This window comes from Astatotilapia calliptera, chromosome 18 (genome assembly GCF_900246225.1).
Source record: "Astatotilapia calliptera chromosome 18, fAstCal1.2, whole genome shotgun sequence".
Lineage (NCBI taxonomy): Eukaryota > Metazoa > Chordata > Actinopteri > Cichliformes > Cichlidae > Astatotilapia > Astatotilapia calliptera.
The window spans coordinates 22012974-22301331 of record NC_039319.1 but is presented as its reverse complement, the minus strand read 5'-3'; the positions used below and the strand labels follow the sequence as shown (position 1 = coordinate 22301331).

The 288358-nt window shown below is 41.3% G+C and overlaps 9 protein-coding genes across 19 annotated transcripts in view; 4 read left to right on the top strand and 5 right to left on the bottom strand.

Moving 5' to 3' along the window:
- Positions 1–64833: 64833 nt before the first annotated feature.
- LOC113011381 (ephrin type-A receptor 3-like) lies at positions 64834–144126 on the bottom strand. Of its 3 annotated transcripts, none has more exons than XM_026150908.1 (19): positions 143941–144126; positions 130070–130134; positions 124561–124761; positions 123305–123412; positions 122838–123189; positions 104943–105098; positions 102276–102611; positions 101368–101480; positions 100002–100164; positions 96952–97060; positions 83919–83986; positions 83077–83202; positions 82751–82936; positions 75016–75077; positions 72217–72426; positions 70659–70808; positions 70274–70467; positions 69265–69405; positions 64834–69084 (listed from the first exon to the last, which is right to left on the bottom strand). In XM_026150908.1, exons 1-19 carry the CDS (start codon positions 144053–144055, stop codon positions 68985–68987), a joined length of 2955 nt encoding a protein of 984 aa, XP_026006693.1. In that variant the 5' UTR covers positions 144056–144126; the 3' UTR covers positions 64834–68984. The 3 variants fall into 3 exon arrangements, with proteins under 3 accessions (XP_026006693.1, XP_026006694.1, XP_026006695.1); XM_026150909.1 differs by having other exon boundaries at positions 69265–69402; XM_026150910.1 differs by lacking the exon at positions 69265–69405.
- A 19857-nt stretch (positions 144127–163983) lies between these two features.
- Positions 163984–167207, top strand: LOC113010803 (cell wall protein DAN4-like). The gene is made up of 5 exons (XM_026150015.1): positions 163984–164349; positions 164449–164557; positions 165493–165591; positions 165778–166348; positions 167199–167207. The coding sequence occupies exons 1-5, from the start codon at positions 164283–164285 to the stop codon at positions 167205–167207; spliced, it is 855 nt and encodes a 284-aa protein (XP_026005800.1). The 5' UTR covers positions 163984–164282.
- A 425-nt stretch (positions 167208–167632) lies between these two features.
- LOC113011197 (C-C motif chemokine 2-like) lies at positions 167633–169577 on the top strand. The gene is made up of 3 exons (XM_026150631.1): positions 167633–167846; positions 167948–168062; positions 169217–169577. The coding sequence occupies exons 1-3, from the start codon at positions 167780–167782 to the stop codon at positions 169491–169493; spliced, it is 459 nt and encodes a 152-aa protein (XP_026006416.1). The 5' UTR covers positions 167633–167779; the 3' UTR covers positions 169494–169577.
- A 5082-nt stretch (positions 169578–174659) lies between these two features.
- Positions 174660–175464, bottom strand: LOC113011215 (C-C motif chemokine 18-like). The gene is made up of 3 exons (XM_026150656.1): positions 175362–175464; positions 175142–175250; positions 174660–175018 (listed from the first exon to the last, which is right to left on the bottom strand). Exons 1-3 carry the CDS (start codon positions 175426–175428, stop codon positions 174898–174900), a joined length of 297 nt encoding a protein of 98 aa, XP_026006441.1. The 5' UTR covers positions 175429–175464; the 3' UTR covers positions 174660–174897.
- Positions 175465–194286: 18822 nt separating this feature from the next.
- LOC113011122 (C-C motif chemokine 20-like) lies at positions 194287–195750 on the bottom strand. Its single transcript, XM_026150511.1, has 4 exons — positions 195652–195750; positions 195420–195531; positions 194827–194904; positions 194287–194700 (listed from the first exon to the last, which is right to left on the bottom strand). The coding sequence occupies exons 1-4, from the start codon at positions 195731–195733 to the stop codon at positions 194586–194588; spliced, it is 387 nt and encodes a 128-aa protein (XP_026006296.1). The 5' UTR covers positions 195734–195750; the 3' UTR covers positions 194287–194585.
- Positions 195751–202857: 7107 nt separating this feature from the next.
- Positions 202858–229467, top strand: LOC113010478 (ephrin type-A receptor 4-A-like). Its single transcript, XM_026149552.1, has 19 exons — positions 202858–203501; positions 204164–204231; positions 206414–206611; positions 206927–207037; positions 207449–207803; positions 216549–216704; positions 217295–217831; positions 220212–220336; positions 220481–220640; positions 220730–220841; positions 221626–221684; positions 221885–221998; positions 222098–222283; positions 222356–222417; positions 222610–222819; positions 223129–223305; positions 225598–225785; positions 225986–226171; positions 228490–229467. Exons 1-19 carry the CDS (start codon positions 203345–203347, stop codon positions 228605–228607), a joined length of 3279 nt encoding a protein of 1092 aa, XP_026005337.1. The 5' UTR covers positions 202858–203344; the 3' UTR covers positions 228608–229467.
- Positions 229468–238965: 9498 nt separating this feature from the next.
- LOC113010406 (phosphatidylinositol 4-phosphate 5-kinase type-1 gamma-like) lies at positions 238966–254152 on the bottom strand. Of its 9 annotated transcripts, none has more exons than XM_026149413.1 (18): positions 253456–254152; positions 249711–249739; positions 249479–249568; positions 249205–249335; positions 249000–249117; positions 247177–247329; positions 246443–246742; positions 245999–246207; positions 245839–245922; positions 245416–245464; positions 245167–245251; positions 244906–245076; positions 243906–244062; positions 243738–243806; positions 243091–243646; positions 242390–242464; positions 240543–240629; positions 238966–240437 (listed from the first exon to the last, which is right to left on the bottom strand). In XM_026149413.1, the coding sequence occupies exons 1-18, from the start codon at positions 253547–253549 to the stop codon at positions 240435–240437; spliced, it is 2460 nt and encodes an 819-aa protein (XP_026005198.1). In that variant the 5' UTR covers positions 253550–254152; the 3' UTR covers positions 238966–240434. The 9 variants fall into 9 exon arrangements, with proteins under 9 accessions (XP_026005198.1, XP_026005200.1, XP_026005204.1 ...); XM_026149415.1 differs by having other exon boundaries at positions 240543–240626; positions 253456–254151; XM_026149419.1 differs by lacking the exon at positions 253456–254152 and adding an exon at positions 250334–253446.
- A 678-nt stretch (positions 254153–254830) lies between these two features.
- On the bottom strand, positions 254831–258604 carry LOC113010408 (phospholipid hydroperoxide glutathione peroxidase-like). The gene is made up of 7 exons (XM_026149424.1): positions 258468–258604; positions 257617–257711; positions 257379–257523; positions 256949–257100; positions 256007–256031; positions 255773–255832; positions 254831–255402 (listed from the first exon to the last, which is right to left on the bottom strand). Exons 1-7 carry the CDS (start codon positions 258531–258533, stop codon positions 255370–255372), a joined length of 576 nt encoding a protein of 191 aa, XP_026005209.1. The 5' UTR covers positions 258534–258604; the 3' UTR covers positions 254831–255369.
- Positions 258605–286626: 28022 nt separating this feature from the next.
- The window catches only part of LOC113010685 (C2 calcium-dependent domain-containing protein 4C-like), a 2919-nt gene continuing 1187 nt past the window's right edge, over positions 286627–288358 (top strand). Inside the window, exons 1-2 of the mRNA XM_026149868.1 lie at positions 286627–286970; positions 287489–288236. Of these exons, the coding sequence (XP_026005653.1) occupies positions 287520–288236 (717 nt within the window). The 5' untranslated portion in view covers positions 286627–286970; positions 287489–287519. The remainder of the gene's footprint in view (positions 286971–287488; positions 288237–288358) is intronic.

Sequence of the window (288358 nt, the reverse complement as noted above, 5' to 3'; positions counted from 1 at the left end):
TGCCATATTTAAGTATTTCAGAATCAGAATCAGAATCAGAAAGGGGTTTATTGCCAAATGTTGAGCAGGTTTACAACATTAGGAAATTGCTGCGGTACTTCAGTGCAAACATAGTGTCATAAATAGCACTTAAATAGTGTCATAAATAGCACTTAAATAGACATGAAAAAATAAAAGTAGGGATAAGAATTAAAAGTGCTACGTAGAAAGATATGTGCATGAGCTATACATGAGATATATACATGAGAATAAGAATTAAGAGTGCTACGTAGAAAGATATATACATGAGTGCAGGTGGTGATCAGTGCCAAACATGAAATGATGCAGTGACACAGCGTAGGGTCATGTGTTAGTGGTGGGAACAGTCATATGGTTATTGTTCATGTGTCCAACAGCAGAGGGGAAGAAACTGTTCTTGTGGCGAGAGGTTCTGGTGCGAATGGACCGGAGCCTCCTGCCTGAGGGGAGCAGGTCAAACAGACTGTGTCCAGGGTGAGAAGGGTCAGCTGAGATCCGAGCTGCACGCCGCAATGTCCTGGAGGTGTACAGGTCCTGCAGAGATGGGAGTCTGCAGCCAATCACCTTCTCAGCAGAGCGCACAACACGCTGCAGTCTCTGTTTGTCCCTGATAGTGGCTCCAGCGTACCACACGGTGATGGAGGAGGTGAGGATGGACTCGATGATTGCAGTGTAGAACTGCATCATCGTCCGTGTTGGCAGGTTGAATTTCTTCAGCTGCCTCAGGAAGTACATCCTCTGCTGGGCTTTCTTGATGACGGAGGTGATGGTGGGCTCCCACTTCAGGTCCTGGGTGATGGTGGTACCCAGGAAGCGGAATGAGTCCACAGAGGTGATGGGGGTGTCAGTCAGGATGATGGGGGGGAGTGGGGCTGTGTGCTTCCTGAAGTCCACAATAATCTCCACTGTCTTCTGGGCATTCAGCACCAGGTTGTTGTGGCTGCACCAGGACAAAAGATGTTCAACCTCCCTCCTGTAGGCAGACTCATCCCCGTCAGCGATGAGCCCAATAACGGTGGTGTCATCTGCAAACTTGATTAGCTTGACAGACTGGTGGGTGGAGGTGCAGCAGTTGGTGTAGTAGTCATGTAGTAGTCATTTGTCATGATCTTTAAGTTTTTATTATAATCTTGATCATTTTATATTATAATGTAATATGCTGTGCTCCATAAATTAATCCTGCTTTGTTAGTCTGTTGTTGTTGTAAAGTGTTGGTAGATGTCGTAAAGGGGGTGTGTATTTGGCCCGCATGCGGAGGGGTGTGGGTAAAAGGTTAGGTAAGCAAGCAGGACGTGGAGCAACAGTTTTCTGACCGTCGCCGTTTTAATGTCATTTTTTGTTGTAACACAAAGGGAATATAAACGGAGCTCCCACCAGAGGCATTTGTTTTGTACCTTTCGATTTGTAAGGAAAATAAATGTTTTGCCCCTTTTTTCCTTCGCCTTGTTTTTTGCTACCGGAAGGCATCCAAGAGACTTAACAAGAGCACGAGTCAGAAACTTTACGTTCTGCAGAAGCGGCAAAGAAGGACCGAAGGTTGCCGCTATAATAGTCAGAAAACTGCTCCGAAAGTGAGAGGATTACGCACGTGTCACCGGCGCACAGAGTTAATCGGCCCGCGGCGCGGCAAGGGAAAACTGGAAAACGGGACGTGAAAGAGGATGCGCTTCAGTCTTCCCGTGTTTCTGGATCCTTTCGGCAGTAAGAAAACCCCGCATCTGAAAAGTAAGAGGCTGTGCCTGCTTTACGGTTTGTGAAAATTCCTGTATGGTTAAATGGTACATGGCCTGTGTAAAGGATTAATTGCATTGAAAGGTTTATGGCAGCGCAATTAATATGGAGCAGCAGGAAAAAAGAGTTTCCAAGCCAACCTTTAAAGCACAAGAGGAAAAGCTTCAGCATCTTAAAGTGACAAGGAAAACCAAGTTGGGTTATCTTACTAGAAAGATAAAAGAGATTGAGGAGCTTATGGAAGATGACGGCAATTTTGAGGAAGTGTCTGTTAAATTAGCCACTGACTTCTCAAAAATATATATTGAGTTTTGTGAAAACAACGATGCAGTTAAAAATCACTTGACTGAGTCGGAACTTCTTCATGATCAGACACAGTGGTATGAGCCAAAGGCTAGCTATTTGAGAAGTTTTGTGGAGGAAGTCGAGAGATGGTTAAAAGGAGTGGAAATGCAAGCAGTTGAAGCAAGAATGGTTGATGCTGAAGTTGAGCCTGCAGACAGTGCTTCAGCAATATCGTCCAGACGCAGTAAAGCACATCGAAGCAGTCGAACCTCTTCTGTTGTGTCTTCGACCACATATTCTGCCAGGCTAAAGATTGAGGCAGAGAGGGCTGCTCTGGTAGCGCGTGCTGAGGCATTAAAGCAAAAGATGGAGATTGACAGACAAGAAGCTGTTCTTAAGGCAAAAAGGGAGGAATGGGAGTTGCAAACAGCTATTGCTGCAGCTAACGCAAAGCTTGAGGTGCTGACTGTGAAGGAGCCAGCCCATAACACTTCTGCTGACTTGGTCAACAAAATGGCTACCTGCCAAAGATCTCCGGGCCAAAGTATTGGGGCCAGTTTTGGTTTGGTTCAGCCAGAACATGAAGATGTCGGTCGAAGATGTGAGTCAGAGGTAATGCAGGGCTCAGAAAGGAGTAGCAGGCTTCCTCGTCCATTGAATAAGAAGGATAATAGCCAGTCTATTACTAGTCAAGGCAGGATGACTGATGTTAAAGACTTGTTGAATGTCATGAAGCGACAAAACGAGATTACAGAGCTCCTAGTAAAACAACAGAAAGCATCCACTCTCCCTCCTTTGGATGTTCCAGTATTCAGTGGGGATCCACTGGAGTTTGGGTTTTTTATGAAAGCGTTCGAGCATGGGATTGAGAAAAGGACAGACAGCAATAGAGATAGGTTGCGCTTCCTGGAGCAGTTCACCCAAGGGAGACCCAAGGTTCTTGTTCGTAGCTGTTCGCACAAGTATCCTGACAGGGGCTACGCTGAAGCTAAGAGGCTTCTGCGCAAGCATTTCGGGGATGAATATACTATTGCCTCAGCCTACATTGAAAGAGCTCTAAAATGGCCTGTAATTAAGCCAGAGGATGGTGATGCACTGATGGAGTTTGCTATGTTCCTCACTAGTTGCTGTAACACAGTAGACAGCATGGAGTACATTGAGGAGATGGATAGCCCTACTAATATGAGAACAGTTATCTCCAAGCTTCCTTTTAAATTAAGGGAAAGGTGGAGGGGTTTTGCCTGTGACATTCAAGAACGTACAGCAATGAGAGCTAGATTCGCTGATCTGGTCAGTTTTGTAGAGAAGCAGGCAAAGATCGCTTCTCACCCATTGTTTGGTAACATTCAGGACACCACTTTGTCTAGAGACAAGGGCAAAGCAAAAGTGTGCAAAGAGAATGCTCTGAAATTCAAGGAGAGGGAAAGCATCTTTGCTACTAATACGGCACCTGTGTCAAACAGTCCAGAGCAGACAAAGAGGGAAAGGGAAAATGTAGGCTCTACAGGTGGAAGACAGTGTCTTTTCTGTCATAAGGGAGGACATAACCTCAGTACCTGCAGACTCCTCAAGCAAAAGCCTCACAGAGAAAGGCTTGATTTCCTCAAATCAAAGAGCTTGTGTTTTGGTTGCCTGTCACAGGGGCATCTGAGCAAAGGCTGTCAGCAAAGACACACGTGTGAGACTTGTTCTCAGAAACATCCCACGATTCTGCATAAGGAGCAGTACTCTTCTCCTGATAGTGACAGTAAAAGTATCAGAGAACCAGCAGCAAGTTTTTCTCCAGCAGCAGGCAGTGAAACATGCGGTTGTACTGGGGCTGGCGAAGCAGTCTGTGCACTTTCAATTGTGCCTGTGAAGGTCAGATGTTCAAGGAGCAACACAACAGTTGAATCATACGCGTTCTTAGACCCAGGAAGCACTGGAACCTTTTGTACAGATGAGCTGATGAGGGATTTACAGGTCACAGGAAAAAGGTCCAACATTCTGCTCCGCACCATGGGAAAGGAAGCGACAATCAGTACTCATGTCGTTAAGGGTCTCGAGGTCAGTGGTTTGGATGAGGATAACTTTTTGAAGATTCCCCAGGTTTTCACACAGGCAGAGATTCCAGTAACAAAGGAGAACATTCCACAACAAAGCGATGTGGACAGATGGCCTTATTTGAAGGAGGTTCAGCTCAAGCAGATTGATGGAAATATTGGTATGTTAATAGGCACGAATGTACCAAAGGCGCTTGAGCCCTGGAAGGTTATCAACAGTGAGGGCAACGGCCCATATGCTGTAAAAACTGCACTAGGCTGGACGATTAATGGACCTCTGCTAAGAGAAGAGGGTATTGCTCAAGGAGCTGTTGAGTGGCCACCGGTGATGGTGAACAGGATATCGGTGACAAAGCTAGAGGAGCTCTCACAGCAGCAAATGAGGTATGATTTCCCTGAGCATGAGTTATCTGAGAAAATGGAAATGTCGGCCAGAGACAGACAATTTATGGAGTCTGTGTCACTGTCAGTGAAGCAGGTTCATGGTCACTACAACATTGGCCTTCCTTTAAAGAACAAGGGGGCTGCATTTCCAAACAACCGTGTTGTGGCGGTACAAAGAGCAGAAGGCCTGAAACGGAGGCTGTTAAGAGACAGTGAGTTTCATCAAGAGTACACAAAGTTTATGACAGAGACACTGGAAAGGGGCTATGCCGAAGAAGTTCCTGTGGCAGAAACTTGTAAAAGTGGTAGCAGAATATGGTATCTCCCACATCATGGGGTCTACCACCCAACCAAGCACAAGTTGAGAGTGGTATTTGACTGTGCATCCACGTATCAAGGCATGTCACTGAACTCACAGCTGTTGCAGGGGCCAGACTTAACCAATTCCCTCATAGGTGTTTTGATGAGGTTCAGGCAGGAACCAGTTGCCTTCATGTCTGATATTGAAGGCATGTTTCATCAAGTCAGGGTTCCCGCTGAAGATGCTGATCTGTTGAGATTCTTGTGGTGGCCACAGGGAGATCTTGATAAAGGCCTCAAGGAATACAGAATGGTAGTTCACTTGTTCGGCACAACTTCTTCACCAAGCTGTGCATGCTACGCGCTGCAAAGGTGTGCTGAGGACAATCAGGCGAGGTTCAATCATATTGCAGCGAACACTGTTCTGAGGAACTTTTATGTGGATGATTGCCTGAAGTCTGTCAGCACTGAAGAGCAGGCAATCTCACTGATTCGGGACCTCAGGACTTTGTGCACTGCAGGAGGTTTCAAGCTCACTAAGTGGATTTCCAACAGCAGAGCGGTGCTTGCATCTATACCTGAGGATGACAGGGCTAAAGAAGTCAAGGAGCTCGATCTTGAAATGGACTGCCTCCCTATTGAAAGAGCTTTAGGGGTTCAGTGGTGCGTGGAGTCTGACACGCTGAGATTCAGAGTTCTGGTTGAGAGCAAACCACTCACAAGGAGAGGACTGCTTTCAATGGTAAGCACTATATATGACCCACTTGGAATTTTATCCCCTCTGATCTTGCCAGTGAAGCACATCCTGCAAGAGCTAAGCAGAACAAAGCATGCATGGGATGATTTCATGCCAGAAGCTCTGTCTATGCAGTGGCAACAATGGGTCGGCAGTTTGCACCACTTAGCTAGGTTTGAAGTAGACAGATGTGTGAGACCAGTCAACCTTGGCAAGATCTCTTCAGCTCGACTTCATCACTTTGCCGACGCAAGCACATCCTGCAAGAGCTAAGCAGAACAAAGCATGCATGGGATGATTTCATGCCAGAAGCTCTGTCTATGCAGTGGCAACAATGGGTCGGCAGTTTGCACCACTTAGCTAGGTTTGAAGTAGACAGATGTGTGAGACCAGTCAACCTTGGCAAGATCTCTTCAGTTCGACTTCATCACTTTGCCGACGCAAGTGAAAGGGGGTATGGCATAGCCACATACCTGGTTTCAAAAAACAATCTGAACCAGCCCCATAGTGCTTTCATTATTGGTAAAGCCAGGGTTACACCATTGAAGCCAGTGACCATACCACGGCTCGAGCTTACTGCTGCAGTGGTGGCAGCAAAGATGGACAGGATGGTAAGAGCCGAACTGGAGTTGGAGTTGGAGGAGTCTGTCTTTTGGACGGACAGCACGTCGGTGATTAAGTACCTCAAGAATGAAACAGCGAGGTTTCGTACGTTTGTTGCCAATCGAGTTGCTGCCATCAAGGATAGATCAGCTGTCTCTCAGTGGAGATATGTGAACACCTCGGCCAATCCTGCAGACTTTGCTTCCAGAGGGCTCAGTGTTGGTGCCTTTCTCAAGGCAAAGACATGGATCACGGGTCCAGATTTCATTTTGAAACCAGAAATGGAGTGGCCAGAAATGCCAGACAGTGTATGCCAGCCAATCTGTAACGACCCAGAAGTCAAAGAAGCATCGGTATATGCTCTTGTGGTTGAAGAAGCTGCAGACGCCACCTCTCAGCTCATTCATCATTACTCAAGCTGGCGTCGGGTTAAAAGAGCCGTTGCATGGGTCTTGAGATTAAAAGGTGTGCTGAAGCTTCTTGCTCAAAAGAGGAAGGATTTAAAAGCGAATCTCTATGATGGAAGGTTGGAGCAGGAGAAGCAAATGACACATTTCAAGGCTAACCTTCCCATCTTGCCACTTTCTGTGAGTGACATGGCTGAGGCAGAAGTGGAGATCGTGCGCTTCAGTCAAGGGCAGCGGTTTGGCGAAGAGATTGCCAAGCTGCAACAAGGAAAGACAGTGTCAAAGGATAGCCCTCTTTGTCAGTTGTCGCCAGTTGTACAGGATGGCATTCTGAGAGTGGGTGGCAGATTGAGCAGATCTAGCATGCAAGAGGAGTTAGAACACCCTGCAAACTTGGCTAAGGATCAGCATATAGCCACTCTCATTCTCAGATCTACTCACGAGGATCTTGGGCATTGTGGCAGGAATCATGTCCTATCAAAGGTACGGCAGAAGTACAGGATACTAAGATCTCATGCTGCTGTCCGGAAGATTTTGTCCCGGTGCGTCGCCTGCAGACGGCATCATGGGAAAGCGGCAAGTCAGATCATGGCAGATCTTCCTACTGAAAGGCTCACGCCCGATGAGCCACCGTTCACAAGTGTCGGTGTGGACTACTTTGGTCCCTTCGAAATCAAAAGGGGTAGGACCATGATCACAAGGTATGGCGTGGTTTTTACCTGCTTGACAGTGAGGGCTGTGCATATTGAGCTGGCAAATTCGTTGGACACGGACTCTTGTATTCATGCCTTGCGGAGGTTCATTGCTAGGAGGGGACAGGTTCAGTTGATGCGTTCTGATAATGGAACAAACTTTGTAAGTGCAGAGAGGGAGCTGCGGGAAGCAGTGCGTGCTTTGGATAATGCAAAGATTCAAGAAGCCTTGTTGGTTAAAGGCATCACATGGATATTCAACCCCCCAGCTGCCTCACATTTTGGAGGAGTTTGGGAGCGGCAGATACGGTCCATACGCAAAGTGCTCAGCTCCGTTGTGGAGCAGCAGATCCTTGATGAGGAGGGTCTGCACACACTGCTGTGTGAGGTAGAGGCGATTATCAATAGCCGTCCTATCTCAAGAGTCTCTACCGATCCGAACGACCTGGAGGCCTTGACGCCAAACCATTTGCTTTTGATGAAAGCCAAAACTCCGCTACCTCCTGGAGTATTCAGCAGGAGCGACTTGTACTCGAGGCGTAGATGGCGTCAAGTCCAGTACTTGGCAGATTTGTTTTGGACACGGTGGATCAAGGAGTATCTGCCAGACTTGCAAAGGCGACAAAAGTCGGCCCAGCCACAAAGAAATATCAGTCAAGGTGATATTGTCCTCATCGTGGATGATTCCGCTCCAAGAAATTCATGGCTAATGGGTCGAGTGATTCAGACGTTTGAGGATGCCAAAGGTCGGGTTCGTCAAGCCAAGGTGAAGACCAGCAAAAACATTCTCCTACGACCTGTGGCGAAGCTTTGTGTGCTGCTAGAGTGTGATATGTAGCGCCCCTTCTACATATTACTGAAGAGACAGCGGTAAAGGCTGGTCTCCTACGGTGAATCATGTGCTTGAACCTCTGACTCCATTCCCTAATCTCCCCAACATACACACATACACGCATCCGCGAAGACATGTTCCAGCTTAAGAAGAGTTCCTGCTGTAACAAGACAAACGAAGTTTCTGTTGGAATAAGGACATTAATGTGCCATATGAGCAGTTCAAGTACTTTGTATATTTGCCTGTTCGTTATCTGGAAGGTTTGATTTGTTGTTCTGAACAATATATTAGTGTATGTATAAGAGTAATTGTTTTGTGGCTCACAAGCACAATTAGGGGCCAGGATGTTGGAGCCAAGTCCAGGCCAATATTTTACTCAGTTACATCATGCCATATTTAAGTATTTGTCATGATCTTTAAGTTTTTATTATAATCTTGATCATTTTATGTTATAATGTAATATGCTGTGCTCCATAAATTAATCCTGCTTTGTTAGTCTGTTGTTGTTGTAAAGTGTTGGTAGATGTCGAAAAGGGGGTGTGTATTTGGCCCGCATGCGGAGGGGTGTGGGTAAAAGGTTAGGTAAGCAAGCAGGACGTGGAGCAACAGTTTTCTGACCGTCGCCGTTTTAATGTCATTTTTTGTTGTAACACAAAGGGAATATAAACGGAGCTCCCACCAGAGGCATTTGTTTTGTACCTTTCGATTTGTAAGGAAAATAAATGTTTTGCCCCTTTTTTCCTTCGCCTCGTTTTTTGCTACCGGAAGGCATCCAAGAGACTTAACAAAAGCACGAGTCAGAAACTTTACGTTCTGCAGAAGCGGCAAAGAAGGACCGAAGGTTGCCGCTATAATAGGCGCCACCGGGCCCTCTGACCACCACCAGTAGGCAACGGGTGAAGGGTCTTGCCCAAGGACACAACGACCGAGACTGTCCGAGCCGGGACTCGAACCGGCAACCTTCCGATTACAAGGCGAACTCCCAACTCTTGAGCCACAATCGTCCCAGAAGGCCACCAGATGGCCACCAGATGGCGATGGCTGTAGTTGTGGACTCATTGAACTCTACAGGAAAACGGCTTTCTGACTTGACCTATCCAAACACTTTCCTGCTGAGTTTATGGTCTCAGACAATCGTTTTTCATTTTATATTGAATAAGAAATCAAGTCTTTTTTTGTAGGTCTTGCATATATGATGTTGTGGTATGAAATGTCACAGCCATTGGCCAGTGAGAATAAAGTTTCATACCACAGTTTTCTTTTTTTCCAAACCAAGATGGAAAAGGAAATTCTCATCTCAAGGCTGTAAGAGGCTTTAGGTACTTCGGATGATGTCAGCTGTAACTACGTCCATTTATTATACCGTCTGTGGTTGTTTTTCTTTGTTGCTGTGTTTTTAGTTGTGTTTCAGGAGCTCAGAGTTGGCTCACTTTCAGAAACTTTTCTTCACTCTCAAACCGATGACTTCACTTACTTTTGGGTAATGAACAGTTTCTGTTTTCAAAAATTAGACTCATATATCACAAAAACATGAAGCAGCAAGCGGATCCCCCTATCTTAGTAAATACACATGCACACACACACACACACAGGCAGGCACACACGCGCACAGATTCAGACACAGGGATTAGGTTTTTTTGGTCAGAAGCCACTGATTACAATATGTTTATTGCTCTACAAGCCAACTGCAGAGCTCTTATCAAACACACACACAAACACACACGCACACACACAAACAGAGTTTTTTTGCACTGCTTGTGAACTGCAGAGTTCTTATTAAAAATTGATCTTCAAGCTGTTGTGTGTCGCTGCTTCGCTGAGGAATTCATTACCGCCTTGCAATGCACCGCTGTAGCTCGCGCGCACGCGTGCACATACAGACACACGTGGAAGGCGCGCACAGTGCAGACGCTCAGCGTGCCCACGAGCAATCTCGACCTGCCGAGTAAAGCAACACTCTTTCATTTAGAATATTTGCGATGCAAACAAACAAATGCTCCATTGGGAGAGGGGGTGAGACAGGCTGAAGGAAAATGATGAAGACAGACAGACCAAAACAGACACAGGATGAGGAGAGGAAGAAGCAAACAGGCATCGAGATGGTGTGAGGTTGATGAAGAGGAAGACGCGATGACAGGGACACAGCCAGCGAGGAATGGGAAAGAGCAAAACACTTTCCTCATCAGATTGTTCTTTGATGGCAGCTGTTTTAAAGGGAAGTTTGACTGTGTGTGATGGTATACACGCCTCTCTCTGCATTTCACCCCCTCCTCCCGATTCTTCTGTGGCTTCTCCTTCTCTTACCGCTCTTTCATCTTCTCAAACCCACTACTTTGACAAATCATTCCTCCATCTTTTTTCATCATTTTCTTCTCTCCATCCTTCTCCCCATCTCAGTCCGCTCTCTGTCTCTGCTATAACAACTTCTACTCTCTTCACCTCGCTCATCTGTTGCTTAAACCTTCTCTCCTTTCCCCCCCTCTTCAGAACTGTAAATGTGAACAAACAAGGCGTGAGCAGTAGAAATTGAATTCTGGTTGGATGATTTGCTCGATTTTTACCCACTGTTCTTGTGTATTAACTAAAATGATCCTGATTGAAATTCAGCACCATGCCCTGCAACCTGCCAAGTGTCCCTGAAAACCTTGTTCAGAGTGGAGTGCAGATGAAGACACACATACATACACACGCGCACAGACACACACATCGAGATAAGGGAAACAGAGACAACGATGAGAGGGACCAATCGGTTTTTCTGCCTGTCTATTCTCCTGCCTGTGTGTCTGTCTATCTCCTTTGGTCATAATGACCTCTCCACATGATCAGTGCACCTCAAAGAATAGCTATTCACCTTCTCCTGGCACTGTCATTTTCTTTCTGGCTGCCACTTCTAAGTCACTCCCTTTTTTCTGTAAATCTCACTCTGCTGTAACGATTTCATCTAGTTTCTGTTTTCTGTCTTATTTTATGTCTGAGTTACTGGTTGGCCATATTACATCTCAGAATCTCTGTAATTTTCTTCTATCTCTTTAATTTCACACGCTGCTCTACCAGTCTGTAGCCATCTTGTAATATATACACACACACAAAAGAGTGAAAAGAATCCTTTACATGTAAAGTTAGGTCTATGTGTTTTTGGATGATGACACAGTTTTGTAATTTTGTTTCTGTACACCACCAGAGTTGATTTTAAATCAAGCACTCAAGATGTGATTAAAGCTTTAGTTCATGGGATATTCAAAGTATTTTAATATGTGTTTAGGAATGACAGACATTTATATACACACTTCCCCATTTTCAATGTTTAAAAAATAATTGGGCAGCAATTTTATGACCCGGTGTGACCTGGCCTGTTTTATTTTGTGGCAAATTAAGGGAAACAAAAGATCTGGAAATGACTCCAAGTGTTAAACTTGCTTTTCGTATCTTTTCACGGGCAGGCAGTATGAGGCCCAAAGACTGAAAAACTCAAATAAACATATCAGCAAGATAGCAAAATCTTTTGGAGTGGACATATCTACAATGTGGTACATTCTTAAGAAGAATAAATGCACTGGCCAGATCAACAACACCAAAAGGCCTGAAAGTGGAAATAAAATTCTTTCCTTGGTTAAGATTAATCCCTTCACTACGGAGCCCCGCAGGGGACATGGGAGAAAAAAAAATTAAGACGGACTTTTGCGAGATCTCGCAAAACTATCTCGGGATCTCGCAAAAGTTTTGCGACCTCCCTCCTGCTTGGTGGTTGCTGCTTTAGGCTTTGTTTGTAAGCAGGCATGAGGAAGATGGCAGCATGGTCCGATTTTCCAAATGCCGGCAGGGGCTGAGCCTTGTAACAGTTCTTGAACGGGGTGTAGCAGTGGTCTAATGTCCTAGTGCCCCGGGTGGGGCAGTTGATGTGCTGGTGAAGGTTGTGAAATGTCCGTTTGAGATTCACTCTGTTAAAATCTCCCATAACAATGAGTGCGGCATCTTGGTGAAGTGTTTGTTGATGTGTGAGAGCCTCATGTAGCTCACATAAGGCAGTGTCCGAGTCCGCGTGAGGCGGAATGTAAACAGTGCAGGCAATGACCGCAGTGAATTCCCGAGGGAGATAGAAAGGGCGACATTTAACGATCAAAAGCTCCAGATTGGGCGAGCAAGAGCGTGTGAGTGGGGAGATGTTTGTGCTGTCGCACCATCTGTTGTTCACCATCAAACACACTCCACCACCTCTTTTCTTCCCCGACTCCATTGTCCTGTCCATGCGGTAAACCGAAAAGAACCCCGTCGGCTGCACGGCGTGGTCTGGTATCGCTGGGTTCAGCCAAGTCTCGGTGAAGCAGAGGAGGTTGCAGTCCCGAATGTCTCTCTGGAACTTGATTCTGGCTCTGAGGTCATCAAGCTTGTTCTCGATGGATTGAACATTGGCTAGCAGGATACTGGGCATGGGTGCGCGGTGTGCGCGAGCCCTTAGCCTGTTCTTGATGCCGGCTCTTTTTCCTCGAGGCCGTCGCTTAGTGTCGCGTCCTTTGTTCTCTCTCAGGATCTCCTTTGGCCAGGTTGGGTCCGGAGTTAAACATGGTGAAATGTGCGTGTATTGTAGACCAATAGAAACCAAAGTGTCTCTACTGTAGCGGATTTGTGTGTTTTGCATGATGCCCATGCAAGATTATGGCAGACATAGCAAAAAGTGACGAAAAACTGCAAAAAGTGGAGAAGTTGGGGCAGAGCATCCAGCACGGCAGCCGACCTCACCGGCGCCATTTTGATATCACCTTTATCAGTGGAAACCCTCAAGAACAAGAAGGCCAGATTGTACGTACTTTGTCAGAAAACATCTAACAGAGCCTGAAGAGTTTTGAAAATATCAAACTAAACCAAGATGAACTTGTACCAGAATGACAGGCAGAGAAAAGTATGAGAAATGAAACAGCTCATGAAACGAAGTGCAACACGTCATCTGTCAGCCACTATGGAAGCAGTGTTGCGATATAGGTATGTATAGCTGCCAGTGGAACTGGGTCACTAGTGTTTATTGATGTGATTCCTGAATGAAGTAGCAGGATGAAGTGCACAGGGTTATACTCACTGCTCAGATTCAGACAAACTAATGGTGCAAATGGTTAATGAGTCAAAGCAACCCAACAGTTTCTGAAGGCAAAGTAATGGGATGAATCACCTGGTGTCAGCTCAATAGATCAAGCTTTTCTGTTACTGAAGACAAAGATCCACAAACATACCAGAAGCTGAACATGTTTGCAGTAAAGCCCTCATGGCTTCTACATTTCAGGAGGTCATTGACTGTAAAAGTTAATTCCATTATTTAAAAACAACCCTTATATTTAAAATAATGATCGTTTGTCCAATTGTTAATAAAATTAACTGTGGGTGATGTAGAGAAACAAAAAAACAAAAACAATAAAACTATTGTCTCCAGAAAGTAAATTTAAGAAAATTAGAGTTTTTATTTGGCACGTGCTTTCTGGCTCTTTAAGAGAATCAATGTATTATTTCCTTAAATACTGGAAAGCAAACAAAACTGCACAAGAAGACAAAAACAAGTGATGCCACCAAAGTTCTCATAGTGTCATTGTATTGTGATTTATGATGAAAAACGTCTGTTCCTCCAACATGAGACAATTTACAGAGCTACTCAAATTTGAATTTTCTCTTTTATATGAATGATTAAATTGTTTGAATCCACCAACAGTTTATGAACCCCATTAAGGAGTACTTGACTTTCTCTTATCTAAGAAAACGAAGTCATGTACTGAGCGTGTATCTGACCAAAGATAACAAAATCTGACACCAACAACGTGGAGTTGTTTCTTTAATAAGTGTGTTGTTGATTTTGAGTATGCAAGCACACCGACCCACACGTTTTATTTTTTTCATAGTATTAAGTCATTTATAGAAATTCTAGGCTAAAGCAACAAGTGCAAAGCTGGGCTCCCCCTGAACTGCCCTGATTGTAAAAAAAAAGATTGCAATTGTACCTTGCACAGCAGCGACCGAGCCTCAGCTCTCAGATCTCCTTTTGCTCCTTTGCTTTGTGAATTTATTTAGTACAAGATAAGCAAAAATAATCTCAATCACAAGCATATTCATAGTCTTGTTGGATTTTCACAGCATGCTTTTGATTTTGAGCTGATTAGGAGATTATGAAATGGATGTTGAAGCTCTTTGGTATGTTTTATTACTACACATTGATCTTTAGTGCTGGCTGCATGCTGCATTAGAGCCGCTGCTTATCTACAAGCCCAAGGGCGTGGGAAAATCTACCAAGTCAACCTCCAGCTGATTTACAGTTATGGAAGTCAAACAGCATCAGAGCTTCTCTGAGTGCAGTTCAGTGATGTTTAACACTGCAGTACCAGCATGAAGTGTACACATGTGAATTACGAAGATGGATGGTTAATAGCACGTTGGCCACAGCATAAAAAAACACCTGGATGATACGAGGTAGTTCTACTCATGCTTGATTTTACAAGATATGGGCACCATGTGGACACAGGACCATGGGTCCTTTGGTGTCTGACAACAGGAAACTGGCAGACAGTGGATTATTTGGATTATTTGGGGCAGTGAATTATTTGGCTTGCTGGGTCAGGCCATCGTGGTTTGGATGCTCAGTCATATTTGAGTATTGGGAATTTCGAGGTTGAGTCTTAGGCTCTTTGTCATTTTTCTTGGGTTGATCCAATAGTTTTCACAGGATGGCAGAGTGAATTGTCCTGCTGGGGTGTCTGCTTCTATAACGTATAAAAGAATGCCTGTCTTCCCAACAAACATTGCATTGTAATCCGATTATCCATTTGATTCACTTCAACCTGCAGCGTAATACATCTGCGTGAGGTTTACAAAGTTTCACCTGCTATGACCACATCCTCATTTAGGTTTGACAGCATTTCTAGTAGATAATGGCAGATGGCTTGAGCATTAATTAAGGCTCCGGTTTGCGGAAGCCCTCACAGGGGACTGGATTTGGCTCCCCATGGACTAATGAGAGGTGAATGAATTGAAAAAGGGAGGGAGGGTGGGGCTCGAAAATAAGAGCAAACAGTTTTTAATGCAGGGGTGCCATATATAGGCAGGGAACCAGAAGGTGGTGTGTATGAGGTGTGGTCCTGCTCCTGAAATTCAGGTAAATTATCTCAAAAGATAGGAAGCCTCGCCCAATAAAACCCAGTAAAACCGAAACACAGTCCTAAGTTTTCAAGAAAGAATCACCAGCCACAAAAACTTGAAATTCTTATCTTCTTCTCCTATCTATCGCCAGGATTTTTGCTTAGCCACCTTGCCCAAAATAACTTTGGTATGCAAGCTTTACGGGGATGAATATCCTCAAATTTTGGAGCAGTCAGCTCATAAATATTCCACACTCTCACCGATTTTAATTTCACAGAGAGCAAGTGCCATTTAGAGTTTTTGTGCACAGATGAAGGAACACATTTCGAATGTTTTGGAGACTTGCGTTCTTCAGTAAACAAAGCCTTTCCAAGTCTTTTTCTGTCTGTCAAAGAGAGATGGAAATCACCCAAAGGAGAGGCCCTGGCATGCTAAGATAATAGGATATCTGCTTGTCTCTGTGTTGGTTTTGGTCTTTGCAAGAGCCAAACCTGCCGCACTAAACACTTTTGAATTCTTCCTTCATGAAATATGGATTTGTGTACAGGCGGGCACAAATGCTAATCACTGGGCAAGTGTGTAAGTGTGTGTGTGTATATCTCTTTGTGCACATGCGTAAATGCTAGGGACTTTGTGTTAAGTATGTGTACGCGTACGTGTATGCACATGTATGTGTGTATTTCACCCAGGCCGAATTAGATTTGGGTTTCGAGGCGAGAAAAGGAAGAGACGCATGGAGGAATTTAGCTATGAGGCTCATAAATAGTTTAGCCACCCAGAGCAGATTCATCAAGTAGCGTGAGGGATAAATCATATTCCTCCCCTCCTTCCTTTACCCCTCCTTCCCCTTCCTTGGCTCCTGTCTCACCCTGAAGAGAGGCATGGAATAAAAGATGCTACATGGTAATCCTGAGACTTCAGAGCACCTAATACCTACTTGTGTTGCTCAGATCCTTGATAGGCATCTAACTGCATGCTCCAAACTGCTTAAGTTTTAGACATGTGCTTGCAAATGCACATAAATGAACAAAACTGCGCATCCACTTATGTACACATTTTTTACCAACATGTTCAGTGCACTTTCTCTTGCCTGTGTCAGGGAATCTAGCATCAGACAGTATTGACACTAATGAAAAATCATCATCTACACGTAGGTTGATATACTCTACCCATATGGAAAAGATATATATAAATCTTATAAAGTTTGTATCTGTCTTGTGTGAAACTTGTATGAAAAGCATATAAGTGTGAAAACAGATATAAGATCCCTTGAAAAATTATATAATGAAACTTGTATGTTTTGGATACTTACTAAAACAATGTATGAAAGTAATGCGAAAGTGGCCACTTTCATGAGTAAATCATAAGTTTTTACTATTTCTTTTCCGTATGGGTAGTTTCTCCTTTCTCTCTCTAAAACACACACACACACACACACACACACACACACACACACACACACACACACACACACACACACACACACACACACACACACCACACACACACACACACACACACATTCTTTTTTTTTTTTTTTTTTTTGTGCCTGTCCCGTTTGGCTCTTTTTGCCATCAGAATTGTTGTCTAAAGGCAAAGAAAGATGCCCAACGGATTTACTTTACCAAATTGACCATCCCAGCCTTGCCGTAATGGTCCATTTGATTCACCTTTTATTGTTTATTTTATTTTCACTTGCTGAATACGGGACAGACTTGACTGGGGGAAAGAAGGGGAGAAAGAAAGAGGGAAAGAGAAACAGCTGGAAACAGCTGAGAAGAGGGACGGGGGAGAAGGGCAAAAGACAAAAACCAACAGAACGGGCAGAAAAAAAAAATGCATATATCAATCACCTGGATCACCTGTTGAGAAAGAAAAAAGAAAACAAGCAGAAGAGAACAAGAGTAATAGAATAAACAACATCACAATGATATATGGGAATATGACAGTAAATACTAAATATTAAACATTATTGTGCAGCACATAAGATCAACAGAACACAGTGTGCTTTGAGGTAGGAGCCAGAAAGGGTGTAGTTTGTGGGTGTGATCACCCGTGTGTACACCTGTGAACATGGACGCGCTTGTTTTTTTTAAAAGGTTCCTTCATGTAATGATCTGCTAGAGGGTGTGGGGGGGCCACAGCCCCGTCCTCCAGGGCATGAAGCAGGTATGGAGGAGATCAAAACTCCAGGCATCCAGAGGCCCCCAGAACACAAGAGACCAAGGAAGACCAACAGAGGGGCAGCCGCGCCACTGTCCCAGAAAGAGCTGAGGAGAGTCCCTGTCATGAACCGAAGTTCCTCGCACAAGCTGGACCCAGGAGCAGAACACACACACAGAGGTACGAGAGAACAAAAAATAAACTTTATTATAACTGAGGGTGTCCCGGGAGGGTAGAAGGGAAAAAAACACACGGAACCAGAGAAACCGAGGGACCGGGAGGCGAGTCGCGCTGGAACGCCGAGAGCGGGACTGTGGGAGGCTGAAACAGAAAAAGGAAAAAGGATTATTGGGGTGCAGAGAAAACGGCAGCATACGAGGGGAGGTAGAGTACGCGTCTTACGATGATAGCGGGGCCGAGGGAACCGGAGGGAGGGGTGAGGGTCCGTGGGGAGAAGCTCCAGAAAGGTCGAGGCAGCTGGGGCTGATCGTGATCCAAATTTCCGGACAGGCAGGTGGACAGGCTGGTGGCTCAAACACGCCGAGCTGTGATCTGAGTACACAGGGCAGAGTTAGTGTTAGTTCACACGGATAGGTTTGCATAAGGGCTTTCCCGCAGGTGTACGTTACCGCTGAAGGACGATTACGGACTGGCGTGGAGCAGCAGGCTAGGCAGGATTAAATAGTCCACCTGGTGATCGCCTGGGATGGGATGCAGGTGTGGAGTTAGCAGCCACGCCCACGGGAGTGGGCATCCCATCAGCACCTCGGACGCCGGGCCACGGACCATGACAGTCCCAGATGAGGGCTCACTCAGCAGCCGTGGAGCAGAAGCCAGGGCGAGTTGCAGTGACGCGCCCGTGAGCTCCGCCGGCAGCCAGCCGTGCCTGAGTGACCGAGCCCCAGGCCGAGAGGCCAGGGGCACCCCACCTCCGAAGTGGCCCGAGCGAGCCCCAGGCTCCAGGCCCCGATAAGCGGCCGCCAAGGAGTGAGTCGGTGTGTACCTGGACGCCCATCCCCGGACACAAAGAACCACCAACGCACCGATGTCTGAGGGAGTCTGCCACTGGCAGGGGAAGTGGTGGTAGAGGGAGATAGGCCTCCAAACCTTGGAGGGCCTGAGATGTCCCCAGAGAGGTGGCGCCTGACACCCAACCTGACATATAGACACAGACATACAGGCACACACATATACAAACATCCATTCCCACCCTCATGCTCTCATATGCACTTACTCCACACTCAACCAACGTGAAGACAGACATAAAGAGACGCTGTACACACGATCACACTCCCCAAGCGTACTCTAAGAACTGGGTCTAGGTACCCTTGCCCCTGGAGGGGGGAACTGCACCCAGACCCAGGTGGTGTTACCCTTTTCCCTGCGGTGGGGGGAGGCAGACCGCCCCGACTCTGCAGCAGCAGGGAGGCCCCACACTCCAGACCGCAGTCGGACGGCCAACTCCTCCTCCTAGCCCCCCCCCCCCCCCCCCCCCCCACGCTCCAGCAGGCCGCAGAGAATGGGGGTGAGAGAGGACTCCAAACCTCCCTCCACCCGCTCATTGTAGTGTTGATGCATGTGTGTTCTAAGGTGCATTTAAAACCCAGAAGGGCATGGAGCTACCTGCCAGAGAGCAGCAGGTAAGCGCATGGTCCCTCCTGCTAGCCCTCAATGTCTACGTGTATTTAAAATTCAGAGGTGTCAGGAAATCTAGCATCAGACAGTATTGACACTAATGAAAAATCATCATCTACACGTAGGTTGATATACTCTACCCATATGGAAAAGATATATATAAAACTTATAAAGTTTGTATCTGTCTTGTGTGAAACTTGTATGAAAAGCATATAAGTGTGAAAACAGATATAAGATCCCTTGAAAAATTATATAATGAAACTTGTATGTTTTGGATACTTACTAAAACAATGTATGAAAGTAATGCGAAAGTGGCCACTTTCATGACTAATCACATATAAGTTTTTACTATTTCTTTTCCGTATGGGTAGTTTCTCCTTTCTCTCTCTAAAACACACACACACACACACACACACACACACACACACACACACACACACACACACACACACACACACACACACACACACACACACACACACACACACATTCATGCTGACATACCGACTTCACGCAGCAGACCTTTTCCTGTGAAGCATGTCACGTAAAACCCGAGCAGTTCAATCGATAGTGATATGTTGCTCTGGATTGTCCAGTGACGTGACAAATATCCCTGTATGCTGCTGCGAGCAACAATTTCCCCCAAATTGAAAGGCCCTGAGGCCCTCTAGGCACTGGTGTTATTTGGCTGCTGTTTTCCCCTCATGGCCATCCAAGGAGGATGAACCTCTCTATATATCATCTCTGTCTCTTTGGATAGAGCCCAAGCTCCATCACCATAGCAATGGGTGTTTAGCCTACATCCCAAGAGACATAGTCATTCCGCAGATTGCCTGAAAGAATGAGATTGTGTGTGTGGCGATGGGTTTTGAGGCTTTGAAAGTGTGTGTGCATACGACTTGTGTTCCTGCTGGTGTTGCCTCCATTTGTCGGTATGAATTATAGATCAGGGTAGCCGTGGGATTTACGATAAAGGCCGAAGAGTCTCCCAGTCACACACCTGAGCCCTGTCGTCTAATTTGAAGCAAGTGGCAACAACTTTGAGGCAACCTGTTTCATAGCAAAGTGCTGAGATGACCACATGACTTTCAAACAATGTATCCTTTTCCAGTGACTCCAGGTAGCTTGTTCTTCACCTCTGCTCTTAATGTCAAATGCATGCAAATGTATATCCATGCGTGACTCATATCCCCTGCCCCCAGTGCTCTCTAACCTGTACTATCTCCTCTCATTTCTTTAGCTCCCTGTCTGTTTCCATTCCTCTGTGCTCCAGACACACTGCTTTCTCCAAACTGCAAGCTGTTTGCTCCTTCATTACTTCATTACTTCACTCTCTCATTCCTCTTCTTCCCAGTGTCTCTCACAGGAGGACTACAGTGGGTTTTCATTACTCAGCAAGCCAATCTTAATCAGAGTGTCCTTTGTGTGCTCTCATTAGCTCAAACGCACATAGTCCCAAACAGATGAATCCAGGTGAACTGCAAGAAGAAGAAAAGAAGAAGAGTGTGTGTGTGTGTGTGTGTGTGTGTGTGTGTGTGTGCGTGTCTGCAGTCAGATCCCACATTTAACAGTATTTGGCCTGCTGGCTCCATGGAACAAACTACAAGATTTCTGATTGCACCAATGTATGAATAGCACAAATAATAGTCCCATGTATTCACTGCTAGTAAGTGGGTGTCATGTGCCCTGCTCCTTTTTCTACACAATGAAGTATTTACAATAGTGCACATCAGAATATGTGGGAAATGTCTGACAGTTGCCTGAGAAATTGTCCAACAGGGTGGCTCATACTAGAATAAGCAGTGAGACATCGCACATATTATAATATATAATGTGGAATATGTTGTCTTTTCCCCGAAACCCATTAAGTTGTAGTTGCTATCTTGCTTATCTGCAGTGGGCCTGTGGGAGAGCAAAGCTGCCACACAGAATACCAAGTATGAGTACATGCATATTTACACTTCTCGTTGTTTTCTGTTTGCAAAGAAGCATCATTGTGGAGGCTTATAGTTGAATCAGGGAGATGATTTCAAAGGCTGTATCTTTATACACGCATTGTTTTGAGGCTGAGTTAGCTGTAGCACAGTGTCTTTGTGTTTGTGCTGTGTTTGTGTTTGTGTGCGTGTGTATGTGTTTATTTGATTACTTTTGTCTACTTAGCAATTAATTTGGGAGAATATAAAGTACTTTTTTTCTTGCATGTGCCTCAGAGACCTCGCTGTGTTTGATTGTCTTGAAAATGAACTCCAATGCACACACAAATACACACACACACATATGAATTTTATCTCCCCTTGTTTGGAACCTCCAGAGAAGAGACAGTCTGTAGCTGGCTACCACCTTACCACTGAGACAGAATCTTGTTTAGCATTTAGATTGGCCTGATCAACCACCAGTTAGCCACTGTGTGTGTGTGCGCGTCTATGTGTGTAGGCATCTATGAATGTGTGCACCAGTACATATGAAAATGCATAGGCTGCTCTGTTTTGTGTGCATGTGTGTGTATGTGTCAACACGTGTCTGCACACCTTTGTGCGACAACTTTTGCTTATATATTGCACAGCGGGTGATTGGTTTTTGTGTGTATGTGCACATGTGTGCATGTGTGTGATGAGCCATGCCTCACAGCACTTGGTGAGCACTCCAGGCCAAGGTTGCCAATGAGACTTAGTGAGGCAGTGAGCCGGGGTCACACAAAGTTACACATTAATCTTTTAGAGGAAAACTTGGCACCACCATCACCAGAGTGCACCACAGCTTTACCGCACAAGAAATCCCCAGCACTATCTACCTTAATCCTGCTCATACCTGCAGGTGAAAAGCTAAAATAAAATATAATAATCATAACCATAACACTGTGCAAATTAAAAGAAAACAATTTTATGTGTTTTTTAAAAACTTTTTTTTCAGGGAGTACATATATGTTTGCTATGATCATCCCTTGTGTGTCTGATGTACAAGGGGAATATGGCGGTGCTTTTCTCCAATCCATAATTGATGGGGGATTTCAATAACACTCAATCACTCAGCTGTATTTAAGGGAGGAGGTTTGTAAAGGTTAATGGGATTCTGACTACAGGCATGCACATGCACACACATGCAGGGTTAAATTGAGTGTGTGTGTTCTCGGCTTGTGTACATTAAAGTTAAAACCCCATAATTTAAGATTAAAAACATCATATGTATGTGTCCAAGCACATTGCACCAACCTGCAGTTGGCCACACACTATTTGTCATAATACCACTGGGTGTTTATGTGAGTATCTGTCCGTGCACGTGAGTGGCACTGCCTCTCACCTCTCTTCTACCCCGAGTTCAACCAGAGTTCACAGTCTCCCCTACGCCACTTAATGCGTGTGCTGAGGAAGAGAAAGGGAGACACGGAGATACTGTGTCTGCGTCTGTCTTCCGTTCATGCCTCGAGTCTCCCCAAAAGCCACTTACGTGCTCACAAAGTTATAACTGTGTGGAAAGAGACAATTAGCGTGTGTACGTGTGTTCACTGTTGTGTTTATGTCCTACCCAGGAGTGCGTGTCGGCGTTTGTGACAGATGTCCGGTCTCTGAAGACCTGAGGTTCTGCGATATTGTTGCCCCTGAGCGTCTGTTTTATAGCTCACTATGACATTATGGTTTCAGCTCTATTTCCCTCTATTACACAGCTGACGGATGTGCGGTGTTTGACAAATTACATTAGCTTCTTTTAATACTCCTCCAGAAGAGTTCCACGTGCTTACTACAAAGCAACCGTCCAACTTCTGTCCTGTCGTTCGTGTAATGCTTTGCCACTGGGTGATTGTGAGCCAGCCAGGAAAGATGAGTATGATGCATTTACTCTGTGTGCACACATGTGTGTATCGGGCTTAAATAATTCAGCCCAGAGGTGGTGTGCTGGTAATGGTGTGCCCAAAGTGAGACCGTCTTTCTCTTCCTTTCAGGAAAACACACATCACCACAGTCACAGCGATGTGCACCTGTTGTGGTCTGTGGGGAAGAAGGCAGTTGTGTGTTGATGTTCATGTGACGGTAGCAGTGTGCAAACAGGACGGAGAGCTAAAGCAGATTTGACAGGCTGTCCACAGCACTAACACCACAAATGGCTGCTTGGATGGAAATATCTTCATCATCCCAAACAAATAGGCTGTCCCTCATTCCTGCAAAAACTCCTGCAGTGAATCTTGCAGGTAGACACCTTTTTTTTCTTTCTCCCAAACCATCACTTTTGTTTCCATGATCTCTGTTCCTCTAGAGTGAGAGAAACCCCACATTCTGCACATGAATGTGTGGAAAAATAAGTGTATGTGTGGGGGAGATCATAAGTGAGGCAGACACGTGGCCTTTGTTTGAAAAATGAAACCGCTCTCAGCTGTATAATATTACAGCAATAGAACGGCAATCAGACGTTAATTGAATCTGGGCTATGACTTTTCTGTGTTCTTACTCAGCTGAGCGTCTCTCCAATTTTCCCTTTCTGTCTGTCTCCCTCCCACTCTCCTCCGTTTCAGTGACTCTTATTTTCTCATTTTTCCTGTATCACCAGCTAGCTCACTTTCTAACTATCCCAAACATGTATCTCCTGCATCCTGGCCCTATCTCATTTGAACTAATATTGCAACATTAAGCGTGGTCCCCTCTGCTGTTTCACTTATACCAGTCACATTTCATTAAAAGGCCCTTTGGTGAAATGTCACCATCTCAACTACCCTTTGACGTGGGCCACTGATTTCAGAATCTGGACCGATGGGTGTCTTTGTGCATGTAAGTGTCCTCCCATGCATGTCATGGAATCTGCACACTTTCATACTGTCTGTTGCTCTGCGTCTGCATGCCTGTGTGTTCATTTATTCATTCTCACACTAAAGCTAACACTACTTATTACACGACAATATGCGTATGTGTGTGCGTGCGCGTGTGCTTCTCCTCCTTCACGAAAGCGGAGACTATCTATTCAGCCTGACCTTTTCCTTAATTGCTTAGTTTGGGTTCTGTCGCAGCTCATTTCAGGAATAGCGGTCTCCCTAAAATGACTTCTGACTCCCAATTGTCTCCGGCAAAACTTCACTTTACCTGTCGCAGGAGACATCCCAAAGACCCAGGTTTGAGCAGAGATGCAAAGGCACACATGTACACCGGGAAAACCGGGAAAGTAAGGCAATTTGTTTTTACTGTCACTCAAGGTCATTTGAAAGTATCGATCATGGAGAATGGGGTTTTATGTCATATCTGCATCCTTCTTTATGTTTCATTATGTTTCGGTAGCTAGTACACCTTCAGTATCTATGCTTTGTCATTTGTACGTTGTCTATTTTCTTATTATCCCTCTTTCATATGCTCCTTTAAGGGGTCACCATAACAGATCCCCAGTATCTTCCTCAGTCACACCAACCCTCTGCATGACCTCCCTCACTACATCCATGAATCTTCTCTGTGGTCTTCCTGTTCTCACCCTCTTCATCATCTTGCCACCTCTGAACCTGCCTTCCTCTTCTGTTCCTTTGTCTTTGGCCAACAGTAGTAGTTTGCTACTAGTAGTAGCTTTGAAACAGATCGCTGATAATAAGCTGGATGGTCCATGTTTTCCAAATATGAGGTGATTTGATTGTTAATGATCTCGTACCACAAAATCACAGATAGTCTTCGTCTTCTTTCTCTTTTTCAGAGCTATTTTCTGGATTTAATGCATTTGAGTTACTCCTGTTTTACAACCTTTGCGGCAAAGGGTAGCTTTACAGTGCAGGTAGTCAATGCTGAATTTGCATTGGCATTGGCGATGGAATTTATAGATTCATGCATACTAAACAAAGGCAAATGAGATGTGCTTTTAAGAGTTTAATCAATGCCGGGAGAGCAACGTTAAAAATCTAATTCTAATCAGTTAGTTTAATTTAGCATCAATGCATAAAATGTGGTGCAATTAAAGGGCAGCGTAGACTAAACAGGCAAAGTTTATCTGGAGGTGATTAACTGAATGCAGTTTTTCATTATTCAAATCTTTGAGATATTTGGGTTAGTGTTCTGCTGAATCTTGCCATTTTTGCACGAGGTCTAGGAGACTTTTTTTCCCTTTGAAAAACGACTTGGAGGAGCAAGTAGTAATTTCTTTAACTGCTCAGACACTACAAGAATGAATGTGTACTCTAATAAGGACACATTTTCAGGCTAGTAGAAGAGATATTTTGAAAATGGCAGACTGATATGGGCCAAGTGCTATGGTCAGTTTAGTGAGAAGAAAAGAAGAAAAATTTGAGATTGTCTTGTTTCTCTGTGTTATTCCGTTTGCTTCAAATTGAAGAGGCAACTGTTTCCTCGATCCCATCATCTAATAAAGGGAATCTAAAACCACTGCTTCTCCTTCTTAGCGCACACGGTAGACTAATCAGCTTGCACTTTATTAACCTTGTTAGGTGCACCTGTAGCGTACTAACTCCAGCTCTTGGCACAGTTGCCAGCATTCAAACCAAAGCACTCCACAAAGCTGGGAAATAATGGCGCAGGTTGATTATAGGGTTCATCTGAAAGACATTAATCAGATGAAGTATGATCTAAATCTGTAGTTTATTTGTATAAATTGTTTAATGTTTACATTTGTGCTTAATTAACTGGTTGATTTTATTAGATATTTAAAGCTGGCCTTTAAGATTGTACTTGTAGTCTGAGCAGAATGTGTTCTCAAAGAACTACAAAGCACTATCTCGGACATATTGTCTGGGCTCTAGTTGACTTCTCTAAATGAGCATTTCGGCGCTGCCAGCCTACCTAGGCTTTCCTCACTATCTCGTCTCTTCCTTTTTCTCTGTCTAGCTGACAGTCTAATTGTCATGTGGGCAGCCTCTGCTGCATGGATTTAGTGTCGCGCTTGCCTTAATTTAATTGAAAAGCTGCGGAAAGGAAGGAGGAGGGAAAGGAGGGTGGGGATGAAAAACAGATAAATAAAAAGTGGAACCAATCTTTGCCGGGTGCGCTGGGCGGTAAAATGGCTGTGTGTGGTGAATAATGCATGGGGGAGATGGATAGGTCTGTGTGGTTAGAGCCCAGGACTGCTGGCGCTTCATTACTGAGGTGTTTGTATGCTGATGCTGTGATGCTGGTTTCTTCGCTCTGTGACAGAAAAGTGGCTGCAGAGGTGGCACCTCCCTAAGCTATTGCATATTTTGTCATTTATCCCCTCTTTAGGCTTTTTTTCCTCACTCTTCTGTAAATTTTAACACTTCATTTCCCACAATATTCTTCACTCTTGCCTTATATGCCTTAATTATTACCTCATATGCTCAGATGGTCACACGCACACACAGACACACATGTACACAAAAACAGAGCTAGTTTATGGGAAAAACAACCTCTGGGAAGAAAGAAAAGTTCTGCTTTTGACCTTTGACACATGCTGCTCCTGTTCTGTTTGTCCTACAGCTCTTCTATAACAGTCTCTATACATTATTATTTCTGCTGTAGAGGTTCAATAACAACTGGTTGGTATGTTTGTTTTAGCTTTAACCACAAAGGGTGTGGGACATCCCGCTTTTTAACCAAAAACATGTTTACATACCTAAACGTAACCTTATTAACTTAAAAAAGCTTTGCCAGGCAGGTTTTGAAATCTTGTCTCGTGGTTGGGTTTGGTTGTAGTTTTTTTCTTCTTCACAGGAAAATTGCATTGAAGTTTGATGAGAGTGCATTAGCGAATATATGCTGAAGATTTTAGGTTCTCTAAGACCAAAGATGCTTGAAAAGGAGTAAAATGAAACAGTGATGTAGCAAAAAATATTGCTACATCAGTGTAGTATATAATAATATTGTATTATATACTAATATATACTAGTGTAGTATGTAATAAGAGTGTGTTGTCTACTTTAAAGAGAAAGAAGAGAGCTGAATTGTTCTTGATAATTAGATCCACTGGAGCATTGGATTGTGGTTTTTTTCCTTTACATGATGCAATGATATTAAAGCACAAACAAAAATCAATCATCAAAAACATATTTTAACGCTCTCCGATATTAATATGAATACCACCCAGTGATTTAATTTATAGCAAACTACTGTACAAAGAAAGCAGGTGCTGTGTTCTGTTTGTACTCACTTTGTTTTCAGTACTGTGACTGTTACATTTGAGCAGGGAATGCTGCATGTTAGTCAGACAAAGTAAACACCTCACAATGCAGAAGGTACTCTGGAGATTTTTGTTGTTTTGAAAATCCAGGAGAGGGGCGAGGTTGCGTTGCTGTTGTTGTCTGTCTCCCACCTTTTCTGCCTTTTTTCACATGAAAGAAAAGCAAAGATGTAAATGCAAATATAGGGGAGGATGTCACTTTACCTCAAGCTCTGATTGCAGAGATTTTGATTTTAATTATCTTGAGGCCGACAGCGCGCTATCAATAGCTGGAGCAAACGTGGAAAAACAAGTCGAAATTTTCCCCAGTGGTTACTCCCGGGAGTAGAAAAACAGTGCAATATGATTACCCCGTACGCAATATCAACCCTTATGCACTCATGTTACTTTGACTTACAAAAAAAGAAGAAGAAAAAGAAGAAAACGAACAACTCAATTCTGTCTTGTAGCTGTGGTGGTGCTATGTCGAAGCAGCAGGTATCTGTAAGGACAGGCTTATGGTGTTCCAGCATCCTGTAATGTATTCCTTTTCATTATATTCAACCTCCCAGCCTGCTCTCATCAGTGGATCAGGAGTGTGCCGTCTTGGAGGCATACTGAGATATAATTACTTTCTAACTCGTGAAGAGCAGAGAAAGAGAGTGGCAAAGAGGCAGGGGGAGGATGGAGGAATGAACAATGAAGTTTAATTATGCTTTATGGCAACAATTATGGAAAGAAAACAGTAAGTCAATAGGCAGAAACACTGTCTCATTTTCTCTGCTGAGGTGGACTGGGTTTTCCACGGGACCCGAGGCAAACCAAAATAAGAAACAGTCAAGAGGAAACAGAGAAAAGAGGGAGAACTATGCGGGATCGTATTTATTAAAGAAACAGGAGAACTGGTGCAAACTCCATCTGCAATCCCCCCACTGCTCCTCCGTACTTCCTCATGCAAACCAAGAGCACTGCTTTTGTTAATTGCACCCTTTGCAGGAAATTAGGAGACCATAGTGGACTCCACTTGTAGTCTCTCCACCTTGACACCTCGTAGGTGTGCAGTTTTGCCCTGCTCTGAGAATTCAAGGAGCTCCACATGCTGCATAAATCCTGCCACTTATTTCCAGAGCGCTGGGATCACTGGGTCACATTTGCAGTGTTGCCTACATACAAAGTCGCCCACACAAGTACACAAGCACACTGTGCGCTCACACACACAGACAAACACTCGCTCAGTCAAAGGTAGATTAATTAAAGGGAACAGTCTAATTAGTGCCATTAAGGAAGGAATAATAGAGAGGCTTGTACATGGGGATAAGAACAGAGGCAGGCTGTCAGTGTGTTTACACACACACACACACACGCACGCACACACACACACACACACACACACACACACACACACACACACACACACACACACACACACACACACACACACACACACACACGCAGACATTCTAGGACACAAATCCCCATCTCTCCTACATGACTTTTCAATTTTATTGATGCCCTTAAGAATAAATAGTGCATCAATTTGTTTGCTGGTGTTTACCTGTGTTGAATCAATAATGCACTATGTAACACATTTGAGAGGGCACAAGTCTTTTTCTTTTTCGCTCCATTGTTCACCATCGTGCCTCTTTTGTGTCGGACCAGAGCAGACAAAAGTGGACACAGCTGAATTTTTCAATTGCCCAAAAATGCCTCGTGGACTGTTGAACTCAAGCGCCAAGGAGCCAATCAGTAAGATGGTTTCCAAATGCAAATATACAGTTCAGACTGCACAAAAGTACACACGAATACATGCGCACACACACACACACACACACACACACACACACACACACACACACACACACACACACACACACACACCTGGGGTTACAAGAGGCAAAATTTATACAAAAAGTAAGATGCCTTGTAGCAGAAAAACCTCTGAACGCCCTCCTCTTTCTTTTTCCTCCCCCTTCATACTCTCATAGAGGCAGACATGAAAAAACAGAGCGTCTCTCTCTCTCTCTCACACACACACACACACACACACTGCTGATTTTATGCTAAAGGCTGCATAAATATGAATCAGGGGTGACAATGGCGTGCAGAGTGGAGCCCTGTGCATCCTATTTTCATCATTTACCTCAGGCTAAATGGATTTGGAACACCGTTGGATGGCTCACCTCTCACATCGGTTTGCCTGCTTAAATGTGAAAAATGGTACAGTTCCAAACTCAACCTTACTTCCTTTCATTTTCCCCCCATTCTCTCACTCGCCTCCGCTCCAGCACTTACTACCACCGATTCAAGGACTCTTTGGGAAGAAAAAAAGATGACCAAAAAAAATTGCAGAGGTATTATCACTAAAGTAATATGCATTCGCGCCGACGGAGGTGGTTGATGTGCACACATTTCACTTGCAAATGGAGTAGAAACGGCATTAACTGTTACAAAGTGACAAAAGTGGCTAAAAAAGTTTTTTTTTTCCTAGTTTCATGGTTACTCGTAAAAGAAAAGTTGTTTGCAGTAACACCGTATTAAAATGTTTTTTTACCTAAATTAATGAAATAATTTTTTGAGGAATGTTTTGGTTTTTGCTAATTTATTTGGAGTCTAACATGTTTGTCTCCGAGCTTCACCGCAGTGCAGTGAAGGTGACTTTAAGTTAATGTTTAGAAAAAACCTTTAACGTCTTCCTTAGTCATCTTCCCCTCACCTGCGTCTGTGGGAGTGTTTTTGTCGTTCTCACCTCCTCGTTTTCACTAACCTCTTCTATGCGCTTGTCCTTTGTTGCAACTCTTTACCCTTTCTCCCAGGTCCTCTATTTCTCTCCATGACTCCTTCTCCTTCACTCCCTGCTGATGGTAACATGTTTATCCATTATTGATATTCTGACTGGGCTCACTTCCCGCCCCCCTGTTGCCCCACTTTCCTCCAGCCTGCCCTACTTCACCAGAGTCCTCATGAGACACACACACACAAATGTGCAAGTTTGTGTGTGAGACAAAAGTTGTGATAACCTTGAGTGTTTGTTGAGGGGTGTGTGCTTGCGCGCGCCTGTGTGTGCGTTCAAGCCAGTCAGACAGAAACAGGGAGACTAAGTGAGAGTCCACAGGCAGCAAGAGCAGAGTTCCTATATTTAGGTCCATATAAGAGACTGTTCCCGGCATCCAACTGTGCATACACAAGTCTCAGTAATACATTATTCTCTCAGGTATTTCATCTGTGACCCTGCAGCTCTGTGGTGCCGTCTCCGTGTGCCTTGTGTGCACATACATGCAGTTTCACATACATTAAAAACAGCATTTTCCCCCTAAAAAAGCCTTTCACAATTTTTAAAGTTCTTTCTCCTGTTTGTTTGCTTTTTTTAAATTTATCTGTGAAATTTATGTTACGTGATGAACAAAAAATGGCTTTCAGTAGACTTTGTGAAGCTTTTGAAACATCAACACATCTTTGGGGGTTTACTGCAATTAACAGTTGGCTACCTTTTCCTTTTATACTCATGGGTCTATGTGCAAGGGCTGTGTGTGCGTGTGGATCACGGGAAAATGAGAAAAACATATGAACATACATATACACACATACTGACTGACGTGTGTGCGTTCATACTCACCCACTCCGAGGCCTTTGATAAGCCAGACTGTGGAGTGTATTAACTTTATGATTCTTTGAAGAGAAAACATAAAAATGTTTGTTTTGCTTGGAGCAAAAGGTTTGTTTGTAGCTGTCACTGGATTTGGCTCATTTGGGCCCTCCCAGTTGTGGGCTGTTTTTGAAGCTCTTATCAAATAAAGATTTCACAGCTTCTGCTTTTCTCTAGCAGCAGATTGGCGTTAAGCTCTATTGAATCATCTTCCACTTTTATGTACATAAGCTTTGTGGTGATGTGTTCATTCGTCTAAGTCTGGTCTCCTTGAATGTCCTCTGTAAGACTACATTTGCACTTGAGTATTTGCTGAATAGATTAGTAATATTAGTGCATGCCACACACACACACACACACACACACACACACACACACACACACACACACACACACACACACACACACACACACACACACACACACACACACACACACGCCTCAAAAAGATCTTGTAAGTATATGCAGAAAAAAGGAAGGGGGCAAATACCTAATGTGTGTGTATAAATTTTTCCCTCATGCTGACTTTTAATTGTTCAGTGCTTCTGAGAGTGTGTGTTCAGTCCAAAGCAATTGATCTGCAGAGTAATGATTGGTGAATAGTCCGAGGTCTTCAGAATCACGGTCTGAAACTTTTTATAATTACCTCTGGGAGCACTGGCAATGATGACGGGAGTAGGAGACAGAGTGAGAGCAAATATGTGCAAAGCACACACATGTGAGGCTCATCTCATGGCAGTAAGAGGTTTCAGAGATTCTTGAGAGCAGATGGGTTTGTTGCCCATTTGTTTGTCTGACTGAAAGAATACACTGATCCCCACTGTGAAAGAAAAACTCAAAACTCAACAGGCCATCGCATGGTAAATCAATTACTACCTTTGAAATGTTTTAATATTCTTTCCAGTTGGGTATGGGTAAAAATATAAATATAAATAAAATTTAAATTTCTTTGAAAAAAATAAAGAAAGCATGACTTCTAAATATTCTGCAGAAGCCCTGCAACACACTGTTCAGTGTTTCTAATGACAGCTGGGATAGGCTCCAGCCCCCCACAGCCTTGAACTGGATCAGCGGTAGAAGATTGAGAAGAACAGGAAGTGCACGGTCTGTATGTCTAGAATAAAGGTAGCGAGTGTTTTTATTTTGTTTGTGCCAAGATTGGAGTTCAGGCCACTTTCTCAGAAGTTGTTAAGCTATTAAGAGGAAAGCAGCTCAGTGTGTGTAAGTTTGTGTGTGTGTGCTGCGATCCAATCAACATCTGACATCCTTGTGCAGGGTAAAGGCCAGAAACAAACACACTCACACACACGCTTCTGAGTTATCAATGCTAACAAGTACAGGGGTGCAGTGAGCTCCCAGCAGAGTTGCAGGCTTTGGAAAATTGTTTAAGGCCTCTGTCATTGTTTTCTTCTTCTTTGTGCATGTCTGCTTTAACGCGTCTTTTCCTGTCAACCGCACAACGTTCAAATTTGAACTGATCCAAATCCAATAGATAAAGGTGAGAACTGATTCAGTGTGTCTTGCGAAGTGACGATGCTCATTTCAGGGGTATTCATGCAAATGGACTTGCATACACAAGCACACAAACACATTCGCCTGCAAACACGGGGGAGATGAACATCATCAGTACCTCCAGCGGTAAAAGCAAATAGCTTTTGTGTCGTTGTTAAGGTATCATCATTTCTCTTTCTCTTTTATTCCTTATCCGTAAAGAGATTACATCGGAAAAAAGCCGGCAGATGAAACCGTGGAGCAAAAGAGCAGAGGGAAAGGGGATAGAAAGAGCGACTGTGCCGAAATGAAAATAGGAGATTACCGATCGACGGGTAACACAGGATGAATATTTGATTCAGCCTTTTTGTGATGTTTTCCCATCTGGAAACACATAATGTTGTTATATTGGTGTGTTAAGAACAAGCAGCGTGGGGAGGTTCAATGCAGACGCAGAGGATTATTGTTAGATAGAACATTTAAAAATCAGCAATTTTGAATGTTGCTGGGGCACCGGAGAGGCTCTGTTGGTGGTGTCATGGTGAAATTGTGTTTCATCTAACAGAGATTTCAGTGTTTGTTCCCTTTTGAATCAAATAAAGCCTTTGGGGCGTTTGAGGCACTTAGTGCTGAACCTTCTAAACTACCACATTGTTGCTGTAGCTTCACACACACATATATAACTAGTGTCAGTGTGAGCCATACTTTAGAAGATAAACCAATGTAAACTATGGTACTGATTTAGAAGGGATTTATTACACTACGTGTGCATTACTGGGTTGAAATTACTGCAGGATAAGGATCATGTCCTTGTACTGGAGATCATCTGTAAGCAGTGGTGCATATCAGAGGGCTGATGACATATTAAACATTGATGCAACTTTGAAAATAACATATTAGGAGTTTATTGGCTTTGAGAGGTAAACGCTGGCAGGTGTGCTTGTGTGTGTGTGTATATACAGACGTGCAGAGACACACTCACAAGACATCCCTGTCCTTGTAATTGCTCCTCTCATTGCCCCAAGGCACCGTGAGCTGGCATATAAGCTATATAATAAAGAGTATTATCCTGGCTGGTAATGTATTCCTGCCTCCTCTAGCCTGATGACAGCTGGAATTGAGCAATGCGTGCTGCAGAAGGTGATCCACACTAAATTCCTTTAGGCAGCTTAGAGGTCTGTGTCATAGTCCTGACCTTCTCCTGACAACTAGCGTAATGAGTTTTGGAATAGCAGCATCTTTCATGAATGAACAAGGTTGCTATTTAGGTTATTACTTTGAAGTCTCTACACCTAAGGCTTTGATTTCAACCGTCCAGGAAACCTCTGCCTCTCTATATCCTCTAGAGCCAAGTTCGGCTGAGACAATTGAAAAAAGCAGAAACTTCACTTCCCCTTTAACTGTACTTTCTAATCACAGAAGTTAAGCGAGATCAAGGACTTTGAAAAAAAAAAGTGCACAAACAAAAGCTGCAGCATGCCAGTCGAGTAAAGTGATGTGTCCCATTTTGCTCTGATCCGTGGCATGAAAATCAGCTCCAATCCATCTGTCAAGTTGTAAAGGGAGCTGCAAATAGAGTTTTCCTGCCACTCATTTTGTATCCACCTGTACTTGTACAGCTGTGCTTTGACACAACACGGTGCTTTTCCAGTGGAGCAAAAATGCCTGCAGTTTTGGTGATTCTTTGATCTGAGTGAAGCAAACTGTCAGCTGTGCCAGGTTGAAGTGTTTGGTAGTGTTACAACGGAGAGACAGGTGAAGTCAGTCAGAGACAGTGGAAATAAAGCCACAAATAATCCATCCTTTTACTTGGCTGTAATATGTTGCTACTCTACAGTATATAGCAGGACAGCTTTCACGGAGCTGTGACAGATGGAAATGTGACTGGTCACTGACTGTATATAAAATATGAATGCTGTGACCTTGATGCCACCCATTGGTTATTGGATTAGACTTAGAAGCCTCAAGTTTGGCCAAGATGGCAACACATATTTTGCAGCCAGAAATGACCATAAGGGGGGAACGTGCAGCATTATGAGCTAACTGGCTTAACAAGGTGCATAGATACTGTATAGATAGCATAAAACATAAATGTGCCTTCTGGGGCAGAAAAAAGTTTGTTAAACCTGCATCTAATCTGGAGACCACCAAATGGCGATAGCTGTGGTGGCAAAAGGACTTTAAAAGGTCCTGTTATAATCTATGGGAAAGCACAGACTGGAAAGCGTGTTGTTTTTTAAGTGCTCTATAAATAAAGTTGGATTGGAATTGAATTTATTGAATATTTAAAATGCTTCAGACTGCAGCAAACACTGTCAAGAGGTTCAATTCAATGGTTTGAATTAGTTAATTTTTTACAATTGTTGTATTCGGTTGCAATGTTTTGTTCACATACAACAATTACAGTAGTAATTACACTGATGTCTTAATCGCTTAAAGCTCATCTAAACTATTATCACATGCACAGCCTTTGTTAAATCTGACCCATCAGGTTAATAATTTCATAAAATGTTTGCTAGTTTGAGTCACATTTCAGTAATTTCATTATTTGCATTTGCTGTCAACAACAACTAAAGACAGCTTAGCCTCGGTTTTTGTTAGAGGTTTTTTCATCGTGTACTTTGAATTTTAATGTCTTTTAAGCTGAGGGAAGTTTAGATGGCTGTCATCAGGAATTAATCCAGCATTCATTTCTGCTTCTTCAAAGGGACACCCAGCTGAAAGTCACATTACTGCTACATGCACCTGCTGTATGCAACTGCCTTTAAAAATGCTGTTGATAATTCCTTGTTTTGCATATATAAATATCAGCGTGGTGGTCTTCATAGTTTGGGATTTGTGTCAGCTGTTTTAATGATGGATCTAAATTCAGGTAAATGTGGTTTAGAAATATATGTATATATATATAGTAGGGGTGCAACGATATTCGTATCGATATTGAACCGTTCGATACAGTGCTTACGCATATGTATCGAACAATACAACATTTGTAATTTATTTTATCAATTTTCCTTCTGACGATGCTGTCTGTGTTGAGCGCTCAGTGAATCTGTGTTCGACTACTCCGCCTAGGCTGCACTGTCGAGCGCAGATCCACTGAGCGCTCAACACAGACAGCATAGTCAGAAGGAAGAGCGCAGGGCAAGCTAGCGAGACAGAAGTTAAGCTCTCCTTGCAACAGGCAAATTGAACGTCATTCAGATCTGGCGTTTGGAATTATTTTGGTTTTCATGTGACGTATGACCCTGAAGGTAAGCGAGTCATGGACTAAAGTAAAACAGTATGTTGAATGTGCCATGCAATGCTCAATTACATTGGTGTGAACTAGTGTGTTAGCGCAGTTAGCTCGTTAACGTGTTGGCCGTCTAGCCCCATGCACGGAGTGATCGGCGGTAGCTCGTTAACGGAGATTTGCCGTGTTGTGGCGTTAAGGTCATTTCAACGAGATTAACCTGAAAGCACTAGTGGGAACACAACGAATATGACTGCACATTTACGCCGACATCATCCTAGTGCAAAGACAAAAACAACAAGCATGCTACTAACTTTAGCCGAGTCATTTAGACAGCTGTTAGCACATGATTCTCCTTATGCTGCTGAGAATATAGCCCAGAAGAAGCGGATAGTATAGCTTTTATTTTGGAAAGAGACATTTCTCTGTAATAAACTCTCTTTTCCAAAGATGAGTGATTCCTCAATCAGATACAGGGCTTGCAATATCGCTAGCCCGACGTCCCGGAGCTAGCGATTTTTTCAGTCGGGCTACCAAAATCTATCTCTTCCCTGCCCGTCGGGCTATTGTAGGAAAAATATATGTCAATGCTTTTGCATTCTTTCAGAAATGTAGCTGGGTAATTATGTCATTGGCATCGGTGAGCCACTGTCAATATGTGACATATTGAAATCGCGTTTGAATTTGCGCTTGTTTTTTTGCTTTCACTTTGCAATCGTGCGAACTGTGTATAGAGACCGACAGCACTGATCTGTGAGTGATGATAATTTGTGCACCAATTCCTCTGACATTGTCTTATTAATCGTTAGCTTACTATGCAAACATGACAAGTGAAATCTCCCGCAGCTTAAACATGTGAGAGGTTGATCGCGCAGAGAATCGCTGAGCTTATGTGAGTGAGCGTGTAAAAGCATTTCAGTTCTGCTGAGCCAAATAAGACAGGTCAGGGTGAAGAAGTGACAGCCAAAGAAAAGCTTACCACAAAACGGAGAAGTTATGACAAATCAGACTATAAGGCAAAAAGAAAGTGCAGCTTTATGGTTTCATGGACAAAAGAATTTCTGTGGCTGCAATATGATGAGCTAAATAACCAGGGCTGCACATAAGTGGTCCGCAGGTGCACATTTGCTGTCAAAATAAAAAACACGCACAAGGGTTAGGGTTAAATTTAAAAACTGTACTTTTGAGTTAAAATATATATTTATAATTTTAATAAATGACAAATTAAAAATGCATGAACATTTTTTTGTATCGAAAAAATATCGAACCATGACACCAAAGTATCGAACCGAACCGAACCGTGAATTTTGTGTATCGTTGCACCCCTAATATATAGGTATAGATATAGATATAGATATATATAGATATATAGATATATTTTTGAAGTTTACATTTCATTACACAACAGGAAGTGCAATTAAATCACTTATTAAAGGAATTATTCTAGTAATGTTATCCTGTTATATGAGGCGATATGAAGTCTAAGAGTATGTTACACTTATTAATCTACTTTGACATTTAGCAAAGCATCAACAAAAAACATGAACTACTGATAAGTATCAGTGGAATCCTAAAACAGCTTATACTGTAGATGGTAAAGTCTGATAACTTGCCATTGTTTAATGCAAAATAGATGATCTCATGTAATTTACTTCTTAAATAGAACAGAAGAGAATGTTAATCACAATACAGACAGCTTCAGTGGTTAAACAAGTTTTTTTTTTCTGCAACGGGTACATCGTAATAGATGAGGTGTGTAAAAAATGATAGTGTAAAAGCGAGCGTGGCTCCTGCTGTATTCTTCAGTGGTCTGAAGGTGTATGATTCATGCACCATCGTGCTTTTTGTGTCTGTGTGGGCTAATGTTTGTGTGAGCAAACTGATACCGGTGTAAAAATGCCCCAGCGGTATACTTTCGATGTGTATAAAAGAAAAGTGCTGGGGGTTTGCGAGGAGAGAGGGGGAAATGTGAGAGAGAAAGTGTGCGCGTGTGTGAAAGAGAACAGGGGTTATTTAATGATCAGAGCAGTGTAATTACCTCCCAGTGTGTTTCAGCCTTTTAGATGGATGATTATTCAAGGGGAGAAATCTCATTTGCATCTTGTACAGTAATATGTAAAAGTGTTCATTCTACACTAAATTAAATTGCCACATTGATTTTTTTCCCCTCCCCTTACTTAAAGCACTTTTTTGTCCTTTTTCAGCAGAATTATGGTTTTTAATGTAAATTTATCTGTGAGCCAAAAAAAACAAAACAAGAGAAGACTTACTACATCCATCAGTTTGTATCTCATCGTGTCTCGGGGGTTCAACTCGCAGATCATTAACAAGGTTTTATACTCTGTACTTTATGATAAGGAGCTGGGAAAAGAGACACCATGCAGGGAACCTGTGTCACGGCCTCGCTAAAACTAGGCAGGGAGTACCAGTGAGAATGAACAGTTTCTTGCCATAATTATCCAAACATCTGCAGTACTTAAAACTGCATGTCCTCCCCTTTTCACTCTCTGTAGTGTTAGATTTCACACCAGCCACCCACACATACATACACGTAGACTTACACACACCTACACCTGCTCTTACACACACACACACACACACACACACACACACACACACACACACACACACACACACACACACACACACACACACACCTCCCCTTGGCAAGTGCACGGTTGGCTATCAGTCTCTTCAAAGTATGAAATCAAGGACCCTACTTTCATTCACAGCACCTCCAATTACAGTGGGAATGAAATAGCACAGAGTGAGTGTAATGACAGCAATCTAAGCCGTGTGTGGGGAGTGGAGCAGCACATCTTACTGAGCTCATGTCACATTTGTTGCTGTGCCACCTGGGGACAAACGGAGAGCCAGAGGAAAAAGAAGGATTCAGGGGGTAATATAACATTAGGCTTTATTGGATTGTCAGGATAAGAATGCGTAAATAAAGGTGGAGAACAGAGAGAGGTGTGGTGAGATTAAGAAAAAAATAGAACCCCAGGATGATTGACAGCGAGCCATCTGTTGATCTTCATGCTTATTTGTGTTGCTCTGAGCCTTTCCCCTCCCAGCTAGTCCCCTGCGTGGCTGACTGGGGGTCAGCTGTGACTGATACTCTGCGCTCCTGTTTTCGGCTGACAGATGGGCGCAGGGACCGACTCTGGTGCAGCCTGAAAAAGGATTCTCCATGCCTCTGTGTGCTGCCACAGCCATTTTACGCAGCTGTCAGTCACAGACAGCATGGTTGACTTTATCAGTTGTACTGCGCTTAACGGTGGAGGTCTGCTCAGAACTGCTGCTGGGTAGGAGTCAAATGGAAAAGACAGTGAGGCTGGGAGGCGACGGAGAAGATGTAGGCACAAAGCAAATGGGTAGAAGTGGGGGGGAAAAGAAAAAGGGTGAAGGCAGGTATGAAATGGAAAATGAAGGAGAGCTATGGCATGTTAGATATGAGTGCAGAGTAATTAAAATGACATCAGACGGCGGGGCCACTAACACTGTCTCCTTCTGTAGACGCACACTTAATGAAGATGGCTTCCAAGGCCTTTGGCTCCGCACCAAGAGCAGAGGGGCTAAAGATGAAGTACAACAAGAGAATCAATTCACTCCTCCCTCCTTTCTGCTTCCACTCAGGGAGAGATTTACAAGCCAAGTTATGACAGCATACAATAACGGCAGCCATATTTTACTCCTGCTGTCTGACAACAGCATCTGTGGCCAATCAAAACTACCACAAAACCAAAGTTGTTATCACTGATGGGTGTATGCGTGCATGCGTGTGTGTGAGCACGCATGCATGCATGTGTTTGGGTGTTGAAAACTGCTTGTCATTGCTAAATGTGATTGTGCCACACTGAGTTGATCTGCTCAATTTATTGCTGTCAGAGATAAGGGATCCTGAGGATAAGGAGACTTTTATGGGAAACACATTAGAAAAATAAACACCCATAAAAGAGCCGGTTTCAATCACTCAGAGATAAATTGAATGGAAACATGATCGGGAAATGCAGTATGCTCTTAAAAGTTCACCTAAGTCCTAAAGGGGGGGCAAGGGAGATGGAAAAAAGAAAGAAATATGAGCGCGCAAGAGAAAATACGGGATACTTTTGGAGCCTGGACAGCCAAACAGAATGAGGGGGGGAAAAGAATGAGAAGAGGAGATGCAGAGAAAAGGGAAAACAGCAACCAGAGAGTTACTTAAAGCTGGATGAAAGTGTGCATGGATCAATAGATATGGATGTGAATAGGGAGACTTTTAAATAAGGCTCTCGCTTGTGTCCTCAGATCCTGTTTCACAAAGAAACTCAAACTCTGCAGATCAATACCCAGCTCATCTCTCTGGTCTGAGTCCTGTAAAGCCTGTAGCCAGTGGCTCCTTTGTATGCCACTGTCTGTCTGTTTGTCTCTCACAGCACTTGAAACCCACTCAAACAGTCTCTTTATCTTTGCATTCCCTGGTTCCCTCAACATCCACACCACCTTTGCTCATTTGCTGCTTGTTTATCCATTTCCCAACAAAGTAACCATCTTTCGAATGACTGCCAAGCAACGATTTGCCATATTTCGATTCCATTTAAATACATGCCAGTTCTGCTCTTCTCTATGGCAGTTTGGTATAACAATGGCAGTGATTCCAGTCTGTACCCAATTCAAGACAGAAAAAGGCTTTATATAATTGCTGTTTTGACATCTGGTATCGGGTAGGGCTTGGAAACCTTTAGAAGCATTTTGGTAGTTTTATAGTCCTGACAGCAGTTGGATTTGCCATGAAATTTTGTACACGCATTTAATGCCACCCCCAGGATGAAATCTAATAGCTGGCTTGTCATATAACTTTTTGCATTGAGCGCCATTATCAGATCAGATTTTTCGATTCATCCTGTAACGGCCAAAAAGAGTTAGCTTGATATGTTGATACAGATATTTGTAGATATGGTGAACTTAGAAAACAAAGCAGTGCTAGCCAGCCAGTTGCCTGCTAAAAAAATAAAAATAAAAATAAAATATGCAGCAAGGATGAGACAAAAACATAATTAAAGAAGACAGATGTCATTTAATAAAAGACTTAAATTTGCAGTACAGAAGAACACACATTTTTCATTAATTCCTGACCAGCTAGTGTGAGTCATCGACAGCCCTGGGACGTCTGTTATTGAGATGCAGAGAGACTGCCAATGGTTAGTTTAAACTGAGGCTGTGCTCCACTGCTTCACAGTAGCCTCTGGTCATGTGTGCATCGATACTCCGAATATGCTACATTACAGCTCTGTTTGACCCGAGGCTTTTTGGATTTTGCTGGGTGTATGCGTGCGTAAGCACAGGTGTGTCAGCATGCACTCCTGGTACTCAAGAAACATTTTATTAGTCACATCTGAGTCAAACAAGCAAAGACACTGTTTTTATGGACCAAAAAGGGTGTTTTGTTACACATGTGTTCGTTTCTCTGTGTGCGAACATACAGATGTAAGGCCATCTCTCTGCCCGCTTTCTTCCTTGTTTTTCTCATTAGTAAATCGTCATTATGCTGTGGCGGTCAGTTCCCACTGTGCAAATGTCACCAGAGCCCTCTCCCTGTGTCACCTCTGTCTGCTTCCTGCTGTCCACTTTGACACCTCTGGGACCCTCCATGCCCTTTCTCTGACAAGGAATCCTGATGAACATGGTATACACACACACACACACACACACACACACACACACACGCACACACACACACACACACGCACACACACACACGTACTTTTGCACATGGGCATACAGACTCACTGATGAAAAAATACACAGATTTTATCTTAAGTACATACGAGTTATCTTCTAATTAATTCTAAAAGGTGTAAATTTGACTGTTCTGAATTGTGTATTATTGTAGTGTCTACCTTACAATATAAAGCGCCTTGAGATGACTGTTGTTCTGATTTGGCTCTATATAAATGAAATTGAATTGAATTTATCAAAGGGTCTGACGTAGGTGAGATTGGTCAATGCAAATAACAGCATGCTCATTACTCTTTTCTTCAATACGATATGCATGTCCTCCATTAATCACTTTGCGGAACTTTAACATACTTCTGCACTCCCCCATTTTCCACCTTTGCAAGCATATACTGTGTGGAGATTCAATAAAAATTTGTTGTGCAGTAGTTAATTGCACAAATAATCTGGTAAACAACTGCAGCACAGTAAAAAAGAATCATTTTGAGCCATAACTTGTGTAAAGTATTTTCCTAAAAGATAATTCTAGATTCCAGATTTCATTGCCCATATTTAAAGGCAACATTATACCCAGAACACATTTGTTAAAATGGTGCTCTCTGAAACAATTGAAGAACACAGACAACAGTTAATGCTGAAATAAACATTATGCCAACATTTCATGATTTAAACATTGTTTTAGCTTTGAGTTTGAGTTTGACTGGATATTCATATACAAACATTTTTTTTCAACACTATAGTATTTGCCTGCATACAATAAATTTCAGCGAGCTAAAACAGATTATTATGCTATCACTGAGCAACATGGCTAATGCCTTTCACACAGCTTTACTTCAGCTCAAAAAAAGCCACAGAAGCAAAAGCTGATAATAATGATTAAAACAATCTCAGAAAAAAACAACTTAACAAGCATGACAAACAACTCAGAAATATGGAGGGTAACACGTTCTTCTTGCTTTAGCTTCAGTTGGAACCTGTGATACTGGGGGTTGCGTCTGTGAACTTACTCTGCTAGTGTTGTAGCCCCTGTAGGAGTTCAGAGTTAAGAGGTCAGGAGTTAATATTTCCATTGTAACACCTCCAGATATGATATAGAATCGCTCGTTTTTAACACGATTTTAAATAATATTATTTTGCACCTCAGAGTTTCATGAAAAGAATGTGGCTCTACTTAGAGTAAAATTGACTCTACTTTTCCACAAAGTCTATTAACACCAAAACGTTTAACACTTTTAAATTTGCTGTGTACTATACAACACAATACAACTTTATTTATATAGCACATTTAAAAGCAAAGGTACATCAAAGTGCTTCACAATAATACATCCATCCATCCATTCGCTTCCGCTTATCCTTTTCAGGGTCGCGGGGGGCGCTGGAGCCTATCCCAGCTGTCATAGGGCGAAAGGCAGGGTACACCCTGGACAGGTCGCCAGTCTGTCGCAGGGCTAACACATAGGGACAGACAACCATTCACACTCACATTCACACCTAGTGGCAATTTGGATTATCCAATTAACCTATCCCCACAAGCTGCATGTCTTTGGATGGTGGGAGGAAGCCGGAGTACCACGGGAACCCACGCAAACTCCACACAGAAAGACCCCGGCCTGATGGTGGAATTGAACTCAGGACCTTCTTGCTGTGCGGCAACAGTGCTAACCACCGTGCCACCGTGCTGCCCTAGCACTAGCACCAACAGTAGCAGATGGGAAGCACTAATTAGACCAGAAGTGTGGGCTAAATAAAGTAGGTATCAGACCTCAATTCGGAGATAGGGTCAATTCATACATATAAAATATCAACTAGGAGGCTAAACAAAGATCCAATAATAGGATTAAAATAGACGAGATGAGAGCACTGGCTAGTCAGGAATGCCAGATTAAATAGGTACGTTTTCAACCGTGATTTGAAAGTTTGGATAGAGTCCGAGGCATGAATAGTAGCAGGAAGGCTGTTCCAGAGGTTAGGCGCACCTGAGACAAAAGCACGATTGCCTCTGGTCCTCAGCTGAGACCAAGAGTAATTGACTTGATGATCTTAGCGCTCTAGTTGATCATTGAAGTGACCTGGAAAGTGTTATGACCGCAACAAAGATCTGACTAAAGACAAACCTAAATACTGCTTCTTATTGTAGCTGGCTATTAGAATCAGAATCAGAATCAGAATGGGTTTATTGCCAGATGTTGAGGTTTACAACATTAGGAATTTGCTGCGGTGCTTCAGTGCAAACAATAAGAATTAAAGTGCTATGTAGAAAGAAAGATATGTGCATGAGATATACATGTGATATATACATGAGAATAAGAATTAAGAGTGCTACGTAGAAAGATATATACATGAGTGCAGGTGGTGATCAGTGCCAGACATGAAATGATGCAGTGACACAGTGTAGGGTCATGTGTTAGTGGCGGGGACAGTCATGTGGTTATTGTTCATGTGTCCAACAGCAGAGGGGAAGAAACTGTTCTTGTGGCGAGAGGTTCTGGTGCGAATGGACCGGAGCCTCCTGCCTGAGGGGAGCAGGTCAAACAGACTGTGTCCAGGGTGAGAAGGGTCAGCTGAGATCCGGGCTGCACGCCGCAGTGTCCTGGAGGTGTACAGGTCCTGCAGAGATGGGAGTCTGCAGCCAATCACCTTCTCAGCAGAGCGCACAACACGCTGCAGTCTCTGTTTGTCCCTGATAGTGGCTCCAGCGTACCACACGGTGATGGAGGAGGTGAGGATGGACTCGATGATTGCAGTGTAGAATTGCATCATCGTCCGTGTTGGCAGGTTGAATTTCTTCAGCTGCCTCAGGAAGTACATCCTCTGCTGGGCTTTCTTGATGACGGAGGTGATGGTGGGCTCCCACTTCAGGTCCTGGGTGATGGTGGTACCCAGGAAGCGGAATGAGTCCACAGAGGTGATGGGGGTGTCAGTCAGGATGATGGGGGGGAGTGGGGCTGTGTGCTTCCTGAAGTCCACAATAATCTCCACTGTCTTCTGGGCATTCAGCACCAGGTTGTTGTGGCTGCACCAGGACACCAGACGTTCAACCTCCCTCCTGTAGGCAGACTCATCCCCGTCAGAGATGAGCCCAATGACGGTGGTGTCATCTGCGAACTTGATTAGCTTGACAGACTGGTGGGTGGAGGTGCAGCAGTTGGTGTACAGGGAGAAGAGCAGAGGAGAGAGAACACAGCCCTGAGGGGAGCCGGTGCTGATGGTCCGGGAGTCCGAGACATTCTTCCCCAGCCTCACGTGCTGCTTCCTGGTATTGGTATTAGCACCATGGTATTGATGTGCCATGTGATTGTGATGCTTTCAGTATCCTTCCTGTAACAGTTTACAGTACAGTCTGTTGTAAAAACATTTTATTGCCATGGAAGACTCAAGAAATGTAAACACTTCAGTTAAATTCAAATAAATACTCATGTGCAAAGTGTTAAGGCCAATGTGTGAACCACCTGCCACTGGAACACAAACAGAGAGGTAAATGTGGGTAAGAGCACTGTGTAATAACAAAAACTAACCATGTCTTTTTACTATTTTTAATTTACTTTTTATATAAATAAAAGAATTGATACAAATATGTAGCTACAATAGTAATGAGAAAAGCCCAACAATCTGACTATGAGCAAGCACTTGGCAACAGTGGGAACGAAGAACTCCTTTTTAAAAAGAAGAGATCTCCAGCAGAAGCAGGTTCAGGCCATCTGCTGTGACCAGCTGAGCAGTGAGGCGAAAGAAAAGTGAAGAAAGGAGAGACAAGGACAAAACATAAACTGTAGGAGGTGAGTGAAAACAAGGGAACAACATGAGTGGAGGAGAAATGGGAAGTCCCTCAGCAGCCTGAGCCTATTTCAGCGTAACTAAATCCAATTAAGTATTTTACTGTCGACATAAATCATATTTTTATAATAACACATAAAAAATTAGTAATTCAGCATGATTAATAAGATTAATAAGACACATCAAAACTCAAATGATAAAACACGTTTTCTGTTAGTCGGTTTAGAAAGAAAAATGAATAGAATGTATGTTTTGTTGTTGGATAAGCCTTTCCTGCTTATATTATGCCTTCTTATTTGTGTAGCCCTTTGCTATGCTTACAGGCTCCAAGAGCTTTGCGAAAACGCCCACAGTCTGATAACAGTAAATGAAAACGACATTGCTGATGTTAGAGTGGCAGTGACAACAAGGGGAAAAACTCCCACAACAGCATCAGCAGGAAGTAATAGATCCTGTGCTCTGATCTTCATGTGCAGAGAGCTATTCAAAACTGTAAATAAAACTATATATATTTTTAGCTCTGATTATGTATTTTCATAAAGTGGTAACTCTACAAAGCAGTTATCTAGATAGTGTATCCATACCTCAACAGGGCTTTTCATTTTTGTGAAGTTATTGCATTATAATGCCTCGTGTGAATCAGTTTTTTAAAATTTAGATACGTTTAAATTTCTTTTTTGTAGCATTGTTGGCACTGAAGTAGTTTTTTGCTGCTCAAAATAATTGGGCTGAAGGAGGAGTGTGAGGCAGCTTTGACCCCCGCTGGTTGCTAAAGGGAGTTGTTTGACTCCGAGCTGACCAAGCCTGGCTGCTCGCCAGCATGCCCTAACAGCAGTCTGGCTCTTTCCTTCCATGTTGTTCATCTCTGTAGAGAAGCTGCTCCTCAGAGGAGAGTATATAAGACAAGAGAGCTGTGGGGGAAACCCCGCTGTGCAGCAGTAGACTGTAGTTCATCTGATGAGAGGATTTAGAGATCAGTAGTTAAAGCGTTGTAGGTACGTAGGCAGAAAGCTGGAAGAATCTGAGAGTTGTTGAAACAATAGCTTGTCTTAACAGCACTGTGGTTTTGAAAGATAAAGACATGGTGTTTGGCACATGTTTACTAAACCTTTTTCTTGTTGCGCTGATCCCCTATGCAACAGTTCAGTGCCCTTCCAAAATATGCCTGTCTGGAATTAGCTGATGTTTTCACAAAGCCATCAGAGATACAAAATAGTGGCATGGCTGAGAGTTACAGAGTCGACACAACATGCAACAATCTGAAGTAAATGTCGGTCCATTTGCTCTGGCAAAATCCTGCTAGATTTTCCTACAGGTTGTAAATTAACCGCTGGAGATTGATCACAGTGCATGCAAAGAGTCACACACTGATATATGCAGCCTACATTGTATGAAAAAGTTTTGCTCTCTTTCTGATTTCTTTCTGGTTTTTTGGATATTTTTTAAACTTCCATGATTCAGATCATCAAACAAATAAACAAAGACAACCTGAGTAAACACAGTTTCATTGTTTCATTCATTAAGAGGGGAAAAAAGCTAATTGGCCCTGTGTGGAAGAGCAATTCTTCACCTTTGTTGAATAGTGAATTAACTTTGATTAACCACATTTTTCGAAAAACTGAGTTTAATTTCACCAGCCATAGGCCTGTTGATTTAAGAAATCACTTAAATAGAATCTGTCTGACAAAGTGAAGCAGGTTCAAATATCTCAAAAAGCAACACATTATGCTACAATCTATTGTAAAGAAAATCAAGAAGGGTTACAAAGCTATTTCTAAGGCTGAGAGCCATCTGAGAGCCATTATCCACAAATGGAGAAAACATGGAACAGTGGTGAACCTTCCCAGGATTGGTCGACCTGCTAAAATTACTCCAACAGTGCATCAACGAGTCATGCACTGCTAACAAAAGAATCTAGAACAACATCTAAAGATCTCAGTTAAAGTCAGAGTTCATGATCCAACAATAAGAACGAGATTTTGAAGGTGAAAATCGCTTTTGGCTGAAGAGAACACAAAGGCTCGTCTCACATTTGCCAAACACATGAAGTAGTGTTTGGCAAAAGAGTGCTCAGGAGAAAAACCGAACTTTTTGGAAGGTTTGAGTCTCATTGCATCTGACATAAAACTAGCGCAGCATTTAATAAAAAGAACATTATGCCACCAGTGAAACATGGTGCTGGTAGTGTGACGGTCTGGGGCTGCTTTGCTGCTACAGAACCTGGATGACTTGCTGTAACCATGAATTCTGCTCTTGACTACTCTTGAGTGCTCAGGTTATGCAGCAGAACAGTGATACGAAACACACCAGCAAGTCCACCTCTTAATGGCCCACAAAAAACCCAAAATGAAGGTTTTGGAGTGGCCTAGTCAAAGTCTAATTGTCCAATGTCGCTGAATTAAAACAATTCTGCAAAGAAAAGTGGCCCAAATTGCCTTCACAATGATGTGAAAGATTTATTGCCAGTTATCACCAGAGATGGGCAGTAACGCGTTACTTGTAACGCGTTACTGTAATCTGATTACTTTTTTCGAGTAACGAGTAAAGTAAGGGATTACTATTGCAAAATCGGTAATTAGATTACCGTTACTTTCCCGTAGGAACGCTGCGTTACTGCGTTACTAAAACCGTGATTTTTTGCGAGAATGTCTCACGACAGTGACGTAAGCGAGTGCGCCGTTAGTGACAACAGCTGTGTGCAGATCAACAATGGATCACATATCGAGTGCGGGAGAGAGTATGAGCGTGCAGCGTTTAAAGTGTGGAAGTACTGACCTTACTTTGAGTTTGATTCCATAAAAAGTGACAAAAACATTAGCGTCCATCGTGCGTGGGAAGAAAACTTCTTTTTACAGCGAAAAAAACCCCTAAACTTCCGAGCAAGCACCGAGTAGCTACGACGTAATGGGAAACTCACAGAGACACTGCCGTATCCTTCCACTGACCGCTGCACACCTGCACCAGGGTAAACCTCCGCCTACTGCAGTCCTGCTTTACAGGTGAAAATAGAGCAACAGGACCGCTGAGTCTTTGACTTTATTTATGTTCTGCTGTGTTTTACTTGCATCTATTTGAAAGAGTGAGTGTAAACACAAAAAATTATTTTATTTTATGTGCTGGAATGTGCAGAAAATAGGTTTAAATGTTAAACTCATTTATTCAACTCAGAGAATGTTGCATATAATTAAATTTTTGCTTGATGCATAAAGTTAAAAGATTAAAAATGATAAAACAAGTTAAAAAAAGAGACTTTTCCATTTGATTACATTTTGTATGATGGATTATGTAGAAAAAGTAGAATTGGGCTGAAAGATCTATCGCTTTATCACCTCTTCAGGTTGTAAATCGTGTTTTTAAAAAGTAACTAAGTAACTAAGTAACTAAGTAATTAATTACTTTTGAAAATAAGTAATCAGTAAAGTAACGGGATTACTTTTTGGGGGAAGTAATCAGTAATTAGTTACTGATTACTTTTTTCAAGTAACTTGACCAACACTGGTTATCACAAACACTTGATTGCAGTTCTTGCTGTTAAGGGTGTCACAACCAGTTATTAGGTGTAGAGGATATCTTTTTTTCCCTTAATAAGTCATTTAAAAACCACTTTTTTTCAGGTTGTCTTTCTTTAATATTAAAATTTGATGATCTGAAACATGTCTGTGTGTTAACTCAGGAATAGGGTGGATACTTTTTCGCAGCACCTTAGGCTATCAGTATGGTGAGCCAAAATACGATCACAACAGTTCAAAATCTGTCAAGAAGCACAAAGTGCACAAACTAAAATCAGAAATATTACTGGACTTAAATGATTGCTAAATCAGACAATCGGGCACTCAGCATGACTTTACTTAGTCGTCCTTACACAATGTAACTGCCTCCACCAACACTGGGCTTTGTTTAATAGGAAATACTAAAAAATAAAACAGAAACACACAAACACAAAACAATCCTCAAACAGAATTTCGAATGAGTTAAAAAAGAAGGAAAATAATGAGGTCAAGGACCTTAACACTAAGGAATATATTGATCTCATTCAGATGAAGATAACTAATCAGTACCTCTTCTTTTTACAGTCTTTGTATTACTGTATGTTTTTAGCCTGTGTAGTCTGTATTGTGTGTTATCTGTGACAGCACCAACCAAATCATGCCATCAGTAGCCATTGATGAATGTGCTAGAACTTTGAGCCCTACACTTAAAACATCAAAAGAAAGACTCCAGTAATTGCAGGTGGTGTGTTCAGGGTCAATTATCCATTGAAGTGAACATAAAGGAAGAGCGAGTGTTTAACTCTGTATTAAGATTGTGTATAAGTCATTTAACCTTTAGCTTTAGGCAATTATGAATTGCCCTGTCATGTTTGACCAATGCTACTGAACGCTGTTGTTAGGACTGTATTAATTGGACTCGTCAAAAGCCATAATTTGGTCACCGTGAGCCTGCATCTGCATCCCAGGAGAGGTTATCGCCAGGGATCAGAGCTGAATGGTAATGAGGCTGCATGGGCAGGAGAGATAAACCCAGAGACACGTATGTATGAGAAAGAGAGACCGTTTTGTTGTCTTTGTGGGTGCATGCGTGTTGCAGAGTTACACTGGAGGCTGTGTGTGTGTGTGTTTGGAATTTAAATGATGACACCACCTACTGCGGAGTACACTATTGTTCACAAGCATAATACATTCCCTTCACGTTTTCCTTTTTCCTCCCCCTCTTTGAGTGTGTTTATGTATTTGTTTTAATCCCATCATGGAAAGACAAATCTGTTCACATTGTCACATTAATGATTGTTAGCGCTTACTTTGGGAGCAAAACGCTCCTCCACAAAAAATACAACTTTTTCTTTGGTCTAATCAACATAGCTATACACAGCTACGTGTAAAATATGTGAAACAGCTCGTGGTGATTAAAACACAGAGCTCCTGCTATTTTACACTGATTAATGTGTAATGCTGTTGTTCATGTGACTGGGAGCATCGGCCAGCTGTTTGCAGTGAAAAGGCACTGATAAACGAACTGTACACATGCTGTCTGGCTCCAAATGCTAAATAGTGTAGTTACAACTACCTGCTGAACATAGTGAAGGATTTAGTTGCTAAAAACCTGTAAATTTTTCTCAAGAGTTGCTGAAGACTAACTGAAAAGAAACATACGCTTAAGATGTAATTTATATCTGCCAGATGTGTAAATAGGTAACTGCTTGCTATCAATTCAAGCTTACAAAAGCTTAAAAAAGTGGATTAATTTTCTGTGCATTTTAGTACACAGGAAATTCCCATTTTTGCTCATCAGCAACCCACAATATTTAAGTGAAGACACTGAAAATAAATGTTTTACATGTTCATGGCCAGATACATAATTTGTTTTACTTATCCTTGAGCTACATCTAGAGCCTGATTGGAGTGTGATAAACTGAAATGACTGGGTGCAAATTCCAGGGAGCTTTCCATGGTGTACCAAAGAGTACACAAAGAGCAAAACTTTTTTTTGTCTTTTGTAAAGTCCACTCATTAATTGGAAATAGACAGATTTTGTACCTTTAATTACCAAAGGTCCATGAGTTCTAGAGTTGAACAAACTTAATGAATGAACAGCAAGGGCTTTATGTGGCCAAGAATCTACTGATTAATAAGACAGAGATTGTGTGCATAGGCTGAAGAACCTGCTTGAAGGACAACCGTCTCAGCAGCAGACATCAATCAGGACTTTATGGTACAGTGTCCATGGATAAGTCTCTTTTGACTTCAAGGTACCTGACAGCCTGCTCAGTTGATTAAAGAATTCAGAGATCACGAGAAAAAACATTCTCTTGTCTGGGGAAGATCAAACTTTGCTCTGGAGGGACTTCTGAGCAGCAGGAACAGCAAAACTGGTCAAAAAGAGTGGAGGTTGAATGCAGAGAAATACATGGAGAAAAAAGTCTGCAGATCTCATTAACCCAAGACTGGGTCAGCAGCGTACCTTTCTGTGTGTATTCACTGAAGCATAATGCCAACACTGGCTTCAGGACTGTCGTCAGCATCAGTAGAAAAACATGAACATGGCACTTCACAGATGATAATGCAATCTAATGAATCTGGAGAAGATAAACTCCACAAATTGAGGTGACTTGCGTATACTCAAGGTGGTATTATTTCCTCTCTGAATTCATTGCATTGCGGATTTAAGGGTAAGGTTAGAGTTAGTATTTATTTCAGGTCATGAGTGATGAGTTTTGGTATCAATGGGTGTGATTGGGATAAGTCAGAATCCAGGGAATGATTAAGAGCCAATAAAAATGTATCATGAGCCAAAACAACCTTGTGTCAATTGAAGAATTGCTGGGTTAGTCTTTGCATGTCATGCAAACAGTTTTGCCTTCTTGGAGACAAATCTGTTACTCCAGCTGCACACTTTGGATTAACATAAGTTACGTTATATCGAGAAACCAGAAAATAATGAAGATCACCTTATCACAAGGACTTTTAATTTCTTGCTAAATTACTTAATCATGGGTGAGTGGAATCATTAGATTGCAGTATGCAATATAGTATAAAGCCTTAATGTATGATGTCGGGGTAAAGCCTTAGTGCATAGAGTTTTGCTGAGTGTTGACTGTGTGAGTCTATAACATCAGCGATGCGAGGGCGGTGGGAAGGGTACATTGCTGCCACACATATTTACAATAAAAGTCAGAGGAAACATGCACACACAACGCATTGATTTGTTTGCAGCTGCTGTTTGCTGTTGTGGATCGATACAACACAATGACCAAAACCTCTCTTTCTTTTTCTTTTTTTTTTTTGCTGTCATCAAATGAAACATAGCTTATAAGCTCAAAATGTATTAAATTACCTGCTTTGTGAAATAGAACGTTGATGCTTTTTTTTACTTCAGGTTGGGCTGTTAGATGGGTTTTCAGCAGAGTCAGCTTATTCTAAATAATTTTTCTTGTTCCAAATCTGTAATCTTTCCACACAATTCATTGTATTGATGCTTTATTCCCATTCTGTCCAACAATCATGCATACAAATAACATGCATTCCCTAAATTTGATCAGGTTTCCTCTCCAGCTTCAACTGTGTGGCCTTAAAATCGGCTCTTACCATCCATCACACTTTACAGCACATCACGCATTATAACAATCTGGGAGCACCTAAGAGAGGCAGGGAAATTCTGAAACAGCTATGGTGGGAGGGAGAGGATTAAAAGGAGCAAAACAGCAAGGGAATGTGTGTGTGTGGAGGGGTGGGTGGAGGAAAAAAAATTGAGGAGTGGGGGGGAAAAAAGCATCAACCTTTTCTAATCAATATCCATTTCCCCGGGCTGTCATGTTGTTGCGAGAGTGGCTGTTGCATTACCAAACAGAGAGCGTCTGATCCTAAATAAAATATCACCTTCAATGCAAACCATCCCATTCATCTTCATTTAACAAACGCTCAGCTTTTGGCAATACCTTTTATGCACCCTCCCTGCCACAGTTAGAATGAATATGTCAAAATGACAGTTCCTGGCACCTGCATATGGGAGCATTTCTTCACAGAACAACACTTGACTGTTGGTTTCATTATTGCATTGCAGAATTCATGCAAGCAACATGCAATTTCATTTACAGTTCATGACTTATGAGCATATGAGCAGCATATTACATTACAATAGTTTTGCTTTTTTATAATGAATTACTATGCAGCAAATCCAAATAGGTTTTTTTGTGTCTGCAGGGCGTTCAATTCAGTTCAGTTCTTTTAGCGCCCAATCCCAACAACAGTTAAGTTATATTGTAAGGTAAAAACCAAGTAATATTCTGGATAAAACCCCAACCATCAAACGATCCCCTGTGAGCAAGCACTTTGCGACAGTGGAAAGGAAAAACTCCCTTTTAACAGGAAGAATCTAGCAGAAGCAGGCTCAGGGAGGGGCGGCCATCTGCTTTGATTGGTTGGGGAAAGAGAAAAGAAGAAATGGAAGAGAGAAAAAGATCGCAAAGGGAGTCAGGACAAAACACAGACTAAGGGAGAGAGAGAAGAGAGTGAGAGTATGCGGTCATTATTTGCTTTATTGGTAAATTCAGTAAAACACTGTATAACATGCACTTTGTGTCTGTGTGTGTGGGTATGTGCTATAAGTGTCCTAATGACGCAACATCAGTTTAAAAAAAAAACAGTTTGTGCGTATAGCTGCGTATGTGTCTGCTTGTGCATATCGACTCCTTTAAATACATCTCGACTGACAGCTGACCTTATCAGCAGAAAGCAGGACCTAATTTGTGTGATGATAAGTCTGAGAAAAATATCTGAAGGCACAAATTGGCTGTCCCCTCTCTCTCTTTTCCCCTCCTGGTTTTCCCTCTTTTTCTCTCCTTTCTTCCTCCGCTCTCTGTCCATCCTGAGTATGAGGACGGTATTATGTAAATCATCTGACTGTGTATCAAAAAAAAAAGAAGAAGAGCATAATGTCATTACTGACATGCTTCCGTGATTCTCATGGCTCTCTATCAATAGGGTCTCTGTAGAGGAGAAGAAAAAGAGAGACTCCTTTGGACTGGTTCGTCTCTCTGCTACTGCTCTTGAGTTTAATGCGAATGAGAAGAAAATTGAGTTTTTCGGATGCTGTGCAGCAATTCTGCTCATGTCGCTTGCAGCCTTTCTCTGATTAGTCATCGCAAATGCCAATATCACTGATCAAATTCAGCTGTTATCGTTGTACGCATTAAGATTTCGTTTCTAACAGCAATTTAGCTGATGTCTATCTGCAACTGCACAAGGTTAAAAACTAGCAGTTGCAGCATGGGAATATGCTGAATGTTGCATCTCTAATGAGATTTTGCACACCTGCAGAGCATTTAGTTTGCACAGGGTCCCTAAACCATTCCTGTGTATACCTTCCTGCTCTCCTCATTTGCTCAGTACCTTTCTTCACAAGTAGGCTTAGCACATATTTTTAACAATGTGAAGAAAAGAGCCTCTTCTGGTGGAATTAAAAAAAGAAAACAACTCCCAAAACATTGGTTTGGGTGCATGAAATCAGTTCTGGAAGTCACGTTGAGAATGCAGTGCAGCTGCTCCAAGTGGGATTACGACATGATTTTAATGTTTGTTCAGTATTCCAAGAACAAAACCGCACAGCAGAACCAAATCAGAGTTTGGCTGTAGTTGTAGCAACAGTAACAAAGGACACAATGGAGGCTTAACCGGTTAACGTTAACACAGATTTCAGTTGGGATAAACACTGTGGTCGGGCATCCTGACAGGGGAAGAGTTTAGCTGTTGTTACTCGTGTTTATGTTTACTTAACCTTTTTATCATCAGTTTTCAGTGCAGATCGAGGTGACTAGAATTTTTTTTTTTTAAATGTGTGGACACATGAGGTCTAAACTGTTTTTAAGATAAACTGCAGACATGAAAAAGAAAGCAAAAGAGCCCTTCATGTATGAAAGCACTCATTTGTCCGTCTTTGTGCTGTCCTCTGCACTCTGATCTGTGGAGCAGAGACAGGACCCTGATCCTCAGAGCTGCATCTCCACTTCAAGTGCTGAGGCAAATGACCCGCTATGGGGCAGGAGGGTAGGACAGAGGATTATATGCATGCAAGCACATGCAGGCACACTTGCGCATAAAACTATAAGAGGGCTTGCGAGGTCTTAATTCATCCTTGGGGTCTGCCCCGAGATGTCATCTCCTCCAGCAGGCAGTTGCTAAGCAGTCCATTTCAGCCTCTAACCCTACCTGGGGCCAACACCTTTGAATAGAGTACTAATGATGCCTTCTTTATGTCTACGTTTTACTCCCTCTATTTCTCACTGCCTTTATTACTATTTATCTATCATATTTACCCCTCATACTATACTGTACAGTTTTTGCTTTTTCATAGCATTTGTTTATAACACTGCCCGTCGCTGGCCGCACCTGTTCAATATTCCTGTTTGTGAGCATGTCTGTAATTATGTGCACAGCCTCCCATTTGCAGCTGAACACATCTTTGTAAACCTCAGTGTCCATTAACATTGCATTTACTGTCTCTGTATCATTAAGGACCACAGACGTGTGTCCTAGTAAAAGACTAGGACATAAACTGAAGTGATGTAGCCACGGTCAGACTCACATTATTCTCTGTTCTATTTCCATGGCTGCCTGGGAGCCTAAAAGCCTTCATAAATTACACTGTTATTTGGGTCAAACCTCTGTTAGTAAGCACGTGGCAGATTTAGAGCCTCAACTGCCTACCCTTAGCTGAAAATTTGAGCTGCATGTGTGTATAACCATGTTACTACACACACACACATGCATGCACAAAAAATCCTCTGTTGTAATGATATAAACAATGAACATTCATTCATGTCACACACAGTTCAACAGCAAGAAACAGACGGGGAGAACAGTTTAAATGTTTTTTTGTTTTTGTGAGCAGACCACAAGAGGAGTTGGAGTCAGCAGTTGCACAATGTTTTAGGAACCCATCTTGTGTGGTCAAACATCAACTATCCCAGCGTGTGAGCTCAGTCCATGTGGTTATGGATGGTGTGTGTGTGTGCGCGCATATGTTGGTGGGCCTCCAAAGTCGCTGTTAGTTTTCCATGACATTTTACAAACCCCATGCTTGTGGTTTTACACTTCAAAAACCCACCGAGAGTTATTCCTCTCTCAAACTTATAATTTGACTGTCCTGCTGTTTTTTTTCTTTATACCTCATTTTCTTCAATTCTACTCAAGCTGCTCTGTGATTGTGTGCGTACTACTATGAAATGAATGGGATGATTTAACTGAATAGGTTGTCTGAAAGCTACATTGGTTTATAACTTAAACATTGTTAGTCACTATCTATTAATAAAAACGTAACCAGAAGGCTGTTAACATCATGTTGCCATAGCTGCAGTACACAGACAGCTTTCGGGTGCAGCACTGAGTTGTAGGATGTCAGAGAGCAATACATAGTAGGGGTAAAATGTGCATTTTAAAATGACTTTTTGAATACAGGAAATTATTTTGCCACCTGTGTGTACAGGTAAATTCATTAGTATATCTTACTGATTTTAACATTAAGGTTGGAACATGTTCATGAGTGCGGGTTTTTACCAGGTATAATGTTTGTAATATTAATCGCTAGTTTGCCATGTTAATAATTAGTCCTAAACAAAAGGTTAGCATGTCTTCTTTTCTGTTGACCGCTCCTATTAAGAGTCACCACAGGATCATCAACCTCCATCTCACCCTATCCCTTGCAACTTTTTCTGTCACACCATTTCTCTACATGTCCTCCTTCACAACATCCATAAATCTTCTCTGTGGTCTTCCTCTTTTCCTCCTGCCTGGCAGCTCCATCTTCAACACCCTTTGTCCTTTATGTGCACTATCCCTCCTCCGCTCATATCCAAACCGTCTCAGCCTTGTCTCTCTAACTTTGTCTCTAAATCAACCAACCCGAGCTGTCCCTTTGATATACCGGCTTCTAATCCCGTCTATTCTGGTCGTTTCCAATAAAGGTTAGCAGGTATTTACCAAAGTATTCAAAATTTTGACCTGACTGTGGCAGAACCAGAGCAGTAGATCTGGGGCCAGCTAAAAATTAGGATTCTCACCTGAGACAGGAAAACTTAAAACCAGCAAGATGCCAGTGTGTAGATGTTATGTTGTTTTAACAGTTTCCTTCTTCATCCAACCTGTAATCATTTTATATGCAAGAATCTGAAGATTTAAATTCTACTTAGGTTTAATGCTTGCAATAGCTACTTTGCGACAAGTGACATTTTAAAAAAAGTTATAATATAAACAAATAAATGAATAAAACTTTTTTTTTTTTAAATTCCTTTATTTATGTATTTTATTTTTTTTTGCAGGGAAGTCAGTTTAGGTACTTTTTATACTCAAAATTTACATTTCCAACACCATTTTGATGAGCTCTGATTAGCAGCACCTCTCAGCCATGCTTTCCTTTTAAGACACTTCGCAAATTCCCAGAGCCATCACCAATCAATCAAAAAGTAGACATGCCCACCTGTCAGTGATGGCCGTTATGTTGATGACAAACTGTAGGGAGTAGGAAGAAGAGGAGATATGAAAGAGGAAAACAACCAAATCAAGGTAGTGATTTATATAAAGAAAAAAATTCATCCATACATCCCAAAACTTCACCAAATCCTTCATGTAATCAATCATCGCTCCTGACAGAGTAAGAATAATACCACAGCATGGAGACAATTGTGTAACAAAGGCAGCTTTCCCAACCTAATGATGTCTCTCAGCTTCAAATGTTTCCAAACTGACAGTAAAATGTTGAGAGCGTTCCATTTAAAACTTTGGAAAATTTGACAGACCACTCCACATGTCTGGAATATCATATTGTGGTAGCTACCCAACGTTCTTCAAAGGATCACAACTGTTACAAAGAAGTACTTTATGTTGGCTCTGATACTTTATTTAATTGGGATTCTGGTGTGCTATGACACAATCGAAAGCAAAACAGTAACGCTGCAACAGCTGCTTCTGCAACACCGTTACTCCATAATCATTCCAGATGGGAAAAAAAAATGATTGTAGCAGTTGATGAAGATGAAACAATAAAATAAAAGCAGCGTGTATATCCAGGCTAATGCACAGAACACAACCATATTGTTTTAATGCCTATTTTGCTGTTAAGACATTACAGAGGGCCGCAGATAACCTTGTTTAATGGGCTACAGAAATGCAAATAGTCATTTGTTGGCCCCACAGGTTCTGCAAATCCATTTAATTTAGAAAACAATACCTTTGGATGCTCCAGCAGTAAAACTGCTTCCCCTGGCCCAGCCCCAGCACAAGGAGGGGGTTGCTCCTCCCTGTAACACCAAAGCTTGATTGATGGCACTTGAAGAGCTGTGTTTGATTATACGGGATAGGAGAAACACATAAATACGTGGTGTGTACAAAAGAACTCTTATGTCTCTGCACCTCACAAACACATGTACACATGCAGGCATCAGACGTAGGAAATCATGCAATGTACTGCAATCAGCCGTCAGACACACACACACACACACACACACACACACACACACACACACACACACAGTTTACGAAATGATTTTGCAGGAAGGCAGAAGCAGGCTTGTGCATTTCTGAGTAGGAAGATGTTAGACGTATGTTTATGTTTAAATAAATAAGGCCTCTAGAAACAGCATCACCCCGCATGAGTCACTGGATCACTCCATGGTTCGTGTGTGTTTATATTTCATAGATCAGAACATGTCATCTTGCTACACTAGGATTAAATTGCGATTTTCATCATTTTTCTGTGTCGATAGAGAGCACGGTCTGAGCGAGAACAAGCTCACCTTTGGTTCGACTCCTATTTGAGTCAGCCAACAGCAGTTCAGCATGTCAGATCTGCCATGCATTAAACAGTGATTTCCACATCTGTAAAGGATTATGTGGTCAATATTATCTCAGTCCTTCCAAACCCCTCCAAGTTTTTCTTCACCTTTTTTCTTTTCCCAAACTCAAATGTTATTTATTTATATCTGCCTCTGCTCCATTTCGAAATCTGTTACTGATTTGGAGAAAGGGGTTCAATAAGGCAGAATTCGTGCTGATTTTGTGTTTCTTGTTAGCTGTTTGGCTTGAGTCAAAATAAACAGCATTAGAAAATTCTTCAGTTTTTTTGTTTTATTTGTGATAATCATGGATAGATTACAAGGCGGTCAACTCCACTGCACGGTCTCTCTTCTTAGGGGGTAGTGCCTTGTCACCATCGTTATGCCTTTTTGCCTTTTTATTCATTTAGATCTTGCTATATTACAGTATTGCAATATTTAAGTTTTACAGGTAAGTGTGATGCAGGCTTTTCTAGGAGGTTTTCTGGGTAGTAAAAGGACACAAACAGGTAAGAACACGGCTGATGAACACTGATCAAACAGGTAAGCAAAGTAAAAGTCTTGAGCTACACTACCACATGAGCAGGATAACAATCTGTGGTGGATTGGTGGAGACTGGGTTTAAATACTGCATCGACTGATGATGGAAAACAGGTGAACCTGGCAGGGGTTTCCTGAGACCACACCCACTACTACAAGAGATAGATTGTTCACACCTAAATTCACAGAGACAGGAGACAAAAAGAGGGGGAGAAGACTGAGAGTGGCCACGACAAGTCTGTCACTGCAGAGCCTTTGCCTCCGTGTAGTTTTTATCTCAGTGTTTCTCTGTTAAATGATTTTCATTGCTTTATCAGTGAAACTCTACTATTTGCTGAAGGAAAAAAGCTGAAATCACAGCCCTGGCAGCATCCATTTTCTTGTTCTACTGCATTCACAAGAACTTGTACACACACTCAGACCATGACGCAGACATACACCCGGGGTGGCGTCTCGTTCCTGTGGCTGATGAGAGCAGGCATGATGGGAGTGAGGCATGTAATGAGATTTATAGAGCCGGGCTCACTTTTCAAATTCAATCAGGAACTTTGATTACTGATGAAAATTTGAGACAGGAAATCGCTTTGATAGCAAACTAAAACCTCATGAGACAGAAGAGCACTGATGTGTGCATGTGTGTTCAGACCCGGGGAATACTGAGCCTGTCTGAACTTGGCCATATTTGATTAGAGCGAACACACGCAATGCAATCAAGAGCTGCAAAGCAGGAACTTCTGTGATTTTTGCCAATGACTGATGAAATCTTCCTCGTGGATCAGATTTTATCTACTTCTCTCATTTTGGCTGCACAAACTCAAATACTCAAAGTAACTAAATAATGTTAAATGAAATTCCGTAAAAAGTCTAATAACTATACTGAATATTTTTAGTTCCTGTGAGAGTTTTTATTGTTTGAGTTAATCTAACCACCTTTTAAAATAAAATAAAATAAAATAAAAATGTGGCCCATTTTGTGGAACAGAATAATATTTTTCCACTTATTTCTGAGCAAATTAAGGACGGTGGCAAATATTATGCTCATGTTGCAATAATGACGCATTCTGCTTTTGTGCCATTATGGTTGAATCTCAGTTGCTCAATTTGAGCTTTATTTCACTTCACATTATAGCAGAGCTGTGACACTATTACTTCAGTGGGTTGATGAGAATCGTGTTAGCACAGAATTTGACATGTGCAGAATAAAAAATTTGCTTTTTGGAAAAGAAAAGCTCGACAAGGCATTGTTAAAGAATGACTTAGTCCCGTTGGTGAAGTCACAAAAAAGTCTTATAACTGATAATATTATATATAAAATTGATCTCTTTGCCTGACCCTTGGCCGAGGTGGTGGATCTATCGATGTTTGCTCCTCTGTGTTATATTAATGGCTGCTGTTGCACATGAGGGGACACTAACCCACACCTGACATCATGACAGAGGAGCCCAATTACCATTCACAGGGGAATGTGTTTCCATGTGTTCATGTGTGTCTGTGGATCACAAAAAAAAAGACAGAGAGGGAGAGGGACAGAAACAAAGGCAAAGACTGGAGATGAGAGATAGAGTGCTTGTGCATGTATGTGATACAAATATGACAGGCTCATCAGTCACCAATGGCCTTTTAAAGTGTTCTCCATAGGGACATCTGACCTTTTCACATGATGCCAATAGCAGCTGCATGATGAATCAATCCTGTAAACCTTTGGCTCCTGGTAGCCTCTGTTATCCAGAGCAAATATGTGAGATGACATTCCGCCTGCAGAGACACCTGGAGACTAAAGCCCAAAGTTATGGATCTGCCTTCAATGGTGAGAGGAAACCCATGGTGATAGCAGTAAGACAGAAAGAGGCAATGAACCTCAAAGAGAGAGCTCCATGTGGAGAAAAGTTTTGGATGGATGAGTGGTTGTATAGATGGATGGAGGTGAGGGGAATTAAAAAGCTATGAGAAAAGGGAAAAAGCAAGGAGAGGAAGATAATGGGGTAGTCGAGGTCAGAGAACTGGCCACAACCTTTCCGTCTGTCTGCACAGGATGGATTGGAAGGGGGAGGAAAAAATGGGGATGCACAAGGGCAGCAGGAAGATTAAGAAGAGGGCAGTGGGAGGAGATAGATACTGAGGAAATGGCGAACAGGGCCTGCATTTTTTGCATGTCACGCCTTGTGTGAGTGTGTGTGTGTGTGTCCGTGTGTGTAGCGATGGTTGAAAGAGGGAGACGGAGTGAGCGAGCGATAGGGGAATATGGAGCCCAATATGATGGGCTAAATGAGGTGTAATGGTGGTAACATAGAGTGACAGCAACTGGGCCAGTGCATTAAGGGGTTAACCAAGGCCAGAAGTCACTGACCTTCCCTTTCCCCTGAGACAGAATTATCTCTCAGTAAGGAACACACACACAGCACACACACATTGATAATGAAGATGTGGTTGCTGGGCTGCTTTATATTGCCATTCAAGAATGTTATGATGGGAATTTCACCAGCGCTATCACCATTAGAGCAGAGCTAGGGACAAAAAAAACAACAAAATAAAACACCTTTGGATTTGCCAGCCATGCATGGATTTTATGGTAGGCTGATACTCACCAAAACAAAATTTTGTACTGCACCCTTTGGTACACATACAGAAAAATAACCCTTCACAATACTTTCATCTACACATCATTTGTATTTTTTCTTGTTCCACTGAAGTCTTATATGGAAAAAAATATATTAATAAAGCTGACTGAATTTCTTTTATCTGAAACCTGTAAGTAGTATGTGACAGACAAAACACAGACTAAATCCTCAGTATTTCTTCTAATATAATAATATACCTGGACGTTACTTTAAGTTAGTTTCCTCATATATGATTTTAAACTGTTATATTAAATGTGATTTAGGCAAAGATTGTTAAAAAAAAAATCTGCAGGTAATGTATATAAGTCCCCCAAGACAACATCATCAGTAATCATGTGTTAGAAACCAATAATCAAATATTCAAAATGAACAATAATGAGATAATGAGTTGTAGGTTACATCTGAATATAACATATAAAAACTTCACCTCATCACTGTGGCTTTGGCTCAGGTGGTAGAGTGAGTTGTCCACTAATCAGTACTGGAGGTTTAATCCCTGAGCCAAATCTTTTGGCCAGACAGTGAAACCACTGAACCCAAAGTGTCTCCCAGTGGCAGGCAAGCACCTTCCCTCGAAGCTACCATTGCTCTCGCTCTCGCTGCGGCTGTGTGTGTGTGTGTGTGTGTGTGTGTGTTTGAGAGAGAGTGAGAAAGAGAATGGGCAAAAACACTGTAGAGCACTCAGGCTGTTATGGTAAAAACGTGATATAAGCGCAGTGCATTTACTACTAATTGAGAATTTAATTAAAATGGATATATGGAAAACATACTTTGCCATGTTAGTTTATCCAAACAATACACTTATTATTATAAATCATACTTGTATTAGTATGATTCATAAAACATGACTTAATGTTTTATGAATCATACTATGAGAACTGATGAGATACCAGTAGAAATATTGCTTCAAGTTTGTTTTTAATTGATGTTTGTTTTGAAATTTTACTAACAAGCACTGCTTGCCTTGGTTGTTCTCACAGAATGCATTTTATATAAAAATCTCTCTCTCGTCCCCTCTGGGGTAATATATGTTTGTTCTTCAAGCTTGGGTCCTCAACCTGAGGCCTCAGCGTTTGAGGGTTCTGTGCAGTATCTTAGCTTTTCCTATGATTGCACGCTTCTGGACAGAAACCTCTGACTGGCCTGGAGCTGTTGGAGTCACTCTTATAGTTTTGACAATTTTTCTGGCTTTTGTGGTTGCCATTCCCATGTCTATCACAAATGCAGTTTTCTGCTTCTTATTGCCCAACACTATTTCTTGTTGGCTGGCCAGCAGTTGCTTGTCTGTCTGGAACTCACCAGGGGTGTTTGGGGACATCTAGTCTGTATGTGGCACCAATGTTCCTGTACACTATGCCACCTGCTTGGTTGTGCCTCTCAGTGTATGCTTTCCCAACTAGCTTCTTACATGTTGCTACTATGTGGTGGGTTTTTTCTTGTACCTGCCTCTATGGGTCTGATGTTTAAGGCCTATTCTTGTGCTGCCATGATCAGAGCCTCTGTACTATCCTTTACATTGGCTTTTTCTAGCTACTTGTAGGATTTCTTGACATCAGCCACTTCTTCCGTCTGTCAATGCTACATCCCATGCAGGGGCTTGGTCATCCATGATAGTTCCTCCTCCTGTTGCTCACCGTCAGTCTTCAGCTGTTTGAGGCTTTCTTCAAACCGCTCATATCAGGGGGCCATCTTAATGATGTGTTTGGGGATGCTCAGTGTTTCATCCTGGATTGTGGCTCTTATTTTTACCATTCAACTGGTTTCTCAGCCCCTTCTGGAAGTATTTGGCTATGGATAAGATTTGTGCATCTTTATCATGGTACCTGTTGTGGGAAGCCTAAGTACTTGACGTCGTCTTATATGTTTGCTATTGTACCTCCTGGTAATTCCACCCTTTCAGTCCAGATCACCTTCCCTATCTTGCCAAACATTTGTCCACACCTATGAGCCCAAATGACATCCCGATGACCTTGCTGTAGATCCTGGTGAGGTGAATCAGTCAATATCTTGTTCACTCCCAGCATACAGTTCGATGTCATTCATGTATAGAAGGTGGCTGATGGTCGCATCACTCCTGAATCTGTTTATGTAATAGTGGGGACAGTGCATCACCTTCATTTGTCTTCATTTGTTGATGATTTGTGCAGTTGCCTTGGAATTGGCATCCAGTCCTTAGGAGTCCAATTGGGTTTCTGATGAATGCTATTAGTGCACTATTAGCCTTGTATAATGCCAAGTACTCCAATATCCATGTCTGTCATATAGTCTAAGGAGCTTGGAGAGAAAAGTGTCTGGACTTCTTTAAGTTGATTCAAGCAATTTAAAGAAGCAACTTAAAGAAGTCCAAACACTTTTCTCTCAAGGCTCCTTAGACTACCATGACCTGGATGACTGAGACCCTTCACAGACATACTGTCTGTCATATACTTTTGTGTAGTCAATCTAGGCGGGGGTCAAGTTGTTCCAATTGATCTTAGAGCCCTGTTGTACTGCTTTATCAACCAGGATCTGGCTTGGTGTTATTTCCAATATCTGAGAGGAGCTTCTATGTTGTTGTGAGGGAGGTAATCGGCTGCCGTGATCAGGATTGTTTTGCCCTGTGTTAACCAGTCTGGCTGAGTAGCTGCTGTTAGTAGTTTCCTTATTTGTGGTGCTAGGTGACCACTGACTTCTGTTAACTACTTTAGCCAGTAGACATGAATCATGTTAGGTCCCGGTGCTGTCCAGACCTTCATTACGGAGACTCATTGTTGGATATCTGCCTTTTTAATGTCACTCCGACTCATGGAAGGTGCTGTGATTGGATCTTAGGTCCACCAGCCACTTGGCGCTGGTGTTGTTTGCCATCACTGTTGTAGATATTTTATTGTCCTTCCTTTTCATCCAGGACCTGTCTCTCATGTGCCCATCTTCTTCCTTAATAGTGGCTTCCAGCCTTCTTCTCCATGGGGAACTTTCTCTACATGCATGCTTTATATTATATCCAAGTGCCACAGTAATCCAAGGATTACTGTGGCAATATATATGAGCTCATTGGTTTCAGTGTTACTGACAGTGGGGATGGTGTGTAGAGCAGTGTTCACATCAGCAAGCATCTACTGTAATGGGACTCACTATCAGTATATATATCAGCCTCGATAGTGTAGTGATAGCAACATTACTGTCATTACTGTCAACACATACAAGGCCAAGGCTGAGAATATGGAATTAATGGAATACCAGCCGACCCAATGAGATGCGTTTTATGCGATACGTGACAACTATAAATGAACCGAAAGCCATCATCTACACCTGCCCAGAAGCACCTAGTAGCTCAGTTCAATAAGTAAAATAAAACGTTAGATGAATGCTGGGACTATATTTTTTTTGTATATATAATATTTGTAAGTTTTTTTCAATCTTCTCTGGGATTTTCTCTCTGAGGGAGCAAGACAAGCAGGAAATGTGTTGAAGAAAAAGACACTGCAGGCTTCAGGTGAGAAATTAGAAATATTAGCATATTTATTACAGCGACATGAAAGACATTAAAATGCCTACACCCTTTACAACAAGCAACGCAGAGGAAATTGGCATGGGGACAAATAAGCCTTGTATGATGGCCAAACAAAGAGAGAGAGGAGGACAAAGAGGGAGATAGAGTGCTAAAAGTCTCAGATGAGAATCACTCATTAACATTTACGATACAGACTTTGTGGAGAATGGATACAAACACTGTATTTAAGTTCAAGCAAACCAGCCCACATAGCTAACCTTGACATGGTGAAAAGTGATAAAAACCAGGGAGTTCAGAGTAGAAACCAAAATGGTTTCTTCTAAAGTGAGAGTGCTGATGAATAAGTGGGTCAAAAAGAGGACAATGTCAACAATTCACCATTATTTTGCAGGCAGTAACATAATGTTAAAAATGCAAGAGGAATTTGGCACTTATAAAGAAAAGAACTGAAAGCCAATCATATTCATAATTTGCAAATAAATAACAACACTGTGATTTTCCCCGTCCACTTTTACAGGTCTTCATGTGTGACGGTTCTAATAGTATCTACTTAAAGGTATGGAAGTTATGATGGTACAGTTTGAGGGGGCCTCTGGGATGTTATAAAACCAGGGTGTTAATGTGAGGTTACCTTAAGAACACAGATAAATACACTTTACTCTCAATATCCCCTGTATAGGGCAACAAAACAGAAAAATAGCTCAGAAAATAAGGCATCTAAAAGGCCAGCGGTCACGGGTAGTGCGCTAGAGTGAAATCATAGAGTTAGCAAGAGTAGAATGAACAGTTTCAAACTCTGAATTTGCATCTGCGGCTTATGCTGAAAAAAGCAGAACAGTTTGTCACGCCTCTATTTTACTAGTACTAAAACATTGGGGCCGAACAACACAATTAAAAAAGCAACTTTTCACTGGCAGCAGAGTGGCTCAGATTTTATAACTATCAGGCCTGTCTGGATTTCCCTTCTAGCATGGTGCATGTTACTAATTATATTTTTGAAACGTTAGACAAACGTAGGTTTCTACTTCAGAATAACAATATGCTAAATTACAACCACCAGGGGCACATTTTATCTGTTGTAGATAACTAATCAAGTAAATTTACAGGTTTAGTCAGAGGCGGTACAAAAAATGAAGATAGCTTCTGGGTCCGAAAAGGACTTTAAATCTACATTCTATTTATTGGCCACTGGGGTTGATACTGGTGGTTGCAAAAACACTTCCAGTCTTGTAGGAGTTGATAGAAAAATGTCACTCTTCTCTAACCTCAGGGGACAGTTTCCTCAGTATGAGGAACGGTGACTCATTTGAAGGCATACTGAATACAATGAATAGCATAATTCATTATTATTATTCAGAATATGATCACTGGCTAATGACATGTGATTGACAAGCCATTAGCAAATGAGAGTGTGGTTTTCCCTCATTAAATCCAGTTTAAAAATGCCAAGATGATGATGAGGTAAACACACACCTTGGGGCTTCAAAGCAGAACTTCACACACAAAAGTATGTAAGCACATTGGCTACGTCCATCTTTTATACCGTCTATCGCCTTAGCTAAGGTCTCTCTTGGCTAACTGAGTTTCCAGGTGACTTCCAAAGCCACATGTACTGATTGGACATATACATGTACTGGATTTAAAATACCCTGTAACTCCAGAAAATAAAGAAATTTAGTAAGTAAAAGATGTACTTCTTAGCCTTTGAAGTAAAGTCTTGTTACAAAGCTAATAGATAAGCTAACAGTCACAGCTCACTTACATTAGTTCCGACAAACATGCTGCAGAAACCATTTCTTACACTTTTACTCTTTTGCTCTTGACTTTAGGGAAGCAGCATTACCCTTCATACTCTTCACCCTCTAAAAATACTCTTATACCATGCAAACTACTGCAGCATGTATAGAAATGCAATGCTTGACAAGTCTGCTAAGCTCAGCTATCATTTCTAGGGTAAGGAGAGAGCAAATGTTCAATCTGTGATATCAGATCCAAGTTTAAATGGAGGATTTTTCGTGTTAGACTTTTCGTCCTTCCCTCTCCTGAACAAGCATCTTTTTAAAATTGTGTTGTATGCAGTCCAAGGTCAAAAAAGTGCATGTAACGACTCTTTAAGGTGGATATGCAAATGAAGCCAGTGTATCAATAAAGAAAGTCCATTCTACTCATCCTAACGCTATAGTAGAAACTGCAGTCACTCTCACCTGTCAATAAAAGCTGAAGCTTTGCACCATGCTACATTCCTTTGTTCAGACCAACGTATCACCTTCACCTCTGTATGACCCACCCCTGAACGAGAACTTCAGAAATCTCTTTTTCACAATAAAAGTACATCATAGTCATCATCATTGTTATCATTACAAACATTCTAACATTGGAAATCAACACTGTACATATTTTACACTATGATACAATCATATATTCTGTACTTTATGCCACTGTTGGTCCTATGGAGTACCACAAATATTAAAACTGGGTGCAGAAATACACTAAAAGCGGGTTCAGTGCCATTATTACAGTGTACACAAAGAGGGTCCCTTCATATATTACTGTATAATTATTGTGATAGTTATTGTGATAAGCTGCAGTTTCCTTCTAATACAGAAAAAAATGCTTCTTTAGGTTATGGGTATTTTTTTGTAAATAAGGGTGTTGAAAATGACAGATACCAGGGAAGTGATAGAATACAACACGCACAAATCATCTTTCTTTTTTTTAAAGTCAAATTTACCCTCTTGTGGTGGCACCGCTGAAAGTCAACACTGCTTCTATTTCATTTTGCTGAAAAAGGGTCCAATGCTTCTTTTCATCAAGCAGACTATTTGGAAAATACAAACCACTGTAATTATTCTAACTGGCCTTGTGTAACCATCCAGCCACGGGAACTGATGAAAGAAAACCATAGAGTTGGAATGGTGGGTCGTTATTTAGATGAACATTTCAAAGTTACTGTACATGGCACAACACTGGAAAAACAAGTCATACGTCCTTAACAGTGTCAAGTCTGTCACGACATCTGTCCTGACATCTGTCTGCATCAACTTTGCTCTTCACAAAACACTATAAACCTCTTAACATACCTGAAATACTGGAAGGCAAACTTCTGGGCTGAAGTGTTTGCAACAACACCATACTATAACACCTGTGATAGACTGCTGTTTGGAAAAGACGACGGAAGAGTAACATTTTCTCTGTGCTAACTGCACCGTAGCTGTTTCTGCTGTATTCTCTGCTGTTAGTTAGGTTGTACTGTAAATGCAAGAGTACTTGCAAACATGCACTGGGTATAGTTTTTATGGAAGTGTGTCTGGGAGCAGTCACTAAGGAAGCCCTGGTCTTGGTCCAATACACTATTTAAAAACGAATCATAGTTCCATCCTATGTGAGCTAGCAAATCTATATCCCTCTCTATCCCTAAAGGTCCAGTTTTTCAGTTCCCCTCTCCCCAAACCCAAACATTCATTTCATTCAAAATCTTGGCTCATTCACTGGCTTTCTGTGTACAGAGAGCAATGCAAGGGGCCACACGCGTACTAAGTAATTACGTCTGTTAAGGTTGAGCCTATAAACCTCACCAACAATACAAACTTTAGGTCCATCTCTATGGTTGTGAGACACACAGCCCATATAAACATATATCTACACATGTACATACCATCTGACCCTTTTTAAACTCTTCAAGGTGAAAACTCAAAGCCAACAAAATGACAGAAAAAACAACTGTACACCTAACAGACAGTGATATTATATTCTAATTTGTTTTTTTGTCATTTCTTTTGTTTAAAGTCTTTTCCCCTCCTGTTTTGTTGAGTTGACACGGTGTGAAATGATCAGGGATGCTTCAGGTGCAGCCTTGCAGTTGGAAATGTGTCTCTTTGATGCTCCATAATGGTGACCGTATTGCTGGGACTCTGAGAGCTAAAGCCAGAAGTGCCCACCAAGGATGGTACAAATGGGGAAACTGCGAGAAGGTGAAGGAGGCAAACGTCCATGTCGTCTCCATCTTAATGTGTCTCAAAATCCAAGAAGGCCCAAGCACAGAGCTTACATCACAACTCTGTTGCTGTGGGGAAACTCTTAACAGGGGCATCCAGTTTGACTTTGTCTCCTCGTGTTTCTCTAATGTTGAAAGTGTTATACTTGGACGTGCGTCCCCTGGGTCTGCAGGCTCTGCACACTGGACAAAATCTTCTTCTGGTGGCCAGCCAGGGACACTCCCATCTTAGCCAGTTCACTAGATGGAAAACACAAAAAAATACAGGCAAAGTATTACGAAGCTATTTTGTTACGAAGAAAATGCATCTGTTTTACATTTAAAATACCAAGTTTCATGTCCAATTCACTGTCTTCACATTCAAATGACACCAAAGTAGATTGTGTTATTACTCATGCTGAAAATCCTGTAAGTCTGCACCTGACACTGATGTAAAGGATAGAGTCCAAGCTGACATATCCAGCACTGGAAAAGTTCTCCTTGTAGTGGCCCATCTTGATAGCATCTAACCACTCATCCACTGTATTAACACTGAACTCTGGCGTGGACGGGTCCTCCCTGCTGGGATTTTTAAAAAAACACAAATACAAATTCAATGAAGCTTTGGCCGGTTTATGGCTAGAAAAACAGTTTGTTGTCACTGCCGAAGTCAATAATTTGTGCGTAAAAATAAAAACTATTCGCATCAGTCTTGGTTCTGCCGACAGAATCATTATAATTCTGCAATGACCGCAGCACGACAGCCTCAAATCCCCGCTGAAAAGAAAAACATAAACTTTAAACCCAACCATTAGCGGGTAAGTATGATTAATGCTGCCCTCACCCCAGAGCAAGCTTGTGTGGTATTACTTATAAAACCCTTGACTTGTTTGCTTGCTTTTTTTTCTTATAAATTGTTAGAAATGATCTATTTGTCATTGCACACTCAAAGGTAACACAATCTTTTTTGCTAAAAGAACTTACAATATTCACTTACATAGTGCAGTATATGCTTTTGTGTAAGCCCGTGTAAGTCTTTTCGTCTTGTTACATAGTTCTCTGAGTCTGCTGTGTTCTGCATTTGTTTTTTTCTGTTGAGTATGTCGGAGTGGAAAGGGATTGGAACGTCTGCATGCTGTTTTCATTCTGAGGGTTAGCTAAATGCCTGAAGTTACAAAATGCAAATGCACAAATAATTATATTCAGTGGATGAGTGCAATATAACTGGGGATTAGGGGCATCTACACTGAATGTGAAACAAGCACGCGAGTCTGTATCAATACATTTCCATTTCATAAATACGGATTTGTTTATAAAAGATAATAATGTTCTTTCATGTCACCTCATTTACTGCTTTGCACTTTGTACCTCTACTCTACAATTTAATCCAGGCGTGCCAAGATTTATCAGTGAAATTTGCAGTCATAATTCACATCTTTCTCTCACTGACCATGCTGAGCTGTTTGCCAGCTCTCTGAGACTGGCTGGGTTTCTGATGAGCTTGTCCAGGATTGTGACAATCTGTGCAAACTTTGGCCTGTCGCTTCGCCCCTTCTCCCAGCAATCCAGCATGAGCTGGTGCAACACCACAGGACAATCCATAGGAGCAGGAAGACGGTAGCCTTCGTCTATTGCTTTGATCACCTGCAGGGAGAGAGGTATCGAGTTCTGTGATCAGTACTATACAGGAAAAATGTAAAATGTGCAAACTTGTTGTTATAGATAGGAATTTTACTGAAGACTGAAAAAGTAGCTCTTTATCGCTGGCAGCACTGTGTAAGTGCACTAATTTGATTAACATCGAACCTGAGACCGTGTGTTTATGTGTGACTCACATCCTGGTTGGACATCTCCCAGTAGGGTCTCTCTCCATATGAAATCACCTCCCACATGACAATGCCGTAACTCCACACATCACTTGCTGAGGTAAACTTCCTGTAGGCTATTGCCTCTGGAGCTGTCCATCTGATGGGGATCTTCCCTCCCTGTAAATGGTCCCAGAGGCAGTCAGCATTTATTCACATACTGAATATCAGCCGCTCTGGGCCCACTGCATCGTGCTGCCAATAATAGAGTGAATACTTCAAGGCTGTTGTATTAGCGCTGTAATAAATCAAGATACAGCAGAGTACTGTAGAGGAGAGAAAACAAATTATAAAATGGTTGCTGCAAAGAAGCCTGGTGCAGTGCTGTTTTTAGGAACAGAGCAGGAGAGGTTATACACTAAGCAGCGCTCTGCTTTAATATGACAACAGGGGTTAATGTTTGCTCCAGTGTTTGTTCTTATACTTGTCTTTCTTCTGTTATCTTTTTTTCCCTGCACCACCGCCCCTGCCTTTGTCGTCAATCCTCAGATCAAAAGGATTCATATAGCCCACTGTATACACACAATAGGCAGCAAGAGCTCTCGCTCTCTTTCACTCTGACACACACACACACAGACACATTGTACCTCTATAGGCTCCGTTCAGCTTTTTAACATGCGGCAGCTGCCTCTGCACCACCTAGCATCCCCCATCTCTGCTCGGTCAAAGTCAAATAAAAGGCAAAGCTTCCAAGTCACTCTGCACTGTACTTTTGTTTCCTCCACCTCTGTACACACCTACCGCACCCCTTTATCTCCCCCCTCCTAACTACGCTTACTCCATCCTTCTGCCACCTTCCCCCCTTTCTCTCGCTCTCTGTTCTCTTCCTGAATCATCTTCGTTTTCGGGCTCTACAACCCCCACCTACTCCCCCCTGCACCCCTCAGTGCCTGCAGCTCTCCATCTACGTCTCCTGACATCAGTAGGAGTTTGTGTGTGATTTCAATAGAGCAGTCAGCGGCTGATACACTCCTCCCAGGGCAATGCTAATGCCATATTAAAAATAACATCCAACCCTTCCTATGAATATGAATAATGTCATCTCCTTGTGGACATTTTAGATGAGTTACTACGCAGTGGTTTAACTTACTGACATTTAAGTTTCTCCATTCTCTCCGAGCTCAGTGAGAGGATGCTCTCGTTGCCAAAGACTGCTGTGATTTGACTTGACAGCATGGGTTTATGGTATTGGCTGTGAAAGCCTTTGTAGAACAATGTTCAAAACACACTTGCCCAATGCAGTATAGTGTGAAACCGTACATTCAAGACATTGTCTTTTTTCTTACTTATTAAAGCTTGAGCTTGCATCCTTGAAGAAAAGGGCCAGTGAGGTCACTGCTGAGAATACTGGGAATGTGGAGAGGCAGAGTGCCCACTTTGCATCTAAGACTGTATTCCGGTTGCACACCGTGCAGTAAAACTAATTTGAACTTCCTGAAAGTGGAAATCTCAATAGTGACGAGTGCATGAAAGCTTTCCGTCTACAGTGTTTTGCCTTAGCTGGCTCCACTGTGAGAGTGTGTCTTACCCTTGTAGTGTAGGCGGCCTCTGGGTCGTCCTCCAGAACTCGGCTCAGACCAAAGTCGGACACCTTACACACCAGGTTGCTGTTCACCAGGATGTTTCGAGCTGCCAGGTCTCTGTGCACGTAGCTCATGTCTGACAGGTACTTCATACCTGAAGCGATACCACGGAGCATGCCGACGAGTTGGATCACCGTGAACTGGCCGTCATGTTTCTGGAAGGAAGACCAAAGAGAAAGGTTGATTGAATTGTGCCCAGTTCTAGTATTTCTGTCCTGGGACTCCACTAGAGAATCTTTACACGAGTCGCAGTTCAGCGTATCTTTATTCATCCTTGGTTTTCTTTTACTGGCCATTTATGCAACCATCAGTTTATCCACTGTTTTAGCTCTTAATGCCTTTAAAAGCCCACTTTCTTCTGATTGGTAGGCTTTGCTGAAACATTTGTTTTGGGGCAGCAGAAAACTGGTAGATCCATAATACTTGGATAATATTCCCAAAAGTAAAATTTAACACAATTTGTCAAACTTTGACAAATGGCAACTTTTTAATATCCATCCCTTCATGTTTAAATAATACACCGTATTCATAATACAAGCAATGTGTTCAGTAAATTCCATTGCTTACCTGCTCATTGTAAATCATGACAGCCCCACACAGGCTTAAATGTCAACTGAAGTGGAAAACGTCTGCCGTCAGATTATATGAGTAAAATGTTATTCTGTGGTCACCAAATGACCAGTAAGTCCCAGGATTTGAGCTTCCGCAGTGTCAGCAATACACACTTAGCAAATGTCCTGGTGTAAGGCTGTGAATCTCTTTTAGATCCAGCTAACCCCACAGTTTAACCTCCCTTTGGAGCATGGCAAGCAAAAGATGGATGTCGCCTTCCAGGGATCAATGGAGGATCACATAGAAATCCAACTTGCAGAGGATTGGACCTGACAGAGGAGACAAAAGTTTCCTCTCAAACGCTGACCGCGTGCCCATGCAGAGCTCACTGGATTTCAGATTTGAGCTGTCTTTGGCAGAGAGTGGAGGCCGTTGATCGATGATGGTCCAGCTCACCTTCCTGTGCCAATTATTTCTGCCCTGGGCCAATGGTCCCCGTTAAAAAACCATTCATGTTATCAGTCACCCTCTCTCCTTTATATCAACTCTCCTTCCTCTGTCTCTTTGTTCTCTCCATCCATCTTTGTCTCTCCTCAAGACTGTGTCTCAGAGAGGGAGAAACTCTGTAATACTTTGACTCAGTCTCGATCTCTCCATCCATCTTCCTTCATCTTTCTGCATCTGTGCCTCCCCTACACCCTCTTCCTCTATCGTTTCTTTTCTCTCTCTCTCTCACTCCCTCCCTCGGCAGCTGTGGACTAAGTTAATTAGCTGGTGGTTTTGTGAGATGCTGATTGATTGGACTGTCTAACAAACCTACAGACTTCCTCTATCAATCTGCCCACCACGTTGCATTGCCAGTAAAGAGGAGGAAGAGTGGAGAGGACAGGGAAAGAGAGATGAGACAAATGCAGGCCAGAGAGGCTGACAATGAGATGAATGAAAGAGATGAGAGAAGCAAGAAGCGGGAATATTAGGCTAATTTGGGCATGTTATTTTATAATAATATATATTTTTTGTTACCTCAAAAAACAGAACAAAAAAATTAGGAACTTAATGGACCGTAAACTATAACCAACTATAAAGATGACTCCATGTTTATACTGCTCCCTGTGGACACGTTTAGGACCCTCGCTACAGTACATGCTCTCACACAAAACGTGTGGCTGTGTGTGGCAGTCACACTGTGCCTGAGCCATTTTTTTTTTTGCTTTTACTGTGTTTTGCTTCAGTTTGCTACCAGGATTGGTGTATATTAAGCAATGGGTCTATCATCACAGCCTTAATGGCTCTGAGCACTGCAGTGAATTTACTGCCTGACAAACGACACTGAATCTAAATCTGTTCAGCTCGGTGTATGGAAACCGTGATTCAGCTAATTTACTACACAATCTTTACTACTTCTACTATATTTCTATTTTGTGCTTGTAGATATCACAATTTTAACATTTTCATAATGCTATCTTTGCCGTCTGAGTAGTTCATTAAAGTATTCAGTCGATTAAATAAAAATATTCACATAGAAATCTGTTACTTAAAGTTAAAACAGAAGCCACCGCTACAGTTTCATTGTTGTTTTTAATATATATCCTGACAGAGCAAAATGCACAAAAAGCAATATACTTTCTTTGTTTTATTGCCTACCAGTCAGCATTCGGATGCAGTTTTCCCCCCTGGAATATGGACTCTAAGTGCATTTCATTGACCGATTATCAAAAACTGTGTGAGGAAAACATTACCCATCTAAATGTTTCTGTTTGCTTTGCTTTTCCCCCCCAAATTGTTTGTGTTCGTGCTCATAACATGACTACAAACCCTTCTTAAATTCTCTATATATTGTAACCATGACGACAGTGATATTATCCTCCTTTAACTGTACCATTAAGTGAAAATGTGTCTTTTTTATTAAAAAAAATGTCAGGTGTTTCCCACCTTTTACCCGATAATAAAGAACATAATAATTTTAGATTCTGTACAACAAAAGCCTTTATAGATATTTTGTTGAAAACTACTTAAAATAATTCCACCAAAGTGTTGGTGGAATGAATTCTTCAGCTTTAAGAGATGAACAACAACTTAAAATTTCAATGTCTCTTCAGCTGGGACATCATTTTCTTTGTGGCATCTGTAAAGACTCGTGGCCCTGACCTTGGAAGAAAAGATGTATTCCTTCCAGCTGAGCCGTGACTCACCTTGAGGAAAGTGTCCAGAGATCCATTTTCCATGAACTCCGTTATGATCATCACTGGCTTACCTACAGAGGAACATTACAAGACAGCTGTTAGTAAGGCTGAGTTACAAGGAAGAAATACACAAACTATAAAGAGCCGAGGACAGAGAGGAGGCAGAGTCCACAGCTGTGACCAGCCGTTCCCTCCGTCTCCGTCTCTCTCTAGGGGATAGCATGGCATGTCGTCATCAGTCACACTGACAGCTTCTAATCAGCCCTCTCCATAAACGCCAGGAGATAATTAGAATAGACCAATCCACCAGAATATGTGTGTGTGTGTGTGAGTGAGTTTAAGGGGGCCTCCTGAGATCTCATGAATACTAATCAGCCTCAAGGGAAGGGGGTTGTGTTGTTGGATCGCTGTGCACCTGCACCTGCATGAGTGTGTATGTGTGATGAAGGCGTGGGTTGACTGACAGGCCCTGTGCACTATGGTCCCCTGCATGGCATCTGGTGCGGCTTACAAATGATTAACAAAGTACCTGCAATCACATACACACCCATGCACGCACACACGAATACCAAAAACTGCAGTTGTCCGTGCTTTAAGGGGGTTCTCCCTTGGTACCACCCCCTACAGCCGAGCTTTGCCAATCACAAACAAACATACAATGTGCAGTTACAAATGACTGTGCGTATGTGTATGTAGGTGGGTGTGTGAGTAGCTTGTAAACATGATGAATAGGTCACGTTTCCCAAATCAGGCCTCAGAGATGTTGGGAAAAAAACCTAAGGGAAAGATAAATGAGGGAAAAAGTATTTTAAAAAGAGTCTTTCTTGCTTGTATGCATCGAAGTACTTAGCTCAAGTAAGCTCAAGAAAGACAAAAACCATTGGATCAGAGAAGATGGGGAATGATGGAAGGGTGGGGTCTGAAAGCAATGAGGAGACAGGAGGAAAAAGGAGGAAAGGAAAGTATGGATGAGCGAGAGAAGAGAACGATAAAGAAGAAGAAAGGGAAAGCAGGGGAGAAGAGACGAGAGGAGAGGCGGAGGGATGGTGGGAGGATGGGTCAAAAGCATGTCGTGAAAAGGCAGGAACAACACCACCGAGGCCTACAGTAAGATTGTAGGTAAAGACAGCAATACATCACCTTAAATGAATTCAGTATCTCACCACAGCAAACACACACACACACAAACAGAGTTGGCCGGTCTCTGGTGGTGGTGTCTTCTTTGACAGTAACATTAGTCTCAGGGATAAAAGTGAAAGAGAATTGGATTTTCTTCTGCTGGGGGTGAGGACTGCTGGTCACATTTATCTCCACACGGGGCCTGTGTTGTGTGTGGCCTGTCGCTGTGCTTGTGTGTGTGCGTGGGTGTGTGTGTGAGAGAGAGAGACAGAGAAAAGGAGAACTGAACTCAGGGGTGAGACAACTCAATGATGACTGTTTGATTTCAGCTCAGATCATAGGTGGAGAACGTATGCGTGCGTCTGCGCATGTAAACGCAGCACTGGCAATAATCTGATCCTGAATGATGACTGAAAGAAGCGCTGACTCTTCATACCGTTTTGTTTACCTGCACGAGATGTGTTTGTTTCAGTTTTTGCGAATACTTAATTGCACTTTGTGGACTCCATAAACGTGAATGCATGTATGTAATTCTGCGACAAGCATCTGTGCATATGGTATTCTACAAAGCAGACAGCCATGAAATGGAAAAGAGCTGTAAAAAACTAACCCTAAAAACCAATTATGTGTTTGAGTGTGTGTGTGTTACATGGGTGTCAGCAGCATGTATGTATGCTACAAGTGAAGACTGCCCTCAGGTTTGCAGTGTTGGAAGCGGTCAAGAGTGAAGCACAATGAAACACATTCATCCTTTTGTCTCTGCCTTGTGGGCCGTGTTAGTCTGGCATGTACTCACACACACACACACACACACACACACACACACACACACACACACACACACACACACACACACACACACACACACACACACTGCTATCACTAGCCATCATCTGTACACCTGCCATACAGAATTACCCCTCCAACTCTAAAAGATAACAGAGGTTACCAATGAAACGGCCACACACACACACACACACACACACACACACACACACACGCACTCATGTTATATATTAGCTCATTTCATCTATTTTTTGTCAGGTGCTCATGCAAACACACACGTGCACACATACACACACTCAACGGTACAATGAATCCCTTTTACTTCTTGCAGCAACTTCATCACATGCCATTCACACTTCACTTCAGCTCGTCATGGAGCTCTCTCAGCCAAATCTTCGCAGGCGCTCCTCAATTTCCTCCTGAAAGCACATAATTAACTAATCACATTCATATTCATTCGAATTTATTGCCTTTCATTGGCTTCAGAATTAACGCATCCGTTTGCAGAGCCGAAAGTGCCTCCCACTGTATGCACGTACGTGTATGTGTATTTTAGTGCAGACTGCAGATTGGGTCTTGATGTTTTGTGTGCTTTAGTGTGTAATGAAATGGATCAGAAAGGAGTTTGCTCTTATTTTACATCACTTTATTAAGTGAAAGAAGAAAGTGTTGTCTCTTCTCTCTCTGGGATAAAGGTGGGATCATTTAGGCGTTGCACGCATGTGCGTGTGTGTGTAGATGCGTGTGTTTGTGTGAATCTGTGAATTGCCGTGTATATATGAAAGTGATAGAGACAACATATATACACTCTATCTGGCAAATTACATTATGAGAGGCTGTTTCTGTGCGTGTTGGTGCGAGCGTAAACGAAAGTGATAGACTCTGTGTGTGCGCCAGTGGGCCGCATTACCGCATTATTGAATGAGGCGGCCCAAGGTACAAACGAGAAAATGAAATAACTGCTGTATTGATTAATGTTAAGGGTCTGAACTAAATTATACAATGCTTTTAACACAGGACAGATCTCTGTTCTGGGAAGAGCCACGCGAGGTTGTGGGGGAGCGGAGCAACAGAAAGACAGAAACTCAATAACCTTATCTCCTCTCTTCACCTCTCCTCCTCCCTCTTTGCTTTCTCATCTCCTCTCATTTCCTCACGTTTGTCTCCTCTCCATCTCTCCTCTCCTCTATCTGCTCCCTCCTTTCCTCAAATCTCTTTGCACATCTTCCCCCATCACCCTCATTTATTCCCAAGCCCCATCCTCTTTCATTTCCTCCCTCTTGTATCCTCTCTCATCCATCCATGCCCCCTGCTTCCCCACATCCCGTTGTCACCTTTTCTCCCGCTTCCCCGTGTCGTTGTCTGTGCAGTCCAATCTACAAAGCTACATGCATATTCAGAATACTTTCAAAGAGTCTGACAGGAAATATTGAAACACCTATTGTTCAGCGCACAAAGGTACACAGTTAAAACTAATCACTAGTTTCTTCAAACAGAAGACGAGAGGAAAATGTGGTTTTGCAGGGTTTAACAGCACCTTTGTAGAGCAGCCTTTTTAATGTTTGTGCGTGTGCGTGCGTGTGTGTGTGTGTGTGTCAGATGAGAAGGACTTCGGTAATTGAGGGTTTTCCAAATGGGCCAATTGTTGCAGCGATTGTAAAACGCATAGAGGATGGATGGATAAAATGAGGGACGGTGGAGATAAAAAGGAGATAAGGAGATGGAGAGGGGCAGGGAGGAGGGGATGATGGGATGGGGGTAGATTGCTGCACTTTTCTGATGTGCAGTGAGACAGACAGAAAAAAAGAGCATTTTTTCCCCTTCCTTTTCTGCATGTGGCCCTCTAATTAGCATGACAATAGCAGCAATCAGGTGATAGACAGCAGAGCAGGTTATTAGTGTGACACATAGGAGCGGATGAAGGCTTATGAGGTTTTAAGCAGTGAACACAGACACACATACACTCACACTGATAGTCAGAATATTGTGCCAGAACTGTGCCAGATTTGTTACTACTACCACAACTTTGGTTGAATCAGCCACACTTTTACTAAAGATACTTATAGTACTTTTACTATTGGCACATCACAACCATTTAGATAATTAGTACAACAAAGGCTCCTATTGTACTTCATGTAACAACAAGATCAAGAGCCCCAATGCCGCCAACAGTTAACATTACTCCTGTCTGCACTGTTGAAACAAGTAATCCATTATCCAATTAAAGATCAAAAGAAAATTATGCTGCAGTTATTAAGATAATTTAGTGACTTCTCAAGAAAAATATTACATCATAGCAAAATAGTGTTTGAATTCCGGACTACTTGCAAAAATATGATTTTAGCCTTGAAAATGGAAATACTTATTATCAGGAGTTCTGCTGCAGTGCATTCTGTCATTTGTATAAGAAAGTATTGTGCAGTACAACACGACTCCCTTCAAGTTTGAGCTTCTCCGTAATTACACCTACCTACCTACTCCTACTCAAACCAATACTCCGCCTTCTACTTGTAAGTCTGCTACTGTTTACACCAACACCTGAGTCTAGATCAGCTGGAGTCAGCCTGTCTGATTAGACTGAGGGTGGTGTAAAAGGACCAGCTGGGGCCGCAGAAAAGGGCCTGAAGGAATTATTGACCCCTCTCAACTCTCACCCCCTCGCCCGCACATGCACACCCGGGGCTGTGACCTGTGAAATTACTGCTTTGCTCGTGAGATTTGTTTCTGAGGGGCTCTATCAGCTTCTCAATGTGCCGTGAAGACAGGTGAGAAGGCAGACACAAAGTAATACGTGTAGAAGAAGGCGAGCGCTCATTAAATACACCTGCTAAAAGCACGCCAAAGCGCACAAACGTATTTTTACATTCAAAGAACATTACGAAGTAATGAGTACTTGATTATGTTAAAGCAAATCACTTGTCAAGTCGTTGCTCAGCTCTTTAACCGTCTCCTGTGTCAACCCCGCTGATGTCCTCTGACCCAAAACGTCAAGGATTTGGCAGTAATTCTTCAATTAATTCTGTTTTTTTAAAACAGAATAGTGGCAGTTACTGGAAAAAAAGAGTGCTATAATTACACGTTTACATGTTACATGTCTCTCATGTCTGAAAGATCAAGAGAGATAGACACAGACAGAGCGAGAGAGAGACAAAGAGAGTGACAGCACAAGAAGAAATTAATAAGAAATGCAGTGAAGTCTCATTTGTAATATGCATGCTGTTGAATATTCATGGAGCCAAATACACATCCAATTAACTTTATGAATTATTAATAATTGCAATAAAAGGTCGTGTATATGCACTTGCTCTTTGTTGGCCTGAGTTGCACTGAACAGCTTGGTGTGATGGACTGAAAATCTTTGTTTGTGTCACTAAGCAGGAAGAGGAGGGAGTCAGATTAGGGGAAAAGCCGAGGCTTATTTTGGTGCCTGTATCTTTATAAATATGACGATTCTCTCTCTTATTTGCTTGTCTATAGACCGCCCTCAAATATCTGTCAGATCAGAAGAAGCTTTCAGATTGAACCTATACTGTGCTGTAATGCAGGCGAGCTAATTGTTAGGGTTGACACATTTTCAGTATTTGTAACTGGGCATCTTAACCATTATAACGTGACTGTTATGCAGTGCTGCACAGCCAAGAGAAATATTTCTGTAAATAGCTCTTAATTTGTAAATTAACAGTTAATTAAATATGTAATAATCCATAAAGTTAATTAAACATGAGTAATTCATGTTACTTTGTCGTGTAATTAAAAATCATTTATTTTAAAAACGTTATGTTGTACTATATGTTAAGTAGCAATCAAATTCTGATGACATCAGCACACATAAAATGATATTCTTTAGTCATTATTATCATTTTGTTGTAAAAAAGTGTTTTATTCCCATAGGAGGGTCAATAGGCCACAAGCAAGCAGCATCCGAGAGAGATGGACAATGTGATGAGAATAGTGAGATGGGTGTCAGTCATCATTGATCTTCATTTATATAATGATGCTTGGGCTCTTAAAATCACATTTTAACACAGTGGTAACCTAAGTGTCATTTCTCATCCCACAGGGTCATGTTTGTGAATGGGCCTATTTTGTAAGTGAAAGAAACAAGCAGGGAATAAGCTGTACAATTATTTTTAACTTTAGCGATCCAAATACTGTTTATAGATGCATTACACTGTATTTATTAACAATTTCCAAGGTGCTTTAAACATTAGTTGCAGTTTTACAATAATATCTGATTCATTATAGATGATTTACAAACTAATTATTAACTAATTTGATTACGATGAATAAGAATTAGTTCATTGTTTGTTAACATCCAGATATTAACTGAAGCTGAATCAGCTATAAATGTGCAATTGTTGAGAAATGAAAAATCTTCTTAACTTTAATGCCTCCAGCCACTAACAAGCGTGTATGATACTTATTGTAAAATAGTTTTGCAGAAATCGAAAAGTTGAAATTATGATGGGACCACTGACGCAAACAAAATATTGTAGATTACTCAGGCTACAGTCTCAAAGAGCTAGAGACAAGGAAAAATGTACATTTCCCAACTGTTTGGCAAGTAGTTTCTGGAAAATCGGCGGCTAAAGCCCAGTTACACAGGTCTAGAGATTGATCTGTCAGTCCAGTGCAGCTCCATATACCAACCAGTGCAACCAGTTACCCACAGTGACCGCCAGCAACCTACTGTAACCACTTCCAACAGTTAGAGAATATGTATTTTTCCCTAGCAACCTGTGGTTGCCAGGGGGTCGCTGATTGATCGCAATGCCTGCATGACTGGGCTGCGCAACAGATTTCATAGTGAAAGCTAGAAACCTCCAGTAACTACTTACCAACTAGTTAGGGAATATGCATTTTTCCCAAGCCTGTGGTTTCCAGGAATTTAACCTGTAAGCCTGAGCGATTGAAACCATAGTACAAAAAAACAGAAAAGATCCTTTTTTTCTAAAATTAAAAATTGTGACATAAAATCAATAAAATTAATAATTATCTGTTGGCTGTCTGCTCATAGTCACATGTATATTTGACATTTTCCTTTATGGATTTTGGTTGTGAACCTGTCATAAGGGCAGACATATCCAGACATAGCAAGAATCAGGATTTCCTTCGAATTGCTTTGATGAATCCTTGCACTTCTTTCAATCTTTGGGCTCAAAGGCATTACGTTGATAGAGATAGTCAGCTGGAGGTGTCCGTGTAGTATTTTCACATTTATCTGGGTAAACGTAGCAGTTACGTTGTCAGACATGGAGTGAGAATGACAAAGAGAGTGAGAGAAAGAGAGTGCTAGAGGGTGAGGAGATGAGACTGGGATTAAGTGAATGAGACAGACAGCGAGAATGGAATAGAGCGAACCAGGGGACCCACTGAAAGAGAGGGATGGACACTGACTGAGAGAGAAAGCAGCAGCGCGAGATAGAGGTCTGAGACAAGAGCCGAATAGATTTCGAGAAAGATGGAGTGAATGATCGAGAGAGCGTGGCTCAGTGATAACCAATCAACTGTTGTACCAGCACTGCCTTATCTAACACGAACACACGCACTCATTCTAATTTGCCTAAAAACAATCCTGTGAAGTAAACAAATGGTCATTTAAGAGGAGGATGGTTACATCACATGCACACTGCCATGCGTCACCGCTGTGTTACCATGGTAATGGAGCTTTTATCTGATCCAGGGTCAGCTTCGATTTACATCACTGACAGCTCTGCTAAGTCTCAAACAGGTGTGCGACACACAGAGATCGACACAAGAGAAGGGAGAGGGGAGCGAAGGACTCCTTAAAAACATCGTCGTAGTGTAAAGGCTTCGTCACACTGTTGCCTTCACTTACATCTCGTGACGACGCCCTCCAACCTGATGATGTTCGCGTGGTCAAACTGTCCCATAATGGAGGCCTCAGACAGGAAGTCCCGCCTCTGTTTGTCAGAGTATCCTGCTTTCAAACTCTTGATGGCAACGTAGATCTCTCTTTTCCCCTGCATACGCAGCCGGCCACTGCACACCTCGCCAAACTCTCCTACACGTGTGCACAGACACATACATTGAGTTTAACATGGTCTTTTATTGACTCCTTTTAATCCTTAAAATTAAGAAATCATTTAATCCCTTTTTCCTTTATTAAAGTAGTCTACTGCTGGGTTTGTTATGCCAACTCACCAGCTCCGATGACTCTCTCTATGCGAATATTGGAAGCATCTATCTCTTTGGCAAAGTCTCTGACAGCCTGGTTTGGGTCTTCATAGGTGTGAGGATGGATGTAAGTCCTGCTGCCTGGAAGCTTGACTGCACAAGTGGAAAAGCGAGGAAATGGGCACAGAATTTAATTTGCTTACAGCTTAAAAACATGCACTGTAAGAAAATCCGGCCATGTTGGAGATATGGTCTGGAATATTAGGAAAGTTCATGGAATCTTTATGGTAGTTTGGAAACACTTTCCTCAACACTGACTTAGTGTCTAAGCAGATATTTGTACAGCGTAAATTCGTGTTGAGACGGGAGCTTGAGCGCTTTGTCTGAGTGACATTACAAATTATTACATAATAATAAACACATATCTACTTTGCTAGCAGTGGTGTGAAAATGACTCAGAATTTTAACAGGAACCCATAAGGCGCTTCGCTCTGCCAGCAAACATTTATGCAAGAAACTGTGAAACAATGTGGTTTATTCGGTTAGGATGTGAAAAAATTAAAGATTTCTGTTCTGGCTCCAACTGTTAAAGTTCTCATTGTACATTTCATTTACAAACAAAGCCCGACTGCATTACATGCATGTGAAAAAATAAGGGGTTAATTCTGAGGACGTTGTCACATTAGTGCTTGCCTTTGTTCATTTACTGAAAAATATTCCACCATCTGTTTGTTGTTTACAGCCATAAATACACGCAGTGATATGATTCATAACATGTGGGTGGCAAGTCTGGTTTTAAGACAAATGACATGCAGATAATATTTATCTAATATAATATTATCTGGATCTGCACATGCTCGTGTCTTTACCTCGCCCATGTTGGAACTGCATCTTTTCTTCATCGGGGTCTTGCTTGGCTTTGATATATCCACAGTGCCTGAAAAAGAGATCATTTTTATTCTAATGCTGTACAATAAGCAGCTCTAAGCTCACAGTAGTGACTATTCTTCCACCACAGTAACGCCACCATCTTCTACACCAGGGGTGTCAAACTCAAATACACAGTGGGCCAAAATTCAAAACTGGAACAAGGTCGCGGGCTAACATTAATATTTACTGAAAAAAAAAATCTTCCTCCAGATTTAAGAATGAATCTCTTCTTATGGACTCAAACAGGTTTTGCTGAAAAACTGAATATGGAACAAGCAAAGCTTAATACTAAACAATATATATATATATATATATTATCTGTATAATACCAGTAGGCCAGCTCTAATAATAATTTAGTATTGGCTTCGTGGGCCAAATGTAATTAGGGCCAAATTTGGCCCGCGGGCCAGAGTTTGACACCTATGTTCTACACCAACAAAGGGCATGCACACTCACTGGCCACTTTGTTAGGTACACCTGTTCAGCTTCTTGTTAATGCAAATATGCAATAAGATAATCACATGGCAGCAACTCAGTGCATCTTTGGAACATCATGATGACCTGGGGTACTTTAAATGTAGCATCAAAATAGGGAAGAAAGGTAACAATGAACTGAGCAGGAATGGACTGACTACTCATGGTGAAAATGTCTTATAATGCCACTGGTTAGAAGAGAATGGTCTGCTTTGAGTTAACTGGAAAGCAACAGTAACTCAAATATTCACTCACTACAACCAAGCCATGCAGAAGAGCATCTCGAATGCACAACACGTGGAAGAAATATGTGGAGGTGCCACAGATGTCAGAGGACACCTAGATTTTGAGGCAGTTTTGAAGGAAAAAGCGGGTCCAATCCAGCACTAGAAGGGTGTACCTACTAAAGTGGACTGTGCAGTATGTATGTAATTTGCACATATCTGTTTGCTATTTTAAATCAATGTTATTTTCAGGGAAATCTCTCCACACACCTCTTTCCTCTGAATAAAAGAAGGCTGGAGAAAAAAATAAAAACAACCATTTTTATATTTCTCTGCTTCCAGCGTTCATTGCAGTCCTCCTCGCTGAGCTCTTATGCCCGAGGTTAGAGAATTAATGTGTTTGTATATGTATATGGCAGAGATCAATGCACTAATGCACTCCTCTGTACCTTCCCTTGGACCCTTCTGGCCATCAAGCACCGCTTTTAACTGTAGCCACACACACCCACATTTATGCCCTTTCCCCAGCCCCCTCTGGGCACCCTGCAGCAAGGGTCAGCCCAATGATCAAGACAAAATATTGACAAATTGATCAGCTCAATCTTGCACTGCAGCTGTGTGGAAGTGTTAACTTTTTCTGTCTTACAGACCTCGCGGGGGAGGATTTGTGCTTCTGTGTGTGTTTGTGTGTTCCTGACAGAACGGTGTATTTTCTCTCCACTTTGTTGGTCGTTTGCCTCAAACAGTGTTTAAGAGCTATAATCAACCATAACACTGTCTCTGAGATTTACCGCACCTTTAAATTTAGATCAAAACTTCAGGACAAAAACATAAAATGTAAAAGCAGTATCATATAATGGTTCACTAACCACAACATAAATACCACATGGTTTCTATTTTTCTCTCCTCCTCTTTCATTTCAAGGTAATTTACAATAAGTGAATTTGTGGATGTTTATTTATTTGTTTTTTCTTTGCTTTGTATTCTTTAGTTTATTACTATAATCTAAGAGGACTGCTAAAGGTCATAGGTCTCCCCTCCTTTCCTCCCTTTTATCACATTCTCCTTGAGTCTTGTACAGGTAAAGGAGGACTTAGCCAGTATGTCTGTCCATCATGAAGACAAATTGATTTGGGCTCAGGGCCAGGAGTAAGAAATCTGAAGCATAGACAGCGCGCGATTTAAGAAAGCAGTGGAGAGGAGGACGAAAGAGAAACGGAGACTGAAAGAAACAGCGGGCCAAGATTTGATAAAGCAAAGGAGAGGAGAAATGAGATAAAGACAAAAATAATAAAAGAGAGGACTACTGAGGGAAAAAGAAATATGATGTGCTCTGACTAAGAATGAAGCACACGGCAACAGAAATGCAGAAAGGTGGGGTTCCACTAGGCTCAGAAAATCTCAGTCATTTGGTGTTTAATCCTTGTGTTGATTTTACACAGCTGAATGCATGGCATAACCCAGACATCAATAGGCTGTTTTGGGAATACACACAAACACACACACACTTAACGGCAGAGACTGGTTACTGGTATTTGAGGATAAAGAGGAGGGGGGCATAATGTTCTTATGAAATGGGAGGTGGGGCCCACCTGGTTATCAGCTGAGCTCAAGCTAGCTGAGCACCAAGGGACTATCATTACCCCCTTGACTCACACTCCCACACACAAAGAGCTTTGGGGCATGCGTTTAAAACATATGGGGAATGGGTACATGGGTCACACCTCGACTCTAGCTGTGATAATCTCGTGGGGATGCGTACACACACACACGCAAACACATACGTGTGTATATGATCAGCAAAACACCAAAACCAATGGTTGAAACACCTCCGGATCACTCTTTTAGTTTGTAACCATGGGTGCATGCTGCTTATCTGTGAGTGTGTGTGTGTCTGATGGGAAATGAACACATTTCCATAGTAATTACAGAGCAACTCATTTCTCCTCTCCAGTTAGAAGTGTCATGAATCATTAGCGCTGCAGTTTTAAACACGGTGCAAAACCTGACATGGCTGTGGCTTTTGTTTTCCCCTGACAGCTGTATCTATGTGTGTGCGTCTAAAACAGATATTTAATATCTCCAATTAAATGCAGCTGACCTGTGATTGCTCGACTAAAGACGCTGGAATAAGACCTTTCCATTTCTTTACTTGCTAATTTTAGTGATTTTTCACGTTTCATTTTTAAACGAAAATTTACGAATAGTAATAGAAAAATTGCACAGCTGAAAACAAGCATTGCACTGTCGATACTTTGCCATGTTTAAACAGTTTAAACAGTTCATCTGCTCCTCCAGTCGAAGGTCATTTTTTCCCCCATACAGTCTAATCTGTTCCATCCATTGATCACAGCTAGTGATGTGGTGTGGTTAAAGTCGAGAAGATTTACAAAAATCTTAACCAAACAGTATCTGTTTTAACAACCTTCCCCCCGTCTGTTTGCTCTCAGCGTGTTGGGTTTGGCGTCCCAGTTCAAGAGCTAATAAGCAGAGCAGTGAAAGACATCGCAGAATAGCACAGCTTGGGGTGCTTTAGTGGCTTCACAACTTAAGATAATTTTGTTTCTCCTTCCAGGCATCAACACAGTGGTGCACAGTTTCAATGATTTATCCACACACTGCATCCACCCGCCTTTCTGGCTTAAATTATTCATTTCCATTTTGGAATCCATGTTGTTGTCATTCACTCGGGATTAATTAACCAAATCTTAGAATATCAGTCTCAGATACTGTGTGCTGTAGGTTAAGATACCCTTCTTTCTCTTTACAAGTGATACAGGAGTCAAGGAGATGATATAATTGTGTTATGTTATATAATTATATATACACTGACCAAAAACCGACTGAGTGCAACTGCTTAAAACACTGTTGCCCGTGACGTACCCTTGTTCAATTACTAGTTTCTTGCCGCATGGATTTACCATACGTTATGAACACTCATAGAGTCTGGTGCAGGAACAGACTTTATAATGAGGAAGTCCTCCTGGATTTCCACTAGCGGATGCTCGATCATGCTGTACTGCACTGTGACGTGAACGGTCCTGGGCTATACTTTGCTGCGTCTGATTTAAAGTACACCCACCAATCACGCAAAAACACACATTAATGGACTTCTGTATCAGTATCAAAGCCGGGCTCTCACCTTTCTCTCTGCCTCACTGTTCCACTTCAGTGAGGACAACAGGCTATCCCTGTCCTCCAAAGCCACACACTCCACATTTGCATATCAATTTGCTTTTTAATATAATACTCTGTCACTCGAGACCCATTTGTCATTCGGCGAGAAAGCTTCTACCCTCGCAGAACTCCATCCATATATTATTTTCGTCGTGGCCCCTCCCTGTTTTCTTCCCTCTTCCTTTCCCCCGCTGCACTTTATCTCTCTGAGGTGTTAAATTCTTCCCTAATTCTGCCTTTAAGTGTCTGACTGCCAACATGTCCTCTCTTTCTTCTTTTTGTTGCAATCCATTCATCCTCTCTGAACAGGCCCTGACTTGTGCTCTTTATGTAGTTGTGCTGCTTTCTTTGTCAGAGAGCAAGATTCACCACTAGGAGCTGGAAGGGGGGGGATAAAGAAAGATATAGGGAGAAGGAAAGGGAGATTGAGAACGAGAGTGCTGACAGGCAAGAATGCACAATAGGGGTCCAAGCCTGCATACCAACTAACAAGCAATCAGATGGAGGGGAAGAGTAAGGCGAGACAGGAAGGCAGCCGTAGGAATAGAAACTCCAAGGTTAACATAAGTGATGTGGACAGAGAGCGGGAGAGCAGGGGCAGCGTTTGTGCTGCAGCAATCTGAGCTGAAGCACAAGCAGAAGAGAAAGAAGAGATGCAAACAAAAGGGGGAAAAGTTAAACAGATAAAGCAGCAAGGAGAAGTAAAATCTGGAAACAATCCAGTGTAGGCTATCCCCAGTTCATATATGAACTGGGGATACAAGGAGACAAGCATAACGGGATCAGCAAACTGCTGTTCACCCCTTAAGGAAAGAGAAGAAAGAGAGAAAGAATAAAAGACTTGATAGACAGATTGAGAGCAGATGACAAAAAGAAGAGTGTCAGGCACCAGTTTGGCTGCAGGACATGTCCTGAGAAAGAAATGTTATGTGTCTTGGCTAAACCACAAGGTAATAGGAAAAAAGAAGATCAGAAGAACTGGAGAAATTAAGGAGTCGATTGGACAAATAACAGATGTGTTTACTTCATCTTATACATACATATATATACATCATATTCACTCAGTTTTTATTCATCCACGCATTCCTGCTCTAAATTAAAGGAAGCCAGATCATTTCATATTGTTATCATTGCAGATTACTGCAGTGTGTGATGGCAAGAACACACCAAAAAACCTGGCCAGGTTTCCAGTTCATTACAAGACAAGCAGAAGATATATCCACACTGAAATGTACTCAAACAGACACTTTGGGGTAGTCGGCCCACTTGACTCTGGGAGGGTAACAGAGCACACAGAGGTTAACTCACATGGACACGAGGTGAATGCTCGATATCAGACTGTGCCGTTGACACTAATGTGGGCTAAAATATCAGACCTTCCGATGCATGCATCCGTATTTACTATTAAAGTTTAAGTGATACGTCTCTCCTCAGGAGGTCAGGATTGTAAAACCTGTAAAATCATCTGGCCTCCTGCATGGATTTTGCTTTGCATGTGGGACATATGCACATTTAAATTTTTCTCATTCTAATTTATACTTTAACCAATTCAATTTTTGTATATAGTTAGCTATTTAATTACAATAAAATAAAATAAAATCTCAGCATTTATGTTGTTTTAGCCGTCCCTTGATCACTGAGAAAATATGGTTAAAAGTTGTTACACAGAGGTTTCTAACACATTACACACACTACACTAACCCCTGCAGCGCCCTGTTCCAATAAGTCATTTTGTCCTCGTCCTGGATATGTCTTTTTTCAGTTGTTGTCCTGTTTTGTTCATAAACAAAGTAAATTAAAAACTATTTTTAATCTTCATCAGTATTTCACAGTAGCCCAAATATAGATGCCACATGTGTATGAGTGCAGGAAGTGTGAAAAAGCAAGCCCCGTCTTTCTCTGATATTGTCAGTGTTATGCCAAGTCTTCATTTTTTGGTCTATTAGCCTCGGGTTCCATTGCTGCTTCCCATTTCCCCCTCAGTCTGACTCCAAACTATTGAGAGAAAGCGAGTGGGAGACAACACCATCGACAGCAACGAGCTGTGCTGATTTGTGCTTCCTCTGATAATTGAATTAAGTAGTCAGTGATTCTGATGTCATTTTATTAGACCGGGGCTGGACTAGGTTGCTAAAGCTCATCAGTGCAGTGTGGAATTAGGACAATGACCACTGTCAGATATTGATTGTGTCCTCTGGTCTGTAATATGTTGTTTCAGAGGATGCAATAGCCTGCAGCTCGTAAAAAGCTATTTTGTCAAAGAATCATTAACATCTCTCTATGCTAAACACTGAGTGTAGCATAGAGAGAAGAAAAAGAAAGCTTGGAGTTGGAAGCGCATGGAGCAGCAGAAATATGAGAGCGACGAGTTATAGCGAAAGAGTGAGAATGCAGGCAGGGTGGAGTGGGTGGAGATGAGTGTCAGGGGTGATTTGTGACAGAATAGCGGGAAGAGTGAAAGGGAAGGTTTACAAGCTGGTAGTGAGCTATGATGTATGGTTTGGAAACGGTGGCACTAACAAAAAGCCCGGAGGCGGAGTTGGAGGTGGCAGAGCCGATGATGCTAAGATTTTCATCTGAAGTGACCAGGAGGGACAGGATAAGAAAGGAGTATATCATAGGCACAGTTCAGGTTGAGCAGTTTGGAGACAAAGTTAAAGATTCAAGGCTGAGATGGTTGAAAGAAAAAGTGGAGAGTGGAGAACAGTGCCACTTGAGAAAGAACCAGACAGGGACGCAAACAGGCTGATCAAACGAAAGGAAACTTTGGCCGGACAGTATGAGGAGATCGATTTTTCACAAAAGGCAGAGAGAGTTCGAAGGGATGAGAGCGATGCAAATACAGATGGTGGAATAACCTTGAAACTGAGCAGGACAGAGGCCACTCTTTGAAAAAGTATAAAGAGAAGGTCCAAAGACATAAACAAAGCAGCAATGTGAGGCAAAGAGAAGAAGCCAAAGATGTAACCTTCGACTAGTTTTAGCTTGAACTTGAATGTTCTGGGGGGTAATGACCAGCCATCTTTTATAAGAAGTTAGAAGTCGGCTGTCGACTAAAAAATGGATACACTCGAAGGTACGGAAGAGTCCAAAGAGGATCATTCATGTAAAAACTGCATTCATTTCCTTTCCTCTCTTCTCCTCCTCATCTCCTCGCCTGTCACCTCCTCTCTTCCCTCTCGTCACCTCTCATCTCCTCTCCTCTCCTCTTTCATTTCCTGTCTCTTCACATTATTTTCCCACTGCTAATCAGAATGACTAGAAAAATGAAATCAGTAAATCATTAGTCACCCCTCCAGCATGACACAATGAAATGACACATCTATCCACACACATAAATAAAAACACCCTGCTGTGGGCATCTGCTCTCGTCATTACTCGTGATAATGGTGATTCCATTTAATATCAAGCTATTAAATAAAAAATAATTACTGGGAATGAAATCAATGGATTAAATTCACTCTCATTATTTTCGCAGCAAAACCGAAAACCTGAAAGCTTGAGCGGCGACAAACACTGAGGTGATTGTGGATAATTAATTGAGTCAAAGCAGCATGGAATCAAAAAAACAAACAAACAAACAAAGACAGACTGATTTTTAAAAGTTACTGAGCGTCGATGAACAGAACGAGCGAGTACGATTTCTTCTTCTGGCTCTTTTCACTCTCCATCTTGGCTGCGTCTGGCACCAGCTCAGCACTCTCTGACCACAGTGTAAAAAGATTTACTCAGCTCGGGCTAATTATTAGGAAGGGGAAATGATTAGCTGAAGAGTTATGACTAATAAATCTGTCTATGTTTCATTAACACCCTGTTTGGAAACATTTCATTCCGGTGTCTCTCATTAAAGAGAGTGGAGTCGAAGAAGGAAAGGAAAAAGAAGGCAGGGGAAAGAAAAGGTAGGACGTGAGGGAATCCTAGCAGTGTGGTCTGAAGCCGTGCTTTGGTAATGGGTGTAATGTAGAAGAATCTTTAACAGCACGGTGAAAGGTCAAATTGTACAGGATGCAAAAAGAGAGGGAGAAGCATGTCATCTGTATCATTAAGTGAAGTGCATTTTGTATTTGCAGCGAGATCCGTGTGAAACTAATTTCCCTAATGATGTTACTACACCGACGCAACTTGATTAGGTCATGTTCGTAATATGTGCGCTTATATAAGTGTGTGTGTAGTGGATAAAAGCTTTTAAATGCACCATAAAACCCTGGATGAAAACAGTTTTTGAGGTTTTTCAGATGTTTATAGGGCATTTGATCTGTCCCACTGCAACATCTGCTCATTTGCATAGATCCTGCCTGATACATTCTTGCACCTGCGGCAACTAGCTGCTGTTATTGCACTGTTTGCACGCTACTTTCTAGGCATTCTGCAGACAAAGCTGTATTTGGCTACACCCTACAGCTTAGCTGCATTCGCTGACAGCGCCGCCATCCAAGCAATACGTACAAATGACACCCTTGCATATGTCTACACGCGTGTCGCCAAACCTGGCCTGTTTTAGATTTTTACACAGAACCTTCTGGCTAACAAACCATTATTAATGTTATTATTGAGCAAACAGACCAACAGCACCCACAGGGGAAGCTGCATTGGCTGATTTTAACCTCAATCAAATTCACCGTTTGGAAATAGCAGGTGTGTTGCTTATGCCCTTATTTTTTTTTTCTATTTCCTGGGGTGGGGGGGTTCTAATCTTTTTCATTTTTTCGAAATACAAACTGAATATCTTTTTCTCACGGCATCTTTGAAATACAAAAACAGCCCCCACCCCCAACACGCTTATACATTTTCGAGCTGTTTTACACTCAGCGTTGTAGATCTTCAGCCTCCTTCTCTCAATGCGTCTTCACTCTGCTCTCTCCTCTCTCAGCAGCGTGTTTTCATTAGCACATGCCTCACGTTTTTTTCATCCTTCCTCTCCTCTTTTGTGTCATTAAGTTTTTAAGAATAACCCTGGGCTCCACAACAGATGCTGTGGTGGTAAAAGAGCTTACACGCACAGACACGATTGCACATCAACAGGATATGCTATTGTGTTTGCGAGGTAGAGCTGTTACCGCTCTCTGTTAGTGAGACTGAAAAGTCTTTCTCCTACTATGACAGCTTACTTTCCTTTGTGTTTCTTTCTCGCCGCCTTTCACCTTTTGTTATTCCGTACTCCGCTTTAAAAAAAAGTTTCCTTTCTCAGAAATAAGAATAATACATAACAATGAAGATGATAAGATTCGAAACACTGCAAGATGGCGATCAGCAGATTTCTATTAGATCCCAATTCAATGGAAAAATAACAAAAAACACAGCTTTGGTAAATAGTAGTACGTCTTATTTTGAAGTAAGATTCGAGTTGGTTTCTTTTTTTCATATTTCTTTTGACGTTTGCTTTAACAGATTGTGACCCTTGACTCCCTGCCGGATATCTACAGCTCTGACAACAGATGTGCTCCACGCATGGACAGACTACAGACGAACCAACTTAAAAAAAACGGGCATGACATAGATGGAACAACTTCACGCAAACTTCTCGCCAAAACTCCTACTTTAAAAACACGAAAACAGAAAGAAAGAGAAAAAAAGGCATTCAGGAACCTGGCATGTAACCAAAATCTACGGCTGTTTGGAAAAGGAGACGGTTGTGAGGCCGAAGGATCATTAGACCGCAAACAAAGCAGAAGCACAAACACACACACACACGCACACCGATGCTGAGAGGCAGAAGCTGTAACATGTTTAACAAGAAGAACGAGAGAAAGTGAGGAACAGCGGAGAGAGCGTTTTCTGCGTGAAAGGCCATCTGCTGAATCCATGGCTATGCCAGTCGCTTTCTAGCTCCCCATCGTTCGCACCTGCCAGCACGCCAAAGCACCCTCAGGAGGACAAAAGCACCTTCGCATTTTGCACGCTTTCGCACACAAACACACACCGTAACGCGTGTACTCGCCTCGCAATAATGGCACGCACACAGCAATAGCGGGTGTGATTTGTCAGCGCAGCGCTGTGTCTGAGGAGCTTTCGATGTTTTTCCATGTTTTCCCTCCTGCGGTAACAATAACATAACCGCACTTTAATAAACGAGAGCAGGACAGAATAGAATAGCTGCAAATCAAACCGTTTATGAGGCTGAGCTGTTCAGCGTGCAGCCAGGAAAGGCTACAGTAAGCCTGTATGTGCTTCTGTGGCTGTGAAAGTTATATTATAGTTGAGCGATAGGAAGCGCTGATCACATTGTTCAAAATGTTGTTAGCATTCTGGACTTAGTAAGACCCTTTTTACACATGGTTTTAAAATGTATTGCTAGCAATAAGTTTAGAATTGTACAGTTAGGAAATAGTGCCGTTTGCACCTGTGTCATCATGATCCTCCAAGGACTTCCTTACTGTATATGTCAAAGAGCCCCTGTGCATCCCTTCATTTGCTGTCTATTGCCAGCCAAGTTCCAGGCTTGTTTAGCACGAGCTATAAAAGACAACACAATGGTTTGAGAAGAAAGGTGTGATTTATTTCAGCATCTGAGACTGCCATTTGTCAGGGCGCAGGATAAGATGAAAAACAGCCGCCACATATGGACACATTAGCATTCATACCATGTTAAGAAGTTGGATCAAAATGCATTTCTGCAGTTGCTTACATTTTGTTCTTAGCGCCGCCCACTTGCGATCTGACTGCACTTCCATTCAATTTAGTGATTACTGGGGGAAATTTTTTACACAGCGAGTAAAGGTTGGGGAGCTATGGAGAAAAACGCACCACACACATCTCGTGGAAAATCAATCAAGAACAGAACAGGAAATGAAAACTGAGGAGCCAAAAGACGTTCAAAATAACGAGAAAAGCAGAAGCAGAGAGAGTGAAATTAGAGAAGGGAGAATCTGACTGATTGACAGATACGATGGAACGGGTGAAAAGAGAGAAGAATGGACAACACGAGGAGACATTTGAAAAAATAAAAATGTTCTCCCAATTCCTCAGAAACCTCAAGGACGACACTTTTATTGCACACAGAAGTGCAATCGCCCACCCATCAGCTCTCCTAGTCTTACTCCACGTCTCTCTCTACTCTTTCAAACTCGCTTGTAATCTGCCTTTTCATCTTTTACCCCTTGCACCTCTGCCTTCTTCCCCTGGCTCTCCTTCTCCTTCCATCTACTTTTCTCTCCTCCTCTTTAAAGCCCACCTCCTCTTTCTCTCTATCTCTCACACCATCTGAAAATGTAGCTCTCTTGTGGCTCAAACATACTTCAAATGTACTTCTCCCCCCCTTTGCTGCAGCCTGTCATTCTCACTGCCAATCTAATATGTTTATTCTCCACTTGTGTCTCTCCTTTACCTCGCTTCTGTCCATCTCTCTCCCCCCTGAGCTCTCTCTCTCCCGCTCTTGTCTCTCTAGTGATGCGGCTTTGATCCTCGCTTCCTTCCCCAGTTACAAATGCACTCCACCTATGCACGCATGCACACAAATACACACACGCGCACACACTCTTGACAGGTGTACAGATGTTGTTTAATAGAAAGCAGTAATCAACACTGCCTTCTCCCCGGCATCCACACCTCTGTGAGTAAATGAAAGAAAGACAGATACAGAGAGAGAGAATAACAGAGGAAGAGAGGGAGACCTTAAATTGATGGCAGTGCATCGACCCCTCTGTAAAACCTAGTTAACACCTCGCCAGCCTGTGAAACCCGATTAGACAAGTGGTAGTGTGTGTTTGTGTCATCACGTCGCGTTCAAAGCACAAAATGTTGCACAGGTTGTTTTTCTTTGCAGACGGACAATCCCATTACAGGCTCTTGATTAAAAAAATGTTGATGCGATCCTGTTCACGTGCCTTGAGTGCAGTGTGCGTCTGTGTTTCTTTGCTGATTACCTTCCTCTTACTCAATAGTGAATAGAGCACTCAGCTTGATAAGCAATCACCTGAATCAATACTAATCTTTTAAGCGAGTGCATGTGCATGTTTGCATGGATGCATAGTAGCAGAGTTCTTAAAATGTGGCTAATCTCCTGTAATTTGAACTCATACAGGATAAACATTTAATTACAGGTACAGTGAGTCACGAATGCCTGTCATCCCTACTTCTCTCTCCTCATCCATTTCTTCCTCTCTAAAGAGCCTTCTTTTAACTTACATCCTTTCATCTTCTAGCCTCTCAACCAATCTGCATTCTTTTACTTTCCTTTCTTCTTCTTCTCTCACGTCCTTCTCCTCTATGGCCTTCTGTGAGCCAGAGCATTACCAGCAGTCTAACCTTCAAAGAGAGTGATCATTGAAAGTCCATGCTCTTCACATACAGAATAACACGGCCTTTAGTTGGACTTTGGCGCCTGTGTAAATGTCAAAGTTGGAGGGCCTGCTTTGGCACACCCATGCGTAATCCCTCAGAGACAGACAGAGAGATATGAAGAGCGCTTAGCTTGCGTGTGCATGAATGCACATGTTCATAGGGCTCACTGAATTTAAGCTCAGTCAATTTCAGCCTAAATCTTTTTTGTTGGTGACCCAATAAAGTAGAACAACTGAGAAAATAGCTGTCTGGAGTTTAGCTCATTCGCTGTGTTAGAGTGGCCAAAAAACTGTATCCCATCAATTTAAAGGGTAAAATTTCTGATATTTTAGGTTCTTTTTATATCTTTCCTCAGGCAAGCCCACTGGTTCATACTGAACATGGGAACTGTTTAGTCAGAAATATTATATAATTTTATTTTTTTTAAATAACAAAAAAAGCATTTCTTACAACTAGCTGATTTTTTTCAACAATTGTTATTCCAAAGGAGTAAATATTGTGAAAAGAACTTGAAATTGTGGCCCATTTTCAGCTGCGTTTAAGTGCGCCTTTGAGCAGCACTGTGTGAAACTGACTCCAAATAAAGTCGCCACATTCAGTGCATCAAAAGAACGTGTCACCCACAGCAACAGTGTAGCTCATAACTGTGCTTTTTAATAGTTGTTGGACAACAATAAAGGTCTGTGGCCCAGCGAGACAGTAAGATGTACCAGGCTTTGGCTACAGGGATTATTTCCAATACATTTAAGAATGGTGACAAAATGACATAATATTAACAGGGAGGTAATTGCCAACCCCTTCTTACTGCTGGCCCTACCTTCCGCTGACAACGAAGCAAGTCACCAGGAAGATGAGGAGAACAATTCCCCCTGCGATCGACACAGCCAGAATGGTAGACTGATTAGGGTCCCCTATGGCCAAAACATCTACAAAAGAGAAAAAGTGAAGACTGTTATTTAAGCAAGCATAAATGAGATTGGGGAAAAAAAGTCAGCAATGTTTTCTACAGGGGAAAATTGACAGAAGAAAATACTAAGGAAGGCTGGGAGTTAAAAAGATAACAAGTGAGAGTGAGAAAGTGGCGGAGGAGGATAGAGATAGAATGAAATATGATAGCAATAGAAAAAGAGGTAAAAGACAGAGGCTGAGGGAGACTGAAAAAAGAGAGGGCCGCAAACGAGTAAAGGAAAGAAAGGGAGGTGGATGGAATAGTAAGTAAGGTCCTTGATGAAAAGCGCTCTCCCTCTCTACATTCCCTGCGAGGGTATGAGAGTAGACATGAAAGCTATTCCCATTCTTCTGTGCTGTCCAAATGGATATGTTAACATTGCACATAACAAGGCTACCACCGAGAACTTTCTGCAAAGATGCATCGATTTTTACGCCACACCAATCGAGCCATTACTCAAAACAAATACCTCATTTATCTGGTTTAGCTAAGCATGGGCAGACATGTGCGACTGAGTGTGTATGCACTGCATATATGTGTGTGCTTGTGCCTGTGTTGAAGAGGCAAATTAAAGCTCCAAGGTAAGTACAGATAAGCATTGATCTCCTGTTATATTTTGTGGTGCACACGTACTCACCTCTTCTTTAACAATCAATAGAATTGATCTAATTAGATTACTGAGATATTGGATTAGCTGCATAAGGCAGATCCTGTATTTTAGAACACTGAACTAGACTGTGAACCTTTATTTGAAGGCACAGCAACAGCTCTATATACTTTTGAGCATAGAAGAAGTGAGATCAGAATTTTCCACGGATTCATCAGCTGACATTCTATAAACCACGGAGTATTTTGGTGACAGCCAAGAAAAGATAATTTACACCTTGTTGTATTCATTAAAATTTGATACTAGGAATTGAAACCATAAACTCAATAGCACACAGATTTAAAGAGGATACAAATTAATTTAACTGTAGGTATATTTTCCTGTAGACTTGTATAAACTCTAATTTCTTTTTGCCCTCTACTGTCAACCTTAAAGAATGCATAATTTGCACAACTTACGTAATTATTCTCATTTTTTGTGTTTTATATAAACGCTCTAAATATTGAGATGTATATGTTGCATTAGTAGGAGCAATTTAAAGGCATTTGTTGCAGGACCAAGTTTATAATTACTTTAATTGATTACTGAAATCTGAGGCCATGGTTCTCAGCCGGAAAAGGGTGGAGTGCCCACTCCGGGTCGGGGATGAGTTCCTGCCCCAAGTGGAGGAGTTCAAGTATCTCGGGGTCTTGTTCGCAAGTGATGGGAGAAGGGAGCCGGAGATCGACAGACGGATTGGGGCTGCAGCTGCAGTAATGCGGACGCTGCACCGGTCCGTCGTGGTGAAGAGGGAGCTGAGTGTAAAAGCGAAGCTCTCAATTTACCGGTCGATCTACGTCCCTACCCTCACCTATGGCCACGAGCTGTGGGTAGTGACCGAAAGAACGAGATCGCGGATACAAGCGGCAGAAATGAGCTTCCTCCGAAGGGTGGCTGGCCTCTCCCTTACAGATAGGGTGAGAAGTTCGGCCATCCGGGAGGGGCTCAGAGTAGAGCAGCTGCTGCTCCACATCGAAAGGAGCCAGCTGAGGTGGTTCGGGCATCTGACAAGGATGCCCCGTGGGCGCCTCTTGGGTGAGGTGTTCCAGGCATGTCCCACCGGGAGGAGGCCCCGGGGCAGACCCAGGACACGCTGGAGAGATTATATCTCTCGGCTGGCCTGGGAACGCCTTGGTATTCCCCCGGATAAGCTGGAGGAGGTGGCTGGGGAGAGGGAGGTCTGGGCCTCTTTGCTTAGGCTGCTGCCCCCGCGACCCGGCCCCGGACAAAGCGGATGAAGATGGATGGATGGATGGATGATTACTGAATTACTTGAACTGTCATCCGTATGTATGCTATTCGTATGCCTTCCAGACAGCGTATAGTGCAGTTCCAACCATTTACACATGTATCCCCCTCTACTTTCCTCCACTTTGTCTTGGAATCATTGATCATGTTGAAGAACACATTACGCAACCTCTAAAGTAGAAAATCCTAGCACGCACAATAAGGTGATAATGAAAATGAATGACCCCAACCTTAACATCAACAACAACAATAAAAAGAATGGATGAACACGGGGAATTTGGAAACAACATGACAGAGAAGCAACACAAAGCTGTTTATGAGGCCTGAACAACCCCGCTGAACTTAACCAGGCATGGATTTGCCTTTGGTATAAATTCCTAGTATATTAAAATCTAAGTATAAGGCATGTATGTCATGTATTAAGCTTTTGCCTTTAATGATGACTGGATATATATCTCCAGTGTTCTGTGCAAATCAAGATTTTCAATCCAACGGCACATCCTTCCTTGTGAAACTGGCTTGTCTCCCTTTCACCTGATAAGTATTCCACAAAACTTTCGAGCCACTGGTTCAGATACATAGATGACAACCTATGAGACTGCCAAGGTGTCTCTGTCTGACAGCAGAACTGAAGAAGCTGTTCGGATGAAAGTAAGATATTCCATAACCATACAGTCGATTGATTTAAACAGCAGGGATGACTTCAAATCTTAGTACACTTGATATAATATGGATGTACATTTTGCTCTAGAGGTAATCTTTGTCCCGTTTTTTTTTTTTACCAGCACTTTTAGATTTCTAATATTGAGAATGCATACTGCATTTGAAGAACAGGCATGTATTAAACATGGACTGGCTGCTATTCCAATTTTCAGCTGACCACATGGAAATTTAGTAGGAGGAAAAGAGATGAAAAAGAAACAAATCAACTGGACAAAGTGGGACAAAACAGCTGGGAGGAAAACTGAAATATCCGATTCCCTATAAGTAAACAAAAAATCTATTATTCCTTGTTTTACTGTACCTTCGTGACTTGTTTCTAGCTCAATCTCTCCACCATAGCTCCCATACCCCCCATCAGTCCGAGCCCGGACCCTGAACACATAAGTGGTCCCAGGTTTGAGCCCTTCCACTGTCATCATGTTGGAGCGAGTCTTCAGAACTGTATAGTTCTGTTCTCGTTGGTTCTGGAGCAGAAAAAAAGAGTGAAACAGTGAGTGAAAAAGGAGAGAAACTTAAAATAGATGATATTAAGTGTCCAAGAAATTAAATGAGTCTGGATTTTAAAAAATGGTTGAATATACAAAAACCTCTAAAGAGGTTTATACAGAGCAAATAATAATATATAATATAATAAACAAAAATAGTCTGAAAATAATAAAAACCTCAAATTGTTGAATTTAAATGTCTCCAGGGTCCAAATACACCTCACTAAGTTTTCATTTGTTCATCGCTGGACCATTGGGTGGCATTTATACATGAGCATCTGTCAACTCTCAAATCTTTTCCTCTCCACACTCCAAAGCATTATGCGGTTACTAGTCCCGCTTCACTTCCTTCCTCAACTACCTTGTGGGTGTGCGTGCACTTATATACATGTGTGCAGGAGGATGAATAAAGAATAAGGGTGTCTGTCAGTAAGCTGATTCCCTGCAGAGAGGCTGATACTCTACCTAATGGAAGACACTTTACAACACGGATTAACACTGTTTTACTGGTAATGCCTGCCAGCCCACACACACTCATGATCAGATAGCGTGCACGCACACAGACACACAATCTTGTTCCATCGTCCACACGAGGACACTCATTAATCTAATGCAATCCCAAGCCACTTACCCTGACTTAGAACATCAAATTTCAATGCTTTTTCCTAATCCCAAACTATTTCTCAACCCTTTTTCTAAAATAAAGTTTTAACCCTAAAAAAAGCACCTATGGGGACTTGTTTGAATGCTTGTCCTTACTGTGACGCAAGTCCCCATACGTTGGTAAGTATTTAGGCTTAAGTCCCCGCCGGAATATAAAAACAAGCTCAAAACCCCCACACTCAATTTCATCATCTCATCCAGGTTTTACGAGGTTTGTTCAACAGATGTTTGGTTAATTAGCTTGGCATGAACAGTAAAGGAGACGTTAGTGATAAGGCAGTGAAAACATAGAAAGGGAGAAACTGAAAAAAGGCATTGTAGATGTTTGTAATGAACAAGTCATTAGTGATATACCCAAAGGCTGCAGTACAAACAACAAGAAGATTAGAAAATATGTAGTGTTACGGGGTACTCAAGATATTTTCAGCCGTGCATAATGACCTTTTGGGAGAAATACTTATTTAGGTAAGACAGTTTATCCCACTTGTGCATTTTAGTGTATGTGTAGGTCTTTATCACCTTCTCATAGTAGATAACCTCATATTCCACGATCACTCCGTTGGGTCTCTCTGGGCCCTGCCAGGCCAAAGTCACACTGTCCTTGCTCCGCCTTTCCTTCAACACTACGCTGACTATAGAAAATAGAAAAAACAAAGGGAGAAAGTGTGAGTAAAAGAGAAAGTAGAGCTCTGCAAGACAGGCTGGTGCAGGACCATGACACGAGAAGACCCATACTGCAATATGTCAGACATTTTATTGTGTTAATGAAACAGCTTACAAGATGTGTGACACTCATGTTATCATGTTATCTGCTCATGTGATCAGTGCAAACCCCAAACCCTACGACTTCCGATCCATTCACACATCGGAGCAGATGCTTGTGCGGTTTGAAAGTGTGTTTGCTTGTGCATGTGTGTGTGTGTGTGTGTGTGTATGTGTGTGCATAGTTGAGAGCGACAATCAAGGCATGTGGGGATTTTAATGAGGTTAACAACCTCCCACACCCCTTTCACCTTCCTCCCACCTCTCATACACAGTAGTGTGAGACCTGAAAGAGATCGTCACCTTGCTACACTTCTGTTACGCAGTCCCTGCATGTGACATATGCAAATATGATTGCACATGCAGGCAAGGGTGCAAAGATGTCATTTAGAGTCAGAGTGTTAGAGATGCTTCACATCAATGTTTATAGTTCTCACATAAGCATGATGCTATTTATAAACAGAAAATGTTCAGGCCACATAATATGTTGCTTTTTATATATATATTTTTATATTTGGATATTTTTTATAAGTATTTACTGCATATTAAATCCCCAAATGTCTTGAAACATAATAAATAATACCGTGAAAGAGCTTCCCGGCATCAACAAATACATTCATATGCAAATTGGGATCTCTTTGTTTAGGACGTGCACATGTTCTCACCTGTCTGCGATGTTGTGACATTTATCACGACTTTTCCCTTGGGTGTTGGACTTAAGGCCGACACTCCATTCTCACTCTCAATTGTGAAGCTGTAGTTGGAGTCTGGCTCCAAGTCGGTAACCAACACGGTTGTTGATGACAGACCAAAGTTCCTGGGAACAAAATGGACGTTGCTACCGCATTTTGTGCACTTCTTGCCATCACCAGAGCACTTTGTGCAATTGAGGTTGTAGATGATGTCTCCTCTGCCTCCGGTGTCTCTGGGTGGTGCCCACTCCAAGGTGACGCAGGTTTCATTCACAGTTGAGATGGGATTCTCAGGAGCAGATGGAGGACCTGAGAGAATACAAAGGCTCTGATCAGTTTCTGTATCTTTTTACTATTCATTATTTATTTATTACATTTTTTTAAAGTTCCTTTTAAACTGCTTTAACAACACTAAATCTAGTGTAAAGGTTTCTAAATGGAAACCTTGGTGAAACTGTGCACAGCATTGGTTAACCATCATTGTCACTGCCTTCAAATGTTGCTTAAAAAGGACTACAAACGCCCAAAATCTCACAGGTTACAACTGGATTTAATAATGCACATCCAAATATATAGTCATCTATAAAATAGTATTACAATACATGTGGCACCCTGCTAATTAATCCAAGCTATTCTAGCTTTTAATTGGTGAGAAGCATGGCATAAAACTGTCTTTATCAGAGCCCCTCCTTGAAATACAGACAAATATTATTTTTTGAAATATCCAGTCTTTCAGTGTGCATCGTCTTCATGCTCATTACCAAATGAATTGCGATTTCTATAAAGAACAGACATCACGCTGATTAAATTACAAATTTAATAATTGACTTCAACCACGAGGTGCATATTTTTCCAGTCTGTTAATTAGCTTTGAAATCGACAGTGATTGAAAGAGTTTGGCAGATTGTCACATCGAAGAATACTGTATCATATTGCACTTTCCAATTTCAATCTTAAAGCTTTAAAGAGAATTCATATAATATTAAATAGCCGATACTTGACTGCACAAAGATTTTTTACCATGTGAAATTAACTCACACCCTGAGAGTGCTCTGCAGATAATAAATAGTAAGAGGACAATGATCTATGGAAAGTGCCCAAAGTAATTCTCAAAAGTCAGTTGCATTTTATGATTTAAGTGGTTAAAATCACTCTGAGCTTCAGCTGAAATAATTAGTTTATCAATTTATTTATTATGTCAGTAATCATTCTCAAGGAACCAAAGAAAGTTACACGCAAATGCCCTCCAATATACCTTTAGATGCAGTGCATTCTTCTTGAAAGACAGATTAATATAATATCCAGTGTTTAACATTCAGAACACCAAACTTAGGAAAATATATTTTATATTTCATTAAACTCTTTTATAACCACGGATATATCAGTGGAAAGGTCAGTTCTGAATCTGAAGAATCCTTGAAACACAAACACATCATCAAGGTAAGCTATTCCTGTAGCATGAGAACCACTCATATAGAAACCCCCGACTGTGGATACCCACAGCACAGCAAGGTGCCAGTATTTCAACCATATGGAATTTGGCAGCACATTCCATGCTGACATCTCATCAGGGTCCTGGCTGAGCCGTGAGCCCCAGGAGGGGACCAGCAGAGCTTGAGACTTTCTTGACTGGCCCTCCCAGTGCTGAGACCCGGCAGCATGCGACGGAGCCCCTACTACGTATAATTGAGGCCGTTGGTTATAAATCTTCTAAGAGAGTGTGCTGACTTATTCTAATTCTGTCTTTTTTTTCTTTTCTCCATCCTCACTTCCCTTGGCTGCACTTAACTGTCCATCATCACCGTTGGTACTGATCGGTCTTTTATGACACTTAGATTATATGCCTCTGATACTCAACGATTTCCCCCACTGTTCTATTCTTTTCTTATGTCTTGAGTGTCACTCTCCATCTTTCCATGACTAACTCTCTCACCGTTTCTCCTTATTTTCTCATTTTCCTTCCTCAATCCTCCATAGTGCTCTTCACCATTCAAGAGAGATGGCGTGCGCGTGTCTGCCCATACATATTTGAACAAACCGTTACTCATTTCCAGCTGATAACACCTGTCACATCTCACCTGCTACAACGATTAATGAGTGTAATCTACCATAACCTGATAATGGGTTTGAGTATGCGTGTGCATGCTTGTGTGTGTGTGTGTGTGTGTGTGTGTGTGTGTGTGTGTGTGTGTGTGTGTGTGTGTGTGTGTGTGTATGCACGCGTTCCTCAATATTTCTCAAGTTCCGTCTCTCTCCTCTGCCATGACAATGTCCTTTCCCGCCTCCACTTCCCTCCGTCTATCTTAATCTATCTGTTTCTGTTTCTCCTGCACACTCAATCATCCCCCATCTTTTTGCGTCCTCTCTGTGTCTTTCCATGACTATGTAGCCCAAACTCTCTGGCTGTATGTGTGTGTGTGTGTGTGTGTCTACGCGTAAGAGAGAACTGAAACCGAAAGAGAGAGCATTTGAACCACGTATCTGTGTGCTGTTCTTGCAGCAATTGTATCCATGGCAAACTGATTAAATGAAAAGTAACTAAATAATTTCATAGCCCAACAATAATTTCACTATAGTGAACTGTAGTGAATATTGTGACTGTGATGGCTTGAACTTTCTGACAGTGTTTGAATCACTCACGTGTGCAAGCCATTGAGCGAGGGTCGTTCTCAGCACGGTAGAAACCTTTCTCACAAATGCACTCTGTGGCTTGTTCCTGTGGGGAGGAGCTGTGAGGGGGGCATTTGGTGCAGTAGGCATCTGTAGCTGAAGCTTTGTAGGTGCCAGGTCTGCATGCTGGAGCGAGGAAAGAAGATGAATATGGAATAAGAAGTTGTACCATTGCAACAAACACAATACACAGTCAGCATTTATTAACCATAAAGAAAAGTGTTGTCAAACACTTTTGTTGTGAACACTTAAACACCAATTTACTATATTGTTGTTTGTAATGTGATGATAAAAGCTAGTAGTTGCAATTGCAGCAGAAATCCCTGCCTTGCTACAATGTGATTGTCTAAATTTGGCTGATTTGGACATAATACTGTCACTTACTGTGACATTGTACAGGCCAAAGAAACTGCTGAGCTCTTAGAACAAAGCTGTGTTGCTAGAGAAACAAGAAATACACACAATCAGATGACTACTTTTGTTTTTATCTCTCGATCAAAAAAACCCAAACAATCTGAATTTATGTCTGCACGTGTCTCATCTGTCATGACGTTTTGTTGTCAAGTCCCCAAATCTTACTTTTAAGTTAATATTGCTATCATAATTTAAAAACATAAATAATACAGAAAGTATACAGAATTATACTTGAAGCCTGCACATAATAAAGAGAAGTCAGAGAAAAACTTACAAGTGTCCTACCCTTCTCCAAAAATGGTTATTTTTTGTCTAAGTTCTTATTTTGACTCTTAGTTATTATGTTTTAAACATAAGGATGGTCAAGTGTGTAACTGCAAAGTAACATGTGTGCTGGTGTTGCCACTCTTAACTAAAACTACATTCTGCTTCCTAACATAGACCAAATGAACACAAATCACATTTTTTTCCTCTCAACCAAGTAATTGCTTTGCCTAAATGTAACCAAGCAGTTTCAGTGTCAGTGCAAAAACATGTGAAAATAAAAGCAAATGGTACGATTGGAGCTTAAAAACGATCTCTTTGAGACTTCTTAATACATACTTTTTTGACCTTTTGCAGTAGAAATTGTCTTATATCTCATTTAAAGATCAATATAATTGCTCGTTCAGATAAGATGGTTACAATTCTATAACACGTACCAAAAAATACAAACAATGCAGTAAAAGATTTTTCTTTTCTTCTTTGTTTTTTGCAAAAGATAGATACTACAGATACAGGTGGGTCACAGAATGTGCCATGCAGCACTCGTGGCAAAGAACAGGAAAACAAAGTCTGATTTAATATGTTGTGACAATAGGTCTACGTGAGCGCCTTTCACATGAGGCCAAAAGACTGGTGTAACAACAGAGTTGTACGATACAATAACACAGTTCAACAGCAGATCAACTGTCATTCCTGTTATATAAGCATTAGATCTTCGGGCAACCGAGGGCTCAAAAATATATACAGCCGCAGTCACAGCAATAGTTACAATAATATAATATGACTACTGGTAGAGCTGTTACAGTAGCTGCACATTAGTCATTATGTGGAGTCATAAAACTGGGGAGGGAAAACCGTGATACCGCTCAACAGGAGCAACCTACTGTAATAGACTGGGGACGTGAATGATTTCCCTTTTGCATCCTAGGCAGGAAAATAGAATTCCTGACTTTCCCTTTGGTAATCTGAATATAGATTACGCATGTATTTATTTATACATTCATAGTCCTGGTATTCCCGTTATTGTGAGGCTTTTTCTGCCACGGTGGTAAATAGTATTACAGTGTACAAAACTCTATGTAAGGAAAATGAGGGTGTCTCAAATGCAATTTGATAGGCGCCTGGCGTGTGTATGTGCACGTTTGTGTGGATATGTATACATGCAGCTATGAACAGGTTGGATCAATGATGCGACCGATTCCACCAGGTGCTGATTGCACCAAGCGCTCCTGTGTGAGAAGGTGTTAAGTATGCAGCGTGTGTGTGTGTGCGAACGCATGTGTTCGCCTGCTGATTGCTTGTGCTGCTGGTGAAGGTCATGGATTTAATCAAGCTACGCGTCACTTGTCCCAGAAAGGCTGTATATTACCACGCTAACACACACACGCACGCATATTCAATGCCGCGGTTAACCTGCAGACAGCGGAATAGAAAAGTGGCCTAAAAGTAGTTTGATTTCTCACTGTGCAGGTAAGTTCCTCCACCTGGATGCTGTGTGCTCACATACAGACAGTATTTTTAGGTAAATCATTCATCATAGGGGAGCAAAGTCCACTGGCACAATCCCCAAAAGACCTGAGAGAACACTGAGAGAAAAAAAAGGGGATGTGGGTGTGTAGGTGTAAAAATGAGAGAAAGAAAACGAGAAAGAAATGAAAGGAAAATAAAGGGAGTAGTAATTCTCAGAGGGTTTCTGCTCTCTTTCCTCCTTCCTGTCAGCCTTTAAGGTAATGGGTGCCTATGTGCTGTGCTGGTGACTGTGTGTGTTCCTGTTGGCTGGGCCGTAGGAGCACGGTGGAAAAGCGTCTTTTCTCCTGGGGGGACGCTGCATCCGGAGAGTCCTGGCTACAGGCGCTAGCCAGCCACAGACGGACAAAGGGCCTCAGCGGTAAAGGACAGACAGGGCACCCTATGCCAGCCTTGGCACACATACAACTGCCTGATCAAAAACTTTGTTCAAGAATGGTGACTTGGCCAGTATGAGTAGAGCTTCCTCATGTGCTGCTTTCTACTCCCCTTTTCCACCTCTTTTACTTTCTTAGTAACCCTTTTCCTTCTCTCTCTCTCCTTCCTCTCTCTCTCTGCTTCTCTCGCTACTTTTCTCAAGCTACTCCCAGAGTCTGCCCCATGGGAAATATGGTACTTGAGTTGGTTCCCTTATGATTAATGATTTACCACAGATATAAAAAAAAAAGGGACAAGAAGCCTGAAGCAGTAAGACAGTGATCGCATAAACATACACACAAAGCAGACACACACAAGAGCAAAAGTTTAGACACAAAAACTATGTCGTAGAACTATGAGCTAACTCCAAATTAACATTTTCCTCAGCTGACGGTGTTGTGTGTGTGTGCGCGTGTTTTTCAGATCTGTGTATGCATTTCTGCGTATGATAAAGAGTGGCCTCAGATCCAGTGTCCTATTAATTATTCATGTGGTCACTAGAGAGAGTCGGTGTATTTATGCCAATCGATAGCTCTTAGATATGATATAGTACTGCTACTCAAGACACACCCTCAGTCACCATGCACTGATTGAGATGGGAACAGCACAACTTCTTCCTTTGGGAAAAACACTGTACACAAGAGATGATTGAGTTCTGTTCCACTCCACATCTTATTGTTTTATAGGACCACAAAAACTGATTAGTTCTATAAATCTATTACAAAATGCCAGAAGAAAATAAAATAAACATATTGCAGTTTCCCAGGGCCCTTTGAAGTCCTGTGTGTACACAAACTCCATAGAAAAGCTATTCTTAGCTGCCAGGTCTGAAAAGAGTTGCCACTGCTGAAGTGCTCTAAACCTGCAATTATGCACAGGAAGTGACTCCCTTCCAGTTGTAGAGAAGTCTATGACAAAATGACTTTACGTCTTCAGATTTAATACCTTAGTACTTTTATAGTTTTTTTTGTGGTCCCAGTACCCAGTTTCAAATCTTATGGAATATACACAGTGTTCATTTTGTATATACACAGTGATGGAACCCTTCGAGTACCCCTCAAGTGCCCAAGAATAAAATAGGTGATTAAACAGGGTGTGTTTTGTGGGATGGCAACCTTGCAATCGATAAGCCGTTATCATCTGAGCTTGTGGTGTCATCAGTTTCTCAGTCAGAGCCACTTCTTCTCTTAACTTACAGCTTCACAAACTATAGCCAAAGCTCAAAACTTCAGACTTGAAACGCAGGAGTCAATAAACAAACAGGTCCATCATCTATATGGTGTTTATAGGCACTCAGCAAAATATATATTCATCATCAAAGAATTTTCATCCTCTGAGTTTTTTAGTATCTATTAACTCATGGTTTAGGTTTATTTTCCTCACAGTCTGACAGTTCTGGTTCACTCCCAGCACCCATCAGCCTTACTTTCAGCCCAAGGAGACAGTTGTTTTCAGTTAAAAGGTAGTGCGAGGTAGTGTATAACAATGGGGTTTTATAAACCCATTGCTCAACACCAAATGACAGACAGTTAGCAGCTAAAAAAGCCAGTAAAGCATTTAGCAGATGAAATAGCGAACACCTGCCTCAGGAATCGCTGGAGGGAAAAGAAACGCAAATGTTCGGCTACAAGAGTTCATCAGGTGATCAGATTCTTGAATTATTTTTTCTTGTGTTTGCATTCAGCATATGTGACTCTTTTCATACAGATTTTCGAGGTTTAATGATTAAACCTGAGCAAACGCTCCTTGAATCTCATAAGAAAAAAGGAAAACTGCTAATGTTCACATGCCAGAAGCTGTGACAGTTTGTGACCATTTTTTTTCTTGACAAACGACTCAAATCGTCACCAAAATAGCAGTTAACGTCCTCTTTACTGACAAATTACATGCGCGTTTATTCCCAGTCACTTTCAGTAGGCATAAAACCAACGTGCTGTGTTAGAACAGTGGTTCACAGCCTTTTTATTCCTTCCCTCGAGGATGAATATATTACAATCTCATCCTACACTTCTGCACACGTAGCCTTTACAGTCAATTTAAATTATCCTGTTCAAGGATCACGTATATATGGAGCTGGTTGACTTTGTCTGTGGGCAAAGCTCTGACCTATGCCGTGATTAATGATTCCTGGCAGCTTTGATGACCCCTCGAGCCAGTTCAGGATACATTCTAACATGTTAGCTGTGTTTCTCTATGAACCGCTACGCTTCAGCAGTGATTAAATGCTTACACGAAAAACAGAAGCTGCTGACTGCAATAGTTCAGGAAATGTGTTCCATTAATGTTCAATAGGGCCTTTACAGATTTAGACGCAAGTGTACGCACAGGAACGCGAGCCCGATATCTCACCGTCAGAATCATTACACGCTAATTGCATTCAACCAGGCGCCTCTGAACGTATGCAAAATCACCTCCGCTGCATTATTCTGACACAAACACTTCCTCTGGATGACGGTGAGCGCTCTCCTCCTCTTCACTTCCCTTACAAAAGTTTAAGAGCTAATTGCTCCGTTCTTTTGCTTACTGTCGCGCTCGGTTCAAGTCAAATATTGGCTCTCGGCCGGATTTACCATAAAGGGCAGAAAAGAGGAGAAAATTGTGCGTGTGTTTGTGCATAGGTGGGGGGTACACTGTGTGTGTGAAAGGCCATGTTCAGCTGGGAGGAAAGTTGTGTAAAGCTTGCTGGCCCATGGGAGATGAGCGCCATAATTGTCACCATGGCAACAGCCTTTCAAGATGGAACCCTTCGAGTACCCCTCAAGTGCCACAGCTCCCGGAGCACAGAGCAGTCTGTGTTCGAGTGAGAGTGTGTGTCTGTGTGTAAGTGCGTGTGTATATATACACATCCCCGAGTTGAAGCCAGCTACTTAAAAATTGATACATCAAGCGTCAGTGGAGAAATCTGACGAGATTGAAAGTGGCGTCCTTTATGGCCACCGGGGTCACATCTGTAGGTGGGTTTGTTTGTGTTCATGCGTACATGCCTGTGAAACGTGTTTTCAGTCCAACTGACATTGTTGTCACACAAAACAAACCTCAGAAAGATGGTCAAAAATAGCATACGTGAAAAAAATTATGTGCAATAAAAAGAAATGAATAAAAATGGCGGCCATCGAGCCAGGTTTACACCAAACGTGTGATACACAGAACAAAATACACAGTTCCATTACACGCTTAATGGTGCTTCACTATATAAACACATCATTTTGATTAATTGATTAACTGGAGCACAGCAAAGAGTGTGTACCTTTTAACAGCGGCAGAGGAGCATAACCCATGTGACTTTATTAACTGAAAATGTGCCGGTGACGTAAGTGATTTCAAACGTTAATAAGTGGAAGTAGCGTATGAGGTGTTGTGTGCGGTGTAGAGTTCTGTTTATAGAGACCCAAGTAAAGTGTGTGTGGAGCTCTGTGTATGTGTGTGTAGTAATGAGGAGATCTGTGTGAGATAGAGATGTCAGCATCCAGAGTCCAGCCCCCTGCTGAGATCCTCTAATCCTTAATCGGAGTTCATAACAACATTTAACACCATAATATTCCCCATTACTACTAATCCTGCCCCACACATGCACACTCACACAAACACACAATTCCCGTGGAAGCATTCTGGGTTAAGAAATATCCCAAAGAAAGAAGGTATGTGCCTTATTTTAAAGTCAAGTTTGACACAAATCTATATGAAATTATTGGCAAAACTGTCACCTGCAAGCACAAGTTGCATTGCAGAGTGCATAGGCTCATTTGCAAACACACTAAAGCTGACAGCAATGCTAATGTAAATGTTTGTTCACTAGCATGCTGGGATTCAGTGCGCTAAAAAAATACATTTTAATGACTCATTCGAATATTTGTAGACTCTGATTTTTTAACATCAGAAAGATTTACTTGTTCTAGCAGGAAAGGCTACTGAAAAAAAAACAATATATTGCAAATAGGAAACAAACAGAACAGACGTTGCCAGTATCAAGGGATATTTGCTGTACATGCATTTAGCTGCATAATTACAATAAATGAAGAAATGCCATATGAGATGAAAATCTATGTGTATAGACAGTCCATCCCACCATAGAAAAGGTGTTAAAATACACTGCCAAGATGTTTATGATAGAATCCATTTATTTACAAATGTAGGACTACGAGGGATATGGCTTATAGAAAAACACCTCATAATTAATCAGAAGCATATCTGTTCTCTGTGAGTGACAGTTCTGGAAATGCTCTGCTGTTAAAGACACGGGCCTTGAGGTTTTAGTGTACAGTGAGTTTACATTACTGACACCCAGTTCAGCTGCTACTGCTCAACACATGTGAGTGAAGCTCACAGTGGGGTTATTCTTGAAAGTCTGATGTTTTCTTTGGAAGCACATGATGTATAGCAGCAGTTGCTTTTAACAGACTCTGGCAAGTTAGGATCACATGTTTGCAGAGCGGGCATGAGCCGTGACCACATGGAAGCCATAGACCTCTATGATTGATGCCTCTGGACAGACCCTTACTCTATTTATGGCGTCTTACAACTTCTCTGACACGCGTGCGCATAAAGGCACAAGACCACTGTGGATATGAAATGGTTTGTGATGTCCAGTACATGAAGCACATGAGTACACCCAGGCTGATTTCTGATCTACTCTCTGTCCCTTGGACATCAGCCAATTACTGAGAGCGGCCAAGGGGAACTACAGGATGAAGCCCTCTCTCTCTTCCTAATTCTCTCCATATCTGTCTTTTTTATGCCTTTCTTTGTTTCTGTTTTTCTCTAACTTTCTGTGTCCCCTACTGTCTGTCTACTTATGTTTTACTTCCATTCTCACCATCTCTATTTGATTCTCATTATGCATATGTGTGTGTGTGTGTGTGTGTGTGTGTGTGTGTGTGTGTGTGTGTGTGTGTGTGTGTGTCAGAGAGAGAGTGAGAGAGCAAAAGAAAGACTGCGTATGTATGTGTGTCTTTATTTCCCAGTGGGCTGTCTGTCATACTTTGACCCTGACCTTCTCCAGAGCTCTTGCACAAATATTTACTCTCTCGCTGACAGGCACACACACATACACAAACCGCTCAAAAAATAAAAAGAAAAAAGAAAAAAAAAATCAGGGAAAGAGAGCGAAACAGAGAGAGCTCAATTTCAGTACAATTAAAGCAAACCACATCTACACAGAAACGCACTTTTCTAGTGGTAACCCAAGATGATGGCACGCTAATTTTGAGCCTGGGTGATTATCTTGCTGTCTAAAAACAGATAAAATAGATCCCAGGTGCATGTGTGTTTCTGTGTGAGCGGGGTCATGGGCGAGGGACGGAAAGAAAGAGAGGGAGAAAGCATGACAGGCCAATAGAAGTCTGCTGGGAGTTTGACTCACAGTCTGAATAACTTATTCTTCTGTCTGTTTTGCCATCAAGATAAAAGGCTGTAGGAACACAGCATCTCCTTTTGAACAAAGCCCACCAGACCGACACAAAAACACACGCAAAGAACAAACTTTTACTATTAACACACAACTTTTTGCCTCAGTAGCCACGTGCAGCTTAAATATCTTCATTAAAACATTACACACACACACACACGGCAGTAAACGTGCCCACATCGGCCGGCCCCGTGACCAGAAGAGTGTGTGTAGGAGGGGCAGTGAGCCTCCTTTACTCATCCACGTTATTTTCAGTTCATCACTCTCAATAATTCATTTTCTGAGGCAGGCAAGGAAAGGAGAGCCCTGTGGCTGTTTCTCTGTGTCAGTCATAAACACACTCTGCCAGATGTACCTGTCATGTGGGACGCCATATTTTCACTGCCTTTAATCTGTGTGTGGGCAGTGGATGACTTTGTCAGCCAAACTCGCAGCAAATCGAATTGAGATAGCACAAATTTGCACTTGTATGTTTCAATCTCTTTCAAAGTTGAAGACCGCAACATGGTTAGGATTTAGAAAGAGCTAACACTAAAGCAGCAGAAAAACAATGTTTAAGCTTCCTGCCTTCCTCAAGGTCACACTGGATCAAAAAAGTTTTTATTGTTAGTTTCTAAGTGTGTGCTTATTTATGATACCTCTATTTCTCTCTGTGTGTCTGTGCTTCAATCTATATCTGAGAGATAAAGAGTTGCCTGGTTAAGAGTAAAGTGTTCCATAAATACATCCCCTTACTATATGTATGCCCCTTACTCAAGGTAAAGCAAGTCAAGGTTGTCACGGGAAAAATACCAATGCATGTTTTACATTTAAAAAAATGCTCAATTCAGTCCTGCAGAAGCTTTTTATCTGAATAAATATCGACAAAACAATTAGATCTCCGGCCAGATCAACAAATGAAGCAGCCTTGAAAGCTAATGACACCCGTAGACCTAAATGATGTCCTTTTAGCATGGGAATGCAGCTGGGTGGCAAGAAGCCATAAGGAGAGGACTGTGCCATTCATGCTGCTATTTTCAGCCTAATTTAAATGATTTAGACTCAAATTGTATGTTTGCAGTTTGTTTGTTTGGAGATGTTAGTCTCTTGTTCTTCAACAACAATTCTTTATAACCTATAATACATTCACGAGTACAACGAAACAGTGTCCTTGGGTTGTCCTTGTTGCTCTTGGAAAATAAAATAGACAAACAGACACCATTAGAAGTTTAGCATAGCAAGCAATGTGCACACGATATACTGAAGTTTTTCAAAACTTGATCAGCTAAAATATCGACAAAAACATTTAGGTGTGATTATTAGGTAAGTTCTAGAGGTTTATGGAGGATCTATCACGTAGCGTTCTCATTTAGTCACACAGAAAATTACAATATTAGAAAGAAACTCCAATGATCACATGACCCCCTATGAGCAAGTGCATGGCGACAGAGGGAAGGAAAAACTCCATTTTAACAGAAAAAAGATTGTGGAAGGACCAGACTCAGGGACGGACGCCCATTTGCTGTTGGGTGTGACCAGAAGGAGACAGGATAATAGACACACTATGGGAGGGAGTGTTTAAACACAGTAATAAACACACACCTCTAGTGCAGCCTAAACCTTTTGCAGGGATGTTCAGGTCACCGGATCCAGCCCTAACTATCACGATAAGGAATGTATTACTAAATATAGTTTTATGCCTAATCTTAAAAGTAAAGTGTCTCTTTCAGGAGGGTGGCCTGATAGCTGAAGGCTCTACTTCTTATTTGACTTTTAGAAACTCCAGTAAATGGTATAAGACAGTAATGTCTTTGTATCCAGTTTTGCCAAGACTCCATGAAAAAGTATTTTTTTCATAATGTTGACAAGCAGGCAAAAAATACCGAGTTCTCCTTTTCAGACCACTGACATTCACCTCTGTCTGCAAATTCTTTGCCTCGCATCTCTTCCCAGAAAAAGGCAAATCATTTCCAGTAAACAGTTTTTACTACCTAGACAAGGCGTCCTTCAAGCCAACAGGCATCGCTGAAAATTTCTACCTATACCACTACAGCAGCTGGTCTGGAAAGCAATATTTATAACAAAGAGAAAATTAATGATGTAACTATGCGCTTTGTTCTTGCTCTTTGTTCCGTCTAATGCTGCAGCTGAAAAGTCCTTTGGAATCTTTGTGAATGTTACCTTCTGGCTGTGAAACAATAGTACAGCTGTAATAAATAGAAAAGCAGCAGCGAATTGAACTACATCTGTACAATGAAGCTGAACAACCAGGCCTGTGCAGTGCCAGACCTATCAACCTGACAGGCTGATCGTACATCTGGAAGTAATCCATAAACTAGAAAGAGAAAGAGGGAGGGATGAGGGGAAAGGGTCAATGGCCGCCTTCCTGTTCTTGTGCTTCCTGTTCAACAAACCCACTGGCTACATGCAGGCGCCTTTGATTTTAAACTGAGAAAACTGGAGACTGATTCAAGACCATAGAAATGTGAAAATTATGAGCTTTCCCATGAGTGCGCACATGTTTATCCCTAACTGGAACTCAACGGCATATGGAAGATGCCAATTAATGGGAACTGTACCCAAAGGAAACACACTCTCCCCTCTATACCTCTCCTCTCTCTCTCACTGCTTCCGTCTGTGGGGAATAGTGCTAAATAAGGATGTGAAGAGTTGAAACATGCGTTAACAGTTTCTCAGTCCTTGGCCTGCTTTTTCTCTTTTCCTCTTAGGTTCAACCCACTGCACCAGACTCAGCTATACAATGTCCCGTCACTTCAAAGCCACCTTTGTGTCCTCTGGTTTTGTTGCTTCAAAAGGCACAAACGCCACCTTGGTGTTAAGGTGGCATTTGGCAGCTCGTCTTATGTGTGGCGAGTGATCAGCCATCGCAGACGAAGCGCTTTGCGACTGTGCATGAATAGACATTATCTGGGTCAGTGTTGTGTGGGTATGTAGATGGGGACTACGTGTGTATGGAGGATATAGCGAGAGCCTAAGCCTTTGTGATTTCATGTCATTTATTCAAACACAAAAGAGAGGAGATGAGAAAGAGGGAGAGGGGAAAAGGGATGGAGTTAAGGAGGGACATGTGAGAGAGAGGAGATAAAGGAGAATAAAGGAGTAATGAAGGAAAATGTGGCTGTCATTAACCAAATAAATGAACAGGGAAGTCAGACAGCCAGTGCAGCAGAAAGGCACGCACTCGCACAGACAGGTAGAAGGACAGAAAACTGGCCTCCACTTGGCACATGTATCCGTTTGTCCTTTAAGAACATCTGGATCGTAATAACACCCTGCTTCCTAACACTTCAGTAGCTTGCTGCCCCCGTGCCTGCAGCAGCGTGCACACGTACACTTCATATACTGTATGCACACAAAAATCTTCTGACTAGCTGTCTAAATCCTTCTGTTAGCCGCCCACTACCTTCCTATCCACACCTACATGCTCTCAAGCTCCCTGAGCTGCCAGCATGAGAACAGCAATGAAATAAGAGGTGTGTGTTTGTGTGTGTACATGTGTGTGAGACATAACATACAGTAGGGAGCTCTTGACCTTCAAAAGTCTGTATCTGATCAAAATAAAATGCTTGCTTTACCCACTGCTTCAACTGTCCACATTAGCCATTCACACATGCACACACACCCACTCTTCTGCTGTTGAGGGTAGAGGGAATAAAAAAAAGAGGTAGGTTTCCTACTGAGCTTTCAGCATACACATGCGCACACACACAAAAGCTCAGTCTCTTTCATAGGTGTGAAGATTAGCCTTTCCCTGTGTCTGCTCCCTCTTTAGACCTTTCATTATGAAGGGAGGACTGAAATCCTCTTATGAGATATAAAGTGTAAAATTCTATTGTAAATATGCTTCTGAGCATTATGCATTTTCCTGATACTTTTGCATGTCCAAAAGTCTTGGAATATCTCCATGTTTCCCCAAACATCTGATTTGTCTGATTCACTGAACGCCTGAGTCGGGGGGATTTTTATTTCTACGTTGACTGACTTTTGTACACTATGTATGAAAGGACAAATTTGTCATTGGATCAACAACAATTTGTCTTTATTACAAGCACTTCAAAAAAGCTTTCGTTTGTAGGATTCAGTCGAGCAAAGATTTCGGTTTTGCTCTCTTTGCATCCTCAGTGATACCAAACATGGTTACCTCCATTCAAAAATGCCCCAACAACAAACATCTTTGCATATAACCACCTACATAACACTCTGTATGTTTCACTATTTTATTTATGCAATGATTGTAAGAAATCCATCCATCCATCCATCCATCCATCCACTGTAACCCCCAGGACACCTGGGAAAGGCTGTCACCTCACTTCTCTAGACGTTGAAGTGGTTATTTGTTGAGTTTGAGAAGCTCGTGTAGGGGGATTTTATTAACTTTGATTAAGTTTCAGTCTTTATGCTAAGTTAAACAGTTTATACTCTTTTATTAATGAGTCTAACTATTAAAATATTCTGTGTAGCAACCCAGTGTCTCTGTAGTGATAAGCGATCAGATAATTCACACCAAATCAGATGCACATTGGTCTCGTTCCTCAGTATTTCGCGCTTTGGTTTCGATCCAATTGGAGAAGTGAAAAGAACAGCAGGAGAGCTGAGTGGAATCAGTATGAGGAATGTGGTGTTACTTTGAAAAGTTCCTCTTGTAAACTACTTCATGGCAGCATCAAAAAAGCAAACGAATAAGAAAAAGGGGAAAAAAGACTATCAGACAAGTGGACGGACAGACGTGTGATGCTGACCCATATTATTTTCAGCTCAGAAAGAAGGAGAGAAGAGGAAGGGAGGAAAACTTGTGTTGAGGTGACATGTGTCTGCCCTCCTTCAATTCGTCTCCTCCGTCTCTTCACATCTGAGGCAGTAATTGGTGCTGTCAGACCCACAGAGAAGGACAGAACACACGAGCGCACACGTAGGTGACACAGCTACATACATACACACCCACACACGCTCCTGCCCTTCAGCATGTACCCCTAGGGCTTAAAGCAGGAGAGGTTTGAGAGGAGTATTCACTACATCCCCTACTAGCTATGAAAGACAGAGACAACAGGAGAGGGCAAGGGAGTATGCAGTGAAAATAGAGGGGATAGAAGAAAACAGTGGCAGACAGAAACAGAGAGGGCGAGCAGGACTAGAATGCACAAGAGACAAAGGCACATAGAATAAAGAAAGCAGGAGAAGGAAAGAGGAGGGAGTGGAGGAGCGGGGCTTTGGCTACGCAGACAGAGGCTTCTGCATGGGGTGGAGAGAGACGGAGTTGAACTGACAAGGTAGTGCAAAAGCTACACAGAGGGAGAGAAGGAGAGAGAGGGTGATTATGCAACTTCAGTAGTGACAAAGCAGATGAGTATGATTTCTTGAGACTGAGCAAAGGAGTTAAAGGCCATTGCAGTAACACTGCTTTTAGTGCATGGCTGAAAACACAACTAATGGCATTACCAGAGTGCATCTACTGCCATAGCCAGGAACCTGAATCAAAATTTTTTAATGAAGGTGATCCAGGTCAGTACTAAAGGTTAGTCAGTTCCTTCTTGGTAGATGGTCCCTTCTGTTTTTAAACTTTATATTAAAAGCCCCATAAGTTTCTTATTAAAAAAAAAAAATAGAGGGGGTATAAGACAGCATCTTCAAGAATGAACAATCAAGAATAAACTTTAATTCATCATATTGGTTATCACAATATAGAATATTTTAGTCTATGAACCAAAAAATGTTCCAGGGACTTTTGAAAGAAACTCCTTTGAAAGGTTGATACCTCTAAAAGTATTGTTTCTTGGGTCTTTCTCAGAAATAGAAGGTGAAGGTACCGAATTAAACAGTTTACTTCCAGGAAATCTCAGAAGAAATTATTCGACCTGTAAAAGTAAAGCAAATAAATCTTTGTCCCTGATTTTAATGACTGTCTTTAATAGGACTGGATAAGAGTGAGTGCCACAGGCAAGTTAGCAAAAGCCAAAAAGCATTACCGTTAATTTGTTTTGGTCCTTTAATGAGATTTCCAGGCAATAAGAAGAACATGGAGTCATATATCATCACTGTCGCATTAATTATGATAACTCAGTAAAAATATATCAAGATGACAGAAGACTGTTTACATCTCAACCTCGTGGTTTGTTTTTGCTTATGTTATTCAAAATTAAGACCACATTTCTCATGAATACCACTGTATCCTATTCCACAGTCTGTTGATATGTGTGCTGTTTATCCTGGACAATGTATTTCCCCTTATATGTCATGAAACAACCCGCCGGATTAAATCTAGCACAGTGCCCTCGGTTAACAAGATCAAAACACACATATCCATACATTTAAACACACTTAGTTTCACACTCTCTCCAGGGAACGGGAAGCATTGGGTTGGAAAAGGGAAGACGAGAAAGATGAACCCATGATCTATAAATGTTTAACAAGTGCAGACAGAGGAGATAAGGGCTGCTAGGAGGAGAAGTGAGACAGAAAGAAAAATGGTGAGGTGGAAAAAAAAAAGAAGACAATGGCAGAGGAGGCGGGTGGGGAGCAAAATGGGTGGCTTGTCGAAAACGAGAGGTGGAGAACAGTCCCATAATAGAAGGAGACATCACAAAAAAGGTTAGAAAATCGACAAGGGGAGGGGAAAGAGACAGAAATTGTGAAAAAAAGCTGTAATTGGAGGTGCCTGGTGGTTGTCTAACACAGAGGGGCTAGTAATGATTCCATTAGCGCTTTGCACCGTGAGAAAGAAAAGACAGAAAAACAGAGAGAAAGGAAGGCAGAGGGAAAGAATGACAGAGAGAGAGAAAGAGAAGCCAAAGACAAGGAAAAGATTCACAGAGAACACAGGACGATAACGGTGAATGTCAAAGGTGCTAAATGGTAGAAAAGAAAAAAAAACAAGCACAGAAAAGGAACAAGAAGGAAGGAGAGAATTGAAGACATCCATTAAATGGCTCGCTCACTTGTGCTACAATGACAATTACAAAATGCCCTCCTGAAGCTCTCCCCCCGAACCTCACCTCTTCATCTCTTTGTGTGACAGCAAACGTGAGCGGATGATTTAAATGCATTAGCAGAGTGTGTTTTCCCTATGGAAGACCTCCAGACCTCCAGACTGTTTCAGGCCAGGAACCTTTTGTTTGGAGCTGATGCAGAGCGCTGAGAGGACCCTTTAAAAGCCTGGCTGTTGTTCTCTCAGGAACACATTAAAGTGCAACGTACTGAGTTGATGTATTTTTTTTTTGTTGTGTGTCCTCTCATGTCTTTTGTGAATCCGCTTGCTAAAATGAGGCTGATTACGGATGCAGCTGCATTAGCTGGCTAAGTGAATTCTGACAAGGTAAGGTGATAGTATGAAAATAGAAGCATGTTCATGCAAACGCAGCACAGGCACAAAGTTATTTAAAACAAAAGAAAGACGGTTTCCAGGGAGTGAATTTTTGGCATTATTATGTTTGGCTGATATGTTTGGCTGACACTGGTGGGACAGCGAATTCTCCTGCTGTATGAGGAAATTTCATTGCTATGCAAATCCTTCCCATGATCCTACAAAAAATGTTTTTCCTAATACCGAGTAGGTGGCGCAGACATCCCTGCGGGAGGGAAGATCCAATTCACCACAAAGGAATTAAAATCTATTGAAAATGTTTATTTATTTGTTTATTTTTGTTCCCAGAATAACTATTACATATGAACTGAATACAGAAACCTGGCTTTCCTTCCCATGTTGAACGCAGTGGACACCTGTTTTCCCTGCAGCTCTGGTGACCCTAACCTATTAGACATGGGCTGTATATATATTCCTGACATGTGACCTCAGACTGTCAATAAGACTCCATCATTACCTTTGCACGCAACTGCAGCACACACACATACGTGCGCACACAAAAGCTAGACTGTTTAGATTTTAGAGTTTAAGCCAGCTTGTTAAATGCTCCTTTATTACTCTATTTATTCTCTCTGGAGTGAGAAGAGTCAAGAATCTGGCCGACGAGGTCATGGAGATCACTGAGGTCAAGCACCCTGCTGTGTCAGACTGACTTTAAATAGTTTTTAGTACTGTGACAAAGACCTGCGTAGTGTAAACATCTGCCAGCTAGCTCACCTGTCAAATAACTACAGTGTGTACGTTTACAAGACAGGCATGTAGCTCAACAGTCTGCGTTTCATGATTGAGATGCAGCTCGAGTTCTGCCACAATCTGCGCACATTACCAGTCTGCAAACTGCAGAGTACAGCTTGTTCTTATTCACTTGTCTCTAAGGCCCAACTGCCAAGTTTTCTGGGCGTCTTGGCTGCTGCTTCTCCCAAACAACTGAAATTGCATTATGCGCACCGATTTCAAGTCTGCAGTGATGAATATCTACGATTCCATTTTCTTTTCGGCGAGGAAGTGAGCCCGTAGGGACAGGTGACAGCATGAGCTTAATACAGCTTGCTCACTCAAACGCATGCATGCACAGTATGTACACACAAACTCACACATGCTGCACACACCATCTGGGGAGTTTTACAACTCAATAATCTGCTTCCTAAGGCATACCTTTTCCTCCCCTCCTGCAACACAACACACATCAATAAGCAGTTTCTCACACACACTCATACTGCTCGCCTCTACTTGAGAAGGGAAAATGAGACGTTCAGCTCTGTCAGACACACACACTCACACACACACACAAAAGAGGAGATGCCTTAAAGCAACTTCTACTCTTTCCTCTACAAAAGCTGTTTTCACTGTACTGGGAGGGATGACACACACACACACGCAGTTAAAAAAAAAAACACATTCACACAGAGTGTGTCCCTAACCTAAATACATAGAGTCATTGTCATTCCATCCTCTGTGTCACTGCAAAATTCACTACAGTGTATCTGCACGCAGAGGCAGCCACATAGATATGTACACACTTTTATACACAACACCACTTCCAAAAAAGTGGGGACACTGTGAAAAATGTGAATCAAAACAATAAAATAAACTGTAAATCTTTTAAAACTACTCACAGTACAACCTTTGAAAGTGAGATACTTCAGTGTTTTGGGAAAAACATGAGCTTATTTTGAATTTGATGGCAGCAGCGTGTCTCAAAAAAGTTGGTACTGAAAGTAGCAGCAAAATGGTGCAGCGAGAGTGCAGACAGGGACTAGAAAGAGAGCATATTTCTACCAAACTGGCTTTTCTTTATCGACTCTCTTTTAAATTTAGAATTCTCATTGTTTACAAGGTTTTGAATAATCAGGCCCCATCTTATCTTAAAGACCTCATAGTACCGTATCACCCCCATCAGAGCACTTCACTCATAGACTGCAGGCTTACTTGTTATTCCTAGAGTATTTAAAAGTAGAACGGGAGGCAGAGCCTTCAGCTTTCAGGCTCCTCTTCTGTGGAACAGCTCCCAGTTTGGATTCGGGAGACAGACACATCTCTCTGCATTTAATCATTAGTTATTATTAATCTCTGTCTGTCTTCCACAGTGTGTCTTTGTCCTGTCTTCCTCCACTCACAGCCAATGGCAGAGGTGCCCCTCCATGAGGCTGGTTCAGCTGGAAGTGTCTTTCTGCTAAAAGGGAGTTTTTTTTTCATTCCCTCTGTCGCCAAAGCGCTTGCACATAGAGGTCATCTGAGTGTCGGGGTGTTCTTTGTATTATTGTATGGTCTTGTACTTTACAATATAAAGCACCCTAAGGAAACTTTGTCGTGATTTGCTGCTATATAAATAAAAATTACTTGAATTGAACTGAATTGAATTAATCACCAAAACATGTCAGCACCTCACTTTTTCCTCATTTGTCCTGTCTCTGTCTGTCTCTCCCACACAAATGCACAAACACTTGCACGCTTACATTCTGTCCCCTACAGCCCCACTCACGTTGGCACATGTCCTTGTTCTCTTCGAAGCCTGGTTTGCACACACACCTCCCGATGGGAACCAGCCATCCGCCGTCTGCACTGCAGTACATCTTGGGAGGCTCAAACTCCTCAGAGGCGTTCACACACACACCGTGCACCTCAACCAGTGCCGTTTCTCCACCCGTTATTGTGTCAGGAAACTGGGCCAAATTTAGCACAGTGAGTGGACATTTCTTGTAGAAGACCCTCACGGAGACCAGAGCAATGCAGGCGCCCAGGTCCTGGAAGGCCAAGTAGAAACCCTTTTTACTCAAGTTGTTGATGGTCCGCACTTCCGTGTTTAGCTTCATGACACGGTCGCCAACGTCCACCTGTGAACAAAAGATATATTTTACATGTGAGTTTGGTGAATGGGATAATGCAATCTTTAGCAAACTGAAAGCAATTGAAAGTGTTCTTATGCTCTCTCTGTGCGAGTATCCATACCTGTGTAAAGCTCTCATCTGCAGCAATAGTGTCAATTTTGATGTACTGACTTTCCTTGATAAACCACAGGTTTGCATTGTTGGACTCATAGTAGTACATGTTGAATGTCTGCAAAAACAAACAGCATCCATCAGAACGACGCACAGTTAACCGAGACAGATAAAAAGTATGAGCGGGTCCATCCAATGTGAAATTTTAACAAGCCATCCACTGTTCTGCAGCTCTTCAGCAGCTTGTCTCCGTATCTCAGTGCATCTGTCTGGATTGAAAGTCAGCAACGCTGTCTGCAGCTTCATGAGAGCGCAGCTCTAAACTGTCACATTAAGCCCATTATTTATTCTGGAGATGTAGTAAGACTGAAAGGCATATAAGGGACAGACGAATTGAAATGTATACAGAACAGAGCAGTGTTATAAGAGAATGGAGGGCGGGAAAAAGATTAATAAAAAGAACGAAAAAAGCCTGTAGAATAAACTTTGATTTATTCTCCAGCTATTGCTTCGTGTTATTTTTCTGTGTTTCCCTGTTTGTGTTTAGTATTCTGACTGGAAACGGATGAAAAATAAGTTATTTTGTATTTTTTAACTACATTACAGTAACTAGATTACACACACCTCCTTTTGACAGACCTGTTGATAATACACATGTTAACAACCTTCATATAAGAACAGGAAACACACAGAATGGTGAGGCGATGGTCTTAAATATGCCTTAAATGTGCTTCCATTCATACAATTCACAGCACAGCAATAAATAAACTGCATTTAATGTGTCTAATTTGTAAATGATCTACTTAGTGGTCTAATTAAGATGTATCTACTAAGTCACACATTTGAGGAGTTAAAGAAGATGCTGCAAAAGCTGCCGAGCACAGTCGATAGTCAGAGAATATTCTGCGGGAGTGCAAACAACTGCAAACAAAAAACCACTCAACTTGAAATATAACTTACCCGTGTGCTATTGATCTAAAAAAAAAAAAAAAAAACCCACTAAGGAAATGTATTCTTTTTTCTTCTTACTTCACACCAAAAATATTTCAAAGAGCAGACAGCTACACAGCAGAAGCCACGGAGCCTATCAACACTCAATGTTTTGCTCAGGACGAGTGGGCAAACGAGCGGAATAAATGCAACAGGAGGCCTTAAACACAAACACACACACCAGCTGCATCGGCATTTGTTATCTAACCGAAAAGCCCACATGCTGATCATGTGTTTATGAAGCTTGCTTGTGCATTATGCTTGTGTGATGCAAACCTCTTTGCAGGTACCAGGGACCCCGGGTAGACTGTTACAGTCTCTTAGGGTGAATTTGATCTCAATGTGGACGCGCTGCGCTTCTTCCCGGCTGATGTGGCGCGTTCTCAGCCAGTTGTTTTGGTTGGCTTCCATGACGTTACACACCTGGTAGGTCCTCATCGGGGTATTCCTCTCATCCATGACACTGATCTCCTCCCACTGAGAATAAGAAACAGGAGGTAAATAGAGATGATTTATAATGATGTTTTCATTTGCTAGTTTAGCTTTTTCAAGCATATTTGGGACATTGCATATTAAAATAATTCCATTATTTAGCTTGGGGGCAAAGAAAGAATTAGGGTAAAAGGAGAAAGATTGCATGAAGCTGCAAAGAAGAGGGAGGGAAGAAAAAAGGAAGAGAGAGTGAAAGGGGGAGTAAGTGGATGAGTGATGAGGGGATGGAGGAAGGAAAAGAGAAGTGATGAGGGCTGCTGAGAAGTATTTGTGTTAAAGGGGAAATCTCTTTAACTAAAACATAAATTTCAAATCAAAGAGCAAGGGAACGTGAAACTGAGTCAGGGTGACGCTCAGCGGCACTGGGCCCAGGCTGACAACAGCACCACTCCCTTTCATCGTTAGCGCGTGGACAAAGAGGATCTCAGTTTTAAATACTGGTTACAGGGAAACTGGGTCTAAGTTCAATGAACTGTGGTTTAGTGCAAAGCAACACTGCTCTGCAAGTTCTGTTTTCATGTATGGGTGACTATGAGTGATGATGTGTGTCAAGATCACTGAAGGACTGTCTTTGTCTATGCTGCACGTGTTCGCAAAGTGGGTATGTTTTTCCTGAAGTGAACGGGCGATTTAACGCTTAAGAGGTAGACGTGTGTGTGAGACGTGCAGAGAGAGAGAGAGAGAAAGACAGAGAAGGAGAGAAAGAAGGAGTAGGTAGGACAGAGCTACTTTGTCTCCCATCATCCACTACCATCTGTTTCCACTTCTGACTACGGCTGTAATTGAGAACACTTCTCGCATGAGCAGGAAAACATTTCTATCTACTCACACATAGACAAGCACCCACATGCGTATACCACTCTCAGACAGACACACAAAGAAAAAGAACATTTTTATTCCTTAAAGAAAAGGAAAATAAACCAATGTGGTTTCAGTGTCTCAAGATATCTGATCCATTCAAGAGGACGCTAACTCAATTTTCTTTGACACACACACACACACACACGCACACACACACACACACACACACACACACACACACACACACACACACGAACACACACACACACACACACACACACACACAGGATAGGCTCTAGTTTGTGGCTAGGACTGAAGAGACCACCATCTTTGTTCTGAGCTCCTGTCATCATCTTAAGGCTGAAGCCTTTAAGCTCCAGAGTGACGAGCACAGAGTTACTTACATGTTCTCGTTACCCACCGTACTACAGTATACACAAATACGCTAACCTGTGCAAAATCAAACAACAGTGGACCCAGACCACGACCCACCAAGGTAAACACCAATTATCTCTGACATGTCCCAAAAGTCCAGAGAAATAAAGAAGAGACGGGCAAGGAAAGAGCCGAGTAAGCAGCAAAAATGCAGAGAGAAACTTTCAGACAAGCGAAGTCCAAGCTGAGGTTGAATTCTTGAGGTTAATCTGATGTGACAGCCCAACAACCCGGCAAAAGCCTGACGCATTTCACCTCGAAGTCCTGAGCACTAAAACAGAGCCACATAAAAACACACATTCTCACACACATTTGCGCTCACTCGCCAGCTCTCCTGTGCGCTCAGATGCTTTTAATCTCCACAGCCTCTTCTACTGTGTATGAATTGGAGCTTGAACAAAACCAGCTCTCTCTTGATCCTGACCTTAACAGTACTTCAACAGACAGAGAAATTCGAAGAAGAAGAAGAAAACAAGAGAATAAGAAGAAAAAGAAGAAGCAGAGGATTATTTAAGATGCTACAGTCAGCTGACACAAATGTCCCTGACAGGCAGTTAAGAGTTGGAGATTATACACAGCATAAAGGACGTATTACAGCTCGACGATTTTACAAACGCAGCGGCTGAGACTCGCTGTGATCAGCTGCACTCGATTCAACTGAAAGAACAAAAACGTAAGACCGAGGGAGGAAAAAAAATGAAGAAACACAGTGAGAGAAAGAGAGAGAGAGAGGAATGAATGTTGGTAAATAACAGGCACGACTGGCAGCTAAATAGATCCATCTGTGCAGAGCGGAGACCAGTCGGACATCACAGGACGGTCACACATACCCACCCACACAAATACACAAAGCTGAGTCCCCGGGGAGGGGTGATTAAAGCATTTATGGGAATAGTCATTGAGGGATAAAAAGGGCTTTATAATGTCTTTGTTTATTTCTTTGTAGGCAGAGATTGGAGTGGCTGGATTGCTGCCACTTCCTGTTGAGCAACTTATTTCCCTGCTCGCAAAGTCTGCTCGTTGTCACTTCTGCCGGGTGTGAGACGCAGGTGTGCTTAGGAAGTTGAGAACAACCGGGCTTTGCTAATTTGCTAATGATACAGATACGTCACACAACTGAGAGAAAGTCTCCTAAAAATACAACTGAGGAAACGTTGGGATAGGCTCAAGGGCTTCAGCTTTCTTGTTTAAGACGCAAGTGCACAAACACAAACACACATGCACACACAACTTATAACTATTGCCAGGGCTTTGTTGGCTCAAATTGAAACCCTCCTCCCTGAACTCTTAATCACCTCGGCCAATCAGCGCAGAGCCAGCTTGATTGCTTTGAAGTGAAGCAGAGACGTCGGCTCAGCGTTTAGATTCAAGCATTCACCGGCTTAACATAACATCCCTCCTTCTGCAATCATCTGATGGGTACACCTATGAGGACATAATTGGCCGCCAAACTCTGGAACAAGCTCTGGCTTAGCGAGGGGGAGAAAAAAGAAAGAAAGACAAATGACAGGGTAGGGGATAAAAAGTTGAGAATTTATGTCAGGGGACCAGTGAGGGCTGGGGAGCCTCTGGGGAAGCCGAGAGGCAGTTGGGCCTCCCATTTTCAAACATCATTAAGACATATCTGTTTTGTGTCCCTCACTGCTTTGTGGTGACATAAATGGGTCGCTCCACTCAGTCTCAGCCACATCCGGCCCTGCACGGCTCGGATTAAGCGTGACCCGTGAGGGTCAAGTGTGATTTTGGACTAATTCAGGTAGACATTGGCCTGATATTGGTGGGAATTGCCTCTCACTGAGAATAATCCTCAGGTTTAAAGCTTAAAGGTCAACTAGATAATCCCCCTGATATAAAACACAAGGCATTCTCACCACCCTAACACATTTTCTCTCCTCTCTGAGTCTCTTATCGCTCTATTACTTCTCTTCTACACAAGTTAGTAAATCTTTACGACATTCATTTTTAGACATATGCAGAATCATCATAAACAAACAGCACTTTTGCCAGCACGATTGGCAGCCCTTGTTGGTCTCTATACTGTTTTTTTTTTATGTTGAATGCCACCAGCTGAAAATTAAATAGATAGTTTGCAGTTTTACAAATAGAGATACAGTCCATGACTTGAATTGTGCAGAAATTGCAAGCAGTAAGCTCTTGTGGCAAGAAATTTTTAGCTTTATTGGATCTTGTAAGAATAAACTTCCAGTAGAAGGCCAAACTGTGCCAGGAGCTACTGTGAAGACTTAAACAGTGCTGGCGTATTGGTTTCCCTGAGGATAGGTGGCAAGGTAAATGCATTTTTTACTCCAAGGACCATCACAATGAAATAGAAAAGTAAAGATTCAGCAACTGTAAAACTTTGGACTAAAAGGTTTAAAGTAGTAATTTTGCCCATGGCCTGCCTTAAAAGTTTTTCTCAACCAAACAAATTAAGAAAAAACAGAAAACCGATTAAAAGAAGTAACAAAAAACAAAATCATAAAGAGCTGATATGAGTTATGCTTCAAGCTCATTTGCTTAGTGCTTAAGCGGATAAGTACAAAGTGGGATGAAAAGTAATGTGAGGCAGAGGCTTCAAATAAAATTACTTTTATCAATTATAAAAGTTTGCCACAACTAAACTGTTGAATTTCGGGTGATTTATAGTGGTTACGCTTTGCAAGTCTCAAGTTTTTTAATTTTTGAGGAGTCCTTCAGTTGCACTCCCTTTTATTTGCTCTGTACCTGATTACCCTCAAACGTCAATAAAGAATCGATTTTTATTTTTGTGGCAACATCATAGCTCACTGTAGAAACTTGTATATTTTCTTAAATTACCAGATGAAAAAGAACGATCCAGGTGGGAGATAACGTCGGCTCTGTGTATCAAACGACAGCATGAGGTGGGCAATGAAAGCAAAAGATTTTACAAACTAATTTCCGTGATCTGATTAAAGAAGCAGATAAAAAGTAAAGACTCTAAACACTTTTATTTTTGCAAAGTCTCAGGTGGATAAAAGGAGGCTATATTTATAGTATTTATTTCACAGAGGTATTGTGTGGAGACCAGCGTCTCCCCATCTGACAGTCCATGAAAAAAAGATATTCAGGATGGGGTACGCTTCACTTTCCAGCCAACACATTTCTTTGAGGGTAAACTAACAACACGTGTTCACCCCAACCTGAACTACATATTCAATAAAAGTAACTTAAATTAGATTGACCTGCTTAGTTTAGCCACAGATGGAACACATTCTGCTCTTTCTGCAGGGACCGCAGAAAAAATAAAAACATTCACAAACATCTACAATATGACCGCACAATAAGAGCATTTCAATTAAGCGAACTCGATACCCTTGATTGCCTGAGAAAACAACTTTGCCTGGCTCTGCACACATCAGCTGCCTCTCCACTTCACACAACCATGAAACCGCGTGTGGCATCCTGCAATTTAACACACTGATGCTGAATAGTGGAGAGGGAAGACGAGCGAGAGAGAAGTGTGACTCAAGAGGAAATAGAATTAATTCAGTGCCATTCAACAGCCCCTGCACTACAGTGACATACAGAATCCGCTCTATTGAATGCACTTCTTCATTCTTCCTCTATATGCTCTTCCTCTTCTCACTGCTCTGATTCATGATAGCTGCACTCCAAACTCCCGTGGTCCCCCATGACCAAGAAAGTCTAGTTATGCAACACACCCACCCTGCAAGCACATGTACACAATGCAGAAACACTAGGATGCATATGCCATCTCCTCTTATGTAGGAATATTTACTCCCCCCATCGTGTCCCTTCACTCCATCCCAAAAATTGCAGCCTGTAATAAATGCAGGCTCCAGCACCACAGCAATTTCAGCGTAGCAGAAATAATTTGTAAATTCCCACTGAAAACTCCCGATTTAGCAAGGACTGCTTATGAACCCAGTGCTCTCTAAAACACACACTCCAGTCCTCCTGCTAGCTTTGAGTCCTTACCTCTTCCCCTGAAATAATGCAAGCCAACATAACATCTTATTTTGTGCCAGATCATATATATCTATGTGTGTGTGTGTTGCACACTGCAGGTACTCACCCCCTCATTAGGATAAGCCTCCCAGCCCAGGTCGGCCAAAGCTGACATTGAGTCCAGCAAAGTAACTGTGACAACACAAGGAAGATAAAAAAAAAAAAAAGAGAAAATGTTAACAGACACATACAGGACATTTTTGTGGCATTTGTTGATCCCTGCCTCCTTAAAGAACGACTGATGTTTTCCAGACATGGTGCGGCATGTTTCTCTCTTGAATGTATAACATAACATTATGTCGCATTGTAAGTTTTCCACAAAGACACTTTCAAAATGTGTTCCACAAGGGCATCTTTTGTTGTGTTGGAGTACACCAGCAATGGAATCAGAAGCACTGGTGAACCTATAATTTTAACTCCAAGATTACTGTGGTTGCGCTGCAGCTGTTCCAGTTCAAGGGGACACAAAGTCATTCAATGAAGCCGTAAGAAAGACTGTATTTACAGTTGAAATTGGCTTCAGACAATATAGTGAGTAGTCAGACGAAAATGCTGGTTACATGTTATATATATTTTTTAAGGCTCACTTCAGTTCAGTCGGTGGCTAGAAGGAGATTATTGTGCTGTTAAGTGCAGGAATAGTACAATAATAATCTGTTTGCCTTTTGATGCATTATTTTAAGTACATTTGTTGTTGATTGAAGACGTGTGCATGTCTGGTTTACTCTGAATTCAACGTGCTGTTTCCAGTGTGTGGTCTCTGCATAACAAGAGGAAGTAGAGGGGGGATGCAGGAAGGTGAGAGTGAAAAGTGAGAAGACGCTGTGGCAGGCTGACCTATGGGAGGCACAATGAAAACCTGTTTAGATTGCACAGCACGGTTCTGCACCTGTGTGTGTTTATCACTTGTTAGTAGAGCCTGAGCGATATAGGACTTTTAAGGCTCATACTGATATTTAATTATTTCAAAGTCTGATACATTTTTATCATATCTTTGTTTCTTCTAGACACATTCCTGCAGATTTCCCCGACATTTGTAATGTGCAGTTGTTTAGGAGTTCCTGTTAAGAAAATATGGCACAACATTTCATGGATTGCTCTTTTATGCGGTGCCAAACTCTTCCAGACTTGCAGAGAAGTTGCAGCATGCCCTCTTGCAGGCAAAGTATGCAACATCAATGCTCATAACATGGTTGAGGGGTGTCTCTTCTTTATGTTTTTAATTTTCATTTATCAGCTGTTATAAATGCTGATACTGGCTGATACCAATGTATCGCCAAATTGCTAATACCACAGATATATGGTCGTGGTACTTGTTAGTGCATTTATAGATGAGCGGCACTGTTCATTCTTGGCTCACTCAGGTCCTAATCAAGCCTTCAACACTGCTGACCATCAATATTTAATCAGTATCCATCTGCAGAGACTTCTGCTTTGCTCTTTCTTCTCTCTCTCTCATATTGTGTGTGCTTCACAGGTTATCCTTCCTTTGTGAAAAGGTTTGAATGTATGCTTTCAATCCACAGATCCAAGATCAGCTGTGTGAGTCGCTGATGTGACACAATTTAAACAAGAAGCATCCCTCTTAAGCAGCGCACTTTCATATTCACTCCAAATTTTATAAGGTAGGGGCAGTGACCTGGAAAAACTATTTACCGCTAATGTAAAGTTTGCTCTCTTGAATGCAAATGAGGCTAATCGCTCAATTGAAAAGGGCTGAACGTGTCTGTTTACAAGGCCTCTGTGTATCCATACTGCTAGTAGGTATAACAAAGGGACTGTAAAATTGGTCCAGCCTCCTCTTTTCCTTCCCTTCTCTTCTTCTTGTGCTCATGCTGCTCATCAGCTCTAACTGAAACCCAGCCATTCCCCTCAGCTCAGCACACTGTGTGACAGCAGGGAGGCGTGTCATGCTGTAATAATGCGTGTATATATATGTGCACTGTGCTCGTGTCATAGCACACATATCTGCGTGTGTCTGCTTGCACTTGCACAAAGCGGTATGCGAGTGAGAAAACAGCCACAAAGAAAGTAGCGCGCATGGTATAATGAAGCAGAGAGAGGCGCTGCACAGTGGAGCCGGGGTGAGAGAGAGATAGATTAAATGAGAGGGATGAGACAGAAACAGTGGTGGAGAGGTGCTGCGCAGCGAAAGGTCAGACGGAGCCTCCAGCCCATGGTGTATTTAGAGGAACTAAAGACCATTTAGACTGCTTTGCTCAGTTCATGGGCTTTGGAGTGGCACAGAGAAATGGGACATAATAGTATAATAATATATGATTTCAGAATCCAACAAAGAGGCACACATCCACGCACACACACACACACACGTTATTTTCCCCCACACTCTCATATCTCTGCGCGAAGATAAAAGCTTCCTATCAACAAGGAATTTAGCAAAATTGCCTGTTTCAAATACAAGCAATTATGAATTATGTGATATTCTCTGTGATTCACTTCTTTTAGTACCGTTTTATGTATTTCACAGAGAGTATAACTGAGTACCTTTGACAGTTATAAAGGGTCAATTCACCCAAATTACAAAAAAGACCATTCATCTCCACAACACAGTGCAGATGATTGGAAGATTAAAACTTTAAATTAACTCAGCTGAAATTCGGAATCACCGTGTCTGTCTATAAATAAGTTACTTTGTCTGGATAAAATACAGGTCACTTTGTATTAATTTTCTTTCTCAACTGCTTTCGACCAAAGGAACTGTCTGAATAAAAAACGTTGATAATATTTTGTGGAATATATACCTGAAATTTGTGGAATTTGACAGCCAAACTGTCCTGTAAAAGCTCCCTAGTCTAAAACTTGATTCTGCCACAGATAAGTTAAAGTTCATGTCATTATCCAAATTTTGAGTTTTTTTCTTAAAAGTTAGCATTATTAAGTCAAACTTTTGAGATATGTAGTTTGAAATTGTGAGATAATGACCCTTGAATAATAGTTTTAAAGGTTGAAGCAAACTTCCATAACCTGGTGACCTTGAAAAAGGCAGCAGGTTTAAGACACTTTTATTATTCTAGTGTATGGAATTAGCCTAGCCTAGCAAACAGCTAAATGCTAAAACTTACCAGTTAACATCTTAGGGGCCAGATTTATATAGCATATAAGCACAATATCCAAACAGTGCTCATAGTGTTGGTTCGTTTTACAGGCGACTTAAAACGAACAAGTTGCACTATTTTCTAAACACAGCCAGAATCTGTTTATTTCAAGCACAAAAAATGATATGCATTTTTGGTATTAGCAGTTAGCATTAAATTGCAGGTAGCAAACATCATTAAATCCAACTTCTTGAAATGTTCTGTCTTTGTAAATATCCGAAGTAACTAATCCTTTTTTATGTCCAATTTAGATTTTGTCTCAAACATGTGAATTTTTTTAAAATTTTGTTTGTTTTTTGTACTTGCTGCTTTTTTCTCATTATAGCAAAATATGTCTTATTGTTGTCTAGTCAGCTAAAGCATTACTAGGTCAATACATAGACCTACTTTAAAGCCATTTTGCAGCCCACTGGGAAAACACAACCACATAAACCTACAGATCAACACTTTTTCTTTTCTCCCAACACCTGTCAATACCTCTTATCACTTGTAATCATTGACTGGACACATCAATAATGTATTAGGTATAGTTTCCTGGCTGCTGACACAGCCAGCATGTACAGACTATACTGTATGCATGGCTGTGTATCTGTACGTGACATGTGTCAAAGACAAAGATGCAGAGAAATTATGTAAATACATTCCAGTCTTCCCCAAACAAACACAAGGCCACACCTCAGTCTATCTAAACACTTTCATCATGTCTCATTTTATCTCTTCTTCCCCTTCTCAGGGGAAATTGCCTGAATTGTGTGTGAGTGTGAAATCTAAGCCTGGTCAAGACCTGCCTTGGCCCAGAATAAAAACTCAAAGCTCATCACTCAGTCACTCAGACCAGGTTCATATTTGATCTAATGACTGGTCTCTCTCACACACACACACACAAACATACACACACAAACATGCACAGGCAATCTTCAGGCCGTGAGCATCTAAACATGACAGCTGAACATCTTCCAAGTGTGGAGAGACCATGTGAAAGCAAAGAGACATCTACTAAGAAGGTTTTTCCCAACCTTTCTGGCTAACAATACGCCTTCCGGGGGACCCAACAATTTCGCTCACGGACACCCAAACATTACTTTAATTGCCTGAGGCCTTTGTCAGAGGACACAAGTGCACAGATCCGTAGTTGTGCACATGTGACCCGATTACTGTGAGAGTTGTTTTGTTACAGAGAAACAAGCTGTCGTATTGATTTTCAACACCAGACTGTGAGGTTTACATTCTGAGAGTGAAAGATGAGGAGGAGGTGGGGGTGGAGGGTGTGAATTTGTGAATTAGAAATTCCTGTACAAAAGCAGTAAAACACTGAAACTGCAACTACTTATAGAACAATGCGGAGAATGTGCAAAACTTTTTTTTTCTGTTTCTTTGTCTCTTCATCGCCTTCTGTGTCTGTCTATTTTTCCTTCACACTCCCGCTTCCTCCCTCTGTGGTGTCTGTCTCTCTCTGTCTTCCTCTCTCTTTCTTATCCGCTGTCTTTTTAGGTCTCTCGACCGCTCGCTCACTGGATGGTATCCACCGCTTCAGCTGGGCTGCAAGAAGCTGTGATCCACCTGCCAAGAATCAAACAGCACTGCCAACAGCCAGACTGGTGCACAAAGAGACCAGGATGCTTACACACACACACACATACCTTAAGACTGTGCCAGTGCCACAAAGAGAGGGACTGCACAATAAGACCACCACACAGACTCAATCTACAGGACAATATGTGACTACATAATGAGTTTATAAGATCCTTTTCATCTCAGAACACATCATATTAAACTGAAACGAGTAGGCTTAGTGGATCCTGAAGAGTCCTGCTGACACTACATTAAATATGCTGATATCTCACTGTCTTCTCCTTCTATAAATATAAAACCCCGGCTTTTATGCTTCTGTTTTGTGTTACAATAAAAATGTTAATCACAACTTGCAAATTCAAACATACCTGATAAATTCAATTGCAAATTCAGAAAAAATCGAAAGGGAGATAAATGAGATGCTGCGAAGCTTAAGCAAGCAGCGGCTGCACTTGAATGAAGTTTTTAGAATTTTGCATAAAATCAGCCAGTTCCAATATGATCATCACAGGCTTAAAAAACAAGCAATCAAACAAACAGTATGGTCCTAGCACCAACAGTAAACTGACTAATTCCATCTTTTATATATAGTCTGCCTTAGCTATTTCCCACATGACTGAATGATAGTGTTTTCGCAGGTAGAAAACTTCCATAATCAGTAGTCGTGTAGCTATATTATAAAGGGGTAATAACTGTTACCTTAGCGCAACAAAAATTGTGGAAACAGGGAAACAGCTAGCCAAGAATGTAGGACCATTCCTTTGAGTTCAACAAAATGTCAATAGGCTTTAAGAATACAGGACAAATTTCTCAACACATAAAACAGCTAAAAAAAAAAAGAGCATGCACACAAACACACACACCTTTATCCACGCTCCACTCCACTGAGGGTGCAGTTCAACGAGTAAGAGCGTTGTCAGGGCAACAAATGAGCTGATGGAGAGCAGGATGAAGGAGTGGGAAGACTTGAGCCCTGAACTTTAGGAATACACTGGCGTCACACCAAGACTGCTACCCTTGCTGTCTTTTCATCAGCCCTCTCTCCAGTCATTCACCAACCACTAGGGGTTCTCAATCAGCCCTGTGCTTTTCTCTCTCCATCTGCTCTCTCATCCTTGCGCTCATGCCATTTTATTAAAACTGAGCGATACAGTATATCCTTTGTATCCTTATCTCCAGTGACTTCCCGGCATTTTGTTATACACAACATCCCTTTCCCCTGTTTTTATGTTTCCATTGAATGCCACACGGAGGCAACGGTGAATAGAGTCAAGTATTTAGGTTTATTTGTACTGAGCACCCTGGATGCAGAGCATGTTAAGATAAAAGTTGGAGCTGTGAGGGCAGCACTCTGTTGTGGTGGATGCCGTTCGAAATATCTCTATTATATAATCAGCAATGACAAGACATTAAGTCACTCGACGTTCACTATAAATTTTTAATGGATTACCTCATAGCTTCGATGGTCTGTTTTAACCTTATGAGCTAAAAGCAGTTTTCCTTTTATAACTCAGACACATGAACATCATTATGTCACATATGGAAAAGTTTTTACTACATTTCAGGCAATATTATGTGCCCTTTATGGATGTGGCGTTTAATTATTTCTTTTATGAAAGAATCCTAAGAAGAAGAATGTTATATTTTCTTTATAACTGTCTGCAAACCGAATGGATCTATGAATAATTCAGCTGATTTGATTTAAATTCTAATCCCGATCCTTCATTAAGTCAGTTCTGTTTCTTGCTGCTTTCCCACTATGCATCTGTTCAAATAACTTATGTTGGTTTACTACACTTCAACGGGCGCAAAATTAAGTCAGCTTTAATCAAAGCCATGTCGTCAAAAGCATTCATTCGCTCTGTCTTTATCGTGAAGCTGCAACAATTTCTCTATTAAAGTGATTCAGCAAAATCAAACACAGAGGCTTGTTGCATTCAAATCAAGCCATCTGCACAAAAACAAACCTGACAAAGGACAGAAAACCTACATCATTTGTAGGGAGAACTTTTCATAATACAGAATCACCTTTTGCCAAGTAAAAATGTATTCATTTAAATGTAATTTTATTTATATAGCTTCAATTCACAACAACAGTTGCCTCAAGGTGCTTTATATTGCAAAGTAAAGACTCTACAATATTAGACAGAAAATCCAACAATCACATGACCCTCCGATCAGCAAGCACTTGGCGACAGTAAGAAGGAAAAACTCTCTTTTAACAGGAAGAAACGTCCAGCAGAACCAGGCTCAGGAAGGGACAAACATCTGCCACGACCTGCTGGGAGTGATGGGAGGGAGAAAAGAGAAGAGAGACGGGATAAAAAGCAAACTATGGAAGGAAGAGCCAAATTTTACAAACTGTTAATTATAAATATAGTAGTAGTGTATAAATACACAAGGAATGAAAAGAAAAGAGTGAAGAAGAAACACTTAGTGCATCATGGGAAGCCCCTCGCAGCCTAAGCCTATTGCAACATAACCAAAGGAGGCTTCAGGGTCACCCGATCCAGCACTAACTATACGCTTTATGAAAAGGAAAGTTGTAAGCCTAATCTTAAAAGTAGCGAAGGTGTCTGTCTCCTGAATCTAAACTAGGAGCTGGTTCCACACGACGGGCCTGAAACCTGAAGGCTCTGCCTCCTGTTCTACTTTTGAAAAATTCTGGGAAACATAAGTGAGTCAGCAGGTTGAGATGACAGCCATGAGATACATTTTATGAGGAGGTCAGGAATAAGGTCAAACAATGATTTAGAAAACCCAATTCAATGCAATGACTTTTGTGAAGTTTTTTTAAATTTATTTTTAAAAAGGGGAGATTTGAATGGGAAAAAAAGCTCCAGCAACCTAAAAGGCATATCATGCAAAATCCCCCCAAAATATTAAAATATTCAAGTATGTGATAAACTTCGGCTTGTTCAGCTTGCACTTTTGGAATTACATTGTAGCAGAGGGCAGATTAGCCTACTCTGCTATTTCACAAACTGGAAACAGTAGCAGGACAGAAACAATGATATTCTGACAGACTATGACAGGAGCACTGCCCTAGTTTGTCGCTTGAAGAGGCTCTGGAGTGCGAGCGTGAGGGCACGGCTTCGTCTGTGCAAGCTCGTCGAATGCTTACGGGGTTGAAGTGTGACACCCAGTCAGATCCAGACACTTGTTTTCTTTAATAAGCTTCTTCCACCAGTATGCCAACAACTCATCAAGGGCAAGGAACGGCAAACACACAGACACACACACACAGTGATGTGCACACACAAACAAACGTAAACCAGAGACCCTGAAAATTCAGAAATAACCTGCACAACCACACATGCTGTATGCCTCCACATGTGTCTCACACACACTGACACTGTGGCACGGATTTAAAAATGCTTTTTTTCTTCTGTTTTGTTGTTGATAAAATACAACATCTGCAAACACTTCCATGCTTATTTCTCTCCTTTTTTTGCTTTTCTGCTTCTTGTTGATCTTTTTTTTTTGTGCCCTGTTAGTTCTTAAAGACATTCCTGTTGATCAGACAAGAGGACAAACACACACATTCACACACACAGAGACAGGCAGCTGTCACACAGTGGTTGGTCACAGGAGGGCAAATTGGCCCGGAATCTCTGGGGTGATCCTCAGCAGTCGAGACAGAGGAAATCACATGTCAGATTAAAGCGTGCTCACCCAGGTTTTCTACTGATGTTGCACCCGGCCAACTATCAGCACATGCACACACATCACTGTTTGTCTTTACCACACGCACAGTAGATGCCTAGCAGATTGCGTATCTGTTACAGCGCCTTCATGTGACAAACAGAAAAATCAGATGGAGCTAAAAAACGACTGAAGTTAAAATGCTTCAGCAAATGCTGTTTGACGTTTAAAACAGGGAAAGACACTGTAACTACATTTGATCCATTTCAAATTCAAGGGTAGCTGTCAGTATTTTCTGGAAGCATTCCAGGTGTTTTGCTCTCAGCCGCTCCTCTGCACAAAAAAGAAAAAAAAAGGAGAAAAGTCTGAAGCACTGGCCAGTAAAGATGTTGCATCAACGACTGAACCAAATGCTAAGATGTTTGCTTGCAAAGCTGGTTAACGTAGGCTTTCACAGCCGCAGCAACAACCACAAAAAAGACCGAATATGAGAGAGAGAGAAAGGAGTGAGGAGACACGGAAAAAACCTAATTCAATTTAGCCAAAAATAAATAAATAAGCAAAAACTAACATATCCGGGACGAAGGACGCCAGGGGTGTGCTGTGTGTGTGAGTGAGGAAGGACAGTTAGAGGGAAAAGAAGGAGAGCTTGAGGGTGGTGGGTAGATGGTAGTCAAGGCCCAGTGATCAGTAATTTGACCAGCAGTTAAGGGCTTGTTCATATCAGAGAGGGGGAAGGGGTCAGCAGATGTGGTGGTGGCAGAAAATGGGGGAGGGGCCACATAGCCAAACTTCACTGCAGCCATCACACATCGCAAGCCGAGGAAGGTTTCCTTTGACATTAATGAACTCGACATCCGAAGGGAATCATTCAAGCCTAAAAACTGTTCATGTTCAAGCCTCAGCTGGTTGAGACTTGCACATATTCATCCCCGTGGTGGGAACTGAGATAAAAATAATCTCCTGTCTCACAACACTTCTGAATATAAAATACAAAAACAGCCCATATCGTTTCCAAAAGTGAAAGTAAACATATGGATACACAGGAAATATGCATATGGCATTCATAATTTAGATCCTTATCTTGTCTTTTTTTTAAGAGCTGCTTGAAAGATCTATATCTTGTTTCTCATACATGAATAAACCCGAGTGCTAAAAGAAGGTATGGCTGTTTTGGGGGGAGTGATAATGTTCTGAATTGTAACATGAATGGAAACTTAATATATACTTAAAATTATTTTTCTGTCTTTAAAGGAATAGATTGAAGAACATCTGCCACAGTCACATCTGTACAACACACATAAATCCCAGTAAATAAAAATGATGGTGGACTACATGTTGGCAGTGACCTAACTAAGAGACCGAGATCATCAGCGACACTACTGTACCATGCATAGCCATTTTTAGACTTTACACACACAGACAAAATAAACAAAATAAATACAGACAGACATAATGCATTAATTTGGGGGGTTTAGGGGGTCAGACCAGAGTGGAGTTAAGCTAAGCTGGCTAGCTTCTGGCTTGGGCTTCATGCCTGGCACAGAGACATGACACTGATTTCAGTCTTCTCGTCAGACTCTCATCAAAAAAGCAACTCCACGAAACTCCACGATAATATTTTAAAAAAACTACTAGGTTAAGTGTAATACAAACCCTCTTAGCCACCGATGACTAAGTATGACTAAGTATAACACAACACAAAGGCTCTTGTGGGTGCTGTTATGGATGCTCTGCTCAGTAGGGCTCAGAGATATGGTTGAGCTCTTCAGCTGTTTTTTTTTTTAACTACATTCCCCCGTCTGTCTTTCTTCTTGTTCTCCTTATGCATTTTGCTTTGTCTCACACTTTTTAAAAAATCCCAGTCTCTCAGCCTTTCTCTCACTCACGTACACACTTAAACACACACACTTAAACACACACAGCCTCACACACAATGAGTCCATGAGGTGAAGCGCGCACAGCAGAATCATTCTCTGTCACTGAGTTGTATTTATAACCCCATCTATCAGCCAGCCCCCGGAATATGTGCCACTATTCTCTGGACCGAGACCACCAAACTGCCCCCCAGCCATGCATTAAGATAGGATAAGTGTGGGAGAGTGTGTGCACGCGTGTGTGTGTGCACGAGTGCGCACACATCCATTCGCGCTCGCGTGTGAGCCTTTGTTAAGCAGTTGTAGGAGCTCCACCTGATTACAGAAAGCGTACGGGAGCTCCCACCTTACTGTTACACTGGAGGTCAGAGAAATAGAGAAGGAAGAGGAGAAGAAAACAAAAGATAAAAACAATCAGGGACAAAGAGATGGAGGCCACGAGGGAGGCTGATAGAAAGGAGAGAAGGGCAGATATAAAAGACTGGGATTAGAGCGAGCTCGGAGTGGAGGCAGAAAAGAAAAACAGGAGGGTGCTCGCACTTGCTGCTTTCCTCTGCTGCTCTCTGATGAGAAAGGAGATCTATATCCTCTTCTGTCCAAGGTCATGGCTGTTACATGGGAGCAGAACAATCTCATGGACTCTCGCGTGCACACACACACACATACGCGTGCGCGCGGCGGCACATCGTGAGGTATGGTTCTGCCGATAACTACAAGCAGCCATTATAGATTAAAGCAATTAAACCAGATGAGACCTTTGACCCAACATTATACCACAGTCAGGATCTTGTGTGAATCATAATGTGAATGTGTGTGTGTGTGGAAACAGAGGGCATGCTTTACATATGCTTGCCTCTGCACTAACTGCTCACCTCCGTGTTAACCTTAAGAAGCAATACAGCAATCTCTCGCAGCACCCTAAGGTCAATTCAATTTTTAAAAAAAGATTCAAGTGCGTTCCCATGAGCAATTACAGATTACAGTAAACCTCGAGACTAAAAAAAACCCCTCGGTTAATTCATCTGTACGTCCACTTGCACAGGGATTTACGCTTTAATATGAAATTAAATCAACATCCAGAGTTGGAATGGAAAGAAGCACGGGGTTCCTTATTTTCTAGGAGTGAGGAGGTAAATTTAGAGGCAGAGAGGAAAGACACAAAAATAGAAAGGTGTGATAGTCTGCTCCTTTCCCCAGCACGATTCGGCACAAGAAGGATGAGAGAGAGAAAAAATATCGCAGGGAGAACTAGGTGCAAAGCAACAGAGAAAAGAAACAAGACATGTTGTACCTCTGCATAAGAGAGGATACAGACTGAGAGCAAAGAAGGGTGGGAGATGGTACGGCAACCAAGGGGGGAAACCTGTGAGCATCCACCCTGCTGTTACATCAGTATGCCCTCGGGGTCCAGACAGAGGGAATGGAGGGCTCCCTCTGCTGGTGCGCAATAACTCACAAAGTCCTTTTCCTCCGTTCACTGGTGATAACAAAGACCTTCAGACCAGTTTTCTCACTCTTTATCTCACAATTTATGAATGAACCCATTTCTGCAGAGTCTTATGGGCCCCATGGAGATGCAATTACAGCAACAATTTCAAGCGGTTCTTTCAATTTTACCAAAGCCCTCTGTTACGACAACCGAGTTTCTTGTAAATGCCAACCAATTTTGGAGCGGATCAATAGCTCTGGTGGTAAACTAAGCTTTGTGACAGCTTAACACTATTTTTCCTGCTAACGCTATCATGTCTATCAAAGGGATTGTGTTCTTAATTGAGCCCTGAGAGCTGTATCTCTCCTTTTATGACAGCCTCGCTTCTAGTACGAGACAGACTCAGAGGGAAGATTTCCTGGAATAACACGACTACCGAGAGGCGTGGGTGGAGAGTATGCACACTTATAGGCAAACACAGGGTACACACACACGCACGCACGCGCACACACATAAACACACACACTGGCACAAAGAAGCACAATCCCTTAGCTAAGCACGTGCGGTCACAGCAGGAAAACTGGCAGGCCAAAAGGTAAAAGCGAGCCACAGAGTAGCTGACAAAAGTGGCCTCGTTGGATTACTGTCCCACTGGTGAATGTATACACACACACAGACCAGACACCACACACACGGAGCAGTGGGCTTAAAGGTGCCAATTAGGCCAACAGTCTGAAACAGCAGGAACTGGCTGGAGGATGACTAACTTGTAGCACATTATTTAAAAAGTGCATTTAGAAGTAATGAAAACCCTCTGACCCGTCAGTCACCCCACATGAACATGATCCACATGTGCCTGCAAACATTCACAGCGGCTCACATGCTTCTGTGTTTATTTATTGAAATCAACAGGAGTTTCCTTTGGCTTCCAGATGGTTTCATCATTCGTGCTCTCTCCACTGAATATTTCAGCAGTGTGTTAGTGTCTCCTTCACATCCATTGTCTCCTGCAGTTAAAAAACCCTCCTGCTCCTCCACTCCATCTCTACTCTCCCTCTCGTCCGCTGCCTTTCTGTCCTTCAAAACCTTTGTTCTGCGTGAACTCCTCCGGGCTGTGACATACATTTAGCAGCAATGTATGTACACGCAGCTTATACTGTTAAGTCAGCCGGAGACAGGAGATCCCATTTAACCTCAGTGGGGCCTGTCATTGTATGAGTGTCCCAGAGCTCACTGTTTAATCTATGTAAGCCTGGAGTTGAGGTCTCTCCGTATCTGTGTATGTGTGTGATAGTGATTGAGAAAACACAGAGAAAAATAATATAAATGAAAGGCAACTCATAGTGACAGAAAAGCTTTGTTGAGCTTCAAAACAAGACTCAGTGGAGCTTTTGGGGGAACACTGAACAAAATGATTCACAGGATGACAAGTCACAGCTGTATCATCTCCAGCCAGACTGTCTGACAGCCAACAAGCAAAACAACACCACAGACTTCCAATTTAATCCAAATAACCTGCTTCATAAACTAATAATTGTTTTGTTTTTTGTTTTTCTGGCTATGACTTTAGCACATTGATCTGCTGTTTTCTCCATTTAGTGCAAGTTCAACTTCCCTTTAAACAAGTCAGCCCCCATGTTTCAACCCAGCAAGCAGTCAGGAGTAGTTAGTAAGTAAATACATTGGCTAATTTCAGGCTGAGCATCGATGTTAATACAATAACCGAGAGAGGCTCAGCAGCAGCGTGTGACAAATTTAATGTAATTGCTGCTCCTCATTTGCAGACTGAGGCAGTGGCAACAGTCCACGGCAGAGAAGAAAACATTTATCAGTCTGTAATAATAATGAAGATATCTATAATTAAGAGGAATTTTGACAGAGATGCCAATGCTGCTTTGGCATAATCATTATAAGTTAGTATTCTTTGACGCAGGGAAAAATAGTCCACTGATTAATAAAATGTCACAAAGTGACAAGTCGACCTCAGCATTCTCTGGATGATACACGACAGGTTTGCCTGCGCTTATATGTCATAAAAATTTCATGTCAGCATGCTCGGAAAAGAAAAAAACGTGACGAACACTATTTTTGTCTCTCTTACTCCCTCTCTCCGCTTTCCTTTATGCATGATTTATAAGCAGCACTTAACGGGAGTCTCCGCCGCTGCGCTCCGCTCCTTCGCCGGCGAGTGGAGAGCCGCGGGATGGGGCTCCCCATCCAACAACTCAGCGCACGACCAAGTCATCTAAACTCACTCGACTTTAAAGCTCCACGAAACACGTCGGGGGCAAAAACCCACCTTCATTCTCCGGGTAATTCCGTAAGGCTCGGCATGGCGGAAAAGCGTGGAAAAGAAGCAGAGAGGACAGGAGGGAAAGGGACGGATAGATCCACAGTACGCGTGGTGATGCCATTTTTCAGGCTGCGCTGCGCCCTCGCTGCATCCCTGTTCGCCGTGTCGAGTCGGTGAGCGCAGCCTCGCAATTGAGGCAGGGAGAGAGAGCAGAGGAGAGGACGGGAGAGCAGAGAGAGAGAGGAGGAGACGCTGGGAAGGAGGGTCCACAGTCAGCCAAGTTCTGTCAATCAGCCGCCTGGCTTTTTGGGTGATGTAAAAGGCCTGTGGAGACTCTGTATTACACTGCAAAAAATCAACATATGATAATGTGATTTGGCTTCATGTTGACTTTTATGAAAAAACATTACAAGCGGCCGAGTGACAGAGTAAAATTTCAAAGCTAACTGAGCGCAGTAGCCTTCATAATTGCTCTTGAAGAATAATTATTGGCTGAAATGTCACAGCAAAACCAAACGTCATTCATTTCTGTAAATCCAACTTCGTAGATCTTGAACATTTCAAAGATTATGTATTTATAGCAAAGATACTTTTATCTAGCTCACTGTTTAGCTCATTTATATTAATAGCAATGCATAATTTGACATTTGTCACCGGTTATGTTGGTAATGAGAACTGTAAGCACTGAAAAATAGAAGCAAATTGGCAAACCCCAAAGAGGCCTCGTTTAAGGGGTGAATTATGCCTATTAAAAATGATGCCAGATCATTCTCTTATGGAAAATGCCAGAACAATAGTCCTTGGCAGAGCAAACTATTACAAAGCCAGTCATCTCATTACTGTTTGGGTAACATTGTAGGAAATGCTGTCAACTATTTTGTTAAGAGTCGTGGCCTCACAGTGATTACTGTACAGGTATCAGCTCGGCCTCTTTCTCTCCATGTGCCTTTGCCCAGTTCCTGGTATTGTTGCTTTGGAAGCAACCAGCAGTAAACAGCATTGGCATGCACAACAGATCTCCTTATGGAGATTTATTCAGCCCATATTACATGTATGTGTGGGCTGGGTATATGTGTTGGTAAGTCTTGAGCAAGCTGTCCTTAAACATGAATAAATAATGTGTTTGTCCTGTCATATGAAACCTGAGGAAGAGCTGAGAGTCTGCAAGGTCGACCTTTCTATCTTCCACTTTTTAGCACGTCCCACTGTCAGAGCTGGTGGGACGTGCCCCTGAAGTTAAAAAAAATGTGACATTTCACCTCCTGAGAGTGTCCATTTATGTTTGTATTCATATACAGAATCTGAATCATGGTTTTAAATTATTTCCCTGAAAACCAGACATCATTTCACGAGAATATGGCACATATAAAGCTAAAGTTACTAACAGTTAAATGAGACCTGTGATTATTCTGAGCCATTCAATTCATATTATTAGCAATAGGGCCTAATTGGAACTACTAAATGCAGTATCCCAAGAAAAATGCTTATTTACTTTATTGCTAAGAGGTATAAGAATGATGGCACTCTCAATTACATCAACCTAACTTTGTTATGTGAGCTTTCAGAATATAAAACTTCCTAATAATTATGGATTCGAGTCAGACAGAGAAAGGCTAGAGTTTTTCCTTACATTTGGGCTTTGTGCTGAACTAGTGCGGTTGGTTACATTTCAGAAAGGAGAGTGGCATCGGTATTCTCATGTAACCCTTTTACGAAGAAAGCAGATTACCGCACTTCCCCCAAAACAGACTAACTATTCCTTAAATAGCATATCTGTGTACATATTCTTGGCACGTTTCCCTCTGTGAATTCCCAGTGAGAAAAACTAAAGCAATCTCAGGTGACTTGTAGGTCACCTGATGCGCTCGGATTTTTTCCCCCTTGTGGAGCCTCCAGGCAAATGTGATGTAACCATTCCCTGATTTATTGAAGGACCATGACCACAATTATATTTGCCACGGGTAACGTTCTTCTATCACGCTTCTATCCCAAATGAGGCTCCTGAAAGAGCTATAAAACTGTCAAACATACCCTGATTTATGCTGAAATTCTGCTTTACCTCCTCCCAGCCATGTGCGCCGTTTTGCATTTGTGTTTTGGCTTTTGTGTTTTTCTCTCGTTCGTGTGTATGTATGTGTGTGAATCCACCACCTCCACACATTTGTTAAGGCTCCAATTATGATGATGATTTGTTCCTTGCAATGGTTTTACTTGGATGACCTAATTTCCTTATTGAGTGTGGGAAGAAGAAGAAGAAGAAGAAAAAATCTTCCCTTCCTTCTACTCACTCCATCCCCGCGCGTTTCTTCCACTTCTCCTGCTTCTTCTGCTGCCATGATGCTGCAGCCATCCATGCGCTGACAAAACAGTGCTGTCATGACTTCCCGCAGCGATGGAGTGACACAGCCCCTCAAACTCGTGTCACCCCCTCCACCACAGACATGCACACATGCATGCACCCAAACACACACCCATTTTCCATGCTTTGTGGAAGACTCTGGTTTTGCATAATGACACGCCGAGGACACAGACACACATAGACACACGCTAACACATGCGGTGACAATCCACTGACAGAGCTGACACTAGTCTAACAAATGTTTGAAATGTTGTCATGTGTTTCTTTATGCCTTTATGCTCATGTCTCTATCTGCATCTCCATGTTCTGACACCTTTTCACCCTCCTAACTTCACATGCATTTCCACAAGGAAATACGGATTTCTTTGCAACCTGTAATTTATTTGCAGACGGATTCTTCTTTCATTCATTTTCCTTTCTCTTTTGACCTCTAGATTCTGACCCTTCACCCTGATTAGCCTGACTGGGTCAGCGATTCACTACAGTGGTCCACTAACCAGCCAACTTATTTCTGTGCCGTTTCCTTACAAACAAATAAACACATTGTTGGAGCCCTCCCTTTCTAATAAAACCGAGAGAAGTTACAGACTCGGACTAGCACAAAAGGAAGTGAAGCAGGAGTGCGTGCTGCATGCATGTGTCATTGGCGGCGATTGCTTGTTTGACAAGGGGGCAGAGGTGATGGCAGGGTCGTCTGCCTTGCCAGGAGCTCCCCCGCTCACCCTCCACACTCTCTATATACACACACACCCTTAGCCTTATTCAAAGCCACTCACTCATGTGGTAATGTCTCTATTGTGACACCCTGAACGCTTTTTGGGCAACAGCTTGGTGCTGGCATTTGGGCAGAGGCATGTGTGCGCATATGAGCATGTGCATGTGTGGCTGCGTCTGGCTCATGCACTGAGGAATCTGCCCATGCAGAGCTTGAAGCATTGAGTTTTCTGCCTCACCCTGGTGACAAACTGAGGGAGATTTGGGGGACAAGGGATGGGAAATGTTGGCAGCTTCAGGTACTGAGATTAAAGGACACCCCTCCAACCCACCCACCCACACACACACACACCTATATATCTGCACGCACACATCAATTCATCTCACTCCATTCTTACTTTCTGATACCGCCACCATCTCAGTGAAGAAGGCAAAGCGATTCGTCATGTCAGAGAGCCCTGGTGTTGCCATACAACAAAAGGTGAAAGGGAGTGTGGGAAAGGGCTGGTGCACAAAGCCCTCCCTGCCCCTGTCTGTCGCCCTGTCTCGGTTGCATACGCGAAGCTGAGAGCCCCTTCAGCATCCCCCACCCTGTAGCACATGAGGCCCCTATCTGCAAAAACACATCCAATCTCCCTAAACTAGGATATATACACTTCCATATCTCAAGCTTGCTTCTGCTGTGGTATCCCCTAGTTGAGGCATTAACACTAACACAGCCAGGAGGGATTTCTATTCTGGCCACTAAGCCTAAATATATATGTTCATAGATAGTGTGCCAAAATATCTCAATATCAGGTTTCAGCAACATCTAGAAAAAAAAAATCCTTTAACTCAGGCCAGACAGCCATTCAGCAAGAGAGATTGAGGAAGGGGAAGACAGTGGGACAGAGGGAGAGAGAAAGAGATAAAAACAGCTATTCAGGGAGAAAAATCTGCTGGTGTCCATCAGCTCTGCCCAGAAAAAGGGAGCAGGAAAGAGAAGGAGGATCTCCTTGAGACTGACGCCAGCTTTGCAGACAGAGAGGCAAACAAGCAGACAGACAAACAAATAGAAGGGCAGAGCGAGGAGGATACTGTTCACACTCTTCCAAATGTCTCGTCATCTGGGCTTTATTTGTACCTGATTTACTCGGGTTGCTCGCATTCAACTGTTTGGGATACAGACACACACACACCGACGAGCACACATAGAGTCGTGCTCAGTCACAGGCAAAGTGAATACTGTTTGACATATAGCTTAGAAAGTATATGTACTGTAAGCCTGCTGGGGAAAAGCAGTCCATGGCTTCCCAGCTTAATCGCGTCCTTCTCAAACAAAGGACTGATTAAACAATCAATGAAAACTGACCTTGCCTCCCTGTATCACATTCCCACTGGTGCTGACCTATTAGCCAGCGATGAGAAAACATGCAGATTTGCCAGCAGACGTGAGCAAAAATTGAAATAACATTTGGAATCAAAACAATGTTTCCTCCAAAACATTTTCTCACTGAATAAAAGAAAACCTGTCTTCATGTCGTCTACATTATCTTGAATACGACAAAAACCAAAAGGGAATGAGCCAGAGTGCTTATGTTACCGGCTTCAGCCAATGCCACATCATTTTAATAGTGCTAATGGAAAGGGAAATGAATGGATAAAAGGTAGAATGGAGTCAGCATGATGCATTGGAGCGTCCCCAAACAGTGACAGTGTCTTGGCAAGAGAAGAGGTAGAGATGCCCAATTCGGAGCTCCTCTTGCTCGCTTAGTGCCAGATATCAGTGCAGTGGTTGATATCACGCTGAATATGAAGAAATTTAGACTTCACGTTATATATCACTCATAAAAGCTGGCAATTGATTTCTATGCTGTGACTTTTATAGGGGCCGATCCCTCGATGAGTTACAATTTTACACACTATTGTTTAAACCAGTGAAGACATGGGCAGAGCTGCCTCTGACGGTAAGATTTTATTCCCTTGACCATAAAGATTCTGGAGTCATAAACAGCAGATGTATTTCACTCTCATGTTTTGCTACACTTTTTTTTCTTGTGGCTACCACTCGGACAGTTATGACACAGTTGTTTGTGTGCATGGAGACACTGTGTGTACTTAATATCATGTTTTTGCAACAAGCTCTTTTGATTATGTTTTTAAACATCACATGAAGTAGAATTACCTGAACCTTCTTGCCCAAGTTTCCATGGTCTTTTCGCAAAAAAACAAAACATGTAAATGAAGAGTCGTTGTTTTGTTTGTTAGCATTTCTATGCTTGTAATCATATTAAGAAGTTCTTCAGTCAGGAACTGTCCTTGGCACAGCAATGTGTGACAGGAATGTTGGAGAAATGTGTTAGTTTGTGTGTTAACAAACATTATTATTTCATTATCACAAAAACTAAATAAAGTAAAATACAAGTAAACATAGTGATTTATTTGGACCTAACAAACTGATATGGGTAAGTTAATGTAACACGATTAAAAACAACTGATTACTGACTATGTTTTCCAGCATACCCTTCTTGCCCCCTCACTTTCACTATGTCAGCTTTGACGTAAACAGGGAGGCTTTTACTTGTGATAAGATACCAAGCTGTTGTCAAGTGAACTGAAATGATTTAATTTCACCCGAGTCTGTTCCACTCCATGTTTGAGGAGGAACACAGGGCATGAAAAATTTCTGCTGTGACAAAGACCTTTTGCATCATCACTTTTCATTATGAATTATGAAATCATTTGTTTATAGGTGTTGTTGTAGGTTGTAACTGGTCTTATTATGCTTATTCCTCATTCCGTATTTTTGTTCTTGAAAGTAGCTTCACATGATTGGCGTTGATAATTATACACTGGGCTTTTTAATCAGAATATAAGGTCAAGTCAGTTAAACTTCTGCAATATTCATTTGATCCGTTGAGTAGGAGAAGTGATGTTGATCAGTTTCTGCTGAAATTACCAGCACGTGCAGTGAGACAGCCTCCAAAACAAGGATGGTTTTAGAGGCGGAGACCACTGACATTTTACACTCATCATCGTTTCTGACAGCTTTTTTCACTGGTGTTGCATTTGGCCGGGGTCGCTACTTGGAGATAAATTATTTGAATTTCAGGAGTGGGATTACACCTCCAAACACGCCCCTTCTGGGTCTTATCTATATATGACCTCCCCCAGTTCTACAAACTGCTCATTCTCGGTTTCATGCCCGTTTCTCCGTACCCTTTTTTCAATTCTTTCTTTACTTCTCATTAGTACATCTGCCAGGCCTGGGAGCTGCCGCCAGTCCCTATCGAGGCCTTCCCCAAACTGCAGCTCAATTCTTGGTCAATCCATTCATCTTTATCTACTAAAAACTGCCGCCAAACCTAGAATGAGGATGTGGGCCTACAGACCCTACAGAGGTTGCATAGGTAGTCTAACTCCAAAAATCTGAAACATGAGGGTGGCCCGAGGGCCCAACATCCTCTAGTGGTCCCTGTGCTCACTGCCCAGTACCATGAAGCCCGATTAGTATTTGCCATAGGATACCAGAATTGGCAAGTCTGCCACTAGTGCCCTGCGCTTTTCATTGATGAGAGCAGGTTCACCCAGAGGACATAATGTGAAAAGAGTCTGGAGAAGCCATAGAGAGTGTTATGCCTGTAACATTGTTCACCATAACCGGTTTAGTGGTAGGTCAGTGATAGTCTGGAGGAGGCATATCTATGGTAGGACACACAGGCAAAGGCACCCTGAATGCCATTAGGCTTAGAACAAAATCCTTGAACATTGTCAGACCCTACGCTGGTGCAGTGTGTCCTAGGATCCTCTTTGTGCACGACAATGCCCGGCCTCCTGTGGTGAGAGCATGCAGGTATTTGCTGGAGGATGAACGAACTGATACCACTAACTTAACCCCACCACACGCTCGTCTGACCTAAATCCAAAAGAACACCCCTGGACATTATGTGTCACTCCACACAGTGCTGCCATCAGTGTCCAGGAGCTCAGTGATACCTTGGTCCAGGTCTGGGAGGAGAGGCCCAAGGACCCCATCCATTGTGTCGTCAGGAGCATTCCTCAATGTTGTCAGGCATACAAACAACAACTTGGGGATCACACAAAATACTGAGTACCATTTTGAGTTGCTACCATTTTGAATTTCTGCAAAATAGACGAGGCAGCTACTTCAGTTTTTCACTCTCATTTTCAGAGTGTCTTTGAATTCAGCCCTCTGTAGGTTGATCATTTTCATTTCCATTAAATGATATGACATCCTTTGGTTCCTAACACATTACCCAGTCCATATCAGTATAGATATCAAACATGATTTCTTTTTCCAGTGAGATCTGATGTGTTTTCAAAGTGCTCCTTTTTATATATTATTACATTTATCCATTCATACAATTTAAATAGTTCAGACTGCATGACAAACTGAATGGTGCTTGAATCAAATAAATGAAGCAGGGAGAAATGTCTACAAGTGAAGAGTAAATATGCTCGGCAGCCTGGTGTCTCTCAGGTGTTAAAGCCACATTAATCATTTTGTCCATTTAATGGCAGTAAGCAGCAACAGTAGCAGGGTACATAATATTATTGTATTACAGGTAGCACAGAAACCTTCCTGCTGCGCTGACTTAATTCGATAACGTGAAGTGCAGACGTACAGAAAGTCTCTCTGTTTGACTCGTGCACGGCAAAACAAAGAGCTCCAACTGGCTGATACCCTTTCGAAAAAGAATGATATTTATTTCAAAGTAACTAAAGGTAAATACATGTTTTCTAATGAAGTATGAGGTGTTTCACATTTTCCCCATTCACAATAATGAACACAGAGCAGAGGCACATGCTGGTGTGATTTGTCACCATCTCCCTAGGCCTACACTAATGGACAGACACTCTTTGTGTGCTAAACAAATTAGCTCCATTACTAAGAAGCAGAGAAGGGTGAGACAGACACATAGGGGGGAGAGAGAGAGAGAGGTTTAAGATAAGGGACATGCAAGGAAATAAATGTAGTGAAAGGTAAGCATAAAAGGGAAGGAGTGTGGGGAAGTGATTCATGTATTCTATACGCTGAATAAGTGGGAAAGAAGTCTTATCTAACACCATTTTGTGCGAGTGTATGTGTGAGCCAGGCTAGACATCTAAGCACTCCGAGCCCTCGTGAGAGAGGGCAAATGTGCATTATCGTCCATCCATCACTCACTCATTACTCATTCACTTACTTACACTGAGAAACACGTGCGCACATACACACACACACACGCGCACACACACACACACCCACACACATCCACATACATGAATGCTGATACGCCCTAATACATGCACTTAACACCAGACTGGATGCGAGTGAGACACATTTATCTCCATACAGCTGTGTGGAAACCATTCTGAGTGCATTTGCGAATGTGTATATGTGTGAGCGAACGTGATCCGCCAGGTTTCAGGTCAAAGCAATTCTCTGTTAATCTGATTGACAAGGAGACACCCTCGCCTTCGCCGTCTTCTGTCTTTTTCACCATTTATCACCCATTTTCTCATTTTTCCACCCTTCCTCCTGAATACGTTCCTCCGTTCCTTTCACAAGTTCTCACCTCTTCCTGCCCGTTACACGTTCAATCCTTCAATCGTCACGCTGCTTTTCAGTGTCGTGCCTGTCCTCGCCTCCTCCCTCCTTTTTGCTACTCTTCATCATCCTCCCTCCATCTTGTTTCACCCTTGATGACATAAACACATCATTCTGCCTGCGCCGTGATCGCATTACCTGTGGTAACACGGCTTATAACCACAGCTCCTCTGCCATCCGGAAGTGTGCATGCGTGTGTGGAAACTCCTCAATGCAAGCTTGTGTAAAAATGTGCCCTGAATGGTCAAAGTTAATGAAAAGCGAAGCACAAAGACTTTCCTCTCATTGATGGAAGTGCTGTAGTAGGCCTTGAATCTTTTCACTGGAATTACTACAGTCACATATAAAGTTGTATTAAGTGGAAGGTCATTGTTTTTCAGTGTTAACGTTCTGCAGCATTATGGAGATATCAGCTAGACCTCACGGAAAATTAAATCTGACTGAGTACATTTGTCACACGTCATCCTCACTCTCTCTCTTTTCACTGTTTCTATTTCTAATTAAGGCATTAAAACACTCCCTCCGTATGGTATAAGAGGTGGAATACATACTGAGCAGTGCATCACACAGTAAACATATTTATAACCTGCATTTATTGGACACAGCGATGGGAATGTTGGTCGGATAATTTGGTCCTTTCAAAACATTTGCCAGAAATGTGTCTACTATTGGGTAAACTGTCAACAAAACTTGCTACATATACTAGATTTATGTAATATAAAGCAGGCTTAACAGCAAACCCAGCTGCAACAAAATGACAAGGTTAAAAACTGTGATAACGATGGCAAAGCTGTAATGATTACAGCACAACATCTTTGTAAAATATTCTTCAAGGTATCCTCGTTCACCGGTGCAGTTTTCTCAGAGTTTTTTCATTCAGTAGTTTTCACTGGCTAAATAACAGTCCTTGTAACGTGCAGAGAGTGAGCTTCATTTACATATCTGGATAAGCAGCAAAAGAACAGCTAAGAGGGAAAACATCAAAAGAAAGCAAAGAGTCTATATCGATCCTGTGAAGGAAAAAGATCCCCTGAACCACCACAGAGCGGTGAAGACTCTGAGGAAAGATTCTGAAAGTAGTTTTTTTTTTTTGTTTGTGTGCATTAATCTTTGGGTAAATCCAGGAGTGAAACTGACATGGAGGTCAGAGTATCTGAACCTCTGCACCTATAAGGTTAAAGCTATTGTATCCTAATCAGCAGAGGTTCCACAGCTCTGGCCTAACAACGTCTAACCCCTTGTATGGACGTATTTGAAGTGCGAGTCAAAGGTGATGATGCAACCAGAAGTGCAATACTCACACAAATTGGCTCTTGTTTAGAGGCTAAAAAAGAGAAATGCTTTGCTGGTGTCTCCTTAGACATTATCATAGTGATTTAATGATATGCTGCAGGCCTCATTTAAACTCTTAGCAGCTGCTTGGGATCTATACCGCCATGTCGCTCAGCAATCAATATCCCTTACACACACACACTCCCACACGTACTCATGCCCTGGGAGGAATTTCTTTTATCGGGAAACATCAGATCAAGCTGATACACTTGAATGGCTATTGGGGCCAGATTGACTCACAGTGAGGGGACTCAGGATCAATGTTTTTGCTCGGAAGCCAAACTCGTCCGGTTGTTTTGTGTGTGTGTGTGTGTGTGTGTGTGTGTGTGTGTGTGTGTGTGTGTGTGTGTGTGTGTGTGTGTGTGCTGGAGCGTGTGTAGAGGGAGTGTTAGCCTGCTCAACCAGCTGTCTGCTTATTCATGGCATATTAATATTAAGATGGCAGAGGCGAGGATCAGAGGACAGACCGGCAGCTCCAGAACAGGCCGAGCGCATCCGTGGACTCGCCTGACAAGAAAGGCCCCTAGCTGAGCTCTCCCGCTGGGTTCAAGAGACAAAGACAAGTGCCTGTGTTTCCAAACATCAGCCCCTCTCACCGCCCAGAGGTCAGGAACTTGAAATAATCTAGCTCAAGCAGGAGGGACCAGGCTTCCCTTGTGCACGCGCAGACTTACAGACACACACACACACACACACACACACACACACACACACACACACACACACACACACACACACACACACACACACATTTAGGGATTAAAGCTTTGATACGACCCTGCTTAACCCAACAGCGGAACAAATGGCGGGGTGTCACAGGGGAAGAGGGGGGCTGAGGGAAGAAAGTTCTTAAGGGTGGGGGGTCTACGTGGGCAGAAAGACAAAATATGGCGGTGAAGGGGATTATGGCAATCAAGGGGCATGTGCTCGACAGACAGATATCTAACGCATGTTCCCTAACAGACTTCAGAAGAAGCAAGAGGGTGATATGGACTGAATGGACTGTATGATCAAAGCAGACAAATAAAGAGAGGATGTAGAGACGGGGGAGACCTTGATGCAGTGAGTTATGAATGAGCTTTGGTGGTCTAAAAGCGACTTGTGCTCTTTGATCTGCCTCTAATAATATTTCTCAGACACAACCTCATCTGAGATGCCACTGCCAAAGGGAGACAAATGTCTGACGACCAGATACAAAAAAATCAATCAGTCGATTTATCAGCTGTCTGCGCGCTGCATCACTTTTTTAAGCACAACAAACCGCTCGACTTTATTTGTGATGTTTAGAATGGGAAGTCTAAATTATTCTGGGCCCGCTGACATTTTTTGGCCTCACGCTATACTGAAGAGGAGAATAATGTCAGCTATAGCCTAGGGGTTGCAGCGGCTGTATTTTTTGCCACTCTGGTCTACTGGGCTAAATTTGGATGACTCTCTCAGAGCCTGTCAAGTGCCAGCTTTCATTTACTCACTGAAGAGAAAGCACGCCATCTAGTGCACCAGTATGAAAGCTCACAAGTCGAAAAGCAGATCACGCATTAGAGCAGTACATCAGTGTGTGTCATCTATGGAGAAGAAGTGACGCTTTACTGGAGTAAGAAGAAGATGACTGTAGAGTAAGATCTGTGCTGACTCATTTAAGTTCAGTTGCAGCTGAGAAGAAAAGTTGTGCCGATGATGGCTCATAGCACGTTTTATTTACTCATAGTTGGGAAAAGTTGAAAATTAGATGGAGTACTGCAAAGACAATTATTTATCCTGTGGAGATGACAACAAGGTAGGATGTGAAGAATTTAGGGTGCAAATATATTTTAAATCTTTTGTAACTTCCAAAAGTCCCACACTATTTTAATGGTGTACCTCAAATTGAATAAAAATGTGTGTTATCTGGTCTAATGTTGGGTTTTTCTCATCTTGGGAAACAGCCAAGATGATTTAAATGCCACATTATTTTTATTTTCCACAGCTTCACACTGGGATCTCCTGGAAGATACACAAAATGAAATGAAGAATAAATGCAAATGCTGATGTTATCCTTTCTGGATGTTCATGTATTACTTTACAATTACATCAACAAAGAAATAAATATTCTTAGACTTGGAACACAGTATTCACCGAGTCCTGATTAACACCACAAAACACTGGGAAAAAAAGCGCACCTCCCCCTCTGGACTAATGGGCCCATTTTACCAAATCTATGAAGAGGAGTGGACAATTTGCTGTCTATAATAGCACAGGCCAAAAGAGACAGGTTACTCAGGCGAAGAAACCCCACTCCATCTGAAATGATCATGCTGGATCAGTTGTGGCATTGCGCGTCTCCCAACCGTGAAGAACTGCGAGCCGAGGGCTCCTATAATTAAAGCGCTTATTGATTAGACTTTGCGCTCCTGCGTCCCCTGAACCGTGAGCCAGAGGCACGGGGCGGGTCGGTCACTCTCACAGACATTCAAATCACCCCAGAGCCACAGGGGCAATGTCTATGCTAATGTCTATGATAATATAGCCCCCAGTTTAAGTCGATTATTGATGCTTTCTCTAAATGGACGGTTGATCCACAATTGAAGCTTTATGTGAACGGGTCAATAGCAAGGAGATTGATACTGGGCATGGGGTCAGTCTCATTTCAACCTCACCGGTTTCAGGAAATGAATTGCGAATTGCTTTGTTAATTGGAGCATTAATTGGAAAGTAAATGACATTTCTCAATTCCAAGTGGGATTTCTGTTCGTCCCTCGGCACTGAACAGAAATATACAATATCCATGTATAAAGGCCCCGGGGAAGAGGTCAGAGACCCTCATTTGCTGAGGATCAATCTGTCGCTAGTTTTAATTCAGACATTTCTTTCCTTTTTAATAAGTTTTGTCAAATAGTTTCTGTTTTTTGCACGTGTGTATGTGTGTGTGTTTAAGAAGAAGACAGAGGGGAGAAAAATGAAAAGAGCATAAGAACATATAGAGTACTGCGAGTCCCATGGTAAAAGTCAACAGGAGAACTGATCTTACGTATATCTGGACCAGACAATAACAATGGTTGATGGTTGATGGACCTCTGGTGGGCGCTGGTGTTGGGGCCAAAGCAGAGCATCGTGCAATCAGTCTGAGAAAGGTCGGCGTATTGATCGGTGCGTATGGCTCCACTGTTACATATCAAAAACATCTTTGCTCTTCCCAACACTGACTTAAAGTACACTGCTCTTTACAACCGTCCGTCCCCAGACAGCCATTCAGCTTGTGAAGCTGAGGCAACATCATCTTTTAGGCTCCAAACCCAGACCTATAGTTCTTTGTTACCACATTCGTGGCCTTTATAGGAGTTCCCCGGCAGTATTTTCTTATTTGTGCTTGAGATAAATGGAAAGATGTCTGTTTGATCACAATAATGCCGCAAAAATTAAAATCTTTCCCAAACTGATTAATATAAGCCCTCAGTGTTAGGTGGGGGAGATTAAAATTAAACCTTGATCTATCTGGAGTTGATTCTTCATCAAACAAAGAGAGGGGACACAGCCAAAAACACGCATCTGATGAGACACTTCTTTAATTACTGGTGTCATTTCCATTATGCCACTCAAACTGTGTCTTTGCCTGTAGGTGCTCTGAACTGTGCTCTAACCACTGATCTGTGTCATGTGGGAAAACTCTATTTTTCACCCCGGTCTGATCCCACACACACTTTAAGAAGCTGGCACAGAAAAGTACAAAGAGGGCACGACTGTACATGACTCATGACGAGGTGTGAATTAGGTCTACACAGTACGATGAGAAAGCAGCGGTTTGAGGCACGGGTTTTTGGCTTCCTTCGTCTTTTATTTGTATGGTTTCTGAAACAACCACTGCAATTAATGCAGCTTCACTTTGCTTCACGTGTGAATACGTTCTTAAGTAGGCCCTCATGTCCACGTATAGGAGCATGACAGTGTGCTTCTCATTCCCATTTGCAGTCGATATTGGATGAGGATATGAGAGTTGGTATTGATTGCAATTTCCTGCAACGCTACGTTCCACTCTCTTGCTTTATCAGGAGACTAATTCCTATCAGCTACGCTGTCGGCCAACCAACAGCCTTGGCTGCTGCCCAGGACAACAGCTAATGAATAAGAGAGGAGTGAATAATCCAGCGAGGCATTTCTCCTCTGACAAACAGGTTGCTACGGGGACGATAATGATGAGTCTGGGATATTGGCTGTGGGGAAATGTGTACGTGTATTAGTGCGCATCAGCAGCCAGGTTGCGTTTGTTTGCATGTGTGCCTGTGCGCTTCAGTATGTGTATTTGTAAGATGTTTGTGCTCCATGCATGCTTGCACCAGCCAAGTCTTCACTGATTTTAATGGCGAGATGTTTGGGATGTCAGACATTTGCGTGCCTTGGGATTTGCTGTTGTTGAGTGAAGTCATCAAGGGCATGAAGCCAGCTGACAGCAGCTGGAGAGCCAATCAGGTGTTTATTTTTGCTATAATTGTGGAGCTAAGTAATAATGTTGTCCTTCCTGAGATGCATCAGGGTCCAGGTATACAGTGAAAGTTTTACTTTTTTGTTGTCTTTTTTTCTTTTCATACCAGTTTCAATAGGAGAATCTCTTTTAAAAAACATAGCACTTGTTTTAGTGGACTACATCCACTGTCCAAACCTTTTTTTTTTACTATATTCACTTTTTTTCCTTTTAAATTTCATCCCTCTTCCTGTTTTTTGTTAGTTTGAGTTTTAAACCGAGTTGATTATACTGTAAGTCTCTGTGGCTGAAATGCTGATTTAAATCTCTAAATATCCTGCTGCACACATTTCAGGTGCCTACTCTTTTCCATACCACTTGCTTCCATCTCCCCGATTAAGCATTTATCCTTTCTTCTTAGTTATTCTAGTTTAAAATAAAACGGCCTACAATATCTTTCATCAATAGCTGCAACCCTCTTTGTGTTTTGACTTAGTGTGAAAGTGGCAGGAACATGCAAGGCACCCATAAAGTGATTCAAATGTTTTGTTTTTGTGTTCATGCTGGAAATAATTCTGATGTAACTGTAAGTTTTGACGTGGCTTCCAATATTCCAATAGCCAAAAAAAATTTCAACCTTCTGTTGGGGGGTTGCCAATGCAGGGCCATTAGCCAAAGTGTAGTTGTGTTGTTGATAACCTATTCAAATTCAGTCAGTCACTGATATTAATTCACTAACTGACTGTGAGAAAAGTGTACAGTTCTTGTAAGCGCCAGACGTCTGCTTTATATTTTTATTTACGATCGAGTTCATGTTTGTTTTATAATTCATAGATTCATTACATAAGTCATCTTTTCAGGATTAATAAATATGAAAATATATGTGTTTATGTAAAGTAATTTTAAGTCACTGTTTTGGGATTGGAACCTAAAAGGGGGTACCTCTCACTTTAAGTATGTAAGTGCAATAGTAGCATGAAACCCTATGTGAGAGGGAAGGGGAGGAGCATGGACAGAGAGGTTAGGAGTCTCACGGTTTTCTGACCGTGTGCACAGGTAGTTCTGGATAACTGCTATTTTTTGGAACTTTCATGCTTATTTAGGAAGGAGTTCATTGTTACATCTTCAGTTTGTAATAAATAAACAGTCTTCAAATCATAATGCAACTGGAAGCATTTCTTTTGGAAACCAGGAACACGCGTCAGCCATAGACTCCCCTTTTTGAACTTGGTTTATTGGAAATTACCCTACAGTTCTAATGAAATCTGCTAAATTTGTGGCTTGCATCAACTTCTAGCTTTAGTGATAAGTATCTCTGTGTCTATGTGCAGTATATGTACAAGTAGTTATGATCATGCACATGTGGTTTTACCTCTGAGCTCTATATGTCGTATTATGGGTTGGCATGCGGTGAACAGAACAGTTCCTATCTTTTCTGTTAAATTTTAGGCTGTGCAGACCATTTGCATTCACAGAATTGAAGCTTGACTTCTGAAGAACAAGCCTAAAGTAGAGTACTGAAGATGCAGTCAAGTTTGATTGTAGCCGCTCTTCTCTGTTTCACAACCTGGATGAGCTCAGTCTGTGCAAGTGAGTACTGCAAGGAAGAAATAGTTTTTCATTTACTTTATGGTCTGACTGTTTTTAATGGATAAAATTAATGCAACTTTTTCTGTGTGTGACATTTTCAGCCCCTATAAGTTGTTGTGTCACGTGGTCCAAAGCCAGAGTCTCACTTGACCGAATTGTGAGTTACGCCATTCAGAGTGAAGATACTTGTCGCATCAAAGCAGTACAGTAAGTTTATAGACAGCTTCACACTATATTGAAAAATATGTACTTGCTCTTCATTCAAAGGTGTTGGCCAGCTGTTGTGGGCGGAGTTTCCTACTCCAGTCCGAAGACATGCTTGATAGATTAACTAATTATTCTAAATTGACAGCAAGGTTAGATGTGAACTTGAATGCTTGTAAGTGTTCATATCGCTTCACATGGTATTAATGTATCCCTCTACTGCACACATTTTAATGTTACTTGATAAAAATGCCTCCCCATCATCTATTGGTGAAAATATTTTCCTGTAGATATCCAACACTAGTAACAAATTCTACAGAAAGCTATGAATTTACAGATTTTTTACATAATGTTAAAAAAAACCATTAAGTAAAAGGAAAACTCATAGCATGACCCAATAGACCCAATAGAAACTAATTAAAAAAACTCACAAGGTTTTATTGTACAGAATGAGTTACTTGCACATCTCAGAAATGGAACTGGGAATGTAAAAGCAACAGATGTAGAACTGAGGAGCATAAGATAGATGCTCCACTCAAAGGTAAGGCCACCTGCTCAACGCAGACCTCAAAAAAAGAGCAAATACAGCAATACAAAACACAAGCGCAAACTAGTGCCTACTACGATGAGATCATGTGAAATTTCAAAAAGCAGTTATTCTAACCTGCAAAAATCCAAATGACTTTCAGTGTACCTATAATCACAAATAACTGATTCACATACAAAATGCGAGGTACTGTCTAAACAGATGTGGGTCATAAGCGACTATAAAAAATTTTTACCAAATTTTCAGTGCAAGCAAAAATACAGGTTTAAACCTCTGTATTCCATTGCACCATTTTGTAATAAAGCAAATTCTTTGAAAATCGTTCACAGAAATTCCAGCAGATCATTTGTAGGGGTTTCTGGTTTATAGTGGATGATGTTGCAGAAAAGGTTTACAAATTCACTGTATACTGGAATTGTAAATTTACCATCAGATGCAATTGAGAAGGATCTGTTATTATTATTATTATTATTATTATTATTATTATTATTATTATTTATAAGCAGGAAGTAAGATTCTTCGCCTTGGGCTTGGATAGGTGCAGAGCACAGAGAAAACATGCAAATTCGATTCCTTATCGATTCCCTTATCGATTGTTATTGGTTGCACTTTGAGAGTCACAACCCTCTCTAAGCAGCATATCAAAGAAATTATCATCCAAAATAATAAGAATCAGAATCAGAATCAAAATCAGAAATCAGAATCAGAAAGGGTTTTACTGCCAAATGTTGAACAGGTTTACAACATTTGGAAATTGCTGCGGTACTTAGTGCAAAACATACTGTCAGATAAAGCTCAAATAAACATAAAAATAAAAATTAAAAGTGCTAAGTAGATAGATATATACATGAGTGCAGGTGGTGATGTATGAAAAGCATACAAGAGTGAAAACAGATATAAGATCCCTTGAAAAATTATATAAATGAAACTTGTATGTTTTGGATACTTACTAAAACAATATATGAAAGTAATGAGAAAGTGGCCACTTTCATGAGTAAATCATATAAGCCTTATATGATTCACTATATGAAGTAGGCCACATCTTATGCAAGTCTTTTATAAGTTTTTACTATTTCTTTTCCATATGGTCTGTGTCTTCAAACTTAACTGAACATCTCTGTGTTTGATTAGAAATAATGTCAAAAATGCACTACAGGTGTCATTAATGACTAACAATTGCAGGTTATGGACCGTGCTTGGAAAGATAATTTTCACCAACCTGACGCTGTGTGGACAAAAAAAGCTACTCAGAAGGTCGACAAGAAGTACTTAAAAGAGAAAAAGAGAAAAAAAAACCTTCATAAGCAAGAAGTGAAACTTTTTAGATCAAGAATCTTTTTTGCGATTGGTTCCTCTGTCTAGATAGGTGGTCTGCACCAATCTAGACACAGGACACAGAAAATGAGAGAACATGGAGACTTGCTGTGAGGCCTCTAAATCTGTTTGCACCTACCAGTATATACAAATAATGTCAAAACTGTATTTCAGTGCAATTAATGACTGACTAACAATTACAGGTTACGGACTGTGCTTGGAAAGACAATATGCGCTAATCCCAATGCTGACTGGACAAGAAAAGCAATGGAGTGGGTGGACAGGGAGAATTCGCAAAAGGGATTCGCAAGTGACATGACACCAACAACGTCCACTGCATCCCCAGCATCAGGAAACATCCCTCAGAAGGACAAGGAGACAGGGCAGAGCCTGATTATGTTTTGTCAAATACACTGCTGTGTAGTTCCATGGACTAAGAACATGTTGTGTCCCACTAACTAGCTAAGCAGCAGCAACAGTAAGTGACATTACACCAGCAGCGTTAAAAAACACACACACTTAAAGACTGGCAGATTGGGGAAAGAACACAGGGAAAAAACAAAGAGAGGAAAAAAGGGCAAAAACATGAAAAGACTTCAAATTTGCCAAAATCAGCTGTTCTTCTGTTTAATTAAACCCATCATGGTATAATTCTACGCTGTCTTCTTATTCGTGCCTCTCTTTTGTGTCTTGTAAACATTGTTTTCTGTTGTCTTCGCATGCATTGCCCTGACCTCTTCTACTATATACAGCACAGTAGTCACTCACTTATTTCCTTTTTTAATTTCACCCATCATCTATTTCTTTGTCATTTTAAATTTTAAAATGAGACAACTTCATTATTGGTCTCCATGACTGGTTGTGAAATGCTGGTGTTATGCTCTAGGACTGGCATGTGCTGCCTCCTGCACACACTATTGATGCCTACTCTTTCCTGTATGCTACTTCCTTCCTTCCTGCTCTCCAATACAGCTTTTACCCTTTCTTCTGGTTTGTTCTACTTTGGTATGAAATAAAACTGCCTGCAGTCTCTCTCACGAGCAGCTGTGAGGGACGCCAGTCATGTTTGTACTTATTCTGAAAATAAAAGAAACACGTATTTAACCCAGAAATATACCCAGAAACTTTGTTTTGTTTATTTGTGGGAATTTATTCTAATGTAACTCCAAGCTGTGACACATCTTCAGATGTTCTAACAATATGTTGACATGATTATAGTTCATAGTAGTTTACAAAGGGGACAATATCATTGTCCTCTTAAATCCTCTGCATTTCCAGTGTTGAATTACGAGTCCTGTTCTGCTCCTGACTGTGAGGATTTGGTTGATGTTTAAAGTCAGTTTCCCAGGATTCCACATGCTAAAACTGCTGATTTCACGATTTAATTGTTAATTTAAAAGAAGGAAATTAAGCTTAACGGTCCTGCGATGTTAGTCACTACACACCCATACAATTGCGAGAAAGGGCCAAAAATAAATGTAACCTCTTATATGGGTATAGCATGTGCGTAAAGGGCTAATGACGAAGGCTTAGCTGAGAACCACCCTTTCATGTATGATTCTGTGGTTGACAGCAGGATGAAAGAGGTGACTTAATTCTCTCATAGATGTTTTAGATAAGAATGAATCAAATTCAAACACTCACTGAATTCAATTCACTAATTGACTGTGTGAAATCCCCACTTTCCTAATTAACATTCAGTGTTAATTCACGCTCAAATTCAATGTTTCTTTAAGCTAGCAAACTTTTCAAACTCGTAGTGACAGTGGAGGCAATTGTGGCTTTCAGAGTGAGCACAAAGGGAAGTGATGAGTATCTCTCTGTGTGTACAAGTAACTATGCTTATGTGTGTTTGTATTTCTATACGCTGCTGTTTGTGTTGCATTGTGGGCAGGTCTGTGGTGAAAGGACTGTTTGTCATTTTTAGCTTGTAACAGATGAAGTCAATATTTCCTTTCCCCACTATGTGGCCATAGTGACTATCCCCCCATGATGAAAGGTCTGGGTGGGGTGGGGGAGTAGCAGAGGGGCTTATGTTTTATAAGAGGCGAGATCAAAAATTTAATGCTCAGAATGACTGAGAGAACTTCACAAGCTGGAAACGTCATAAACCCCACGCCTGCTGCGTGAGCAACACTGCTTTGATTCGACACTCCGTTATCTGATCAGAAAGGAGTAAGATTACTTAGCAGGCTGTAAAGGTTTGCACTGACAGAATCAAGACTCAACTTCTGAAGAGCAAACCCAAAGCGCAATACTGAAGATGAAGTCCAGCCTGGTTGTAACCACTCTTCTCTGCTTCACCACCTGGATGAGCTTGGCCTTTGCCAGTGAGTATTGCAAGGAAAGAAAAAAAAGGATTTTCATTCACTGTGTGGTCTTTCTTCAGGGTAAAAATTAATGTGACTTTGTCTGTGTGACTTTTTCAGGACCTGGAGAAAGCTGTTGTGTCTCGTGGTCCAAAACCAGAGTCCCACTTGACCGAATTGTGAATTATGCCATTCAGTCTGAAGATACTTGTCGCATCAAAGCAGTACGGTATGTGTTCATAAAACCTCACACTGTACTTTAACTTGTATTTTAGTAAAAAAGTTTTTAGTAAAAATAAAACACGTGCGACATGAAGATTCTGGGTTCAAAGCTGTTGGCCAGCTGGGGTCTTTTCTAGATGTTTCACCAGTCCAAAGACAGGCCTGAGTAACTAGTCATTCTAAATTGACATCAGGTGTAAATGTACATGTGAATGACTGTATGTGGTCCTGTGATGGACCGGCGTCCTGTCCACGGTCCACTTTGCCTCTCGCCTTAGGCTGACTTTGGGCGAGAGTACTTTTCCTAAACCTGAAATGTATGGATGGGTATAAAATAATAAAATTCAGATAACCTGAATGTTTTTAAATTGTCTTCATAAATGATATAACAAATAAATAATTTAACCCTCTAAGCAAAGAGATGGTCCAGGAAAACTTTGTTAAAAACTGAGTGAATATTGAACTGTTAGAAAAAGAATCCTTTTAGATGAGAAGCGAAACTTCTTCATTTAACTGCAGTACAGTCGCCCTCTTTTCAAGTTCTTATGACTACCATGACTTAGATGACCAAGAACGGACTCCGACAACGTAACACTAGGTGTAACTGAGAGGGAACAATTTTGCTATAAATATTAACTTTTATTTTATAGGGGAAGTGAAACGTTTTAGACAAAAAACTCTTTGTGGGAATGTCATTGGCCTAGAAAAGCGACTATTACTTGTAATATTATTGAGAGTCAGGAGAAATCAGAGCACAGAGAGAACATGCAAACTCCACACAGACCGTGCCCAGATTTGAACTCAGGGCCGCCACACAGTGAGGCAACAGAGCCAACCAGCCTCTTTCTTTAAACTTAACATGTACCAAATATGCCAGAATATATTTAGAAATAATGTCAAAACTGTATTTCAGTGCAATTAATGACTGACTAACAATTACAGGTTACGGACTGTGCTTGGAAAGACAATATGCGCTAATCCCAATGCTGACTGGACAATAAAAGCAATGGAGTGGGTGGACAAGAAGAAAGCACCAACAACATCCACAACAACAACATCCAAACCAGCATCCACACCAGAAGCATCCTCACTATCAACATCCACACCAACAACATCCGCACCAACAACATCCACATCAACATCCACAACAACAACATCCGCACCAACAACATCCACACCAGCATCCACACCAGAAGCATCCTCCCTATCAACATCCACACCAACAACATCCACAACAACAACATCCAAACCAGCATCCACACCAGAAGCATCCTCACTATCAACATCCGCACCAACAACATCCGCAAAAACAACATCCACAACAACAACATCCACACCAACAACATCCACACCAACAACATACAAACCAGCATCCACACCAGAATCATCCTCACTCTCAACATCTGCACCAACAACATCCACATCAGCAACATCCACAACAACAACATCCACACCAACAACATCCACAACAACAACATCCACACCAACAACATCCACACCAACAACATACAAACCAGCATCCACACCAGAATCATCCTCACTCTCAACATCTGCACCAACAACATCCACATCAGCAACATCCACAACAACAACATCTACAACAACAACATCCACACCAACAACATCTGCACCAAGAACATCCACAAAAACAACATCCACAACAACAACATCCACAACAACAACATCCACAACAACAACATCCACAACAACAACATCCACACCAACAACATCCACACCAACAACAGCCACAACAACAGCATCTACAAAAACAACATCCACACCAACAACATCCACAACAGCATCCGCACCAACAACATCCACACCAACAACATCTACAACAACAACATCCACACCAACAGCATCCGCACCAACAGCATTCGCACCAACAACATCCACACCAACAACATCTACAAAAACAACATCCACAACAACAACATCCACAACAACAACATCCACAACAACAACATCCACAACTAAAACATCTACAACAACAAAATCCTCACTATCAACAACATCCACACCACCAGCATCCGCACCAACAACATCCACAACAACAACATCCACAACAACAACAACATCCACAACAACATCCACAACAACAACAACATCCACAAAATCAAAAAATATCTCTCTGACGAAGTGCAGAAGAAGGAAAGGACAGAGGAAAATGCCATGAGAGGGAACAAGAAACGATGTGTTTGAGAAATCACAAAACATTTCAAACTTATCATAGTCGGCAAATGTTGCTCTTTTTTATTGTACTCTTCCTGCTTTATTTCATCAACAGTACCTGATAAAAGTAACATTAATCTCTCTATATATTACCATATATCACCATTCTTTGTTTTCATATTGTTGTCATGTACAAAAATGTATTTTAAAGTTTTCCCACTTTTAACTGCCAATAAAGCACTTTCCAGCAAATATTGTGTTTTTGTCATAATCAGTTAAAACAGGATTTAATTAGAATTATTCATACTCTGGTCGCTGTCGTTGCTCGTACCTTTAACTGCACACTAACCTCTAATGTTTGTCAAATGAGGAAACTCTGCTTTCTGAACCTACTCACTCTTTATTTACTATAATAAAGTGATTTTAATTTAATCCAATCTCTCTCATTTTAAAAACTGACTCGATTACATCATCAGTTTGCCTAGTGATGTAATCATTAGTATCAGTCTGCTAAAACTTCTCAGACTGATGCTTTTCAAATTCAATCACTCACTGATCTTAACTCACTTTCTCACCGTGAAAACTTTCCATGGTTTAAATTACCACGCCACATGCCACCTAAAATGCAGGTCACCTGTGGCTTTCAGATTGAATATAAAGGAAGTGGATTAATCTGTTTCTGTGCATGCACATAGTTACGATTATTTATGAGTTTGTATTTCTGATGCTGTTGTACTTGTTGCATTGTTAACAGTTTAAATATAAATGATGAACTCAGTGGTTTTTTACCCCATTGTGTTGGTAAAATGAGAACGAGCGCAAAGGGGCCTTTTTTTTTTATTAGAATCAACATCAAAACCTGATTGCTCAGAAAGACCACACTAGGAAATACCATGAACGCATGCACTGCGTCTGCCATGTGAGCAAGACTCATTTGATTCGATACTCTGATAAAAGCTCAGGGAGGCACAGAGATTATTTAACAGGCTGTGAAGGTTTGTGCCGACAGCTTTGAGGCTCAGCTTCTGAAGAACAAACCTAAAGCGGAATACTAAAGATGCAGCCCAGCCTGGTTTTAGCCGCTTTTCTCTGTTTCACTACCTGGATGAGCTCAGTCCGTACAAGTGAGTACTGCAAGGAAGAAATAATTTTTCATTTACTTTATAGCTTGACTGTTTTTAACGGATAAAATTAATGCGACTTTTTCTGTGTGTGACATTTTCAGCCCCTATAAGCATACGCAGTTGTTGTGTCGTGTGGTCCAAAACCAGAGTCTCACTTGACCGAATTGTGAATTACTCCATTCAGACTGAAGATACTTGTCGCATCAAAGCAGTACAGTAAGTGTTCAATAAAAAACCTCACACTGCATTTTAACTTGTATTTTATGAATATAAACACATGTAGCATGAAGGTTCTGGGTTCAAAGCTGTTGGCCAGCTGGGGTCTTTCTAGGTGTTTGCTTCCCCTTTCCAAAGAGATGCTTCATTATTATCTTCAAACTGTATTTGAAAATACATAGATAACGGGCAGTGACACAGAGGTGGGCACAAAAAGGTTCTTGGTTGTAAACTCCTGGCTGGCACTGTGTTGAGTTTTTTTATATTCCACATTGCTTTGAAAACCATACTTGTTCAATTAAAAATGACTATAAACTTACAGTAAGTGCAGATGTGAGAGGGAATGGATGCCAGTCTCTTTCTGTGTTAACTCTGGGATGATCAGCTGACATCTGACACTGTGCTTTCCATTTAGTCAGCTGGGACAGACTTTAACCTCACTGTCTTCACCGCTTAAAAAAAGGAATAGATATAATTTAATAAAGTTTATACACTCCATCCAACTATTTTAAAATAACATTAAAATGACAAATAAATGACCTATAATATAAAAACACATTTTCCTGTGGTGATATCCAGTCATTCTGAGAAGTTTGGTTCTACATGTTTGACTATTCAAATACAGTGTCTGTCTTTGATTTTCACCACTATACCAATTAAATTGGCCAGTTGGGACTTTAGTAGTCATGTCATTCCTAACGATCCAAAAACCTGTCAGCAGTTCTCACTGAAACCTCTTTGTACTGGAGGAAATTCTTTGAAAACATGTTCACAGGAAGGCCTTCGAGTTTCAGAAACCACTCTGTAAAGAGATGCTGCAGGGGAAAATATTTGATAAGCAAATTTACTGTGTACTGAGAATGGAGATGTTCAATACAAGCTAATTGCATGCCACTAGCTGCAACAGAGGTGAAAATATTTTTTTTATTAACTTTTAAAAGCAAGAAGTGAAGCATTTGAGAATCAAGACTCTCTTTTGTAAGAGTGTCCTGGGTCTAGATAGGTGCCAACCACCTATCTAGACCCAGGACCCACAACATGAGAGAACATGCAGGCTTGCTGTGAGGCCTCTAAATCTGTTTGCACCTACCAGTATATACAAATAATGTTAGAAATGTATTACAATGCCATTAATAGCCAACCAAAAATTGCAGGTTACGGACCGTGCTTGGAAAGACAATCTGTGCCAAACCAGACGCTGACTGGACAAGAAAAGCAATTGAGAAGGTGGACAGGGAGAATTCGCAAAAGGGATTCACAAGTGACATGACCCCAACAGGATCCACTCCAGCAACATCCACACCAGCAACATCCACTGCACCCCCAACATCAGAAAAGATCCCTCAAAAGAATGTCACTTTGGGAGAGGACACGCAGGATGGAGGAACAAGGAGCAGTGAAAATGTGTCTGAGAAATCCCCCCCAAATTAAAGCTTACTAAAATCAGTGCCACTCTACTTAGCTTTACCGCTCTTGCTATATTTCATCATTAAAGTTAAAAAAAGGAATACTATAGCTACATAGTATAATATAATATATAAATATATATAAATATAAATGTCAGTTTGTCATGTTTCATTGTCATAAATATGTTTGTTTTAAAAAAAGTATATATTTGAAGCTTTCCCACAATCAATTAAAGTTACTTTTAAGCAAATGTTGCGTTTGTTGTAAAATATGAAAAATGTGGGTGAGGAATGTTCCTGGGAACTCTTGTTCTTACTAAGTCTCACTGTTTTTGTACAAAAATGGAAATAACCAATGTGCAGGAAGGAAGCCAATATAGAAATGCAGCTAAACACTGATAGCAATCTGGAGATGTGCATCATTTACATCATTAGGGCATGGTAAACAGACTTGTGCCAGCTGTCAAACAAACCTTGCACCAATAACCTGTACTAAAAGTTGAGTGATAGTTTCAATGCCAGTCTAGGGGTTAAGGGAAGGTGGTATGTGTGGTTTTGATCTTTATCACTTTGCCTTTGCCAATACCCTCAAAGCAGCTCTACTAAGGAGTCTCTTCACTTTTCTTTTCACTTGTTGCTATAATTTTGCCAGATAATAACATCACCCAACAGTGCAGTGTGCTAACAATTAACAACCAACTAACCAGATGTTAAACCAGCTAGCACGTCTCTGTATCCTCCAACATGCTGCTCAACCAATCAAACGACAACATGCTTAGAGTAGTACCACTCAAAACTATGCTGCTAATCGCTGTCCTAATCACTTAAGCTAACTCAGTTGCCTCACCTTCATAACTGCCAAAGTGCAGTGTAAAACCTAAAATTATAACTGATATTTCTTTTACTGTAGTTATAGGTAAAGAGGAACATTTTTATTAACTGACCAATGCGTTTCAGCTTGTGGCCTTCATCAGGGTCATGATGGGTCAGGATGGTGAGGAATACCCTGATGACGCATTGGTCAGTTAATAAAGTTGTTCCCTCAGCAACCTTTAAGTGTTGCTGGAGTGCCTGCATTGTTAGTTTCTCATCCTCTCCATGCACCTTGGAAGTAGGTGAAGTTGTTGCTATCCTTTCACTGTAGTTCTAAAATTAATATGCAATGACGTTATATATTTCCATTATGGAGATTGCATGGTAATTTTAAAGAAAACTGGACATCACATGGTCTGGCTTAACAGCTTGTTCTGATATAAAGCTGACTTTCGCCTAAAATAGCAGAGAGGCTCACGTACCGTGTTAGTATCAGGGTGTAAAAGCTGCAGTGTTTTTCCTTTCTATTTTAATGCACAAGTCAGGTTCATGCAAACAGTCTACTTGTTATGGGTGTGCAGAAGAACAGACACATCTCTGACTGATCACCATGATAACTGGTGACATTTGCTACTCACGTACATTCAAAAATTCTAGATAAGCTAATGTTATAGATAGTAATTGCATTTGAGAATTATCAATTTCGCAATCTGTATGGGTTTTTTTCTTTATTTGTGACGCACATAAAATGCCACAAAAACACCTTGTGGTGCACAGAAACCCAAAATACAAGTACATATTATAAGATGTAAATAGGAATTATATTAGTTGTATATTATATGTTAACATGTAACTTTTTCCCCTAATGACTGTTTGTTAATGGAAGACTAGTTTTTTCCATGAGTAAGAACAAAATGAGATAGAAAATTCAGAGTAGGTGTTGTTGCTTTCAGCATGAGCATAAAGGTTTTAAAAGTTTAATTGTGCTGGGGCAATTGTTTTTTAATATAGGTCATATTCCTGCAATATTTTTGCATTTATGTTTCAGGGTCGAGTTTGGTTTTCTCTGAAACTGGGGGCCTGTGATACCACGCTAACCACCACATCCTGAGTACACTTGAGCAGGTGGGATGAGTTTACGCTTACGGGGTCTAATTTAGCAGAAGGCTAATATAGGGGCTATTTCCTCTCTTCTAAGAACATTAGGCATGTTTCAGTAGTCCGTGCAACATGAAATAGCTGACACAGACAAATATGTACAAGGTGTATTTATAGGAATACTTGAATACTTTGTCATACTTTTGCCTTAACAATAGAAAAAAAATACTGTGTGCTAGGTGACAGATGAGAGATGAATGTGGATATAAATAAATGACAGATTTCAGCATCTTTTAACTCACTGTTTTGGTCCTACAGCCTGCGGTTTTGAGTCATTCCTGCATTTGTCATCTACCTCCACAAAGCATGTAATGAGGCATTAGAAAGGATTGAATCAAATCCATTGATAAAAGGTGAAATCTTTGGGGGAATGAATCCTAAATTGATTTCACATTTACAGCAGCATTGATCTGGCCTAAGACTTTAGCACCTAATGTAGGTTAAAAAGCATTTCAGGAAGTTGTTCATAGAGTTGGGGTCAAAAGGCGACTCAGGAATCGTGTCGATGCAAAAATTAACTTTTGACCTGCATTTGTTATTAAAACTGATAAAATAAGTTGGCCGAGGTAAAAGGTAGGACTATTTTCTTCATATAATCTTACGTCTTTTTGCCTGCAATAGTATATATTGCCACATATCCTCTAGTATTCGGCCCTACATATGCATTTTGTGGTAGACCCGCACAGAGGAAAGTGTGGCTCCGTGCAACGTGAGTATAATTTGGTCGCTGAGGCATAGGAAGTTATTCATTGTCACCTTCATACGGCACATGCATGCACCCACACAAGCATTTGCAGTTTTATGAAAAAGTGTGAAAAATAATGCAATACAGTACAAAGTAAATAAAACTTCACAGAGATTCTTCTGAAACCTATTGTAAACTGAACCGTGCGCAGTACTTTTGACTCGACGGCACATGAATGTGACAACTGAAAGAAAAGCCTTAGCGCCAGTGTTTTTTTTGCAATGTTTACGCCACACTTTTGTTTAACTACGGTTTAATTTGTAGTTTAGGGTTTTTGCTTAAATGTTTAACAGCTCTGTCATGCAAATAGCAACCATGGCGGACCACTAAGGTGGGTTCAGGGCTGGGAAAAACCCATTACTCTTTAGCGCGAGTAAAATGTCTCATCGACCTCAAACGCTCTCAGCCCCTCAGACCTCCCCCAGCTCTAGCACACTGAGACAGAGCTGTACTTTCTCTTTCTACCCACACATAGTAAACGTGGTTTTTAATAGCTTTTTTTTTTTTTTTTTAATCACACATCATTGTGTTAGAACACCGGAATGGAGGAAACATGCAAAGTAAAGCCCCTAAAACTTCCACCTGGTCTGCCTGAAGCCCACCACGTCTTAGTAAGGGACATGGAACACGGTGACCACTAAAGAAGCAAAAATGATTAAGCTGTCAATGCAAATGACTCAGCCAAGATCGTGAGAAGATTCAGACTTTTGATCAACAAAAATGTGTCTGTTTTGATGTTTTGCTTGCGGTTTTAATTATGATTTATGAAAGTGGCTTTAGAGACAACATGTACTTATGTCTATTTTTATGTGTTTAAATCCCCGTCATTTTGAAAATTACATATTACACTAGTTATCTATGACTGCATATCACAGGATAGTTAAAATATTAGAAACATTAGCTCACTACTACACTAGTTGGCAGGTCATCTGGTCAGTTTGTTGGTCGATATGCCTAAATTGAAAACCATTGGCTGGACAATGCCCACTCTTGCTTTCATATTGAGAAACACACTGAAAACCTTCATTTTTATTTATTTGAATTCTTCCAAAAGAGACACTCATTTAATACATTTACTAAGTCTTTACTCTGAATCCTTCCTGTCTGCAGTCCCTAAACAGTGCAGACTTGAGGATGGACAAGGAGCATTTGGGCCTGTCCATGCTTAGTTGTGTGAATTATGTTTCAATCTGTGTACAGTCATCGTAAAATAGAAAGCACTGCAGTGATCAGTTCTAAAGTTTTCTGTATCAGAACATTTAAAAATTGTCTGGTCCTAAGCAGGCCTTAACTTTAGGTAAATACAGCCTCAGACGAACAACAACACATGACATGTTACACTGTGTCCTTATTCGTTTAACAGAAACTTGGACAACACAAAGTGCATCTCATTATTATGGCTTGCAGAGCCACCCTTGACAGCAATAACTTAAGGTGATCATTTTCTGTACTTCCAGTCTGTCACATCATCCTGGACCACTCTTCTTTACAGTTCAGTGAGGTTTGTGGGTATTCAGTTATGCACAATTATCCCACCACAGTATTTTGGTCAGGTTGAGGTCCGGACCTTCACTAGGCCACTGCAACTCTTTGATTCCTTTCTTCTTTTAGCCATTCCTTGTACATTTGGGCCTATGCTTGGGATCGTTGTACTGATACCTGACCAAATTTCGGCAGAGCTTTAGCTGTCGGACAGATGGTCTCACATTTGACTTGAGAATACTTTGGTTTACACAGGAGTTCATGGTTGACTCAGTGACTGCAAGGTGCCCAGGTGCTGTGGCTGCAAAGCAAGCCCAAACCATCCTCCCTCCTCCCCCTGTACTTGACAGATGGTATGAGGTGTTTCTGTTCATGCGCTGAGTTTGGTTTTTGCCAAACATCCCGTTGCACATCGTGGCCGAACATCTTCACTTTGGTCTTGTGTTGAAGATTGAGTCTTGTGGTTTGCAAAGACTCAACTTCACAAAGCCTCCTTCCGTTAGAATTTATTTAAAACTTCCCCAACCATGTTAACAGTAAAAATTTTATCATCTATTATTCCATCATTGACAATCTATTTAGTAAATGTATGATAAAGCCTACTAAGCCATTGGACATCACACTTACCTTTACTTAAGCAGCATTTTAAATCACGTTTAGAAACCTTCTAGCATGGTTTCTGTCTCTATTTTAGTAAAGGCCTTGAACTATAAATGTTTTAGACCTGGCAGATCTTTTAGATGTGGGATGTATTTTGGATCGCTTCTCCGTTTTAAAACTCTCTAACATCAGTGCTGAGGATGACATTCCTCATCGACTTAGCCATCTTACTAAAGGAACGTTTTGGTTTTATCATATTCTCATGAAGATGAGACATTTAGAAACATCAGATAAAGAGGTGAAGAAATGCTCAAGATATAAGCTTTTCTCGCTGGACGCACCTAGATGCAATAGTAATCTTAAAAAAAAAATACAGTCACCACAATATAGCCATTACAGTGTGACACCTTTTATTACCCAATCTCAATCCATATCATTTCCAATATATGGACATACACAATAACATTATATTTACATATTTACATGCAGAAATCCAATGAAGACATTCAATGTCATATTAACTTCACGAAAGTTAGATAAGGTAGAAAAATAAGCAAATATTCAAGGTCCGTGGCAAAATCTGTAGTTTAAATAGTAATGTCAATTTTGGGTGAACGTAGATTTTGTGTCACTATTTCTTTGCCGTAATATTTCGTTTTTGCCAGTTTTTTCCATCGAGATAGGCCATGCTGGTCTGCGTCCATGTTTTCAAACTGTCCGAGCAGATTCTCCTGCCACTAATTGTGGTGAATCTGTTGAAAATCACAAAGAGAGAAAATTAACAGTCAGCAAGGGAAGAATATACATGAACAATTTGGGCTCAACATTTGAAAAACTTAAAGATACTTTAATATTGGATCATTTTTCTGACTTACACCACTGCAGGTATAGAACACGACGGCGGCTGCTGGATGTAGTAACTCTTCAGCAGGTCTCGATGGATTTGGGTGTTCGAGGTTCTCTGACAACAACTTGAAATCCCACCTTGAAATAAAGATAAAAGATTACAGTGTTATCATCGGCATGATCCAAATCTAACATGAAATCGTGCAAAAACGAACTCGATATTCATCCATAGAAGAATCCATGCATTACCTTGGGCAGCGGCTGTAGATACCATGATAGCGACAAGCAAAAGCGAGATAATTGTAAGTCCCTTCATCGTGTGGCCGTAGCTGAAACAGATTTGACTTTTGCACTGCTCTGCAAGCCCTTTTAAAGACCACCGACACATTCAGCATTCAGTTATTCCGCTTGCAGCAAGGTGTGAAGCACCCACAGATACGCACACGGCTGGAAAGTAGTAGAACAATTTCCTCCCACAATAGCTCACCAGTGTTGCACTTTGTTTCTCCACTCTCATCAACGGTGGTCTGAGGGTGTTAAGGCATTTTCCACTGCAGTTGAATGTGGTCTGTAACGATCATTATAATTTATTTTCATAATGAAAATTATATGGAAAATACCTGTAGCTACAACATGAAGATCTTAGAACACCATCTTAACAACTATGGCAAGTGGATATGATGTGATTCCTCTTTGTTTCTTTTAATTTTTAATTAAAAGAAGTGATTTGTTGACTCCTTCACATAGTTTTATTTCCATCATTAAGTGACAAAGAAGCTGGTGAAATATATAAGTACTTTATTAAACTCAAAAGAATCTGGAAAATGATGTGGAAATAAGGTGTTTAATATAACTGCATATGTTATGGTGAATTCCTCTCACTTTCTAGCACGGAAGCTTTCTACTGTTAGGTTTTTGAGGTGAGCGTCTCTCTGTGCGCTCAGTGCCGATGTACTCATTTCTGCAACCACACTGCAGAAATACATTTCCCTGTGTCGGTGTCATGGCATTTAAGAGTATATGTGAGGTTATACTTAAATCAGCACTCGAGCAGTGATGCTGGAAATGTTACATCATCCCACTTTAACCTATATGGTTTAAGGTCATCCATTCTTCTGGAAGAGCAAAGGAGGAGTTATATTTAGCTCTGTTGTGTCATGGCTGTTGTGCAGTCATGGTTGGAGAAGATATGAATAAATGTTATGAAGTGGTAACATCACTACAGCAGGTCACAAAATCCCACACCTGGCATCAGGGAGATGTGAGAGCAGTCATTCTTTCACAAAAAGAGAAAGACTTCTTTAAATAAGGTGATACTAACATTAAACTAAAGAGTTAACATCCTCATGGATATATGGAGACTCTGTATATTTACAAGGGTTAGACCTACCAATCATACAGAGTGTTTAAGGAATATAAGGAATTGTTGCATTTTTCCAAGCTATCCATGGGAGGGCGCTGGCACTTGAAGATATCTGTGAGGAGAAGGAAAGAAAACCAGCAGAGGTCAAGATGCAAGGTACCCAAAATATTTGACTGACATTTACGACATATAAAGAGATCTAAATGTTTGCATCCAAATCTAAAATGTTGTGATCTGAATAAATAAATTGTGAATGTTTTTTTATGCTGCTGTTAGCTTACACACTGATAGCCTGTTGAATCATAGCTGTGTTTTCTAATTTAAACATAGTTTAGGTTATAAATAAGAATGAAATAGAAAGATATATAATTTAATGTGCAATTGGAAAATGAATCTTAGCTGGATTTTGTATTCTTTGCTGATAAACAAAGTTGCACAAATCTTTTTTTTTTTTTTTTTTTGCTTTTCTGGCCCATTGGTCCCTACTTAACATGCTCCAGTGACCATTTGATGCTTCAGTCTACCCTAGGTCAGAAAGATGGTGGTGCTGTTAGTGTGGCAATGTAAGCAATGTAATATGAACTCGAACTTGTACACCTCTTTGTAACCTAAAGCAGCGGTCCCCAACCTCTGTATTTATCCGCAACACCTTAAAGGCCGGTCCGTGAAAATATTGTCGGACATAAACCGGTCCGTGGCGCAAAAAAGGTTGGGGACTGCTGAACTAAAGAACATTTAACAATGTTGGCGATTACCTGTGCAATGTTAAGAGGGTGTTACTGTACAAGAAAACCTTCCAAAAATCAAATCATGTATAAAAAAGCAAAAATGTTACATTTTTATTGAAGAAAATTGAAATCAAAGCTTTCCTTCTCACATCACTCATGAAGAAACTCCATTAAATACATGTACTAATTAGCATTTTAGAGCCTTTTTAGGTCTGTGTTTGGTGAAAAGGGTTTCTGTCTGATTCTGTGTCAGTGAGGTCAGTGCAGCTGTGCTAGCACACATGAAATACCGCAGGGATTTATTAATGTAGAAAGGAAACCACTGACATACAGCCAGCTCAGGGCAACAAACAGGGTGTCAGTGACTAATTTTCTGCAGAATTTCAAAATGGCAACTAAATGGTATGTTGTTACTCTTTGGACTAAGCTTAGCAACAATATAGCCATCTTAGATGGTCTAAAGTTTAGACCATCTAAGATGGTTTGCAATATTTTTACAGATGTTATGATGTGTTGAAGATGCAACAGTATAGAGAAATAACCAAAATGAGGCAAAGCAGATTACATGAACTTTAATTTGTGAAGCTGAGACACTGATGTACACTGCTGACTAAAGACACACACAAACTCAAATCTGTGTAGAAGTGAAAGAAAATTTGAAACAGGAATGCTTTGGCATACTGAGGAACTGTTCACGCCCTACTTTCACATTAACTTCATTCATTCTGTTGTATTAAAAAGCATTACAAAGAGCCAGAAATATGCAAGGCTCTGCTTGAAACAGCTGCTTCCTAATTTATATAAACTCACTGATGTGTTAGATTATTGTCCTGCAGTATGTTGTACATTGCCAAAACACTGTATCATGGTAGAGATCTTTTTCATTGGTGTACATCTCATGATAGCATTGTGTTATTGTTACGACCCGGCTCAAAAGCCGCAACATAAAAAAGGAGACGAATACCAGAGTGTAGGTAAAAAGAGGTTTATCTTAAAATGGACTATCAGGTTGGCTAAAATTGCTGGTGCCACCAAGGCAAAGACTAGTGAGCTCCCTGGGAAGCTTGCCTCAGGTATGCTTTTATCCACACCTGACTAGGTGTGGCCAATTAGCACCAGCTGAAAACACAGACGATTAAAAGCTGCAGAGGGACATAACACCTCCTCCCTTAAAAGGGTTCCTCTAGGACCCTTAAATTTATTAAAAGCCCCTCTGAAGCCTTCAGTTCCTTGACCCACAAACCTGGAATAAAAGTTAAAGCTAACAGAAGCACAGTGTTCACGTTATAGTTGGCATCTCTAAGCATGGATGGGCATGAGGATTTGAAGTTGCCACACTGAACAGACAAAAAGTAACATGTGACCAACACAAAGGAGCACAACAGTCAAACCCAAAATGATTACCTGATCTGCTACAACACAAAACCAAAAGTAGCAACAAATAATCACAAGTGATCTGTTGTCTCCACCACACAAACAGTCACATACAGTGGCCCTATACCACAACAAGTTACTTTAATCCACAAAGTTCAGTAAATCAAGCACACTAGTGACCAACCACAAAATGGAGAGCTATGGCCACACAATGATCACATCAAGGGTGGCTCAGCACCCCACAGTGTTATTGCCATCACCTGGCCAACAACACTCACAAGTGATCCAACAAAATAGCCATATTCCCCACAACACTAAAGGTCACAGCACAAAACACTCACCTCACAAGGATCTCATTAGCATCCATCCACACTGACATATGCACACACAGGGTGTGCACACAATGCCAACTTAAAAACAGCCTACCTGCCTCAGCTACAGACCATAATCAAGAATGGTCTCAAACCTCCTACCAAGTTTGGTGCCACTGATTTACTATGTGCAACTCCCATCCTAAAATGCTAAAAAACAATAAAACTTTACCTGTCTAGTCTTCAGTGGTGTACCGGGCTCGAGGCACCTTTAAACGCAAACTCAAGGATAGGCAGCAGACCGGGGTACAGTCTCCCACCAAACCCTGAAGCGTACCCCCACCCAGGATAGCCACCAAACACAATAAACTAAAACAATAAAGCAAAACAACAAACAAGTGCTTCGATGGAAGGGCAGCACAGCCACCCAGCTGAAACACACTAACTAAAGGGAGTTTGCTCAATTACAGTGAACACCATCACTCACCCACTTAAAAGCAAAACAAACTGACATTCAGTCTCCATTAAAATGTTCAAATATCCCGGACGAGCCCCCACTTATGTTACGACCCGGCTCAAAAGCCGCAACATAAAAAAGGAGACGAATACCAGAGTGTAGGTAAAAAGAGGTTTATCTTAAAATGGACTATCAGGTTGGCTAAAATTGCTGGTGCCACCAAGGCAAAGACTAGTGAGCTCCCTGGGAAGCTTGCCTCAGGTATGCTTTTATCCACACCTGACTAGGTGTGGCCAATTAGCACCAGCTGAAAACACTGAGACGATTAAAAGCTGCAGAGGGACGTAACAGTTATGATGTATCTGTTACTGTATGTACTGTCTGATTCCCACTCCTAAATATTACCTATTGCAGTGACAGATCATAAAGCAATTATTTAACAGTTGTTCATAATGTTTAACCCCTTAATGCCTCGTGTATCATATTTGCTACTGTGACACAGGACCCACATACACACAGGTCTGGGTTATGCTTGTAACTGTGCTTTATTGAAAAGCACAGTTACAAGCTTTTCCTCCAGCGGTTTCCGGCACCAGCTTCGGATGCAGCCACTCCGTCACTCCCAGTGAGTGCTCCTTCTCACTGCCAAAGACATAAGACAGGTCTCCCTCATTAAACAGTCCTGTACACCTGTTCCCTCCCCGCCTCCGTGCTGCCCTGTGAGCTCACTGCGCCACCCCTCCTCTGCAGCAGGCCAAAGACCACACCCCCACCACAGTTACATACAGTTTTTAGATCTTTTGAGACTACTACACCATCAGTTTTCCCCCTGGAAAAACCAAAACAAAGAGCACACTACATTTTTAAGGAATAGATTGCAAAAAAATAATAAAATATAGCAAATATGATGCAAATTAAAGCTAAAATATACAAATTAAATATTGAATAACATTGAATTTTCAAAATATTTGGATTTCTGATAGTTATTTCATGAGTCAGGCTTTAAAGAGTTACAGGCAAAAACATTTTTTTTTTCATTTCTAACAATTTAGTGGTACATATGTGTTTCATAATATTTTTTTTTTATAATTTAGCCATGTGTGTTTTACTTATTATACTTTAAAGAACACATAGGTATTTGTTTAACTGCTATAGCACAAAAAGCACCATGGATACTGGCATTATGCTGGTATGAACGTGGACTCTTTTTTTGAGGGACTTTCCATCAAGATAGGCCATACTCATCTGTGTCCACAGTCTCATGGTGTCAGAGCAGATTCTCCTGCCACACACTGTGGTAAATCTGATACAAAGTACAGACAAAACAATGCGCTACAGCTTCAGCAGCTTCTGTTCTGTCTTGCAAAAAGGAGCAGATACAGGTAAGTCTGCTGTGTTGGTGCTCTCCTTTAGTCCTGTTCAGTTCTCCCTGTGTAGTGTCACATATCCTGGTATCAGCTCCATACACTTGAGACTCTGCTGGAAGACAAAGCACACCTTCTTGTGATGGCATATATGGCATATATTACATTAAAACAAACATAATATGTAAGAGATCCCTCATGAAGAACCTACATTAAAGTGCATTTTAGAATAATTTTAGTTGTGTGTTTAGTGAAAAATTGCTTTCTGTCTGATTCTGTGTCAGTGAGATTACTGCAGCTGTGCTAGCACACATTACTCTCACCTCTTACATCCTGCCACCGCAGGTATTTGTTAATGTCTATAAAAAACCCAAAACAGATGGCTGAGGGAAACAAATAAAATGTCAGTGACTCATGTTCTTCACATTGCTAGCTATATTTTGACTGCTGTTGAAATATGTGTTATAGATGCACTAGTAGAGAGAAATAACCAAAATGGGGCAACAAAGCTTACATGAACTCTGAATTCTGAAGCTGACACCTGTGTGCATTGCTGACTAAGTAGCCAGAGATGGGACGTAACCAAATACAAATAGTGTTACTTTTACTCCCAACATTTTTAAACCAATGTCTGTAATATCCTTTCTCCTCCTTGCATTTTCAAAACAGACGCGTTACTTCGTTACTTCTTCCAAAGCATTTACACGGGTGGGGGGATTTAAACCGGAAGTACAGCAGGTGTGTCCGTATGCTGTGTTTGTGGTACTTCCGACTCTAGCTAGCGCTACAGAAGAGGAGGAAGCATTAAGGAAGTGAGGGTTTTTTTTCCGTGTAGATCCACAAATAGCAGCAGGTTAGCTGATTACAGCACCTACACTAACCTACATAACAGATTGAAGCTTTCACGAGAATTCAAATTTAGATTTGAATAATATTTGCATTCTCCTGTACTAATATTGTTTTATATTATGTTATAAATGTTATGTTGTATATTATATAGCACAAGGTTCAGTTACTGTTTTGCAAAAATGATTATTAGAATTGTCCTTCAAGGAGCTCATTTTTACTTTCTTACTTTGAGTACATTTCAGAGCCTGTACTTTTTCACTTTTACTTGAGTAAAGAGTTGCTTCAGTACTTCAACTTTTACTGGAGCATTTCTAAATCCAGGTGTCTGAACTTCTACTTAAGTAAAGAAAGATTGTACTTTTGCCACCTCTGTAAATGGCACATATGAACAGGCCATCCTGAAGGAGCTGGTTTGCTTGTGTTGCTGCCGATGCCATCTCTTACTACCAGTACTGAGAAGGATACTAGCATCAAGCGCAACGTCACTCAGCAGGGATAAGGAAAGGGTAATGGTCTGTGGCCACCATTCCAGAATGTGCTTTATTATTTAGGACAAACTGAAATCCCCGAAGTTGAACTCAATGTATTTGATCTTACATGAGAATTATTATCTAAGTACTTTTTGTTTTTTGGCTAAACACACATTTGTGACATTTCCTGCCATAATATCAGTCCACTCTGTGCAAGCAGTGGGGAGTCATGCCACCCGTCTACAATGCTGCTGGTAAATTCACCGACAGATACTTGTGAAACACATGTGGGATGAGGTGCCACATGGTGCTGTTAGTTTCGGGACTGATAAAGCAGTTTTTGAATAATTGTGTGGCTGCCCCCAACTTTATGTGCCTCACAGTGTCTTTGTCACATTGTCCAGAGAGTAATTTCTGGAAGTCAGGCTTCTCTGTGCGTTTTTCAGCAGCTGTGGAAAGTGCGCCTCAAGGACTGCATTGTTGTGAAGTTGCCAGTGCATTGTGGTCCTTCCTGTTTCTTTTAAATCTCTGGAAGTGTCAGTGGTGACTCAACTCCACTCAGGGGCTGCTTCCTTATGATTAACCTAAAACAGAAGTTTTAAGCTCCAACAAAAGTTGTAGCCCATAAAGATATGGCACAGCAGATAGTAGTCTGGCTGGATTCCTGAATGATCACATGCAGTGACACCTATAATGAAATAGTGGATTTCATTGTTAGATTGGGAACCGTGGTGTTGGATACAACCTGTCTTTTTCAGTTTCTTATGGTCATGCTTCCTTCCTCATTGTGAGTTATCATTTCTGCTTTCCTTTGACAAGTATTTTTAACATTATTGAAAATGACCAGATCCAGTGAAGTATCCCATCAGCTGACATTACTGTGACTTGATGTCATTGTGCTGTGAAGCATGTTACAGAGCCAAGAACTTTTCACATATTTAGTAACTCTTAATCTCAAAAGTCTGCTACCAAACCCAGTAAATGAAGAGATGACATGCTACACATTTTGTGCTGTAGCTGTTTGAGTTCTCATAATATTTCACTTTAAATGTTAAAGGTAAATGGGGAAATATCTTTTAGCATTTTAAAGCATTTATACAGCTATGTCTGTTGAGGATAACTCAAGACTGAGACCATTGCATTTATTCATTTCATTAAAAAATACCTCAATATTCTTGTTAGTGACACCGTGTCACCATATAACCGTGACACGGTTATATGGTTAATATGTTCAGGCCACACAGTGGTGCAGTGGTTAGTACTTTGTGTCATATTAGTCAGATGGGCCTTTCTGTGTGAAGTTTGCCGTTTCTTCTTCCATCTTTGTGTGTTTCTTGTGGTTGCTCTGGTTTTGCCCACAGTCCAAAGACATGCTTGTTGGGTCAACTGGTGAGTCTAAATTGTTCTAAATGTAGCTGTCTGTCTCTCTGTTTTAGGTCTGCGATGGGCCGGTGATCTATTGAGCCTTAAACAGTGAGAACATTAGGCAGCAATCTAAAAGTCCTTGTGTAATAAAGGCTACATTACAATGACAGCTTGGTGAGATTAAAGTGAATTGGGGGTAACTGAAGGTTAGGAAGTGCAGACAGAGGACCTTCTGTGAAATGATAAAAACCTGTATTTGAAAGCAGTTGTTTCATTTATAACAATGACAGTGGTTCCCTGAGCAGATTAGACTTGGGGATATCTGAATATCAGATTCTAATGAATGTTTCTGAAATACAAAACATAACAAATACTACAATCTGAATTCTTTTTTCACAAGTAATCTCCTAATTAAAAGCCTAGTGGTTTGATCTTTGTTTCTTACACATGAACCACAGGCCAAAGCCTGTCACTGTCAACTGACTTACATAGTTAGAAAAGTTATTAAATATAGCCTGTTTACAATCAGCGCAATTTTATATTAATTCACAAGGCAAATAAGTGCTTAACTTTGGGTGAAGTCTTTGCCATGAATTTATGGTTAGAGATTTGACCAGATTTGCCTAAATAGTGGCCACAGACCTTTTACTTCCCTTTTAAGACAGGTAATCTTTAATGAACAGAAATTTCAAATTAAAATGTAACATTTAAAATATCCAACGTATTATTTAATATTAATAAAAGCTACGGCGAGCAGGTTCATTCGTTTTTCTTTTGCTTGCAATAAAAGCTTTTAACTAAAAAATTGGTATTTCAAATAAAAGTAAATAAATGCTCCAATTTGAATATGTTATTATCATTTTATAAGAAAAAATATAGTTATAGGTTTGCATTTTTTTTTTTAACTTTTCCTACTTGGTTAAATCTTGAAGGATCATTGAACAAGTTCAGACATGTAGCTTTACTTAGAAATGACGGAATGACCAAATTTGGATGGAGGAGGCTCGGAAATCTGTGGTTTGTGGTGGAACCCTTAGGAAATGCTTCCTTCCCTTTTCCTTGTACTTGTAATAGCTGTCAGCATCAGAAAAAAAAGAGGGATAAAAATGAAGATAGAGATTGTGTCAAGTGGCGTTCATGATATGACGCGTAATTGCTTAAATCAGCAGATTTAACTAAAATCTTATTAATGCCTGATTATTAGACAAAGATTAAAAACTGTCAACTTTAATTTGAAGTTAAAGATAACAGTTATCTAAATGCAAATGTCCACCAACTCAATTTATCCACACTGCGTTCTTGCTTACCTTGTTAACAGTAATACTGTGGAGTGTTGCTGAGCAGACCCATACAGATGAGCAAAACAAAGTGAGTTTATTTACTTTACTTCATGTTTTTAACTGCAGTTTAACACATTACTAAGACTGTAATACTAGGAAATCAAGCATAATAAACAAAGATTACCAAGTTTCCTTTAAGTGGACATAGTGTGCCTTAATATAGGATCAGAATAATTATCACTGGATTGCTTCAGGTGTGTGTTATAATATTTGCAATGCACATCACTTTGTTATTTACTTAGGTAATATTAAAAAAAAGTAAAATAAAAAGTCATGAACATGATTTCTTAACTCCTGTGCGAAAGTGGTGATGAAATTTATTTAAAAAAAGGAAATGAGAGTCTCAGTGTCACCCGAGTCGTCCTGTCCCCCACCCTGATGCAAATGGATACTGTAGAAAAAGAAAGACACAATTCATCCGGTCAGTATGGCCTGATTCCTCTTTTTTCAACGGGATAAAAGCCAGAGGTCTGCTGCAGGGAGTCAGACTTCATCTGCAAGATCTACAGGTCACCTGCTGCAAAGAACCTCAGAAAGATCTTACGCGATAACCATGCAGCTGTGCATCAGAAGACTCGCATGCCAGGCCTTTCTCGTCGGGGTTCTGTTAGTGGCCGCAGCCGCTGGTAAGTTTCCTGTCAGACTCCTCCGCAATATTGTTCTTATATTTATACTATAGTTTTAACTCTACTGTCTTCTGCTATGACTATCATTACTTGTAAAGAAATGTTTGAAATTCTGTTTTTGTTTCCTAAAAGCAGAGACCAAGACAAGTGACTGCTGCAAAGTGATCAGTCTCAATCCCATCACAGCTCCAATCATTGGCTACAGGATGCAGAAGAAGGACCCACCCTGTGTCAACGCTGTCATGTAAGATTTATCTCCCTGTTTTATCAAAGAAAGACATGATTAAAACATTTTCTTGGAAAAGCAAGTTTATCAAAGTAAGCCGAGTGAAAAATATGGGCTCAAGTTTGAGTTTTTGTCTTTTCTCCACCCAGATTTGAGACAACAGAAGGGGAAGTCTGCAGCCACTGGAAACAGGACTGGGTATATGAAAAGATCAAGGAGCTAGAGTGAGTATGCCTCCTTATCTCAGCTTGTTTCCTGTTTCGAGAAGTTATTGGTTTCTTTGCACATGAAGTTGCTGAGGTATACCACAAGCTTGTTTTAACCATTATCCACCGTGTGTGTTTTTTACAGGCATGCACGCAGAGCAAGGAAGACTGCTCTCAAAACTACCACTACTACTACCACTACTACAACTTCCAGCCCATAGAGAGCATCCCTCTTCACTCTAAACAGCTAGAAACATTTGTTTTAATCTTAAATAATTTAAAATGCTTTCTAATGTTATCTGTATGTCATATTTATAATTAGCGGTATTTATTTTTTCTGTTGTCTCTTTTTCTTTATGATTCTCTGCCTATGATAGTTGTTCGCTCTGTGCAGAGACACATCTTTATGATGAGACATGATGAGATATGGTGTTTGTTATAAATAAAAGGATTGATCCTGTCATCTGTCCACAGTCTTTGTTATTCTTGCCAATTATCTGGTTTTGTATTATTTATCTATAAAATGTAATCTTGTCTAAATCTAAGCTTATAATTAACATTTCTGACTTTATTGAACATATTCATTGAGAAGACATCAAATATGTGAGCATGTTACTGTTCGTATTAGTAATCAGGAACTATTTATTACATTCATAGTGCTTATAGTCCCCCCACGGCTCGTGATACACAGACAGACAGAGATGGACAACAACTATATAACTATTACCGTTTGATTAGCATAAACAGATTAACTTAAATGGATACATAGAAGCAGATCATTTCAAAATGTTTTATGCACCTTAAACATATTGTAATGACTACCAAGGTGTACGATGTACCTGACTAAGGTATGTTGTTTTAATGATTAATTCTGCCATCTAGTGGGTGCTTTGATTGATAGCCATGTTCTTTCAGTCGAACAAGTGTCTCATTGAGGGACTTACCTTGTCAGATAAACCCTTTCAGGTGTACACAATGTGCTCATGTAGTGTCATACAAGTAAAATACACACCATCTGCATCATTTATGGATCTCCTGTCACTCACTGACTGGAAAATATTCCCTAAATCAATGATTGCGTTTCCATCTGAACTAAGGATATTGCACGTTACATGATTTTCTTTGTTAAATGTACATTATGGTGATAGAGTATTGTTTGATTAGATAAACATAGACAGAGTTTCACTGCTGTGAAATAAATTCATATATTTGTGAGAAATGCAGTTGGTATATTTTAAGAGATTAATTTGGTTACGCAGCAAATCCATTGACAAAACAGATGTTCATATAAACATTTATTGACAGACTGATCAAATAAGCACCATCATTTGTTTAAATCTGTTCTTCTCAGTTTTGATACTGAGTACTAAGTCTGAGGCTGATGAAGTTAAAGGATAAAGTAAAAGATAAGGTAAAGCACAGTTTGTCAGTCAGTTTCAAGAGATAATATCTTCAGCGTTAACTTGACGGCACAAGCTTGAGATTCTTTTAGACTAAGATTTGGAAACTGAAATTTTTTAGTCTGTTTTTTGCTAATTGCTGTTAAGGAAAGCCTCTTTTATACAGAAAAAATATCCACGTTGAAGATATGCGTACGTAGCTTATTTGAGAGTTTAGAAATGTGTTAGGTAGGATGTAGAATTATTGTAGAGACGCTGACACTGCCCTGGATGCAATAAAGGCCTGAGTGTGTCATGAATTTAGGAGTAGATTTCTAGGAGGCCCTCCCCCACTTTGAACTGTGAAAGTAAGAAAAAGAGAAGTTAATGTTGAGTGGAAATTCCCCAGGGGAGACCTGGGTGCGGGCCTCAATGTTTGTAATATGTTAACTCTGTTTTCTCTGTTGTGTAGAGGAATTTGGTGTAGCTTGGGTGAGGAGATTACTTTTATGACCGGCAGGAAGTCACATACACAGAGACACACACACAGTGCTTTGACTGTTATGACGCACCCACACTTACATGCACAGTCACTCACCTGCACTCACATAGACACACGGGTATGCGCACACACAGGCACTCACATGCTCGTGCATACACACACAGACACAGAGTTTCCAGCACACCATGAGGGTTTTATGATGGGGTCACTTCTACAAAACTGTGTTTCACAGACAAAGCAGTGAAGATCTGCAGAGGGACACCGGCCTTGCATGTCTTCCCTTCTAGAAGATGCATGCTTAAATGAAGATGAATAAAGGTTTTGTGAAATGACTACTGAGTTCCGGTGCCGTCTCTGGATGCCCGAGGAATAAAAAGAACCGGCTGAAACTGATTTCATAACAACGTCCATCACCAGCTGAAGCATTTCCAGTTTTCTTCACTGATGTTTACCTCCATCTGAGCCACCCTCGGACATGACCAGTTTTAAACTAAAAAATAAGTAGTTCTCCCAAGTGATATCCCAAAAACCAAATGCTTTTTATTTAGATTGATCATGCCTGCAGAGATCTTAAGCAACATCTAATTGATATTTAAATGTGAGTTAGCATCTCATACTGGAGTATTTCCAGAGTTTCCCTCACCCACTCAGCTTTCAGATTTGCACACACCTGCTTGTTTGCAATAACATACTATGACCATTATATTCAAATATTATAGAGTGAGACTTAGAGGTTGCAGGCAAAGTTGGATGGCTTGGAAGAGAGAGTATTACATGATATATATGGTAGTCATCACTATATTTTGCATCCCTTGATACAGGTCAAACGCACTGGCTTCAGCTTGTAGCTTGCAAAGTGTGTTTTGCTCATGTGGGCATCTGATGCACACACACATGCACCCACAGGACATCATAAACATCAATCATATTGGTATTATTGACTGACCAAAAGTTAAATGTGACAAAATAAAGTTAAAGGCAGGCAGAACTGAACTTAGCATGCTCAGTATGAAATAGGAGAAGGGACATCAGGGTGACCATAGCTCTTGGAGCAATGTTGACAATACAAAATACGAATGTGGCAGAGCATTCACTGACATGACCTCTGTACATATATATGAAGAGTCACTGTACTACTGATGCTTTTTTTTGTAGCCTGTGGCTCTTAAACTGGGGACAGGAAGCCCAGTGTTGTATCACAGCAACCAATACTGCATATTTTGCACCTTGGTTACAATTTAGACATGTATGTATTCAGTTCATATTTCAGTAAAATTCAGCACACGGCTGCAACTTTATCTCTCAGTGTGTATGGCTACATTTACACCTGAATGCAATTTGTTACACATGATAATGTCTTTTAGTGTTGCAGTGCTACAAAAGAAAAAAATGACTGGCATAGCCTTATTCATGCAATATTTTGACATTGTAGCATAAAGCTGCTGTCAGGATGTTTTACATCACCAGTAACTTTGAAATTGTTTTGTGGTGAAAACTCCCCGCCCCCTTCCCCTGGTTACCGTGACCTATTTAGTGTGCCAAAAGGGGAGAACACAACTGCAGCATCTTCAAGTGGTAAATACTTTCTAGCATACAGTTTATATGAAAAACAACAAGTTGTTAATTAATAGATGCAAAATTAACACCTGACATTAACTTCTGCAATATTTAGACAAGAGTTTCTGAATGTTTTGCAATTAACAGGAGTTTAATTGCACCACATGCTCTATGTGAGTGGCCTTTTCAGTGGGAAATCAGGAGTGTGAAGGCCAGCAACACATCACTACCACTTTTGTTGAAAGGAATTCATAGCCTTGCTCAACGACACTTCAGAAGCACACATGCTTGTTCACACAGTGTGGAGACAGCTATAGAGAAGACTACTACTCGAATACATGTTGAAGGTTTTGCTTGGTTAATAAACATGCTCTTGCCAGAAACTGCTTATTCATGTCCAGCCTCACAGAGCAATTTATGTAATTTTCATGGCAAATGTTTTTCCTATTATGTGTCTTTGAGTATAAGGTAATTCATTCATTAGTAAGTATAAACACCGTAGTTAAAATGTGAGCAAATTAATGCTGTAGGTACGATAATCATCCTATATTTTTAAAAGAAAAAGATCTAGTTCAACTCTTCTTTTGTAATCTTTCTTACTTATTGAAATCATAAAAGCTTACTAAGCAAGTTCAGACAAGTAACGGAGGATGAAATGACCAAATTTGGATTAGAGGACACTCAGGAATCTGTGGTTTTTGGTGGAAAGCCTTAGGACCGCTTTCCTTCCCGTTTTCTTATAATAAACATAACTGTCAACACCAGAGAAAAGGGAAGACTAAGATTAGTGATTGGTGTCAAAATTAAATATTTCTTTGTCATTGTTAATATATATATATATATATATATATATATATATATATAATATATATGGGCGTGCTGGGATAAACCGCCCTGCGGGCGGTTTATCCTTCAAGTTCGGGTCCTCTACCAGAGGCCTGGGAGCTTGAGGGTCCTGCGCAGTATCTTAGCTGTTCCCAGGACTGCGCTCTTCTGGACAGAGATCTCCGATGTTATTCCCGGGATCTGCTGGAGCCACTCGCCTAGCTTGGGAGTCACCGCACCTAGTGCTCCGATTACCACGGGGACCACTCATGACACCAAAGCAGCTGGATAGCGTAGTGGTTAGACTACACGCCTTTGGAACAGAGGATCGCAAGTTCGATTCCTGCCTGGGGCGTCTGTATCCAGTAAGGGTCCTAAGGCTAGACCCCCTATGCTAAGCAAGCCTACCGCAGACATGAGCGAGACAGATAAATATGAAGGCATGCCGGCTCAGACGTCGCCCGGATCAACAAGGTCCGCGTCAGGTGTTGAGGCACCCTGACGAAAAGTGGGCTACTGGAACAAGAAGGCATCGGTGGGCAAGAGACGAAAACAGGGCGTTGTTGGAATGCTACTACGCAAGTAACCCCAGCGGAAGGGGCTACATGAATAGGATATATATATATATATATATCTCCAGCACATAACAGCAGGGTGCAAGATGCTAGCAGGCAAGGCATACATGGAACGCCATAACCAAGTGGCCGGCATAGTGTACAGGAACATCTGTGCCGAGTATAACCTGGAAGTCCCGAGGTCAAAATGGGAGATGCCCCCAAGGGTGGTGGAGAATGACCGAGCTAAGATCCTGTGGGACTTCCAGATACAGACGGACAAAATGGTGGTGGCTAACCAACCGGACATAGTGGTGGTAGACAAACAGAAGAAGACGGCCGTAGTGATCGATGTAGCGGTTCCGAATGACAGCAATATCAGGAAGAAGGAACACGAGAAGCTGGAGAAATACCAAGGGCTCAGAGAAGAGCTCGAGAGGATGTGGAGGGTGAAGGTAACGGTGGTCCCCGTGGTAATCGGAGCACTAGGTGCGGTGACTCCCAAGCTAGGCGAGTGGCTCCAGCAGATCCCGGGAATAACATCGGAGATCTCTGTCCAGAAGAGCGCAGTCCTGGGAACAGCTAAGATACTGCGCAGGACCCTCAAGCTCCCAGGCCTCTGGTAGAGGACCCGAGCTTGAAGGATAAACCGCCCGCAGGGGCATGCTGGGTGTTTTTATATATATATAATAAAATTCTACACACTACCTCGAAATGGAACAGATACAAATAAAACACACACACATACATATACACCTCAAGATGTTCACATATGTTTAAGATGTGAGTAAAAGGAGTAAAAAAAAAAAGATGATAGGGACAGCGAAACAGTGGTGAGGTGTACAGTAGGAATAACCGATGGTTTCAAAGCGGGGTTGGGATTACATCAGGGATCAGCTCTTAGCACCTTCCTGTTTGCAGTGGGGATGCACTGCTTTATAAGTACCAGCCCATTTACCAAGTCAGTACAAGCAACACAGTTCCCCTCCTACAGGGCAGGATGATGTCTTTGCAGTCAGTTTGTCACTTCGTTATTTACTTTATGTGCGTAATCAGAGTGTGGTTTGTGTTAAAAGCGTAGGTGGGGGGTATGTTTTTGTTTTTCCCATGTAAATCCCCTATCCCCCACAGCAAACTGAGTCCTGCATGTAAAAACAAAATAAGAGTAATAGTCACAAACACGAGTGCTGAAGTCCTCTGTCAAAGTCATAATGAAATCACATCAAACGGAAATGCAGTGTCATCCAAGTCATCCTGTCCATCACGCTGATGTAAACAGACACTATAGAAAAAACTAATACGGAATTCACCCAGTCAGTATGGCCTGCTTTCTCCATTCATGAGATAAAAGCTACAAGTCTGCTTCAAGAAGATCAGTTTTCTCCACCTACAGGATCCTCTGATCAGCTTATACAGAAGCCATACAGCTGTGCATCAGAAGCGGTCTCTGGTAAGTTTCTCATCAGACTATTATTGTTACAATTTACATTACAGTTGTAACTACAGTTCTCTGCTATGGCTGTCATTACCTGTCAGAAAATGCAAGGACTTTTCATAATATTGAACAGCTTTATTGTTTCCTAAAAACAGAGATCAAGACAAGTGACTGCAGCAAAGAGGTCAGTCTCAATCCCATCACAGAGGAAGAACCCACCCTGTGTTATGTAAGATTTATTTCCTTATTTATTTCAAAGAAAGACATGATCAAAACATTTTACATTTATAATTTTGATGCAGTTGGAAAAGCAAGTTTATGAAAGTAAGCCAGGTGAAAAATATGGGCTCAAGTTTGAGTTTTTTTCTTTTCTCCACCCGGATTTGAGACAACAGAAGGGGAAGTCTGCAGCCACTGGAAACAAGACTGGGTATATGAAAAGATCAAGGAGCTAGAGTGAGTATGCCTCCTTATCTCAGCCTGTTTCCTGTTTCGAGAAGTTATTGGTTTCTTTGGATATAATGTTGCCTAAGTATACCACAAGCTTGTTTTAACCATTATCCACTGTATGTGTGTTTTACAGGCACGCACGCAGAGGAGTAAGACTGCTCTCAACTCCAGCTCATAGAGAACATCCTTCTTTATTACGAATAGAAAGGACTACAGACATTTGTTTTAATTTGAAATACTTTTAAATGCTTTCTAATTTCATCTCTATTGTATATTTATAACCAGTGATGTTAATTTTTTCTGTTTTGCCTTTTTAATTTAAATTTCCGCTTATGGTATGTGCTTGCTCTTTTCAAACACACCGTATATCTCCATGACAAGAGTAATACAGCTGAGACTTTTATGGTGTTTTTCATAAATGAAATGACTGATCCCATCATGTATCCACAGTCTTGTTGTTATCTGATTTTCTTTGCTCGGTTACAACTCCCTTACTTGACTTCACTGAACACATCCATAAAACAGAGAAGTGATGCTTTGAGAACACACCAAACCCAACATTTGAATGCAATACTAGCTGTTACACTGCTGATGGAAGAAGTAAGCAATTTGACATCATTCTTCCCTCCTGAACCACTTATCAGCCATCTTCTTAGGATGTCAGTGACTTTCTTGAGGTTATTCCAAAGCATTTAAGCCTGGGCTCTGTCAGATCTCTCAAAGTGTTGTTCTGTAGTGGATTAACTTCAGTCTTTACAGTCATTCTCCTACTGCGAACTTCTAGTGAGCTTCTGGCAAAAGAAACCACAAAGCATGATGCTTCCTCCTTTTCATGTTGCTGTGTGTCTTCCCATGTCTCATTTTTGTCAATCTACTAAAAACAGGTGAGTGCTGTTGTGCGCCTGAAGCATGCAAGCTTTCTTCTTCTTCTTTTTAGCTTCATGGTGTATATGCAACCCTGAATTAGTATTTATGTGAGGTGGATATTTGAAGAGACATTAAACAAGTCAAATTATTCCTTTAAATCGCTCTTATTCTAATTGCCTTTTTTAGCTCATAGCAAAGTAGCTTTAAGACATGACTAATAACAACTGGTTTAATGAAATTGTGGATATAAACTCCTCTGACTTCTCTCTGTTTGTGAGGCATAGACCTTGAAAAAGAGACGAGCCTTGATTTTTTGTAAATAGAGCATTTCAAAAAATGTTCATGTCCTTGTAGCCAGACTATCAAAATCTCATGACGCAGCAGACAATGGTGTTATTCTCAGATTCATTCTGCCCTCTAGTGGGTGCTTTAAGTGACTGCAGTGCATATTCAGTCAAAGGAGTGTGTCACCTTGCATGACTGGTACACCAACCTCTTGGGGTGTTAATCTGAAATAGCACAGGAAACTGCCTCCCTAACAGCCATGTCATACATTTACATGAGCTCAGAGATCAGTATTGCTCATCAAGTTTTCACCATCCAACGCTTAAGTACAAGTGCTTAAAGTGTTCCTAACTTAACTCATTAATTGATTGGAAAATATTCTCTAAATGAATGGTTGGGTTACCTGAAATATTTTGTGAAACTGGTTAGCAAGTTCTAAAGGCACTCAAATAACTTTAAAATCCATTCAGTGAAAGTGACATGGCGGATTTTAGCTGCAATTTGACTAAAGAAATGTAGACAACAGCGTTACATTACCCTGAAATAAATTCATTTACTTGTCTGAAATGCAATATATGTATATTTTACCTCATTCATTTGTTTACGCAGCAGATTTGTTGCAGTGAATGAAACAAAACAGATGTTATTGTAAAAATTTATTGAGAGAATGAACAAATAATCAACAACATTTGTCTCAAATCTGTTCTTAATACAGTCTTAATACAGGAGTACTGAATTTAGACTTGAGGCTGAAGAAGTTAAGAGCGAAAAGTAAAGCAAAGGCATTACACATTTTTTCAGTTTTTCAAGGGACAGTGCCCTCAGCATTAACTTGATTATAAATGCTTGAGTATCTTTATAACAAATGTATAGGCACACTGGCTAATTCTGCATGGCGATTTCTTTACATCGAGCTGTCTAAGGTGACACCTGGTTTTTGCTAATAAGCAGTGAAAGCCTCTGTTGCAGTGAGGTCAGATCCACTTCCATCACGACCTGAAGTGTTTCCAGTTTTCTTCACTGAGCCACCCTTGGACATGTTCTTCAGTTTTGCGCTAAAAAAATAAGTAGTTCTTACATGTGAAATGCCAAAAACAAACCTTTTTATGCTTTTACAGATCTTCAGGTGAGCATCTAAACAGCCCCTAATTGACATTTTAAAGTGAGTAAGCATGTCATACCTGAGTTGTTCAAGGAGTTTTTTCACCCATTCAGCTTTCGGATTGGCACACATCTGCCTGTTTGCAACCGTGTAGAAACTATAACAGCGAGACACATCATTAGAGTAACACAGAGTATCATATTACTGAAGCGTATTCATTTATGCTGCATGTATATGTGTTGGTATATGATAAATAATATCATATGCCAGAGTCGCTGCTTCAATAATTTAATAACTCAATTTAAGGATTTTAGGTTTTATAATATAAATATAATATGAATCAAAAGTGGTTAAGTTTTGTTGGATTAGACTGATTCAGAACAACCTCAACTTTAATTAAATTTTGATTTATGATTTAACAACATTAAAATGTTAAAAATAAAAGTCTTATTTTTATTCCACAAAAATCTGCAGAAATAACTTTAATACGTCTCGCCACAAAAAACTACCAATGTATTTGGAATATTTTGGAATAGATCCAATCCACCCCATTAGTCCCCACCAATCCACTTGCAAATGTTTGGCAATGTTTGCTATGATTGTTCTAGTCAAGTATTATAATGAGTAATTTAGAGGTTGCAGGCAAAGTTGAATGGTTTAGAAGAGTCTTACATGATTGCCTCGATGCGACAGTTTTCCCAGTTACGTTGTTCTCTGTATCCCTTGATGCGATTGAAGGACACGGGCGTCTTACTGTAGCTGGTACAGCAGGATGCACGGGCACCTAATGCACACACAGACACAGATGCAAAGGCACCAGATCATTAACATGTCATCTTTGAGTCGCTATGTCATATTGTCATTATTAACTGACCAAAAGTTAAATGCAAAAAAATAAACTTACATTCAGCTGGAGCTGGACAAAGTATCCCCAGTATGAAGCAGAGGAGAAGGGCCGTCAGGGTGATCGTACCTCTCGGAGCCATGTTGACAGTGCAAAAAGGGTGGCAGGGGACTCACTGAATACATGGTCTCTGCACATATATATATACTTTTTCCACTACTGATGTTTTTGCATCTTGTGGCTCCTAAATTGAGGACAGGAAGCCCACTGTTGCATCATGCTGCAACTTTGCATCTTCATTACCAATTTAGGCATGTACCAAGCTATTACGCAATGCTAGGATTTGTTTATGTGGGATGATATGGGCCTGGTGCTCTGATGCAGTTAGTTCATATATCTCCTTTGGCTCTAATATGGATTTATACTTTCTGCATATGCATGTTATACTTTCTTTCTGAACAGTTGTGCAGTGAAGTTCTCCATATATGGCACAGCAGATTTGAATCGTTATATAGCTTAGCTTTACTTTGATTTCTCTTGATTTCATGGCTGCATCTTCATGTGTGAGTGCATATGGCCACATGGCTACATGCGAATGCACGTGACACTCACATGCGATATTCCCATAGCGTGTTGTAGTCCTACCAAAACATGACTGCCATAGCCTTTGTCGTACAGTAGTTTCACATTGTAGCTTGAAGCGGTTGTCTATCTTGGGTTTTTGATGTTATCAGCAATCTTGGGATTGTTTTGTGGTGAAAACTCAAAGTGTATGTGAAGGTTGTCAAACTTCCCCGCCCCCTTCCCCTGGTTCTGGTTAACATGACCTATTTAGTCTGCAGAAAGCTGACAATTTCAGATCTCGCTCAGCTGACCTAGATAGGTGCAAAAGCTTCAAGTTGTAGCACATACAATAAGTATACAATATGTTTCAAAAACAGCATAAACAGGTTGTTTACATGTACGTGTAAAAATAAACAGCTCCATTACAGTAAAATACTGATATCTACAGTATTTTATTTAGGGACAAATATGAATGTTTTGCAATCAACATGAGTTTATTTGCACCACATACTCCATGTGATTGGCCTTTATCAGTGGGAAATCAGAAGTGTGAAGGCCAGCCACGCATTTATATCCAGTGCTGTTGATAGGAACCTGTGGCCTTGCTCAAGGACACTTCAGAAGCATAAATGCTTGTTGACACAGCATCTATAGAGAGGACCGCTACTTGAGTAAGTCTTCAGAGTCTCACTGAGTCAACTGTCAGCTGTTTGATTAACTCATGTGCTCTTGCCAGAGGCTGGTTTTTCATGTCCATCATCACGGAGTAATTATGAAAACGAGTCATTTTCATGGTAACCATTTTCTTTCCCCTGAAATTTATGTGTCTTAGAGCATAAAGTAATTCAGTAATTCGAGAACAAAAAGCCTAAAATGTATTTATTTTCATTGTTGTTTATGCATGCTGATAGCTTTTATAAGGAGTCTGATGAGACAGATGAGAAGTCATCTGAAGCCTGAAGTTGTGATCCTAAATTAATTCTGACTCTTGTGAGCTTTGTGTCATTATGACTTGCACAGCTCCTGCCCTTCTTGAAACCTTTGCTGTCCTCCTACTTGGCAGGCTGACCCACACATCTAATTTAAAGCATCACACATGCACGGACCACGCTTGTTGGTGTCCTCCAGCAGTTTTTGCTTCCTTCTTTTATCCCTTTATCCATAGGGGGCACTGTGGTCATGGCCCGTTGATGGATGCCCAGCAAGATTTAATAAATAGAAATAAAGCAAATCTAGCCACTTTTTTTCTAGCCACGGCAGTACAATTGTTTTTCATACCACCAACAAGAATTGCCTTGTATTTGTAAAATTCTAATTGTTTGTTTTATTTTTTCTTTTCTCTTTTTATATAAAACATGTTGTGGGGCAAGCAACTTTTCTCAGCAAATTTTTATTTGTGTCATTGAGTAAAAGAAATGAAGAAACTCTCACGGTACCAAAAGAAAGCGTGTGGGAGTCACCTACATATCAAAATCAAAATGAGTCAGGTTCAAATCAACACAAGAATTAAGGTAACTCATTAACATCCCACCTTCTATTTTAACCTCTCTGTTTCTACACATGTAGGCGTTTGCGTGTGAAATCTGCAGCACGCACTGATAAAGGGAAAGGTGGCATGATTAACTCAGCAACGTCTGGTTTAACAGCCTAATCCCTGCTAATCCGACATAAAACACAGCCTCTTGCCGTCCTGTCTCCTTCACTTAAAGAAAAACAAACACCTTCCTGTGAGGTTGCAGCCGCACTGCGTCTTTATTACAGAGAATTTACTCATTGTTTTTAAGGACCCAGTCAGCTGTTTGCCTGAAATCACTCTAATAGTCTTTCATCTATAAATTTATATTTTATTTTATTTTTACACATTATCGAGAAAAGTAACCAGTTAATGCAGAAATGCCAGGATGATGATTATTATTTAAGCCTAAAAAGATCCAAATGAATGTTACACCTTGAAATAGTTTTCTTGCTCGAAAATATTAACTACTGTATTTCATTGTATTGAAGTAGATTTGTGTTTTGGCGCCATGCGAACTATTAGTCCACCTCTAACTAGTTGTTGCTTTTTAACAGCTCTTACTATCTGCCTCCACCTTCTAAATACTCCAATAAATACTTGATAGGCAGTGCATACAACTGTATGCCATTGCACAGGTAGTACAGAATGTTTCTCACTGAAAATGCTTGCTTTATGTGACTTGAAGCATTGTTTCTGCAGCTACAGTGAACAGAAAAAGTGACACTAGCACATAATTCAAACAACACTGTGTCACAGAGAGGATTTAGCAATTTCCTTGTGGGCGGATCACTGTAAATACCATCTTTTTCAATAAAGTAACTCCTTCCTTATATTGTTGTTTCCTGTATTGCCCTTTTCATTTTTCTGTTTGGTTCTTATATTATTGGTTTGTTTGCTAAAGTGCTGTTATTATTTTACTCTGTGAAGTAGTGGTTAGTTATGTGAACCTTAGGAAAAATGGTTGCTGCCTCTGTAGCAGCTAATTGGGATCCAAAGAAACCAGAAACAATTTAATGAGATGCAGATAAAGATCGTTTGTGATTATTTTCAGTTTGACTAACTTTTTGCTCAGCTAGTTTTTGTTATTAGTCATGCTTTATCACTTGTATATACATAAACTACTGCTTCACAGTCAAAGGGCACACATTCACACACACGCACACACATTTATCTATCTATCTATCTATCTATCTATCTATCTATCTATCTATCTATCTATCTATCTATCTATCTATCTATATATATATATATATATATATATATATATATATATATATATATATATATATATTCTTGCATCATCTTCTTTTTATAGATGTATCTTTGGTGATTGTTTGCTTTAGAGTGGGTGTGAAGTAGACTTTTTCTCCTCATAGGCCCCTCTCCTTCGTTTTGAACTTATGCTGTTGGACGGAGGACAAGAAAAGAGAGAAAGGGAGGAGAGACGAGAGGGTAAGGGGGTGGTGGTGGGGACGGGGAGTGGGGGGGGGGGGTCACCATTGAGTTGTCCACCCACACAAGGCCCCCTCTGGTCACCTGCGTGGGTTTAGGCCGAAAGAAGGGCGAGGATGCATGCACACACGTGCGTGAGCACACACATGAGCACACACGCACACACACACAAAGAACAAAACGGCAGCTTTTCTAACCCCAAATGTCAAATGTACCAAAGTACTTTGGAATAAAAGCATTTTAAATGAGCAAAAAAGAACTTCCTCGAATCAACGGAGAGGGGGCATTGTCAGGATCCTTAAAAGCACTTCACAGCAGAGATGAGTTTAGCCAGAGAGAGAATCGGCAGAGAGATTAAGAAAAAATCTCCCAAAGCTCTTGGCTGTGGCATGATCTTCAAAAAATCATCATAATTAGTATCGTTCCAGACTGTCGAACCCGTGAGGCACGAAAAAAACAATGCACTCTTCAATATTTTATTGCGGTATGGTAAATTATTTGATGTGTAATTAAGTGAGCCCGGCAGATTCTGTCCTCATCGTTTTCCTCCTACATGCCATCTGCCCCGTGTGTCCAGACTGTGGGTGACTGAAGTAGCTGCGGGGGGAGATGAGGAATTATTGTGGAAAATTATAAGAAAACTTGTGATGTAACAGTCTGAGTTACACTTTTGTTGTTCAAACCAACACTGCAACATCCACGGCCTCCAATAGAATGAGTAGTAGAAGATGAAAAGGGGGGAAAATATAGAATTAGAAGACCTCTGTGACTCTAGGAAGCGCCCAGAGGTATTTTAGTCTGGCAGAAGCTAACTCCTGGCTGGGGAGACTCCGGAGGATAGAGTGAGCCAGAAGAGGTGAAGCGAACAGAGGGGAAGCGAGTAAGTTGGTAGAAAGATGAGTATTTTTAGGGTGGTCTGTTATCTGTGGAGACGAGGGCGTGCGGTATCAGAGCCGGGTCATATCGCTGAGGGGGGAAACAGCACGGGCTCTCGGCTGGGACGATAGATAAGGAGGATGGGAACAATGAGTTCTTTCTCTGTCTCTTGTACATGCATACACTCATACAAAAACACACATGCACACTAAAAAACAAAAAACAAAACAACCACATCCACAGGAAGATACACCATAGCTTCACTCATACACAGCTTCTCGCAAATACTTAGAAACCCTCAACCGTGTTAAAAGATGGTTTCAGAATGGAACCAGAGAGCTGTTACAGGTGACCCAGGAGTGTGTATTTACTCTAAAGAGTGTACAACAAAAACCAACAATATTGCAGAATCTCGTCACTGCACTACTTATCTCGCTTTCTTGCATTTCCCCTATCTGTCTCTCCTCTATTGTAGCCCTCTTAAGATGTAAATGCCAGCAGAACAGATGGATGGAGGGAACATCTCATCACTCTGACACCATGTTTATGCAATCACATGCAAACACACCACACAAACACACGCGGCATGCACGCGCACAAACACATATACACTCCATAGAAAGATGCTGATGGAGATTTCTTCAGTCATCAAAGTGAGCACATGATGCACAGCACACATACACACACACACACTTTTGGTGTTTTGGTGTTTTTGATGAAACCTTCTGTTCGCTTCTTCCTTTGTTGATACTGAGCGCACGTGTGCGTGGACACGGACGCACATCCACACACGAATTGAGTAATTCGCCAGACTAGCAGCTGTCATGGAGAAAACCGGGTACCAGCGAAACGCCTCTGACATGCTAATGACGCTCTGTCGACCCAAGGAGTTCAACCACACACGCTCGCACCATACAGATTTAGAAAATCTGATTATTAACTGTCATGTAGCCCCGGGAATATCAGCCTGGTTTTGTGAATATTAAATGGTTTTAGCTCCCAGTGCGATGTAAGCACTCTGTGTAGGACTGCAAGCCAAATGAAACCTTAGCTCGCTCCAGGAATATCTTAGAGAGGCTTTGAGGGAAGATCCCTTTTCAACACCCAGCCACCCCCCACCCTCCACACGCACACATACACCACCACCACCCACCCACCCAATCAAATCCTCACTGGCAATGCGCTGCTCCTCATCTCTCTTCCCTGCTTCTTTTGTTCATCTCTCTCAGCCGCCCACACACCTACCGTCCCTCGGGCTTTTCTCTTAACACTCTCACGCACATGCACAAATTTACATTTGGCTACTTTGTATGTACTTTGCTTAAATTTCTTCCTCTTCTCTCTGTTCTCCTCATCGCTGTTTGACACTTGGCGATTCTGGATGTCTTTAAATGCTGGTTCTCATGCGTTCATACGCTAACAAGCGCCTGTATCTAGTGGTCAACAATACACATGTGTGGGCAGGAGCCATCTGGGGCCTCGCAAGGAACAAAAAAGCGTGTAAGGATGTGTGTTTGTGTGTGGCGTAGGGCTAAGGGCCAAACGTAAAGTAGGGGTTCGATGCCGGGGGATCTTTGTGCAAACCCCCCTCGAGAAAGCTGTGATTCTCAGGGGAGAGTGGGAAAAACATTTCGACCGTCATCAATCAAAACTTTGGTGACACAAATGACCAGAAACAACGGAGCATTCTCCATCCATGTCACCGTGTCCCCTCCGCCTCGCTGCCATGTCCCACCCACCTGTGCTGCTGCCCCATTGGCCTTCGCCATACGACGCCCAATGCGATTGGCTCGCTGGTCCCCGAGCGAAATCGTGGTCCCCTCTCGGCTAATTGGGCCTTTGTGATTGCGCATTCTATCGTGGGCCTGGCGAAGAATGAAACGTGAAAACGTTATTATGGCGGGTGGGGGAAGAGTGGCAGGTCGATGCGGGGAGATCGTTTTTGCCGCCTCAAAGTGCCAGATGCTCTTCCTGGGTCCATTATGATGCCACACAGGGCTTTGAGATGGTTTCGGCGTAGCAACTGTGCAGACACAAAAGCAAGATGGAGACCGGCTCGCACAAACACATACTTGCAAACGCAGGCACGCACACACTCACACATGAAGTCTCACATACAGAGAGTCCCCAAAAAAGTCCTAACAAACACCTGCCATTTAGTGCTCTTTGTGGCTGGTCTTCAACAGGGGTCATCACAGCTTACCTTTGTACGTGTTAAACAAGGACTGAACATGATGGAGCAAGTCTTTGCTTCACCTTTTGTTGTTAAAATGGATGACAGAGGAGAGAAAACCAGACTGGGTCGATATAAATTGAAGAATTTACTTCTTCAAGCTGCGCGGCCCCTCAGCAGTGATTCGTTTTCCAGGGTCTCTGAGAGAAGGAGCGTGTAGGAGGACAGGTCATGAGCCTGGCTCTTTGTGCGCTCCATCACGCTTACACACAAGGCCGGGCTCTTGAGCCTTTTTGTTTACGAGTGTTTTTCTTCTTTAATTAAGAACATGCTCATTTCTTTACATCCATGTGGGATTTGAAAAAATACTAAAAACTGTAGCTGACAGACGGCAGAGAAATGACTGAAGCTCCATCAACCCTCCTGTTCTCAGCCTTAAAATAACCAACAGCCCACTGTGAAATGATCCTGACCATTCTTTGGGTTTCTCCTCCTTCACCCGGCAACCATCAACAACAGGTGGCGCTGTAGTCACATTCATGGGTATTTCGCTTCTCAGGACAAAGGACAACCTCAACTCCAATCAGGCACTTCAGGCCTTTATCAGGAGAATGTGACATATTCATGTTTTGAAATGCACGTGACTATGTGATTATTTTTTAAGTGCAGCATTGTGACGTTTATGGCCTCCTGTACCCCAGCTGGCCCTCCTTTGGGTTATCACTGCTAAATGCCACTTCTGACGTGCGCCAGATAGCTTCTACTGACTACAGCATTCATTTACTCCATCATTATGTTTCCCAGATTAGGTGTTTTAAAGTGGGCTGACTAAGTTTTGTGGTCGAATCAGTGAAAAACGTCTCAATTATTATTATTTTTTTAAACAATTTTATGCAGTTTAAATTTACAGCCAGAGCGAAGTTATTCTTTTCAACTAATGTCACCCGTTTTTAAACGCAGAAGCTGCAGATCTGCATTTGCCTTCTTAGAAACGTTAACAAAGATGCTGAAGGATAACACACCGACGCTCGTATAGTCTAGAACAGTCATTTGCCTCGTGTCATTTATCATTACTGGAAGCATAGGAAGTGTAGGAGACCGCCCCAGTACCCACTGCTGCATCCAACTCGCGTTCACACTTGGTTTCATTCAAACACTTTTTTCCCACCGGGATGGAGCTGCTAGAGCGAGTGCGCGGAGCCGACGGGGAACGCACACGCTTCCACGCTGCACACATGGCTGCAAATCTGTGGCGAACGTTTTCTTCTACTATCTGGATATTAACATTAGTTTCAAGTTCGAGAACAAGGATTTATCCGCCAAATGAAGGTAAGGAAGGAGGGACTCGAATCCGTGTTGCTTGTGTGGCACAGTCGGGTCTTTTTTTCCGCTGTTGCGAGCTGGGAGAGATCCTGCGTGCGCTCAAGGCGCGTCCTAGGATAGCAAAGAACAGGGAAAAATTTGCAAACATCTAGAAGAGGAAAAAAAGTTGAATTCTTAGATATCCTTGTAATATTTGTGCAGTCCAGCTGTGAGCTTTTTCTTCCTTTAAATATGTTTCCCCTTTCTTCTTTTTTGTTCGTTTCTTTATGTTTGTGGGTTTGGTCATGGTGGAGAACACTGAGCACCTCTGTGTTTTTGTTATAAACAGTTAAACCGTTGAATTCATAGTTTGGGGTTTGGGGTTTTGTATATGAATAAAGCTCCGAGGTCTTAAATCAACAGTTTAAAATTCTGTGAAAAATATAAATGTATGTGATATTAAATGTACATATATGACTCTGTGCAGTGGAAATAAGATAAAATTTTTAAACCTAACAGTGCCAATGGACGCCTGCTTTTACTTCCATAACTGTTCACAGCTTAACCATCACTTACTTCTTGTGAGAAGTCTGTCAAATTAATTTTCTCTGCTTAAGAGCAATTAAAAAAAAATATTCCAGACTGGTTGTCCTGAGTACACCTGCATGTGTGTGTGTATGCAATTTTAGTGACCCTGCTGGATACCAGGACAGTGCCAGGAGAGCTGAAATGGGCAGCCAGTCCTGCAGAGGGAGGGGTGAGTGGGATCTGCCTGTTCTTTTTTCTTTTTTTTTCTTTATGAATACACTGTTTACAACCTGTTCTCTCTTTGGAAAACACACTCACACACCCTCTCTCGTTCCTCACACGCGCACATGCACACGTGTGGTCTGGAAACTGTAAATAATCATCCCACAGATTTTGAAATGTGCTGTTGTTCACCAAGCCTAAGTGCTAATATGAGACTGCTGCCATTGCGTTTGGCACAAGTAAAGGCATAAACCAGCTTGGTGGTGGGTGTCATTTTTTAGGAATTTTTACTACCGTACAGTTGCCAGAATGAATCCTGGTGATATCTGTTTCAGATTTGATCTTCTCTTTGTGTTTTTTTGTCATTGTCGTGATCTGCCATCCATAGTTCTTCCTCTCTTTCTCTCTCTCTCTCTCTCTCTTTCTTTGTCGTTCAGTGTCTCTCTTACCTCTTTTGTTGGTTTAAGAGTTAGTGGTGAACTTGCCTGTTATTTCTTCACTTGCCATTGCCCTTATACTCTCACATGCTGCTTGATTGACAGGGTCCTGGTCTGCACGCACTGAGCTTTTGATTACAGGCACTCCCCCAACCTTCCTCACCCCTTAGCTACACACATACATACAAAACTCCATTTCTGTATGTTTTTTTCTTTCTCCCTTGACAGCTGCGTAGGCTGACAAAAACTCTGAAGGAGACTAGACACAGAGACATCATACCCCATGTCAGCTTTTATACAGCTAACTTCCTCAACCCGCAAAGACACTACAACAGCACACAAACGCTGACACTATGTGGGCATGTGCACACCCTCACACTCACACACATTTTAACACACTGTACATAAAGAAATGCGTGGCTTACAAAAGATCAGTCTCGATTAGATATTCCAGGCCAATAGCAGTGCTGATACATTTTGAGTATTAAATCAATAAAGAATGGGCTTAAAATGTACATAAAACTGTAAAGACTAACATATTTACTGCACCGCTTACAAATCACCCAACATATACATAATATTATTATTAGCTGATAGCATATAGGCAATAACCCCACATTAGACAACGAAAGCGACTTTGATGGCATATCGATCAGTCTAAAGACACACACTGACACACAAGCATGTCCTTCAAGCACACACACACACACATTCTTCTGTCATTCCTCTCGCTCTCTTTTTCTCTCTTTGGACACGGTGCATTTAGTGTGTATACAGCTCTCACTAGCAGGGAGAGAGCAGATTATTATTCAGTGGCAATAAAAAGCCAATTTGGACTTGGGAGGCTCAGCGGTCATTTGAAGGGTCACAGTACAAGGCAAATAATCGGCTCTATTGAGATGGATGGTGCGGTGAAGGTTGAGCCTGCTTCACTCGTATGGAAATGTGCCTGCAAAAACCTTGGAGTCGCAACAAATCTGAACCACCGTCCACTGCAGAATATTGATGCAAGAATGAGCATTAGCCCGTGAGGCTTCACGCAGCAGCGGTGAATCAGAGGGTGGACACCGGCATCTGAAATTTATTTTGTATATATGATGACTAGAAGTACCCCCCAGTGGACAGGCAACCTAAGTTTTTCACAGTGTGCACTTTTTTGACAGCCACGGCTGCTTATGTGTGTGTTTAAAGCTTGTGCCTACGCTGAAGAGTTCAACTTTATGCAGTCATTTTCAGTTCACGCCAGCACAGTATGAAAATCAACTTTCAGACACTTTAACATTGCTGCCATCACAGCGGCTATTTAGATGCTTTTGTCAAAATTATATAACAGTCTGCAGCTGCCAGCATGGAAGGGTTTTGAAAACCCTTCTCTGTTGGTGCATTGTGGGAAATTAAACTGGCGTGTCATCTGAAATTTGAGTGCCAGCAGCCTTTTTAAATGACTGCTGCTTGGCAAATGACTTTTTTAATTTTAAAAAAATCAGACTATTTTGAATTAAGAGAAGTTTGGGAAAGCTGTTCTCCACATGACAGTTACATTTCATTAATATCAAGTCATTCATCAAGGCAACTTTGATGGAACATCTGCTTCAGTTCAATTCCAGTCACTTCAAAGTTGGTCTTCGTGATGTTGGCCTGAACTAAATGCATTTTTCGAATGTAGTCTAACGCCTGTAGGCAGCAACATATGTCTTACATGCACAATCATTGCTCTAACTAACGCAGTTATACAAATGTGCTTGTTTGAAGTGGGAAGAGGTGAGCATTATGGATGAGAAAAACATCCCCATCAGGACGTACCAGGTGTGCAATGTCCTGGAGCCCAATCAAAACAACTGGCTCAGGACAGACTGGATCCCTCGGTCTGGAGCTCAGCGGGTCTACGTCGAAGTCAAGTTCACCCTGAGAGACTGTAACAGCCTCCCAGGGGTCACCGGCACCTGTAAGGTACGTGAAAGCGTGCTCAGGATGTGTAGCGTGCTGGTGAATGTATGGCCTGACTGCGGTAAAAGGTTTTAACAAAACAGCAAAGAATTCTGATAAAGGGTCTGACCTTTTTTAATATGTTAACTCTCATGATAATTACTTAATGGACAGACTGCCGCTAATGGACCTTTATTTTATATTACAGCTGCTGTTTATTCAAGCACAAACCCCACTTTGACTCATTATCATATTAAGAGAAAAGATGAGTGCTGGTGCTGACGATAAATAGGTGCCTCAGTCTGTCCCTTTTTTTTAAATTCCCCTTTTGTCTTGTAGGAGACATTCAATCTGTACTACCATGAGTCAAACGAAGACAGAGAGAGCTACATCAAAGAGAGCAGCTTCATTAAGGTGGATACGGTGGCAGCAGACGAAAGCTTCACCCAGGTAACACCGAACAACTGAGTCAGGCTTTGAGTTCCCTCCGCCACTCAGTGTAATTTGCTCCTATGTGGAAAATAAACCCCCCCAAAAGCACTTAGCTGTAATGTTTTTATTTGTTTTACAAGCACTTTTATCTTAGATGTCTGTTTTGCTGTCCCGGGAATGTTGGCAAGGTGCTTTTGCTCAGTCTTTGCTAAAGTAACTTACATTCTAATCTTGCAGGCCGTAAAGCTTGTTTTGCCTTAGCAATCAATAAAAGTTATTCTGAATCGGAGCCAAGTGCTGAAGATGTGGAGATCAGCGGCGGTTCAATTGAAACGCCCACTTTAAGTTGAACAAGCAAATTGAATTAATAAGGGGTGACACGGTTTACTGCACTGTTTATTAATGCAATGCTGTTTCCTCTCAATTCAGGTGGATGTTGGAGACCGCATCATGAAACTGAACACAGAGGTGCGAGATGTAAAAGTCACGACCCGGAAGGGCTTCTATCTAGCCTTCCAGGATGTGGGCGCCTGCATTGCTTTGGTTTCTGTCAGAGTTTTCTACAAAACCTGCCCGCTAACCGTTCGTAACCTGGCAACATTTCCCGACACCATTACCGGGGCCGACACGTCCTCCTTAGTGGAGGTCCGGGGGTCCTGTGTCAACCAATCGGAAGAAAGAGAGGAACCTAAAATGTACTGCGGTGCTGATGGAGAGTGGTTGGTTCCTATTGGTGGATGTCTCTGTAACCCCGGATATGAGGAGAGGGGAGGTGCATGTAAAGGTAAGTGGTGCTGGCTACAGCAGAGCTACTTCTCTTTTGTGCACTCCTGAATTAATGTGTTGTCACTTTGAAGTTTAGCATCTCTGTGAACAACAATCACAAATGTGCTCAGCTTAACAAGCTACTCTGATAATATTGATATTTGGTTCTTTTCGTTTTTAAAGGGGCACTCGCTAGCTTGGCAAATGTGGTTTAGAGAGGACACCATAACAAATTTTATTCTGTTGCAGAAACAGTAGATAGTGGCACTTTTTTAGTGTTTTGTAAGGTATCCAACTGAAATTGCAAATTACACAAAAGAACACAAAAGAAAATTGACCTAATTCAAACTCTAATAATATTCAGATTGCAGGTTACAAGCTGAGAACAGAGAAAAGAGATAAGATGGGTCATTCTGAAGGTGATAAAATCCATTTATGAACGTCTTTAATCAAATTAATGGGTTTTCTTTTTCTGGTGTTTCCGCTGGATACTTAGCAACTGCACGGCAAAGTCAAAAAGCAATGTGTAAAAGTGTAATTTTCACTTGATTTTTAGTAAAAATTCAACAACTTTTAAAATCAGTGACCTTTAGTGGTGCAGTCCATATTGGCCTGCTCAGATCAACAGGGTGGCATGCACTGGGAGCATTTATCTGTATGGACACATGCCCAGCCATCATTTAGAGTGGGTTAAATTAAGACCGATCTTTTTGTTGCAAGTTGAAGTTCTGCTTTGTGTACTGAGCGCTAAGGTCTCCATATGAGGTGTGCTCGCATAACCACAGCCATCTGGACAAAAATGTCTTTCTGTCGCTTACAAATTTGGTCTGAACTTTACTGTAACAAATATGCAAGCTGTTCACACCTTTCACCGACTCACATGTGGCTCGGATGACGTGTAATATTTGGAAACGACTGTTGTGATAGTGAAGACTGCAAATGTCCGCGCTTATGTGACAAAGTGGGGTGAACGGGGTTGGACAGACTTAGTGGAGACACTTTTACAACATGGCTCGACTCTCTCCATTCATGTTCACTCAAACACACAACACACATACACAGATGGACAGAGACCAATAGAAGAAGAGCTGTGGGGGTGGGGGTGAACGATTCACTGATGTGCTCCCTCGGTTTTATTTATGAAGCCCATCCCAGCAGGCTAATTGTATAACAAACAGACCCATAATTCAAAGAGAAAAGAGGGGACACTGAGAAAGAGAAATATACAGAGATGGACATAAAAAAGAGCGATGCATTGCCAGTTGGCCAGTTGGTGATTAAGAGAAAAAAAAACATGACTTTTTTCTTTGCAATGAGAGATGCAGTTGCCAAAATTCTGTATGAATATGAATAGTATGTGTCTCAGATGTTCTCTGAAACCGTCACCCGGCTTAGCTCATTTGTTTCATCTGAAAGGAGGGGGAGGTTTGTGGGGTGGTCCCTGAAGCCTGAAAGATGTTCCTCCTCAACTAGATTTAGGAGAGACCCTTGACTCTGTTGAACCTCCAGCAGATGTGAAGTGCCATCTATCTATCTGCTGCTCTCTTCTTCATCTCCCTACTCTCTCTGCCTGTCAGGTTGTTGGCTGGGCGCAGCTGCCTCAGTGGAAATTCATCAAAGTCTGAATGAATACAGAATGTATCTCTCCAAAACCTCTGACCCGACTGAATTAGACGGACACCTTAACTCTTCTCCTATTTTAAGTTTAAAATTTGCAGAGAGAAACAGAACAGGAGGGCGTAGCGGGATGGAGGGAAGAGAAATAGATTTCGGAAGAGATTAAGATGATCTGTCTCTCAACATGTCACACACACTAAGAGATTTCTGGATCATGTAGACTCATGTGCCATCTCTGAGTCGGCACAACGCGTTCAGGTGAAGACAAAACCAGGCAAACTAACCTTGGCTGGCAATACGTCATTAGAAGCTGGGCTCATTTTGCACTTGAAAGACAATCGTATGTCTCAGTTTGGAGTCTTCTCTTAGCAGTGCAACTTACAGTTGTCATGCTTGTAAGTTAGAGTTGTCATCTAATGTAGTAATGTTAGACCTGTGATGCACAGACCTAGAGACCTGTCTAAGATTATCTATCAGCCACCAGTTGGAAGGAAAAATGTATATATATGTGTGTCTTGTTCAGTGGTGGTGATGTCATTAGACCACACCCCTTCTCATTACAGAGATGCATATCACCTAATATGCTTAATTGGTAGTAGGCTTTCGAGCCTATACAGTTTGGAGTAAGACAACATGCATGAAGAGGATGATGTGGACAAAATACTCATTTGCCTAATAATTCTGCACTCCCTGTAATTTGTTGTTACACTGATAAGACACAACTTTGCACAAGTTTGCATTGCACTTTTTCCAACTTTCAGTACAACTTGGAGAGGGAATTGGGTGTATTTGGAAGACAAGTCAGCATCTTCCATGCTAATTACAGCCAAGAGTGGCAATCTGCTATCAACCAAAGCGATCACAAGGAGGTTTTTGGTGCAGCACTCTTTTTGCAACCAATTTCACCTGGTAGAAACCACTCACCCACTTGTCAAGGAATAGAAAATTTGCCACAAAAACCAGAGATTACCGGGGGTTGGTGACCTGTTTCTAGGCCTGTGCAGCGTTATCTCACGTTGAACATCAACATCAGCTGTCAGCATCTTAAAAATGTGCTCTTAGCTAGCTAGCAAGGATTAGCATTAACAACATTCCTCTTAATGCTTTAAAAGATTTTGGTGATTCATCCCTCCTGCTATACAAGCTCAAGCGACCGTTGATGGGTCACACTCAGGTTTGAGAGTTATCACTAGACAATCTAGGTTCTTGTAGTGCACTAAATGTCAGTGTGAGTGCACTGAAATGGCAACTGTCAGTGTGGAAGTATGAGTTCTGTGACGCAGTAAGAGAAAAATAATTCACACACGCAAGGATTAGTTTGATTACCTCCTAAATAACTCCCACTTTCTCTTTTTGCATGAGTTTTTAAGGTGTTTATAAAGACACAGGAGAAAAATCTAGTCTGATAGTAAAACACCAAACAAGTACATTTAATTTTAAATGAAAAATCTATGCTTGTCTGCTGGAAATGTTTCATAGTTATATGTCTCCTGGTTCAATGGATTGTTACCCACATTAATATTATCTGCATGTGCACTTTTGCACTGGTAATGCATTTAAGCTTCTGCGACAGTTGCGGTTAATTTAAACTGAAACAAGTGTAGATTTAAAGGAGTAAAATGTGAGAAGTTCATTTTCAGTGTTGACGCAAAATAATGAGGATGGAGAGGATGAGCGGAGAAGCTCTGGAGAGGAAGAAGGGATTAGATCATGAATGGGGTGAGAGAGGGGTTGAAAGAAGGCCACTGACAGCAGAAGGCATCAATACAGAGCTCCCCCTCCCCTGCTGGGGGTTTGTCACTTGGTGCAAAGGGGGCGAGTGGAGAAACACAAGAGAGAGGGAACTCCCCCTCTTTCTAAACCCTTGGTTAAGACCGAGGTCATGACTGAGCCTTATGAAGACGTCAAAAACTTTGGCTGACAGCCACACACACACACACACACACACACACACACACACACACACACACACACACACACACACACACTTGCAGAAAGAGTTTAGTCGCACAGAGCGGGGTCACGACCGAGGTGGATGAAGACGTCAAAAGTTTGACAGCTGCGATCCGTCTGGGAGGATCGGAAACGAGGGAGGAGAGACAACAGAGAGAATGTGAAATGTGAACGGCTGAAGAGGTGGAATGAAAGCGGAGCCTCCTGGTTTTCTCTCTCTCTGCTGGCCTCCTTTTTCTCTGTCGTCCGAATCTCCTCAATTCTGCTCAGTGCCTGGGAGGGTTGGAATGTTTCTGTGTGCGAGCGTGTTTGCATGTGTGTTCCCTCCATCCAGAGAGATTTCATGGTTGTGCTTCTTTCCAACGCACCTGCAGTGTCTCGTCAACAGCAGAAAGCAGTTGGACAGAAAGAGGCAGAGGGAGAGACGGCAACACTGAAAGAGAGATGATAGAAAGGGCAAGCGGATGATAGAATGAGTGCGTAATCGCTGTATTCAGTCCCTCTAATTATTGCATCGCATTTCTGGACTCCGGACATGTTGGACTGCTGACTTAGAGTGTGTGTATGTGCGAGTGTGAACAAGTGCACGTGTGTGTGTGACTGTGTCTGTCTGTGTACTGTATCTCTGATTTTCTGCCTAACAAAGCCCTCCTTCCAATATACTCACAGTTTGGAGGACTGCCCAGGAATGCCTAGAGAAGAGTGTGATGGGGCAAACAGAGAGGGAGGAGTTTGTGTCTCTGTGTGTGCATGTGTGTTTGTGTATATGTGCGCGTATGGCAGGTGACGAGGCAAGCAAAGACACTGGAATAGCACGAGTGATTGTTTGAAGTGAGCCAAACTCAGGTGGGGGAAATGCTTTGCATTCCTCCATAACAATCAGAGTGCGTGTGTGTGTCTGTCTGCGTGTGTGCTATTGTCTGCCTCTCCCAGGTTGTTCTTAATGTACAGGAGGTTTGCCAGCTTCACCAGGCTGTGTTGTAGCTCCCTGGCATGGGCACAAGCTCCGCTCTCCCTCTCTGTCTTGCTCCTATTATCCCTCCTTCTCCAACTCCTCTCCCCGATCCACAGTCAGGGGGTGGGGGTGTTGCTGCTGCTATGGTGGTGGTGGTGGCAGGGGGTGATGTGTGTCTGATAGGGAGGGGGGGTTATTGTTGCAGAGTCCCTTTCACATGCTAATGTTCAACACTGTTGGCTTTAGGCAGACACACACACTCACAAATCCACACACTTCTCGCTTCAGACCACCAGTTTATGTGAATATTTAAATTTAGACAAACTTAAAGCTGCAGCCTCGTTTGACGTTTTAAATGCAAGACTCCATTGACCCTGTGAAATACAAGCTAAAATTGGCTACAGGGGAACTTTGATTTTGGAGCCAGGCGGTCCATTCTAGGAAGTCCTACACTTGAAAAGGATAAGGATCCGATCCTATCTTCAGCCTCATCTCCAGCCTTTCCCCCAGCGTTTCCTTGGGCGTTAATTAAAATGGGGCATGACCCCTGCGATTAACAGCGTCCCTCCTTCTCGCGTGACGGTCTATCAATCCGTCAATCCATCCCTCCCTCCATCCATCACACAGACAGGTGTCAGACCGGAGCAGTGAGGGGTACTTCCTCCATCTCCACCCCTCTGCTGGGAAGAACCAAGGGACGATGACAGCTAACACGGGGTCAAGGAGAATTCACGCAAACGCACACACACCCACCCTCACACACACAGTGTGCCGACGAGGCTTTTAGTTGGATTTGGAATGAGCTGCATTTGCATTTTGGGTAGCAGAAGAATGCATATGCAAATGAAGACAATGCTGATAGTAATCAAAGGGCACCTTCTCCTGCATGTCTCTCCCTTCTCCCTCTCACTTCGTCTCCCCTCTCTTCATCTCTTTATCTTTCGCTTCTTGTCAGTGTTTTTCTCGTGCTGCCTCTCCCAGTCAACCTTCCCAATCCTTTACACTCTGTCACTTTGTCTCGCTTGTCTCAAGCAGCCGAACAGCTGATTGCTTTGTAATTATCGTCCTGTCTAACAGGCAGAATGTTAATGTGCCCACAGACACACACACACACACACGCGCGTCTTTGTTTTTTTTTTTCAAATTTCCACCTTATCAGTAAGCGTGCTTCCCTATCGCTGCTGCTTTACCGGTCAAACCCAAGCTCTCGCGCGGCCTTCGGTAGCGTAGGGTTAATGTCGGGTTAATGACACCCTCATGGGCTCTCATTCCAGGTCACCAAAAACCCACCCTCCTCCAGTAACCGGTGCTAAAGGAGACACAAAAGACTACAGAGAAAAGAGAGAATAGAGACATAAGAGGGCGCTGAAGGAAGTTTATGGCTTCAAATACTTGCTTGCTTCTTTCTCTCCCCCCTTCAGCGTGTCGTCTTTGTTTGTGAGGAGGATGGAGGATTAGATGGGACAGAAACAAAAAGCAGTGTGCTACCCCCCTGGCAGATTCTTGTTGAGCCTTGTAATCAACCTCTAAGTCCTCCTCAGAGGTTCAGATAATTTTCTGTCTTACCTACACTGTTGATAAAGGAATGCGGAGAACAGCTGGAGAATGACTGTATTTTTATCTTGCACTTTATTGTCTAAACTGCCACAACACGATGAGTCACTCGCCACATGAAAGCCGTTCTTATCAGCCGTTTTATGAATTTACAGGTTTCGACCGAGTAGTTTTCAGCTGTGTGTACTTGTGCGCGGCACCCCTGGTATCGATATGGGGGTATAAAGAATGCCAGCCAACGCTTCAAAGGTTTCTTGTGGCTTGATACTGCGAGAGGAGAGCGATGTATGGAGAAGAGTTATCGGAGAAAGACAGATAAGTGGAGGTCGAGGAGGAAGTGCATGGGGAGCGAAGGAGGGAGACTGTGAAATGTGAAAGGGAGGGCAAATGAGTGTGTGAAAGAGCAAATCTGTGGAGGCTCACACAGATGGGGCAGGATGGTTGGTCTGAGTAGATTACAGAGGAGACTTCCTCCCTCTCATCTACCGACGAGAGTGTCATAAAGCATACTAACGCACTTAAACACAAACACGCACACACACACATCATTCCCAGATTCCTATCCACTCTCACTGGGATGTCTTCATCTCCCTGTGCAAATGTGAAAAGGGCTGGGGGGGAAAAAAGCGGAGAATTGGGAAAGACGGTGGGATCGAGGAAGGAGAGTGAATAGGGTGTGATGATGAAAAAAGAAGGTGTTGAAAAAATGATTGCAGTGGAAACAAATAAAGGATTTCCTTCTGACAGTAAAGAGAGAGAAGAAATTGCTCTAAGCAGCCATGCCTTGCCATCTCTTTTGCTTCACCAGTGGATGTCAAGCAGTATAATTATGCACTCATTTATTGTATTGTTGTTCTGTCAATGCATGAACTCCCTGGTATACAGAGAGAAGATGTATCTCCCTCCACTCTTCCTCTGTCTCTCTCTCAGCCCCTCTCCTTCTCTGTTTCTCCTCTTTCATATATTTAAATGTCAATTATATTTGTGTGGGCTGCCGGCGCTGAGGAGTTTTGATGTATTCAGTTCTAGTGTTTCTGGTTTCTGCGTGTGAGTGGGAGCTGATCAGTAAGTGTTCTTTTAGGTGTTCCTTTCTTTGCTCATCAAAGTTAAAGATAAAAGAAGTCAACGTGCCCCTCCCCCCTCGCGCTGGATCTGTTTCTCTCTCCAGATTTTTCCTTAGCAGTTGTTTGTCTTCGGATCAAAACGCTGTCCAAGGAAAAACCTACTCCGCTTGTCAGTTTGAATTTTGCAAAGGCTCTCTAAGCATTCAATACAGGCAAAAACAAAGAACTGTATCAAGGGTTAGGACCTTGGAAGTAAATGTTGACAGCACTAATTGCAGCCTGCCGCGGGGTGGACTTTAACTCCTATAATCTCATTATTTATTAATATGTTTGTAAAGATATCTTGCACAACGTTTCACACCAAAAATTATTGGGTGTATATTTGGAATCTAATACGCTCAGAATGTATTTCACTGCCTATAAAGAATTTATACATTTCATTTCAAATTTATTAGAAGTTATGAATTGAATTCATGAACTGATTTTTAAACTAGATGTGTTTGGCATGTAATAAATGTAGAAAACTGCATAATGCCACCTGTGTGACTGGGCGCACAGTCGGAGCCAACATCAGAGCGAACTGCATAAATCCCAGACAGGTTAACACTAAAACAACACAATTATTTTCTCCACTTAGATATACAGCCCTGTGCAAAAGTTTGAAGCACCCTTTATTTCTCTATATTTTGCTGGGTACATGGTAAATACTAAGAGATAGTGCTTTTCTACTCGTTCTGCAACCTCTGTTTTACACAACATACCTCGTTTATACAAATACATTTTTTTGCTTAAGTGCTTTCCATATAACATTTACACTCTGATGGATGCATCGGAGAGCACAATTTTAAATTCGAACCTGTTGCCACTGATTTTCAGTCCAGCCATATCAGGTTTTTTCAGCTAACAGCTCTTTGGGAGTCACCTTGTTGGTGGAAAGATTCTATGTTATGCTTCTCAAATTGTGATAATGTCTTCATAGATTCAACTAAAGAAATGGGAAAAAACAATGTGTTTTTGCATCTAGGTTGCTAGTAACAACGTGCTAATGATAGAATATGAAATTGGTGCTTTGCCAGGTTGTCTGTTATGTCTAGACACAACACTGGTTTGTCCTTTGAGTTAGGTGCCTTTTATTCTTGAATGATAGGTCAGTGTTGACTTAGCAAGCAGAAGATTATTTCCCTGAAAATGGTCAGGTAGAAAGACTGGACTGAAAATGAGTGAAGAAGTTGCCAATGTGGAAATCCTGAGACACCTTCAAAAAGCCTGGAGAATAATTCCTCAAGAACACTTTAAAAAATGAATTTAATTTCATCTGAAGTTGTCCTTTATTCTTTGTAGCACATAATGAGCTAAAAATAGTGAGGTTCAGACATGTTTCACCTCTGAAAATACTCATTCACAAAGCAAGGGTGGGAGGAAGGTGTGATGCATGAGGTCAGCGTTTTTATGTTACGAAGTAGTGGACCAGCACAGCAGTGCACCTGGAGCAATGCAAATGCAGTTTTTTGTGCTCTCCAAAAAATAATGTTCATGTTTGAGACAGTGTGGCCTGTTTTTATCATTGTTTTTTTAATGCAGATGTTTCAAATGGAATCTTTCTTTCTCTGTGTCTCTGCAGCCTGTCGTGCTGGTTTCTACAAGGCCAAGTCTACAGATCCAGGATGTGCCAAGTGTCCTCCACATAGCCACTCACTCAGAGATGGAGCAACTATCTGTGATTGCCATGCTGGATTCTTCCGTGCTGATACTGACCCTCCCTCCATGGCCTGTACCCGTAAGAGTACACACGCAGACACAAACGATACGTGTATGCATTTGCACAAACAAAAGCAATAAGCACAGCCGTCTTTACCCAAAGTCTATATCTCTAACAAACAGAGGGGCACACAAATGTGTCTGAATGCCACTCCTGTTTCACAATCCCATTCCTTATGACTAAGCCACCATCTACATTCTGTTAGGGAGTGATAACTAAAGACATCAGGAAGTGAATAAATGCTCCCCCCCTTTCTCTCTCGCTGTGTAAGTCTATGAGTAGGTTCTGTGTGACAGACTTGGTGGCCTTGGTTAGCGTAATTATGCCTATATACAGCACATGGTTTTCTTGGCCTGGGAAAAGCAAAAACACATACACACAATCTCTCAGGCACACATACAAAAAAATAAAGGCCACAGACGAAAACATCAACCCCATCAAAAACATCTCACAGCCGTATGATTTTCAGTCTAATGCCAGATGTCTGCATTTTAGGCTGTGCCAGAAGCCCCACACATTCCATTTACTTCCACATTTTGAATTCACAGTATATGGTTGATTTCATTTATGTTTATGCCCTCCCCCCACCCCTTATGCTCTTCTTTCAGAGCCACCATCAGCCCCACAGCAGCTCATTTCGGTGGTGAATGAGACCTCAGTGGTCTTGGAATGGACCCCCCCTCATCGTTTGGGAGGAAGAAGTGACACAAGCTACAGTCTGGAGTGTCTCATCTGTCAGACTGGGAGCCACAGCCACACTGGTGGTAGAGCCATTCCTAGGAATCGCAGCATCTCTCAGCCTGAGGCTCAGCATAGTGGGCTGGGAATGCAGTCAGACCAGGGGATTGTGGGACCCGAAGCTTCTCATCTAGGCAGAGGTGTCTTCCAGAGCAGGCCTGGAGATTTTCCCCGGCCTGGCTCTGCCGGCGGCTCCGTCTCCAGCTCTCAGTTCTGCGCGCCCTGCGGCTCAGATGTGCTCTTCTCTCCCGGTCAGACGGGCCTCACGACCACCAGGGTGGTGGTGAGCGAGCTCAGGGCCCACACGCACTACACCTTCATTGTCCATGCGCGCAATGGGGTTTCCCAGGCCAGTGGTGCAGGGGCAGCACAGAGCGTGTCTGTGAGCGTCACCACCAACCAAGCTGGTGAGAAAGAGAAGTGTTTGTTTGTGATAAATCTGTTTGTCAGATTGTTGACTGTAACACAAAATCTGCTTATAGATGTTGTCCGTAAGTGGGTCAGCAGAATACAAGCCGCTACTCAGTGCGTGCGAAGGCCTACGGGAAGTTCGGTCGCATGAGTAAAGCTCAAAACTGTAGATTGCACAAGCAGATATGCACATGCTCTGCATGTAGGTATACTGCATCTGTGTGTATTGAAAGTAGCATCTGCTGTAAGCACTTTAAAGCTGTAAAACAATGGCAATTTTCCCACTTGTGATAGGAAGTAAAGGTACATATTGGTTTGCAATGAATGGAAAACACAGTTTCATTTGAAAATTGAGAAGGTTCTGGATAACATGTGAGAAGCAGAAACATGACGGCCAGTGGGGCTAAACCTTTCTGTATGTGAGAACGCAAATGTACCACACAATGGGATATTTTAATTTAGCTACTTGCAAGAATTTAGCAGGTAATGATCTGGTGGATTCACAGTGAGCCAGCGGTCCTGTCTCCTGCCCCTCTGCCTCCTGCATGCTTTACTTAGGAATACTTTGTTTAGCTCCTTGGTTAAACAGTATCCTGGTAGTGAGATCACATCTAAAAGCAGACTACTACTTTTAATGTCATCCTGGCTTCATTGTCTCCACGTTGTTCAGGCTTCATGTGTGAAAACTGGTTAAGTTGTTAATGGAGAAACACACGACAAGGCCCGTGTCGTGCTCTCTTCCAGCCGGAAACTTGTTCTCTTACTATCACTGTCACAGTTGCCATAGTTATTACTCTGTCCTCCTACACCTAACAACAGCTGAATTAATTATAGGGGTGTTTTCAAGAGGATGTCAGAAAGCATTCTGGAAAATGTAAATCACAGACTTAAAAACAAATAGAGAGAGTTGGTTAAAGGGGGAAACGGATGCAATAAAAAGTAAATCGCCACACTTAAATAACTGAGCAGAATCGTGTCGACACTCAACAGCGCCGGCGTACCAAAGGGTGGGATTTTCCTCTTTTTTTTTTGCCCTAAAATGCTTAACCGCAAAACTATTTGAAAAGTCACTCACATTTTATGAAGTGTTTCATTTTAGTTGTGAAGGTGTCAGCTGGTGTGTGGCGTTCCTCGCACATGCTCTCCATTAGTTTTCAGCGTTTGCTTTTCTTTCTTTCTTTTTTTGATGCTGTTACATCTCAACTGTCATTGCTGTAAGTCTTTATGGTGGCATTTAGAAAGCAGCGCACCTGCCTGGTTCCAGGTGCCCCGGGGAAATAACTTAGCAGCGTGTGCACAGCATGAGAGTGTGCCTGGGATCTGTCAAGCCCAACCTGCACTACCATATGGCTCGATATCGTATGAGCAGCCACAAAGGAGGACAAAGAGAGAGTTAAAAGGAGGGAAATGTGGAGGGATTTAAGGGGAGAGAGTGCAGAATGGAGCTTGTCTCTGTGGAATAGGAAGGAACGAGATGTAGGTCAGTTCTCAGGTGCACTGGGTCAATGGGACTGTTGATAAACAGCCATTCTGAGCTGTGTTCAGTGACGCCAAACTATCATATGGTTCACCTTAGAATCAGCATTAGAGCATATTCAGCTTGTCATTCTGCATATGTTATACTGATGCTCCTCAAACTTTCTTTAAATAATGTAAACTATTTAAAATATTTCAAGGCCAATATGATGTAAAAGTGTCAGTGTCAGTTAATAAAAATACAAACCGTTACATTTTGCATTTACCGATTGCAAAAGTGGTGGAAATCCACCAAAGACAGACAGAATTTCACTGAACCGAGTCTTTCTTGTGGGTTGCACCTCAGATTTAGTAACAAACAGGGACTCGTGCATCACTGAGGATTTTTGTCATTTTCTGTGCCAGAGAGGCAACTGCAGCGATCAAACTCTTTTCCAGGCACAGTCGGTGTCTTTGCTTTGTTTTGATCAGAGTCATTACACAAAAAGAAGCTTAGCACAAATATATGGATCACCTCTTTTTCTGTGGTGTCTGTACTTGTGCTACGCTTGAAACTCTGTACCATTTTCACGATTTTCGTCTGTCATTAAATATCTGGATGTGGTTCTGTGCTCACAGTAGACGGGATTGTACTTGGTGCTTTTTCCTTCTGTGAGGTATTGCGGCAGCTGGATGAAAATAGGAATATGGAAAATGAAATGTAGTTCAGCGAGTTTTTGTTATTGAAATAATTGTTGCTAAAATATGTTTGGCTCATATAGCATTAAATTACCATTTAGGGAAAAAAAAGTACCTCCTGCAGTACTCTGAAGTGCCCCTAGGGGTATGAGTACCATTTGAGAAACAGTGGGTTAGACTATTGTCTTTGTATTAGTTCTCATCATGTTTCTCTCCTCTCAGCACCCTCTCCAGTGTCGTCTATCCAAGCCACTGATGTCACCAGGCACAGTTTGTCGTTGTCGTGGCAACAGCCGGATCGACCCAACGGGGTCATCCTGGAGTACGAGGTCAAGTTCTATGAAAAGGTGAGCTGCCCGCAGGTTAATTCAGCTCAGGCAGCTGTTTGGAATGTCAATATGCCGGCTCGCTGTTCGCATTGCACTGATGGTGAGGATGGATTTGCATTCAGACACTGAATAGATACCCTTCTTTTTGTCCCGGCTAATCAGGATCAGAGAGAGAGGTCGTACCGCATAATGAGGACCTTCTCTCGGAGTGTCGATGTCACGGGTCTCAACCCCCTCACTGTTTACGTGTTTCATGTGCGCGCTCGCACAGCTGCTGGATATGGAGAGTTCAGCACTCCCTTCGAATTCTCCACAAATTCAGGTATTCAAACAGCGCCGTTCAGTAGTGGGAGTTTTAAAAGAAGCAGCTATCACTTTTTGGTTGGTGACTTCTGTGTCCTTCCTCCTTAGATCCCTTCCCTCTGATTGGAGAAGGAGTCAACTCTGCCTTCCTGCTGCTGTCTGTCAGCGGGGTTGGAATTTTACTGCTGATATCTGCAGCTGTCTTCATCATTAGTCGCAGGTATATATACACACACACACAGACACACACACAGCAACACAGACATACAAACACAAAAGATCCAGTAGCCATACACACCTATAGACTTGTTAGGCCGGCTAGAAAGTTCTCATCAGTGCAAAGCTGACGTCAACACGAGTGCAGCCTTTCTGTTAACTACTGCTTCTGACCAAACTGCTTCAGCGCACACAAACAACAGCCACAGTTCCCCTGCTATTGTGGGCCTAAATAATGTGTGTGTGTTACCTGAAGCTTTTAAAAGGGATTAAAGTGGAGACAGTGATAATCCCTTTGTCCCTGACTTGTCATTACAGTCTCTTCAGCAACATAGCATGTGTGTCAGCTTCCGCTGGCGTGCACCCTCACCAGCATGCGCAGATGCCCACACACACACACTCACGCACACACCTGCTCAGACACAAAGGTGTTTTTGACAGTCTCTTTGTTTAATGGAAAACACCTTTTATCTTGCGCTACCTGAGGCGTTGTGCCTCCTCCCTCTCTCGCTTAAATGCTTTGATCTGGTCGTTCTATGCTTTCCTGCAGCCCGTTGCTCTGCCTTCCTCATTGTCACTGCTTTCTGTTGCGGCAAATCCTTGAAAATCCAGCGAAAGGCACAGCCCTGCTAGAAGAGAAAGCACACAAAGTTAAAAGCAGTGTGACACACGTGGCCTTTTGTCAGGTCAAATGACTAAAAATCACAGCACAAAAGACCCAATAAATGAAAAAGATGGCTACGAGCTCACTTATCTTCATTGTCTGTCCCTCATTTATGTCTCATCAGGAGGAGCAAGTACAGTAAAACAAAGCAGGACTCGGAGGAAGAGAAACATCTTAACCCAGGTACTGCATATGTGCACGTAAGGTCTCGTGGATGCTGTTTCTCCAACTATTCCTTCAGATCCACCTGCACATCTTATATGCATACCGCCAAAAGATATTTACATAACATATGCAGTTATACAACAATTTCTCACCCTCCTCTGCATCCCTCCTTCTCCTCCTTCATCTCGTCTCCTCTCCCGCCTCTCCTACCTTTGCAGGAGTGAAAATCTATGTGGACCCGTTCACCTATGAAGACCCCGATCAGGCCATCCACGAGTTTGCCAAAGAGATTGATGTCAGCAGTATTCACATTGAGAAGGTTATTGGCATGGGTAAGCCTGGCATCGGTGCTCGCGCACACTCACAAACCCACACACACATGCTTACTTGGCGCTGACGCTGCTGTTTTTGCTATCTCTGTGTGTGTGTAGGAGAGTTTGGGGAGGTGTGCAGCGGTCGGCTGCGTGTGCAGGGGAAGAGGGAGATCTATGTGGCCATCAAGAGTCTGAAGGCAGGATACTCTGACAAACAGAGGCGGGACTTCCTGTCTGAGGCATCCATCATGGGACAGTTTGACCACCCGAACATCATCAGGCTGGAGGGTGTCGTCACGAGATGTGAGTAGTGCTCAGCTTAGAACTCAGTGTGGAGATTTTGCTTGATATTTATAAAACTCTTTACCTCTTCAGGTAAACCATTGATGATCATCACAGAATATATGGAAAATGGATCTCTGGATGCATTTCTTCGGGTATGGGCCCTTTTATTACGCTGTCATCTCCTGTTATGAAATGAATATAAATTTTGGTTCTGAGTTGTATTTAAAAAAATGTGGTAAAAAAGATTTAAATCACAGATGAAATGCAGTCAGTCATGACTGTACTGCTAGCTGTGGGTGTCTGTGTTAACTTGCCTTCCTGTCTCTGCAATTGTACCATTTCAGAAACATGACGGCCAGTTTACAGTGATCCAGCTGGTCGGCATGCTGCGCGGCATCGCCTCAGGTATGAAGTACCTGTCAGACATGAACTACGTGCACAGAGACCTGGCAGCACGAAACATCCTGGTGAACAGCAACCTGGTGTGTAAGGTGTCCGACTTTGGCCTGAGCCGAGTTCTGGAGGACGACCCAGAGGCCGCCTACACTGCAAGGGTAAGACACACTGTTATTTTCCTCATGTTAAAACAATGCTTTGCTTTTAATGATTGCAAATTCATTATTCTTTATCACTTACATATTTCATATATATATGTGCTATCACATCTTCAGTTCACACATTTGTTGTTAAAGGCGGCCAAAAAGCTGTAGAATTCATCAAATGAATAGACGCCGCTGAAAGAGCGACGCTTAGAGCAATAAACATTAGCAGTGAGGAGGTTTTTTCGCCCCCGACTGATTAAATGAAATCATAAAAAACATAAATTATTCAATTAACCAGTGTGACTTTTACTGCTGTTTTAGGAGGCCACTGGGACTTATCTTTCTCCTGGGGGGAAAATCCCCATCAGATGGACTGCTCCAGAAGCTATAGCCTACAGGAAGTTCACCACAGCCAGCGATGTGTGGAGTTATGGTATCGTTATGTGGGAGGTGGTTTCATATGGAGAGAGACCCTACTGGGACATGAACAACCAAGATGTGAGTAATTTTAATATTATTGAATCCATGCGATGCCTTGTAGAAAAAAAGAAAAAGAATGCTGGAATTCTTGATGTGTGTGAATGATCTTTATCCTCGAAGAAAGAGTGAAAGTAAAAACAATGGCTTATGTGATGTAACACAAAGCTGTGTTTTTGGACATGTGATCAGCTCTGAAGCTAAAATGACATATACACATATACTACAGCTTCTGAGCCACAAGCATTAACATTAATTAGAATTTTCGCAAACAAGTTGTGAGCTGTGACTTTCTCTAGAAGTCAAATTAAACTTTTGCTAATGTTCACACAGGAAATGGGACTTAAATTAACCCCGTCTACACAACACACCCCACTTCTTTTGCATATTTCAGACAAAAATAAACTGTCCTCTGTGCACTTCTCTCTGAGCAGTGTCTTTGACCTCTGTGCTGTTTGTAAAATGCAAAAAAAAGTGCAAAATTTGGGTTTGAGATCCTTGGGTAAGTTGAAAGCAATCAGAGGACGTTTTATTGAAGATAAATATTGAGACATATATGAATTGGCTGCTTAGAGTCATTCCTCAGCCAAGCCAGGCAGTAATTGTGTTTTTAGGACTCTGCACCAGCGACAGATGCAGCTGGAGGCACTATGTTTTCTGCTTTTCCATCCATCATTAGTCTCTCTCTTACTTGTTAACATGATATCTCAGGAATGCCCTCAGGGGAATTTTTTTCAAGTCTGGCACAAACGTTCAAAGGTGAAGGTCACTATGGCGGGAAAGGATTTCATTACATATGTTTACTTGGATTAGACTGATTTTCTGGATAAACGTCACTGTGACCTCATAGAACAAGCTTTTTGGACATAGCTCAAGAATTCATACGCTAATTACACTGGAGAGGGTAAAGAGATGAAGTGATTAAATTATATATCATCATGCGCTGCAAATGTGCTTTCAGTGTTGTAAGCCAGTAATAGAAGGGGAAATGGATGTAAAATATTACTTGATCTGTTCGAGGAGATACCGACCGAGTCGGCTGTACTTTGTAAACTTTTATCGACATATGAAGAAAAATGGTGTTACAGAGTTCATTTGGAGTAGTTGAAACAACTAAGATGACTTGTGGACATGTCTGCAATGTGATGGATTTCATCTGCAGCACTGTTTGGATATTTAGTTGATTTTTATTTTGTCCAAGTATTAAAAGGGGAAATTTGCACAAGCAGAGGTGCACTATGCACTTTATTAGCTTATTTTTTGTAGTGCATAGATTTATATTATAAACTTACTTCACTAACAGAAACAAGTGAACTTTGTTTTCTTTCTTTATGAATATCCCGGCTATACTTTTCATACCGAGACGGGTTTTGAGTAGCATTTTAGTATCGCAAAGGTTTACAGATTGTGTTGCAGACATGTGCTGCTTGATATCTGCACTGCACACAGGAAAATGCAGAGCTGCACACATCTGCAGGAAATTAAAATCAATCGCAGTTAGTGGTGAGACGACTTTGGGAACCGTTTGGAAAACAACAAGCGAGTAATAAATCTTCAGGGAGAAGAATTTGCTTTGCTATTGGTGAAGTTTAAACGGCAGTCGCATGATTTTCATCATTTCCTTACAAAAACCACAGATTTATTTAAAAGTCTAAAAAAAAGTGTTTTCTGACAGTAAGTATACACCACAGCATTTTTTTTAGCTAAGTGACTGTACAAGTTTTAGATGGGTTGCCATAATATTTTACCCAGATATTTGTGGTTCACAGAGAATGAATCATAATAATATTTGTCATCCTTATTTTTTCTGGAGCTGCAGAAAAGCAAGAGCGGGTCAAAGTTGGTCACTAAATGTTTGAAAGCTATCATCCAAATTTAAGATGATGAACATGGTGAACATTACACATTGTCATTAGGTAGATTAGTGTAGCGCCCATTCAGTGAGAGTGTAACCCGGGTTATTTGGCTAGAATTTACATGACAGGCTGTTACCATAAAAGCTAACAGATAAGCAGCTGATGCTACTGCTTTGAAAAGAAGGACAATTAGTAAATGGACGTTTTATGCTTCTTAAAAAGCAACACATGAACTGTGCTCTGCATGAGGATAATTACCAATGCTAACCAAGTCAGCTGCTAAGTAATCAGGAAAGCTCATCTTATAGCTTCAAATGACCATTTAAACATAAACAGGTGCAGTTTCACATTTTCTTGTGTTTGGTCTGCGTTTAACAATTTTCACGTGACCAAATTTTTGGAACATCTTGGGTTTTGGGTTTTGGGTTTTCTGATAACAATGTGAAACCTTTTTTAGGTGATCAAAGCAATAGAAGAGGGCTACCGACTGCCTGCGCCCATGGACTGCCCTGTGGTGCTGCACCAGCTCATGTTGGACTGTTGGGAGAGGGATCGAGCAGAGAGACCCACGTTCAGCCAGATCCTCAACATGTTGGATAAACTCATACGCAACCCTGGGACTTTGCGCCGGACAGGAGGGGAAAGGTACTTACAGTGCACGAAAGCAAAGACAGAAATTTCCTCAAGCAAAGTAGCAATTACATGCACATCCACACATATCCACATTCATATTGTGCTCACACCCACTCCCACATCTTTATGATTTTTTTTCTTCAGTTATGACTTCACACTCCTATTTCAGTCCCTTGCCGCCACCAACCTGCTGTTTTTTTCTGCACATATAGACCCACAGGCACAATACTGGAGTCAGGGGTGGGTTCAGAGGTGTGTGTGGCGGTCATACCGGAGATGTGTGTGCCCGAGTGGTCGCTGTGTGAGTGGCTGCAGTCCATTGGGTTGGAGAGGTACAGAGACACCCTTGCAGCAGCGGGTTACACCAGCCTTGACAGTCTTCTGGCTCTCACACACCAGTAAGTGTACCTTCATGTGAAAATGGATTGAAATAGGAGCCACTCTGGCATTAAAAATGTCTTAAAAATGGAATCTGTGATTTTTTTAAGCATTGGGCATAATCGAGTTAAAACTAGCAACAGAAACCCACTCGTATTTCTGAATCAAAATTCAGTGTCATGAAAAGCTGAAACAGGGTGTAAGAAATTTATTTATTCTGTATAATCGCAGCTTTCATTCTGTCCTGTAATATTTAACACTTTAATGATCTCAATGCTTATTAACTGAAAAACGTCAGTGATGATTCATATTACAGTCTTTTTAAAGTACCTTCTGTTTGTAAGCCTTGTTTAGTTTAACCAGAAACATAATTAGGGGGGAAAGTGAGTGATAAAAGCTACTCATGACTATAACATTACATCATTTAAAAAGCTAGTGTCACCTCATAATCTTACAAATGCTTCTTTTTGTGTTAATTGGGTGTTCTCATTAGCAGCGAGTTTAGCTCGCACTCACTCTTAATGGCATTAAAACAGACCTGTTTTGCATTTGTAGACTGTATATAAAAGAAGGATGCAACCTTCTGTGATGAATGGTGATGAGACAAACCCAGCGTGAGGCACAGAGGCAGGGGAGGTAAAAAGCAAAAGAGCCTTTGTTGGCAGAGAGTCTAAAGGGTAAAAATTAAGCATAAAACTAGAACCAAGCAGAAACAGCTGAGATTATAAAAATGCGTCATAACGGAGAAGAAGACAATGACTATAAATACGCTGTGAGCTAATTACACAGCAAAACACAGGAGGGAGCAGGATAGAGGTGGAAATAATGAATCCCAGGTGAAACAAAGCAGGAATAAATAGAGAATCACAAAGATGGAAACAAAAGAAATAAAAACTAACCTTCAATGTTAACTAGGGATTAACCAAACGACAAATAACACTGATAAAAGTAGAAAGACGACGATACACAACTCGTGTAAGGCATGAGTTACTAGGAAGAGAGAAGGAAGAGGGAAACGCTGGGGGGATTATAAAGGTAATAAATTAACTCAAGAACCAGAACACAAAATCAAAACAACCCAAAACCAAAGGAAGTTAAAAACTAAAAATGTCACAAACTTCTCAAAAACATGGGACTGTGACACATCCATCCATCCATCGTCCTCTGCTTCCTCACTTCAGTTTTAGCTCTGAAATGCTGGATTCTTTCTAATAGTCAGCAGGGTTCAATCACTCCAGTTGCAGAAAAGCAAAGGTCCAAATCTTTTTTCTAGATTTATAAACCTGTAAACTGAACCACTATTACGAAGACTTTTTTTTAACAAAGAGTAATGTTTATTTTGTAAATTTTAGTCCCATTTAAATGTAAAAGGCAGAAATGTTTTGTACGTGGCTACACTCCAACTGAGAAATCATTGACTAGCTCGTTCTCACTCCCGAGGCATAATATAGGCGAGGCGTTCCTGAGTAACGCGAAAGGTGACCTACTGCGTTCTTATGCTACACGGTAATACACATTCCAGCCATGTATTCGAGCCCTAACTCTAACCTTATCCCTTATCATTAAACCAGCACTTTAATGACGTTAGCTAATGTTTTCCAAAGCGATTTAAGTTAAACGAACATATATGTGTAGATTCATTCCAAAAGGCTCTCATGTTTCCTCCTTTTTCTGACCTCGTAATATAAGGATGTGTTGGGTGGCAGGAAGCGTATTAAACTGACGATTTGTCACCTAGCATAAAATGTTACGCTTTGGGAATGAGAACGTGTTGCATTGACATGTGAGCATGCAGTGTCCTCGACTTCTAAGCCACACCCACTCCTCACTCATCATGTCTGCTTTTTTTTTTTTTTTTTCTTAAAGCAAGTAGGCGATCATTTCAATATTTCAAGCCCCGAAGATGGGAACCCACAGACCAATTCACGTTAGACATCACATTAGCTGCAGTTGCCATCTTTTATATACAGTCTTTGTTTTATTAGCATGTGGTTTCTTGATTACGTTGCTTCGTTTTGTTGCTTTACTCTTTTAGTGCTGGGAGACAATGGTGTTTGCGGTGCAAAGGCATGAAGTATATTAAACTCTTCATATTACGGCTGTAGTTTAATTGATAGACCGCTGGCCTGTTATTACCCAGTGATTTAAATGCATAGTTGAGCAGATGCAAAACCCTAAATATCTCCAAATGTTTGTGTGTGGTGAAAGTCAAAGTGTGGGTCAATTTAAAATAAGTAGGCTCGTGATCAAAAGAAAATAACAGCCAGCCTTATCCCTTAAATACTGCATATTGTGCCTTTGTGTGTCTGAACATTTATCTCTGTCTGTGCACCCACAGGGAGATGGACAGACTTGGAATAATCACACCGTCACATCAGGACATACTAATTGCTAGTGTGCAGCAAGAAATATTCTCTCAAATGCAACACATGCAGCACACTATGGTTCCAGTCTGAGCTGGCGAATGGATACAAACCTGTTTCATTTACCTCATCTGTGCACTTTAGAGGGACTTTTCACCAGTGGAAATATAAAGGAGCGTCGTACAGTAGAAACGCAAAGCGAGACGGAAGAAAGGAAGATTGAAAAGCAGCACTTTTTGTGAACTTCCATCCTGTGGAGTTTTCTATAAACCGTGATCTGGACGTGGTCGCCGATAGCGTTGAGCTACTGGCAGCTTAGACTGAAGCCTCATCCTCTTATCCAGTTTCACTTCTTCTCCTCTTTTCTCATCTGTTTTCTGAAGGCTGACATGTGCATAAGCAGAATGGCTTCCAACCTAGTTTGTCCCTTTGGCTGCTTTTGTGCTCGACTTGAACAAAATGTATTTTGTTTGCTCGTGTGTCTGTGTTTGTGCGTGTGTTTGTGCGGCGTGCGTAGCGTGAGTGCATCCTACATGAATTCTCCCTCGTCAAGATGTCAGCTATCATTGAATAACCTTAATATGCAACGTTAAAGAGGGAGCAGGAGAAGCCGGAAAGAATGTATCATTACGAGCTCTTACTAGTTTCATACAGGAGGATGATGCTAACCAATTGTATGATTTCGCTTGTGTTTTTCTTTTTTATATTCATGTTTTTATTTTAAACTGTATGAACTTTTGATTCTGTTGAAGTAAACATTTAGATTAGGATGTTGTCCATCGGTGTCCGTGTACTTGTCACTTGTTTGATGCTAAGAAATAGATACATGAAGCAGTTTGTTTATTTATGAGCTTTTTTTTAAAAAAAAATCTAGTTTGTGCATAGTAAAATAGAAACACTGAGAAATGTTGTAATGAGTGCCATATTGCATTGCAATAAATGCCAAACCATCAGTGTATGTAGGTTTTTAATTGTGTTTTAACAGAAGTTTGGAACTGTAATATATTTAAAGTTCACTGTAATGCACTCTCCGGGCTCTTTATGTTTATAATTTCTCCGTTTTGGCAGAAGAAAGTGTCCTCTGTGAAAGTCGAGACTTAGTCAGAGGTGCCTGTAACAAGGAAAACAACTCCAGAAGAACACCCAGCTGAAAGTCTGCTGGTGTTATCGCACACAGTGTTGCGTTTGAGTGGGTACGAAAGAGAAAAGAGACACAGAAGAAGAGAAAAGAAGGAGACAGAGTGGGAGAAAGGAAAAGCTGTGAGGAGAAAACAAACTTAAATTAAAAGAAGAGAAAATTAAGAGTGGGCTGTCACCAAGAGCATCTGTGTGGCCTCGTGCTTTTTTAAAAAATTTTTGGTTTCTTTCTTTCTTCTTCAGTTTTTTTCTCACTAAATTGGGCTGAGCCTGCAGTGCAAACATGTCAAATCAGCAAACATCTGTCTCCCGCTACACCGCCACACAAACATACACTGCATATATATGTGTATACTGCGACACACGCAAACACACACCAGCGAGTTGATTGGAGGAACCCTTTGATATATATATAAAAAAGGCGAAGATATGATTGGGTTTCATTCTGGCAAAAAATGTCAATGTTTTTCCGTCCTAATGAGAGTTGCCTGCGCACCAAGAAGCGAATACACACACACGACCCCCTGCCTCCCTCTCAGTACATCCAAATCACACACAGCAAGCAAAATGCTGATGGTGGTTAATGAGGCGGAAGCCTCTGAGTAAGAGACAGAAAGAGGAAGAGAGAGACAGAGGGAAAGAGTTGTGTTGGCTCGGAGCAATGAAACAGGCAGCTTTCGTCAAATAATGAGACACTGACACCACATTTAGCAGGTAGCCTTTTGGAATGATGCATCAATGCACTGAACTCTACCTGGAAAAAAAAGAAACAGAGTAGCAGCTGTCTTATTAAGAAAAACTCTTCAAAGGTTGAATAAACTCACTATCCACTGTTTCAAACTTGGCTGTATGGATGTAGCGTGTGTGACTAAGCTGGTAGAGGTGCTCTGCAGGTGACTCTGTTGGTTTTGTCGTCACTTAGAAATTTGAATCCTGCTGATTTTGGTGATTACCTGATATTTCCTATAGTGGTGCCATCAGGCAAAAGCACGGGAAAGAGCCTCTCTCATCAGTCGTTCCCGTTTCTCTCCCTTATCTCACTTTTTTTTAAGTAATGAAAACACTGTATCTCAGCTTCAGTCGTTCCAGTCCACTCTTAGGACATCATCGCTAAAACAACACAGTCCGACTTGTTCCTCGCTTCACTGTGTTGCTTTTAATTTGAAATCGTCGTGTTATTAGCCAGATGTCGTTTTTCTGTGTCAAACGCTACTTTTAAAGCGTAGCACCCTACTTTTAAGGAGCTTTCACATGGCACATCAACACATTTTAACCTTTAGCACATCTTTTCAGACACTTTCATCGCCACTATGGAAAGGTCATGATAAATTAGCATCAGTAAAGTCAAAACTTTACCGCCAGTAGGGCAGGTGTTTATTAGTCATAGGTTCAGGAGTTTGAGTCTTCTTGGTTTGTGAAATGTCAGCAGCTGTTGAATGGACAGTAATGAAATTTAATGCAAACATTTGTAATTCAAAGACGATGTTATCTTTTGTTTTTTGCTCCAGTGTCAGCATGTTGATCCTTTCCCTCTCTGGCTTTGACCAATTAACTTTTGTTGTCTTGTGTTCAGTGTCAAGCACAAACTGTTAGCATGTCAAAACACTAAGATGTGAACCATCAATACGTTAGCGTTAGCTTATTTAGCTCTAATCGCTGTAAACCCTTGAAAAGATTCACCTTTGCATATCCAGAAGTCTATGACAAAGTTTTTTTTAGCAAAGATATTTCATGCACCACTTTAAGGTTACATTTTCATTGCATTTATTACTATAAAGTCGCCTGTAGGCGTTCCGAGTTGTCGTCAAATTGATCAATCACGGGGATAAAAAGGACACAGTTTAGTGCTGAATCCACATTGACTGATGGTAGAGTGAGCAGTAGATATTTTAACCCTAAAAGACACTCTTGTTATATCGAGAAGGGCAGATCAAATTGAATCTTTCTGTCTACGTGTCTCAGTGGGAGGCGATTGTGGGTTTTTGTCCCTAGATTAGGGTGGGTACAGAGCCAGCTAATCCTACCCGCTCTTCCATGTGGGAGTGGCAGTGGGGTATCTTTGCTGTGCAGCCAGCCGTAATCTAATGGGAGCGAGATCGTGCTTTGTACACGGGCACGCTCGCTCACACTCAGCTGGAGACGCACAACACAAAGTCTAGATTTGTTTCAGGATTAAAAGCATCACCTCAGTAACTGACATAGTGCCACAAGCATTCCCACGGTAAGCCCAATGAGGTTGCCTCTGTGTGCACATGTGCATGTGAGGCCGTGAGCGTATGCGTGAATGTGGCTGTATTTCTATCTGCTGCTGTTGAGTGTTATATATGTATATATAAAAATCAGAGAAAAAAAAGAAATGAGCGGAGACAAATTTATGTACACACTCACATCCAGACACACAAACTCGCAGCATTCAGTACCACTGGAGAAGCAGCTGCCTAAATTGGCAGCCCATGTCCCTCTCATTATGCTGGCCAGTCACTCGTGTCCTGGCGCTCTCTCTCCCCTGCTGCTGCTGCTGGACAGGTAGCATCTGACACACATTAGCCTGCTATTAATAACTTCTGTTGCAGCCATTATCACACACTTAGGGAAAACGATCCCCAGGGTGCCATTTTTGCAGAGACATGCATTAAATATCCAAAACCACCCGATTTTCTCTGAAGTTCTGCAAGCAAAGCAACCGTTTTGTAAGACAAGATTCAGTTTTGCTTAGATGGAAACTCTTGTCAGTTGCAGTGCAATGATTCGATTACCCCTTTGTGTCTTTTTTAAAAAAATGTATGCCTTTTTAATGAAGATAGTAGACACTTTAGGATTAATCCAGGATGTCTGTGAGCTCAGAAGTAAATCCTAAGGAATGTGTGTGGATGTCGTCCATGGACCTCACCCAATAGAAAGGGAATACCACAGTGATTAAGATTAATCCTACAGGTTCGGACAATCAACACAAATACCATCACAGGATCTCCACCATCAATATCCTGTGGTGCTCTTTCTTGGGTTCTTTACAACCTGATTCAGTGTTGACATTGTGTCTGTTCAAATAAAGGCTTTATTGGGTCATGGAACAATATTTCTTACAAGGATCATGGTGTGTTAGGTTAGCCTATATGTTTACCCTTCTTATAAATGATGCCTCCAGGATTGGCAGGAGGTCAAGGATTCAACCCTTGGTGCAATAAGCCTTTGTGAGTGTATAGAAACATATACAGTGAACTGGGGTCTTAGATGGATTTGACTGTAATACCGTTGTTGCTTTTGGTAGTAACTTACTTTATTGGCGACCGAACCTTCAAAAAGCCTTTAATATCTTCAAAATAGCCCCTCAGAGACTAGTAGCTATGCTAAAGTCAATAAAAAAAATATATTACGTAAAAGTTACATATTGATTTGCATGTTACTGAGTGAAATAAGTATTTCATCATCAAGCTAACATGACTTTCTGGAGAAATCCTTGTTCTTACCCATAGCAGAGAGGTGTTTCTTGTAGATGATCACTGGGTTTGCATAAATCTCAGGAGTTCCTCATAAATTCTCTAAATCCTTAAGATTTCTTGGCTGCTGCTTGGCAACTTGAAGTTTCAGCTCCCTCTGCAGATTTTCTATAGGACTAAGTTCTGGGGACTGGCTAGGCCACTCCATGACCTTAGTGTGCTTCTTCCTTATCTGCTCCTTTGTTTCCTTGGCAGGATGTTTTGGACTATTGCAATGCTGGAAGACTCAGTCACAAATGATCTACAGTGTGCTTAAGGGAAGGAGGTTCTAGTCCAGGTTCGACAGTGCGGCGCACGGACAGATTCATTGTCTCCTCAACATGCTGAAATCATCCTGTACCCTTAGCAGAAAAACAGCCCAAAGCATAATGTTCCCTCCTCTGTGCTCGACTCAACAAACTTAGAAATTCAGCTGGAGACCAAATCATTGTTTCCTCACATTACTCCCACAGTGTCTCACTGAGCTTTTTTCTATCTGAGGTATCTTCCTGTTAAAAGGGAGTTTTCCCCTCCCGCTGCCGCTAACTGCTTGCTCATAGAGACTCATCTAATTCCTGAGGTCTTCTCTGTATTATTGTAGGATCTTTACCTGTCAATATAAAACACCCTGCGATTACTGTTGTTGTGATTTGGTGCCAATTGAATTGAATTGAATTGAATTGAATTGAATTCAATTGAATTCAATTGAATTGAATTCAATTGAATTGAATTGAACTGAAGGAGGAAATTGTTTGAATAATTTGAATAAATCTGAAACCTAACATAACATATAACATTTGTCTTATTTGGAATAAGTATGGAACAAATCCACGTCACTCTCCTTTATCTGCTACCCATGCACCTCTAGAGAGAAATAACCAATGAGAGCTGGCACACAGAAACATACAGGACTAGTCAAGCATCCAGTCCAGAGCTTCAGCAATATCTGATTCAAGATCAGGTAGTTGGGGGAATGCTTATCTGACTCTGTTTAAGCAGGGCAGAGGAGAAATGTAATAAGTGATAAGTGGTCAATCCAATCTTGCTCTGCATGCATCTTTGTGCCTCTATGTGTGCAGTGCATTCGTCCACATTAGTCCATTTTAATATACAGGCAAAACCTTGACAGCTCTGCTGGCTTCTAGTTCTGATAAAGCTCCACAAAGGTACCAAGCTGGATTTGTTTTATGTTCCACCGCAAACCACGTTAAATTGACGAGAACCCCACGAGCAAAAGAGACAGATTAAGAAGACATGGGCAGAGGCGATGCACGGCAGCACGCTGTCAGGGAAAGTTTTGTCCTTCATCAGCCCTCCATCCCTTTATTCATCCATCTCATTAAGGATGGCTAGATGATCAATAGGAGAGAAGCAGTAGAAGGGGATTAGGATTAGAAATCGATGGCTTTGTTTTCTTCAGCCTGCCAAAGATAAACACTGCCTTAAGACACTGTCAACGCAGTGGAGAGTCTTTCAAGGCTTTTCATGTGTGTGTGAGAGGGCACAGCATTCCCTCCGCGTGGATGCGCAGACATCTGTTAGCAGCTTCTCACGCCAAGTTAAAAAGAGATGTTTCGATCCCTGCCATGAGACTGGAAAAAGGGGGAGATGGGCTCTGATCCAACTTAGCGGGAATCTTCTATGGTAAGATTCAACCAAGGCTCTAGCTGGGATTTTAGTAGACTTTTCTTCCAGCGCACTTCATCACTCCATTGTCAGCAGTGTTGAACTGTGAGTGGGAGATACAGGTTATGCATCACAGATCAGAGACTGGCTTCACATCAAGTCACCATTTCAAGACTCTCTCAGAATAGCTGGAGATGACTGATGAAGAGGTAGTATCATAATTTGCTGGCTGCAAAGAAAAGTGATGCTCCTAAAAACCTGAGTGGGCTGCAAGGAGTGAGGCAAGGCATTCTGGGTAGGTGAGGCTCCACCTCCCACACAGAGATTCAAAAACATACCCCCTGCTTTGATCTCTCTTTCTCTGCTTTCTCTCTCTGCTCCTCTTCTTCTCTCTTCTTTTCACGTGCATGTGCAGACGCACACACACACTGCACACTCACCCTGTTTGTTCTGGCTTTCGCCCCTCTCTGCTTTGAAAGAACAAAGCCATTTGTTTATGTTTCCTGCAGATGAAAGCTCAGCTTTGTGATGGCCCATTCACCCCAGGTACAGATGCTGCCGCTCCACCGTGTTTCTTTAAATCCACGAATTATTTCGAAATATTTTTAGTTTATTATTCCTCGTCTATGGTCTATGTTTCATTCCCCAACCTCTTTGTTTCTTCTTTTTGTGATAATCACCATGATAATATTACTTTTCAAAGTCACAGGTGTCTGATGTCTATCCCAGCCTGCATGCGAGCAGAAAGCAAGGGGAGGAGCAGAAATAGATTGGAAAGGAAAGATAGTCATAGAGTTTCCAGTGCATCTAATATGCATGTGATTGGCTTTGGAGCTTACAAAACAGCCTCAAGCGGACGTTAGGAGAACATGCAAACTCCATGCTAGGAAACATCATGCAGGTCTGATGCAACTATTTCACACTAAAGAATTTTTTTTTTCGTTTTAGGGCTCATCAAGCGAGCCCATTTTTTATCTAATGAAGACACGTTTCTACAAATGGTCAAAAATATAGACCTGGGGTTTAAGATTCAAGAAAACCCCACCAATCAAGAAAGCACTTGGTGACAGTGGGAAGGACAAACTCCCTTTTAACAAGAGCAAACCTGAAGCAGAACCAGGTACAGCCATCTGCCACAACCAGTGGGGGGTGAGAGTGATGTAAGATGTAAAATAATCACTTGAAGAGAAGATAAATGTAGTGAATTTTAATGAGGACTCTTTTTCCATTGCAGGTGAATGTACAGCAGTGGTACAGTGTACGTACTGGATCAGTGCACAGTAAACGGTACCCATGCCATATTCGTTAAAACTGGATAACATGCCTGCTTGTGTTACTGTGTGGATTAGTAATGTTTTACCAGTACATGTTTGACTGTTATGGTGCTCTATGGCAAAGTGGAATAAAGTACTGTTCACTGTTCTATCAAACTTTGGCTACACAGATTTTTTTTTTATGTTATTTGTTCTCACTTATAATTTTTTTTTTTTTTTAAGTCTGCCTGCCCCTCTGTACATCTGGGCTTCACTCCGTTTGGTGGTTAAAAGTTGGTCACTTTCACCAAAGTAACCCCAAAGCAGAGGTTCTCAACATGTGAAAATAAAACTGGGAAAACAAACAGACAATAGTACGATGATGCTATCATGTTGACCTGCGTTTCGATAGATTCAGCATGTATCTTTTATTTTTTTGTTTAAATGATGCTCAGTTGGCACTAAGAGGCCCAAAGCATGCCAAGAAAATATTCCCTAAACCATTACAGCACCATCAGCAGCCTGAACCATTGATACCAGGCAGGATGGATCCATGCTTTCGTGTTGTTTACGCTGAATTCTGACCCTATCATCTGAATGAGCTTGAGACTCGTCAGGCCGAGCAATGCCTTAGCTTCCTGTTCTTACCTAACAGTAATGGTGCCCTGTATACTTTCCTGCTGCTGTAGCCCAGGTGCTTCAAGGTTTGACATGTAGTGGATACTGAGATGCTTTTCTGAATACCTTAGTTGGAACAAGTGGTTATTTAACTTGCTCTTGCTTTCCTGTCAGCTCAAAGCAATCTGGCCATTCGCCCCTGACCTCTGGCATCAGCAAGGCTTTTTGGCACGGAGAAGCGCCGCTCACTGGATATTTTCTCTTTTCAGAACATTCTCTGTAAACCCTAGAGATGGTTGTGTGGGAAAATCCCAGTAGATCAGTGGTTTCTCACTTTACTCAGACTTGGCTCATTAGATATTTGTATTAATGAGGCACTGAACAAGTGCACCTAATGAAGTGACCAGTAAATGTGTATATATACACACACACCCACAAACGCACACACAGAGGCTTTTTTTACTCGCAAGTTTAACTATTACAAAAAAATGCCCAGTCACACCGCAACCTTAATTTAAACCTTATTCTAACTTTAGCTCTAAAACCAGGTCTTAACTCTAAAACGGCTGCATTTGCTTAAAGTGTGAAAAAATTTGAGCCAGCCAAAATGTTCTACCTTTCACAAAACTTCATCGCTCTGGGCACTCAAATCGCTTCTCGCTAAGATAGCTGCAAATGTTTTCATTTTCTAAAATGTATTTTTGTCTTTGGTTTCTGTTAAGAAATGACTACAATCACACACCTAGCTGAGCAGTGCTTGAGAAAGCTGCAACCCACAGCCTGAACAAACAGTTTTTTTTTAACAGGCACAATCACACACACGTTGAGCAAGTGTATCCTTGCAGCTGTCCTCTTTTGAAAAACGTATCTCGATGATTGCCTGAGTGGACAGTTGTGAAATGTAGCTACAAAAACATGGCTTTAAACATGGAGTTAGTTGCACTTCTGGGTTTGTTAAAGAATATCCTTTTGGCTGAAATTCAGGAAGTAGGCATTAAATAGGATGGAGAGGGGGGGGGGGGAAAGGGTGCGTGTCTGTGTGTGTGTATATGCATGTGCACTGAAAGGTAGAAGGACAAAAAAGTGGAAAATCAAGAGAGGGACAATTTCATTCTTGGACAATTGGGCAGGTGGCTGCTGATCCTTGTCCATCACACATTCCATCAGTGCCCGACATGCCTGACTTGTCACCCTGACTGACATTCACAACTCTGGCCCACACAAGCACGCAGCAATACAAGTGTACCTGCACCAGCAGTCAGCAAATTCACTGCACACTTGATTAGATTTACTCTGCACTTTATTTGTATTTTACTTTTCCTCAAAGCAAATGTGTTCACATGCTTACAAATTAAAGGAAAACTTGAACTCTGAGGCCCTTTTGCTGGCATGATTTAGGTCCACGTTTCCCCTTCGAGGAGAGAGACTGCTGAATCCAGCGATAAGCTTTATCCTGCAGCGAAACATTTCTTTCAAGTGACAGCAGTCTCTTCCGAGATGACGACGCTCCCATTCATGAGGCACGAGGGGTGGCTTGACGAGTGTAAAAATGATGTGAATCATATGCTTCAGCATTCACAGTCACCAGAACAACTTTGGCAGATTTCTGGATCTCTCCACCGCTATCATCGAAACACCAAATGACTGAGTATATTTTGTAAGGGTGCTGTGTCATCTCTCCAGTTGTGTTACAGACATTTAGAGAACCATTATTAAAACACCTTTATGCTGTTTTATCCTTTAATTTGTCCCCCATCTGTGTATAGGCTACACCCAAGTGCGTGCTGTAGTTCAGTATATTTCCTCAGTACTTTTTATTGCTTATAATTAGCATCACTCTGTCTTTCCTCTGTTCTCTGTTCATTATAATAGAAACCACTATGACCAGCATCACTTTATGCAGACTATCAGCTAAAATTTCTGGTGAGCTGTTTTGGTTGAAGCCCTATCTCTTTCGAATGGCGCTGCATTTATAGCAGTAAGTCCTCTGGCGATTTATGAAAATAAATACATAAATACAATCTCCAGAAAAGCAGTCGAGATGTCATATCATTATGTTTGCATGCCTTGAAATGTCAGTGTGATGTGGAGGAGTGGGATGCGTGGCTTTAAATACAAGCCCCCCTTTTATCATCCATTAGAAACACAATAAAATGACCTATAAGCAGATGATATTCTGGTATATGTCTTTATGCAATTTAATTCTACGGTTCAACTAAAAGGGGTGAGAAACACTGTGCAACGTTTCAGGCACTGAGAATTCCTTTTCTGAGACACTCTGGTGCCATCTAGTGGACAACTGGTTTGTGACCGTGATTTAGAAAACAACAACAACAACAAATTACACAATATAATTTAATTATATTTTACACAGTGATCAGCTACAAACACCGTCACCTACAACGAGGCAGGTTAACTTCAAATAATACAGTGATGTGGTGCAGTGCTGCTTATGGACACAGTCAGGGGGACAAACTTGCTTTAGCCAGCATCACAGTGTGTGGAAGAAGGATCGTATGGCGTGCCTTTTCTTGGATGCTTCAGTTCGTACTTTGTTTAATTTGGTAAATCTTGATTAATCTGGGGTGGCTGAAGACTCGGCCGATTCAACTCTTCTGGCGTAGCCAGCAGGCGTGCAGCTGCTTCGGACTTTCATGGCCTTGAACAGCGATAGCAACTTTTTGACAAACAAAAAATATTCGTTTCCCAGTCACATGTTATACGCATGCAAACACATGCACAGACAGAGACATAAGGGCACAGATGCATGTGGTACAGCACACACAGATTATCAACAATTTACAAAAGACCTTTTTTCTCATTTTTTCCCCTCTCTTGACCTCTTTGAATATGGAAAACGAGTAAGTGCTTGGCCGATTTCTTGTTTAAACTGCTATAAAACGCAGTTTCTCACAGTCGCATATGGATTTAAGAGTTTGTGTTCGTTACATATTATCAGAAAATATGAATAAACAACTGTTACGATTATACCTTAGTTAAAATCAGTAAGGCAATGTAAACAAAGCTTTCATCGTGAGATCAGAGTTTGTCGAGTGGACTGAAAGAGAGAGAACACTGCACGCACGACACCCACAACATCAACTGTGTTTGAGTGTGTTTTCGACCAACAGCTGACGACAAGATAATAAAACACATAATTATAATAAAAAGACCTTAGCCACTGGTACACCGATAAAGTGCTAGGAATAAAGTTAAACACAGCTTTGACATGCCTCTAGTGAAAAAGACAAATGGACACACAAATAAAGCATGAAGTTGTAAAGTCAGGTAGAGTCAAAAACAAAGAAGTACCACGTACAGTATGTCCATATTGCATAGCCAGAGCTGGAGAGAGTGATATCTGGACTATGTTGCTTCGCCTGCCTCCAGCCGGCAACCTGATTCTGGATAAGAGGCAGAAAATAAGCACGTGAAGGTTTGGTATCTCTGGAAACTTTGGGATCAACTCTAAAATTTATCATGTTGTGTTTGTTGCACAGAGAGCCCCGTTTTTATAACACTGAAAGCATTCACAGTGCCAGCGTGATACCTCCACTTGATATCAGTAAGATTGTCCTGGAGCTGATGCTTTAAAATGTTGCCTATAATACTGTAAGGTTTTTGATTGTTTCTTCAGCTCAGCTAAATACTTCCAAAAAAGTTCACTCCTTTGGTTTTTATTGGCAAAGCAAGCTCTCACATGCAGCTTGGCCAATCAGCGTGAACTCTTCGTAGCGTCCTGGTGGTTTCATCATTAAAGTCTCACAGATGACCTCTGGCTGCACCCACCGATGCTGCCTCCTCTGTAAGTTACTGGAGAACGAGAAGATTAACATTAGAGAGGCTGGCAAAGCAAATGCGTCCACTCGTGTCTGTTCTGTGATTTAACTTTGACTCATGAATGAACCGTGCACCTACTGGTTCACTTTCCCCATCTGAGCCCCGTCTGGACTCTGAGCTGCAGTGCAGAGGAGAGTACGCCCAGCTCCGATCCTCCTGAGTCTGCTGTTACCAAACACAGCCGGCAGAGGGAAGCGCAAGAAGAAAGAAGAGCAGAGGACTTAACACTGATTTGGGAAACAGAGCTCTGCAGAGACAATCCCTATTCCCGGAACAGTTTAAAGCTGCAATGTGCAGTTTTGCATGTTGTGGCTTCTGAAGGTGATGCATGTATAAATATTAAAATCAGAATCTGAAATAAAAGCCTCATCATCAGATCAAGCCATAGCCACTCTGTCCAAATCATGCAGATCAGCTTTAAGGGCGACTTCTCCAACTTCTCTATCATTTCAAAAGGGAAACTAGGTCTGTGTGAACTAGATGTTACTTCCCCTCTTTGTTGCTTGTAAATTATTTCGCTGCTGCTTTTTAAAGTCACAAATAATTAATGTAATATGGAAACTTAAAACGTTAGCGCCATGGTCATTTACTGCCTCAGAAAGGATGATTACATTCAAAGAGGTTCAAAGAAGCTTGAACATCACTAAAAAGCACAAAGCAAGTACAAGTTACAGTCAATTAAATGTAGCACAAAAAGTAAGGACATTTGTGTTTGGTTGATTATTTCTTTGTTGTAACAAAGAACTGCTTCTTGCCAAGGATTTCCTGGTGGAAATCCTGTTTCTGCTGCCACACTTGTAAGGAAAATGCATTTGTGGGTCGAGGCCATGAAAAACTTGCCAAATCTTCTCTGCTAATGCCAAACAGCTTATTCTGCTGTTGACTCTTGTTTCGAGCCTCTGGTACCCCAGGTGCTGACAATCAATTGGCTGATTTGTGCCTGATTAGCAGCACCTGTGAGCATGGACCCTGTTGCAATGGTCAGTTGGCGTCTTCCCCCAGCGTGCCACATTTTACTGGTCTGGATGAGCTACTTGATTGTATGTTCCACAAAACTAAGCTGCATTATTATTTGGAGTGAACCCAAGTGCGATCTCTAAATTGAAGGATACAGCCGATATCTGCACAGTTCCCACTGTCCCAAGAAAATTAATAAAATCCTTTAAGACCCATCTCACCTTGGTCATTTATGGATCTGAAACATCTCGCTTCAGGCAGATGTTTCAGATCCACAATGACAAAAACAGACTAAGGAACAGCTTTGATCCCTCAGCCATCACCACGCTGAATGCTGCCAGATTTTAGACAATCAGATCCAATACCACTTTGATGTACAATGTTTACATTAATACAACACAATATCATGTTTACAAATTAACAACTGCAGTTAACATTGGTATTTACATCAACACCAATTTTTATTTTATTCTTCATCTAGAGACCTCACTTTCATTGTCCAATGTTTCATTGTTACCACGGCAATATAGATTCTCACCCTGTCAGCACTTAGGAACCGTAGGCATGCCTTTGCCCTATAAATGTGGGACATTTTAAGGGGAAAAACTGGCTTTCCAATGGAATAAGATTTACTGCCAAAAAGCATTGTTACAACAATCAAATCATCAACCAAACACACATTTATCCTTACCTATTGTACTACGTTCATTTAGAGGTCCAGAAACCTACACGTTCCAACTAATCTTTACTGTCAACAAGCTACATAACATGCAGTTTTATATGCAGCGCCCTTTCTTGTGACATCCGCATGAAATAAATCATAGGAAACAGACTTTATTTTACCTTCAAAGATCATTAAGTAGCTATGTGTGCAACAGGCCCAATGGAACAGTTACTACCAGTGTAGTCTAGTATGTACAAACATCACCTGGACTAATGCACAGCTAACTACTTTGATGGTGACTTACATTGTAACTTGAACTAGAGTTTAGCTTACGACGGCCAAGAACTGGAGAGTACACCCAATATCTGCCATCTGCATACTGATGGATGGACACACACACACACACACGGACACACACATGAAAATGAAGTGATCTGAGCATAAAATTATATGGAAAAATAATATGCATGAGAATATAGAAGGAGTTATAAGAGAAACATAAAGCAGAAAATGTGGAATAAATGGAAGAATGCAGCAAAGACAAACAAAATCCCACAAAGGATAGAGCTGTGGAGAGCTGTGAGTGAAGCTGAGAGGAGGAATGACTGCAGATCAGCAGCTAAGAATCATGCTGTGCAGAAAAGGCAACAATCAAAAAGCATGGACGGTGGCTCCTGGCAGCCTCATGCTTCAGTTGAAATAAAGCATTTTGAAAAGCAGGAGCATTTCCTATAGTGCGTGCAAACAGATAGAGCCCCCTCTCCCCCCCTCACCATCACAACTCTACCACGCTGTCCTGACTGGGCCACTGCAAAAGACCCAGCAGATCAAAGACAAACATCAGATAAAATCATCTTTACTCCCTGAAAATGGATTTTCTCATAAATCAGCTGTATGATCATTGTGGTTTGTTTTACCTACTTTAAACTGGTTAGTATCTAGTGTGGAATATTTTCTGCAAAACAAGAACCAGAAGAATTGGAGTGCGAAAACAGGGGAACTTACAAAGTATATGTCGGAAACCTGCACCTCTCCATCCAGTGAGTCGTGGCTGCTGGAGACAGACAGCTGATTGCGCGACGTACATGGTGACTGCTGACACACCTGGGGGCTTTGAGGGACAGAGGAGGGGGGCGTCGATGGCAGGTGGTGAGAGGAGTTGTGGGAGTAGGAGTGAGAGGATGCCGGACAGATGGGGGTGAATGCTGATGCAGGAGGAAGGGTGGAGCTGTTTGGACCTGTGGATCGTGCAGCAGAATGACAGACTGGAGAAGAAAGGCTTAAAGACTGAGCAGAAGCAGGAGATGTGAGTGGCTTGGTGGACGGACGGATTGATGAAGTAAGTGTGGAGGATGAATACCCGCTGCACTGAGAGGTGGTGGAGGAGGAGGACACAAAGGAAGGAGGAAGGCTGGGTGATGAATACTGAGAGCAGGGGTTAACAGAAGGAGGAGTGGATGACATAGATGATGCAGTGACAGGAAGCAGAGGATCAGCTGCTGGATGGCTGGATGTGGGGATTTCTGTCATCTGTGTGAGCTCCGTGCTCTTTGGGATTTTACTGCATTAACCAAGACATAGAACAATGTTAGAATACCACATATGAATAAATGGAAACCATCCTGGGATTTTTGCACTGCATATGCATCTACCTGAGCTCCACCTCCACTGTTATGGTGTCCTGGCGTTCACCGTGAACCTCAACTATCTCTTTTTGTGACCTGAAAGCAGACAGAAGCACAGAGCAAGCATGACCGTGGAAGAACAATATCATAAGAGCAGATTAGATATAACATTTTATATTCATCAGATATTCTCACCTGGAAATGTTTGGTGAAAGCATTTGCCTCCTGTAGCGAGGGTGCTCAGGTGTATCGAATGGGGTGGTGGGTAGGGAGTTGTTTGATGACAGAGTGGTAGCGATAGATGCTGTGGTGGCATCTTCAAATGAAGGAGGGGTGCAGGGCGGTTCCTTCCCTGAGGGGCATAGTTAAGTAAGAGATCATGAGCTGTGTGCGCAAGAGAGATGAAAAAATGAACAGGACATAAATTCTTTAAGAAACAGAGCACACTAACATTAAAGGTGCATCTCAGGAGGCTGTACCACAGAACAAAGATCTATCTGAGTGTACGACACTGCACTGCACTCTTCTCTGAACCTCTGATATCTGAACTCTGCCATATGCTTGCAGTGGTCCTTAAACTCAGTTACCTGTGCAAAATTCAAATTTAATTGTCTTCTTACATTCTTGCTCTTACAGGTCTTAGAAAGTTTACAAATGCTCCCTTTTTTACTGAAGTAATATCCATCTGGTATTGTTGTGCACACCTCATATTATTCCCTTCCTGTGTCATCTAGTATTGATTTGTTACTTTTACTTATACTTTGTTTCTGATGCTGCTATGCTGCTGCTGCTTCACTGCACGTTAATAATAAACAATGTTTGATTTATTTTACTTAAAGGGAAAAGGAGCACTCAGCTGCAGAAAATAGAGGACGTCAGTGTCAAGGTTAGAAATCGTGTTGCTGTATTAGCTTTTAACTTGGTGTAAAAACAACAACAACAAAGGAGACGTAAGCTTTCTTAAGGAACTTCCTAACACACAAATCACAACAGTAGTTCCGTCAAGGTGCTTTAGACTGTAAGGTAAAGGTAAAGCCCCTAATGAGCAAGCGGTTTAGCGACAATGGGAAGGAAAAACTCCCTTCTACCAGAAAGAAAGAAAACCCTTAAAGGAAACCTTTGTGCACCCTGTGGGAAATATTTCTCTGTTCTTATCAAGTCATTTTTTTCCATTAAAGCTTAGAAAAGGTCATACCATTGTCCTCCAGCATGGGGAAACTGCGAGCTCCTCTTAGGTTCTCCAAGTTGTCCAAGTTTTCTGGCCTGTCATCAGTCAGTGAAGGACGCTGCCCCGTCGAGCTGGCTCCTGCACTGGACTTGGACATTAGAACCCCTCGTCCTCTCTTGGATGGAGACGATCGCAGTGCTGTAAATTCAGCAGACGGATTACTTGGACTCGTTCCCTTTATTAGGACCAGAGGAAACACTACAAACTGCGACCTGTGCACGAACTCACAGCAACTCTTCTTGAACACAACTGTGCTACAGAACTTGTAGAACCTCTCAGCATAGAAGCTCGGTCTGTGAACCGACACAGTGTCCTGTGGGAGAATACAGGTCCCAATAAAGAAAGAGTGAAGATAAAATATATAAACATTTTCTATCCTTAATATATGCCGTAAAACAAAAAACAAGATATGGTTTAGACTGGTCTGTTGGGCTTGGATTCAAACTATTACATAACAGTTACATAAAAGATACTCACTCCATCATGGATGAGGGACTTCCAGGAATGCTCCAGTTTCTTGATCAGCCTGCCAGATGGAAAAATTCAATTATTTATTAGGTGCCGCACATATCTAGCAGTTTACTGCTAAATCAGTGGCTAATATTGCCGACATAAAGCAATCTTCCCAAATAAAAAGAAAAATAGAAATCAACCTTTATGTAGATCCTCATTCCTTCCACCTGCATATTATTATTAAATGATTTTGCAGCTATTTAAAATATGACATGCTTGATGACATAAGTAGTTCCCAGTAAAAAACTAAGGGTTTGAGTATTAACAGTGCATTTTTTCTTAATAATCTTCCCAGAACGGTGCTACTTCTGCACCCAACTAAGCCTTAGTTGTTGCGTTTTCTTCAGTGGCACACTGTCTCACAAGTAGCACACACTGATCACCTACCTGTAGGACTGCAGAATGTCAATGATTCCAATGAACAGCAGGAGGCGCTCCCCTTTAGCACCCATAGCTGGAATGCCACCCATACTAAAGAGAGCAGAAAAGTTACCGTGTGCATATTTGAGGTGAGGATGAGGAGAGGCTTTTTGAAGTGCTGTCTTACGTGTCATCCTGCTCCAGAGTGTCCCTGCATGTGGAGCCTCCCTGTATTGACTCCATGGCACTGGAATACAAGGATCTCTGCCCTGCGGGCCTCTTTTCATCCCCTCCTTTGATGGGTGAGCCCTGAGACTGACGCTCTCTCTCTGCTTGGGTCTTGTTGTGGACCCCAAGCAGCAAACTGTAGTCCATAATCTTAAAACTCTCCAGAACCTGATGTAAAACACATAAAATGCAATAAATATTTGTGAAATCTTTGAGGAAAACTATGAATATTTGAGTATGGAATTAATGTTAGAGCCTTTTAAGCTTCTTTTTTTTCTGCTTTCCTCAAATTCTTTCATGAACTACCAGGAAGATGTGTGGTTGGCTTGGCTGCTAGATGCACAGTGTTAATCTACTTTTACAAAGACCAGTTTATCCAGCTCCTTTCTATTTGCCCTCTTACCAGGCAGTCTCTTTGCAGCGTTTTGACCAGAGCGCCGTATGTGTCCTGGTCCAGTGTGAGGCCTTCAGGAATATCACTCAGAAAGTCCAGGTCTTTAAAAGTGGGTTTGGACTTCTCTCTTTCCTTCTTGGATGCTCGCCGCTTGTATGTTGAGCCCTTTAAGTCGAACTTGAGGTGCATGCGCACGGAGCGTGGTAGAATATTGTTCATCACAACCACTCTGATGTTCTTTCCTCCACACTGGACACAGTAGAGGCCAAAAAACTTTGGCAGTAAAGTCCGGGGGTTCTGGTTCAAGTTCTGGAGAGGGATTTATAGAGGGAGGGAGAGAGGCGCAGGGAAGAAAATGTGGCACATTAGTGGTTCATTTTGGTTGCAATCTGTGGCTTCCACCCCATTTCAGTACCATGCACATGCGAAACAGCGTGACTCAACACCAGGCCTCAGCTCATGCTTGTGTTTCTCCACCGTGTCCGTGCTTCACCAATTAAGGAGTACCCAGCCTAACTCCGTGCTCTCACCTATCACAACACCACCACCTGCTGACATCACCGCTAACCTGGGCCAACCGCGGAGGTTTGGATTAAGAGGATAAAGGTGACTCGAAGTTTCTGTGGCATGTGCAGTTCAAACCCAAAGCAAGATTTCATTCTCCAACTCCTAACATATTATCACACTTATGGAAATCATTCATTTTACTTTCCCAAAATGATTCTAATGGATGAGATACTTACCATGTAGTATCCAGGGAGCAATTTCTGCAGAAACTCAGCCTCTTTGTGCAGCACAGTTTTGATGATAAACTCATCATCACGGGTCACGTAGAAAATTGAGCCACTAGCTCCTGGATTTGACAGCTCAATCAGTGGCTCATTACACAGAGAATACTAGACAGAAGCACAGATAAAACACAGAGTACAATTTAACCTCAATTCAAACAGTCTGACTTTACGATCTCTGGAAACATGTTTTTAACATGCAAATGCTACAAAAGCAAACTAATTCATTAATTTCATATTATGCTTGTGTCACCTGTTTTGACAGAATAATTAGATAGTCAGAAGTTCGTACAATATTCATTATGTCTTTTTTGGGTGGCTGCATAGCTTTGCTCATGTTTGAGCCACTAGAGCTTTCCACCATCCAACCAAAGGACTAATGCATCTACCCACTCACTCGACATTACTCATCAGCACAAAAAAGAAACTATGTGTGTATAGACTGTTGAGATTACTACAAATTAATGCTGTATTAGTCACTCAAATGAACTTACTATCTTTACTGTTGCATTCATTTATCTTATGAAAGTGTACAGAAAGCAGGGATGATGTTTTACCAAAGCTCGTTAAGCTTTAGCCTAATGGAGGCATTCCAGTAGCATCAGCAAACTTCTCACTATATCTGACATCTGAGGTATTTGAGGTAATTCTCTGGTTGGAGGCTGGAGAAATGAGCTGAGAGGTAAGCGCGTACCCTTTGATTGTAGCTAATTTGCCTCACATAGGAAGGCAATTTTCTATGGCTTAGCTGACAAAATGCAATTATCTCATTACTCCACCCCTCCACCGGCAGCACAAACACATGCAGACACAAAAACAAACCGCTCTAACCGTCTGCTGCCACTACTTGGAATTTTAAAAGGAAGGCTTTAGTCAGCTAATCTCCCTCTGGCACAGGTAGAGTGTGAGCTTAAATGTGCTGCTGAGAACACGCTATGTCACCTCATGTGCACATGCACAGTGTGTGAATGGTCGTGCAACTGAGAACTGGGACCTTGATCTTGACCTTGACCTTGGGCATGATTTGAGTGGAAACTCATTAGGTTATCATTGTGTGCAAGTTTCACTGAAATCTGACCAATGCTTTAGGGAGAAGGGTAATTCTTGTAAAAATGTAAAGGTGCTCACAGCACAGCAACTATTACTTTAACCTTGAGCACAACACGGGTGAAGATCATTATGTGTAAGTTTTAATATACTCTGACTAATTCTCCAGGATGAGGACTGATATTTAAATTGTGGATGGACACATGATGGGCGCCTTGCCGTGTCACATGATCATCTGAGTTAAAAATATTGCGTCATGTCTAATAACTGGTGGAAATGATATTGACATACTGCTTTTCCCACAATGTTCCTACTATGCAAATACAATTCAAGCTAAATATTGACAAATAGGAGGTCTTGGGCAGGATTATATAGTTTGAGAGAGAACAGTTAAATTACAGCAAAATACTCGGAATCAAGTCACACATTTCAGTCAGGATGACTTTGGAGGTGGGTTACAAAGTGGCTTGCAGAGACAGTGACAATTGTAGGAAGGCTAATGCAACTTAAATAATGTGCTTTATATGAGATTTTCCACTAGGATGTGTAGAAGGATATTAGCTGATGAATTGAGACTGATGGCTAAGCTATGCTATGCTATCTTTAGTTTATGAAAATCTTCACTGCTCATCCCATGTGTAAAGGAATAACAGTTTAGTTACACTGTAATTTAGATGATACTTAAATACACTGAGTGCATTGTGAGTCATCAGAGAAAATAAGTATCTCACCAGGTAATCATCCGGTCGGATCCCAAAAAGCTCTCTGAAGTAGCGGAAGGCCACAGGGGCGTAGGTTTTAAACCTGAAGTCTGGGAAGTGGTGGGCTGGTGTGAGGTTACTGCCTTCGCTGTATGGAGTAAAGTGCGACAACAGAAAGAGGATAAGAAGCAATATCTCATGGAAATTGTATGCACATTTACTGATATGAATGTACCTGGGGAAGAAGATGCTTTCAACCACGTAGAAGTCCTGCATGAGCACATCTCTCTCGGGCTTGGAGCTGAGGTTGCCAACAGTATATCCGATACCCAACTGGATGGCACCTTTCAAAGCAGAGGAGGTTGTCTGGAGGCGGACAACAAAGAAAAGAGCAACAGACCAAGGTGTGGGTGGCAAACAGTTGAAATCGTGATGCCACGAAAACCTACAAACAGTATTAAGAGGCAAACAGGCAAAAAAAAAGAAAAAAAGAACAATAAAAGAAAAACCTTCTTGTAAGTCGTCTCTCCAGAGGCATCGACCCTCCTGTGGCCAATCTTCTTCTCATGCCCTTGGCTTGATCCGAATGGGGACGGCATCTGTCACAGATAATGTGTATTATTCCCATGAAAGTTACAATGAAATGAACTATTCAAGCAACAAATAGATGAGAGAACAGATCGAGCAGATGCAAGACACAGAGACAGGTGAGGGGTGTAGAATGTGAAGCAACAATGGCACCTCTGTTATTTGAGCCTTCCTGCTTGAATCTGTGGACAGAAAGAAGGAGAAAAATGTTTAGCTGTAAACTCTTCACACTTCACTCACTCAGTGCCCACATCTGTACATTACTCAGCATGAGTGAGTGTGCAGATGTAGCTTTAATATCAAGCTAAATAATTAGCCCCAAATTAGACTGAAAGCACACGTCAAATATCCCAAAGTGAAAGAAACAACCAGACTCATTCTGTGGATGCTCAGGATCCTAGTTCAGAGTAGCAACATAGATTATGAGCACTACATGATAGTATGCAACATCAGCTCAAACTTTCTTAATTTTGTAGGTTTTAACTCGAAAAACTTTATCTGCAGAGCTTGAAAAAGCCAGTATAGCAGCATTGTCATTAGCATTCTGTTCCACATTCCTTGGCTCAGGGTCATTTCATTTTAGTTCATTTAAAAATGGAAATGTTCAAACGCTACTTCTGCGGCATTTATTAATCTTGCCAAGTAAATTGGTGTTTAAACTCACCGCAGAAGAGTTTAGTCTCTACAAGTTAAAAATTGTTTGATAATCCAGAAAGAAAAACAAGATACTGGATGCAGTGAAACTGACATCCAACAGTCAGGCTGCTGCAGCGTACCGTCTGTGTTTTCTATTCCTGGATCAGTGAGATTTGTAGAGAGAAGGTAAAAACTCTATTGGATTGACTTCCTTCTTAATCTGAGTGCTGCCATTGGCCGAGGTGTCCAGATCACATCACCGACCAATCACATGCAAGGATTAGGAAAAAATCTTTCCAAGCGGCAGGAAGGACGCAACTAGGCTGTGTTTGTATGTATTTAATAGGATGAGAGAGCAGGAAGCAACTTCATGGTAACTTTCATGTTGTATGAGAGTCAAGGTTAACAAAACATTGCTGAGATAATGCATGAGAAAGCCATGTTAAAGTACACAGCAGACACTGTAGCAGATGTTGCTGTCAGTTAATCATAACAGAGCAGTTTGCTGATCACATAATTTGCAAGTATGATCTCAACTGTCATAAACTTAAACTAACATGCAGAATATTTGATTTAACAAAAGTATGGGTAGCACACAGTCCTCCAAGGCCATTAATACAAGTGTATTCTCCTCTTACCGACTCTTTGCTTCAAAATAGCAGCTGTTCACTATCTCAGTGGGGCGTTTGCTGAGTAGCTCTAAAGACAATGCACAGCTGAGGCTCCCAGGAGTGTCATTAGTTTTACATGTGTTTGCTCATGAGTACAATGTTCCTAGGTTACAGTTACAGGATGCTAACAGTTAATGGAGTTCATCTTTTAATGGCAATTGTTAGGACCAGAGCTAGAGAAAGATTTTTAAAACTGACACCAATATTTGACAGTTTAGAAATCCAATATATCAGCAATTATTTTCTTCTTTCCAACACATGAAACATAAATAGATCTCTCCAACATTTATTATGTGCAGTTACTTATGAGTTCTTGTTAAGATGATATGACAACACAGTGTAAAAATAATCTTGTTAGTGTATTACTTGTTTATGCTCAGCTCAGGTACCAACAGGAAAGTGCAAAGTGCCCTCTGGTGGACAAACTATGCAACATAACCACTCATAACACAGATGAGCGGTGTTTCTTCCCTCTCTTCTTTGCCTTTGTAACCATAGTTACTCCGCTAGCATTTATTTTTGGTCACATGCCATTTGTGTAACTTTTGCTGTTGATTTATAATGCACATCAGGTTTTATAATACAATTTTATGGTTTTTCATTATTAAGTTTATTAATTACTATTTATCTCAACATACCTATTGCAAAATAATTTTGGTTCCTACCTTGCAGTGTTTGTGGTGGGATTGTTTTTAAAGTGCAAGATTTTGTGTGTCAGGGAGACAACAGAGAAAAAATTGGAGTACACACTGTTCTGTTGGTATTTACTATAGAAGATATTTTTAAGAGAAACTAAAGCCTGCCATAAACCCACAGCAACAGCCAAAGAGATTGGAGGACACTACCACGACCGTGACACTTTTAAAATGTGTATTTTTCTGATATAATAAATACCAGGATCAATATATTGAAGAATAGCTCATATCGGCTGGTCCATCGCCCCACAAATATATTGGTCAGGCACTAAGTTCAAAGCCTAAAAGGTGAACTGTGTAGTGTCAGTGAAAATGTGAGGGGATCACCAAAGGTGTTCATCCTCCGGAAACAATTATTGGTCATTACAATCAATCCAATATGTGTTAGACAAACTGACTGATTACAACTTGACATCACCATAGGTAAAATCAAAAATGCTCAATCACTATTTTGCACACACACACACAAAAACCAGTATTTGAACACATGATGCGCACGATTGCACAAACAAAAATAAGTGGATGATGAAGAATTAAATGATTTCTTTGAGGGGTTAAGTGGACTGTTTTGAGTGGCAATGGGGCAAAAAGTTCTGCCTTTTGTCAGGATGTATCCACCTGTAGACTGCAGATTAGTACTGCAACAAAGCCTCTCAGGCAAAACAATGAGAAGGAGTATCCTGGGGTGGACGTGCACACAAAGAGTCTCTGTGGGATTAGGGTCAGGCTAGAATAACGTGTCACTGAGCTGCAAGCAATAAACAGGACAAACCCCACTGGGTCATCTGAGATTAGTATGTGGGTGACAGGCCACCTGTAAGATGAATTTACTTTGAATGTGTAATAAAAGAGTTTAAAGGACATGTACAGTAACTGAGAGCTCACTGAGGTATTCTTGTTATGACATATTTTGTGTCAGTGTTGAGAGAAATATGCCTTAAGGGCTGTGCGTTTGATGGCAAAGAGGATTATAGCTTTTCCTTATCAGCTGGGGGGAAGAAATGGTGGCCTGTTGCTGTGACATTAATGTGAAACTGGACATGGGGGTAGATTTTGAAGCTCTTTGCATTCAGATATATTTTGTGAACCGCTTACGCCTGAGCATGCACAGAAAGGAAATTTGCTGCAAAATTAAATAACAAAATTAAAATGCCATGGCATGCTCTGTGGTATGTGAAGCAGTGGTGTCCACAGCAATGCCTGAAAATGATATGCATTTAAGAGATTACTGTGTGATTTATGTTTTAATTCCACAAGAGATTACATGAGCCACTCTCCAGATATAGCTCGGAAGAGGACCAGACAGATGGCAAGAATTATGAGGACGGAGAGAAGCGGAGGAGAATAAAATGACACCTGACAGAGACCGAGAGAGCACACAACGTTTACCAATGGATGCTCAACAGCTCACGGTGTGTTTGTCAGCCTGTTAATGATGATGCACATACAAATGACTGCTGTCGTGTGTTTGCCATGCAAGTAAACACTTCCACGTACTCATTTGGGAAAATTAACTTTCATCTCAGCTCAGCTTTATTTGGTCTTGTGGGAATGTGTGGACACATCCCTAATGTGCACCTTGTGCTGGTGCCAGCCTGCGGTGAGTCAGTGGCATTTAAAAAAACACAGTGACTTCAATCTTGAGTTATTCAACCCACCAATCTATTGTTTAGTCCCACACTTTAGTGGGATTACCCTGGGCTACTACTCTGTGGATCTGTTTTGGTGTGATTTTCTCGTCTGTGCCTAGCTGTGTCCACGCACTGTTTGCAGGGTAGGATGCAGCCCAGCTATGCCCAACTTCCCGGGTTAGATCAGCTTTCATAGGCGGCGGCTATTAATAAAACCGCCACCAAAAATGATGGCCGTTTGACAATTTCACTAAAACATACGAACCAGGGTCCCCGAATTCAAGCTGCATAGATGGGCCAGCGGCCGCTGCCTCGCTCGGGCTGCCGTCATCCCCGGTTCCCGCAGTCCCCGCTTCCATCTCCTGGACGGTTCCTGATCACGATGCGCAGCCGCGTCCTTCCTCAGCGGGAACCAGATGTTGCTGGATGCAGAACCCCGGTCCGATGTTTATTGCTATAAATGCCCACCACATAACTCCACGGATGCAGGTTTTATCGCTGTGGAAGTGTAGCGGCGCGGACATGCTCAGTGCCAGCGGTGCCGATCATCTCTGCCGCTGTTCTGCGTCATCGTCATTATCACGCACCGGGTAGGGCGCGTGCCACTACAGCGTGAGCCCGCAGCTCTCAGCAAAGTAACAGCAGGCCGGGATACACTGGAGGGCAACGATAGGCCTGTACGTGTGAGTAAGAAGGTGCTGCTTCAAACTTAGAAAAGTAAGAAGCTTCTGTAAATATAAGGACGTTGAAACAATGGCGCAGAAAGCTGCATTTGGTCACAAGGGAAAAAACAACAACACAGGAACTATAAAGAGTTGGATGTATTGGTGCATATTAAAGGGCTGGTATGATGCAAGGATGCCAGTGGTTACACTGTTATGCAATAAAGAGGATGTATGTTGTGTTAAGACACCAGTGGCCAACAAAATATCCACAATAACACAACCTATTTATTCATTCATTATCGCTTCTAAGAAAAAAATTTTTTTTTTTTTTTTTTTAGGTATAAATGAGACAAAGTTCCCCAAAATAAACAATTCGTTTTCACAAGTATTTTAGAGACATGCAAGTTGGGGGGTGGATTGACTTTATTCTCAAAATGAATACTAGTTTTTTTTTCTTAATGTGGCCCTAACACTCTGTTATACTGTTTATCTGCTGTAGAGCACTTTTAAGGTCTGCCACTTCTTTTGGCTTCCACTTGACCAGTTTCCACAAATTTCTTACACTGAACACCATGCCGGTAAACCTGTTTTTTTAATTTTTAGGAATGACCTCACTGGTGAAAAACAAAAAACTATTTCATGTATTTCAAGCTCTGGGATTTTGCATAGATTCAACCAAAAAAATAAAAAAACAAAACTGGATCTTTGTTTAGTTTTCTGTTATGTGTAGACAACACAGGTTGATGAATCATACTTAAATAATTCATAGATCAGTGTGAAGTTGCTTAACAAACAAGCATTCCTCTAAAAATGGTCAAGGACTGGACTGAAAATGACAGAAAAAAAACAAAAACCCAAAACAAACAAACAAAAACAAGGCCTTGAGAACTATATGGAAAAATATGTGTTATAAGAATGCTGTGTGGTTCAAAGCTTTTACATACTCTATCAGAAATAAACAGACACTTCTAGCAATTTAGAATTACCATCATTTACTTCTGTTGTGCAGGTGCATAAGCAACACATCAACACAATATTCACAACTACATTTATTTTCCAATTTCATTATATAAGCCATGATTTTCAGGTTCAACATTTGGCCCTTTGTCGTTTTAAGTGCAAACAATAATATCAGTAGCTATGCAGAAATCTATTAAATTTATTGCCTTCAGTGTTTTCACATAAAACTGACAAAGACACATAAACAAACTTGTCAAAGTAACATTCAGAACAGAGGGTATTTGTATTGGACTAAAAAAAGTAATGGCTGTTTGAAGTATGCTGTGAAGTGGCTCGACTTTGGTTAACCAGTGGATGTTCTCTCTTATGGTCATACGAGGTTTAGTGTGAGTGGGCTCTGGAGATAAGTTGCACGCAAGGGATTATCAGGCCGTGCCCCACCCAGTGCTGGGTTTACAGGCAGGCCGTCACTGGTTCAGGCACACAGACACAACCCTGAAGTCCATAAGAGAGGTCAAAGGTGAAATAAACACATGGGAGATGAGACTGTATTATTACAGGTACGTGGGCAGGTCTTTCTCCACCACCTGCACAGAGAAACAAATGCAAATGTTACTACGGCAGAGTTGAAGGATAACAGCAAATACTACATATAACACACAGATAAGTGTACTGGGCAGACCAGATGGTTACAGAGCTGGGATGCTGAGTGATGAGACGCACTGTGCAAAAGTCACAAACAACCTACTGTCTCAAAATCTGAAGAGTTTCAGTCGTCCTCTGACATTAACATCAGCATAGAAACTGCACAGGGGCTCTTTGCCCATATATTAACAGAAATTACTAGAATATGCACACAGAGGTTGAAAGCGTCTTATACCCCACATCATTCAAAAGGTGCTGTATTCTAGAGAATGCACAAGTATATACTGGAGAAAAAGTGTGGTTGCGGCTTACACTGGGATCATCGGTTGGGCCATATCTCTTCACTACTTGTCCTTCTCTATTTATAAGAAACTGGTGAGAAATAAGAGAGCAATGAAAAGCATTAATTTTCAAATGCAGTTGTAGTTAAAAACAACAACCCCCCCCCCAAAAAAAACCCACAAAAAAACCCCCCAAAAAAAAAAAACAGCATTAAGTACTGAAGAGCATTGCAGTTCTGAGTTCTGACTGTATTAGCTTAGTTACCTTTGTGAAGTTCCATTTGATGTTGCTGTTGGAAAAAAAATAAAGTACAAATGAAAACCATACTGCAAACATTAAAAGTCTGTTGTTTATTTAAACTGGAATTCTGTGGGTTTACACTGATGTGCAGATTTTGCTGTTTTTTTGGCTACACCACCTTTTATCCTACTCCCAGTTAAAACATACAAAAAAAAAAAAATCAATAATTATGCAAATCCCTGTATATGACAATTAGATTCCTACCCGCAGATGTGAGTAATGAGGATATTCTGCATATAACAAACAATACTTGACATTTCGCATAGCAACACGATCCACGATCCTTATTTTGCCCCTGATACTTTATGCATTTTACTGTATGATTTCTTTGCCTGCTGTTATGTGAATTGTGTTCTTTATTGGAAGGAAAACATACAAAACTCAGTCAAAAGAAAACAAACAAAAAACAAAAAACAAAAAAAAAAAAAAAAAAAAAACAGGGTTTTGACGTCCCTTGTTGAGTTCCTCTACAACGCAGCAAAGTGTAGACAGTGCAAGAAATGAAATCATGTAAACGTCTTTCTACAAACTCAGCAGAAAACGACAAGAAGCAGGGAGGATGAAGGCAGTGGGATTAAGAGCAACTCCCATTTCAGGGTAAAATGACGTCATGCCTGCCTGCTGTTTCAACACCGCGTGGAACATTATAATAGTTACAAAATACTTTAAACTCAGTCTGTTCCATGGCTACAATTTTAAGCTACCACACTTGAAACTGTGTAGAAACACAGAATTTGTATTTATCCATGACCAGAATTTCAGTCACAGACTTCACTTATGAGATTACAGGTGACACAGGAAGGTTTTGTTGCAGGAGGACATGAATGATACGACATTAACATTGTCACTGTACACTATTAAAAGACAGACATATTGCCAAGAAAACAGAAACATAGAATAACTTACTTTCCCAGGGTTCCCTTGCCTTTGGGCTGAGCCTTCATCCACTTCCACAGAGGGTGAGCGTTGTCTCCATTCACCTCAATCTTACTGAAGAGATCAAACTCAGCATTGTAACCTTTGGCAAACTCTTTAATTTCTGCTTCTGTCCCTGGTTCCTGAATGCCACAAAAACAACAAACAACTACTAAATTAAGCTAGAAAATGTTAGCATGCACAGATATAAATATAACAAATTGGAAAATAGATCCGAAGTATGCAACAGTCTAGCACGCATGTTTGGTACAGAGTGCAAATCAATTAGTACGGTCTCCTCTCTGCCAGCCCACTTTATTCACACAGAACAGTGAAATTAACTCATGTTGCATTTATGGCCACATAAATAATTTGTTTGAGAAAGCACAAAATAAAGGCAGCTGGAGTTTATCCACCTTACCTGTCCTCCAAACTGGTTGCATGGGAATCCCAGGATGCGTAAACCTTTCTCAGCATAGGAGGCGTGCATTCCCGCTAGCTGAGTGTAGTTTACCCTGGTCTTCCCTCATTTAGAGGCTACGTTTACGATTATGCACACATACCCTCTGGCGAAATAGAGCACAAAGTGAGGTTAAAATGCTAATTTCAAGCATTAACTACTGGTGCCAAGTGGTTGATTGTGTTAATATTACTTTTACCTGTATTTCTCCAGAGACACCTCATCCCCGTCTATGTCCTTGGCAGAAAACTCATAGATGGACTTGGCACTGTGCCAGTCTCCCACCTGAGCACACTGCACAGAGGTGAAGAAAGGAAAGCGTGCATGAGTGAGGCTGTGTGGTTAAGTAACAGCGGAGGATGGGTTTATTATAGGGCCTAAGAGAAACCAAGTTAGTCAGTGTTCTCAATGATAGGTGCCCTTTGGCCCATCTGTGTCACCATTCACGTCTCCGCCCATCAGTTTCTACACATAACAAGTTTAATCTGTAAAGGCAACATTTCGTACCTTTACACAAGCCTGCCACTAATAAGCAGAGGAGGGGGTGAGGGGTGGGAAGCTGATTAAAACAAATGTCTCCAGTCAGCCTTCGTTTTAATTCCCAATAGCAGCTTTAATCGGTCTAAATGAGGAAATAAAGCGATTACACAAAAACACGGGCTCTCTCTGACGTTAGCTTACATCACCTAGCTCTCTTATCACCGGGAATGACTAGCAATTTTAGAGGTGTTTTTAATCTTCATACAGACAACCCAAGCATTGTAGCATCACAAAATACATCTATTATAAGCTCGAACAGAGTCCGCTGTGTGCAGCGACTGAGGCTGAACTGTTAAATAGCGCCCCTGGCCTGGTCCGCTATAAACGGGTTTAAGCTAGCGTTAGCAGCTGAAGCAACACAAACATCGGATCCATTTATCTGTTGCACTGCGGTCTAAGAATAGCCACACTTAATGTTTTACAGCGGATATAAGAAGACATATTCGCGTTTTTTAGACTCCTGGCAATATAAAGCAGGGGACAGGTTTTATCTGTGCTATGTCCACTTACCATACTTCTCACTACTCCTCTGCTCCCTACCACACTCAAGACTGCGGACGATCTCCACAGCCACATGATGGGCACACTGATCACATTACCTTTTCGACCCTCCGGCTCCGCCCACAAAGAGCCTAGCAAAGGGGTTGGTGTTCCATGGGATCAACTGTGATTTTGTAAGCACAGAATATTCTGCGTAAAATCATCCAAATACAGAGCCCTAACAAGCGACTGCAGCAGCTTCCTTTTCGATGCGTCTTTGAGTGCATTGCACCCCATTGCATCCCATTACAGCGTTATGGCTTGTAAAGTAGACTTTTTTTTTTTAAATTAATCAAAGTTAATTAAGTCTTACAGGGCAACATTACTCAAATGGACCTGATATTTAGAACAACATCCATAATATTCCTCACCCTTTTTCTTCCTCTTCTTTTTTTCGTCCTTTTGTAAATTAAATCAAAAGTTTCAGTTTTACATTTCTGTATTAATGTAGGGTCTTTACCTTACTATATAAAGTGTGTAGAGCAGGGGCGGAGCGTGGGGGTGGCTTACTGGGCTTAACCCTCTGATGCATAGTGGTCACTGGAGTGGACAGCTACTAAAACGTACATATCTCTTTAATGCATTGGTTTCTATGGTGGAACTGCATATTAGCCTCTAGAGTGCTCTCTGCTGCCATGCTCCATTGAGGTCAATTCAGTGTTCAGTTAGTGCAACTGCAAGTAAATTTCCTCTGAATCAAAGATGGCAGACAAACTGTCACCCCTGCCGACCACTGCTGGCATATCCTGTCAATCCTTCTATGCTAAAAGAGCCCAACAGGTAAAAAAAATATGATGATATGCAGTAACATCTAGGGAAGGATATTATCTGTTTGGAATAAGAAATTGTTATGTCTAATATGTAGAAAACTACAATTAACCATGTGTCCACTGTAGTGGACATCATGCATTACCCACTATATTTTTTTAACATAAGTCATAAATTGTCTCACTGTTTTTTGGGACTGTTTTGGTTATAAGTAAGCATATAATTGTTACATTTATAAGCTACTCATTTAAAATGTATATTTCTGTGCAGATCAGCTGTAGTTTGAGTTACTATAATAATTATTTTATCATATTTTGTAGACTTCAAATGCAGCAAAGAATAAGGCAGCGTACAGAATAGTCCAGGAAATTCCATCCAGCTCCAGTGATGATGATTTCATTGATGAGTGCAGTGATGATGAGTTCAGTGATAAGTCCAGTGATGATGAGAGTGGCTGCCAGAGCAGAACAGAGACATAGGAACTACGGACAGCCTAGGTGTGATGAACACAGAACTGTTTGGATGCAGAGACTAAGATGTCAGTTTGTGTTTTCTTCCAGCATGCTACTAAGGGCTTGGTAATACTGTCCTGCATCGTTATAGAACTGTGTAGACTCAAAAATGTTTCTCTTGTTGGAGATAGTTTGCCATATTCAGGTGTAGGATTCACAGCTAGGACTGTTGATTGGTTTTGTTATTTACGTCTAAACATTGGGGCCTTATGAGTTGAAAGTTCCAAAAAAATTGCTGAGATGTTTTTCAAAGGATACAAGCAAACAAGTGTTTGTATATTTACAATAGAACACAAGGTAATTAATTTTTATAGTAAATTCACAGTATTTCATGCTAAGTGCTCAGGCGCATGTAGTCCACTGGAGTGGACAAGTTTATAACTTTATAAAAAAACATATTTTTGGGGAAAAAAGAGTTGAACATTTTTTTTCATGTCCTGAGAAGAATAAAAGCACTTAAGAAAAAAATCTTGACCAAGGCTTTCATAATTCATGCATCAGAGGGTTAAGCCCCGGTTGTTTTGTCAGAAGCTCGGGGTCTTTTGGAGTGTAATTTTTTCATAGTTAGATGCCTGGCTGACAACTGTATAAAACAAAAAGTACACACAATATTCGAAGCACATAGTGCACACTATGGGAATTTACGACTGTGTGTGAATCCCCCCTGATATTGGTATGATCCGAGCTCAGGCACTAAGCAACTGAGCGAGGGGGCGGGGCAGCTGCTGCCTGTGAGTGCGCTGTTGGAGAAACAGAGCCAGCCATACTAAGGAGAGCTAAAGTTTGACCAGGTACCAAAGCAAATCATTCGTAGCGTACAAATAATGTAAATATGACGGTGCATCACGAAAGATTGATATCAAACTGATCACTTGACCAATATTACGTTACTTGCTCTTCAAGTGAATCAACAAATGGCGAAATGAAAAGCCAAACAAATGCTATTTTTTTTAGAGAGTCTTAGCTTACGTGTGTTTATTTCATATTTTCAGTTCTTACCCTCCCCGACTAAATCGGTTTCAGTTATGTAGCCTACTGAAATATAAGAATGGACATTAGAGGCTTCTTTCAAAGAAAAAACTCAGGTAAATGTTATTTTATATATTATGCTTTGTATGTTGTTCAGTATATTTCTATGCAAAACAAGAGGAATTTCAGTACACAGCAGGATATTCACATTTGTAACCAGATATTTACATACACTTTAGGGAGAAAACATAAAACATTTTTACTGTACAACATCAATTTAGAGTAAACTTTTGTTTTAGATAAATATTGAAATATCTTTTGAATTAGTTAAATGTCAGAATAAAGAGAGAGGGATCTGTCTATTCTTATCACTTTCATCAAATTTAGGAGTACATGTACACTAAGTTTATTGTTAATTAATAAGAAAACTCCAGACGATTCCATTCTGAGCTGAAGAAGCTTCTGATAGGTTAGTAGAGTCCATGTGAGTAAATTGGTAGCACAGCTGTGGATGCATATAAGGCAAAACACAGAGCCTGTTTCTGTGACATGGGAACATCAAGAGATGTCAACCAAAAGACCAGGAAAAGAACTATGGAGCTCCATAAGTGTGGCTCAGTTTGAATACAATTTGGTGCCATTTGCAATTAAGAAATACAGATAGTTTCTCTCTTTACTCTTAAAGTTAACAAATGTGTTTTTTATATTTATTAATCTAAAAAAAAAATTTAGTCTGATTTGATGTTACAATTAAAAAAGTGTTTGTGTTTTGATCTGAAGAGTAAATATCTGGTTTCAACTGTATATTTGATGATTGTCAGCACAAAGAGGGAGAGAGAGGGAGAGAGAGGAACAGAGAGGGAGATGGAGAATGAGGACAGAACAGAGGTGGAACAAGAGCAGGTGAGACACACATGTTAGTCAAATGGTTGTTTACCAAAAGTATCATGGTATCATAGGTACTTATGTATCTCGTACCTAGTGTTTCTTTTTAGGTTTGCTATTTTTCAAATACTACATTTATTAAGTTTTGCAGGCTTGTTTGCACAACAAGGCTAAATAATTATATAAACTTTTCTCAATCTAAATATTGTACTTTGGTACAATTAAAAAAAATAAGTGTAGTGCAGGTCTATGATGATTTTTAGTGCTACTATCATCTAGTTCTGATTCTGGTTCTGTCTTGGTTAAGTCCTCAGTAGTCCTGATTTTGAACTGTTGTAGTCCTGTTTTAATTCAGGATCAGTTCTGGGTCTGGTTGAATTGGGGTTTAGTCCTCGTGTCTTGATACAGCCCCGACTTTGTTCTGCCTTGCTGCTTAATTAAAAAACTAGTTTAAGGTGTCCTGCACATGTGATATATATTTTTCCCTATATGAAGTCATTCTTTTTTGAACAAAACTCAAAACAGAGCCAATTAATCTTTCAGTCATTTCTACCCCCCCCCCCCCCCCCCCCAAAAGAAAAAATAAAAAAAATCCCACATTCATACTACCCTTTAGGGCTAAGCCCCGGGTGTTTCAAATGTCTGCCTCCGCCTCTGGTGTAGAGTCGACTGCTGTTGTATTTTGGCGCTATATAAATAAAATAAAATTGAACATTTTCATCTTAAGATTGTCATTTTAGTATTCCCTTGAACAAATTAATTGAAATTGCATCATCCCCAGTTTTCCTCGACTGGAGTTTGTTTCTAAAAGAAATACTGGCAACTGCCAATGCTCCCCCTCAGCCTTTTTGTAGACACATCTATGGTATTAATTTGTCAGCATGGGTGAACTCTTTCTTGAGTTACCACATTCATTTTCAGAGTTTCAGAGGAATTGACCTCTGACCTTGACTTTGACATTTTGAATATAGTATCCATTTGATACTATTTCAGAAAATATGATCTCTATCTTGACCATGAGGTCACACTCACTAAGATTCAAACTCTGCACTGATGGCATCAACATTGCCTTATTCTTGAGTTCTCATGTTCACAAAGATAGATGATGATACGCCATCGTCATCAACCAAAAAAGTGAGTGTGTGATTATGTGTATATGTGGCCTATTTACTCTTACAGTAAGAGCCATTAGTGACCACCTGAAGCTCGACATTCTCAATCAGTTTCTGCGAGCGAGAGCCTTAGATTCAAGTTGTAACAAACACCCACAAAGAGAATGTGCTAAAAAACTGATTCAGAGCTCAAAACAAGGACAGACTTTGTTCCTTCCTACAGTAGCGTTAAAGGCTGAGATTTGTGCTTACTCACTCACTGGGTAACAACTTGCAGTAGGACAACTCAGGGAATACCTCATTTAAGTTTGTGTCTAAATATGCTTGTGAAATCAGAAAGAGACAGATGCCTTGGATGCACAGCCTTGTCACAGCAACAGAGACACACTGATTGTCCATTAGAAAAACTATAATAATGCAGGCTCACCTCATCCAGAGATTACATATATATTTTATTAATTGCTGTCATGTTGTCTTTTTTCACTACTGCCATATGACAAGGAGATGGGAGAAGTCAAGTTTAAGTCATGACATTGGCATTTATATATATATATATATATATATATATATGTGTGTGTGTGTGTATAAACACGGAGATGTAGAGCCTAAAAGATGGGCGAGACTGTGAGTAGTGCTGGCTTAACAGATGCCATTGAGGCCTGAGGTGCTGTCACTCCTGACTGCTTATTTTTGTAAACGAGACTGTGAGAAATGGATAAAACACTGGACTGAATGTGTTTATTCTCTATCATGAGCACACTATATAGGATAATTCATAATACAGCCTATTTTACTGTATGTAAACACATGAAAATATTAAAGAAGTATCATATTTTATATATAATGAAGTGAAGATCTCAAGGACCACTGGATACCTACACTCACTTAGCAGATATACACTAATCTAATGTGATACTTGACTTTTTAAAACCACGTGAGCCTATAATTCATGATGTCCAGAAAAGCAAAAGAAGAAAAAAAAAAAAGCACCATAGTTTCATTATTCTTCCAACAGAGGGCACTACGCCATTGTAGAAAAGTTTACTATGTTCAGTTGACAACTTTTAAGTCCTGGAAAGAATGATGAGATTTAAGTTGAGAAAGAAAAACAAGACTGTGGTTTATGAAACTCATTTTTATTTTTAGGCTGGTGGCTTATTCCTTTATACCTTTGATCTGGGACTCTGCAGTGGTCTAATGTCAGACCCCTTAAGACAAAGTTTTGCACCTTTAATTTGGATGCAATCCTTCCTCAAACTAGTTACTGGAGTTGGCTTTAAAACACAAAGGAATAACTTAAAAGTGTAAATCAAGAGGTTATTGTTTACAGAAAAGTTGGCCTGTAATTTATTTTTCAAATAAAATGTTGTGTGTCATTTTATTGGATTAATAAAAGATTTTTTTAATTTACTTGCTTATTACCACTTGTGATTTCTGTTTTTTTAATAAAATGCGACATATTAGAGTTATCTGTTACAAACATAAAGACCTGGATTTACTATATTTCCACTGTATTCATGAGATCTTATTTAATGCAAAGAAAAAGTAAAAGCTACAAGTGTGGAAATGTGAACATGGACTGATAAGCTGGATTGTGTCACATCACAGCGATATAACTGAGTCACCTGAGCAGAGGAAAATCTGTAACATTTCCAGTTAGTTACTTTTTTATGCAATATGTTTAATGAGCTGATGATATGGACTAAAAATTCACATTTTATAAGACACTGAATAATTAAGATTTGACACATAGCGTGCATGTGGGCATAATTTCTGGCACAAATGGAGCCTCGTAGCTTAGAATTTTGATTCGTCCAAATTGGTTTGATAATGAGGGCAAAGGACGGCCTTGCATAATTGCAAGGATTCCCATGCAAACCTGCCGTTAATATTCCTGCACGGCGTAACGCTCAGTGAGTTTGGCTGATGTGGATGCCTTCAGAGGAAAAAAGCTTTTAATTAGGATATGACAAAACGCAGAATCCACCACAGGTTTCCACCTGATTCATTTGAAGACCATAATTAAGCACCTCACATATAGCCAATTAAAACTTGAATCAAAGGGGTTCTTCTGTAAAAGGAATCAGTAGCATCAATGTGGTGTGTGCGTGTGTGTGTGTGTGGACGCTGTAATTAGCTGCTCTGCGTGTACTGCCGAAGTGAATGTTTATGAAATGATACAGTTTTCTGGTGTGCAGGTGGTTTGGGGTTTTGTTTCCTCCGTGTAGCACAGCTGAAACAAATTAGTGTGTAACTGTGTCACATGAACTGTGTTCATTTATAATACAGTGTCAAGCTGAGACAATATTATGCACAATGCATCGCGCCAGGCTGGACAAATATCCTGAAATATTGTTAATATGTATCAACACCTGTTGCAGACAAGCGCACACACAAGCAAAGAGAGTCACAAATACAGGTTTAATCACAACAACGGGGGATAATAAGGTCACAAGATGACATTTCAAACTGATGCATGACACAAGTCATCCTAACGACTGTATAACGAGCTCGATGTTGTTTAAAAGCCTGATAAATAAACGGTTTATTTATTTGTATGTCGACTGTGGCAAAGAGGTTGCTCTCATCTGAGGCAGAACTAAGCAGCCAGCCAACAGCTGTTTGTTATAGGTCAGATATTCACAAATAACTAGGCATGCGTATGGAAAATCTGTGTGCAAGTGAACAACATAGCATTGAGGCAAACCAATTACAGCACGTTTTCAGCTGAAGTTTGGATGGAAAAAGTGAAGGTGAAAACTGCATATGTCTCTGTGTCAACTAAAGAGGCTAATAAATACAAGCATGTAAAAAAAAAGAGAAGAAGCTTGGACTGAAAGTGTGAGAATATTTCCACTCCATCAAAGTCTGTACTGCAGATAGTTACCCCTTGAAAATAGCTGTCCAAACATGTATAATGTAATTAAAAGTATTTATAAAAACAACTTTGCGGTTATTTGTTGTCATTTAATCATCACAGAGTTATGTTGGCTCATACGCCACAGAACCAGACAACCCTGCCCTAATGATGAAAAGTCGTATTTGTGAAAAAATGAGAGATAATGAATAGGAAACGACAGAGAACACAGAAGAACAAACAAGTTTCACATAAAAAAAAACAAAAAACAGTTGCCTAGAAACAACCTCTGCTAAACCTGACTCCCCCACCCCCCGCAATACACACACACGCACACAGCCACATGCGCACACGCGCACACACTTACACGCAGAGCTATGTGCACCATGGGAGATAAGATCAGATGCTTCAAGAAAAGTTAGGGTTATTTCTCACTGTTCCTAAGCAACAAGTTTGCAGTTTTCTTGCCTTCACCCTCCGTCGGCTCCGCTGGAGATTAATAGTCAGATATAAATTAAGTTGACCACCAAACTTTATGAATTTCTCAGAAGTTGACTTTATTTTTATTGGCACAGTAAAACCACGCATCACCTCACTTGGACCGCTGAGAGTTAGAGGGACGGCTCGATCACATCATTTTACATCAAATGTTCTGGTATTTACTGGGTTTAAATTTTTTACCCCAAATGTGCAGGTCAGCTAACATTCCCACATTGGCCGTTGCTATTAATTTGGAGTATGGCGGATGTGTTATGAGGGCCCCACGTGTGCCTGCTATCATACCCCAGTTCCTTGTAAGGCATAGGATGGTGTTGTAATTACTATCTGAATATGCACATTACTCTCACAGCAAAAGAAAAAAAAAAAAGGATCATGCTGAGAAGGGACCACTCACCAGAACACCTACACCACCATGCTACATTCTTACATGTTTTTGGAATACAGAACAAAAGGAGTGTAATGGAAACAGATGGCAACCTATATTTGCATTGGCAGAGAATCTTTTTACATTTAACCCTCATGCTCTGAGGGGTTTGGTTGGCAAGGCAACATGTTCTGCAATCTGTTTCCCACGACTGCATCTCAACAGTCCAGATCAGCCTGCTTATCCATCTATCTTCCTGGAGAGAATAGTAGTAAGACCAGGCAGGCATGCCCTGTGTTGAAATGTTCGACGTTATGCTGATAAGCAACTGGCAGCCAGCTCACTGCATTTCACTTCAATAGCTCTTAAATTTTTCCTCAGGATCGACACCTATAGTTTCAGAAGCCACTGCCTGACATTCTATCAGAAACCTCAATCTGACTTCAGCATATTATGACTTCACATGTCGTAAACATAAAACTTCAAGGGATTTTATTTTCCTAAATGCCTTTTTTAAATAACTGGGCAAAGACACTATTACAGAACATCTCAAGCCTCATTAAGAAAATATAAGGTGTAACGTATTTGCTGGCGGCCACTTCAGGTTTCCAGCAGTCTCATTTGTTTCCACAGTTTGGGGACACTCTGTTTACCTGCTAAAGAAGGTAACAGCAACAACAAATAAAATCTTCTTCTCACATTTCATGTGTTGTCATTATTACATAAACATATTTGTTCAGAACTGCAGTAAAAGACACTTAACAAAAGCATGCCTAGAGATGACAAAACATACAGCTAATATAGTTAAAAAACAAACAAATGCTCCGCCATCAGATAAAAAAAGAATTGTGGTCTAATGAAACCAGAAATGAACTGTTTGGCTGTAACTGAAAGTGCTATGTCTGGAATCCAGGCACAGCTCATTAAGCATTTAACATTACCCCACAGTGAGGCAATGAGGCGACCGCAGTGTTGCTGAGTGGCAAGGCCGTTTGAATGCGAGGTACAGTGGACATGAAATGAGAAACATTTCATATATGCACACTGGTGCTGACCATTTTCCAACACAAGCCAAGTAAGTCTTAAAGTCTTAAAACCTGGTAAGGTGAAGACTTTGCAGTAAAATTGGCAAATTTGTGACACCTTTAAAGATTTGACTAAAGCATTTTACTTTTCCTTGTATTGTTCAGCTTCCCCTTTTGTGTTCATGAGGATCGTTTCTAATTTAAAGCAGGTGTCAAACTGCACTTTTGTGGAACAAGTCGGATAAGCCAGTTTCTTTCTTATTAAAACAGAGGGAAAGCAATTCCTTCATTTTCATCATTACCGCTCTCAGAGGTGAAGAAAGGCCGCATGCTAATTTAGAATCTCACCTGACTGGTGGGTTTATGGGCTCCATTTCTCTCAGAGTGACACCGATATGTTTGAAACAAGCTGCAGAAGAGTAGAAGCTCAATCGCAGCCTGTTGTGAGATAAATGACTTGAAGGAACAGATTTTTTTCCCCCCCTAAAAGTCAATGAATCAATGAAAACGGATACTTATTTATTTATTTTTGTAGCTTCACTATGACTCAAAAAGAGAAACTGAACACGATTCATGTGATAGACTACAGAGAAAGCGCCTCGGTTGGAAATGTACTCGTTCGAATTTGTGCCATTTTATACTATTAAGCTGCCTGATGTGCTGCTGGCTATCACAGCACCACAACTCTGCTCTTTTAAAAGGCGGATGAGTGTGTCAGCAATGTCACAAAAGGGAGCGTAATACACCAGTGTTCACCTGCTGCCTCACAGCATGACTTACCTCAGCAGCTGTCTTTAAATGAGGTCTTTCTCTTTCATGTCTGTTTGTTGTATTTCTTTTGCATCCTTTACTACTGCCCCTCTGCTTTAAAAAAAAATCCTCAGCATTAGTCTTTCCTTGTGTCACTATGTGTCACGATGTCCCTGATGTGTGTTTTTACGTGGCAGTGTGTGTTTTTCCTGTGATATCGCAGAGTAAAAATGAGATATAAGGCGATTTCTTCTCAGTTTTTTAGCAATTAATAAAAACATTTTGTAACAATGTACAACATGTTTATCTATGACAGTTATTTTCTTCAAATGAAAAAAAAAACATACAGTCAAACTTATTGCTGCACAGACTCAACATTGTTCAGTTTTAAAGAAAGCAAATTGTTTTAACAAGCCGAACTTTCACTTATTCTTGTGAAATTCGTGTAGTGTGTCTCAACCACCTGCTTAGATGAAACTGAAGAAAATGATGTGATGGAACATCGGAAGAAAGTAATATCTCTACGTTCCACCCCTAACCACCTCTGTAAGACCCCTCCAGATATTCACACAGGAATTAACTTGGTGAATATCAAAAAAGACCCCATGGAGCTATTTGAGCAGATTTATTATTTTGTGTTTTAAAGGTATTCAAACTCTGCTTCACAGAAAGGGTTTCTTTGCTATCATGGGAAGATAAATACAGAAAAAAGCACATCTAAAAACAATGTATGCAAACCAGCTTCATTAAGAAAATAATGTTCTCCCCGTGTTTGCGTGGGTTCCCTTCCTCCCACCGTCCAAACACATGCAGCTTGTGAGGATAGGTTAATTGGATAATCCAAATTGCCACTAGGTGGGAATGTGCGAGTGAATGTGAGTGTGAAAGGTTGTCTGTCCCTGTGTGTTGGCCCTGCGACAGACTGGCGACCTGTTCAGGGTGTACCCCGCCTCTCACCCTATGACAGCTGGGATAGGCTCCAGCACCCCCCGCGACCCTGAAAAGGATAAGCGGAAGCGAATGGATGGATAGATGGATGGATGGATGCAACCATGTATTGTTATATATGTTGCATAGTTATTATATTTACTATATAATAATAAATATTACATATGATATTTTGTGAATTAACAAAATTGTCCAGTGACTTTTATGTCTTGCATTACTGGGACTAGAGGCATTGTGTTTTCATGTTCACTGGTGTTGAAAGCTTGAGAGGATTTCTTTTAATTGGTCTTGAACTTTCACATGGATATAATCGGGAAATTGTTTGGAAGTTTGTGGGCAAAGATCTAAGATCTAGTCAAGGTCACCGTAACCTCACGTCATAAACTAATGTCAATTCTTACAAAGGCATCTTGAGGGAATTTCATTACAGCTGACACGATTGTTGAGATGAATGAGTGGAATAAGCTGATTAAAAATATCGTCACAAAAAAATGGATGTAGCAACTGTTATGTCACCCACTGGTTTGCAAAGCCATAAGTTCAGGATTTTAAACACTGTATCTTGATTGTTTTAAAATCAGTTTTGCTCGTGACATAACGGACACCGTAACCTGCTTTATCACATGTTTTACTCTAAACTGCATCATGATTTACTACATGAACTGAAATACTGTATATGAGAAACTACACAGTTACGACTAGTGGTGCAACGGATCAAAAATTTTAAGTCACGGATCAGATCAATTTTCGGATCAGCAAAAATAGAAAAAAAAAGACAAAAATTCGACTCGCCATTTACTTATTTAAGTATTTTTTGCCTATTAAAAAACATTAAACTGAAGACTCATTCCACACACTTATGTAAAAACAAATTAAGGTGCAATATGGACATTATGGACCATGCTGGGCATCCTCTGCACACGGCCATAAACAACCAGAGGAGTCTGTTCAGTGACAGGTTGCTTCTCCCAAAGTCAAGGACCAGCAGACTTAAAAACTCCTTTGTCCCACACGCCATCAAACTGTTTAACTCCTCGCTGGAAGGGAAACAGGAGGACAAAGGAGGGGTGAACAAGTAAGCTGTAGGGCCTTTTCACTGTGCAATAGTTTTTGTTAATATAATAATTACACAAGCCACTGAGTTTATTTAAAATCTTATATGCTTATATATAACTTAACCGCAGAACAGATGCGTCTTTACGAGGTACTTAAGTACATCGAAGATGTTATTACATATGCAGCACAGAGCATCACTGCCATTACTCAGGCTCTAAGTTTTATTGTCTGTTTTCTGCTTCTACATATGGAATTAAATAGCTGTTTGTGGGAGCTGTCATCAGCATGGGTTGGATTGCAGCGAGGAATTCTGCAGAAGCTGTTAGACCCATACCACCAGAGACATGAGTAATTACACACTCCTGTGGTTATGAAGCATAACCTAGTGAGGAGGCATATATTTGCCATGCTATAAATAAAACTTGATTGAAAGGATAATTATTTGGAAGACAGAACATGGATTAAAACAGACCCTCCCTTGTATTGTCACACTTTCAAATGCTTGAAGGGTACTAGTCAAAATGATTTCTTTTTTTTACCACCCTCTTCTCTGTAATTGTCCACAGCTGACATGGTTTAAAGAGTGGACGATGGAAGGCTTTGACAGGTGGGGATGGTCTGGTGGACTTGACACAGACGCAGTGCATACAATTTCAGGAAATGTTATTTCCCTCTTTCTCAAACACACACATGGACATACTGGAAACAATTCTCTGAGATTTTGACACAATAGCATCATGGAGCTGCTGCAGATTTATCAGCTGCACATGCACGATGCAAATCCCTTGTTCCACTACATCCCAGATTTGCTTTATTTGATGGAGTTCTGGTGACTGTGGAGTCCATTTATACACAGTGAACTCAGCGGGATGTTTAAGAAACCAGTTTGAGCTTTCTGACATGGCGAGTTACCATCAGAGGATGAGTATACTGTGACTGTGACATGATCGGCAACTCAAGAAGGCTGTGGCATTTAAACAATTCTCAGTTAGCTGTATAGAGCCAAAAGTGTGCCAAGAAAATATCCCCCACACCACCACAGTCACTAACTGTTGTCCAATTTCCTGTTGCCCAATCATAGTGAGCCCCTGTAAATTATACAGTTTAGCCTCAGTTAGTTTCCTGTTGCCAGCTGACAGGAGGGTACCTGGTGTGGTTGGGCTGCTGTAGCCCAACTGCTTCAAGGTTCACCATATTGTGTATTCAAAGATGTCCTTCTACATACCTTGGCTGCAACAAGTGGCTATTGTGTTATTACAGCCTTTGACCTCTGACATTAGGCAACAACAAGGCTTAAAAACAGCTTTTTCCCCATTCTGATCCTTGGTTTGAACTTTAGTAGCTTAAACTCCTGAATTAAAGCTGAAAGTTTGCACTTCAATCACATCTCAATTTCTTTTTAATTAAACTGTGATCAATGAGTCACCTAAACATGTACAGTACAAAATATACACCCCCCCCCCCCTCCCCCAGTTTTCTTCACACATCAGTGTTTTTTGCATTACTAACCTTTCAATGTCCATGCAGCTTTGTATCGTAACCTTACCGTTTCACTCATATGGCATGGTATCATCAGCAGCCTGATTATGTCTGAAATGAAATCCTCAGTCACCGAAGATTGGTTTGTCACATTTTCCTAATATATTGGATTAGTCACACAAATGAACCACAATCACTAAATGTTGGGCTACTGACTACAAATTCCTACCCTATTGACTGATGTCATTTTTATCAGTGTTCAGAAATGCACGAGTAAACAGTCTTTCTGACTGTGGCTCCTCAACAATAACCATCTTTTAAAGTCACTTAGCTCTTTTCCCCTTTCATCCTCAATCAGAGTAATCTGAGCTCAGCCACAGAGCACGTGTCATGTGTTCCACAGAGCATGACTGGTTGCTAATTGCTGTGTGGAAACATCTGTACTTGTGCCGAAACATCTGCATTCACTGCATTCCCTCACTCATTTATTCATATTTATCTTTCAGGTTGTCATCTGTCTGTGCACACAACCCACGGAGGGAGATGTGTAGGCATGTCCATCCTGTATCAACAGTCGCTTGCATAACAGCCGCAATAATTTTTCCATGGTTTTCCACGGTTTTTGAAATCCCAGTAATGAACCTGTATAAAGGCAACCGAGTTACAGATGCTGCTTTTGGTCAAATTTTGGCAGGGGAAAATGTAATCCATTAAAATCATAATACTGATGACATCCAAGTTAGCTGGCACCTGATAAGTCTCCAACTGTAGTTTGTGGGAGTGCGAACAATATAAATAAACACAGGGTCTGTTGTGCTAAGTGTGGCCTGTTATTGTCTCACCACCTCCATTTCCAACACTCTTAAAGCCAGGCCGGCAGTGTGAGCACCTTAACAGAGAAAAGGCGACAGCAAGGACACTGAACCTTTACACGAAAGATTGTTAATAAGATAGCAAAAGCCCTGCTGGTCACATTCACCAAACGTGTAGGCTTGTCTTAAGTCACAAATAACAGCTCTGCACATGAATGAGTCAGTGCGTATAACAAGCCAGACAGCTAGAAATAAAATATAAAAACCAAAGAAAGACATTTGGGTTGAATTTATTCAAGTGTGTGTAGGCTTTTTAAAAAAAATCATCCCTCTGTAAAGCTTTTTACCTTTGTTGATTCTTCAAGCTTATCTTATAATATGACAGGTGCCGCATTTCTCACGGTTACATCACGCACACTGTAACAAGACGACTTCTGAGGGTTTTGACAGGGCCTGTCGAGAGAGATGATTTAAAGGATTCTGACAAGCAGGCTTCCCCACATCACCTGAAACTGGAAATTCATGTTGGATGTTCCAAGTGGTGAAATGATGGAGCGATGGTCACGCTTCAACAACTGACCAAGTCCTCCTAGTTTCCGTTCTCAAGCTCTTCAAAACATTTTATACAGTTAATTGTGAAAGATTTACCTCTTGTTTTGTCGTAACTTTGAAAACAAAGAGAGAAAAAAGCAAATATTGGAACAATCTGATTAGTCTGACATTCCTGATAAATTTTTAGTCCCACACGTCGAGTGCCATCTAATTAATATAGTTCATTTTACTACTTCGTAACATATTGTACATTTTGTGATATTTTAATGTTAAGATCAATCGATTTAGGATATTTTCAACTAAATAAAACCTCATTAAACAGTCTTTTACAGAATTTTGTCCATTGGTGTGTTGCATGTGAAGTGTGCAGTGGATCACAGTATGTGCATTCTTCTTTCTTTCTTTTGTCCCTAGCTGGCGGTGGGCAGGGGAGGTCGTCCACAAAGCCAATACACTTGCTTGAGGGTTAGATGTTGTTGCTTAAGATAGTCTTCAGTTTGCTTTATCAAAGTCTTCTTGGGTGCGTGACCCTTGATTGTCCAGTGGGCGGGGTGCTGCTGCAGCAGAAGGTGATGCGGCAGGGGATGTTTGTTCATGTGGCAAATGTGACCAAACCATTGCAGTCGTCACTTCTGGATCAGCTCTTCCATCGAGGGTTGATGGTGACATTGACTACGTATCGCGCTGTTGCTGAGACACGGAGGGATACTTGGAGAATCTGACGCGAACAGCACATTTGGAAGACCTCAAGCTTGTTGAGGTCGTGCTTGAGGATGACCCAGGTTACAGATCCATAGAGAAGAATGGGCAATACCAGTGTGCCGTACAGGAGGATTTTGGTGAAGAGGGTAACGTTTGTCTGCTTTCAGATGCACCACTGGAGAGAGGCGAAAGCTGCCACCGCTTGACCGATTCTTGAGTGTATTTCTGCCATTGATGCCACTTTCTTTTCTTGCACCAGATACTGAGGTATTTGAATTCCCACACTAGTTCAATTAGCACGCCTTTGAGATGCACAGTAGCTGGTCACCTGTCAGTAGTAAGGACTTCGGTCTTCTCGGCACTGATCTTGAGGACATTTGGTTGAGCAAGTTGGGCGAATTTGTCGTATGTACATTAACCACCCACTTTATAAAGTACCTGTGTTCAGCACTTGATAACAAAAACATCTAAACACATGGCAGCAACTCGGTGGATTAAACTATGTAGACATGATCAAAAAGATTTGCCGAAGTAAAACCAGAGAATCAGGATTTAGACAAAAAGTGATTTAAGTGAATGTTAAATGTGACATGTTTGTTGGTGCCTGATGGGACTGTGTATTTCAAAAACTGTTGATCTGCTGGGATTTTCCCACACTGTCATCTCTAGGGTTTACAGAGAATGATCTGAATAGGAGAAAATATCCAGTGGGTGGCAAATCTCTGGGTAACAATTCCTTGTTGATGCCAGCAGTCAGAGGAAGGCAGCAGTAACTCAAATAACCACTCATTACGTCCAAGGTATACAGAAGAGCTCAAGATGTAAAACCTGGAGCAGAAGACCACACTGGAGGGGGAGGTCATGCCTGTCAGTTAAGAAAAGGAAACTGGGCTCACCAAAATTGGACAACAGTGAACTGGAAAAACACTGCCTGGTCTGATGAGTTTTAATTTCTCCTGTTACAGTCAGATGGTTGAGTCAGACTGTTATAAATAACATGAAAGCATGAATCTATCCTGCCTTGTATCACCAGATCAGGTTCTTTGGTAATGGTGTGGGAGATATTTTCTTGGCACACTTTGGGTCCCTTAGTTACAACTGATCATTGTTTAAATGTCACAGCCTACCTGACTATTGTTGCTCACCATCTCCCTCTCTTTTTGACCACAGAGTACCAGTCATCAGATGACTTCTTCCAGGAGCATAACGCACCATGTCACAAAGCTCAGATCACACCAACTTGTTTTTTTTAACATGAGAATGAGTTCACCATAGGCAAATAGCCTCTAATAGAGCAGCTGAAAAATCTGCAGCAACTCTGTGATGCTGGCATTTTGTTGAATCTGTGCCATGAAGAATTAAAGGAACTCTGAAGGCATAAAAGGAGGTCTAATCCAGTACTTATAAGGTGTACTAAAAAGACAGACTGAAACTGTGAAACAGCTATGACTCTTTACTGCGATCCCAATTATGGATTGCGAAGTGCTCCTGAGAGTCACGCTGAACATCTCCAGTCTCACTGCCCTGCTGTTACCTTTCCCCTTTTCCTGCTGCTGCTTCGCCCTATACAATAAATACCAGCAATCATTCACATTTACTCTGTGAAGTAAGGCAATGAGTCATCCACATGTTGCCCTTATAAAAGGTCGGCAAAAGCACTGTTCAGGATGTTATATACTAAAGGAGCCTTAAGGGTCCACGATTCATTTAATTCTTCCTATCAGAAATGTACTTCAGTCCTTGCCATTTCCTTTTGTTCCCCTCAAGCTCTGAGTTGATGCTGAGTAGTTAATTCGAAGACAGCGGGAAGTTTTTTCTGTTTTTTTTTTGCTTCTGCAGACTGTGAATTAATTAAAAATAGGCATTATAAATGGAAACATTTTTTCCCTGTGAAAAGCAACAGGAAATAAAGTGTGCAGAGACACAGCAGACCTGTGATCACCTCGTGTTCAATGGCAATGTGCTGGAAGTGTGAGAATCATGTTAAAGTGCCACTATTTTTATTTTTCACTTTGCCAAAGTCCTAACGATGCTCTGGGTGATTGCGAACATGTCTTACACTTATGCAGTCTTCTAAAAAAAACTGAGCAAGAAAACAAATCCTGCTTATCTCCTTTGACTCGAATTAGATGATTAACTCCTGGAAGAAACGAGCGTCGTGGACATCGATCAGTAGTTTCGAGAAGTATTGACAACTGTTGATGGTGGAACAAAATCAAGCTTCTCTTGTCCCTCGGCCAGTCGGCGTCTGCCATGATTCATTCATCGATTTATTTATACTGGTGATGAACCCAGGCTGTTGTGTTTATCTTCTTGTCAAAAATATGCAGTGTACCATTTGGTCGATCTTCTTTTCTCTCTGTCTGTTTGAGAGACACTGTTCGTTGCCAGCATATTGTGTAAGGATTCATCATGCTGTCGTTGTCAACAGATTTAACTGTCACACACTTGTCAAAATGCCAAGCAGTTGCAAGGGATGGAGAGAGCTCACACATAAACACAAAAGTATAAATGCAAAGAGGAGGAGATCCAAAAGTAGCCAAGTAACTGAAGGAGTTCATGCTGTCTTTCAAAGAGGAGTTGGGGGGTGGAGGGGAAGGGGAGAAAGCTCAAATAGACAAAAATACCTTTTGACATTTAAAAGTACATTATAGTACACTTAAATGGTATTGGGCTAGACCTGTAAGATACATTGTACTTTATTTGAAAAGTCAAACCACGTGTAAAATTGTCAACAAGTCTTGACTTAAACGTGGCAGAAATTTGATGCACAAACTGCACAAACAGTTGAAGTCATGTTGCCTTCAGGGGTAATTTGATAGCCTTATATGAATGTATTTGATCTTCTTTTGCCTGTTGATGAATTGTCAATACCTGTACTGATACATGTTGGTAAATGTCAGAGCCGCACAAGAATTCAGATGTGACTTGAAAAGGACAGATATTGTAAGAAAAAGTACCTTCTTTGTTTCTTTTACGAGCTAGAGTGCTCAGGAGACTCGGATATGTATGGCGCTGATAATATCTTTGCTGCACACTCAGAGGTTGACGTGCTGCATGTCCTCATCGCTCTACTGGCCTTTCTTTAGTGCCTATAAAGCAGCTGGAGAATGCAGAAGAAACAATATAAAGACATCTGAAGAATTTTACACACATGCCGCATTAATGATGCGTTTTATTGAGTAATCAGTAAGTAAGTACAAATAAGCATGTAACTGTCTGCGGTATCACATTTAAAGGTGGAACATGCACCGATGCATTAACATGGGAGCGTTACTTGTGTAGGTTATATGTAGGTGTGGGCTTTTTATGTAGCAGAGAAAATGTATGCTGTAAAAATAGAAACAGGAGGTATGTTATAGCTGTTGGTTCCTATTTCCTGTGCAGTGGCAGAGAATTTGATGTGACTAAACAGTGGTCATGGCACTTTTTTATCAAGAGTGCTCTCAGGAGTTACATGTGTGTGTGTGTTTTGAAACTTTTCTTTCAAATTAAAACTTTGGATTGTTCATAATTTGTGGTCATTATAACCACGATGCATCCATATTACAGACTGTGGTTAAGGATGAGGGAAGTGAGGAAAGAGTTCTACAAACAGAAGTGGATGGATGGATGGATGGATGGATGGATGGATGGATGGATGGATGGATGGACTCAAAACATCTACAGAAGAAAAGTTGGAAATGTATCCTTCCATTTAAAACTTTAGTAGATAACCAAGCATCTCACTAAAAAAATGAATGATGATGTAATTCATTAACTACCAAATTGTGTGAAAAGTTGTGTTCATGGATGAGCTGTTTGTGTTTGGGTGTATTAATTAGTGTCAGAATGTGTGTGTGTGTGTGCAGATTGTGGACACGCTCCTTATTTGTGTGAAGCCTCATTAAAAGGGTGGGAATTTGCACTTCAGACATGTTCTGACCATTTTTTTTCTTTCTGTTCTGTTCTATGAGCAGTAAATAAACCTTTGCTGTTCAAATGATTTTAAACTGAGAATAATTTGTGTCTATCGCTGCTTTAAGAACTAAGGACGCCTTATTTCTCGTGTGCTTTTATGCTCGTGTGCTACTTGTGAAACATTGATGCATTCTGGTTTTCTTATTCCTTTCTCGTGCACTCTATTTCTCCCAAATGTTTTACAGATGGTGTTGGTCCACTTTTCACTTTTTACATGCTTCATCTTGTACTGTCTTCACCCCCTCTCCATCTGTCTTCTCTTTTTTTCCCGTCTTCTTCCTTTCCTTTTTTTTCCTTCTTGTTTACTTGTTGTGCACACTCATGGCTTCTGGTCGGTTGGTCTGTATATGTGATAATCCTCTAACAAATTTATCATCATAACTTCGAATACCAACACTAAGCAGCTCCAGATCCACTCTGTCTTCAGCTGCCTGCGCTTGGTGTTTGTTTACCTCCGTGCAGCCCCTAACCAGATGGGCTGTTTGTCTCCAAGCCATGAAGAAGATATCAGTACAGCAACGGAACGAGTCTTGCGCCAGCCAACATGCTGTTATCTAATAATGTGTATTTTCTGCTCAGTGACACAGTAACTTACGATGTGGTAGTAGTAGTTTACACTGGGATCTTTTACATGTGATGACAGAGATATCGCATTAATGACAGCGGATATTTTTGTTAAAGAAATGTTAGATTCTCAACATCTCCTGTCAGTTATCATATTTTGTCTGCACTGCAAATCACTGTGAAAATGATTATTTTTTTATGTTTGGATAGTTTAGATACAAAGTAATATCAATCACTGTATCCTTGATTTTAATAAATATGTTGAATATCGCTGTGTAACAATAAATGTTTGGATTCTTTCCAAACAAAGTAAAATCCTACTATATGAACATGACTCAGCTCACTACCATCCTCTCATCTCAGCCTCAGTGGGGCCATGACTCACACTGAAAGCTTCTGACTTTATTAAGGGCTATTATCTTATGTGCTCACATTATATATAATTCAATATTCTATATTACAGGCCATAATTACTATAGTCTAGCACTGAGGCATCTGCAGCTTCCATCCAGCGAAGCAAAATCAAGATGGAAGACGTGACAGGTTTTTGTTAACTTTTTTAATACTGAGTCACTAAAAATATACTTGGAACAATGATGAACAAATATAGGAATAAAAAGAGATTAGCACAAAGTACAGTAAAAGTATCTGAAAAAAGTTTTTAACTTGCAAACATAACTTCAGCGAAAATTAAATCTTAAATCTTCCTCTTGTTTCGGCTGTTCCTTTTAGGGGTCATCTGCAGTGACGTTAAAGAAGGGTCACCAAGCCATTCCCAAAAACAATTTCAATCTTAAGTAGAAAACATTCACATCAGCTGTCAATCACCCAGTGGCACCTGCAATTTTCTAATCTTTAAAGGACCAGATCATTTTATTTTGTTCCTTATACTGTACATGTACGTGCATCCACCTGCCAGAAACACAGAAATGTTCATTTAATGAAACTATAATTATTCAAAATAGGCTTAGAAAATAGACTAAACAAGCTAGAGTTTGATTTGGGACAAATTTAGTGTGGAGGAAAATGCTTGGAATCATTGCTCTGAATGAATAAAATGCAATTATAAGTTGTTCGGGGACAAGAAAGAGTGGAAAATGCAAAAGCAAAAGTATTTATTCATCTCGTGAAATTCTGAAATAGAAATGTTTTAAAATGCCTTACAGAAACATAGTAATGCATGCAGCAATAATCCCTGTGACATTTCATTTGACATTTACTTTAAGTTTTCAGTACTGTTTCTCTGAGAAAAATTCAACCCTCAACATTGACTACGCCAGTAATGAGAAATCAATCTTCCGTTCCCGTTATACTTCTGGCACATCTTGTGCAAAGATGAATGAAAAGGAAGAGACGGAGATGCTATTTTCCCTCTGATGGGGGACCAATTTTTGCCTATCAGGCCAATAATAATGACAGCCAAATAACATCCAGTGGTGAATATACCCTAATGAAGGTAATGCTGCCAAAACGTGTGGGTGGACTTTTGCATTTCAGCTATTGTCTACGGTCTCCTGTTTTTAGACCACATTTGTTCTGAGATAGGTGCTCTCTTTTTCTTTTTCTTTTTCTTTTTAAATCATTGGATTTCATTCATCAACCTGTATTGTAAAAGAATCACCTTATGAAAATCCACTGACAGCTTTATAAAGTTATTGGGGCGATATTTTTTTAGATGTATAACACATCAGAGATCATAGTAACTGCGTTCAGCCTGTGTAAAGCATCCAAAATCAATAGTTTGAAAAAAGTTATGCATAAAAATACTATAAAGCATTTTAATATTGGGCAAATAGTGCTTTGAGTTAAATGTTAACATTGACATCTTACTCACAACCATGGTATGTGGTAATAATTAGGAAGCATGTTTACCATGTTCACAAGGTCACTTTAGTGTGTTAGAATCCTGGTAGACTGAACATGAAATATCTGATTGTGATGCAAAATAAAAGAGTCTACTAAAAGGGATTATAATGGATCATACATATACATGATCCCCAAGTCAGAATCACATTTCTGTACAGCATCCAAAGCCAAAGTCTTCTGAAAATAATGTACAATAAAATCACAAAATAATTCAATATCCATTAAAAGTGAATTTGTACACATGGGGACCATTATGCAAATAAAATAGCATAATGACTCTGTTACTGTGTCTTCCATCCTCATCTTTGGACCAGGTGAGACTGGAAAGAGAGGTCATATTTTGCATTTTTAATAATTTCCTCTTAAATGAAGAATTTATTTCAAAATCTTTTAACACACAGTCATGAATGAGCAGGCCTCATCATATGGCAAAGTCCTCACAGTACCATATTAACCTATTGGAGTACTTTGCTCTCAAAGTGCAGCCTTACTTGTGGTTCCAAAAATAGAAAGAGAGGCAGGGCTTTTAGCTGTCAGGCTGCTCTCCGGTGGACGTTTGGATTCAGGAGACAGAATCTGCTCTACCTAAAGGCTCTAAGGGCTTAAAAGTTTCATTTTTTGGTGAAAGGTTTTATATTTAGGGCTGGATCAGATCACCCTAAACCATCTATTAGTTGTGCTGCTTAAGGCTCAAGTCTGTTTTTATTGTAAAACTGGATATGTGCTAACATTCAGCCCTCCAAAAAATGAATAGCAGGTACCTCAGCATAGGTAATGTTATGTGTAAGTCAGATGCTGACTGGTTTGAATTGTGTTGGAACAGGAAAAGGGGTGACAGTGGAGTTCAGCATGAATGGGAGAAACATGACAAAAGGCATCAAAGAAAATCAAAAACTGCTCAAAATCATCAAAAACTGCTTGAGAAGCACAGACAGGCTGAAGTCGACAGTTTTCTTTGTTTGCTTTTAAGACTTCATTTCAGCTCTGTTTACATTAGCTGGAAGGCCAAGAAATAAACTAGAAAGTGTGGCCCACAGGCTCTTGTTAGTGACATGTAGATATCAGTCTACAAAGCTATCTGTCAGCGCTGCGTAAGACCAATGTAAAAGCATGAAAAAGCCTTCTGGCTGCTGGGGGATTTCCAGTGATGCAGAGCTCTATTTCACTCCCCTACTTTCATTTCCCATGTGTTTATATGCCGCGTGTTGTTCTACTGCGTGTTGCCTTCTCGCTCCCATAGTTTGTGTTTCGTACTCTCTCCGTGCTCCTCTTTTCAGTCTCCTCATTCCTTTTACTCCCCACTTGGTTACACACTCCATGATGGACGGATGGTTCTGATGGATTTCTCTTCCAGTTAAAAATCACCTTTTCCTTCACACCATGGCCAAAGGTTTGCTCAAAGAGAGTCTGATGTAACACAGTTTTACATCAGGGCCAATAGAGTTTGACAAACCCTGCTCTAGAGGGTTTTTGCAGCAAATTTTAAACAATTTTATTCAATAGTTGTTAAAATAGCCTCTATAACAGGATAAATGAAGAGTCTGACCCAAAAGAAAGCTGCTATTAGTGAAAGGTCACTAAAATCAGCTGGATTCCTCCTGCAGGTACGCATACTAAATGTCTTGATCATACAATGGTTGTAGAGATAGTCCAGTCTGGACCTAATTGGTGGATTGTTATACAAGCACTGACATCCATAAGTGCTAATGTGAAAGAAAAATAATAACAGAACAAAAAAATAATAAAAGAAAAAAGCCGAAATGATGGAGGACACATCAAACAAATGTTGCAATAGGTAGAACTAAAAGCCAAAACAGATAAACAAAATCCCACTGCTCATAAGAACGGCTCACAATAACAATACATTGACAGTAAAGAAAAAGCCCACATTGATTCCACTCTGAAACATGATTGGTGATTATCTGGATGAGCTCATGCTTAGCTGAAGTGACATGAGTAGCTGAAGACAGTCAACAGCTGACGCTTAATTGGAGCAAAAAAAAAAAAAAACAATGCTGAGTTCGATCCTGTAGGTTGGTTGCAGAGGCAAGGAAGAATCGGTTAAGTGAGGAAGGGTTCGTTATAAACAGAAGCACAAAAGCATCGGTCCAATTAAAACTGACAGAGGTACACGATCCTGCTCGCTTGTTTGTGTCTGCGTACACAAATGTCTGTTTACTGTGTTGGTATGATTTGTGAGAGAAGAGTTTTAGAGAATAATATGTATATATGGAGAGAGAGAGACAGAGAGAGAGACAGAGAGAGAGAGAGAGAGAGGATTATAAAGTAGGTCGAGTTTCGTATATTTTAACTGCCAATATTAGAAATCAAAAGAGCCCAGCATTTATCTTTTCTCACTTTATTCTAAATTCGTGTGTGTGTGTGTGTGTGTGTGTGTGTGTGTGTGTGTGTGTGTGTGTGTGTGTGTGTGTGTGTGTGTGTGTGTGTGTGTGTGTGTGTGTGTGCAACAGTGCCAGTATTTATCAACCTATATCAAATACTGTATTTTGACAGTTGTGAATAATTTTAAACTGCAGCTAATCTAATGTTTTTATTCAATATGTATTTATATACATAATGTGAGGTAACGCACATGTTTTCCTTTTAAACAACATAACAGTGCAGATTGAATCTTTATTCCTCTGCATTACACATAGTTCAGAGCTGGATTGAATGTGTTTGTCTGACTGCTTCTGAGGTATCTTTATTTTCTAACGTTTGTGCTAGTTTTAATGGTTTCTATTGTTTTATTATTTATAAACTTTTTAGAAATAAAATCATATAATATCACACAACCCAGTTAAATCATGTTCACTTTGACATACTTTGAGAATATCATGACTGCAGTGATACTGTACAAGTTTAAAATTTTCAAAATAATAGTAGTAGTTCATTTAGAGGTGTTCGCTCTGCTATTCTCTGAGATACACTCTTCCACAGTGCTTCTTTGTCCCTTCATCCCTAACCAGTCACGGCAGACGGCTGCTCCTCTGTGAAGCTGGCTGTGCTGGAGGTTTCTTCCTGTTAAAAGGGAGGTTTTCCTTCCCACTGCTGCCAAGTTATTGCTCATAGGGGATCATCTGTTTGCTGGGGTTTACCTGTATTATTGTACTGTCTTTACCATACAATATGAAGATTCTTGTGATTTGGTGATATATAAATAAAGTTGAATTGAATTGAATTGAATTGAATTGAATTGAATTGAATTGAATTGAATTGAATTGAATTGAATGTATGGTTAAACAGTTGCAATGCTTTTTATCCACTATCATCATATTTTTTTTGTTCTTATTATTATTTTGTGTTTTTTATGCAATAAATTGAAAACCTCACTGGACTGCTCGATTGCAGTACATGTGTGTACTCCGTGCAGGGATAAAACATGCATTTCCAAATGGGATCAGTAAATAGTTGCCTGGCTTAATGTCTGCGTTCACAGCTAGACCAGTGGATAATTCATACAAATCTAATGGCTCATCATTTATCTATAATTGACAACGGTCTACTTTCAGAAAAAAAAATAGCATGAATGGCTCTCATTTACATAATTATTTCAGACCTATATTTAGTTCTTTGTCCCATTGGCACAAATTACAGCTGAGACTCTTGAGTATTGTTGAGTAAGTTCACACATCTGCATTGGTGGGTCATGTGAGACTATATTTTCCTTTTTTTAAGCATTAAAGTAAAAATGTTCTTGCTGTACATCCAGAAAAATGGTGAATGCAGATTGTTCTCACACGCCTTCTTCCTCTGCTTTCCGTGTGAACCCCCTCTGTCTGCTGTCAGGCAGTAAAAATATCAAATATCATCTATTAATATATGTCTGAAAATACTTATTGAGTTTCATCATAATTAGATCAGGTCAAAACTTATACCAAGGCTCAAATGTCTTCTCCTACTCTCTACTCTGCTAATTCACGTTTTCTGAATGCAGTTTTTTATGAGAAAAATGGTTAATAACTATAAAAATCAAATGACTTGAAAGTATATACATTGAAATAAATGTTAAAAACTAATTGGCTTTTATCTCCCAGGAACAGCGCTCATGTGTCCAACTGGTAAGACCTGTTGTTCACAATTGTGCAGATTGAGGTTTTGACTAAACTGTGATGAAAAGAAAGAGTCTTTTAAAGGCAAATGACATGGAAATAAATTCAGTGGTTTAATGACGTAAAGACAAAGGTTTGCTGTTGGAGACAGGATTGCCCACTTTCACTGCGAATCAAGCCAAGCAGATCCGATTCTGACCACAAGAAGATTTAAGGATGCATGTATCAGACCCTACGGCGCCTTTAACTGCAACAGTAGTTTAATGATCCAGTCACGTAAGGCCACAAACACACATATAGTCTTATATCTGCTTTTGCTGATAGACTTAATGTATAATGATGGGCAGACTTTCCAAATAGTGAAAACAACAAGTCATACACACATTAGAAATGTTTGGCAAGGTCTGGCTAGATTGTGGATTTTTGCTTTAATATTTATATCTCCAAGGTATTCAGCTGATTCTCTAAAATGGCTTTGTATTTATTGGCCGTTTTTAAAACCCTGCAGAACACCGACTGGTCCAAATGACTCCTACGAGATGGCTGCTCATACCATGACAGATCCACCTCCATGTTTAACACCTGGCAAAAGACACTGTGGGTTGAGTTATTATTTTTTTATTTTTTTTATTTGGCTGTCTCCAAACAAAAACAGGCCCAGATAGAAGACAAAGGCAAATTGTCAATTAATGTTACTTTTGCATTGTTCAGGGTTTTTTTTATTTATTTATTTGTTTTACCATTAAATATTGTAGATCTATTGAGCAGTACATGGTTACAATTGAACAAATGCAATGTTTTCAGGAAAAGTGTCTTGACCACTTTCAGGCTTTCAGAGTTGTCTTTCTTTTTTGTTTTGTTTTCTTAGACTTCCCCTATTTCAAATTATGTAATTTTGTAGTTTTGTGATCAGATCTACTATCCAGGCTTGGCATATTTCAGATGCCTTATGTTGTTTGGAAAACTCAGCAAGTGACTGGCTCTGTTTCACACAGGAGATGCCTTTATTTTTAGCTTTCAAGAGCACGAAATAAATGTATAATTCGGTTGTTGTTTTACTATAGTCCATTCATTTGCATTCATACCCCAGCTCACACATAGCAGAGGAGATATTTTTGCCATTCAATAATGAAAATTTAAATCAACTACATTAAGAAAAGAAGAGACTGTGAGTTATTTGAAAGCTTTATAAACTGTGGCAATTTGAAAATATAAATAAAATCCAAAACAGTGAGAAAAAATAGAGAAAATCGTGAACTGACACAGTCAAAAAAACTGGGGGGATGAATGTTGAAAAGTACTACTAGCAATACTGTTTTTACAGTGTTTTTTTTAAAGGTCTGGTATTTTGTTATGAAGCACTTTGTGATATTTGTCTTTAAAAGTGCTACAGAAATAAGAAATAAAATCGAAATAAAATTTTACTTAACTCAAACATACTAAAGTAATTTGATGATCGTCCTTGATTCCTGATTCGTTCCTGATTTGGTGATTGGTTAATTGGTTTGAAAATTTCTACAACTTAAGTCCAACAAAGTGAAGATGCTGCTATTAGAGGAGATGAAGAGAGGCCAAACATCTTGGCAGGTTAGAAAGTAAAGCAGTGAATATTTGTACCTGTACGTTTATTATTATTATTATTATTATTATTATTATTATTATTATTAATAAAGCTTGTTTGTTTTGTTATTTTCTTTTTGGGGGTTTTGTCAGCCAATATTTTCAACATGTTGTTTCAGCTCTAAGTATCCTGTACTTCATTCATCTGATGTTCTCCTTTGATTTGCCTTCCTCAGATCAACAGGAGTTCCATCTCGAGAGAAACAGAAGACAGCTTTGTCACAGGTCTATGTCAGAGTTTTTGGTACAGAGAGCAGAGAGTCATTGGATCCGAGCTCTTGTTCTCTGGCAGTATATCAGACTCAGTCCATGGTTAAACAGTGGGATTTTAGAGAAATATTCAATGCCTAAGCTTCAAAATGTAATACTGTGAGGTCTTTTTCATTAGTTGAATGTGATGCATAGAAAGGAGGAGCTAAGTGGTCATTTGCCTCAGTTTAACTTGCTTTCTGATGGTCATTAAAATTGTTTTTCATTATGTTTTCTTTCTCTCTTTTTAAAATATATATTACTTCAGTTTCTCTGCGCGAGCTTTCCCCTGCATCATCACTGGGAAATGAGTTTCAGATGGTTGGTATAAATGCAGCATATTGTCAGACCATATAACGCTCAGTTTGCCATCAGGAAGTCCAATTAAGGTCCCCTGTTTGCATGCATTAGACCCATGTAATACACGGTGCACTATCTCACAGTCCATTAGAGACTAGCTATCACGTGAGTGCCAAATGCAATCACAGTGTTCTCTCTAAAATCCAACGAAGCAGTGAGATATAAAACCCACATAATTTGCGACACTTTGTGGGTGATGAAGCAACAGCTTTCAAAATGAGTACCCCCACCGCCACCCTCCCCTTCCATGCCTGCGCTGGGAACAGTTTCATGGTAAATATCATGGGAAGGCTTCACGATCATCTCATTGGCTCAGAAGTCAGAGACCCCATCATATAAAACGAGAGCGACTGGTCTAACAGCCCTTTCCCACTGGCGAGGGTAGTGGATCACACTTGGGCTCCAACTGTCGGGAAAATACCTTTTACGCACAGAGTGTCTGGAAAGGTTGAGCGAGTCCGCGCGCCAGCGATCAGAATTTTTGAAGCGAAAGAGTCATACAGCCAACAGGTGGGTTTACTCGGCTGCAGCTGTGCAGCGCAGCGGGACTTAACTTGGCTTTATCTGGTGGAGAAAAGTTATTTAGACTCGTCTTTGCGCATGCATTTTTAATATTACTTTGAATATTTGCGTTTTCGGTGATTTAAATGACTGCGGAGTGATGAAAAAATAGTTAAACTTAATGAAAACGTTTTTTTTCGCATTGTTCGTTTAAATTATCTAGATGAAATTTAATTTTAGCTCGTGTTCTCACTAATTCCACATTCATTAAAGTCTTCTTTGTAGCTGGTTAGATAAGCGTTTTTTTTTTAATTGTTTTGTTTTAATGCTACTTCTGGTTTAAAGGTTTAGTCATCATTTCACTCACCCGCTGAATCTGAAGCGTATTTTTCTACTGAGGTGTAAAGGGCAAAACAAATTTGATCTAGGGTTAATGTCTTCTGGGAACCCACGTTTGAACTCCGATCAATGGATGCGTTTCTTTTGATTCTATCTGCCTTTTCTGTGCATCACTCTTCTCTTAATAGAAAAACTGTTAGCTGGGGCGTCTGAGTAGGCATGTGGCTACTGGAGAAGCTCCGCAGTGGGACTCAATCCCAGCCTCCGCAGACAATAGAGGCCATTCCTGTTTCTGTGTATGCCAATGTACTCACTCCAGAGAAGATTCCCGATTTCTTCATCCCACCCAAACTTATCTGCTGCCCCCCAGAAGAATCTGTCACCCCAGAAACTCAGCACTGCTCCAAAATCAGACCCTCAGCCTCTGACCATGCCATCTGCAGCCAGAGCCCCAGAGCTAGGAGCGGCAAGAACCCCTGCAGCCCTCGCCTCTTTTCCCGCAATCTCCAGAAATCAGCCAACCGGCACATCATCCAGATAGAGAGCGCTGATGAGCCTGGTGCTGGATCTATGGACAGGGTCGGTATTGATGTAAACACTAATGCTGACCCACAGTCACAGACTGCAATGTCTCTGCCATATGTCCCAAAGGCTCAGACCTCCTATGGCTTTTCCACCCTGATGGAGTCTCCTCATACCCGACGCAAGGAGAGCCTTTTCCACAGCGACCCCAGCAGCCCTCTCACCTCCCCAAACTCCCAGAGGCGCTCCCAAGGGGGAACCCTACTGGCCCCGGCTGACCCCAACCCCTACCGCTATTTCAGCGGTGGTGAGAGTGACACCTGCTCCTCAGCCGAGTCATCTCCCTTTAACTCACCTCTCCTTTCCCGATCTGCCTCTCTCCTGCGCTCTATTACACAGGAGACACAAGCCAAGGTGAGGACTTGTGCTCTATATGCTCATGTATGGCCACGATGTATAATTCAAAATCATCAGTGAGTGTGTAACAGTTTTTTCCTCCTAGTTTGATTCAGCTAGTGGCTTATTTCTGTATGTTT

What these genes read in the sequence shown, in the direction of transcription:
- LOC113011381 (XM_026150908.1), bottom strand. Translation starts at nt 144,055, where the DNA reads ATGGCATCACCACGCGTACTGTGGATCTATCCGTCCCTTTCCCTCCTG. An exon ending in AGGTTATCTACTATGAGAAG is followed by an intron (nt 100,165 to 101,367) that starts GTGATAAAGACC and finishes TTTCTGCTCCAG; the next exon opens with AACCAACGAGAACAGAACTA. An exon ending in GGGAGATGTCCAACCAGGAT is followed by an intron (nt 70,468 to 70,658) that starts GTGAGTCACACA and finishes CTCTCCCTGCAG; the next exon opens with GTGATCAAAGCAATAGACGA.
- LOC113010803 (XM_026150015.1), top strand. Translation starts at nt 164,283, where the DNA reads ATGAAGTCCAGCCTGGTTGTAACCACTCTTCTCTGCTTCACCACCTGG. An exon ending in TGTCGCATCAAAGCAGTACG is followed by an intron (nt 164,558 to 165,492) that starts GTATGTGTTCAT and finishes TAACAATTACAG; the next exon opens with GTTACGGACTGTGCTTGGAA. An exon ending in AAGAAGAAAGCACCAACAAC is followed by an intron (nt 165,592 to 165,777) that starts ATCCACAACAAC and finishes CACACCAACAAC; the next exon opens with ATCCACAACAACAACATCCA.
- LOC113011197 (XM_026150631.1), top strand. Translation starts at nt 167,780, where the DNA reads ATGCAGCCCAGCCTGGTTTTAGCCGCTTTTCTCTGTTTCACTACCTGG. An exon ending in GATGAGCTCAGTCCGTACAA is followed by an intron (nt 167,847 to 167,947) that starts GTGAGTACTGCA and finishes TGACATTTTCAG; the next exon opens with CCCCTATAAGCATACGCAGT. An exon ending in TGTCGCATCAAAGCAGTACA is followed by an intron (nt 168,063 to 169,216) that starts GTAAGTGTTCAA and finishes CAAAAATTGCAG; the next exon opens with GTTACGGACCGTGCTTGGAA.
- LOC113011215 (XM_026150656.1), bottom strand. Translation starts at nt 175,428, where the DNA reads ATGAAGGGACTTACAATTATCTCGCTTTTGCTTGTCGCTATCATGGTA. An exon ending in ATCTACAGCCGCTGCCCAAG is followed by an intron (nt 175,251 to 175,361) that starts GTAATGCATGGA and finishes CTTTATTTCAAG; the next exon opens with GTGGGATTTCAAGTTGTTGT. An exon ending in TGTTCTATACCTGCAGTGGT is followed by an intron (nt 175,019 to 175,141) that starts GTAAGTCAGAAA and finishes GATTTTCAACAG; the next exon opens with ATTCACCACAATTAGTGGCA.
- LOC113011122 (XM_026150511.1), bottom strand. Translation starts at nt 195,733, where the DNA reads ATGGCTCCGAGAGGTACGATCACCCTGACGGCCCTTCTCCTCTGCTTC. An exon ending in TGTCGCATCGAGGCAATCAT is followed by an intron (nt 194,905 to 195,419) that starts GTAAGACTCTTC and finishes TCGCTGTTATAG; the next exon opens with TTTCTACACGGTTGCAAACA. An exon ending in AAACTCCTTGAACAACTCAG is followed by an intron (nt 194,701 to 194,826) that starts GTATGACATGCT and finishes TTATTTTTTTAG; the next exon opens with CGCAAAACTGAAGAACATGT.
- LOC113010478 (XM_026149552.1), top strand. Translation starts at nt 203,345, where the DNA reads ATGGAGCTGCTAGAGCGAGTGCGCGGAGCCGACGGGGAACGCACACGC. An exon ending in CAGACGAAAGCTTCACCCAG is followed by an intron (nt 207,038 to 207,448) that starts GTAACACCGAAC and finishes CTCTCAATTCAG; the next exon opens with GTGGATGTTGGAGACCGCAT. An exon ending in CGAATTCTCCACAAATTCAG is followed by an intron (nt 220,641 to 220,729) that starts GTATTCAAACAG and finishes CTTCCTCCTTAG; the next exon opens with ATCCCTTCCCTCTGATTGGA.
- LOC113010406 (XM_026149413.1), bottom strand. Translation starts at nt 253,549, where the DNA reads ATGGAAGCGGGGACTGCGGGAACCGGGGATGACGGCAGCCCGAGCGAG. An exon ending in CGCTGCAAAGAGACTGCCTG is followed by an intron (nt 246,208 to 246,442) that starts GTAAGAGGGCAA and finishes GTTTTACATCAG; the next exon opens with GTTCTGGAGAGTTTTAAGAT. An exon ending in CCCCATGCTGGAGGACAATG is followed by an intron (nt 244,063 to 244,905) that starts GTATGACCTTTT and finishes TATGCCCCTCAG; the next exon opens with GGAAGGAACCGCCCTGCACC.